The 236,655-nt window shown below is 36.2% G+C and overlaps 5 protein-coding genes, 2 long non-coding RNA genes and 1 pseudogene across 25 annotated transcripts; 3 read left to right on the top strand and 5 right to left on the bottom strand.

Annotated features, from left to right (window-relative positions):
• The first annotated feature begins 9,840 nt into the window (after window positions 1–9,840).
• Window positions 9,841–100,336, top strand: LOC132098016 (tight junction protein ZO-2-like). 7 transcript variants are annotated; one of them, XR_009422821.1, is made up of 23 exons: window positions 9,841–9,936; window positions 65,582–65,635; window positions 71,688–71,812; window positions 72,455–72,557; window positions 73,715–74,315; window positions 75,593–75,696; window positions 77,356–77,509; window positions 83,841–83,952; window positions 84,222–84,340; window positions 84,802–84,865; window positions 86,067–86,217; window positions 86,583–86,691; window positions 89,428–89,647; window positions 89,869–90,050; window positions 91,868–91,963; window positions 92,703–92,782; window positions 92,881–93,091; window positions 93,524–93,624; window positions 94,553–94,774; window positions 96,138–96,254; window positions 96,411–96,486; window positions 97,746–98,090; window positions 98,631–98,716. XR_009422821.1 is itself a non-coding variant. In XM_059504100.1 (23 exons), exons 1-23 carry the CDS (start codon window positions 9,856–9,858, stop codon window positions 99,374–99,376), a joined length of 3,609 nt encoding a protein of 1,202 aa, XP_059360083.1. In that variant the 5' UTR covers window positions 9,841–9,855; the 3' UTR covers window positions 99,377–100,336. The 7 variants fall into 7 exon arrangements, 6 of the variants coding, with proteins under 6 accessions (XP_059360083.1, XP_059360085.1, XP_059360086.1 ...); XM_059504100.1 differs by lacking the exon at window positions 96,411–96,486 and adding an exon at window positions 99,205–100,336; XM_059504102.1 differs by lacking the exons at window positions 9,841–9,936; window positions 96,411–96,486 and adding exons at window positions 30,553–30,624; window positions 99,205–100,336.
• A 4,781-nt stretch (window positions 100,337–105,117) lies between these two features.
• Window positions 105,118–105,989, bottom strand: LOC132097233 (uncharacterized). The gene is made up of 2 exons (XR_009422697.1): window positions 105,946–105,989; window positions 105,118–105,588 (listed from the first exon to the last, which is right to left on the bottom strand). It is a non-coding gene; the product is annotated as an uncharacterized LOC132097233 (long non-coding RNA).
• A 3,979-nt stretch (window positions 105,990–109,968) lies between these two features.
• LOC132097232 (uncharacterized) lies at window positions 109,969–110,911 on the bottom strand. Its single transcript, XR_009422696.1, has 3 exons — window positions 110,849–110,911; window positions 110,538–110,720; window positions 109,969–110,456 (listed from the first exon to the last, which is right to left on the bottom strand). It is a non-coding gene; the product is annotated as an uncharacterized LOC132097232 (long non-coding RNA).
• Window positions 110,912–114,551: 3,640 nt separating this feature from the next.
• On the bottom strand, window positions 114,552–140,408 carry LOC132098014 (formin-binding protein 1-like). Of its 7 annotated transcripts, XM_059504094.1 has the most exons (18): window positions 140,011–140,404; window positions 138,213–138,328; window positions 136,050–136,106; window positions 131,809–131,956; window positions 130,260–130,322; window positions 129,965–130,069; window positions 129,015–129,029; window positions 126,433–126,561; window positions 126,165–126,311; window positions 121,667–121,846; window positions 120,721–120,903; window positions 120,468–120,482; window positions 120,053–120,162; window positions 119,675–119,807; window positions 119,408–119,535; window positions 118,952–119,094; window positions 116,958–117,116; window positions 114,552–115,580 (listed from the first exon to the last, which is right to left on the bottom strand). In XM_059504094.1, exons 1-18 carry the CDS (start codon window positions 140,083–140,085, stop codon window positions 115,573–115,575), a joined length of 1,914 nt encoding a protein of 637 aa, XP_059360077.1. In that variant the 5' UTR covers window positions 140,086–140,404; the 3' UTR covers window positions 114,552–115,572. The 7 variants fall into 7 exon arrangements, with proteins under 7 accessions (XP_059360077.1, XP_059360076.1, XP_059360079.1 ...); XM_059504093.1 differs by having other exon boundaries at window positions 114,552–117,116; window positions 140,011–140,406; XM_059504096.1 differs by lacking the exon at window positions 120,468–120,482 and having other exon boundaries at window positions 114,552–117,116; window positions 140,011–140,408.
• Window positions 140,409–141,373: 965 nt separating this feature from the next.
• LOC132098013 (intraflagellar transport protein 81 homolog) lies at window positions 141,374–157,063 on the top strand. 2 transcript variants are annotated; one of them, XM_059504091.1, is made up of 18 exons: window positions 141,374–141,654; window positions 141,743–141,846; window positions 142,066–142,246; window positions 143,152–143,241; window positions 143,324–143,389; window positions 143,824–143,934; window positions 144,070–144,154; window positions 144,578–144,741; window positions 145,172–145,267; window positions 146,375–146,521; window positions 149,132–149,281; window positions 151,101–151,229; window positions 152,302–152,391; window positions 152,532–152,618; window positions 154,601–154,672; window positions 154,759–154,844; window positions 156,141–156,186; window positions 156,729–157,063. In XM_059504091.1, exons 1-18 carry the CDS (start codon window positions 141,511–141,513, stop codon window positions 156,909–156,911), a joined length of 2,031 nt encoding a protein of 676 aa, XP_059360074.1. In that variant the 5' UTR covers window positions 141,374–141,510; the 3' UTR covers window positions 156,912–157,063. The 2 variants fall into 2 exon arrangements, with proteins under 2 accessions (XP_059360074.1, XP_059360075.1); XM_059504092.1 differs by lacking the exons at window positions 151,101–151,229; window positions 152,302–152,391; window positions 152,532–152,618; ... (2 more) ...; window positions 156,141–156,186; window positions 156,729–157,063 and having other exon boundaries at window positions 146,375–146,582; window positions 149,132–149,254.
• A 2,432-nt stretch (window positions 157,064–159,495) lies between these two features.
• LOC132098012 (sarcoplasmic/endoplasmic reticulum calcium ATPase 2-like) lies at window positions 159,496–190,768 on the top strand. 3 transcript variants are annotated; one of them, XM_059504090.1, is made up of 21 exons: window positions 159,497–159,744; window positions 159,853–160,021; window positions 163,360–163,442; window positions 165,048–165,152; window positions 165,352–165,490; window positions 176,433–176,513; window positions 176,600–176,685; window positions 176,765–177,229; window positions 179,095–179,183; window positions 179,312–179,414; window positions 181,932–182,063; window positions 182,603–182,722; window positions 182,808–183,026; window positions 184,359–184,694; window positions 185,363–185,583; window positions 185,658–185,860; window positions 186,025–186,110; window positions 187,408–187,541; window positions 187,636–187,753; window positions 188,672–188,792; window positions 190,168–190,768. In XM_059504090.1, the coding sequence occupies exons 5-21, from the start codon at window positions 165,403–165,405 to the stop codon at window positions 190,179–190,181; spliced, it is 2,616 nt and encodes an 871-aa protein (XP_059360073.1). In that variant the 5' UTR covers window positions 159,497–159,744; window positions 159,853–160,021; window positions 163,360–163,442; window positions 165,048–165,152; window positions 165,352–165,402; the 3' UTR covers window positions 190,182–190,768. The 3 variants fall into 3 exon arrangements, with proteins under 3 accessions (XP_059360071.1, XP_059360072.1, XP_059360073.1); XM_059504088.1 differs by having other exon boundaries at window positions 159,496–159,744; window positions 188,672–190,768; XM_059504089.1 differs by having other exon boundaries at window positions 159,496–159,744; window positions 159,849–160,021; window positions 188,672–190,768.
• Window positions 190,769–191,379: 611 nt separating this feature from the next.
• LOC132097231 (anaphase-promoting complex subunit 7-like) lies at window positions 191,380–197,498 on the bottom strand (annotated as a pseudogene).
• Window positions 197,499–199,860: 2,362 nt separating this feature from the next.
• Window positions 199,861–224,998, bottom strand: LOC132098010 (rap guanine nucleotide exchange factor 1-like). 4 transcript variants are annotated; one of them, XM_059504084.1, is made up of 25 exons: window positions 224,774–224,998; window positions 221,216–221,361; window positions 220,901–221,079; window positions 220,631–220,787; window positions 220,395–220,483; window positions 220,058–220,210; window positions 216,818–216,938; window positions 215,105–215,285; window positions 214,594–214,977; window positions 212,794–212,990; window positions 210,598–210,762; window positions 207,632–207,724; window positions 205,911–205,987; window positions 205,700–205,805; window positions 205,080–205,155; window positions 204,295–204,379; window positions 204,100–204,192; window positions 203,758–203,943; window positions 203,594–203,678; window positions 203,423–203,517; window positions 202,505–202,583; window positions 202,314–202,415; window positions 201,343–201,440; window positions 201,115–201,243; window positions 199,861–200,883 (listed from the first exon to the last, which is right to left on the bottom strand). In XM_059504084.1, the coding sequence occupies exons 1-25, from the start codon at window positions 224,799–224,801 to the stop codon at window positions 200,733–200,735; spliced, it is 3,255 nt and encodes a 1,084-aa protein (XP_059360067.1). In that variant the 5' UTR covers window positions 224,802–224,998; the 3' UTR covers window positions 199,861–200,732. The 4 variants fall into 4 exon arrangements, with proteins under 4 accessions (XP_059360067.1, XP_059360068.1, XP_059360069.1 ...); XM_059504085.1 differs by lacking the exon at window positions 207,632–207,724 and having other exon boundaries at window positions 224,774–224,997; XM_059504086.1 differs by lacking the exon at window positions 210,598–210,762 and having other exon boundaries at window positions 224,774–224,996.
• Between the last annotated feature and the right edge of the window lie 11,657 nt (window positions 224,999–236,655).

Raw genomic sequence — 236,655 nt, 5'->3', positions numbered from 1 at the left:
ATTTCTGTTACGCTTTCATTGCTTTTTGATTCAGCTCTAATAATAGTTCACCCCAAAATGTTTCATTTATTCAACGCATGTCATTCCAAACCCATACATTATTTTTTTTTTCATCCATAGAAGATGTTTCAAAAATGTAATATATTTGTCATTTGCAAAACACTGCAATAAGAAAAACAATGTTTTAAAAAAAATTAATTTCTGTAAAATCATTCATAACTCAATAAGGTGAGCTCATGCAGTTTTTTATTTTTGAATCGTAAAATTGAAATAAATTTGAACAACAGTGCATTTATATATATATATATATATATATATATATATATATATATATATATATATATACACACACACTCACACACACACTCACACACATATACTGTATGTATATATATCAGGTAAAGTTTTTGCCAATTTTGAACGTTGTGAGTTACAGATTTATGTTATCTCCCTTTATACAATGCATGACACTGACTGTAATTCAGTCTCTCACAGCCTCATTTTCATCTGTGTAAAATCCTGACTAAGGTCTATGAATGCATCTTTTTGAACAGCTCTCTTGTGATGAAATGCTATGCATAAGTCAACGCTTATATGTTTAAAGGGCAGATTTTATTACCAAGATGAAACACTCCACTTGCCTACTGTCACTGCAAATTCTCAGTCTTAATGCAAGTTCATGCTGTATATCTCAGTTCATTTTAATCTAAGTTAGTGCATGTGGAGAAATGACTCTGATGCATGAAGGTCTCCAATGTTACACAGCAGGGCATCTGTAATGTCGCAGTGGGAGCTAGTTGGTCAATGCTTAAGCTTCATATTTGCATGTAAATGCAAGTTCTTAATATTTCCAAGTGTCTCAGCATTGATTGATTTAGCAGAAGCAGAGTCGCACATGTGGGAGCAGACCTGAGCCAAATGCACAGCCATGCTCTCATAATACTGCTGACTCCAGACCAGCTGACTCCCAGCAAGAGGATCATGACTTGTAATCAAATGAGGATGATCCCCACACCAACACACACACACTCTCTCTTTCTCTCTATCTATCCCTTCCTTACCTTTTTCCATATCATGCGGTTTAGTTATTGATCTGAATGAAGCTGGAAACACTTTTCAGGCAGTTTAATGCTACAGATAACCTTCTTTTCAGGAGAATCATTGTTTTTTTATTATATGTTTGGGCTATTAGAGGTATTTGCTATTACGCATATGTAAATCAAAGTTAAGGGGATGGTTCACCTAAAAACAAAAATTCTGTCATCATTTACCCATCCTAATGTAGTGTTGTTCAGTCTTTACTGTTCATACAATAAACGTCAATGGGGTCCAAAAAGAACTCTCACCACTGACTTTCATTGCATGTGATCTTCTTTTGTGTTCTCGTGAATATTTTTCAACAAAATGTTCATTTTTTGGTTTCACTCTCACTATTAAACTATTAGCACTGTTTCTAGTTTAAACCATATACTAGTGTTGAATACACAATTAACCTCTCAGATCATATAGTTTATTCAGCAGAAATCTGTAATTATATAATTACTTTTTAAAGTAATTGTTTTTTTTTCACTCATGCTCATTAAGCCTGCTTTTATTTGATGAAAAATACAATACTATTCTGAAATATTATTATGATTTAAAATAACGTTTCCTATATGTTTTAATATATTTAAAATACAATTTATTCCTGTGATGCCAGGCTGAGTTTCAGCATCATCATTCCAGTCTTCATTGTCACACAATCCTGCAGAAAATATTCTAATATCATGAATTAAAACCACTTTTTATTTGAAACAAAAATTTATTGTAGCATTATGTATTTTCTCTCACCTTTGGTCAATTCGTTCTTGTTGGATAAAAAATATAAAATAAAAAAAAAAGACAAAACATTTTTGCCGACCCAAAAATGTTCAATGCTTGTGAATTTTAAAGTACTGCTATACCATGTATATATTTACTTAAAGCAATACAAAATGTAAAATTCTGTTGTCATTTTCTCAGCCTGATGTTGTTTCAGATCAATGTGACTTTATTTTTTCTGTGGGACACAAAATATTTTTCAAAGAACAAATCAAACCACCTAACAATACTGAAGCCCATTGACCTCCATTGTACAGTATGCACAAAAAATCTTCAAAGAAATGGCTCAAAATATCTTTTTTTTTTTTCTTCTTCTTTTTTTTCTCAGAAGACAAAGTCATTGAAGGATATCAGGCTAAGTTAATCATGACAGAATTTCTATTTTTGGCTAGACTATCCCTTTAGATGTCGTTCATCCATTGCACCAAATGTCCAAATGTGTGGGTTTCTGAAAAACTACTAATCCAGTATGAGAAGAACATATATGTAGATATTACACTTGTATGAGAATATAATAGTATAACTGATAATATTGAGCAAATACACAGGTCAGAGCTGCACGCCATAGTCTCTAGCACCTTATACAGTCATTATACATGCATAGAGGACAACGTCTTATGGTTATTAAATCATATAGCCTATTACATCCGCAACATCATAAGCTTTTTATGGGACTTTATGTGCGTGAGAAAATGCTTTCAAATCCTTTCATTGCCAGTGGCTCATTGCGATGCATCTGTGCGACCAAAACAGACCTAGGCTATTCATAGATTGAAAGCAAAATCCCACTTTGTGCTTGTAACCAACGCGAACATAATCCGTCCGCACAGACCGCCATCGAGTAATTTCATTTCCAAAGCTCACGCTGGCTCAGTGCCTACAACCCTGACAAGTGATTACTCATCCTACGCTTTTTTCCACTTCATGTTACACGTGTTTGCGGCCGAGACTGTGCGTACATGCACTTTCACTCATTTGGGTTTAACTAGGCCTCATGTCCATCCCTATCCATCCTGTCCATGGCTGTTCATTTGAATGCCATAAGAGCCGCGACAAGAACAGAGGCTGTGTGTTTTCCTGTGGGGTCAGTGTTAAACGCACATAAGGACATTTTGAGCCACAGTTACGGATTAAAGAGAATGGAAAGTCTGTATTATCTCCACAGGCTTAGTAACACAATTATCCCTCTGCTCCGTTTTCATTTGTCTAATGTTATAAAGGTCTTCCCTGAATTATGTAAGGATAACAGCCACACAAATCTCTAAATTAATTTTTTAAGACAAAAGACATGTTTGGACAAGGTCCACTGAGCCACAGTTGTAGAGGAGCGTGTCGTGGTTGTTGTTTCTCATGAACGGCTGTCCAAGATGAAGTACAAGAAGTTTTTTACTGTGATGCAGGCGGCTATTGGCATTGTGCCGCTCAACAAACGAGAATTCCTTCCTCCCCCTCGAAGACTCTGGAAATCTCATGAGTAAGTGTGTGTGTTTGTGTCGGTTTGTGTGTGTGTTTAGTGTGCAGGTGAGCGCAAAGGAAAATAAAAGATGGCTTGATGCCGAGAGTCACACCTCGCAGAAGTGCTGATGTGGTTATGTTTGGTCTCTATTTATAGCATCGGTCCTGTTTTTTTTTTTTTTTATGATAATGATAATGAGCTCAAGCTAGTCTCCATCAAATGCCGTTTTCCCGCCAGATCGCTGTTGGTTTTATATGAGATGGAATCCTGTGTCCTAATGGACTGCTGTATTTCATTTGGAATGAACAATGAAGTCATGAAAATACAAAGCTGATTTTATTTTTGGTTAGCATTCATTGAATATCTTGCCCTTTTTTGATCTTATCCATAATGCAAAACATATTTATTGTGTTACTGATTGAAATCTGTGGAACCTTTTTTTACATTTCCAGGGTTCTCAGAAGCTGCAGTCGTCATAGTTGGATAAACTTCATTTGTGGTGAATGAAATATACGTATTTTTGTGTTTTCATTTGCAAAAAGAAAAAAAAAATATGACTTCACAAAAGAAAATATTTAGAGCTCAGTAATTGTGTGTCAAATTTGTGTCAAATTTGCCATCACTGCCTCAGCTACTGTGTTAGATACACTCACACAGCTGCATTAACTAGTTTTTGTTAGTTATAGCTAAGGTAATACAACACAAAAGTATAGTGTTTTAAATATACATTAAATTAAAAAAAGAAGAAAATATTAACAACTGGAGAATCATCACAATTGAGCTGTTCATTGAGACATTTTAATGTGCAATATATATATATATGTGTGTGTGTGTGTGTGTGTGTGTGTGTGTGTGAAATACAGATTGCACTTTTTAAATATATTTATTATTTTTAGTCAATTATATCAAAGGTTGACACCACTTTACATACAGACTCAAATTGTAAAAAAAATATTTGGTGGATTATTGGACATTCTTATGCATTTAAAAATAACATAGCACTATGAAACTGTACAAAGCACAAGCAAGCATTTAACATGCATTTTTAAAAAGCATTATTACCTGGCACTCAAAATTCTGGAGAAAACAGATTTTTTGGAGTGCCTATTACTTAAAAAAACATTTATGCTAAATTGCGACTGATCTTTTTATTTATTTATTTATTTATTTTTTTGCATACTGAATTGTGATCAGTATATTTTATCTATGTATAAAAGCTGACAGATAGAAAAGGACGCCCACTCAGTGTCGTGACAACTACTGTACAAAGCATCTCACGTAGTGAATGGTTTCGGCTTAGGATCCTGCTTTCAGGCTTCTGATATTTTTAACCAAGTCTGATTGTTTTTCTCCATGCTACATTCAGTAGATGTAAAAGTTAAGCAAATGTAACTCGAGGCTTGAGCGATGTGACATTTGACATGAATGTAGGGTTTGTTTCAGTTTTCTGAGTGGAAATGTCACATAGGGGTCAGTTTACCCACGCTGGGTCCCGCGAGACGAATGCAAACCCTATCCCAGAGCGGTTCAGTCATGTCACTCTGACACTGACTGGAAAACAAGCAGCAAGCAAACACTAGATATTTGCATTTATGGAGAAAATATGAGTGGTGCCTAACTCTGCAAAAAAGCTAGTATGTTGCAATGTGGCTGCTAAGGTGCATTTTCTTAACATATTTCTATGTGGTTGCTTATTGTACCAAATCACAATAGCCCACAATTCTGGTCTCCATAAGACTTGGATGATTCCTTAAGTCTAAGTCAGTGGGTTTCAACCAGGAAAAAATAATCTAAATTAACATGCTAAAAAAACATCAAGACAGTAAAAGGTTAACAACCACTAGTCTAGGGGATTTTTACCTGCTTTATCACATGCATCTGAACAATTTCTTTGAAAGTCCTGTCACAAAAAAAGTAGTTTTATCTATTTTGTTGTCACTTAAAGTGAAAATCCTACAGGGAAAATGTTTGATTTTACATTGCAGTAGTAACACATCACATCATTATTAATGATTAATGCATGAATCAAACCTTTCCAGAACGTTGACAGTTTCTGGCATAGTTTATCATGCATCATGAAGGCCAGATGCTATATCATATATCATCCTATATCATTAAAAGAAATGATATCACTCACAGGAACATGAACTTCTCCATCCAACAAGCGAACGTGTCAATTGAAAAAGTTGCTTTTTCACGGTTGATCACAGTGCATGACATCTGAAAAGTGTCACAGTGTCTGGGTTGTGTTCCCTGGGGTTCCACTAGGTGTCCTCAGTTCCCACGGTGTTTATCATATTATCACTTCCTGTCTCCTTATTTGGTCACCTTCCTCCTTGTTTAGTTAATTGATTGTTCCCCACCTGTCTCCTGTTTCCCCATTATCCTTTTGTGTATATAACCCGGTCTGTCTTAGTATGTGTCACGGAGTCGTTGTTTAATTCATGTCCGTCATCTTGTCGTGCTCTTGCCTTGTGTCCTTGTTTGTTTATGTTTGGTTTGGTTTGGTTTGGTTTGGTTTGGTTTGGTTTGGTTTGGTTTGGTTTGGTTTGGTTTGGTTTGGTTTGGTTTGGTTTGGTATCGACCTCTGCCTGGACTGTTTACCCTTTTGGATTGCCCTTAATAAAAGACTTACTCGCAATTGGTTCTATCTCCGTGCCTCATTGGATCCCTGCCGTGACAGAACGACTCCGTCATTCTAGGAACCAGCGGTATGTCGTCTTTCCGTTCCCCAGCCAAGATGGCGGAGCGGCCAGCCAAGTATCATCAGTTGATCGCCCTCCGCCAAGAGGGAAATTAAGTGGGTGCCCTGGCTCAGGTGTTCTGGTCCCTGGCCGAGGGCATGGGCTACAATGATGCGGCCCTCAAGGACTATTTCAATGGCGGGCTGGATGATCCAGTGTCTCAGGAGGAGATGGCGCAGTTAGAGACACTGGAATTCTGGGAATTCGTGCGCTACCTGCAGCATCGGCTTCGGTGGGATGCCCCAGCCACTTCTGTCTCTTCCGGCGGGGTGGTCGTCAGCCCAGCACCACTGCCCAGGATTGCAACCAGCCAAGCGCTACAACCCAAGATGACCGCCAGTCCAGCACCACTGCCCAGGATGGCTACCAGCCAAGCGCCACAGCACAAGATGGCCGCTAACCCAGCGCCAATGCCCAAATTGGCCACCGTTCCAGCGCCACAACCCAAGATGGCCGCCAGTCCAGCACCACTGCCCAGGATGGCTACCAGCCAAGCGCCACCATCCAAGATGGCCGCCAGTCCAGCATCACTGCCCAGGATGTCTACCAGCCAAGCGCCACAGCACAAGATGGCCGCTAACCCAGAGCCAATGCCCAAATTGGCCACCGTTCCAGCGCCACAGCCCAAGATGGCCGCCAACCCAGCGCCAATGCCCAAATTGGCCACCAGTCCAGCGCCACAGTACAAGATGGCCACCAGCCCAGCGCCAATGCCCACTTTGGCCAACGGTTCAGTGCCACAGCCCAAGATGGCCGTCAGCCTAGCGCCACAGCACAAGATGGCCGCTAACCCAGCGCCAATGCCCAAATTGGCCACCGTTCCAGCGCCACAACCCAAGATGGCCGCCAGTCCAGCACCACTGCCCAGGATGGCTACCAGCCAAGCGCCACAGTACAAGATGGCCGCCAGTCCAGCACCACAACCCCAGATGGCCACCAGACCAGCACCACAGTACAAGATGGCCGCCTGTCCAGAGTCATGGCCCAAGATGGCTGCTTGCCCAGCGCCGCTGCACAGGATGAGAGTCTCAGCTGACCCTCCGGAGTCGAGTCAGGTGCCCGTGGACCCTCCGGAGTCGAGTCAGGTGCCCGTGGACCCTCCGGAGTCGAGTCAGGTGCCCGTGGACCCTCCGGAGTCGAGTCAGGTGCCCGTGGACCCTCCGGAGTCGAGTCAGGTGCCAGTCACCGCTGATCCTCCAGAGTCAGGGCTAGTCACCGCTGATCCTCCAGAGTCTAGTCAGGTGCCAGGGAACTCTCCAGAGTTAGGGCTTATCACCGATGACCCTCCAGAGTCAGGGCTAGTCACCGATGACCCTCCAGAGTCAGGGCTAGTCACCGATGACCCTCCAGAGTCAGGGCTAGTCACCGATGACCCTCCAGAGTCAGGGCTAGTCACCGATGACCCTCCAGAGTCGAGTTGGGTTCCAGATGACCCTCCAGAGTCAAGGCTAGTCACCGCTGATGCTCCAGAGTCAGGGCTAGTCACCGTTGACCTTTCAGAGTCAAGTCAAGTCACCGGTGATCTTCAAGGACTGAGTCAAGTCACCGGTGATCTTCAAGGACTGAGTCAAGTCACCGGTGATCTTCAAGGACTGAGTCAAGTCACCATTGATCTTCATGAGCAAATGCAAGTCACCAATGATCTTCATGAGCAGTGTCAGGCCAGCACCGATCTTCTGGAGTCCAGTAGAGACACCATGGAATTACCAGAGTCTCGTCCTCCCGTTGATCCGGCCATACGGAAGTGGTGGGCTTCTGATCCGCCCTGGGGGCTTTGTGCATCGACCACAGGGATGTGGTGGTCTTCTGCTCCGCCCTGGAGGGCTTCCGCTTTGACCACAGGGGGGTGGTGGTCTTCTGCTCCGTCCTGGGGGCCTTCCGCCCTGACCACATGGTGGTGGTGGTCTTCTGCTCCGCCCTGGGGAACTCTGGCCTCGACCACAAGGTTGTGGTGGTCTTCTGTTCCGCCCTGGGGGGCTTCCGCTCTGACCACACGGACATGGTGGTCTTCTGCTCCGCCCTGGGGGGCTTCCGCTCTGACCACACGGACATGATGGTCTTCCGCTCCGCCCTGGGGGGCGCTTGCCCTGACTACACGGTTGTGGTGGTCTTCCTCTCCGCCCTGGAGGGCTCTGGCCTTGACCACAAGGGTGTGGTGGTCTTCTGCTCCGACCTGGGGGGCTTCATGTTGTTTTTTCCTTTGGTTTTTGTGTTAATGTCTGTCCCTGTTCCTTTCTGTCAGTCTGGCCCTCCGTCCCTCCCCCTGAACCTCCTCCTGTCCTCCTCCCTCCTGGTCTTTCTGTGTTGTGTTTACATTCTGGTGCCTGTTCCCCATGTTTTTCTTTTCTTGCCCTCCGTCCCTCCCCCTGAGCCTCCACCTGTCCACCTCCCTCCTGGTCTCTGTTTTGTGTCTGTCTTGGAGCGTCTGGGAGCCGCTCCGTAGAAGGGGGGTACTGTCACAGTGTCTGGGTTGTGTTCCCTGGGGTTCCACTAGGTGTCCTCAGTTCCCACGGTGTTTATCATATTATCACTTCCTGTCTCCTTATTTGGTCACCTTCCTCCTTGTTTAGTTAATTGATTGTTCCCCACCTGTCTCCTGTTTCCCCATTATCCTTTTGTGTATATAACCCGGTCTGTCTTAGTATGTGTCACGGAGTCGTTGTTTAATTCATGTCCGTCATCTTGTCGTGCTCTTGCCTTGTGTCCTTGTTTGTTTATGTTTGGTTTGGTTTTGTTTGGTATCGACCTCTGCCTGGACTGTTTACCCTTTTGGATTGCCCTTAATAAAAGACTTACTCGCAATTGGTTCTATCTCCGTGCCTCATTGGATCCCTGCCGTGACAAAAAGTTTGAAATTGGTATGATTTAAAAAAAAAATACTTTTATTCCATAAGGATGCATTAAATTGATCAAAAGTGGATGTTTTTGTTTTTTTTGTAAAGGCTAACTGATTTTCCTTTGAAGTTTGTATGAATACTGAAAAAAGAATGATAATGTATCATGGTTTCCACAAAAATATTAAAGAGTACATCAGTTTTCAACATGAGAAATATTTGAGCAGCAAATCAGCATATTAGAATGATTTCTGAAGGATCATGTAACACTGAAGCCTTGAGTAATGATGCTGAAAATTCAGCTTTGTCACAGGAATACATTTTACATTTTAAAATAAACTCAAATACAAAAATAAATGACAACTGTGAAACTATTCACAATTATTTTTCATTCAAATAAATGTAGGTTTTCTGAGCATATTCAGAATCATTTAAAATCCTCACTGTCCCAAATGTTTGAACGTTAATCTGTATGAACAAACATCCCATCGGTTTTTACAACTTTGTTTCTGAGAGCCTGTGTTTGTTAGAAAGAGCATTGCATTTGCTCTATATCCTGTATGTCACATCGACATGCTGAGGAAGATTTACACACAGACACCCTACAGCGTGCAGACGACTGACTGTGTTATTGGATGCATGTTTGTGTGTGTGTGTGTGTGTGTGTGTGTGTGTGTGTGTGAGGATGGGGGAGGACAGTTGCCATTGGCTGGTCGGTTCGGGGCTGCACCTGTTGTGTGTGAGTGTGTGTGTGTGTACGGAGTGCATGGGTCCTGCGCTAGGAGGAGGCAACAACCTTCTCTCTCTCTTGCTCTCATTCTGTCTCATTCTCCTCTTCTCTCCCACTCGCGCCTCACTCTCCACTCTGACAACATCCAGGGACCCAAACCTCTCCTCCCTTCTTCTCTCATCTTCATCTCTTTCATTCCGTCCATCCATCTGTCCCTCTTGAGCCGTCACCATGCGTCTGGGAATTACGGGCTTCATTACGGATATCCTCAGCACCTCCAGCAACATCTGCTTCTGCTGGGCAGAGGGAAAGGTAGAGCGACCCCTCTCCTCTCCTTTGGAGAGCAGGAGAGGAACTTAACTTCTTTACCACTTTGTCTTTCTCTTTGTAACGCGCTGCCTTGGTGTTTTATAGTCTGGTTTTATTGGAATCATCTTTGTGTGAGTGTTTCTTGGCAAGCAGGGGTGTTTTGATGTGTAGAGTGGCGGCAGCTCACTGTCACAACATGTGGCCACTGAGTGTGGGAAGACAAAGAGACAGAGAGAGAAACCTCTAGATTAATAACAAATAACTCTGAGGCAGATGTCTTGATGACACTTGTGCTTGTTTGAAACCAGACTGACAGCTCTAGATGGAGTTTATTCTGTAGGATGTTGTGTTGCACTCACCTTGTTTTTAAAGCACAGTTAACCCAAAAAATAACAGTTCTGTCATCATTTACTCACCCTCATCTTTTCTCAGACCTGTAAGAGAAGTTTAGCAAAATGTTGATGCCACTCTTGTTCATAAGATGAGATTGCTCTGAGACTGCCAAGCAAAAAAAAAAAAAAAAGTATGAAAAAGTAGACGATATGAGTGCTGTATTTCAAATCTTCTGAAGTCGTATCATAGCTTTGTCAAGTTTTGTCAAATTGTTTGGTGCTTTGAAATAAATGTCTTCATTTTTAATTTAATATTTGCATGATTTAATTATTATTACTTTTTTTATCTATTCATTCTATATTTTATGAAGTTTTTTAAATATGACATTCATTTGAATTTAAAATATGCTCTAATCCAATGTTAAAGTATAATTTATGTATTTTATTATGTATATTATAAAATGTATTTATAATATATACCACCATATTTTGATATTTTGAACTGCTTTTTTATTTTTAATTTTGTTTATTACAGACCTCAAAGTTAGAGTTTGGTGGTTCTGTCTGTTGGCTCTGAAGTGTTCTATATGCTAGAGTTGGCACAACTAATTTAGTTATGCACATTTATTAAAAGAAATCGGATCGGAAGTTTTAATGGCTTTTACCGGTAATAGCAAGTGGCAAATTGTGGCTCTTATCTTATTCACTTACATACAAATATCCATCAGTAAGTATAGCAACAGTTTTAATGTTAGATACATCAGTTGATTTTGCATGTTGCATCATTGATGCCAAAATCTATGTCCATTTTACTTTTGGAGTGAACTGTTCCTTTAAATGTTGTGTTTACAGCTTTGGACATTATGACAGTATTTCTTTTTAATTTTCTTATGTGGGTGTTGGCTCAGAATTGCTAAGGATCATTGGAAAGATATGTTTGGTGCCTCTTTCACAAGCCACTGTGTCTTGGTGACCTTAGAGGAGAAAACAGCAAGTGTTGACAAGCGATAAATCCACTCTGACCACCCAGCGACAGACATTCAGTTGCTTTTAGTTGCTTTGGAGTCCTACATATGATATCCTAGCGCTGCAAAACTGTCATTAAAAATGATATAGAGAGCAAAATTGATGTTTTCACATTATGCTTTAGCCTACTTTCCTGGCACTTTCACATTGTGGGCTGTAATTACAGAGTCAATCATTTAAAAGCACAGTAATTCTGTTTAAACAATGTTGTTTCCATTAAAGTGTAATACATGTTTGTGTGTGGGTTTAAGCAGAGGCATTCTCCCTCCCGTCCCAAACGCTGTGAATCTCCAGCTCAAGGCGAGTGGGAGGACGTATTTCATTTTCTAATCAGTCTGTTCTGGATGTGTTATGACATCACTTGGCCAGATTAATGCTTCCGTATTGATTGATCAATTTGGATGTGTAGATCTACGACTGTGATGTAGCATGCCAGCACTGTTTATTCCCAGAGGTCCAATAGATCGTTCTGTCTCCAGAGAGCTGTTCTTCTGCATAACAGAGCCACATAACCATTGCTATATCCATCTCTGCCTATCATATTCGTAGATATTTGATTGACAGTGGCATGTTTTGAAAGAAAGCACTATTTATTTTTTTGTAAATGACCTTTGTGAAATGTCACAAATGGTGTTCAGATGAAATAGTGGCACAACATTCTTGTCCCTCTTCTCATAATTGTCAAATCTGGGTAAAATCAGATGACAAAACCAGCCAATTTGGGGTTGTTGCTCTGTTTGTGATTTTGTGTTTTCCATGTATACCGTCAAAATCCCTTCTTTAGATGGAGTTTTTTGGGTGGTTGTCTGAGATGTTGTATTTTCTTTGTATACTGTCAAAATGCCTGAAAGGTTAATGAAAATGTGGTTCAAGAAGGTTTTAAATCCCAAAGGTTCAGTGGTACACCAAAACAGACCGTTCTTTTTTGGAAAATATTGTAACATTTGCAAAATGCAAATAAACCTAGAGCTGACTGAGACTTTGCATTGATCCTGAATAACCCGGGGGAATTGGCTACATGACATTTTTTAACATTAGTTCATCTACTTGTAAAGCACAAAAAAACAAACAAAAGTAATTTGCATTAGTTGCATGTCCGTGTTGAACAGAATGGCTGATCTTTGCTGACATTCCTCCCAAGGCTGAAACGTTTGAAGCCTGCAGGACAGCAATCATGTGTCCCATTTTTAGGATGCCGAGCTTGTCCGCAGGCGTCAATATGTGTTAGGACACTGTGGTTCTGTGAGCAGCCAGTATCCACTAAAGCCAACCCATTTGGAACAGACAAGCTTAAACATGTTTTCATTACTTCAATTTTGATGAGCTTGTAAATAATGGATGTCATTGTAATGAATGTTAAATAGGGTGAAGTGCACAGTGAGGTCATGGTTTGTTGGGAGCAAGATTTTGAAAATGATTTTGACCTTGAAATGAATTGCTGAAAAAAGACAACCACATGATTTCTTTCTTCCAGGTGGATGCCAGTGGACTTTGGAACTAAGTATGAGTATGCATTTATTTAGATGTATATGCTTATGCTTATTGTTGTACTTCTCCTCTCAAGAACATGTCCTGACCATATTTCATCCCAAAATCAAAACTATGAAGTAAAATATTTAGCTTAAAATGAAATTAAACCATTTTAGGGCCATTAAGGTTTATTTTTTATTTCTTATTTATTTATTTATTTTGCATTGTGACATTGTCTTAATGGTAATAGGATTGAATGTTTTTTTTCTTCTAGGAGAACAGTATTTTGGTGAAAACGTAGAGAGGAGAAAAATATTCATGACTAGGCTTGTGCTAGAAATTTTTTCAGAATCAAATGCTTGTTTGAAGTCCTTCGTCTTAATATATAAATTATAAAGTATATTCATATACTGTATATAATTTGTATTATAATAATGTAATATATGTATATAAATTATATATTAGTATATACATTATATGTATATATATATATATATATATATATATATATGTGTGTGTGTGTGTGTGTGTATAATAGATTATAATTTAATAATTTAAAATAATTTGTACATATTTTGTTGCCCATTTATTTATACATATCTCCTTGTAGAGCTGTTCAAGGGTGCAAAAATCATTTTTTGGAATTTGCTCATTAACAGCCTATAGTGTAACTCGTTACCATTTCATGCACGTGGTGCCCTTTAACCTTTGTTTATTTAAAGGGCACAAGTAAAGGTTGCACGTTTGGCCACACACACACACAGTGATGGTGAGGCACATTTATGTGTTCTCCTGTGCTCTGCTGATTAGTATTTAATAAGGTGATTTTCATATTTATATACTCAATCAATCATATTCTGCATGCTGGAATGTCATTTGTAGTTTCCAGAAAGATGTCACATTACTTGTGGAGGACGGGGATGTTTAATAGATTCATGTGGGGGATGTGACATTCTCCTGTGTTTTATGGGAAAGATGAAAGAGATTTGAGTGCGTCACCGTTTCAGCGTCTTCCCATCGAGCAGCAAACAGCAGCCGACAGGGCCGAATGTGTCTGACCTTTGAACCCTGTGGACTGCAGGCTCTTCCTTCCAGCTGTCAAGGTGTAATCAAGGTGTAATAACTAGAGAAATGTATCTATTAGCTTTCCAGTTCATTTTAAAGGCAGGCTTGCACATGTATTCCTGGAAATTTGCATCCTGCTAGTGATGTTCAATCAGCAAATGAAACTGTGACCACATATCGTGAACATCAATCAGCAAAATATGCTCAGAAAGTCATTTTTAATATTCAAGGAGAAATCCCAATGTTAAAAACATAGACACAAGAACAGCAACTAGTGAAACACAGATGAGGGTTAACACGAGAGGGTCATTATCTCTCTTCCCATGGCCTCCTCTGCCCCCTCTCCTCATCATCTTCTGTCCTCTAATCCTTCCTGAGCCTTCTGTCTTTCCTCCGTTCTTCCCTGTGCTCTGTCCTTCCCTCTTCTGGAGATCCCCTGTGATGCTGAAACTGTGATTCAGTCCGATGTCTGTCAGGAGAAGGCATCCGCCTCATTTCACTGAGGTCTTGTGTAATTTAATCTCAGTAATGTTCTACAGGTTTGTTGTGAATGTAGACATAATAATCAGTTAGTTTTAACTTCTTCTTTTTTTCCTTTCTGACCCTTAATAATAAAGCCTACTAGTCTTTTTCAAAGTTTTATTAAACCAGCATGTTTACTAATATATGATATTTTTATTTTAGTCTGCTGATCAGAAAGAGTTGGTTTAATGAGCCATTTTCTATTTGGATGCTGTTAACAAGATAAAGTTCAAAATAGATTCTTGATTCAATGAGTGAGTGAATTCAGGAATCACTTCAACAAGTGACTGAGTTGTTAACCCTGCTTGTTAACAAAACAGTTAAACAAGTTATGTGAACCGAATTAAACAAATAAAAAATTAAAATAAAATAAATTAAAAATAAAATAAAATAAAAACAGACACTTTATACTTTACTGTACGTCAATCTGAAATAGATTCTTTAGTCAATGAGTTAGCAAATTCGAGAATCACTTCTTAAGTGAGTACTTGAGAATTGCAAAGTATTCATTCAGACATCTGGTTTTGTGAACCGAATGAACTGAGGAATAAAAAAAATGACTTGAAATTTGATTCAGAATATCAATTTGTTCTTTTAACACTGAATGAATACTGTATACTGAATACTGTACTATGAGTCAGTCCGAGTTATTCTTGATTAAGTAAGCCATTAACCTGAGAGCTGCTTGTGAACCAATTATTCAAACAGGTTTTGTGAACCAAATTTAAAGATGTAATTTATACTGTACTGTACAGTGATGCTGCAAGCTGGATTCAAACTGACCTCCACAACTGATACTCAACTGTTCTTTTATCGCTTCCCAATATGACACCAGTTTTGTAGATGGGATCCTCCCTTGGTATCTTCCCTCATGTTTTCCAGCTCCCTCCACACCACCACCGCTCTCGTCTTGATCACAGAGAAAAGCAGAGGTAATGAACAGCAGACAGATGGTGGAGGGAAACGGGACACAATGCCCATAATTACTCTTTTCTGAACTGCTGTACTGAGAACACTGTGGGCCATCATTGCATAATCACCTTATGGGTCAGACCACGGTGGAAACACGCAGAGATGACACAACCCTTTCTCACAGCAGACGCCACAAACGATGTATGATATCCAATCTTGCAAAATGAAATGAGTGCAGACTATTTGCAGTACTTATGTCCTCCGTGCTGTCAATCAAACGGACCTCTCTGGCCAAACGATGCTGGAAATGTTGGCAAGATGCACTGAGCAATGACACCGGGGAGTCTGGCTGAAGTTGGCACCGATATTCATGACTGGCATTTGGCTGTGAACCACTGCCCAGGTGCACTGCAGTGCCGGCGGAAGATGACTGGCTTTCTCAGCAGGTTACTGTACTATGGATGTATATTTCAAGGACAAACACGTGCCTTTGTGGTATCACCTGAGAAATTCATTTTTCCTCGTTTTACTACATTCTTAATGTCTGAGTTCTGTAAATGCCTAGAAGAGAATTCGATATGGCTTCCTTTGTGCATAAAAGTTATGTGCAAGTCTGTGTGATGGCCAAATTCAGTTATCCCTTAAAAGCATGTGGAGGCTTTCTTGTCAATTATTGCGCTGGGCTTCAAGAGGGAAAAAGAGGAAAGCTTGTATTATTTTGACAGGGCTGGCATGTGAATCCCTTTAGTCTGTGGGTCTGCTCATGCGTTAACAATCAGGGTTTAAAATTCAGATAGGGAGCAGAGTTATGCTGACATCTGTCCTCTTACATTGATTTATGCACCCCAGTGTATATAATCTGAAGCATTTTTATGTGTGTAGAAACACTTGAGAAATCTGTGAGAGATTTTCATCATTTATCTTACTCTTGAATAACTTTGAAAGTCTACATACTGTAACTGTTTGGAATCAGTAAAATTTCTTTCTTTTTTCTTTTGAGGAATTAATACTTTTACTCCGCAAAGATGCATTAAATTGATCAGTGGCAGTGAAGACTGTCACTAATATTTAATTAAATATTGTTCCCTTGAAAATTTTATTAATAAAGAAAAATGGCATATCAAATCAGCATATTAGAATGATTTCCAAATGTGACACTGTAGATTGGAGTAATGATGCTAAAAATTACGTTTTGACATCACATGAGTTAATTTGAAAATATATTCATATAAAAAACAAATAGTAAATATATGATCTTATTCTGGACAAACAGAGTCTGTTTAATATGTAAAGTGTCCAACCATTTTTTAAGTGCTAAACCATGGCAGGTTTATCTGAAATAATTCATACCACAATAACAGATTGCCATGAACAAAAAAAACTAATAATTGCACCATGGGGCCTGTTTATAATGCTCTGCAAAGAAAATGTTGACTCCATTAGCTGAAATGTGTCCTTGCAAACTTTGAGAAATCTAGAGACTATTTTTGAGACGTGCAATTTTTGCATGCGATATGAAATTGGTTGTGAACAGTAATCTAAGAAAGCCTGTTTCTGCCTCATAATAAAAAAATAAAATAGGTAATTGTGAGAAAGGTTAATATAAGAAATAATGTCACATTGTGAGATTTAAAGTAGCAATTATGACAAATAAAATAGCTGTGCCAATGTCATAGATTCAATTACCAGTTGCATGAACAGATAAAATGTGTACCTGCACGTTGCTATGGATAAAAGCAACTGAAAATGCATAAATGTAAAGACAAGAATGAAAATATATTAAGATATAAAGTCCTAAACTCTGACACTTTGCAATAAGATCCCATTAGTTTTACAATACAATATATGTAATAATAATGAGCAATACATTTTTTACAGTATTTATTCACCATGTTAACTGGTGACATGGTGGGGACAGTGTTTTATCTACTTCCTGTTGGCCTTCTGTAGCAAATTGTAGCTCCGTGTAGCTGTTTTTATTATTATTTCTCTAGAATCTTTATCTTACTATCACTCTCTGTTTTTAAAGTGGTAAAATATAACTTAATTCACACCATATTTCTGATATTATCGATCAATCTTATCAGATTAACTTTGATCGTTCACTTTTATTTTATATCCGTGAGTGCAGTACACCTGCAAAGCGTTAGCACTCGTTAGCTTGTCATTAGCGTTTTCATTCGAACCTATCGCTGTTTTCTTTTCTCCTCTCCCTCGCTCCAGTTTTTCACAAGTTCATCAAACAACCGCAGTAAGAATATTTCATCAAGCACGGTGAGTAATGGCTTCTCCCGTCATTGTTACTTGCACCTCTTGCCACATGTACAGTTTATCTATCTCTGTCGCTGATGAGGGATTCACATGTGATAAATGCAGGGAAATAGTTAGGCTGACAGAGAAGATTTCAGAATTAGAGACACGCATCCAAACTTTAATTGAGGACAGTAAGAATGTTAGGGCTCTAGATATGGCTTTGGATGCGTCTAGCTCAGGGATTCCTGTACATTGTTCGGTTCCGGAAACAGAGCCCCTGCAGGAGGGCAACTGGGTGACGGTGAGGCAGCGTAGTCGTGGGTCAAAACACCGCTCTTCTGTTCCGATCAAAACATTAAACAAGTTCTCCCCACTCAGTGATGCACCCACTGAGAAACCTGATGAAAGTGCTCTAGTTATTGGTGATTCGATTGTACGGAATGTGAATATAGAGACACCAGCCACCATAGTCAAGTGTTTACCGGGAGCCAGAGTGCCTGACATCTTGACAAATTTAAAAGTGCTGGCTAATGCTAAACGTAAATACAGTAAGATTGTTATTCATGCCGGCGCTAATGATGTTCGACTTCGCCAGTCGGAGATCACTAAAAATAACATTAAAGAAGTGTGTGAACTTGCAAGCACGATGTCAGACACTGTAATATGCTCTGGTCCCCTCCCTGCTTACCGTGGTGACGAGATGCATAGCAGATTGTCATCACTCAATGGCTGGATGTCTAGGTGGTGCCCACAGAATAACATAGGTTTCATAGACAATTGGACGAGCTTTTGGGGCAGACCTGACCTGTTTAAAAGAGATGGTCTTCATCCCTCCTGGGGTGGCGCCACTCTTCTCTCTAGAAATATGGCAAATAGTCTTAGTGTTTATACTTGACTAACTGGGGCCCAGGTCAGGAAGCAGACAGACTGGCTAAACCGACTGTCTGCTAGCTGTTCTCAGCACATAGAGACTTTTTCACCTAGATATCACACTATAGAGACTGTGTCTGTTCCCCAAACTAGAAAAAACAAAAAACGTCCAAACCAAGTTAAGATTAACAATTTAATTGAGGTTCAACAAATAAAAAACAGAAGCAATATGGATAAACAAATGATAAAGCTTGGCTTATTGAATATCAGATCCCTTTCTACGAAAACACTTTTTGTAAATAATATGATCACTGATCATAATATAGATGTACTCTGTTTGACAGAAACCTGGCTAAAACCTGATGATTACATTATTTTAAATGAGTCCACCCCCCAAGATTACAGTTATAAACATGAGCCACGTCTAAAAGGCAAAGGTGGAGGTGTTGCTTCAATTTATAACAACGTTTTCAGGATTTCTCAGAGGGCAGGCTACAAGTATAACTCGTTTGAAGTAATGGTGCTTCATATAACATTATCCAGAGAAACAAATATTAATGATAAATATGATAAATTATGATAAATATGTTTGTACTGGCTACTGTATACAGGCCACCAGGGCACCATACAGACTTTATTAAAGAGTTTGGTGATTTTACATCCGAGTTAGTTCTGGTTGCAGTTAAAGTTTTAATAGTTGGTGATTTTAATATCCATGTTGATAATGAAAACAATGCATTGGGATCAGCATTTATAGACATTCTGAACTCTATTGGTGTTAGACAACACGTTTCAGGACCTACTCATTGTCGAAATCATACTCTAGATTTAATACTGTCACATGGAATTGATGTTGATGGTGTTGAAATTATTCAGTCAAGTGATGATATCTCAGATCATTATTTAGTTCTTTGCTAAATTCATATAGCCAAAATTGTAAATTCTACTTCTTGTTACAAGTATGGAAGAACCATCACTTCTAACACAAAAGACTGCTTTTTAAGTTATCTTCCTGATGTATCCAAATTCCTTAGCATATCCAAAACCTCAGAACAACTTGATGATTTAACAGAAACTATGGACTCTCTCTTTTCTAGCACTTTAAATAAAGTTGCTCCTTTACGCTTAAGGAAGGTTAAGGAAAACAGTTTGACACCATGGTATAATGAGCATACTCGCACCCTAAAGAGAGCAGCCCGAAAAATGGAGCGCAGCTGGAGGAAAACAAAACTAGAGGTATTTCGTATTGCTTGGCTGGAAAGTAACATATCCTACAGAAAAGCATTAAAAACTGCTAGATCCGATTACTTTTCTTCTCTTTTAGAAGAAAACAAACATAACCCCAGGTATTTATTCAATACAGTGGCTAAATTAACGAAAAATAAAGCCTCAACAAGTGTTGACATTTCCCAACACCACAGCAGTAATGACTTTATGAACTACTTTACTCCTAAAATCGATACTATTAGAGATAAAATTGCAACCATTCAGCCGTCAGCTACAGTATCACATCAGACAGTGCACTATAGACCCCCTGAGGAACAGTTCCACTCATTCTCTACCATAGGAGAGGAAGAATTGTATAAACTTCTTAAATCATCTAAACCAACAACATGTATGTTAGACCCCATACCATCTAAGCTCCTAAAAGAGGTGCTTCCAGAAGTCATAGATCCTCTTCTGACTATTATTAATTCCTCATTGTCATTAGGATATGTCCCCAAAACCTTCAAACTGGCTGTTATTAAGCCTCTCATCAAAAAAACACAACTTGACCCCAAAGAACTAGTTAATTATAGACCAATCTCGAATCTCCCTTTTCTGTCAAAGATACTAGAAAAGGTTGTATCCACACAATTATATTCCTTTTCTTAGAGAAAAATGGTATATGTGGGGATTTCCAGTCAGGATTTAGACCGTATCATATTACTGAGACTGCTCTCCTTAGAGTTACAAATGATCTGCTCTTATCATCTGATCGTGGGTGTATCTCTCTATTAGTTTTATTGGATCTTAGTGCTGTGTTTGATACAATTGACCACAACATTCTTTTGCATAGACTTGAACACTTTGTTGGCATCAGTGGAAGTGCATTAGCATGGTTTAAATCGTACTTATATGACCGCCATCAGTTCGTAGCAATGAATGAAGATGTATCCTATCGATCACAAGTGCAGTATGGAGTACCTCAAGGCTCAGTACTAGGGCCGCTACTCTTCACGCTTTATATGTTACCCTTCGGAGATATCATCAGGAAACATGGTGTTAGCTTTCACTGTTATGCTGATGATACTCAGCTCTATATTTCTTCGCAGCCTGGTGAAACACACCAATTTGAAAAACTAATGGATTGCATAGTCGATATAAAAAACTGGATGACGAGTAATTTCTTACTGCTAAATTCTGAAAAAACAGAGGTGTTAATTATAGGACCTAAAAACTCCACTTGTAATAACCTAGAACACTGTCTAAGACTTGATGGTTGATCTGTCAATTCTTCGTCATCAGTTAGGAACCTAGGTGTGCTATTTGATCGCAATCTTTCCTTAGAAAGCCACGTTTCTAGCATTTGTAAAACTGCATTTTTCCATCTCAAAAATATAAATATATCTCCAAAATGCAGCAGCAAGAGTTCTTACTAGAACCAGGAAGTATGACCATATTAGCCCGGTCCTGTCAACACTGCACTGGCTCCCTATCAAGCATCGCATAGATTTTAAAATATTGCTTATTACTTATAAAGCCCTGAATGGTTTAGCACCTCACTATTTGAATGAGCTCCTTTTACATTATAATCCTCTACGTCCGCTACGTTCTCAAAACTCAGGCAATTTGATAATACCTAGAATATCAAAATCAACTGCAGGCGGCAGATCCTTTTCCTATTTGGCGCCCAAACTCTGGAATAACCTACCTAACATTGTTCGGGAGGCAGACACACTCTTGCAGTTTAAATCTAGATTAAAGACCCATCTCTTTAACCTGGCATACACATAACATACTAATATGCTTTTATTATCCAAATCTGTTAAAGGATTTTTAGGCTGCATTAATTAGGTAAACCAGAACCGGAAACACTTCCCATAACACCCTATGTACTTGCTACATCATTAGAAGAATGGCATCTACGCTAATATTTGTCTGTTTCTCTCTTGTTCCGAGGTCACCGTGGCCACCAGATCCAGTCTGTGTCCAGATCAGAGGGTCACTGCAGTCACCCGGATCCAGTACGTATCCAGACCAGATGCTGGATCAGCATCTAGAAAAGACCTCTACATCCCTGAAAGACAGTGGAGACCAGGACAACTAGAGCCCCAGATACAGATCCCCTGTAAAGACCTTGTCTCAGAGGAGCACCAGGACAAGACCACAGGAAACAGATGATTCTTCTGCGCATTCTGACTTTGCTGCAGCCTGGAATTGAACTACTGGTTTCGTCTGGTCAGAGGAGAACTGGCCCCCCAACTGAGCCTGGTTTCTCCCAAGGTTTTTTTCTCCATTCTGTCACCGATGGAGTTTCGGTTCCTTGCCGCTGTCGCCTCTGGCTTGCTTAGTTGGGGACACTTCATCTACAGCGATATCGTTGACTTGATTGCAAATAAATGCACAGACACTATTTAACTGAACAGAGATGACATAACTGAATCCAATGATGAACTGCCTTTAACTATCATTTTTGCATTATTGACACTGTTTTCCTAATGAATGTTGTTCAGTTGCTTTGACGCAATGTATTTTGTTTAAAGCGCTATATAAATAAAGGTGACTTTGACTTTGACTTTAACTACCATGCAAAGGTAGTTGCTATGGTCAGCTTACAGATATCTTTTGCTAACCTTTTCCTACCTTACCAGTACTTCCTGTGGAATCCATGATCCTCACAGTAGCACTCATATGGTCTTTCTGACTGACAAAAGTCGTGGATGTTTTAGTTGTTTTGTGATCATATGCGCTTGTAACGGCCCTGTTTTGCTTCCCAGAACTGAAGCACTTAGTCAGGTTTATATTATATGAAGCATAAAACATCACTGACATTATGTTTTACATCATAGTGGCACAATGCCACAACACCATCATCAGCACTGCGCTTCAGTGGTAGGCTTATTGAATCGGGACCTTGGAGGTGTTTTTCTATCATATATGACTGTCTGCCCTGCCGTCTGTTTTGAGTGTGTGTGTGTGTGTGTGTTTGCGGCTGTTTTTCATGAGTCAGAGCAGATGAGGCTCGGGTGAGCCCTGTGGGTCAGTTGAAGAGGGAGGTGTCACATCAGAGTCTGATCTCCACTGTCAGTTTGAGATTGATGTCTGGCTGTGACATTGCCAACTCAAAATCCCCTCTCACAGGCAGCTCTGCTGGCATCCGCCAACACAAAAATACACATGTCACTCTCTGAGAAAGACAGCACTGTGTATTTATCACAGATTGCCACCAATGAGTTCTGGGATGGATTTTTGAGTTTGAGGGATATGTCACCTTTAGTGTTTCTATTTCCTGTCACACAATCTACCTTTGTCTTTTACTCTCTCTCTCTTACCTCAGACAAGAGGTCAAATAAGGGTTAAGTTTTGTCCTTAGGAAATTCTCTTTTGAAATGTATGGTCTGTATATTTGTATAAACATCAGTGCACAATTTTCCACACCACAATCTGTCAAGCACATCTTACTAGCAAACATACACTCATTCACACCTTGTCACTCTTTGAGGCAGAAGTCTCCAAACTCATCCTTTCTAATCATCCTACTTCTTGTCCGCTTAAACCTATGCCATCTCATCTACTTCAAGCCATTTCTCCTGCAGTTGTACCTGCACTCACTCACATCATTAAAATATCCCTGCACACTGGTCTTTTTCCCTCAACATTTAGACAGGCTCGTATAACCCCACTACTTAAGAATCCCACCCTCAACCCATCTATTTTAGAGAACTACAGACCAGTTTCCCTTCTTCCTTTTATTGCAAAAACAATTGAACTAGCTGTGTTGAACCAAGAACAACCTCCTTGACATCAACCCATCTGGCTTCAGAAGTGGACATTTACTGAGACTGCATTGCTGTCAGTTGTTGAAGCCCTACGACTGGCAAGAGTGGAACCCAAAACTTAAATATCTTGCTTGATCTTGCTTGATCTGTCTACTGCTTTTGACATGGTTAACCACCAGATCCTCCTGTCAACCCTTTTGGCAAAGGGCATCTCAGGAACCACACTCCAGTGGTTTGAGTCTTACCTATTCGATAGGTCCTTCAAAGTATCTTGGAGAGATGAGATGTCCAAATCACAACTTCTAACTACTGGGGTGCCTCAGGGCTCAGTTCTTGGACCACTTTTCTTCCATGTCTACATGGCATCATTAGGTTCTGTCATTCAGAAACATGGCTGTTCATATCACTGCTATGCTCAGCTCTATCTCTCATTCCATCCTGATGATCCGACGATAGCTACTCGCATCTCAGCTTGTCTAACAGACATTTCTTGCTGGATGAAAGACCATCACCTTCAACTCAACCTTGCCAAGACAGAACTGCTTGTGGTTCCAGCAAACCCATCATTTCATCACAATTTCATCATCCAGTTATGCACATCAACCATAACTCCTCAAAAACATCCAGAAACCTTGGAGTTATGACTGATGATCAGCAGACTTTCTCAGACCACATTGCTAAAACTGTCCGATCCTGCAGATTTGCTTTATTCAACAGAAGATCAGGCCCTTTCTTTTGGAACATGCTGCACAACTCCTTGTTCAAGCTCTTGTTCTGTGCAGGCTGGACTATTGCATTGCTCTCTTGGCAGGTCTTTCAGCCAGTTCTATCAAACCTTTATATTTAATCCAGAATGCGGCAGCAAGATTAATTTTTAAGGTGCCGAAAAGAATTCACGTCACACCTCTGTTTATAAATTTGCACTGGCTACCAATAGCTGCTCTCATAAAATTCAAGGCATTGATGTTTACCTATGTAAGGGAAACGGGTCAATTTAGCTCAAAGGGAATCATTTAAGATTTTAAAGGGAATTTGAACAGAATCACTGTTTCACGGCTGTTCACTGAGACGCTCTGCGATTCACTGAACGAGCCGTTTCAAACTATAGTGAAAACACTATCAATTAGCACAGTAACAAGATCGGCAGTTTAAGACATTAACTTGTAAGCACAAAACACAAGATACTTCTCTTTTCAATATGAATAAGGCTTTATTAGATAAATCTAAGACATATAAACTAATCTAACACATAAACGAACGCACTCACACATTCACACAAGTTGCAGGAAGATCGAAAGTTAGGGAAAGATGAGTTTAAGAGAATGGAAATATGGAATCCCAAGTTTACAGCAATACGTTAAATTGCATAGACATGAACAACCATCAATCACGTAATTAGCTCTCGCATTGAGTTCCTCAATGAGGTTAAAATTATATTAGATACACCAGCACAAATGTCTGAAGGTACATTGCCTGTGTAAAGTTGTCGCTGATTGGCCGGAAGTTCAGTAGTCATTGAAGTGACGTCTTGGCAAGCCCTAGTTGGGGGTTGGCTGAAGATGGAGTTGTGTGGCTGGTTGAAGTTGAATGGGCACCCGAGGTCAGGCGTCGGAGACTCGACATTACAAAACTTAACTCAGAACACGAAACTCTCAAACGGAAAAGAAAAGAAGTAAAGTTTGACGAGACTATAGGTGGTGTTTCTTTTCATCGTGGCTAAGTAGCAGCAGGCTGAAGCACGCTGGAACCGTGCTCAAAGAACAATGATGACAAACAGCATGGCTTAAAGCTAAAGTTAAGAAGCAAAGCTAAAAGCAAACTAAAAGCAGGCATGACTAATAGCAGAAGCATAGCAGAATTTTATGGTGTCCTGAGTATTTAAACTGGCCTGTTGGCCACACCTCAAATGTTGTCTTGACCAATGAGATATTGTCTTGGCTCGAGGGCATCATAAATCATATGTTTATCTTACCAAGCATGTGGTCCGAATTTTCCCGCTCTTGTAGGGTATAATTTTGGACATGATTCCTATAACACGAATATGATACATTTGACAAATATTTGATTGTCAGGCCTATTTCAAGCAAGCAGTTTCCATCACAAACATACCAAACATGATTATGAATCCTTAAGTTATCCCATAGTTATTAAAAGACATACACAATAAGTGATTATAACATGATAGTCAAATGTGTGGGTTACATATAAATGAATATGGATTGAAGCGATGGACTGATGATACATTTTGGTCCATATACATGTAGAAAAGACAGGTTATTTGCCATTCTCTTGGCAAAGATGTCTGTGGAGACCAGAGGTTCAAAGCCCCTTCCCCCTTAGGAATTTCAGTCTGGTTCTGCTAAGTGGGGGGAAGTCAATGGAAGTGTTTAACTCTCATGGGTTTACATGTGATGTCCAGTGTTGCATTTCCATTACGAACAACAAATTTGACACCAAATTTCTCTCCTTAGAATTGAAATTGTAAATAATTGTTCTAGTGGTGTTAATGTTGAAACCTGTTGTGTGAACAAGTTGGTTGCTCATCTTGCTTGGGACTTGTGGCACAGAATGTTTTATGACTTCCTGAGGAATTCGGCTCGTGTTTCAAACACACGACCCTGATTGACTCTTTAATTTGTCTGGTTCGAGTCATTTCTGTTACACCTACAAAACCACCACTGGCTCTGCACCCCTTTACCTAAATTCATTACTTCAGACTTATGTGCCCTCTAAAAGCTTGTGTTCTGCAAGTGAACGTCACTTGATTGTGCCATCCCAAAGGAGCACAGTCACTTTAACTTTTAAAAATTAAATGTTCCCTCCTGGTGGAATAACCTGCCCAACTCAATTCAAGCAGTCCTTAACCATCTTCAAGAATAGGTTTAAAACATCACTTTCATCTTTATTTGACCCTCTAAACTATAGCACTTTCTATTCTAATTCTATTCATTAAAAAAAGAAAATCTTGCACTCTGTACAGTATTCATTTCCTGTTTGTTTTCTTAAAAAAATAAATAATAAAATAACACTAGCTTTTCTAATCTTTTTGTATTCTATCTATTGGTTTTCTCTTTATTTATTATACAATTTACAAAAGCAAAAAAATACATCTAACACTAGCTTGTTCTAATCTTTTTCTATTCTATGTGTTTTCTTTCTTTTTATTTATTATATTATTTAAAAGTCCTTGCTACGTGTACTGCGTTAAGCTAACTGAGACCTGTTATAGCACTTGTGTATCATTGCTCTTTTGCTGATTTTGATTGCTTCCATTGTCCTCAAATGTAAGTTGCTTTGGATAAAAGCATCTGCTAAATGACTAAATGTAAATATAAATTTATCTGATGTATAGGTGATTGATAAAGATGTTCTCATGATCTCATTCTGCCTTCATCTTTATGGCGTATGGATGTGATTGTGAATGTCATATAATATATACATTATATAAATTATACTTTTTTCAATATTTTATTCAAAAGAAATATTAATTTCTATTGATTAATAAAAGTGTATTAGATATTTAGTTTAATATTAGATAATATTTCTGGTACATATAAAATATTTTATGTTATAGAAATATTACAATTTAAATAACTTTTTTCTATTTAAATATATTTAAAATCCATATGAATATATTATACTTCAGTCTTCAGTGTCACATGATCCTTCAGAACTCCATCCATCCATCCATCTTCTACCGCTTATCCGGGGCCGGGTCGCGGGGGCAGCAGTCTAAGCAGAAAACCCCAGACTTCCCTCTCCCTAGACACTTCCTCCAGCTCTTCTGGGGGGACACCGAGGCGTTCCCAGGCCAGCCGGGAGACATAGTCTCTCCAGCGTGTCCTAGGTCTTCCCCGGGGTCTCCTCCCAGTGGGATGTGCCCGGAACACCTTCCCAGGAAGGCGTCCAGGAGGCATCCGGAACAGATGTCCGAGCCACCTCAGCTGACCCCTCTCGATGTGGAGGAGCAGCGGCTCTACTCTGAGCTCCTCCCGGGTGACTGAGCTTCTCACCCTATCTCTAAGGGATCGCCCAGCCACCCTGCGGAGAAAGCACATTTCGGCCGCCTGTATCCGGGATCTTGTCCTTTCGGTCATGACCCAAAGCTCATGACCATAGGTGAGAGTAGGAACGTAGATTGACCGGTAAATCGAGAGCTTCGCCTTGCAGCTCAGCTCTTTCTTCACCACGACAGACCGGTACATCGACCGCATTACTGCAGAAGCTGCACCGATCCGTCTGTCAATCTCCCGTTCCATCCTTCCCTCACTCGTGAACAAGACCCCAAGATACTTAAACTCCTCCACTTGAGGCAGGAACTCTCCACCAACCTGAAGTGGGCAAGCCACCCTTTTCCGACTGAGGACCATGGCCTCGGATTTGGAGGTGCTGATTCTCATCCCAGCTGCTTCACACTCGGCTGCAAACCGTCCCAGTGCATGCTGAAGGTCCTGGCCTGATGAGGCCAACACGACAACATTATCCGCAAAGAGCAGAGACGAAATCGTGTTGTCACCAAACCTGACCCCCTCCGGCCCCTGGCTGCGCCTAGAAATTCTGTCCATAAAAATCATGAACAGAACCGGCGACAAAGGGCAGCCCTGCCGGAGTCCAACACGCACCGGGAACAAGTCTGACTTACAGCTGGCAATACGAACCAAGCTCCTGCTCCGTTCGTACAGGGACCGGATAGCCCTTAGCAAAGGGCCCCGGACCCCATACTCCCGGAGAACCCTCCACAGGCCGCCGCGAGGGACACAGTCGAATGCCTTCTCCAAATCCACAAAGCACATGTGGACTGGTTGGGCAAACTCCCATGAACCCTCCAGCACCCTGTAGAGGGTATAGAGCTGGTCCAGTGTTCCACGGCCTGGACGAAAACCACACTGTTCCTCCTGAATCCGAGGTTCTACTATCGGCCGGATTCTCCTCTCCAGTACCCTGGCATAGACTTTCCCAGGGAGGCTGAGAAGTGTGATCCCCCTGTAGTTGGAACACACCCTCCGGTCCCCCTTCTTAAAACTTCAGAACTCATTCTAATGTTATTTGTTGTTTAGTTATTATAAATTATTACTGTGAATGGTTAAATAGTTAATTTTGAGGAAATCATCTAACCCTAACCCATTTTTTCAGGATTCTTTTGATCTAATATTTAAGCACATTATAAAAGATAAAATGAAATATTTATTAATTTTTGTCTGTCTCATTCTAAAGTTTTTAATGGTATCATGAATCATTCAAAAATATTAAGCAGCAACTATTTTGAACCTTGATAATAACTAGAAATTTCTCTTTAGCACAAGAAACACACACAGACTTATATACACACACTGCTACCATTAAAAATAAAATAGATAAAAACTTATACATTGCAAAGCATTAAATTACAAAATATCAAACCAAGTGACTTTTTTCTTAAAGAAAGAGCACAAGCATATTTTTCTAGCAATAGTTTGAAATGATAAAACAATGCTGTTCAAAATAATGACAAAAAGTATTGTGACAATTTGTGTTGGTCAAGTGTTAAATCAATTCAATTCACATTTATTTATGTAGGAATTTTTTTACGATATTGTTTCAAAGCAGCTTTACAGAAGATGTAAGTTTATCCATTGTTTATGTTCTCAGTTAATATAAAATTCTATCACCAAGATAGTTAACCATTTTATCATATATCTTTGCTCCTTAAGTATCAGCATCAGTATTGCCAACCGAAAATAAAATGCCAGAAGCTTTCATGAATCTCCGCTTGAGTCATCTGTGGTGTGAAGAGGCCATTCTCCCTAGCCGTGTGTTTTTCTCTCCACTGCTTCAGTCTCTTCTGGGATGACAGTTTGTGTTGTGGGCTGTTTTGTTCTGTCTATTCTGTTTCTTCCATTATAAGAGACAGATTGTATGACTGCTAACACTGCTAACCAGCCCCCTACACCCCTCTCAGCGGGGCAGCTCCAGCCCGTATCTCCACTTTTGCTGTCACATCCTATTACAGCAGACCGGGCTTTCGGTGCGTCTGCACAGCTTGTGGCAACGGTCCTCTGTGTCTCAGACCTGCTGCCCGGGGCCAGGAGTCTGACTGCTGCTAGACGAGGCCTATGGCCCTCATCGAACACCCATACATGTGTGTCCCTCTCTTTACAAACTGTGTTTTCTATGACTTTTAACATCAGGTGTGTCAGTCAGAGGTCTTTTTTTGAGTTCACATCTGTGGCAGCATTCAGTACAAGAGTGTGTGAGTGTGTTTATGTTTGCCTGACCACCTGGGTTATCTGCGGTGGTCCAGTGTCAAATCTATCTATCTATCTATCTATCTATCTATCTATCTATCTATCTATCTATCTATCTATCTATCTATCTATCTATCTATCTATCTATCTATCTATCTATCTATCTATCTATCTATCTATCCATCTATCTATCTATCTATCTATCTATCTATCTATCTGTCTGTCTATCTATCTGTCTGTCTGTCTGTCTATCCATCTATCTATCTATCTATCTATCTATCTATCTATCTATCTATCTATCTATCTATCTATCTATCTATCTATCTATCTATCTATCTATCTATCTATCTATCTATCTATCTATCTATCTATCTATCTATCTATCTATCTATCTATCTATCTGTCTGTCTGTCTATCTATCTATCTATCTATCTATCTATCTATCTATCTATCTATCTATCTATCTGTCTGTCTGTCTGTCTATCCATCTATCTATCTATCTATCTATCTATCTATCTATCTATCTATCTATCTATCTATCTATCTATCTATCTATCTATCTATCTATCTATCTATCTATCTATCTATCTATCTGTCTGTCTATCTGTCTGTCTGTCTGTCTGTCTGTCTGTCTGTCTGTCATCTATCTATACGGAACAATTTACATCAGGATGATTTTGATGCGTTTGGATTGCAGCAGCTGTGATTGTTTCTCGACTATTTTATTGCTATAAACGCTATTGTTTTAACAACCCTTTTTCTTGTCATGGCGGCCATAATTGCTTTAACAATCTCCAATCACTCAATAAGCTAAATGAATGGAATTAAACTGAATTGATAGCTGCAGTCATCCAGGTTAGGTTTTAGCTAGCATGTGTGCTAATCTGCATGTTCTATTATAGGGACCAGTACGCCTCAGAGTTGTTCCTCTCCAGCTACTCCAGGGAGAACCATTACTGGACCAGCGAACCACAATATATGTACCTCGCAGAGTTACGGCGTGCATCTGTACGCAGTTTAACACCGTTGTGGCAGGTATTTCATGTTTCCATTCATTTATTTTCTTTTTAATAATGCTTCTTGGAATCAGTTTCATTAAAAACTTTATAGTGGACATAATCAACCCTTCCATAGCATTATGGTTCCCTAGGCTATACCTGTAATGTTAGTCAATGTTTCTTGCACCGAAAATAGCTATAATTTAGTTTTTATATAACCATCCGCCTTCACTCTGGGTCTGTAAACTCTGGATTGAAATAACTCTGACCCAGAAGCTTTTTTATTCTTTTGACATTCTTGCAGCTTAGACGTATTTATCATGCTATTATTTCAGCACAATTGTTTTTCACCCAAGAGCATTTCCAGTTGTTGTGTCACAGCTCTTACATGATGAACAACAGGGCCACAGGGTCCACATTGAGGGTCACAGCACCAGAGAACGTGCAGAAACATCAGTTTTTTAAAACGACATCATTTCAGTGAAAGTCTTCTCTGTGTATTTAGTCGATATCACTTTCAGATTAAAATTTTTCTATTATAGGACAACATATATAGGTCATTCTGACATTATCATAATCATACAAACAGCTGAAATCCTGCAGACTGCATGGAAATCTTGTCTTTGACTTAAAGTCTAATCCTTCAATAAGCATTTAACACAATCTACCTTTGTGTCCTTTGTGTGACATTTCACTCAATCTCTATTCAATGAGCAGAGCCAGGAAGGGTTTGATGGTTTAATACATCTGGAAAATTGATTTAAAACATGTAGCTTGAAATAACAGACCTTGTGGGTTCATTTATATGTCCAGACAGAGGTGTAATGTAGTTAATTGTGTTGTCTTCATTATTTAATATTAGCATAAATCCCATTAATTCCAATGAAAAGTTGGTTGTTGATTACATCTAAATTCATTTAAATATCAAAGTGTATTTTCTTAAATGTAATTTTTTCCAGTTGCATTGATATAATGTGATGATGAAACCATTTTCATAATGTCTCATAATGTCAATTTTAAGGCTCAACCAATGCTGCATGAAGGAAAAAATAAGAATTAATTAGGTCAACTACTATTCAGATAGCCTTGAATCGTTAGGGTCTTTGCAGATACAAATCTCACTGCTCTTCAGCAGTTATTGACAAGATAAGTGTTCAGATATTTGGCTTTTAAAACATTTGTTAAATAATTAATGATTTTTTCAGTCAGATGAGATATGGGTCATCATTCCTATTCAGTACATTTTAAATAATGTCATATCTGAATATGTTGGATAAAAAAAAAATAAGCTCACAGTTTTAAAGATGGAAACCTTATTAGTTTTCTTTTATTATATTATATATATTAATACGTAAATATTTATTTATTTATTGCAATATTTTGTAGAACTTCTATATACAGCACAAGCATTTTTTTTTTTTTTTTTTAGGTTTTGGAGTTCAAAAAGTACTGCATGGAACTAGAGTGACCCATACCTACAGTATAATGTGATTTTGACAGATTTCTTTGTGCATATCAAGTTCTGTAAGTCAATCTGGTTTTGTGAAGTTAAACATCACTTCTTAATCAAATGAATGAGATAGTCACTCATGTGAAAAGTGTCCCTCTTGTGTTTAAAAGTTGTATTACATGAACAATTCTTCCCAGCTGAGAGTAGAGATTCAGGCCCATTCAGCTTTACTTTTATTCATAATGATTGTAAACTAAACCATAAGTCAAGACAGCTTCACATGCTGTACATAAATCTAAAGTATGCTTAATATGATGATGTTTAGACCATGCCAGATCCTCTGTGTTCCAGCTCACATGTTCTCCTGCAGGAACTGGACATTGACTCAAATGGATGTACCTTATGTGGACTTATTTATTTATTCATTCATTCATTCATCTTGGTTATTTCTGTCCCAGTCAAGCTGGCCTCACACTTTGAGATGTATTATTCATTCAAGCGTAGCGTCAGGCACTGTAATCTAGAGGGCACACCCTTCATACTTCATGCCAATACATATTTCAGCAGCAATACCAGTCTTGAACTTCAATCCAGTGCTGTGCAGGGTAAAACATTATTACTGACCTTTGACCTATAATCATGTGTGATATCCAGAGGGTGGCCTTTTATTTATAATGCATTTCTTATGGAGCAGTGTTGCTGTATGTGCATTCTGATTGGTCGGTTTACAATCAAAGGAGCCTTTATGCAATCAGCCTGCTCTGTAAACCCTGACTTGTTACATAATAGTCAAAAATTTGTGCTTTTTTTTAAGAATGGTTTGTTGAACCATGGTTTGTTGTTTGCGTATGTGTTGTGTCATATTTTATATATAGTGTTCTTATTTTTGCTCATATGATGAGAATATGCAGCTTGAATAGAAAAAAAACCCCTCAGTTTTATTAAGTGGCCCAAACTGAGCAAAAAATAAAAAATAAAAAATACAATTTGGTGCAGTTGCTGATATTTATATGGCCAAAAAGTAGGATGAAACTCAATTAAATAAAATGCATATAAATGCCAGTTAACGCTAATTCTCAATAATATTTCAAATCATAATTCTTCAAAAGTCTTATTTTAATCACAATCACACAATTTTTTTTAAGGCAGTATGGATAATTAAGAAAATGTTGCTTCAGTTTTAGTGTGTTCATCTTGAAATATAACTAAAAATATGAACGTTATTCTTACACAGCAAAAAACACATGAACCTGACCTGAGGGGGGACATTTTTATAATTATTTTAATTTCAGTTACTAAATTGACATTTTACTTGCTGAAAAAGACTAAACTTTTGATCAGATGACAGAAGGTCATCTGATTGTCATATAAAATATGACACAGTAGGCTTTACAGGTTAAAACACCTGGGTTACTATAAAAAAATGTGTTTGCATAATATCCATCTACTAAGGCTACGTTTACACGACAACGATGTAATCAAAAATGGAAAAGTTTTTCCCTTGCGTTTTTAAAAAGTTTCACATATACTCGACAGTGTTTTCAAAACGATTCACGTTTACACATATCCTAAGCCAAAAACGCTTTATTACATGTAAACGGCCCCTAAGTAAACTGATTAAAATACTAAACAGATCATTTAGAATTTTTTTATTTATTTTTGCCTCCTCTGATAAACCATCATTACTTTTTAACATTTTTTCCTTGTTGATAGTGGGGAGAAGCATGCCCATTTTCTGATTAAAATGAAATAAGGGCTTTAGGAAACTAGAGATAACTGCAAAGCCACCACACTGCACTTCATCTCCACTGCGTGAACTCAACAGCCTGTTAATCTTTTCTAATTAGTATGTGCAAGACAGCTGAATCAAAATATGCCCGCTAGGCCACTGGATAACAATTTGCTTTAGTCTTCATTCTGAGCTGCATCTTCACTCCAGAGTGTTTTTACGTAATTTTATGCTGCTCTTCTGACATGCTTTTTCTGTAGGTGCTAATTAGGTCCATATGCCAGATTTGATTGAACTCTTGTTTTTTTCTCACCTTTCATCACACCTAACGTGGATGTGCCGAGGGATAGAGACGCTCTCGTAGCCTTTCATTTCAGTGACAGACCCAATCCAGGCCACAGAAACAGGCTTTTGTCCTCTGCTGAGTTCACACTTGATGCACCTGTGCTGCACAAAATGTCCCTGTACACGTTTGCATTCTTGCTTCTATTCCACACATCTAAGGGTTTTATTAATTATAAATTCATGGCAGTCTGGTTTAGAGATGTTGTGTTGCCAACAGAATAGCCATCAGCATTTTAGTTCTTTTTAATTAATAAGTTGAAACTGTATTTATTTATTTTATTTTATTTTGAATTTTTCTCTGATATGTAGAATGCATTTTTATTAGACATATTCCTCTAAGTTCAGTAGTGTCAGAGTTTTTGAAAATATGAACAAAACATGTTCAAATGTTACCATATTGCTTCGACGTAAGGCTTTTTTACTGTCATGGTTCCATGAAGAACCTTTAACATCCTAGGAAACTTTTCATTCCACTAAAAGGTTGTTTATAGTAGAAAAAGGTTCTTTAGATAAATAAAGTGTACGGTATTTACACTAAGAAAAAAATATTTGAGGATTTATGACATCTCTGCAAAAATCCCTTATTGGTAAAGTGCCACAAAAAAATAAATTAAAAAAATGTCCAGCACATTTTTAAATATATATAATCATATTATGACTTTGAGGTAAATTAAAGCATACTATTTTTTTTTACCACATTTTAGCATTTAATTACTACCATCTTTGTTTATTAATATCATCTAATGTTTCTGGAAGTATACCTCAAATGTTGTGTGTGTGTGATATCACGTTTATCAGTTATTCATAATGAAATATATTAATGAAAACATTGCCATTTAAAACATATATTACAACTTACAGGATATTCAGCTAAAAAATATAGGACTTTTTTTTTATCCATTAACATTAAAAGTGGGTGTTATATAGAGAGTTTTAATATCAGATCAATAGCAGTCAAGGAAATTCATTTCAGACAAACATAAAAGAACATTCAATTGAACAGCTCTTAAAAAAAAATATTAACTTTAAATTAAAATTAAAATTACAGTTCTGTATTCTATTTGTTTAAATTCAGCATTTGAAACTGAATCACAAAGGCCTTCTCGATTCAGTTCTGGATGGCAAACAACCCCAGCAGCCAATACTCATTGAAACATATTTTTTTTATCCACTTGTGATAAAGAGGCCAATCACTGAATCAGACTGGTTCAGCAGCTTGCTGTCATGATTACAGCAAGGCCAGTCACCAGAATATCACTTAACACAACAACACACTCCACATGTGCACACACAAAACAAATACTGCAGATAGTGCAGATAGAAAAGGCACATGTTTGATCACACATTATGACATTAAAGATTCATGCTAATGCATGTGAAACATGATATAATTCACTAAACATCATGAAATCACTCACAGAGATACTTAGACGCTGCTCTGATCCGTAATGTGTCCAGCCATGCTTGTGGTGACATCATCCGTAAGAGAGAATGCTGGGAGATGACAAAAGACTTCTGTGACAGAGTTCATGTATGAGTTAACAAGCTCACTGGGTGTTTCTGTTAATAGTACGCAGCTCTGAGTGGGACCATTGAGGTCATAATTGTGTCTCGGACAGGGAGTTGCTCATATACTGCACATAAAATGTATTATGTTTCTATTGTTTTATGTTCTGTTGCTTTAAGCACTTTTAATTATAGCAGTTTATTTACACTCAGATATTAGTTATGCCAGAAGCTTCTGAATGTTCCAGGGTGTCCTTTTGTAATTTAGATGTTTTAAATTTAGATCTGAGCAGATAAATTTAGATCCTCATGAAAATATGTAATGAAAAGGCTTAAGGGAATTGTTGTAGTGCTTTTGCTTTGAGAGGGTTGACATGTTTGCTCTGAAAATCAAGACTGGAGTTTTGACACTTTGTCATTTGGTCCCTCGCGTTTCAGCGAGGACTTTAGATAGACCATGCACATTTATAATGTTCCTTAATTTAGTTTTGGAAATATTGGCTGTTTTCTGTTTTGCTTTATAGAGCACAGGTTAATGTTAATTATAAGAAAGTCAAAAAAGAAGTGTGCTTACAACTTCTTATATGTAGTTGGCAGAGCATTGCATAAGCTCATTCCAAAATAACACATGTACTGACATAAAGTATGCATACTCGTGTACACTACTTGCAAGACTTCTGAAAGATTAACGGTGCTTATATTTAGAATTAAGTTATGGAACATTGATTTTGATTTATAATCTTTCAAAAAAAAAAAAAAAAAACATTTTCCCCCGGCAATTTGTCTTGCGGTTTGTGTGCACCTGACGATTTATTATTTTTATTAGGATTTTAATGACTATCATCAGTATCTGACTCGGTTTAAAATACATCTGAGATAAACACCTCATATCAGGACCTTAACTTTTAAATCCGCATTTAAACTATTTTTTGTAATAAACCATGTTTATATTAAACATGACATAAACATAAACATTAAACATAGCTTCTCTTTCGTGGTATATATCTAAAGTTGTTAGCTACACTTGACAGTAAACATGGTTCAGTGTGTTATCATGCAACTCTCTTAGGGAACAGTTAAATCAATGATTGCCCGCTAGGCGCAACCATTCGACAAGCGGGGGAGGATGATTAATTAACAAACGAGTGCAATAAAAATTATATTAAGCTAACAGACTAAACATTTATTGTTTTTTAATACGTTGTAAGCATATTGTTTATATTAAAAACGTATTTTTAAATTACAACGCAGGGTTTATAAATAATCTGCGTGCAAGCACATCACACACCCCTTTTCCGTTGTTGGTACAATCGTGAAGTAGGTTGGCTTGGGTTGAAAGTCGCTCGCAGCAAAAATGTTTCCCAGGGTCTGCCTTCGCGTCCTTATACGCTGATCGCTCCACCAGGAACGATTTCACAAGGATCTCTTGCTCAAAAGCCATGCTGAATCCAAGAGACTGACGACAACGACAGATTAGGGGAAAAAATCGTCTTTGTTCCAGCGCTGAAGTAGTTTTTAAACAGAGAAATCAGGATGCCCGTGAAAGGTGGAGGAAGAGTTGCTTATCCGAATAAAAGCGACAATGTTGTAAGTATCGCTGCTGAGGGAATGTCATGTACAGTTTTTCAGGAATAGTTGTATGTTTATTTCGGAAAATAAATCCTAAGCACTAGGCAATATAATCAATATAAGTCATTTTGATCCGACATAGAGTATATTAATTTTGTTTATGATAGTAATGTTGTTTCAGTCAGTGGAATGTTGCACTGTGTAACTTACTTCACCTGTTGAGTTATCCTCAGGGCGGACGCTACTGTATCAGCACTCTCCCAAATAATTTACTTTTAGAGCCGATTTATATATATATATATATATATATATATTTCTAATGGTCAGAAATTATCCTTGTCATTTAGAGACGCCCACCTCTAAATACAATTTTATATAAACATAACGGGGATTGTTGTAGTGCTTTCGCTTTGGGAGTTGCTGACATGTTTGGCTTAAAAAGTCAGGACTGAAGTTTGACATTTTGTCGTTTGGTTTCTTGTATTCCGGTGAAGACTTCAGATTTTTATATATAAACCAGAAACACTACAGGCACAGGGGTTGTGTCTAAATAATTTCACCTAATTCCAGCTTTTGAATAGGCTTATATTGGTTCATTTCTATTCTGTTTCAAACAGCACACGTTGGTACGGACCATATACTATAAAATCTAAATGAATTTATAGTAAAAGAAAGTTTTAAAGTACTAGTACATACATTTTTAATATTTGATTTTGGACAGTGTGAGTCAAAAGTTTGGACACACCAACAGTATTTGTATTATTATCTACATTTACATAACGGTGAAGTTAAATTATGGAATACCTCACAAGGAAGAAAAGGAATTATATAGTGACCACAAAATGTTAGACCAATCTAATGGAAATTATCTTCATCCTTGTCATCCTAGGATGCTTTTTAAACCATATTGAAGGATTTTGCAAGTATGCTAGACACTTGTTGAGTGCTTATTCCGTATATATTTCAATATATATATTTTTGCAATTTGCAAAATTAAGAAGATATATTTATAAGGTGTATATATATATTCAGTTAACGTTTATATAACCCAATCTTTATATAGTTTATATAATGCATCAGCTCTACTATTTATGATTTCATATCAGCTCAGCTACTGTTGCATCAGAAAATAACTTATTTAAACTGTCAGTGATGCAGAAGCTAGTCCTGGAGCTCTCTGTGAGTGCTGGGACCAAGTCACCTTGACTCTGTTTGAGTCAAACTATGGCTGTGTCTCATTACCTTTAGTGAGCTGCCTACATCAGATGTATGTTGGGGCATTCTAGGCAGGTACTGAACCAGCCGAGTTGATGTTTCTCCAAAAATGCAGTCTAGGTAGGCAGCTCACTACATTTTACAACTGAACCTATGTTGCCTCTTGTTGCCTCATCCGAATGGACAGCTGATGTTGTCGTTGTCAATGTGGAGGTATTGTGTTCACCCCAGTGGCCTCCTCATTTGGCTTGGTATTTTCTGTCTGGTTTGGCCCAGCGGGAGAGCAGCTTTGGCTGCAGATTATCAGACCTCATTATTCAGGAGGCCTGATTCTGATGTAAGGATGAGAAGAGTTGTTATAATCACATCGAGACTTATAGCTTCTCAAGAGCCAATCTTCTTATACTCACACTCACAAAACTGATTTAAAGTCTTTACTACTTTTGTGAGCAATATTCAGTGCATTCAAGTTAACTTAATGAAAGTTTGAGAACTCGTTTGTGTATAGGATATGCACAAATGCAATTATACATTCTAAAAATGAAAAATCTGTTAAAATTTATTCACCCTTATGTTGTTCCCAAATGTACAATGTATGCTGTTTTTTCCCCTGTGGAATACAAAAGGTTAATTTTTAATTAATATTCACAAATCTCTTTTCCATAATGTGACCATTATGGGGTCACATTCCATAATGTGACCCCCCCCCCCCCCCCCCCCCCCCAAAAAAAAAATAGTGTCTGTGACTATTGTGCTATATTCTAAAGCCACCTTTCCACAGTCTCCGACGAATGACAAGCGACAGACCGGAAGTCATTCATTTCCAATGGAAAGTAATGAGGGAGCTACGTGGAGTTCCGATCACATGCGTATGCGGAAATTTTGGATCCGATTTGAGCTTCGGTTACGTTCAAATATTTGAACTTCTGCGACTAGACCGTATGCCAAAGCCCGACCGGATGTGATGTATTCTAATCAAAACTATCGACGTCAGAATTACCAATATTTTGTTAACATTACCCTTTAAACACTATTTCTGTAAAATGGTTGTTTATAATAATTATGGCAGAAATAATTATTTAATAATTATTGAACCATTATTTATGTTGATTAGCCCCATAAAACCTACTGTTTTTATTTTGCGGGTCATTGGATTTGTGATGATGCATTCATACATTAATTATGTTCATTAAAATTATTAATTTTACCATGGTGAATATGCCAAGGTAACGGTTGCTGCACCACCAGTTTGAAAGTTCTGCGCGACTGCCGTTAGAGGGAGAAATTCGACAATCGTGTCCGAATGTCGTGTGCAGTGGAAAGGGGGCTTTAGTCATCCATTCCTTTATAGCTTTGTGTAAGGAGCAGACCATTCAATGAAAATCTCATTTGTCATTCTGCATATTTAAACCGAGGTGACTCATTCAGTTATGACAAACACATCCACCTCATTTGCATCCATGTTCAGATTAAAAAGAGACGTCACAACATATTGACACCTAGTTTGGTGTCATTGATTCTAAATGATTGATTATTTCATGTGTTGTAGCTAAACGTGACTTTTCAGATGAGATTTGAGAGTTGCTGCATAGGGAAATCATTTTTGCATGTTTATCAAATGACTTCTGAATACTGTCTCAATACAGTGCATGGTTGGTAACCAAACCATGAACACTGCTATTCCTGGAAAAGAAAAAGTGAGAAAAACTTATGACTGAATATTTACTGTTGGGTGAATGTTTAGATACGATCTTACTTAGGACTTGATGCTTACTTTTTCCCCAAGGAGCAAACAAAAATAGAAGCACATGAAAAAAATTGTAAACAGAAAAAAACAATCGAATGATATTTTTCCTTAATAAATCGATACAAAGAGATATTTAAAAGCAAACCGTCCACTACATTTTTAAATATTTCAGCTTCAAACTGTATTTAATAATTATGTAATTGTTTTTAGGCCTAGTTTAATCTATATACTCTTTGTATACTTTGTCTGTGTATATACAGATTATTGTTCCAATGCTATTAAAATCTTTATATTAAATAGCCGAAAGAGTTTACACTGATGCCAGATCCAGCGTATTGCATAACAAAAATACCAATAATAACAGGAATAAAATAACTTTTTGCATAATGCAGGCCTGAAATACACTAGGACTCTTATTTTAAAATGTCAATGCTTTACTTATCTATTAACATAGTACTATTACATTAACATAAACACTAAACATGGTCATAATTGATCAATAATTGGCATAATTTATTAACAGCAAATATATATCATTTATTGACTGATTACCACGTTGTTACTTTAAAACATGCAACACTCATATTTATTTTATTAAGTCATAGGGTTTTGAAGATTTGAACATTTTAGTTTCAAATGCAAGTGAAAATCTCACATTATCGAGTCCTGATTATTACTGTTACTGTTACCATGTTGTTTTTAGCATTGTACTGTTGTGCCTAATCGGGCTCATCTAGGGGCCGCTTGCTTCCCCTGACCAAACACGTGGAGCAACATCCTCGAATCCGGCCTAATCCACTAGCTTTTAATTCTGGCTAGTTGCCTTTAATCTCCCGCGAGGCTGCTTGGCTTTGGTTTTTCCGCTTCAATCACACCTTTTAATTAGGATTCTCTGTTTGCGGATTCATATTTGGACATAATTTCCTCTGATAATAGACGTGCACCTCCTGCATGAGGACAAAGACAACACTGAAGGTAGTCTTGTTGTTTTGGTGCTGTGTTTTGTAAGACATCCTGATGTTTTGAGGCTGTGTTACGTCTGAACATACACCAGTGCGAGCTGGTTTATTGCAAACGCTTTTTGCCAGGCACAAGGGCACTCAGTTTAAATTCCTCCTGCACAGGCTGCGCTAGTGGTTCAAATGAAACAATGGTTCCACCTGTCACTCACATTTTAGTAAAAAAAAATTTTTGGAAGGGAGGGGTGGTTGTAATGTAATGGTTTATTAAAATGAATTTAATAATTAAAGAGTTTTAAATGATTCAAGGCAATAAAGAACCAGAAAGGAGAATGGTGAAAGAATAAGTATTTAATCTGAGCTATTTTGTATCTTTTTTTAAGATATGCACACATTTATTCTTCGGTGTGACCAAAGCGTGAATCTTTATAAGGGAAAACAACTAACGATTCCTAACACCGTGTCTACACCAGATGCGAGTATTGCGGCGCAACAAAATACTATAGAACCACTGATCTATAATAGAGATTCACTATATATAGAGCTCAGTATAATCAATGATGCTGTCTACACTGGATGCAGCATGGCGTGACACAAAAAATCCCTGACAGTACTGCCACTGCGTTCTGTTTATGACGTCCTGACACAAAATTCGAATGATTTTCAACATTCCCTTTGTCGCGTCCAGTGAAAGGCCGGCGCAACATCGTGATGTCTATCGGCCATGGATTATGGCATCATCTATTGGCCCTAGTCCTACCAAAGGTTGTTCACACCAAGGATGAAATTTAAAAAAATCTTAATAAATTTATAAGAATAGCACCGATCATACCAAAACTATAACATTAACGAAACAGAGTGATTTGGAATCACTTTCAAAATGTTTTTTTTGATGATAACATGGGCAACCAATCAAAATTTATAATAAACATGTTATTAAGCATTGGTGTGGAGTCTGCAGACGTTAATATAGTTATCATACTTGGTGCATGTGAACGGGTCTGAGGCAAGAGCTGAGGCAATTTTGAAACATTAGCCTGAAATAGTCATGTTTATCTTTGTAGTTTGTGGCAGGATAATGCTTCTAAATTACATGGAACAGTTTGAGCCTCTGGGCTTGATATTTTAGGCCTTTGCTCCTCTCACCAGGGTGTACATCCTGTATACATGCACATGTATCAGTAGTTCAGTTCATGCAAGCTGTGTGATCGTTTGATCTCAGTTGGACACACAGAGTGATGTCAAGATCAGTTCTCATGTACTGCGTCTTCTCATCAAAGTTTAGTTTAAAAGAAAAAAAGGTCCACTTGTTTTCATTTATACTGACTTCTTATACAGAGTCTTATGATTTTCCAGAAGTTGTTATTTCCTCCCTGGCCGCAAGGAATTAGATTGGGCTTATCTAGGAATGGCCAGGATGAGGACAGTTTACAGCTTGCTTCCTCTGCTGCATTGCTTTCCTTTTTTAACTCTACCACACCCTAAAGTTTGCAGACCCTGTGCACAGAGCAAACTCATTAGATCCCTATACGGCTCTCCAGACGTTGTCCTAATCGCCCGGTGATGACAGAGAAGTGAATCTCTTTCCTCCTCTATCATGTTTGACATGAGTCATGTGTTGTGGATGCATTAAACGTTTTGTAATTCCAGGTTATGCTGCCTCTAATTTAAGTTTCATAACCTTGTGATGGAAAGTTTTTTCCCCTTCCCATTAAGGGTTTCATCAGTTTGGGGGGTTGGTTTAATTTATGGTTTAATTGAATTTACCTTGGTTGTCAATTTAAGGCAGATGTGCATCAGTTTGATTTGAGGTTTCCGCAATTACTTGGTCATAAAAAATGCTTCTTTTAGCTGGAGCGCAGATTTGTTGTTTAAAAGGCCCATTTTGATTTCCCTTGAGACTATGGTTCATTAGTAAAAGCTAGGTGAGATTACGTAACCGAGACAATGGCACATAATTGTTTTTGTAAAAACAATCATAAAGGACAATAATTGATCTATTATTTTTAGTCTTTCATTTGAGTTTGACAACTTATTATTTTAATTTGTAAGCAATAGTACTGGCTTAAAGTCACCATGACATTTTCTGAATAGATGTACTAGATCTTATTGTGAATGATTCATTCATTTGTTACGTTTTATAAAAAAAAAAAAAAAAAACGTTATAATTTTTAATCAAAATTGTATTCATAACTCAGTTTTTTCAATTAGAAATTTACTCTTTGATCTTAATTTTAGTTACATCTTTAGTAATTTGGTGTTTGTCATTATTTCATTTTTTTTTTCTTTTTCCTTTTTAACGTGTCTATGTAGTTTTTAATTTTTATTTAAGTTTTAGGTATTTTAGTACTAAGTTCATTTAAATTTAGTCAAATTTATTATTTTTTTGGGGGGGGGTTAATTATTATTTCAGCTAAAATTACAATGTTCAAGTAACTAAAATGTTTGTTTTTTATGGTTATGTATTGTTATTTTTGTTTATTAATAATATTTAGTCAACTATAATTACCTTGATGGCTAAAATGACTTTCTGGTTATGTATGCCGGACTTCTCCAGTCATTTAGTCTGCTACTTCTGTGTCATTGTGACTTAAAGTAGAATTACTAAAACCAAAATGTATAAAAACAAACTAGAGTTGTGTCTATTGAAGAACTACTGAAGAAATGAACTAAAGTTTAAAGAAAATGTAAAAATAATAATAATAATAATTGTGTAATTAATTGAATTAAATCATCATGTTTAATCCAAATATATACATTTATGCAGCAAATACAATTATATATTGAATCTGAACTTATTATAGAACATTAAAATATTTTAAAACCTCAATTAAACCTACAACATCCTTTGTATTTATCTGTGAAAAAACACTAATGCTTTGGGAATTACAAGCATTTGCACAAATCCAATTATTGAGGAATTTGGTTGTGTCAGAGATGTGACCTCAGAGAGACAGCAGAAGATTGGAGGACAGGAGTGGGCCGGTGGAGAACATGGGATGGTGGATGAATAAAAGAGTTGTTAACACTAGCGCAGCGAGACACTGGCAGTGAAAGCAGAGCATTGTTCCTCCATAAACACTCTCCAAACAATGAAGCTCTCATGCTGGAGAGACACTCAGAGGAAGAGGGGGAGTTTGAGGACCGGAGACCTGTTAAGTCGGTTTATACAATATGTGATGGAACTAATATCAAATGATCCAAGATCTAAATTTCCACTTGTGTGGGAAGAAACCTTGAGTTGATCCTGTTACTGGTGCTCTTACACTGTGTGTGCATAGGGTGTTACTTCAAACATTGGCTGCATTTTGTCATTTAATGCAACTGGACCAAGAGTGCTATGTTATTGTCAATGCTTTTTGGACTACTGGAAATAACTTGAAGTTCCATAAAAATACTATAGTACATTACGGTGTTATATATATTTATTTTGCTACAGTATTTATTAATAGAGCTCGATTCTGTTTGATTCACTACTGAAAATGTTGAAAGTTTACAACTCTCAATGCTAATTTTGATGTCACAGCTGAAAATAATATATGCTTTTGAACACTCTTATAAATCTTACTCACTATAACTATGAATTAATGTAATTAATTACTTTATCAATTATTAATATATATATTATTATATTGATTATCATATGTGACCCTGGAACAATTTATTTGTAGCAGTAATCAACAATACACTGTATGGGTCAAAATTATAATTCTTTTTTTCTGTGCCAAAAATCATTATGTTATTATTAAAGGCAATTTTTCTCATATTTTTTTTTTTGACTTTCAGAGTCCAAATTTTTAAATAGCTGTATAACAGCCAAATATTGTCATATCCTTACAATTTATTTATTCATTTTTCAAATGATGTATAAATCTCCATTTAAAATCTCCTCTTTAAAGTTTGCACCGAATTAAAATAAATCAGGCCCAAAGGCTTTTCATTCTTTTAACATTATTGCACTTTGGACATATTTACCATGATTTCTTAGTTAAAATACATTTTATTTCATAATTTTTTATTATTGTACTTTATTATTATTTTTATTTAATTTAAAATGTTAATATTTAATTTTTTACTAATGTATTTTTCATTTGATTTTAATCTATTACTTTATATTGTATTATTTTGAAACTGTATTTTTATTGTAGTATTGAAGTACTGGTTGTTTGCGACATCGCTGTTGTCCCTAAACTCACATTATCTGAACATGAAATTGCTTTAGTGCTCATACAGTACAGACCAAAAGTTTGGACACACCTTCTCATTCAAAGAGTTTTTTTTATTTTCATGACTATGAGGAAGGAGAGTGATGGGGTGCTGCGCCAGATGACCTGGCCTCCACAGTCACCGGACCTGAACCCAATCGAGATGGTTTAGGGGTGAGTTGGACCGCAGACTGAAGGCAAAAGGGCCAACAAGTGCTAAGCATCTCTCGGGGAACTCCTTCAAGACTGTTGGAAGTCCATTTCAGGTGACTACCTCTTGAAGCTCATCAAGAGAATGCCAAGAGTGTGCAAAGCAGTAATCAAAGCAAAAGGTGGCTACTTTGAAGAACCTAGAATATGACATATTTTCAGTTGTTTCGCACTTTTTTGTTATGTATATAATTCCATATATAATTCCACATGTGTTAATTCATAGTTTTGATGCCTTCAGTGTGAATCTACAATTTTCATAGTCATGAAAATAAAGAAAACTCTTTGAATGAGAAGGTGTGTCCAAACTTTTGGTCTGTACTGTATATTCCTACACTCTAAGCTCAAATACCGCTCAGAAATCATTGTGAGTCGTGAGCACATTAGCTGGGAGAAAACAACCTCTTGTTTTACCAGAATAAGACCACAAGGTTTGAAATATCAATAAGAATCCATTGTCCTTAAAAATGACATGAACGTTCCCTCCTCCACCCACTGTTGGCATTCGACATGCTTGGGTTTTGAGGTTTCTTTTTATTTAGTGACTACTCTCGAATTCCCAGCAGAGCTCTACTCAATCATTCGGAAACATCTTGGTATCCTTCATGGGAAAACGAGGGAGGGAGTGTTGGTTTCGTAAGCAGCAGGTTCGTGGCGTCTGACTGCTCCGAGTAAGAGAGTCTCATGTGTTCATCATATTACATTTCAGCTCGTCATCAGAAAGCATTGACCTGATTGGCTGAAACCAGCAGTGTGGGCAGAGTCCCGTGCCCTTATATATCCCTCAGGGCAGATCCTTTTTTTTTTCTTCTTTTTTTTTATGCAAAGCATTGTGGAAGGTATACAGGTGTAATCTGCTACCTTCTTATCTTTCATCAAGCGTTTGTTTTAGTTTAATGCATTGACTCGGCAGAGCAAAGGAATGTGGATAGTAGAGGATCTCGGCTCGACTTGAGAAGCGCTGCGCAGCATGGCTGTTAGGTTTCTGCATCAGGTAACTGGTAATAGCTGTAGGTGTGCACCTGATACCTGAAGGAAAAGCATACAGTACACCAGCTGATGGAGTGCAGGCTCGGTCTGAGCTGTCTGAATGCTGTTGTGAGATGGTGCTTTTTCATAGCTGGGCTTTTGACCTGTAGGAAGCTCGGCCTGAACTGCATAATGTGCAGGCATTCATGGCTGATGTGGGACATTAATTACTGAAATTACTGAATCACATGAAGCAAAATATGAACTTGAGTTAAAACCCAAATCTACTAAAATCTACTGCATCTGCTAAACCTTACCAGTCTTTGATTACGATTTTTTTTATCTATCTATCTATCTATCTATCTATCTATCTATCTATCTATCTATCTATCTATCTATCTATCTATCTGTCATTCTATCTGTCGTTCTATCTGTCATTCTATCTGTCGTTCTATCTGTCATTCTATCTGTCGTTCTATCTGTCGTTCTATCTGTCGTATCTGTCGTTCTATCTATCGTATCTGTCATTCTATCTATCGTTCTATCTATCGTATCTGTCGTTCTATCTATCGTATCTGTCATTCTATCTGTCGTTGTATCTATCGTTCTATCTATCGTATCTGTCGTTCTATCTGTCGTTCTATCTATCGTATCTGTCGTTCTATCTGTCGTTGTATCTATCGTATCTGTCGTTCTATCTGTCGTTGTATCTATCGTATCTGTCGTTCTATCTGTCGTTCTATCTATCGTATCTGTCGTTCTATCTGTCGTTCTATCTGTCGTTCTATCTGTCGTTCTATCTGTCTATCGTATCTGTCATTCTATCTATCGTATCTGTCGTTCTATCTATCGTATCTGTCGTTCTATCTTTCGTTCTATCTATCGTATCTGTTGTTCTATCTGTTGTTCTATCTGTCGTATCTGTCGTTCTATCTATCGTATCTGTCATTCTATCTGTCGTTGTATCTATCGTATCTGTCGTTCTATCTATCGTATCTGTCGTTCTATCTATCGTATCTGTCGTTCTATCTATCGTATCTGTCGTTCTATCTATTGTATCTGTCATTCTATCTATCGTATCTGTCGTTCTATCTGTCGTTCTATCGTATCTGTCGTTCTATCTGTCGTTCTATCTATCGTATCTGTCGTTCTATCTATCGTATCTGTCATTCTATCTGTCGTTCTATCTATCGTATCTGTCATTCTATCTGTCGTTGTATCTATCGTTCTATCTATCGTATCTGTCGTTCTATCTGTCGTTCTATCTATCGTATCTGTCGCTCTATCTGTCGTTGTATCTATCGTATCTGTCGTTCTATCTGTCGTTCTATCTATCGTATCTGTCGTTCTATCTATCGTATCTGTCGTTCTATCTGTCGTTCTATCTATCGTATCTGTCGTTCTATCTATCGTATCTGTTGTTCTATCTGTCGTTCTATCTATCGTATCTGTCGTTCTATCTTTCATTCTATCCATCGTATCTGTTGTTCTATCTGTTGTTCTATCTGTCGTATCTGTCGTTCTATCTATCGTATATGTCGTTCTATCTGTCGTTGTATCTATCGTATCTGTCGTTCCATCTGTCGTTCTATCTATCGTATCTGTCGTTCTATCTGTCGTTCTATCTATCGTATCTGTCGTTCTATCTATCGTATCTGTCATTCTATCTATCGTATCTGTCGTTCTATCTATCGTATCTGTCGTTCTATCTATCGTATCTGTCATTCTATCTATCGTATCTGTCATTCTATCTGTCGTATCTATCGTTCTATCTGTCGTATCTGTCGTTGTATCTATCGTTCTATCTATCGTATCTGTCGTTCTATCTATCGTTCTATCTATCGTATCTGTCGTTCTATCTGTCGTTCTATCTATCGTATCTGTCGTTCTATCTGTCATTGTATCTATCGTATCTGTAGTTCTGTCTGTCGTTCTATCTATCGTATCTGTCGTTCTATCTATCGTATCTGTCGTTCTATCTGTCGTTCTATCTATCGTATCTGTCGTTCTATCTATCGTATCTGTCGTTCTATCTGTCGTTCTATCTATCGTATCTGTCGTTCTATCTTTCGTTCTATCTATCGTATCTGTTGTTCTATCTGTCGTTCTATCTATCGTATCTGTCATTCTATCTGTCGTTGTATCTATCGTATCTGTCGTTCTATCTGTCGTTGTATCTATCGTATCTGTCGTTGTATCTATCGTATCTGTCGTTCTGTCTATCGTATCTGTCGTTCTATCTGTCATTCTATCTATCGTATCTGTCGTTCTATCTGTCATTCTATCTATCGTATCTGTCGTTCTATCTGTCGTTCTATCTATCGTATCTGTCGTTCTATCTGTCGTTCTATCTATCGTATCTGTCGTTCTATCTGTCATTCTATCTATTGTATCTGTAATTTTATCTGTCGTTCTATCTAGTGTATCTGTCGTTCTATCTATCGTATCTGTCATTCTATCGTATCTGTCGTTCTATCTATCGTATCTGTCGTTCTATCTGTCGTTCTATCTATCGTATCTGTAATTCTATCTGTCGTTCTATCTATCGTATCTGTCGTTCTATCTGTCGTTTTATCTATCGTATCTGTCGTTCTATGTGTCGTTCTATCTGTCGTTCTATCTATCGTATCTGTCGTTCTATCTGTCGTTCTATCTATCGTATCTGTCATTCTATCTGTCGTTCTATATATTGTATCCGTCATTCTATCTGTCGTTCTATCTATATATCTATCTGTCTGTCTGTCTTTTGTTCTATAGTTCTGTCGCTCTGTATCGTTCTCTCTGTCGTTCTGTCATTCTATCTGTCATTCTGTGTCTGTCTTTTATTCTATCCTTTAGAAAAAGGTGTATCTTTTGTTCTTTACCCCAATTATATTAGATATAAAAAAAATGAAAGTTTCAAATATTGGTAATAAATAACAGATGCCATTATTTAGAATGGCATTTTTCTTTGATAACAGATTAATGGGCTTATTTTATGGTTTTTGATGTTTTTTTTGTTTTTTACCTTCAGCTGATTGATTAACTTGCTCACTGAGAACCATTTTTTGACAAACCATTTCTTTTAAATGTGTTTTCTTTTTTAAATTTATTTCTTTTTTATTTTTTGCTGTTAATTTGAACTAGAGCTTTTTCTCTGGCATTAGATAATGTGTTGGCACATTGGAATGTTCAGAAAACTCATGAAGTATCATGAAAAAATTCCGGTGGATTGTTTTAGTAACACATTGCTATTAAAAATGTGTCACATGGTATTCTGACTCACTTATATGTAATTATAACAGGCCATGATACAGTCTGTTTACTTTGATGACTGTGCTTCAGAAATTAAAGAGTAACTAAACCCTAAACCAACTTTTTTTAGTTAATGATCTATAAGAATGGGGCTTTATTACTGCTGTTTATTGATTCGAGTAACTTTTTTGACATTTGAGTATAAAGTGTTTTAATTCTACAATATATGGTGTAAAAACGTCTGAGTGCTGCCCTCTTCAGGTTGAACGGTGGCTACTGCAGTTGATTTTTCCTATTGGATGTTGCGGTGGCAAGTGACGTAAGCGGTGGCAGGTGACGTAGGCAGTTTCCAGCCCACCACGCCCCTTGGTACGAGCTACCACGCCCTTGTCAGTATAAAACCATCTTGTTCCGTCAAAATCACTGTAGTGAGTCAGGAGTTAGAATTGCGAGTATTGAAAACGATCAGGATAGACTATTATAGCATCTATTTAGCATATAAATTATAGAGTTATTTATATCTTCAAGTTAGCGTAGATTTATCTGTATTTAGTACAGTGGTCAGGATGGTAACTGTTACGTAGGTGTGTTGCTGGTTGCGACAGCACTGCTGGACTGCATAGTTTACCAGCAGACTTTAAAATTAGGCGCCAGTGGTTGCATGCACTTGGCCTGGAAGACCGCGAGTTCCCGCCTAGAGCTGGAGTGTGCAGACTGCATTTTACACGGGGTTGCTTCGTCAAGGCAATGGAGGTGGAAATGGGCTTCTCCACACAGCTCGCGCTGAAAAGCGATGCGGTGAGGGAGTTAAGACTGCAGTTTGAGCCAGCGGCTCGAATTGATATGAACAGACAGGTGTCCCTCCACTTCAGGTAAAAGTGGGGGAGAAAAGTCCTCTACTTCCAATGATCGCTCTGTTGCAAAGCTACTTGCGTCATTACAGTCACTCTCCATTTTAGCGTCTCTGACAGCAGCTGTCAATCAATCCGTCACTGCGGGTCTCAGGTTCACGCCGCTCTCGCTCAGCCCCGCCCTCGGTTCGTCCCCTCTATCTCCGCTGTGATCTGCCCACTTTTCAGCATTTTTCAAATATTGTCAGTGGGTGGAGTCAGGCTCTGACCAGGGGTTTAGTTACACTTTAAGCTGTAGCCAAACAGGATTCACATGAAAACATCTGAAGATTTCTGTAGTTTAGGCTTTAGCTTATTGACTAAGAAGAGTCTTACACATACATGTTTGTGGAATGTAGGGTTGGGTCAAATGGGAAGTGGGTAAAATTAGTCCGTCTCGTTGTCTCGTTGAATAGATGTTTGGGTATGCGTCAAGCGTGGCTTTCTAATGACCTCTGTTTACGGGATGAGCAAGCTTTGCACATCCTCTTTGCTCTTATCTGCTCGTCATAGTTAGACAACTATTGTTTTTCTCTCATTGTTCACAGTGCAAGTGGGACCTCTTTCTCAGTGCTGTGAGTTATTTTACTAAAGGCTCCACAAATTATGCATCAGTGTAAAACCCATCATAATAAGATCATGTGAGCATCAGTTTACATGAACCCTCCCATCCCGCGGCGAGACCATGAGAAATATGCCGCTATTCTGCATTAGACACCGCCTCATTCCAGGGATGTAAAATCACTGTGACAGAATAACTGGCGCCGTGCTCCGCACTTGTCCAGACATTTTCTTTTGAAAATTTTAGTGAGTAGCGTCAGATTGCACAGCAGGAATGCTCTATATAAGGCAGCGAGGTTGGAAACCTTCAAGAAGACGACACTGTGACCTTCAGATCTCCTTACAGTATGTTCTTTAGTGTCAGAATGGTTGTGATGTTTGTGGGTTTTGGATTTTTGGAATGCAGGGTCGCTCTGATTGTGTCACCACCAGCCTTCGCTGTAACCCTGACCTGCCCTAAAAATACCAGAACTCCTTGAGCTTCATGCCTCCTGTCTGTCTCTGTTTCTATTAAATTCATCGCTCCCATGCTGAGTTTAAGAATGCTTTTATATACTTGAGCACAAGAAGTCAAAGTAAGGGTTGCATGCAAAGGGTGTTATTCTTGTAAGCTTAAATATATATATATATATATATAATGTGTGTGTGTGTGTGTGTATATACATATATAATTGTTATTTTAGCAATAATAATTATTCTATTTATTTAGCTTAATTTTTCATTTTAAACTTAATTTTGTACTTTTAAACTTAATTTCAAATTTCATTTAAATTTTACTTTTAGTAATTTTGTGGTTTTGTCTTTTTTATTCATTTTTGTATTTTTCATATTAATTATTTTATTTCATTTTTAGCAATTTTAATAATTAGAATATTTCAACTTACATTTTTTATTTCTGTTAGTTACCTTTTACCAATTTTAATTTAATTTAAAAATATATCTTCATGAAATGAAAATGAGATAAATTAATTTTGTATTTTTCAAAATGACAATTTTCAAAAATGTTTATATATATATATTTTTTTATTAATTTTATTTTTGCCAAGTCTGTGGTTGTTTTTCATGTCCGCGGGTCGAAGCGACCCCAATACAAATAACGTGATATTTAGCACCCAAAATGCGAATTTTACCAAGGCAACCCTGCTAAAAAACTTATATTGTAACCCGGGAAGCAATTTTTATCGGGGAACCTCCTGGAAGCGCGATTGGACTAGTTTTGGACTAGTTTGGAGAAGCAATTGAGCAGGATTTGTTGTGAAAACCTGGCAACCCTGATCCGAACGCACGTGCTGGAGATATACTTCTAATTACAGGAGCGTCTTTACTGATGAGATGTGCATGAAAATCGCATTCGATTTTTTGCACAGCCCTATGTTATTTTATTTTTTTTGAGTACCCTTACATCCTTCAACTGTGGCTCTCCAATAATGCAGGCTCTATCAGTTTTTGAAATATTGTGTAAATAAATTGGCAGCCGCATATTGTAGAACAAAGATCAATGTAATATTGACTCGAAACAAGCTCTATTCTAAACCGAGATTCACACACACTCTTATGATGTGCAGAAAACAGAACATGCTGACCTCAGAATGACCCTCAGACTAATTATTGGATACATAAGTACATCTGTACCCACAAATGTACTACATTAAACACATCAAACTTTCACTTTTGGCCCTTCACATTCATACCATCCCCCTGAAGGACACAGCACAAGAGAGGATATCAAGCACAGATAACAAACACTCGCGATAGGCGTTCGGCCCAGTTTCCAGTCTTCTCTGTAACACTACTGCTCAGAGGCTTTAGACAGGACTCTGATGAGCTGCATGAGGACACGACTGATAAACGACCAGGAAAAGTTTTTCTTTTTGTTTTTCAATGACCGCCATTTAACATTACTCTGGCTGCATAGTAGGCAATTATCGGATGTAGTGGAGTTGCTATTCTGAGATGCTAAGTCTCTCTCCTTCTCTATACTGTATGTGTGTGTGTGTGTGTATATAACGTTTCAACATCCAATGCCAGAAACCTGTTCATGGTATCGTTTACATCACATAGCAGAAGTGTGCGTAGCTAAGTGAGGTGTCATCCCTTCGGTAATGACACGGAAGCTGGAATGGCATCGGTAGCTGTTGTATTATTAGTGGAAGGAGTGGCACTTCAAGAATTCTCCTCATCTCGCGTAGCCGTTTGGACGTGTTTTTATGTCTGACACCCCTTTAACCAGCCACTTGAAGAAATTCAATGTGACATGGAGACGAGCCTGGGCCATCCACACATCCAAATAAAGATTTATCCCACACCACGGATTTAAAGTGCCTGGCTTCTCCTGCCCCACTACAGAACACCAGATCCTTGTCTGAGATGCACGCTGACCTTCTTTACGACTGTCTATTAGACGTAGACATCACCGTTAAAGCCTCATAACAGGATGGGAAACAGTTGGGCAGCTGCTCGGTGAAACGGCACCATTTGTTTCTCTTTGAAGATGAAGCGGCGTTTCCAATGAGTTGGAACAGAACAGGGTCATCTGATTTAGGACGCGGAAAGAGGATGTGGACTTGGGTAATGCGCTTGTGTTTCTGTGCTTTGATCTTAATAGAAGTGTCACTGGGAATCTGGACTTTCTAAAGTGTCTCTAAGAACACGCCAAAGCATTCGGACAGTTTTCCTATCAATTTTTTAACCTTTACTTTGATGACGTTGAAGTAAAAATGCTGACAGTTTTCCATACTTTCTGACTGCATGATTTTTTAATTTGTGGTTAACAGAACTATGTTTAATATTTGAGAGTGGTTAGAGACTACTTTTAATAAGATATGAACATGGCGTAGATTTAATGCGTTAGTTTTTTCAGAACAGTGCTGATTCACTTCATGTCAACTGACTCTAATTCAAGGTTTGGGTTCAGTGTTTTTTTTTTTTATGTATTCTTATCTTTTTTTGTAGCAGTATATAAATACTTGGCTTTTTTTATTTTTTATTTCAATGTCTTACGTTCACCAAGGCTGCATTTATTTGATCAAAAATACAGTGAAATTGAGAAATATTTCAACACTTCGTTTTAACTGTTTTCTATATAAATATATTTTAAAATGTAATTTATTCCTTTGATGCAAAGCTGAATTTACAACATCATTACTCCAGTCTTCAGTGTCACATGATCCTTCAGAAATCATTCTAATATGATGATTTACTGCTCAGGAAACATCATTATTATCATTATCGATCCTGAAATCAGTTATGCTGCTTAAAATTTTTGTTAAAGCTGTAATGTGTTTTTTCCCTTTTTTATTATTAATAGAAAGTTCAGATGAAAGCATTTATTTGATATAGATTTGCTATCTTTTGTAACATTATAAATGTATTTACTGTCATTTTTGATCAGTTAAATGCATTCTGTGCTGAATAAAAGTAATTTTAAATTATTCTTTAAAAAAAAAATCCTACTAATCTCAAACTTTTGAATGACTCTATGATTTTTAAGAGAGCTGGATTTTGCTATAGATGAATGCTGCTAGATTTATCACAATGTGCCATAACTGTTTTAAGCATTAATTGTAGAGTTCATTTGTTATGGTCTAAAATAGAAAGTGTCTTTTATTTAAGAAAACACATGCAGAAAGGGGGAAACGTTTTATTAAAGGAGGAACCATATGGAAAGTGACAATGAATTACAAGGAGACTCTTAATCATGTGCTAATAGTCCACTCACAGCTCGAGCAGAAACGCTCTGAATTCATAAAGCGATGCACAGCTTGTTAGACTTTGTCATGGTGTATGCAGAGAGGACTGTGTGTGTGTGGTGTTGAAAATGTATCTTTTAAATTGCATGGTAGAGATATGAAGGACCTTTACAATCAATTACATCCTGATTTATCTTCATTTAAAGCTTTCAACCACACATGAAATGTCCTTCTTTCTGACTATCACTGAAATAGGTGTCTTCACAAATCACACTTGTCTGTTTTACAGACTCTATATACAGCCTCTGCCTGTCATTTGGCATGCTAACATTAGATTGGCTGAAATATCTTTGGAGGCGGGGCTTTGGAGAGAAGCTGTCTTGTTTTAGGATGTGATGGGAAGTTTGCCAAACTGCTGAAATGATTGATTTAAATGGCTAACCACAGCAACTTTAATGTTATTTAAGAATCTGACACTTTATCACATATAGATCAATTGATTTTACTTTTATTTTTATTTTTATTATTATTACATTTTTGTATTTTACATTTTTAATACCACATTAAATTGATTTGAACGGCCTCTACATTGTGCTGTTTTGACATGAATTTGATTGTAATTGTGCAGGGTTTTTGCAAACATTTTTATATATATATATATATATATATATATATATATATATATATATATATATATATATATATATATATATATATATATATATATATATAAAAAATATAACCGCATTCTTACAGTATTAAAGTATTAAATTTAGATTCTTGTAGAACATTTTTCAGCCTCACTCCCCAGAGATGCTTGTTTAACAATCTAGATGAAAAAGATGTTCTTTTTCCATCCATTGTTGGAGTTGTTTTCAGAGACAGTTAGTGCTTTATTTTGGAGGACTGGCTGTCCAGTGGAGCAAACAAAGAGCATCAGTCTGAGGATGTGTAAGTGTTCACTCGCTCTATTTTTACACCCCAGTGTTCAGAGGAAAGAGTGACTGTGCTCCAGTAAGTTTTTTCTGTTGGGGATTCATTGTTTTCTCATAGGAATGATGTCAAGGCCTCTTTGCTTTTTGGTTACTTTAGTGCCTGTTTTAGTGTCAGTACTGAATACAAATCAACCACTTGTATCATGTTAGCCATGGAACAGCTTGTGAATACACATTGTTGATGTTATTGTAAGGCATTATGGCATTTATGTAGTGCTATCAGTGTCATGGGAAATTAACTTATAATGTTCAGTGTTTGTTGCATTGTGTCTGTCAAATTCACATATGTAAATGTTATTATATTGTGTAAAATTATATTATATTAGAAAACATTTAGTCTGATAATTGATTAATCTATTGATTATTCCATTAATTAATCAGATATTTGACATCTGGCCATACAAATTATGTCCAAGTTACAAATGTATAAAGGGTACAATATAGCGATTGGTTTTAACAAAGTTACTGTGAAAATAACTTTTATTTTTTATTAAATAATCATTAAATTGTATTTTACACTACCATTCAAAACTTTGGGATCAGTAATAAAAAATTAAAAAAAAGAAATTAATATCTTCATTCGGCAAGGATGCATTAAACTTATCAAAAGTGACAGTAAAGACATTAATAATGTCACAAAAGATTTTATTTTAAATATGTTCTTTTAAACAGCTAATCATCCGTAATTATATCTGTCTGATGTGAAAATGCCTAGGCCTGTATAATTAAATTGTACAGTATTGAAATGAAGATTACGAGTCGGGTCAAGCATATTAGAGTGTGTGTATCAGCTGCTGAGTGCATCAGTGGGTCGTCATCATCTTAAAAGTACTTGTTAAGGACTAGGGGTCTTGCTAATATGGACCGTGATGGCAGGAGATTGTTAGTGGGCGTAAAACCCTCTAATCTTCTTTTCACTGCTAATAGAGTCAATGTCGTGAGTGGCTGGTTATGACCCGTGATCTCTTGTTGTCTTGCGTGGAATTCTCAGTTGCTCATATTGTTTACAAATCCAGCTGTTTCTTTCAGGTTTGACTGACATCAAGCCTTCATCAATAATTTAATGCTGGAAAATAGATAGAAAAAAGGAATAGAGAAAAGTAATAATAATGAATAGTAGTAATGGCCTGAAAATATTCGGCTGAATTGTTTTAATTCTGCTGAAACGGTTTTGGACGGTGCATTTGGCATCAGTGTCTATTTTATGCACACATTGATAAACTAAAAAAGTTTATTATGTCACTTTTAAGCCCAAAGCTGAATGCTCCGCCTTTTAAAGTATACTCCATTTGAGGCGTACTCGGACAAAGGCGGTCGACATGTGCTCTAGAGAGATTCATTTTTGTCGAGCGTCTGCTCTATTTTTCTCCAGAATATAAAAATATCTTTGTACTCTTTTTAATTAAAGTTGCTGCTATTTTATAACCCCTTCACTTCACACAAGTGCTTGTCAATGAAGGCATCTGTTTATTGTTGCAGTCTCCACTATTTTGTAGTAGTTGCTGTTCTGTACGGTGGCCGAGAAGTGCAAAACAAATCACAATTACAAAAACAAAATAACAATTCAGAAAACACAACGACAATTCAGAAAACAAAATAACAATTCAGAAAACACAACGACAATTCAGAAAACAAAATAACAATTCAGAAAACAAAATAACAATTCAGAAAACACAACTACAATTCAGAAAACACAACGACAATTCAGAAAACACAACGACAATTCAGAAAACACAACGACAATTCAGAAAACACAACGACAATTCAGAAAACACAACGACAATTCAGAAAACACAACGACAATTCAGAAAACACAACGACAATTCAAAAAACACAACGACAATTCAGAAAACAAAATAACAATTCAGAAAACACAACGACAATTCAGAAAACACAACGACAATTCAGAAAACACAACGACAATTCATACAAAACGGAAAAGGTAGGTATATTTTGAGAACGACATACTTATCGCTGATTGGATGAGACACCTGTCAATCAAGCCACGCAGTGGTCCACGCAGCTCTGCTCTAATAGCATTCCTTACTTCGTCTATGGGCGAATAGTTCTTTCTTCTGAACATACCATTAATCTTCAAGTGTGTTTTTAAAGAGCGCAAGCTCATTTTAATGTCGTGGTATGTCGCCAGCATGTCCTCAATCACGGCATATGAATGTCCTTCTTCAAAGTAGCGTTTAATGTGTTCCATTTTTGCAAAATTCAACATTAGATTTCAACAAAGTTGATCACAATTTATTTTTGATTGACAGGTGTCTCATCCAATCAGCGATAAGTATGTCGTTCTCAAAATATACCTACCTTTTCCGTTTTGTATGAATTGTCGTTGTGTTTTCTGAATTGTCGTTGTGTTTTCTGAATTGTCGTTGTGTTTTCTGAATTGTCGTTGTGTTTTCTGAATTGTCGTTGTGTTTTTTGAATTGTTATTTTGTTTTCTGAATTGTCGTTGTGTTTTTGGATTTGTTATTTTGTTTTTGTAATTGTGATTTGTTTTGCACTTCTCGGCCACCGTAGTTCTGTCTTTTTAGTTTTGTTTTCTACTGTAAAACAGCAGCCTGGGCCAGTGCTGCCACCTTGTGGAACAACTGATTAGTGCAAACCAAGTCAAAGTGCATGTGTGTCCTGCACACACTATTGTGGTGGCATAATTTGTGTCACACACTGTGTGTGGACCCTTGCTTATGTGTAAAATACAAAGTATACATTGGGCTTTAGTCTTTGCTGTTTTCAGGTGATGCTTAAACATAACTTAACTAAACATAATTTGTGTCTTAACCTGACATCCAATAATTGCGAAAGGCTTTGTTGCTTTTGATATGAAACAAATTCTGACTTTCAGATATTTTCTGTTTTGAAAACATGTCTTGATTATTTTAAATAGTTTTGTAATGTGTATTAGTTGCTACAATAAGCTATTTTAACGTATTTGAAGAGGAAGATTATTTTGCTAAAATATATGCACTATATTTTATTACATTATATTTTTACTTAAATGTTGTCTTCATGATTTAATGCATGTTTGAATAAATCTGTCATAAAAACAAGTTTTTGTTACCACCACTCTGTATGAATTGAAACATGATTATATTATCAAAAAGGATTCTGTAAAAGCTGCCTTAAATATGTATTTACATCTCAGTTTTTGTTTGAGTGTTGATTATTAAAGAAATGTAATTAAATAATTGATTGTAAAATCAATTATTTTCAGTTTCAGTAAATTAAGACTTTGATTTCAGTAAGAAAAATGCATCACTGATAAATACATAACACTAAAAGACTTGCATATGCTACAAATACATATAAAAGTGGAAGCCTCCCTCCTAAAGCTTTTTTAAAAACGTTGTAAAGCTTCCTCAGCAGTGCGCTATGTTGAAATATTAACGTGAACACCGATGTCCTGCGGATCGCTGCAGTCTCTTGGGATTTCTTGGGAGTGTGTGTGTGTGTGTGTGTGCATAGGCTAATATTGTATGCACTCCGTCAGTACACATAAATATGTAGGTATTGATCTGTGCGTGTGTGTAAATGTAGGCCAGTTGTGTATTAGGATTACATCAGAAGAGGAGCCGGCAGAATAACAGCGAGAGAACGAAAGAGAGAGAGAGAGAATGCAGACATGAAAACGGTGCTGTGCCGAAAGTGGGCACGCGCTGTGCAGTCGTTCAGGACTCGCCGTGGCTCCGTGAGTCTTATTTATAGTCCCTCTCTCTCTCTCGCCCCTTGCCCTCTCCCTCTCTCGCCCTCTCTCTCTCTCTCTCTCTCTCTCTCTCTCTCTCTCTCTCTCTTTCTCTCTCTCTCTCTCTCGCCCTCTCTCTCTCTCTCTCGCCCTCTCCCTCTCTCTCTCTCCCTCGCCCTCTCTCTCTCTCTCTCTCTCCCTCTCTCCCTCGCCCTCTCTCTCCGGGGTGCCTAATCTTCTCCGCCTCAGAGCTTAATTAGATTGGAGGTCGGGTGGCCATGGGGAGAGATGAGTGTGAACTGGCTTCCCTTTGGTTGTTGCGTGCGCCTGCAGAGAGCCCAGAGATGGAGGCGGCGCGGAGGGGCGCGAATCGAGGTGCGGGGGGAGACCGAGGAGCTAAGGAACAGCTTCATCATCCTCTTCTCACCCAGGCATGCGTCATGCCTGCTCAGACTGCTGGTGGGGATGGAAAAAAAGGCGCTCGCGGTGGCTTGATCCTCCAGGGATAAACCCTTCCGTCAGCTGCCACCTTATAGAGAAGATTGTCGTGTTTCTACCCCTCTTTCCTAGATCCCGCAGTAGGCTTGATTTGTGCGGAGTTGGTTTGTATGGCGTTAGTGGGCGTGTTTTGTGATTGTGTGCAAAGTTTCATGATGTGTCGTGTTGCGAAGCGTTTTGGGTTTGTGAATCGTTTGTGCTTGGGGAAAGTTGTGGTTTTGTGTTGTGTCAGTCTGATGTTGCTTGTTGAAATGGAAACTTTGCAAACTAATGATAATGAGTGGAACGTAAACTGCAGATTGAAGGTTTGAATGAAGCATCCTAGTTGGCGTGCGAGAGCCGGTAATGCAGGTGCAGGTGTGTGTGTGTGGACTTCACTGGCTCCTGACGCATAGCGTAGCTTTTGCTGGCAGCGGCTGTGCTGTCTCTGTTGATCCATCTGCCGTGCTGTTTAAACTCTTTCTCTGTCTGGGTTTTCTGCTTCGGTCATTACCGTGAGAGGCAGAGGGGAGCAGGTGTTTGGGTCTCTGTGTATCCCTCAGGTGTGAGGAGTATTTTTAGAGTGTTTGTGGATTGATGTGTATGTGTGTGTGCATTTGGGCTGGGCGATGAGTATATTATCATATATATGAAATAATTTCACTAAATGTTTCACAACTTGCCTATAGGCGAGTGTTAGGACAGATGTTTCAGCTCTCTGTTCTTAAACTCTTACATTTAAGTTGCAAAATTGGCCATAGAGTTTGTGAGTTAAGGGGACTGTGAATCTGACAAGACTGTTTGAATCAAAACTTTTAGTGATTCATTTATGCATCACTTAAAGTGTTTTTTTCATATATTGAAATATTTGAATAAAATATACAGGTAAACATCACTGTTTATAACTCGGCATTGTTGTATTGGTTTGTATAAATGAAAATAAGTATATTTAATATTTCTTGTTCATTTAGTTTAGAAAACATGCCTTCGTTATTTTTAAATGGATTTTAATCTGTTTAAGATGCTACATTTTAAAGGGATGGTTCATCCAAAACTTATAATTCTGTCATTAATTACTAACCCTCATGTCATTCCAAACCTATAAAACCTTTGTTCATCTTCGGAACACAAATTAAGATATTTCTGACGAAATTTTCTGACGCTGCATAGACAGTTAGGGAACTACCACGTTCAAGAAACAGAAAGGTAGTAAGGACATCAAATAGTCCGTGTGACAGTTTTTGGGTGCAAAAAGTCTTGGATTTCATTAAAAATATCTTCATTTGTATTCCGGAGATGGACAAAGGCCTTAGGGGTTTAGAACGACATGAGGGCAATTAATTAATGATAGATTTTTCTTTTTTTTGGGTAAACTATCCCTAAATAAGTAATTTGAATTGGCTAGTTAACAGCAATTTATAGCATTGTCAAATAAAAAGTATTTTAAACATTTCATAACAGCGAGTTTTGTGTAAAATAACTACGTTTTATTTGAAAATTTTGTAAACGTTGCATTTGTCATCAAGTTTTGTCATCATAATTGACCACCCTGCTTTATAGATTAGATTTTTTTAAAAAACATAGTGGTTGACCGCTAATAAATATCAACCAGGACTTCTCTATCATATGTAGGGGGATTTTTTCTATACAGTTGTGCTTTTGTTTTTGCTCAGGTGTTCTGTTGACAAGTGTGGCGGGCGATTTACAGCTCTATGTATGTGGGTGTAGTATGTGTGTGTGTTTGTGCGTGTCACATGACTCCCTCCTTGTCACATGTCTAACCTGTTGTATCTGCTGTGTGGAAAGGCTGTTCAGACATGTTAACGTGACGTGCTGCGGTCTGCAGGTTGAGTTTACATGCTGTCCCGGTGGCCCTGCTCTCTCGGGTCTGTGTGGTGTGATGGGCCTGTCAACAGGAAACCTCAGTGTATTTGGGACCAGCAGGGTCCTCCTCTCAGGCTGCTCACAGGGTCCTGTCCTAGAGAGATGACAGTCTTGACCTTGTTGTGAGGAGTTTAATAAATAAGACTGGAGAAAGAAATAGAGGGATTTTTAGGTTACTTCTCACGAGGGATGAGTGATGTTTCAGAGACATTTTAAGTATATTTATAGTTTGTATATAGAGTTTTTGGGTCTAGATTTGCATTATTAGAAAGTTTTTTATTTTTATAAATTTGTTTACTTTATTTTACACAGCCCTAGTGTGTACTGCATGTGTAAAATGATCAGAATTGAACCTGTCTCACCAGCATGATAACCAAGGCGTAACACATCTGGATCATGTACACTAGGAGTTTCAGTATAATTAGGAAAAAAACTATCAATTCAGATGAGTTTGTATAAATCGAAATGTTTTGCAGAGTATTGTTGGTGCGTTTTTTTGATGCAGTAGGCCATTGCAGTGATATATTTTGTAGGCCAACCCAAGTTTGCATCACCCTGGTTTGCATGACAAAAACCTAATAGGATTTTTCTTTTGACTCTTGGATTATTGCAGAAAATAGCTCTGCAACCAACAAAGATGTATGGTTCTTATGTTTTGTTCATCAAGATAATTTTTCTAAATGAACTTATGAATTTTGAAGTCAACTGAATACAATTGCCATAAAAGCTAAAAGTTAAAAGCTAAAAATAGAATATAAACGAACTGCTCCCGCGGTTGCGTGACTTCAACATCACCATCAATAAGCTTCTGAAATCTCTTTAAGCATTTATTAAAGAAAACATTTTCCCTTAAAGTTTGAAGTATAATTTGCAAGAGTATGATTATAAAGACATTGGAGCTTTGGAAGCGGAAATGAGTTAAATGTCACACACACTGTATTCCCATTTAGCCACTGGATAGCAACCGCCTTTTTCAAGACATGTAAATGCTTTTAAAAATCTCAAGGGGGTATTACTGATTTTATTTTGTAGAATAAATCATGTAAATATCTTGAACTTGTTCACCACAGACATTATTTCAGGCATTTAAACAAAACCTTTTTTTTTTTTTTTGTATTTCAGGACGATAGACCTACAAGTGCTAAAAATGCTCTCATTTATGGTTTTGGCCTACTTCATCCCTGCAGCTGTCTATAGCGATGGCCTGCTTCAGCTTTAACAATGACTTTATAAATGTTATAAAAACTGATAATTGATAAAATTCCTCTAAATAACTCCTCTGAAGCCATGCAATAGTGAGATATAAAACTGAAATGCTAAGTTTTGTTTTCTGAAACCCTTTGCCACATTCATAGCTCTTTAATCCTGTCATGCGAGTTCAGATTAGTTTTGACGTCTGTAACGATTGTCCAATATTTCATGATTTTCATTGACATCAAACCTGATAGTCATACAGGTTTGGAACAACATGAGGGTATGCTGTATGCTCATAAATGCATGTTTGTTTAGTAAATTGGTCAGGCAAACTAGATTAAGAGAAATTTTTCATAATTGTTGTTCGTTTTAATATTCGAAAAGCCCTCAGGGACATTCCTGTGGCGTTCTTTGATTTATGAAGCGAGCAGCTTTGTAATTTTCCATTTAGCTATGAAACTTCCCATCATTTTTCCAGAGCAAGGAGGCGAGTGCTTTATAGAAGCAGCCTGAACTGCCTTCAAATGATGCAGCATCTTTAGCTCTCTCGCTATCCGTCTTTCTCATCACATTCTTATGAACAATATCTCCACTAGCCAGCCACAGGAGGAGAGGAGGAGAGCTGTCTTAGCTTATTAGCATCCGGCGCTTTATTCACTTTATCTCTGTGGATTAGTTTTATTTGCTGCATAGCGCACTATCTGAGCGCTTGTGGAGAGCCAAACAAATGCACATGTCCACACTAATTGTATGCTTCTGTAGTAGTCCGAGTCTGCAGGCAGAATCCTCCAATTAGAGTTGCACACCAACAGGGATGAGGGGAAGTGTGTGTCTGTGAAGAAAAGCTAAAGGGAAGTGCAGAAAATGAAAAAAAGTATATTTATGGAATGAAAATAAAATAGTTACTTCATTATTTGTCTGTGAAGCTGCTTTCAAACGATGTGTATTTTGTGAAAAGTGCTGTATAAACAAGTTTGACTTGACATGGTAGGGAGAAACATTTAATGAGAGTAGAATCAGATGTAGATTAGGATATTGTTTAATTAAAGACTTCTATTCTTAACTGGACATGTTGACAGTCACCATGGTTTAACCTTGTGTCGTCATGGTTTGGTTGAGGAGGTTGGGTTGTACTGTGACTGTTTCCAGTTAATCATCAATATTAATGGGTATGTCTGTCCGTTCTTTGGAACAAACACACCCTTGAGCTGTGTGTGTGTGAGTTTGTCGGGCTGGTTGTTTATATGTGTCCTAAAGAGGGATATACAGACCCTGTTGTCATGTTTAAGGACATTGGCTTGGACAGAGTGGACATGGATTCAGTCCTCATATGTCTTAATTATTCTTAAAAATAAAAAATGGAGCCTTCGCCCTTGTGAGCTGTGGAAATGACAGGCCCATCCTTTATACACACCCCTCTGCCATATGTGGTAGACCCTCAGTTTGATGCAGTGACATAATGAGTCGTACCAAATAATGAGGCGTTCACAGGTATTTCTGGATGATACCATATAGCTGGGGAGGGGGAGGGTCTTCATATATTGACTTATATTCATTTTCATTCTCATTTTAAGGACTATACCTGGTTATTTACAACTTTACGGTGAAGTGTGTAAAATGAAATGGCATGATCTAAATCTGATTTATACCGTTGTTTAAATTTGGGGTTGGATATATTTTTTAGGGCTGCAACAACCAATCGATAAAATCGATTATTATCGATAATGAAAATCATAGACAACAACTCTCATTATCGATTAGTCAGGTCTGCCCACAGTGCACGTCCAACTTCAGCCAGTCGCATTAAATTACAGCACTGAATAACACATTTCTATGGACAAAAATGCATCTAAAAATAGTGGAGGAAACAGAATGAGCTCATGCAGGAAAAGTATGTGATCCAGGCTGCCCAAAACATGATAAATCTTTATTTTAAGCTTCAAGCTGATGCATTAGCGTAATGGCTTGCCCTGTCAGTCACTTTGACAGTGTAGTTTCCCGAAAACATATTTCCCATTTCTTTATACCCAAACTGGTATATAAGACATATGGTATATAAGATATAAGTATTTTAACCTTTTAAAATGACACTCTTTACCTTTAAAGTGTATAGGTAGAATCTGTGGTATTCTGTAGAATAAGAGAAAATTATAGATTGAACTTTGAAAATATTGTTGAAAGAAAAAAAATGTTTTTGAGTTGGGTTTATTATTCTAGGAGGAGAACCTACTGATTATGTGTGTCCAATGTAATTGCCACAGATGCTGTCTCGTTCAAGTTGTACTCGACCAGAAATATTCCTGTTTATGTTATATGTGCATCCATGTAATTATGAAATAATTAGTTCAGGACACTTCATTTAGGACCAATTTGTGTGTGAGCCACTCAACTCCACATCATATCATACAGCATACTGACATTAGAGATGCCTGACTGGTGATTAATGATAGTTTGTTTCTCTTTTCCACACAGGGCTCAGGAATGGAGGAGACCGTTTGGGAGCAGTACACTGTGACTCTACAGCGGGTGTGATACTCTTTCATATTAAATAACTAACTTAATACAGGTTTAAGAGTTACATGTTTAGAAATGTGTTGTAGAAGAGCAGCAGGGCTGTGAACCAGAAGTTTCATGCTTGTTTGCCAAAGGGGCCACTGAACACACGCTGCACAGATGGATGGCCCTCTTAACAAACAGACTAGAACCTCCTGCGGTACCCAGGCTAAACAATCTACCAGCATCTCTAACACACAACAATATCTGAAACTCACCGTCACTGATGTGCTGGATCTAGGAGAATATAATCTTTAAGATTATGTGATGCAAGAGTTTTCAGCATCATTGATCCAGCAGAACCATTCTAATATGCTGATTTGCTGCATAACAGTTGTGCTGATTTATTGTACTGTATATTATATATAGGCTCTATATCTATAGGGGTGTAAATTGGATGCTTCATCATGATACGATACAATACGATACGATATCGGATACAAAAATAATTCCAAACAGAACCATTGCACTGTTTTGCATCTCTTGCTTATTAACAATGACTTGTTGCCACCTATTGGCGGTTCTTATCTCACATTTAAAGTATCTTTATCATTATTATTCATTTTTTTAATAATTTCAAACATCAGTTTTCAATGGTTTATGTTTAAAATATCAAAACATTATTTATGTATTAAAAGTTAAAGTATTCCATGTCCCTCAAAGCTGCATTAAACAGTGTGTAAATGCATCTAAATGACACTTCTAATGCTTCTTCTGTGTTTCCTCTGTATTGCAAAGATCAATTTTGTTGATACTGATTTTAGAAAAAATGGCTTAAAGGTAAAAATGGCTATAAAACTAGTTGGAAATTATTAATTTCTATTACTGCTGTGAACTTACCACACAGAAGAAGAAGAATATAAAATAAAAATCAGGAGTCAGCTGTTCGCACAATTAGAGATAAGATATCAGCACAATAACACACTCTATAGCAAAATATTATCTAATTACCTTTATCGATAAAATCCCAGAAAATGATCAAGAGAGATTTTTTTTTGTCAATAGTGCATACTCCCTAATTAATATTATTTAATTGATATAATATATATATATATAAAAAAAGGTTGGTCTCTGAGCAATTTATCTAAAAATAACATATTATAGCCAATGGCCATAAAGATTTAATAAATAAAACATCAATGTTATGTCATATGTCAGATAGATACCTCAACTCAGTTTAAAATAAATTAAAATATAAAAAAAAAAAAAAAAAAAACTCAGTTCGTATGATTGCAATAAGTTACAACTCCTCAAATCAACATCAAATGTAAAAATAGATGTAAATGATGCAAGATATAATAATAAATGCTCTAATAGCATCGCTGTTTGGACATTTATTGGAAGTTTTTTTTTTTTTTTAATCCAGTGTTTTTCACTTCTGATTTTCCAAACACCCGATTTTATGAACAAGTAGTATTAAATTGTAAAGAAATTACAGATCCATCTTTTAATTGTGATTGGTTGATCACTTTTTGACAACGTTTAATTCAGGTGTGAAAAGAATTAATATCTATAGCACATGAGCACAGAAAGATTTGAGAGTGCACAGGACACAGTTTGAGCGAGAGGAGAGACACGTTTTAAGTGTGCGCACTCTCTCCAGGCGAGAGCAGCGTATATCTGAGCTCATGCGTCTGGTTTTGTGCGAGAGCATAGGAAATCCACGCATGAGTGGAGAGATTCGTGCTCACACATTGTATTAATGTGCTTTCACGCTACAATAATGCGCTCTCGACATTTGTCAGTAAAATAATGCCATAGATACTGATTTAATTTGCCTGGTAAAAGCCCAAAAGTCTTATTCTAACCGACTGATTAAATGTAAGAATTTGACTCAAAAGATGATCCACACTTTTAAAAAAAAATGGCTTTATAAAGGTAAAAATGCCCATAAAAGTTAAAAATCTATTTATAAAATCTACTCATTGAAAAAGATTAGCTACTTTCTATCACTGTTTTGAACTGAACACCACACAGAATATAAAGAATATCAAAGACATTAGGAGTCATCTTTCCACAGTAGTCCTTAAGATGTCAGCCCGATAACACACTCAGCAAAATATCGTCAAATTATCATTATTAATAAAATTCCAGAAAATATCGAGATATCTTTTTTTTTGTCAATATCTCACACAGCTATGGTTGTCATTTTACCAAAAACTCATGCTTGTGTTTCCTTTTGAACAAGTGCTTCTGCCCATCAGAAGTTACCCCTCCTCCCTCTCTTCCCATCTTCCCCTTCTTTCCTCCTATTCTTTCTTCCTCCAACATCAAGCACAACAGGATGTGCATCTTTTATCTCGCACATGACAGATCGCACGGGTTCACACACACGCTATCCAAACACACTGATGCTATCACCACCATCTCCACATCACACTCACCCTGGAAAAACATCTCAGCACTTTGGAATGTCAGATTGCTGAGTTCAGATAAGAATAGACTCATTTATCACTGCAACATAAAAGCAAAGATATAAGCTTTGGAAAGTTTGGAGGAAAGAGGGTACTTAGACGTTTATGTGGCATATCATGATCTACATCACTATTGTGATATTCACTTCCTCAAACCATAATATGGTTACCGCCCACCTTTAGAGTCACTGGCAGACTGTTCAGCACCGTTCATGAATTTCCACAGCCGATTCTGATTGTCAGTTCAAAATTGCCATGCCAAACATCATAGTTCCTGCACAATTTGCAACAGTTTGTGAACTTAACCCCCTGTTTACAGACTTTGTAATTAGGGCTGGACGATTAATCGAAAAATAATAAAAACCGAAATTCATAACCTCTAACCGACGTAATTTTCCCATGTCGGTTATTTCGGTATTTTAATCCTGTTAACACTTCCCCCTTAAAAGCATACTAGCGCGTGTGTAGCCACTCTGATCTCCAGTCAGTGGCATAAAAGCAAAACACGGAGCTGAACGCCGGTTCAACACTGATGGCGCGTAAGTGGTGAGCCTTGCATCTTCACTAAACTTTGTCAGTTGTATTTGTTTTATGGTTTGGACATTCAAGCGATTAGATGAACGCATGTGTATTCTTATATCGAGCTCCCATGTTCACGCAGCTGCATTGTGGCACGAACACTCATATAAACAGTAGCTGTGAAGATCGCACGCACAGAGGAACACCGAAACTAGTTGTCAGCGCTGTCCTGTGATTTATCACTAGAATCTCAAAACTTATTATAGCATGTTTGTGTGCAACGCACATGAAGCACAAGCACGTGCATAGAGAGCCGCGGTCGGCGGTCGCGCTGCGGGTTCCCAGTTTGTGTCCGTTCTCGGACTGTTCTGTGTATTTTAACTGTAGAAAAGGTTGTTCCGAGTTGAAACTACGATACAGAAAACTACATCAGTATATCATCATAAACGCAGCCGTTTTTGTCTTACGTGAACATAGGCCGATGATAAAGAAAACACACATGTGCAGTATTTTTGCTTAAAGAGAAAACAGCCTAAACGCGCTGCCTGTCATTAATGTTAATCAAAGAACAAAAGAAAATCATTTACTGATCTTGACTGAATATATTTAATAACTTTATTTATCTATGCAGTGTTTTTAAACTTTTAATTACAATGTCTGTACCTGAAATTTTAGTTTAGTTGTATTTATTTATGATATTGCTAATTGATTTGTTTGTTCCTTATTACTGATCTTATTACTTATCTTTAACACTTTAATATTTGAAATTTATATTAATCTAGTTGTTTGTGCTATGGTTTTTTTTTTTAATCACAGGCAAAATTCCTCTTGCAGTGTTTTGTAGGCTGCTGATTGTTGCTCATGTTATAAAGCTGCAACAGAATGCTTTGTAAAAATGTTTGACATCTAAATGTTTGACTTAATTTTTTTTTAAATTAGATTTTTTATCTTTTATATAAAAAATATATATTTTTTTATATCTACGAAACTAGGAAACGATAAGAATCGGAATCAATAAAATGCAAACAATACCCAACCCTAGTAAGAAATGTTACATAGATAAAATAACTTCTGATAGTCAATCATATTTACAGTACAAACTTTGTCAGTGAACTATGAGGGCAAAAAAACCAAAACCGAAACAAAATAATCGTTCATTAATCGTAATCGAGGTAAAATGTTCAATTAATCGAGGTTTTGATTTTAGGCCATAATCGTCCAGCCCTATTTGTAATATTTCCATACAGATGACATTTTGGCAGAGGTGGGTAGAGTACCCAAAAACTGTACTCAAGTAAAAGTAAAAGTACTTCTAGAAATATTTACTCAAGTAAAAGTAAAAGTACTAGTCTTGAATAGTTACTTGAGTAAGAGTAAAAGAGTATCGGATAAAAAATCTACTCAAGTAGTTAGTTACTAGTTACTTTGGGTCATATATACTGAGCCTATTTTTATTTAGATATATAGATAAAATGTATGTAATGTATGTGTGCGTGTTATGTGTGCGTGCGTGACGGCATTTTAGCGATGACTCATCTGAACGCCTCTGATTGGCCAATGCTTTAATAAGCTCAAAAGAATCATGTGTGATTGGTTATAATGCGCAGCGCTGTAAAGCCAGAGATTCTGGCTTTACAGAATCTCTGAGTATGGGTCACCATACTTGGCTGAATGTCACTTCACTTTCACTTCACTCACTAAAAACACATCTATCTCTGGCTCAGCGCCAGCAAGCAATCACAGATCTGCTGATGATATGACTTGCTGAACGTACTCGCAACGGTGTGATTGTATTAAAATTAATAAAATCTTAATCGGCTATTTTTTGTCTTTTGGAAGCTGCATTCAACTTGACTCCCCTCTGTTATAAGCCACACACGTACAACAAACTAATGTCACAGTGGTATCGTGTACTGTAATCGAATGTAGCCCAAGTTATTACCTGTTGAACAGTAGACGGCACACGCGGTGTTCATCTAATAAGGATCTCCAGCGCTAGCAAATAATAGCCTTTGCAGATTTGCTTTCAATTCAGTGCAGTTCCAGCCATGTTTTCAACGCTGCTGATGTTAAGTTAAACGTTACAACTCTGAGTGAACCGCTTCAGTCGCTCAGCGCGTGCGGCAGGGAACTGAACGACTCATTCAAACTGATTCATGAACCAATTCACTCGTTTGCCAATTGGTTTGATCAAGCCTTTGAACAGAATTGACTCAAAAGAATGAATCATTCGCGAATGGGCATCGCTCATTGCCCAGAGAAAAGTAGACAGCGCGTTTGGAATAAACTGAAGCATTTATAACATTTATTGCATTAAGATAAAGTAACGAGAGGAGCGTCGCCCACAGTAACGAAGTAAAAGGACAGATTTTCCCCCAAAAATTTACTCAAGTAAGAGTATAAAGTACCCATCTTAAAATATACTCCGAAAAGTATTAGTTACCCCAAAAACTTACTCAAGTAAATGTAACGAAGTAAATGTAACTCGTTACTACCCACCTCTGCATTTTGGCCAGTGATTCCAAATTTATTTATTTTTTGCATTGGTGCACTCCTAGAGCACAGATCATCCTAGAAATACTCTCAAAAAATTGTTGTGATTTTAAGGAGCCGGTTGACTTGTGTATCTCTAGATGAATCCCTCCAACACTATAACACTCTGAAATCTCAGTTTTACTCCTTTCTGTCAGGTTTTATCTCTGGCTTTAATTGAGCCTGAATATATTTGCATCAATACAGATTGCATCAAGCCCACGGCACCCACTCATTAGACTCTATTTATTTAGCGTTCCTCTGAGGCAGGTACAGCAGGTTGTTATTTGGCCAAGCAATGAGGTGGAAATATGTCTCCATTAGCTTTGGCATGCAGTGGCTTTCTACAAAACCGCACTATGGCGGCATGCAGCCACAGTTTATGAAAGATTCATCATAAGCGCACAAACGTGATTGTGTAACACCGCTGGCTATTTGCACATTTCTATAAAGCGATATTAAACACTCCTGCTCTGGGCAGGCTGGCTGTGATATATGACTGAGGAAATGCGTTAGTGGGGTTTTCACACTGAAAGCGATTCTCTGTCTTTCTCTCACAGGACTCTAAGATGGGCTTTGGAATTGCTGTGTCTGGGGGCCGGGACAATCCAAACGTGGAGACCGGAGAGACGTCCATCATTGTGTCAGATGTGCTGCCAGGAGGACCGGCCGATGGACTGCTCTTGTACGCTTCACTCACCTTACTAATGCATGCGTGTTTAGCGTATTGGTAAACCATTATTTTACACCAGTTTAGGCAAGTTGATAATTATAGGGTTTTCAAGTAGAGCTCTTCAAAATTACATGAAATCAAATAATATCATGCTTACTGTCCTAATAAATGTCTTTGGTGTTATTGTGCATGTTTTATTAGTGCATGTTGTTGTAAAGTAATCAAGGCTGGGTGAAATTATATTATATAATAATAGAGCATTGCAATCATGGCATATTTTTGTAGGGCAACCCTGAAGTTTGCATTGTTAATGAATCTTTAACTTTTTATGAATTTTGAAGCCTAAATACAATCATCAGAATTAAAAAGCTACATGTAGGCTATAACCTAACATATAAAACAGCTGGTTTTAGTCTGCAAAAATATTTTATCCCTGCAGGACTACTTTTTACTTTCCAGTGTAATGCTGGCTGATTCAGTTAAGAACAGTCCTACATTATTTCCCACTGAATATACATTTTCAGAAATGCATCATATACTAGATTATGGAGGTGAAATGCATTTCAAATGCCAAGTGTTTCAGCATAATAATATAGCATGGATTGTTTCTTTTTTCTTGTAGACTTAACATTTGTTTTGTTTTGTTGTGGACAGTGAGAATGACCGCGTGATACAGGTCAACACCATCGCCATGGATAATGTGCCTCATTCGTTTGCTGTGCAGTCACTTCGGAAATGTGGGAAAGTGGCCAAAATAGTAAGCATCTTTCAAGTTGACTTTTACGAGAGGCCTTCTAGAATAAGTTTACTTTGGATATTAGTATAGGTTAGCAGTGTCAGATATCTTAATTAAGGGCCAGTATTTGTACCCTCCATTTATGTCAAATAGTTTAGTTTCAAGTAAATCAATATGAATATTTGTGGTAATTGAAATAAAGTTAAAAAACTATATACATATTAGATTAGAAACTTACTGAAAATTACTTGGAAAAACTGAAACAAAACAAAAACTAATAAATTGACAAACTCACTGAAATTCACTAAAACTTAAAATTTTCACTAAACTGAAAAATAAACAAAGCTATTACTAGTATATTATTATATAACTATTATATACAGGGGTGCACATAAGTGGTCCGCAAAAAATGTGTTGTATAAATATGTTCTGACAGCGCATTTGCGTACCGACATGGTTGACAGCTGTTAATACACAATTACCATTTTAGATCACAAACTGTACTATATAAGTTTTATTTTCAACCTGAAAGCATACATCTAGGCTATGCAATGGCGTTTTCAAAGCACAATGCAAAACTGTGACATTCATCCACTGACGCTCTTTAATCAACAGCAGCGCTAAACCCGGAAGTGCGTATACTTACTTTCCGGTAACATGCCAAAATAAAAGCCTGCTGATTTTAAGTTTAAATATGATGAAAACGCTTTTATTTATTTATTTTTAGACGCTTTTATCCAAAGCGACTTAACATTGGGGAATACATAAAGCGATTCTTCTTAAAGAGGCAAACAAAGAAAGTAGTGGTAAATATTAGCATTTTATTTTTAAATTTACTATAAAATAAATGTATTTGTATTTAATACTAGGACTGCCTTTTATTTTTAATAATATTATCACACACTGTTATTTAGTTTATTTACTTTTTTTTTTTAAACGAAATAAAGTGCATTAATATTATTAACTTTTATTAGTTCATTTTTTATAGTTTATTTAATGGGTCACGCTATATGCAGTGTGAGGACCAAACCAAATCTCCAGAATCACCAGGCTGAAAAAATTATGTGCACCCCTGATTATGTAGTGTATTTATGTTAAATGTCTACTTTTAGATATGGTCCTTTTGATAACAGTGGGCTGAATGTATAAAGACTAATTGTACTCATTGCTCCTCACAGACTGTAAAAAGGCCTCGCAAGGTGGCTGTCCTCAAGCACCCGCCGTCCCCAAGCGGGGATAGCCGCGATTACAACTTAACCAGCTATTATCCCGAGGACAACCGCAGCGTTCACACTGACCCAGACTCTGATTACCCTCGGGGAAACGGTGGCCTGGGCTACCCCCGTGACAGAGAGCGTGACCGCAGTCTCGAAAAGAGCCGGATAGACTACCTGGAGCCGGATTACCAGCGGGAATGGAGCAGAGGCAGAAGCGCGGAGAGGTCGCCCAGCTCTGACAGCGGCTACCGCAGGGACGGCAGCCGGGGCCGGACGCTGGAGCGCGGATCCAGCCCGGAGCCTCGCTATCACCGGCAGCACAGTGGAGGCCGCGGCGGAGGTGGAAGCCCTGCTGGAAGCTACGGGAGGGACCAGGGCTACGACACGCGGAGGTATGACACTCGTTCGGATGACAAGATGATCAGGATTCACAGCAGGGACCGGCTGCAGGATCGCTCCCCGTCACCCAGCAGAGAGAAAGACAGAGGAAGAGACCGGTTCAACTATGAACCCCTGGAGCCGCCCATCAATGTCATGCTGGTGAAAAACAGGCCCAATGAAGGTGAGAGTTGCAGGATTACCTTGTTACTAGTAGCATATATTAAATATGTATTAGTGACTGAAAAATTATTAAAACAGTTTAGAAGGGTCATATTGTTAATTTTTTTATTACTCTTTTCTTTCCACTGAGGTCCAAGTTATCTTGCACTCTTTCCAGAACCTTTGACTTAATTTAATTATTATTTTGATGGGAATCTTTTTGCCTTATCCATATAAATTAGATTTCTTGACAGCCAAATGTAAATATCTCACTCCCAATAATAAGTTTATAATTTATGGGCGTTATTACAGGAAAGACTTGAAGTTGGATCAATGTTTATGACAAACATTGGCATAAATTTGCTGCAAGTTCATATTTTCTCATGCAAATTAGCTTTTAGACAGTTGTTTGTGAAGAATTTCTCAGCAAGCAGTTGAATGTTTTTTTTTATTTATTTTTTTGTTTTTTTAGAAATAACATTTAGCGATGAGTGATTAATCTAATTAAAAGTGCAAAATGGCAGCATTTCACTATAAAAACATTAATGAATACACACAACCGTTCCAAAGTTTAGGGTTCGTAAATTTTAAATGAAATTAATACTTTGACCGTATTCAGCGAGGATGCATTAAATTGATCAAAAGTGACATTTATAATGTTACAAAAATGTTTATTTCAAATAAATGTTGAACTTTTGCACTTTGTATTCATCGCAGAATCCTAAAAAAAAAAACATTATCTTTGTTTCCACAAACATTTTAAGCAGCACTACTGTTTTCAACTTGGATAATAATAAAAAATGTTTCCTGATCAGCATATTGGAATGATTTCTACATATTCTTTTGTATATAGTCTTTAGTAAAGGTCTGCTGCTTTTTAAGGTCCTGTATAATTAGTGATAGCCCATCCTTCAATAACAGCCTCTTTCTGAAGCTTCATTATATCCTGACTGCTTTACTAAAGAGTCGGTTCTAAAATATTCTGCATAACAGTTAAGATCAAACTGAAAACAGCAGGGACCTAATATTTTTGGTAAACCATTTGTTTCAAACGTTGCCATCTCTTAGAAGAATATGCAAAGCATGGGTAGGAGCAAGTGTATGTTATGACTTGATATGACTGCTTTACATAAGTCAGATCAATACTCCACATTTTCAGTTTCCATTTGAATTGTTTGTGGTGTTTGACCCATTCAGCCTGCCACTAAACTAACAGCTGGAGGGATGGCTGTGTACTTAAAAGGGTCAAGGTTATCATGGTTGTTAGGTTCATGTAAGTTTCATTCTGATTTGCTGTAGAGTACGGCCTCCGGCTGGGCAGCCAGATCTTCATCAAAGAGATGACTAGCACTGGATTGGCTGCCAGAGATGGAAATCTCCAAGAGGGCGACATCATTCTTAAGGTACCTATCAGACCCTTCAAGTTCACACAATAACTGTTAATGTTCACGCATTAAATCATTGTCATAAAACCACTGTGGCTTTCTGTGTTCAATACATATTTACTAATGGTTGACTGATGTGGCTGATGACAATACCTAGTGCACTATTAAGACTCATTTTTGTTAAAGTAAATATAGCTGAAATAAAAAAAACTATAATATATAGATAGATAAAATAAAATATATATATATATATATATATACAGTACAGACCAAAAGTTTGGACACACCTTCTCAGTCAAAGAGTTTTCTTTATTTTCATGACTATGATAATTGTAGATTCACACTGAAGGCATCAAAACTATGAATTAACACATGTGGAATTATATATGGAATTATATACATAAAAAAGTGTGAAACAACTGAAAATATGTCATATTCTAGGTTCTTCAAAGTAGCCACCTTTTGCTTTGATTACTGCTTTGCACACTCTTGGCATTCTCTTGATGAGCTTCAAGAGGGAGTCACCTGAAATGGTCTTCCAACAGTCTTGAAGGAGTTCCCCGAGAGATGCTTAGCACTTGTTGGCTCTTTTGCCTTCTGTCTGCGGTCCAGCTCACCCCTAAACCATCTCGATTGGGTTCAGGTCCGGTGACAGTGGAGGCCAGATCATCTGGCGCAGCACCCCATCACTCTCCTTCTTGGTCAAATAGCCCTTGATGCCTTCAGTGTGAATCTACAATTTTCATAGTCATGAAAATAAAGAAAACTCTTTGAATGAGAAGGTGTGTCCAAACTTTTGGTCTGTACTGTGTGTGTGTGTTTGTGTGTGTGTGTGTGTGTGTATATATATATATATATATATATATATATATATATATAGAAAATCTAAGTCTAGAAAAAATAAAATTGTAAATGTTATTTATATATATAAATAACAGAAAATATATGTAAATGTTACATATTGATTTAATAATTATTAGAGTAAAAGGCTTAAAATTAAATAAATATAAGAAATCTTGCCTTGATGACTAAAGTTAAAGTTCTAAATTACTAAAACTAGAAAGTAGAAAAAAATTCAAAATATTTATAAATATAATGGCATATAATAAACCTAGATGTATACACAGTTTAAAGAGAGTTAATGAGATAAACATTATTTTGCAATACATGTTTTTCTATGCAAATAGGTGATATAAGATGAAATAAAAGTAATAAAATGTAAATGTGTAATTACCAAATATATTTTAATATAATTTTTTTAGAAATGTTGAGAACAGTGTTTTTTATATAGATCTTATTTCAGTTAACATTAATTGTATTTAATATTTAATATCTTTTTTTTTTACCATTTTATGGTTTTAGTTAACTAGAATAACCATGATTTTTTTTTCTTTTCCTCTAAATATATTTATTTATTTGATTCAAATATTTTTGAAAATTACATGGACGTATTTGGATCTAAATATTATATTTTAATATAGTAATCTACTAATCAAATTAAAAATATTAGCAAATACAGTACTGGGGAAGTAATCATTACAATTTATTGTTCTAATCACAGAAAAATAACGGTTTAACTGTATGTATATATCCATCAACCATTCACACAACTCCACTCAAACTCCAGACAATCATCAGACTTAAACCAATAATGATATATCTCTGTCTCTGTCTCAGATCAACGGGACGGTGACTGAGAACCTCTCTCTGAGTGACGCTGGCAAGCTGATTGAGAAATCGCGGGGCAGGCTGCAACTGGTGGTCCAGAGAGACCACCGACAGATCCTGGTGCGCATTCCTGCCCTGGCAGACAGCGACTCGGAGCCCGACGGTAAGCTCCTCCTATCACACTGCGTTTCTTTTGGACTAGTCTTCATGTCAGCGCTTCCTGAGCCGTGGTGCACACCCTCTGGCTGTTTACTCTCCAACACCACACTTTAATTAAAAGCATAAAAGCGTGAAATGGCTTGGATAAATCAGATTAGTAATATAATGTACACATTCGCTAGGCGCTGAGGCTGTAATAAATTACCGTTAACTATTTGAATCACTATTAATAGACTCGAAATGAGTATTGAAGCATAAAATCCAATTTGTCACCGTCTGAATCAGAGCAGGGTTATCATCCAGTGGCATAATTTCAACTATATGCCATGGATTTAATGAGTCTGGTCCTCTATAGAGGTGATGCAGTGTTAATGCAGTTGGACACGGGTAATAAAACTTCCTCTGGCTGTATAGTTACAGTATAGATTGATAGTATATTTAACAGGAACACATAGTCATTTAGAAATTACAAGACTGTAATGTCAGATACAGACTATGGCTTTTTAGCAATGAGCTGAGATTTACAGCCCCCATTTATATCTGCTATTAACATCCGTCTTGGGTGATCTGTTCACTAGTGGACCACATCAGAGACAGTATAGTGGGACAATCCATTTATAGAAAAACGAATGGGAGGAATCGCAACACTCAATATAGCAGCTGTGTTAAAAAAGGCTTACTTTTCAGTTAAAAGATCCAGTTGCATTTTTTATTGTGGCAGATAATGCATACACATTTTAAATCTCTTTTTTAAAGCTTCAATTGATAGATGCAACTTTTAAAGAAAATGTCAGTCAGATCAAAAAGCAGAAGCCATAATATATATCAATTCACATAATCTAAATCGATTTTAAATTGTATACATTCTAATACATTAAAAATTTATGTTTATTTTTTTATATTTGTATTCGTTTATTTGATATACTATTAAAATGTTTATTATTATTATTATTATATTATTATTGTTAAACAATGTAAATAAAAAAAGTTATGAAAATAAATGAAATGTAAATTGGTTAAAATAAAATAAAAATGATATGTATGTTTATATAGTTTTGTTGCTTTTTATTTCAGTTTTAGTTATTTTGGCACATACAATTCAAATGAGAAATGTAGCTGGAATTAAGTTTTTCATTTTTTCCCATTTTTTAAATAAATGCTTTTTATGGTTTCAGTTTTAGCTCACTGTAATATATTCGTTTTTTAATTTATTCTAATTGTTTTGAAAAATACATGGACATATGGGTGTTAATAGCAGGTATCTTAACCCTGCTATCAGATACATCGACACCCTTGTTCACACTTGGACACAAAGGATATTTTAAAACCAGAAAGATGCGCTTTTATGAGAAAAAGCAAACCGCATGCTTACGACAGAAATGCTATTTTTGTGTTCTCTTTTTACAGATAATACAGATATGTCATACTTTTAGCTGACGGACTGCAGAGACACAACATAAAGTCTGGTTGCCTTTAATCTTTAATCATGACTGTGCCTCAACAAACCTGTAAAGCTTTCACACTGTGCTATTATATTTTGATGCTAACCTTCTTTTTTTAATACCTTCTTTAATCAATAAATAAGTCTACTCAATGTTACGTCTGTGTGTTGGTGACTTATTTAATCATGGCAGAGAAACTCTGGAAGGGTGACACAGTCTCTCAGATGTTATTTCATACTCTTCAGCTGTTGTTAAAGGTGGGACAGCTGGATATCGTATTTTTCAGATCTACCATCCTCGATGTATTAAATGCAGGTGGAAGGAAGTACATTTCAGTACAGAAAAAGCATGCATTTCCCACTTCATGTATGTATTCAACAGCATTGGAAAATGAGTCACCGTATGCATTGTGTGTGGTTGGAGAATTACAGTAGAATCAAGATGTGATTTACACCCTGTCATAAAAATGCAGCACTTACTGTTCATTGCCTCGTACGTGCCATTGTGCACTACTTTTCATTTTGACTAGATGATGTGATAGCCAGCTTTCAGCTATTTCTTCATTTTTATTGTTCATTGTATTCAAGAAGCTGTGACTTTGCTAGCGTTACGTGCTTGGATAGGTTGAAGGCTTACTGTTGGAAATCAGCGCTGTCCCTTGTGTCTTTATCCTCATTTATTTAACATTCACTCCAGTTTGTTTGTCTTTCACAGTTCTGTGGAAATTCAGGTGATTGTGTCTAAAGACAGCATGCACTCACAACACATTTAACTTCCGTAATGCAACACATTTTTATGTAAAACTGTATATTCAATGACAAATGAATGTAGGATGGTTGTGTGTTGTTGGATTTGATTTGACTGCTATGAAGTAGGGCTGCACGATGTGTCGTTTAAGCATCGATATCGCGATGTACGAATCCACGATAGTCACATCGCAGGATGTGCGATGTAGGCTGTCGTAGTTGATCCGTTATTCATTAACTGTACGGGCCAGCTGCTCCCCTGCACTTGACGAATGTGATTCGCGGATTAATTGCACAGCTTAACCATCATAGAGTGAAAGTTTATAATTGACAGGACTGAAAACCACATGCAAGTTTAACAGGGCAGAGAGAGAGGGAGCGCGAGAGAGACGGAGAGAGCGAGAGAGAGAGAGAGAGCGCGCGAGAGAGACAGAGAGAGGGAGAGCGCGCGAGAGAGACAGAGAGAGACAGAGAGAGAGAGAGAGCGCGCGCGAGAGACAGAGAGAGAGAGAGAGCGCGCGCGAGAGAGACAGGGAGAGAGAGCGCGCGCGAGAGAGACAGACAGAGAGACAGACACATTAGAAGTACCATCAATGTTTATAGAAATGTATATGGATTTATTTTGCATGTAATTTTTTTTTCTTATAAATATATATGTATTTTTGTTTTGTTTGTTTCTATTCTGCTATGTACAATGCTTTGGCAATATGTACCTTTGTATGTCATGCCAATAAAGCAATATGAATTGAATTGAGAGAGAGAGAGAGAGAGAGAGAGAGAGAGAGAAAGAGAGAGAGCGAGCCGTTTTCAAACAACACAAGCGCTGTCTTGCTCTCTCTCCCTCGCGCATATGGTGGTGTCGATGTTTAAATCATTTAAAATGATAATGTAAGTGTGCTCACCCCATTTTTGTTTGTAAGAAAAAATATCGCAATATATATTGGAGAAAAATAAAATATCGCAATGTCATTTTTTCCCAATATCGTGCAGCCCTACTATGAAGTATGCTATGCTATATAAGTAATAAAAATGTGGTTTCTTTTAAGGAAATAAAATAAGACCAGGGAAATGTGTTATACTGTAGAAATTAATTCAACACACTGTATGTGGCAAAGTTATTCTTAGTCACTACGAAGTCGAAGCAAAATAAGAATTATTCACAATATATATCAATATTATTATACCAGTACATTTTTTTTAAATAATGCTTTTAATAACTAATAATATTTGAATAATATTTAACTAATAATATTTGAATATGGTGAATTTAATTTTATATTTATGTAATGATAAAATATTATGTAACTGTTTTATTGTGTGTGTGTACATTTTCTACAAAATTTTTTTTCATAAAACATTTTATGTATTTTTTTATGCTATTTCTCTGGGGGAAAGGTGAAAATTAAAGCAAATACACAAATATTTAGATATCAGATGATCTTATATATATATATATATATATATATATATATATATAAGATCATCTGATATCTAAATATTTGTGTATTTGCTTTAATTTTATATATATATAAAATTTCACTCAGCCCTGGTCTCTTGCCTTTTAAATCTGTGTTTGTGTGTGTGTCGCACTCTCTGTGATTCTCTTCGTGATTTTGCTTGTGTGTGTGTTGTCACAGTAGCTCTGTGAACTATATCAGTGATGGTGGTTGTATAGCTGAAGCGGAGGTGCTGGCCATGCTTTTTGGGGTTTTATTCAGGGAATATACACACAGCTGTCTCTTCTCTGTGGTTTGTCTCTCCCCCTCTTAAGAGACAGACTGTAATTTCATCCCCACCCAACAGATGGAAACATGCCTCTCTCCCCCACAGCCTGGAAAACACCAGCTTCCTGCTCCTCCCTGATACTCCTCAGACACTACATGAACATGCACCCTTATAATCCATAAATAATCTGAATGATAGCCTAATTCAAATGAAATGCCTTTAAGTAAACAGTTTGAGAAAAAGATCAAATTTCGTCATCTGAATAAATTATTAATATACTGTATATTGGGATGCTGCTTTTGATTTAGCAACATGAGAAAAAGCTTTCTTGGGATCATTTTAGAAAAGCAAACATACCAGTTACACACTGAAGTGATGCTGAATCTTCTTTACAGGACTTACAAGCTTCTTGGTATTAGGATATCAAGACTCTTAATGCCACTGTTGCATGACATGCTCAGAAATATATTTGTGACAAAACCAGCCTTAACTTGCTTGGATATATTTGTAGCAATAGCCAAAAACATGGTATGGGTTAAAATAAAATAAAAATATTTTATGCCAAAAATCATGGAGATATTTTGTAAATTTCCTACTGTACAATATATAATAACTTAATTTTTGTTTAGTAATATGCATTGCTAAGAACTAAATTTGGACATCTTTAAAGGGCGATTTTCTCAATAATTAGATTATTTTGCACCCTCAGATTCCGGAATTTCAAAATAGTTTTATCTGGGCCAAATAGTGTCCTTACAAACCATACATCGATGGAAATCTTATTTATTCAGATTTCAGATGCTATATAAATCTCAATTTGAGAAAATGTACCCTTATGACTGGTTTTGTGGCCCCGGGTCACATTTATCACATGTAAACAGATGTTTTCATCATATTACAGATTTCAGGGTGCATAAACATAACATATGGAATCTTCAGTTCGATGGAATTTAATTTGGATTTAATTTCTACATGTAAACACAAAGGATAAAAGTTTTCTGTATGTGTATATAGGTGTGTGTGTGTGTGTGTGTGTGTGTGTGTATGTATGTGTATATATGTATATATAGAATTACATTTTTAAGAATTCCTTCAAATCAAATGAGATCTAAGCAATTAAACTTGCATCACTTACAGATTTCTCCCATGAGTCAAAGATTTTAACAAATTTTGTGCACTAAATTTAGTTTATCTGCAGACAGTGCTGTCTGTGTACTCTGTTAGCTCTGAGCATTAAGCCCCCCAAGCTCTGAAGCAGGTGGGCATCAGTGTCCTTTTGCTCTGTTATGGTTGGAGTGTGTTGTAGATTTGGAGGACAGTCGTGGGGTTCCGCCCACCAGCGGCCATGCACTGGACATGCACTTAGATCACCAGCAGACCACAGAGTAACTCTTTTTTTTTTTCTTCCCGGCCGTCACTACTTCTGTCCTGCTTACTCTTTCAGGGAGATACTTCATTTTCCTTGCTCTGCTTCTTGTTGGTTTTACTTGTAATCAAATAATTCCCAACTATCCTGGATAAAGTAGAGCTCTAGAATGGGAAATTAAAGGAATAGTTTGCCCTCATGTCATTACAAAACCTGTGATACTCTCTTTTTGACATAGGACATGATACAAAAGCATAATAAAAGTAGTAAATGTATATGAGCTGCTAACTCAAGAAATGCTGAAATTGAGTCATTGATTCACTCAGTTGAACTTGAGAATGTCTGTTTCAAGAGTAAGTCATTCTTCTGAGCCGATTCGTTTAAAATGAACAGTTTACAAATCAGACTGCATGTCAAAAATATTAATCAGTAAAGGCTTCCGATCCTTCCAGTTTTATGTTTCACTGAAGAAAAAAGTCAGGTTTGGAATGACATGAGGCTAATGGTGACATTTTTTGTTTTTGGTGAACTATTCCTTTAAGTATCAGTATAGTGTCAATGTAATCAAGCATTAGCTGCTTTTGCACACATCTCTGCTTTCCCAGACAGTTTCTGTAGATGTTACTTCTATCTGTCCTTTTTCTCTGCCTCTCTCAGGGTGTTCTGTTCCTAAAGATTAATCACAGCTGTCCGACACACCTTCTGCCTCTGTATAACGCTGCTATTAGTCTCTCCACGACAGCTTTATGAAATTCCGGGCATTTGAGTCACATAGGCATTGCAAATCTCCATGATTTGGGTTGTGTGTTTGGTAAAAAAAAAAAGGCATGGATATGCTGTGGACAAATAAAACCATAGTATATACAGTATAAGAAGAAGTAAGTTATAACGGGGCAGATCTTGGCCAATTAACACCAAGTCGACAGTAACACAGTGGTTTGTTTTCTGTGGTTGTGGGTCCATTTAATTCTGTCTCTCCTGGGCCTCGTCTCATTCTTGTCCTAGGAGTAGAAGGAAAGTCCATTGCTTCTCATCGTAGACTTTTGTTTCTTTCAGACATTTCTGAGATGGAGTCTTACCATTCCTACTCGCCTCAAGATGACCAAAGGTCACGCCAGTCTGACCTCTCCTCACACTCTTCCAATGATGTAGCACGAGAGAACGCCAGGTGAGGACCGCATGAAGATCAGCTCCTGATATGTTTGACACATAATAATAATAATACAATGTATCCAAAAAGTCTTTGGACATTTAAATGGATAGTTCACCAAAATTTCAATTGTCTACCCAAAGTGTGTTTTGTCCATGTAATGAAAGTTAGTTTGGTCCAGTGTCTGGAAACCATTGATCTGTATAAATATCAAGCAATTTCTGGTTTTCAAATGTATATTCTCAGTCAGAAACTGTGTTAGAAATACACTGTTGTTGTATTTTCAGGGAGGATCCTCAAAGTAGATCGGCAAAGACCGCTGTTTCATCCTCTCCTTACAAAACTCCAGAGGAGCCACTTCCAGCCCAGGAGGACAGAGTAGAACCACAGGAAGAAGAACCACCACGTAAGAACAAAATTCTGTATACCATTTAGTTTGATATTAGATAAAGACCCAAACCTCTGGTTTATTGATAAAGCAGCAGAGGATTGGCAATGGCAATGCAATGTCAAGCACAAAATGAGTAAAAAGCTTTGCTGACTAATTCAAACAGAAAGAAGTTGATTTCATTTATTTGATGTCACATTCAGTGTCACATGATCCTTCAGAACTCATTTTCTGCCCAAAAAATGTTATTTTACCCAAGTTAAAAACAGTTGTGCTGCTAATCTTTTTATTTTATTTTATTTTAGTTGAAACTGAAACATTTTCTTTTGTCATATAAATGTTATTTACTGTTGCTTTTGACGTCTCAAATCGCGATTTCGATTAATCGCACAGCCCTAGTCAGCAAGCTGTCCACAAGGCAGAATTTCTTTAAAAAATGTAAATCTACTGACCCCAAATTTTTTTTATTCAATATGCAGCAACAGTAAAGACAACACCTAAAATCCTGCTCAGACCGAGCCCAGAGGACGAGGCCATTTATGGGTGAGTGGATGCTGTTAATATCCTGCAGGTTCAGCCCTCCTCACACACACGATCCTATTCACTGAACTAGGATCTTATTCACTAACTAAACCTGAGGACTCACTGAGGGCTGAGTTACAATCTGGAGACAGAGCTCATCACACACACAGTTTTTTAAACGAATAGTTTACCTAAAAAATAATTATTTGCTCACCCTCATGTTTCAGTGGTTGGTCTGTTCCGAACAAAACTTGGTGGTGAACTGTCTGTTTAAACTCTCTCACTAAAGGATGAGTGCACAGAAAATGAAATAGACTTAGAGGAAGAGAGGCGGAGGGTCATCTGCATCACAGCCTCACAGACGGGCTGGGTACCTCTACAATCCCACTCTCTCTCTCTCTCTTAATCATTCTCTCCGTCAGCTCCTCCATATTCATGAGGAAGAAACAGTCTGCTGCTGCTCGTATCCACTGGGAGAGGTTATTTTTGTGTCCTGCTCTTGCTTACAGAGCCGCTTTGCTTAAAGACCAGAGCTCCAGTGTGTTTTTACCTGAGCACAGGAGAGCAGGGAAACCCTGCTGAAAAATCACAAGCCATGACCATGCATTTGGCTTTTGGCGCATCTGGAAAGGATAAATAGAAATTGGATGGGAAAAAAATCTATTTTTTAAGTCTGTTTTTCTCCGAATATATTATATGGGAGTAATTTTTTTTTATTATAGTTAATTTTTTTTTAAATGTAGTTTAAGTATTAAAATAAATAAGTTACAACTAATAAATCAAAGATAGACTTAAAAAATAATAATTTAAAAAGCACAAAAACACATCGAAAAATTATTAAACTAACTAAAATTTAATTTTAAAACTTGAAACTGTGAAAATAAAATCTAATTCAAAATACCATTTTGAGCTAAGCTAATATAAAAAAATATTTTGAGTCTGATAAATTCACTGATCAAAAATCACAGATAAATTATCCTATTTTAATGAATTTATTTGAATTCAATATTTGATTTCGAATTTATTCTATATTTATATGCACACAATATGCAATGGTATATTTTAAAATTATATATATATATTATAAATTATAAATATATTATAAATATATTTATTTTAAGACCTATAATGTCATTTTCATGATTGGTGTATCCTGAAGTGATGTCACAGTTTTACAGATAAGATGTTAGCAAATACCTAACTCTCTGCCTCTCTCTTTAAGGCCCAACACCGTGATGGTGAGCTTTCAGAAAGGAGAGAGTGTTGGCTTGAGGTTGGCTGGAGGGAATGATGTGGGAATATTCATAGCAGGAGTTCAGGATGGCAGTCCGGCTGAAGAAGAAGGTCTCCGTGTCGGGGATCAGATTGTGAAGGTACAAAAATATCAGCTCTGTTGACTTTAGCTGAATGATTTCATAATGTTCTTGTTCTGATCATGTTGGGTCACTTGTTTTTGACTTTATAATAATAAACAAGCTGTTTTTTTTTACTGTATCTTTAAATCTTCTGTATGTAATTGACCACCTTATTATGCTTATTATGTAGTCTTCATAGTTTTCAGAAATAGCATGGGTGGACTGGAGAGGGAGGGAGCTTTAAGTCAACATTACGTCAACATATTAGTACAGTTTTCCATGTAATGGCCCCTTTATGAGGAGAGAAAATGCTTTGAATTTGATTTGCATTTGCCACATTTCCTTTTCAACTGTATTTGTTTGTTATCTCTCTCTCCCTAAAGGTGAATAATGTTGACTTTCGGGGAATTGTGCGAGAGGAGGCCGTACTGTTCCTGCTGGAGATCCCTCGGGGTGAGGTCGTGACCATTTTGGCACAGAATAAAACTGAGGGTGAGGGCAAGAGAACACGAACCACACTCACCCCCCACACATTAAACACACAAAAACACTGAATTATTTATTTATTTGTTTGTTTATTTATACTATTTGTTATTTACAACACCTTTGGTTTTCATTATAATTACGTTTTATTTATTTGTTTATTTATTTATTATCCTTGTATTACTCATCTATTTATTTATTGTTTACAATACCTTTTGTTTTTATTATATTGCATAATCATTTATCTATTTTTTAATCTGTGTATTTTTACAACACCTGTTGTTTTTATTATAATGACATTTTTTTTTTTTCTATCAATTGTTTTTTATCGATTTATTTGTTTACAACATATTTTTTTAATTATAAATACATATTAATTTATTATGTATCTGTTCATTTTTATCTATTTAATTTGTATTTGTTTCCAATATATTGTTTTGTATTTTGTTATTTATTTTATCTATTTATTTACAACACCTTTCGTTTTCATTATAATTGCATATTTTATTTATTGTATTATATATCCATTTATTACTTTTTATCTATATATTGTTTATTTGTTTACAACCCCATTTGTTTTTATTATATTACATAATAATGTTTTTATATAATTATTTATTTGTTTTTTTTAATTTGTGTATCTTTTTATTATAATTACATATTACTTTTATTTATTGATTTTTATCTATTTATTTACTGTTCATTTGTTTACAACACATTTTAATTATAATAACTAACTTATTTACTATGTATGTATTTGTTCATTTTTTTCTATTTAATTTTTATTTGTTTACAATATATTGCTTTGTATTATTTATTATTTATTTATTTGTATCTCTTTTTTTATCTGTGTGTTTTTACAACACCTTTTGTTTTTGTTTATAATTACATAATGTTTTCATCTATTTATTTCTTATTTTTTTTTATTTAGGCACCTTTTTTATTATTATTAATAATAATAATAATAATAATAATAATAATAATGATAATAATAAAATAATAACACTAATAATAATAATAATAATAATAATAATAATGAATTTAGTACAATCTACATTGATAATTTTAAACAAGTTATCATATCCCACTATGATTTCTCACACAGTATAAATGAGTCTCAAAATATATATCTGGGTCCTATTTGTACAGGCCTACGTTATAGCATCCGGTGGGAGAGCTAGCGACCAATACTACATCAGTGTATGTGTGAATGGGCCCGGAAGCACTGTGTCTTGGCTCTTCCCCTCCCCCTATACACACAGAGCCTGTCGAGAGGTCTCGGCTTCTTGCTCATCACTACAAAACCAGTCGTAGCCAGTTTTGGCTGTTCCAGGGACTGCCGTGTCAAGTGTGGTCATGTGGTCATGTGCTCACATGCGCAAACATGCTAAAATCCAGATTTTCATGTTTTTGAGCTTTGCTTTCTCTTGCCTGTTATGTGCGGAACTAAATGCCTCACATGAAAACCCCATGCTGATGTTAATTGGTTAAATCCTGATAAGTCGAAGTCTATTGGATTTGGAGTCCAGAAACCAAAAAAAGTTCCTAACCCCAGCACAAGACGGCGGGACGTCAGCACTGACATGACTCTCGCTGTTCTATCCCTCTTTTCTGCTGTCATGCCATCCCTCTATCACTCTCTCTCTCCCTGTCTTCATCTCTATTTCTCGGTGTGGGTATCTCGTGGGAAAGCGAGGTCTGGCGCTGTCAGGGGTTGAAGCTCATTTGGTCTGAGCCGAGACAGATGTGGTGTCAGAGCTTTAATCACGAGGGTGATGGCACCGCTGCAGGAAATCTGACCAATGAAACCTTTATCCTTGACACTGTGAATCTTAAGTCAAATAGGACGGAAGTTGTCTATTCATTGAAAGTTTTAGAACTTCGCAAATGATAAAATGACAGCAACCATGGAAAACGTGCATCATATTATTGAATTAGAGTTATGAATAAAATTTTTGTCTCCTATTTAAAATTGACATCTAAAATAAATAATAAATAAAATAATACAACTATTTAAAAGTGGAAATGGAAAATCACTTGCAGCAATTAATCAATATTATATATAAATATTTGTACAAATATATTTATTATGTTTGTTTTATTTGGTTTTTATAAATTTATTCATTTTTTTCTTTTTTTAAGAATCTTTTGAAGATTTGACAGAATTTTTTATTATAATGTATTTTTATTGTAATTATATGTAGTATTTTATTTATTGGTATATTTATATGTTATTTTATGACCATTTATTGATTGTTTATTTTTATCTATTTTTGCATTTACATAAACTTTTGAGTTTTATTATATTTAATATATTTATTTGTATATACGTTTTATTCTTGTCTACTTATTTTTTTATTTCATCTGTTTATTTGTATTATATTTGTTTTTTTAATTATTATTACTTTACAGTCCCTTTAGATTATTTAATTGTAATTATGCATTTTATTTATTTGTATTTTATATTTATTTTATGATTTTATTTACCTGTTATTTTATTATTGTATTTTTTTATTCTTATTTTTTAAAGCATTATTTAATTTTTTTTTTACTTTTATAATAGCATAATTAATTTTAGTCTAGTTTCACATCTCAGTCTCAGCCTTCTGAGATGCATATTGCACACAAATTTGAAATGTATTTTTAGTTGACCACATTGACAAAACACTGGCATTGCTTTCATCATGCTCTCCCATTTAAGCCTGAGACATGTTTGGGAGCTTATGTTTCTGTTTTGTGTCCTAGTTTATGAAGACATCTTGGTGTCCGGTCGAGGGGACTCATTTTTCATCCGAACTCATTTCGAGTATGAGAAGGAGCTGCCTCACTGTCTCGCCTTCTCCCGGGGAGAGATCTTCAAGGTGGTGGACACCTTATACGACGGCAAGCTGGGAAACTGGCTGGCCATCCGCATGGGCAAAGACAACAAGCTGCTGGAGAAGGGCATCATTCCCAGTAAGAGCAGGTGAGAACAGAGAGGGGGCGGACAATTTTTGCATGAGATCAAAGATAAATAGTATTTAAGCCTTTAATTCAGAAACAGCGCAAACATCAAATAGAATATGAATTTGTGTTTATATTGGAGAGCAAGCAGACTCTGCGTCTATGTACCACTGCTCTATAATGATCTATCGCTTTCTTTGCATAACCCTGCTGCTGCATGACCCCTGCTCCTGTGCTGATCAGAGCCGAGCAGATGGCAAACGTCCAGAACACACATAAGGGCTCAGGAAGTGACAGGGCCGACTTCTGGAGGCTACGTGGTCAGAGGGCGGCCAAGAAGAAAGATGTGCGGAAGAGCCGAGAGGAAAGTTCTGCGGCTGTCTCCACCCGCTTCCCTGCCTATGAGAGGGTGGTGCTAAGAGAAGGTGGGTGCTACAAAACTAAATCGAAAGTATGACAAAAACTACAGAGTTTACTTTAAAGGTTATTCAACAGTTACGTGTGGTTTTCTCATTATAGGCAGCATGAATCAAGATTATGAACAGTTACGAAGCCCAAAAAAGATACTGTGAATTAACCAAATGGTGTTAAACATTAGTCATTTATTATTACATTTTAGGGGGGTTGAGTTTAACATATCACACATTTGTTCATTTAAATACACACACATGATGTATTTTTCTATATTAAATCAGATCAGATGTTTGTAATAATTAAGTTTTTTTTTATGATTTTGAAAGTCTTTTATGCTAACAATAGCATTTGTTTGATTAAAAAATGAATACTGTGAAACAGTATTACTGTTTAAAGTAGCTATTTTATTTGAATATATTTTATAATGTATAGTTTATAATTATGGCAAAGCTGAATTTTCAGCATCATTACTCCACTCTTCAGTGTCACATGATGCTTCAGAAATCATTTTAATATGATGATTTAGAGCTTAATTATTATCGGCACACAGTTATTAGTCATGGTTCTAATTATTATCATTGTTGAAAACCGTTTTTGCTGCTTAATATTTTTAGTGGAAATCGTTACATGTTTTTCAGGATTCTCTGATGAACGAAAAATTCTGAAGAACAACATTTATTTGAAAAAAAAAAAAACTTTTGTAATATAATAAATGTCTCCTATGATCCATTTAAATTAAGTGTCCTTGCTAAAATAAAGTTTGTAAAGCTTACTGCAAACTTTTGAAAGGTTATGTACCACAATTTAAATATTATAGCTAAAACAGCTTTCAATGATGATAATAATAAGAAAATAATTTGATAATAAAATAACAAGATAATTATTTTGACATTAAAAAGTCTTTATTATTCCAAACATTTGACTGGTAGTGTATGTGTGTGTGTGTGTGTGTGTGTGTGTGTGTGTGTGTGTGTGTGTGTGTGTGTGTGTGTGTGTGTGTGTGTGTGTGTGTGTGTCTGTGTGCGCGCACTGGTTTGGGTGGTTCATGGAGACATACATTTGTATATTGACATGGGTATGACAGAGGTATTACAATATGAAGGTGTTTATAAGGACACTACATGTGTCCCCGTAATTCAAAAGCCTTAAAAAACCATGCAAAATTATGTTGGTTTTTTTTTTTAATCTCAAAGTGCACAAATTGTTCTGTAAAGGGTAGGTTTATGTCTAGGATTGGTGTAGCGCGGTATAAAATGCACCACCAATAAACCACCAATACCAACATGTGTTTGTGTGTAATCAGAAAGCACCCTGAAAAAGAATCTATAAGGTTTATACATCCCAAACAACTGATGCAATAGATGGCAAACAATTAAATTTACTTATCATGGTATCTGTATCATTTACACAATAAATGGTTTTAAAAACACGATGGCTGCTTGCACACAACGTTAGTCACATCTCTGAGCGGATCGGCCTAATACTGCTAATAAGAGTCTCTGCATACCCAAACAAAGAGCTGAGAAAGTTTTCATACGTTTGAAAAATGGGCTCATCATCACAGAGAGAGATTGCTCCCTACACACTGTTCAAGAATTTTTTTTTTTTTAAATCATGATGATTTATGTGACAAACACCACAGTCAAGAATTTGAAAAAGGCTGTTTTGAATCATCATTCAGGACTCCTCTGACTCTTCTTTAAACCCTTTTTACATAGCTAAAAGAGCATTTATTTCCGTTAATATAAACCATTTTGTAATTTAGTCAGGCTTAAACAGATTACCTCTGCTGTGAAATCCTGATTGTAAGCCTTGTCTTCTCTCACAGCGGGATTCCGAAGGCCGGTTGTGCTGTTTGGACCAATCGCTGATGCTGCCAGTGAAAAACTGGCCATGGAGCTTCCAGACGAGTTTGTAATTGCCAGTGAGTTGATGCTGCTGTCTCTGCCATATCACCAATAAAGGCCGAAGGGATGCTCACACTGGATTTAAAACGGTTTTAAACTCTGTAATTAATATAAGACATTATGATGTCATGCTATTCATTTTATAAAAATTAAAAAACAAATTTTACATGAATAAATAATTTAGAAGTATATAAATAATGTAACCATATATTAATTATAGTTTGCATATTTTAAACTCGTAGTCATGTGAATGAGAGTTTCAGACAGCCAAGTTAATGTTTTTGCAGTACAAAAAAGGTCTGCTAAATAAATACATTTAAATATAAAACATCAAGCAGAGATGGAGCACATTTTTTACATTTTAAAAATTATTTTATATAAAAGGTTTTTTATAAAATTATATTTATATGGAGGATTTTTTTTTTAGGGGGGTCAATCGTTATAAAGTGTTTCTATAATTTATAATATAAAAAATAGCTGATATTATATATAACAATATATATTCGAAATACAAAAAAAAATGATAATAATAATAATAATAAAAATTCAACCTGCTCAATACCTGCTTTTCCATGTTCAAAAATGAATGCATATAAATAGAGGCAAATGGATGATAAAGTCTATAGTGTAATAGCATCCAGAGCTTTAGCTAACATTGAAAAAAAATGTGTCTTTTGTATTGCATTGTACATGTTTAGTAAGTATTCTTATTATTGGTTTGATTATATTTACTGTTTTTGTTCAATGGCACATCAGAAACAGAACCCAAAGATGCGGGATCAGAGAAATCCTCCGGGTTGGTTCGTCTCAACACTATTAGACAGATCATCGAACAGGTAATTAATTATCAAAACGCATTGCATTCTTTTGTTTGACATAAATGTTTGTACATTTTGCCAGTATTAAACAGTGACCAATTCTGTTATTGATGCAGGACAAGCACGCTCTCTTGGACGTCACCCCTAAAGCAGTGGACACCCTAAACTACACGCAGTGGTACCCCATAGTCATCCTCTTCAGCCCGGACAGCAAACATGGGGTGAAGGCGATGAGACAGAGGATCATCCCCAGCTCTAACCGCAGTGCTCGCAAACTCTACGACCAAGCTCTGAAGCTCAGGAAAACCTGCTCACACCTGTTTACCGGTCAGTCCTGGGGGTCCAGACACCTCCTGAACAAATCAGTCATTATCTTCTCAACCCTATATTGTTCTGGATCATTAAAGTCTAAATTCACATTATTTGATTGTTTGCTCACTCTAATTAAAGATCCTAGCATTACAGAAGCATGTTTTGCTTGGGTGGATTAAAAAATAGATTATAAAATGATTCTGTTCATTGAAATGCTTATAAACTGAATTGTGGGGAAGTGCAGTAAAGGGAAGCTATCGTAAATGACACATATCAATATAAACTGACTTTGACACAGATTCCAATTCGAAAATCTCCGAGTGATTACAGCAGCTGATGGAAACCCTGTGAGATAAATAGGTCAAGTTGAACCTAGAGAACAGTTGACCCAAATCGAAATGTTTTGATTTCCTCTCTCTCTCTGTCCCTCCCCCATCGGTCTGATAGCTGTTATTGATCTGAACTCGGCTAATGATGCCTGGTACGGCAGTTTGAAGGAGACCATACGAGACCAGCAGACCCAAGCTGTGTGGGTCTCAGAGGGGAAGGTAAAAACAACGGACGATATAGTTCTCCACCACCTTCTATTCACTCTGTTAAAGTCAACATGAAACACCTGTTTACAAACCATTTTACTTCTGGCATCTAATGTTTTTCTGAACCAAACTAAAACTACGAATCTAAAATGAGAAGAAATGAAAGCTGGTCGCTGTATACCCCAATTGTATGTCACACTGGATAAAAGATAGAGATGCAGCATTGTTTTACATTTTCAAGATTTTTCTAGTACTAATTAAAGTATAATAATATTGCTATTATTTAAAAGGCCGTTTGTATAAAAAGTATAATACGGATATATTAAAATATATATTAAAATACAGCTTATAGTCATAATAATAAATACATGAATAATACACAAATATTATAATATTATGTATTTACATATTAACATTACATAATAATGTCAATATATGATAAAATAGAGCAGGTTTTTTGGAAATGGAAAAATCTAGAAATTATAGCTTAGAGTAGTAGTAGTAGTAGTGGTAAAAAAAAAACCTTTGTTTTCATCTTATATGAATAAGAAATCTTAAATGACAGTATAAAAAATTTCATCTAAAACATCAACGTGATGAATCATGTACAGTACGTTATCGGGAATGTGCATTAAAAATATATTTTGAGTTCATGTTGACTTTAATGCAACATTTTACAACATCTCTTTACTTTAAGACTCCTTCATTCACATTTTCCCACTTTATCTTTCCCAGTATTCCTGAATGTTTTCTTTACAGTTAAACCTACTAATGCATGCTTTCCTTTTCTACAAGTCATGATAGTCATTCCTCCTGGTTTTCTGTGCTTTTACTGTTCATCATTCTTCGGTGGTGCTCTACAGCTTTCGTTCTGTTTTGTTTTTGTTTTGTTTGTTTTCACTCCTCTCTGTACACAAGATCCATCATGTGTCTCTTTTAGCTGGAGGGGACGGAGGGGGATCTTGACGTTCATGACGATCGCATGTCATATCTCTCGGCCATGAGCGCTGACTATCTCAGCATGGACAGCCGGCTGACCAGCGACTACGACGACACGGCGGACGAGGCCGGGACTTACACAGATAACGAAGCGGACGAGCCGCTCGATCGCCAGCCGGTGTCGGCCATTAGCCGCTCCTCTGAGCCAGTCATGCCAGAGGAGGTTAGAGCATTTCTACAGGGTTATCAGATTCTACTTGATATATCAGATTCACACACATGCATGCATGCTAATTCCAAAACATTGGTTATGCCTGAAGACAGGCATGGATAATACATCTTTGACAGTGATGGGTGAACTGCTTGCACATGCATTGACATCTACACACTTAAACATGCTTGCAGCGATGGCATCGCTCACAGTTGCCTAGATCAGCACAACGTCAGCTCAAGGAAAGACAGCAGAGGTCGAGCCAGCAGGGAAATACATTTTCACACTGAGAACAAGACATTAGCACACGCTTGTCCTGCACGCATTACATGCTGTAAATGCAGGAAGTGCATGGTAATGAGTTTACATGGCAATGCTTTCCAAAAACAGATGAAAGTGCATCTGTAAATGCAAAAAGCAGCCACTTCTGCCCCCTTCTGTTAGATGTTGGATCTACAATATTCTTGATCACTAAAAATGTATCGAATAGAGTAACATAAATGATGGTTATTCTAGCAAATAACAGGGTTTCGATGGTTATGGAAAACCTGGAAATAACAGGGAATCAGTGTTGTGATCGATAAAATAAAATGTTTTTGTTAAATGAAATGTTATAAATGTAATAAAAAGCTATGTATATCAATATATAACATATATAAGATAAAGACTTGAAAAACCTAATAAAAAAATTTAATTGTTGCCTTGGCAACTATCTGAAAAAAAAAAGTTTTTTAAATTACTAAAAATAAAGCTAAATAGAAATATTTTTTCATTGTAATAAACATTTAATAAAAATGACAAAAGCACATAAAATTACTAAAATTACTATGAACTATGAAGAAATAAATAATTCAAATTAAACTAAATAGAAATAATAAAAATAATAATAATGACAAAAGCACATAATGACTAACTAACTAAAATTAAAATGAAAATTTTAAAATATAAAAAATGAAGGTTAATTCAAAATGAGCTTTAATAGTAATAAATATTATAATCAATACTAGAACAAAACATAGATACTAAAACAGTATATAAATAATCCTAAAAGTTTGTATACTATTAGGAAAATTGTGATTTTAAAAGGCCTGATAGATATAATTAATTGTTAAAAAAATTAATAAATAATTAATAATAAAAAACTGTTTAAAAAATCTAGTAATCATAAAGAGCTGAAAAGGTAAAGAAAATGAATTTGTCAAAACAAAAGTAGATGGATGGATGTTAAAGTTAAATCAGAAGCATACTATACTGTTGGCCCAAGACAAACACATTCCTGACTGCATGTTTTCTGTAGTGTGTGTATGCATAAAGGCATTCCCCTGCCTAGACATCTTTCCGTGTTTATCTCTTTCTTGCTTTCTTTCTCCCCCAGATCCTCAGGAAGTCCAGCCCAGAGATTCGAGGTCGCCTCCGGCGGATGGGCAGCAGAGAGATGCTGACAGAGGCTAGTCCCCCCTTAATGTCCACCTTCCTGCCTGACCCCGCAAAGGTGAGCTTGTGTCACACTCCCCAAAAGCATTGGTATTGGAATTGTATTATGTGACATGAATCCATTTTTAAGTTTACATATACTCTTTGTAGTAAAGACTGTAAACTGACTCTGACTAACACGACTCTTCTCCTGACTGCTTCCGCATTCATGCAGAAGAACGGCCTGATTTGGCGCAACCATTTTTCCAGCAGCTCAGAATCCTCTCGCAGCAGCTCAGTGACACATTTTGGTACGCTGTAGAGCCGTGTTCACTGTTGTGCCAAACTGGCTAAAGAACTAGTATAGTGTACTTCAAAGCCACTGCCAGTATCTAGATGATTTTGAACTAATTGTACCAGTCACATACAATGTGACCATGTAAAAAATTTATTTTTCTTTTTTTTTTATTTAAATGTCGTTAATTGGAGGTAGTTAAGCTTTTACTATAAGTTAAAATAGTTAATTGAACATTTATTTTGAGTTTTTTTTTTTCAAATCTAGTGTAAATTTATTCTATAGGCCTATTGTATATTTATTATATTATTATCAATTCATATATTTTCAAAATACATTAAAGCCCTGTTCACACCAAGAAGGATACCTATAAACATAACTATAAAAGGTAACGATATTAGTATTCACATCCGTTGTTTGATTATTCTAAGCGCATGCTTGTCTGCTGCTTTAAATTCTCGAGCTCGTTATAGCAGGATGGAATCTTGATTGGGTGTCAAAAATCATTCTGAAAACGATTCCAACGATATAGTTTCTTTGTGCCTTTATCGTTATAGTTGTGGTGTTGAGTGGACTCTGCTATACTTAAATATTGAGAACGATTTTTATAACTATAACTAAAAAATCTATTAATATATGTAGAAATTAATAGCATAGATAACCTAGATAAATACTATTAATAGTTTATTGTTAAATAAGGATATTCAGTATTATTTACATATGTGGTATTTATGAAAATTAATTAGCTTTTATTTTTAATTTAACTTGATTTTACTTTAAATTCTACTTGTGTGCTTTTGTTATCTTAGTTCTTTTGTTTGTTTGTTTTTAAACATTTTTAATGTTTAGTCATTTTAGTTAATTCAGTTTATTTATTCTTTTATTTTACTTGGTTGCCGTGGCAACATTTTAAAATTATTATTTTTAATTTTTTACATTTTGTTTTTTCAAGTAATATTTACCTTTTATTTCCAATTATTGGTTTTAGTTAACTATAAGTGTTTCCTTATTCCTATTGCATTAATGTCAAAATATTTGCACCTTAATTATTAAGTGTTTCTAGTAGTTTTTAGTATTTTGGCAGTTCATAGTGTTTGAGATTTAACTAGTAGGTAGTGTTGTGTTTGGAATCATGGAGCTCAGTGTGAAAAATGCAGTGGTGACGATATTATCCAGTTCTGGCCTTTACCTGTGGTTTAGGAAGATAATTGTAGTAGGAAAGCCTGTGATTCAATTTGTTAATGCTGTACTCCTTCATATTAATTCGTCTTTCAGGTAAAAATGCTGTCTCAAGTGGAGGCGTCGCGGGGGCAGTACGACGCCTCTCGAAACTACGACTCTCGTTCAAGCAGTCCCGCGAACAGCAAGCACCCACGCAGCCAGGACTCTCCTGCAAAAACCAAACCCCTGCCTCCCCCCAAAGCTCTCAAACCTACCTGCGTGTCCCTCAGCTCCAGAGGCCTCGTAAACAGCCCCCCGGTACGGGACAGCAAACCTCTGGACAGCCCTGACGATCCCTCTCAGAGGACTTTCCTGGGCAAAGTGAAGGCCTTTGAGCAGATGGATCACTTGGCCCGGACACAGAGAGTCCTGGAGATCCAAGAGGCCCAGAACGCCAGGGTGAGTGTTCACCAACTTTAGGCTTTGCATGAACAAGGACACAACAAAATGACAACCAGTATCTTGGTACCTATCTGAAATGCTAGTTCCAGAAACTTGACCTACATGTTTTCTAATTGGTCAGAAATACATTTTACCTACATTTACTGCAAAAGTTTCATTGAGCATTTGTTTTGTTTTTTTACCTTTTATCTTAAATATTTTTCTGTTGTCTGTAGATGCTTTGGAACAATATATTTATGTACTGCACAGTATACATACTGAAAATAAATGGAATGGAATTTAAATTTTAAATGTGAAAATTAATTCATTTTATTTGCAATTGGAATTTTGATCTACATGCTTCAATATGTAGGTGGACAACACAACACATTTAGTCAATATTTATACTATTTCTCTTCTTGAAAACAGACCAAAAATTCAAAGATAAATATTTTCTAATAAAAATGCCTCCTTCCAAATCTCATTTTCTAGTCCTAATCCTAACCCTTAATAGTTATGTTAGTAATTCTAATATATTTTTGATTTGTCTGTTTACAGTTTGAGATTGCACAGAAACATCCAGACATTTATGCCGTCCCCATTAAATCTCAGAAACTGGACCAGAGCAGGCCACAACCTATCGGGTAAGAGTCTGGAATTTGGCAAGTTGTTTGGCAAGACACAAAGCCCCTTAGCCCCTAAAACCCCCTTAGCTGTTATAAATTCACTGCAGATCATGGCTTCACGTTGCTTTTATAAAGCGGATATTCCATATACGTACTAAGTTTTCACAGAATAAAACAGAGCAAATAAAGAGTAATGGTCTAAATATAAACCGTATTCTTCCACCAAATAATGTAGTTCCTTCAGAAACATTTGTTGTTCCAACAACACTCGGAGGTAAACAAAGGTGTATGTTTGTAGAGAAATTTAAAGTGGTTTAGAACACGGCTCAACCAATCAAAATCAAAAACCAAAACTGTCTTTTTTATAATTAAACTCGTTTAACTTTGAGTAAAGCACATAATCACCTGAGGTTATCCACTGTCATATAGTTGTATGTTGCAAAAATTAGCAGGATAAATGCTCACACAATCTTTCCCTGATCTTGCTACGTTTTCTTTGAGTCCAGCTCCAGTGCGCGACCAGAGCCCCAGACGCCTCCTTGCAAGCTGCCATACTCAGAGAGCCGCCCGCTTGGCCTCGGCGAGGAGCACGGAGAGGAGTTTCGACATCAGCTGGCAGAGCAGACCAAGCGCGGCTATTACAACACCACACAAAAGTATCAGGACACTGAGCTGTAAAGTTCCTCTGCTTCGGCTCACCGCACAGCTTCACCATTCCACCGGGGCGCCGCCCTGCACCAAAACTGCTGCTGACTTGGAAGTCCCATTTGCTTTTAAGTTTCCCATGCATATATTTGTCTTTTTCACTTCAGAGAAGTTGAACTTTTTGTCCATGAGGATAGAATCTTATTGTTATATTTGCATTAGTTGTTTCCCTTCTTGTGATCCGAGAATCATGTTTTCTTGCCTATGCAATTTTTTTACGTTTCTGCAACACAACAGAAACGTCTCGTCACGAGTCTTTATCTTCGCTCCATGAAAACCTTAAACCTGTCATGTGCTACAGACCAGCTTTTTGTTACTTTCTTTTTATAAGCCTGATGAAGCAAAACTGTTTTGAAATGTCACTCTCTTCAAGGTTTATACTATCTTTGCATTCCTTCATTTCTGATCATGTGTGTATATGATGTGAGAATACACTGGATTTTGTTACAATGTTTTGAAGTGCCTTTTACTTTCCGAATAACGTTGGAGGTTTGTGGACTTGACAATCCAGCCCCCTGGACAATATTTTTGCTGCTTACAGCTCCAAGGAAAAACAGGGAAAAGTCAACACCAAAACCCTTAATACTGTCCGGCTGTATCCTCAGTGTAGAGACAGCAACGACTGACGAGTTTCCAAAGGGACGCTTCACCAGTCAGGTTGATGCTGATTGGTTCGAGTGACTGAAATTGCTGTGGTCACGGTTTGTCTTATTTCAACCCCACCGCATTACGTTTTTAACACGATTGTACGTTGGTCCACTTTACCTCCACATATTGGTTCAAAGTGCTTCTAAAACTCGTGGATTATATTTTGATGGCTTCCACTGTGTGTGAGGGTCACAAACCCAGAGAATATTCCCTGGACATTTACGTCCAGGTCTACTGTGGAATTTCACTCTACTACACCAAATAAAATAAACTTTATTGACTTTACTGATTTAGTCGTGTGCTTTTATTAATCCAACAGGTTTGAATCCATCATCCAGTTGGCTATAAACTGAAGGGTTATAATTTGGTTACCATTTTCTTAACCTAATGTCATTAAAAAGACAGCTGGGAACCAAACAACATTGGAGCACATTGGCTTTGTATGGACAATGGTCAAAATATATCATTTCACAGAAGGCATAAACATTTGAAACAACATGAGGGTTAAGTAACTATCCTTGTAAACAACCCAATAACAAAGCCCTGACAATCACAACTTTACTAGCATTAGCTTGACTGGTACATGCCACTTTTCATAAGTTTCTCAGAAAACTAATGACGACTTCGGTTAAAGGTTGTCTGAAAAATGAACACTATATGTAAAAATACGATTGTCTGAATACTCACCAACATTTCATGTAGCTTACTGTTGGTTTTTTGTTTCCATATTTGATTTTTCGTTTGGTATAAAGAGTTGATCATTTTTTGGCTGGAAAGCATAATGAGGCTTCTTATGTCTAATATAGGAAGATGGATTAACAACGTATTATTTATATAAATTGTATAGTTTCAGCCATAAAACCTGAAACTGCTAATCAAGGTCTTCAGGATAACGTTAAATTACTAGAAACTTCTAGGCAGGTTTGTTGGAGATCCATGTTCCTCCAGGAGCAGGGTTATGCAACTAAATAGCTAAAAACTAACGTTTGAATACATTTATACGCTCACATTAATGAATGAATAAACGAACGAATAAATGAATTGAGATCACACATGATGCACTGCGGCCAGTAGCGGTTTTAGGAACGGGCGAACCGGGCAGCCGCCCGGGGCGTCATTTTTTCGTGACACAATGGGGGCGGCAGCACGAGCAGATTAAAAAAAAAATCCTCTGCGTTGCGAAACGGTTTTTCATCATTTATATCATTTCACTGTGTGTGGAATTGGCAAATTGGCGCTCCCTGCAGCTGCCGGCGCCCCTGCTTGCTGAAAATGTACCATGCACAGAAGCTGTGTGTTGTGAGAGAAGTGTAAAAGGGGGCGGGGCGAGAGGCGCTGGCGACATTTCACCTCTGGGTCTCTCAAATTGAACGGACAGGGCGGGGGGGAATCCACACTATTAATATAATTAACAATAGGCTAAAATCAGTCACACACCTCGACTTTCTTCCAAATAACGCACATTTCATTCATAATGTTATAATACAGGCATATAGTTCCTGCAAATGAAACTAGGTAATACAAAACGATTATGCGGTCATCAAGGTGAATTGGTTTAGTCTTGACTTCTGGTCGTGAGTGACAGTTGGGGGGATGGGAAATCTGTTGATTGTCGAGTGCCAAATTAACAGAGATGGAGAAGAAAAGGTCAAAGCCATCAGGTGCCCAATTTCGAAAAGAAAAGAAGAAGAGGAGAAACGAGCAAAAGATAAAGGTATGCAACTATGTTCTCTCTCTCTGTATGATTACAGTATCCATTTCATGAATGAAGGGCTAATGTTAATTGGTGGTGGGTATAACTCTTTGTTAGCCTTTTTGCTATGATGCTTGCTATGCTTATACAACAATAATTTGGTTTCAACTCAATCACGAGATCTAATTTATAATATTGTGCTTTGCAATAAAACTGTTACAAGTTCAGTTATCATTTCCATCATTTGGTTTAACGTTAGGCCCTGTAAATAACCAACAGCATTTTCAAATCTGTAGGTTAAAGACGAACATTTGCTATTTATTTGCTACACAGTATGCTAAGTATAGTTTCCTAAGAATACAAGTCATAACTAAAAGTGTGTCATGCATAGAAATTGAGGCAGTAACCAAAGAGCTAATGGTTCCTCCATGAAAGTTAGATTAATATACAAATTTTGGTTGAAAAATATCCTGAAACCCAAAAAGTTTTTGGTGATTAAAAAATAAAATCCCATTGTTTTTGCCTATACATATAATTTAAAGTCATTTTATTTTTTAAACAATTGAGTCCCAGTGACCATAGCATAACATGAATAAAATATCATTTTTCAATAATTTTTTTACCATTTGTTTCTATGCTCTAAACAATGTGATGACATGGGGGGGGGGTCGAATCGTTTATTTATTACATTTTTATTTATGTAATAAATAAAAAACATTTATTTATTACAATAAATAAATGTTTTTTTCCAGGTCTAGGAGGATATAGCGTGTAATGACAGACATTTAGTGTGTAAGAGCATGTTTATGTAACCCTTCTATTATGTTTTGAGTCAATTTGACCCCAGGCTGTTTTAGCTTTATAAAACATTATCCTATGGTCTTTTGATTTCAAATGCAATTCAATTGCAATTTCAGGGGCACTTCTAAAATATTTTGGAGCATCCTCTGCCACTGGTCAGGATGAGCCAACAACCTCCCCCGCTACACATATGTCTCCACAAATATCTGATATTGAGGATGAAGACCTCTTTGCATCTACTTCTCCCCAGCATGAGCTTTCAGGTGTGCATATCGTGTGTGTGTGTGTGTGTGTAGGCTACAAGACAACTGGACAACTGCAATTTAATGTAATTTTAATATTTCTGCTCATTTATGAGTAGGACTATGTTTTTTCATTGCTATGTGTTTTGAGTAATATGCCAATATGCTGTCTGATAGAAATGCCTGGAGCTGAACCCCCACTGAGCCCCACTGGTGAGGATGAGCCTCTGTCAATCGACCCTGCTAACTGGCCCTCACATCTGACTGACAGGATTCGGACTGAGCTGGTTCGCAGAGGACCAAGTAAGGTGCCACCTGGCTTTGTTTTCCGTAGGAGTGAGAGTGATGGGAGAAGTTGCCACCAACAATATTTTAAGAAGACATTAGTAAGTGGTGAAAAGATGGCAAGAAGTTGGCTGATTTATTCAATTAAGAACAACAGCCTCTTTTGCTTCTGCTGCAAATTGTTTTCCAAGAGGAACATCAATTTAACAAGTGCAGGAATGGCAAATTGGAAACATGCAAGCAATTATCTCACATCACATGAAAACAGTACAGAACACCTCAATTGCATGAAAGCATGGAAGGAACTGTCAATGATGTTAAAAAGTGGGACAACTATTGATAAGCAGGAGAAGGCACTTCTGGAGGCTGAAAGGGTGAGATGGAGAGCAGTGCTGACACGTCTCACTGCTATCGTGCAGTCACTGGTTATTCGAAATTACTCGTTCACACAGAAACACTGTTCACACCATCAAATGGGAACTTCCTCAAAGAGGTCGAACTTATGGCCAGGTTTGATCCCATCATGAAAGATCACCTTAACCGTGTCGAAAGAGGAACAGCAAGTCATAACAGCTACCTAGGCCATCATGAGCAGAATGAGCTGATTGATTTGTTGAGCAGCAAAACCATATCTGCTATAGTGGATGACATCAAGCAGGCAAAGTTTTTTTCAATAATTTTGGATTGCACCCCAGATATAAGCCACACAGAACAGTTGTCAGTGGTCATTAGATGGTGTCACTGATGGAGAAGCCCAAATATTCTTAATATTTTTTGTTGATAATATTGTTGCTCTCTGCTTTTGTTACTTTTTATATATCTGATTGTATATATTTTTGGCATATTAATATAGTGTATATTTATTTAAGTTCTGATAACTTATACTCATATTTTGTGCAGAATGGTGTTCATTGTCCTTTGGCAATGTTGGAGGTGGAAATTGTGCACCTTAAAAAGTGTGTTTGCTGTTTAAATTGCAATAGTTAATAAATTACCACTTATGTTGTTATAATAAAATATAACTGTTTGTGCAGAACTTTGTTTATTTTTGTGTGTGTGTGGGGGGGGGGGGCTCGAAAGGGGTCTCGCCCAGGGTGTATTTCAATGTAGAACCGCCACTGACTGCGGCTGAGTGACTCATCTCTCCGGCATCCTCTGAAACACTACGGATTATTAAAGCAAGCTGGTAAGTTTTTATCCACTTTGTACGCATCTATACATATCTATGCATACATGTACATACATATAGCCTATCTATGATTGTAGAGGCACACAGTCAAGTCAACAGCTTGGACCGTTCCAAAAATGGCGGATGGCTTACCCATAAAAGTGGCCGCCCATAAAAACAGTCGCGAATCCACTTAGCCTTATACCAGTACTGTCATTAGAGTTTAATCAAAACATATGGCATCTTACCGTTTCATAAGAAAATATAACAAGTCCAATACCTGAACTACATTATTTTCTAGTAAACCGCAACAACAACACACATGATTTACGCATTACCATTTTCTTAATCTATCTGCAAAAGGTAATAATTTAAAATATTGTGTAACTCAATAAAAAGTAAGTAGTCTAACTGTTACTTATTTAGTCTACTTAATATGGAAAGTAATGTGTAAAGTTATTTTTCTCATCTGGGCTGGGCTTGTTTATTAATACACAAATTCAATTTTTATGGCTGTACAGTAATGTAGATAAAAAAAATAAATGCATTAAAAAAAAAATTAAACGCATTGTTCATCTATAGTCATGTCTGCTTAGCATGGTTGAATCAAAGGTCCATTGCAAAAACACCAGTTAATAAAATGAGCCTCTACATATTTGTGTTATTTAACACTATTGCAAGTTTGTGTCATAGTCTGAGTTTGCATTTCACTGTTTTTATTAATTTTGAGGAATAGTGAATCTGTTTTTGTGCAAGTGAGATAAGTTAATGTTCAAATTCAGTCTAGAATACGGTAACATCATGTTTACATGTGTAACCGTGCACTTACTCCTCCTGAATTCTCTCAACCTGGCAACACGAGAGCTGAAAACTGGCATACTTATTCGAAAAAGTAACTCTGATATTTTGTTGTAAATTAAAATGTATTGCACTGATGAAATTTGTTTTATTACAAAAGCAAATAGATTTCAATGCACACTGAAGTTTGAGCATGTTTGTCAGACGTCCACCATAGACAACAAAAGAACAACTGATTCAACCATTTTTGCTTCTTCACAAAATAAATGATTCTTAGATTTATTTATTTATTTGTAGGCCTATACACCATGCAACCACTTCTATAAGAACTTTTACACATTTTGTACATTTACATTACATCAAGCAGTTGTCTTATACATAGAAAATAATAGTAAACCACAGATTTACAGCTAGACAAACTCTTAAATTCAGCTGGAATTGATTTTCCAACCACTTGACTGTTTTAAATTCTGCATACAGAAATGTAATGAACAGTAGTCATCCAGAATTTCCACTCCTTGGACTGTATGCAGTTTACTTCATTTCAAACCTAAAGTGAAAGCAATACAGATGTCAGATCAAAGGATCAAAGTTTTTATGCAAGTGTAAAGTGTGCATTAATGTAAGTGAATCATAATGAAATGTTTCCTATTCATTCATTTGCTTCCAAACCAGTTTTGAGTTTCTCCACGCTGATAAACACACTGCCACAGTGCATTATTACTCACGGTACGAGTTTGAGTCTGGCCTAGCGCGTACCAAAAGTAATAATGGACTGTGAAGCAGTTAAAAAGGGCTCCTTTCTTCTCATCGAGGCACAGTTTGTGAAAATTATGGTGAGTATATGGTTTTAAAAACCTGCAGAATGTAAACATATTTATGATTTGCTAAAATTTTGATTACCTACTGCAGACTTAAGAAGTCTTCACTTTTCTTCATTAGTGGCCCTCACTATTAAATCCGTCCATTGCTGCAGTGATGGAGTAGAAAAACATGATGTAATATTTTAAACAATGCAGTATTGTTAGACTGTCAGAAATGACATCGAAAAGTTCCAGTCTAACAAGTTCACAAAACGATTATAAACATGCAGTACACAAACCATTCGATACGAAGATAAATACATGCAGAAAACAAATAATTTAACAGTTCAACGCCCTGCTTAATATTACAATTTGCCAACAGAGGGCGCAGTTTTATATCGCGTGCTCAACTGAGGTAGTGTGATTAAAACAACTTACAAAAACTAAAATGTTTCTAAAATGTAAAAAAAATCAGGTGATCTAATGAAAAAGAGAAAAGTCTCTAACATAATGATAGCATTATAATGCCGACAAGACGTCTAGATTATGCATTAGGACAATTTTTGGAGTAAAGCCAATGGCGCACTGAAAAAATACCACAATATTTATCATTGCAGTGTCTGTAGGCCTATATTGCATATTAAATATTACTATAATGAACTAAAATATTACCAATAACTTGGTGTAATTAAAGCAGCTCCAAAACGCAGTAACATATTGTTCATTAGATTCCCAAAGTAGCATGCAATGTAAAGTGTGACCCAAAATCCTTGAAAAAAAAGTTCTGTAGTTCTATAAACTCTACCTGAATATTATGGATCTGTTTCTGAATATGTGCTGGTCCAGCTGGTGAGCCTGAGACATGAGGTCCATAGACGAAGGTTTGAGCTCCAAGAACTGGACTTCAGTGATGTGGTCATTGTAACCTATACAGCTCTGTGCGAACGAGTGAGGAATGAAATGCTTTTGTCGTGTTAGAGGTTCTTTTTATTGAACCTTCCTGTGGAAGTGAGGAATCAGGATGGTCATTCCCCAAACCGGAATTCCCGTGTGTGTTTGGAGCTGATAAAACTGCTGTAAAGAATAAACTCCATCCTTCTAGAACCGCTGGAGTCTGTCAGTGAACTCTGAGAAGAATTTAGCATGCTTTTGAAGTGGACAATTAGGCACATTTAAAGGGATAGTTCACCCAAAAATTTAAATTTGATGTTTATTTGCTTATCCCTAGGGCATCCAAGATGTAGGTGACTTTGTTTCTTCAGTAGAACACAAACTGAGATTTTTAACTCAAACTGTTTGTGCAGTCTATCAATTTTATAATGTAAGTGGATGGGAATCACAGCTAAAACATACAAAGAAAAAATTAAACCCTGCGGCTCGTGACGATACATTGATGTGTAAAGACTGGTCTGTGCAAGAAACTGAACAGTAGTTATATCTTTTTGTTTTTTTACCTCTGAGTCACGTAATGTTCAAACTGTTAGAACACTTCTGAGCTGGCCAGTTGTGTGTGTTCTCAGCAGCAGGTGAGTGAGGCATTGCCTTCTTTTTCTTGCTTTATGATGGATTGCAGACTTATAAAAGCATTACTGCAACCGATCTCTCAAGAGGACCATTGACACTCTATCTACAATCTCAATAAGGAGTGTCAATGGTCTGCTTGAGAGATAGATGGCAGTAATGCACTTATAAGTCTGCGATCCGCCATAAAGCAAGAAGAAGAAGAAGCCTCTTCACTCACCTGCTGCTGAAAACTTGCTCAGGAGAGTTCTAACAGTTCAGACATTGCGTTTCTTGCACAGAATGATCGTTTTGTGTCTTCATAACACATCAATGTATCGCCACAGGGTTTAATTTGGTTTTGTTTGTGTATTATTCTATATTTTTTTCATTTTATGTTTTAGCCGTGATTCCCATCCACTTACATTACAAGACTGATAGACTGCAACAGTTTGAGTTAAAAATCTCAGTTTGGGGGTAAGAAGATAAACATCAAATTTTCATTTTTGGGTGAACTATCCCTTTAAGAAAAAAAAATCTATGAATTTTACAAAGTACATTTTATGTATTTCTGCTTGGGTCTGTTAAAATATGGAAAGCAAAAAGCTGACCTCCAAAAAAAAAAAGCACATTATAGTATTTATACAAAATTTTAATTGCCTTTTATTTTTATATTTTCAATGTTCATTTTAAATTTGGTTGAATTATTTCTATTTAGCTTTATTTTTATATTCAGTTTTAAATCAGAAGTCAGGATGGTATATATCCATTTAATAAAATATCATAAAATATGAACACAAAGAAACCCATTGTAAATAAAGTAAAAACAAGAGGCCAAAGGGATCTAATTTATGCCTGAAGGTTAGCATGAGGAGGGGGAGAGAGATGCAGCATTTCCAGTGTCGGAGGAAACAGGAAGCTGCTGGTGGATGAAGATAGCAGGGTCGGCTTCATCTGAACAATAAAAATCTCACCCGCTCAGGAAAAGGATCTGCGTCAGCAGTGAGTGACAGATTTTAGAAAGACCAAATGGTGCCAAATCCAAAGTGGCGGGAGAAAAATCAGTGTTTCACTTAAAGACCTCAAAAGCACAATGGCGTGTTCCTCACATTTCATCGAAAGTAGATTTCCACGTTGCTCTGGAATAGCTGTTCTGAAACACTTCCGTGGGCAGGGTCCTACATTATTTCACAAATACAAACCATTTCCTTACAACTTTTAACACACTAAATAGGCGCCCAAAGTATGTGGACTCTTAAATTAGGCTTAAAATAGACATCGCTGCAATAGATAACAGAATATCAAACTATTTTTATAGTGATTTGTTTGTTTTTATCAACAATACTGTTCATAATGAAGACAAGTATTTGAACACTTTATAGTTGTCGGTCAGCACATGTGGACCTGCTGATTAAACATTAGAAAATGATACGGAAAAAAAAGTTAAGTTAGTTCTAAGAAAAGATTGTTTAATCTAATGCATTTATTTATAAAGCACTTAAAACTAGACCCAAAGTACTAAAATAAAAATGACACAAACAGCAGCTAAAACAACAAGCAGCAACACTAAAGAGCACAGACACTGAAAAGGAAGAAAACAAATAATAATAAAATAATTCTGACTTGTCATTTCGGTTGGAACATCTGTCAGTTATTATTTTATCTTTATGGAATAGCATACTACCATACTTATCACAGAAGCCTATAGAATAGGTATAATGTGTATACTCTGCAAATGTTCTGTGTGCAGATGACCTATAACTAAAAAAAGAGCACACTGAGATGGGGACCATATCCCACAATGCATTGATCTCAGTATTTCATTTCTATTGTGATAAATTAATCATAAGTAGTATAATTCATGATTTTCAACATCTTTTACCAATTTTTGAATTATTCAGTCAGACTTCAGTCAGTCAAGAGTTAAGATGAAATTGGATTCAAAATGTAAAATAACCTTTTTTATTTCAAATATGACATTCGTGAAATTAAACATGCATGTAATGACAAGAATAAAGCACATTACTGTTTGGAATGTTCATTGTTCCGTCCACATCACGCTTTTTATTAATTTAAATAGTTCTTGCCACAAAACACACTGTTTTAAAGTAGCTTTACAGAAAATCATATTAATGTTTATAATATCTTCATGCCTTATAGTCATTTAGCTGGTTTGATCTGGACTATAGTACTGTACGCCTGTAATTCACATTCACATTTAATGATTATACATCAAGCAGCTGAAATATGCTACTATATACTGTACTATATAAAGCTGGATACACTTACATTAGTTAATTTATTGTTAGTTAATAATTCCTTAATTTATGAGTTATTTGTTACCTGGTGACACTGAGAATAATGAAATCATTGTTATTTTTAGTATTATTTATTTACTATTGTATTAATATTTTGAATGCGCTTTTATTTTTATGTTTTCATTTTAGTTTAAATATTTCTATTTAGGTTATTTATTTCAGTTTCAATGTTAGTAATTAAATTTAAACGTATTCAGTTTTAGAATAAAATAGAATATAATTATTATATTCAGTTATTCAGTAATCGTTTTTCATCTAGTTTTCATCACTTTTTAGAAGTTTTAATTGATAATCTTTAATTAACAACATTATTTCACATAGTATTTTTTTTTTTCAATTAAAAAAAAATAATTAAAAATGATAGTATTTCATTACAAAATAGTATTCTTTGCTCCCTAGCAGCAGGGGGCGCTAAGTATCTAAATATTTATCCTCAATATGGCTATTATAAATTTGGATTTGGCCGCAGTGCCATTTCCTGTTACCCACCCCACCTCTGTACAGTAGATGTGAAACAATCCCACAACAGGCACTTTAGCAAAAACAAATATTTAGTTCGTACCATCGGTATGGTTCCAACACGTCATTGACAAACATTCTGCTACAGATTTGTTCAAATGAAGAGGGCTTTCAGGGCAGGAAGTCCGATCTTGGACACTGAAGGATATGTTTTGTAGAAAGGCCTTTGTGATATTTGGGTGGGGTGGTCAAAGTCGGCTTTAAAAAGAAGACGCTATTCAAACTTAATGAACTTGTTTTGAATTCCTCGCCTCCTGAATGGCAAAGCATTCCATCGCCTAGAAATAGAGAGAATTAAGAACAAACAGCGGAAGTGATGTAAGAAATTCTGTTCTTTATCTGGCATTCCCAGCCCTCACCTGCTGAACCAATCACACCCCCTCTTTCCCCTGAAGCCCCTCAACTTTGACCTTTGACCACCAGCCGAGTACGTTTTTAGGAGCGAGAGGAAGCCATCTGAAGCTCTGTGTTTCTGTCAGAGCGCGCAGGCAAAACGCTGCTTAGCAAGCTCCGTTCCCGCGCCGGGGGACTGAGGATATGACCTGTTTGTTACACAATGTACAAGAGGCTGACATCTCCTGAGATTTTATGTTATGTGTATGCAGCCAATAAACTGTATGTTTGTTATATCACACAACCGAGTCAATGAGCTGAGACTTCTTGCACTCACTTTAAGTTGTTCTTCCAGCACAGTCGCAATACTGGATAAAATGCATACTTTTTTTTACAGACCGTCAGAACAGACCCTTAAAAAACCCTAAAAAAATGGACAAACCCAGTGTGATGGCGCGAGCAGTCACAGGGAGGATCAATAGCGAAGCTGGGGTCCAAAGGGTTGTTTATTTAAGCAGGTGTGCAAAATATGCAAATAAATAGGTAAAAGAGCTTAAAACAAAGACATTTTTTCCCGCTCTTCCCAAATTGGAACATACCATTTTTTATAAAAACTCTTTGACTTTGACTCTTATGATATACACAAGATCTAGAAACGAGTTTAAGTAAATAAATACAATTAATAAGACATTTATAAAGAAAACAAATAAACCAAAACATTTGCACCAAGATTAACAGTGAAACCTGTGATAATAGACATTTTCAAAGTCTCTCCATCACACCCAGCGATTGGTTTTTTTTCAACCAACAGTTGGGTTAAATGTTTAACCCACCCTTCTGGGCAGTAACCCAACCGCTGGGTCAACACAACCCAATCGCTGGTTTGTCTGTATTTTTTTATTTATATTGTGTCATCTACTCTACATATCATCTAATCATCTATTATCTCTGTTCTTGCTTATATGGAACGTATTGTGACATTTGTCATGTTGTAGCATTCATTATTTGTACGTTTAGGTAATGATCAAACTTGATTTGGAATCTGACGCCCCCTTGTGGTCACATTTGTCTTCAGCAGTTCTAAACTGGTGGGTCACTATACCTCAAATGAGTGGCAGAAAATATTGTTAGTTTTTATTATATATATATATATATATATATATATATATATATATATATATTTGTTTTTAAAAACATTTTTATTTAGCTTTATTTCATTTTTAGTTTTAGTCATTTTAGTACTCAAACTTATTCCACTTCATTAACATTTCTAATTTCCATTCAAATTTTCTATTTCAGATTTATTTAGATTACAATGTTTAATGGTTCGATATATAGTTTTAATATTCAAATATTTTGTAATAGTTTTAGTTAACAATAACACCACTGGCTAATACAAATAATAAAATAAATATAACAGCTAAGATGGCAAAATAAATAAAAGGAGAAAACTGTTCGCAGAGTGAATCAAACTGTGATTTACAGAAGCAGAAGTACATAAACAGGTTAAGGAACATAAACAGGACAAATAGAACCATTTTAAAATGACCTTTAATTTGTTAAACTTCTACATAAAAATTGCCCAGTTTGACAGACATACAATTTTGACTTTTACAATATGAATGATTGGAATTGAACTGAAATAAAACTCATCTCAATGTCTATTATACTGGTTAGCATTTGCAAAAAAAGTCACAAGCCTTTCACACTTGATTTGGCAGTTTTATGTTAATGAGGTCTTCGAAAGAAGGGATCCAGCAAGTTCAAAAGCACAATATACAGAAAAACACAGACATTTCATCTCTGACCTAGTGTTTCTTCATGAACCGGTATGACGAGATTCGTCACATTCAGAACCTATTGAAGAGCAGCCCAAATTTATCCTGAATGAGGTAAATACTTGTGTTTAAAATCAAAAATGAAATCAGAATGATATTGACAGGGTCCAAAATTAACAACTTAGAGATTTTTCCTGTCTTATGTCCTAACAAACTCTATTTTGCGATATTTTTATTCACAATACATTTTCGTTCTTATGACAATGCAGTTATTAAGCGGTTTTTTCCCCCATTTTATATTGACAGAAAGGGCAGATCATTGTAAAAACTACAACAATGAACACTTGTGATTTGGTTTCTTATATTTTGGTGCAAGATATATAAAACAGTACTAGAAGAAAAGAGAACTCTTAATAATATGGGTTACAAAATCAAGCATTTATTTGTCTTTGAATCACAAATAAATAACTTAAATCCAGCATGTTTTATAAACTTAACCCATTAAAAACCAGCCAATAAGCAAGTAACCTTTTATTTACTCCCCAAAGGCAGTTTTTTTTACTTGGATGTGGGCTTTGTGATTGTTAATCTTGGACCCTGGATAGCAATCATTCAGAGACTCAACAAAAGAATCTAAAACTGTGTGAACGATTTAAAAGAATAGCTTAGGGGGGATGTGTAGACACAAGACCATGCATATATTTTCCAAAAGAAATAAAACACTTAAGAAGATAAAAGTGGAGAAAGAGAAAAAAAAAAAACAGGCACAAACACAATTTAAAAAGCTTAAGTTCAACCGTCAGAAACCGAAGGCTTGAACTTTATGGAGAGTTGGACCCCCTAAGACTGGCACACACACAGAGACAGGGCAAGCATGCATGCGTCGAAACACAGCACCAGCTGAGGACCACCATCAACATCTACTGGACCACTACAGCTACACCACACACAGCCACAGAGAGAGAGAGAGAGAGACCGAACAAAAGGAAAAGAGAGAGTTTGTTGTTAGGATGAAAAAAAAAACTCAGCAGCCTAATATCAAATCAAAGCAGGCAGGCTTTACTTTCACAGATGCTGAATGAGAATTACAGTGTGAGGCTTCAGTTTTATGGGTGAAAGAGTGCGACCAAGCAGCTAAAGATGCAAGTAGCTAAATATTTCATATCTTGACAGTTTAATGTTTTATGATAGAAATGTAAAACAAACAGCAGTAATATCCTGTGATGCAAATTACTGGACTTTCAAATTTGACTTTTTTGGATGGTTTTGCATGGTTGTCTTTGCTCTTAGACCAGAGTACACTGTAAAAAATCTATTATTTCAGTCGTTCTTCTTTAAAAAAAAATCCCATACAATTCAATTGCCATTTCTTAGTATTTCCTAAGTGCAAATAAATCCTACATAATTTTAAGTTTGCAGTGAAAGTGTGTGGCCTTTTTTCTTTTATGGTTTTTCATGCATGCATCAACTATTAAACATTTGAATCAGCTTACACACTGTTTAGCTACAAAGCTGGCTAAAAGTTTACATTTACAACAAATGGGGTGCTATGGAGTATATGGGACAGTTAGGGTATTTGTGAAATAATATATTGTATGCGGATTATATTAGATTTATCAAATTATCTGAAAAACTTTTTTTATTTTTTTATTCAGATGTGATTAAATTAATCTGTGAAACAGTCATTTCAGCCCTCAAAACAGGGCAGATCCAGAAAAACAGGAGAAAGAGAAAATATGCCTGAGAGAGAAGAGGCAAAAAGAGAGAGTTTGAGACAGCGATGGTAAGAGAAATAGAAGAGGAGGTGAGAAAGAGAGCAGCTGTGGCATGTGTGCACATCGCAAGAAGAAAGTGTGAATGAGTGAGTGAGGTAAGAGAACCAGAAAAGATGCTTACCGCTTCACCTGCCATAGAGAACTATTCATCTACAACAGCACCTCACACAAAATGTAGGGGATGATTATGCATTCATCATCATTTTAATAATAATGATGGAAATACCAGCGCTTGCAAGGCAGCAAAAGTGTTAAGATAAAATTATAGCTTGAAAAGAAATAATTCAGTATGCAAATATTATAATCACATTCGCTGTCTATAATTTTTTAAACATTCTATTGTCAGTTAGGGTTTGTATGATTTTTTTTTTTTAGTGTTTTTGAAAAAAGTCTATATGCTTTCAAAGCCTGGATTATTTGATAAAAAAAACAGTAATATTGTGAAATATTATTACAATTTTTAAGACTTTTTGTGTGTGTGTGTGTGTGTGTGTGTGTGTGTGTGTGTATTTTTAAATGTAATTTATTCCTATGATGCAAAACTGAATTTTCAGCATCATTACAGTTTTCAGTGTCCCATGTTCTTTCAGGAATCATTCTAATATGCTGATTTGCTGCTTGAGAAACATTTATTATTATATTAAATTATTATTAATAAATATTTGTGAAAACCATGGTATATTTTTACACTCAGGATTCTTTGAATTACAAAAGCACAACATTTATTTAAAATTGAGATTTTTAAAACATTTCTATTTCATCTTTACTGTCGCCTATCATCAATTCAAAGCATTGCTTTTAATGCTTGCTGAATAAATTATTACTTTTTATTTGTTTTTCAATCTTACCGACCCCAATCTTTTGAACAATAGCATACCTAATTGCAAAAAGACAAGCCTTTTGGTACGTCCATCCCTGACTTAAACATAATCATAATCATAGCAAAAAAAAGCTTAATTTTACATTTCAATAAACTAATCTATGTGAAAGGAAGAAGAATAAAAGCAGGATAAATACACTGCTGCCTTGCAAACACTGTGATAATAACTGAAAAAAATAAAATAAACTGCTAGCCTATGATGTATAAAATGAGTCCCATTTTTCACATAACTGAACAGTCTGCACTGACAAATATTCATTAAGTCTAATGTCTTCATGAGAACCTCCTCTTGGCTCTGAAGCAAGCCAGGCAATAACAAGACATGAACACGGCACTTACTCTGTGTCTCAGCAAACAAACCTAAAGGCTCGGCTCTGATGGCAAGCAGCTACGGCACAAGGCTAAATACTCTAGGTCCATACGAGAAGCAAGCTTTTGCAAATAATCAGCACGCTAGTCATGAAAAAAAAGATCAGTTTGCATTCTTATGGCAGACGAGAGGGTTCAGTGTAAGTGGTTGCATTAAAAATGGAATATCCTTTCAGTTAGTCCTCCATTTAGAGTTACAAGAGGAGGACTTTTCACACAAGGACGCTTGCCCTGCCACTCCTGTGCCAGCCAAACACTTTTAGGGATCTGCAAAGAAAGGAACAGAAACAAAAAGCAAAAAAGAATAAAAAAAAAAAAAAAAATCACACAAGACATGTTAGAGATGTTGCACAAGAACTCCTGTACAATCGTTGATTCACAGACAGTAATGGGTTAAAAACATTCAGTAAACCACGGAAGCTCAATGTCAGAGCGCAGCCCCACTATGAAGTGAGAATTAAAGACAGGGACAGTATAAAACCATACAAAATTCTTCATTTATTTAGCTCGCGACACTATCAAGCATATTTAACAGCTGCTGATAAAGCTATTGACAAATTATGAATCTGATAAGCAGCAATAAATAGCCTGTCTGGTTTTATAGCATGCATATAGAGCGGTATTCCTGCTGTAAGCTTTTCTAATACACACTGCGATGACCACCTGGACATTTTTTTATTTAACTTCACGTTAACTGTTAGTTTTCCATGCTGGTCAGTGTGTGAATAACATGCATCTTTTGAATTATTGCTTCAGTGCTCACTACACTGAAAGGCATCGCGTTAACTATGGGTTCATCAGTATATTTTTTTACTTCTAAAGTTGATCTTTTTTTTTTTACAGCAGTAAATGCAAAGCTAGCAGAAGTCTCAAAGATGCATGCATTAATTACTTAATCTCTTCACATTTAATGATATGCATTGAAATTAAATGTGGGGAAAGAAAACAAATCCTGTTTATTCAGGATTTTTTGAGGTTCAAGGATGTAGACCAAAGTAAACATACCTGAGAAATATTCTATTCCATCTCTCAAAGGCAAAAGATTTTTAAAGTCTTAAAAAATTATTATAATTAAAAACACATTTGACTATATTTAAAATGCAGGATTGCTACTTATTCTGTAGCTTTAAGGTCAAAAATGTTAGTAAGAGATTACTTTTTATTGCCAGAAGGTTTTAGAATATTTGCTTTTGACATTTTCTAATCATTTCATTCTTAATCTAAAAGTATCTGATTGCTTGTAGATCATTAAAAACATGAACATGAGTATCTACATATCTTGGTTATTGCAGAAAACCTCCATAAAGCTAACCAAGCTATAATGATAAATATGAACATGATATGTTGGTAAAACATCCATTTCCATCATATATATCAAAATGACACAGCACCTTGTCTTTATTCCCTAATTCACTGTACCCTTAAGGATGCAGAACTTGTTTAACACTGATAAGGTCTAAGGGAGCAATAATTAAAAAACGTAAACAAGGACCAAAAGAGAGAAATGACACTTGGCATCTTGATCTTGTAAACAGGAAGAGCGCTACTGTCTGCTTCCTCTGTTAACGTTTTCATGATGCCTTACTGTAGTTAAACAGCGTTCTGGGTCTTTAGTGATGTGGGATTATATGTATGTCTTAGCACCTTTGGCATTCATGTCCAAAAAGAGTTTGATGTAGGATGTGGGCACGTATCCTTCCTCGTCCTCGTTTCTGCGGACTCGGGTCCAACCGTCACCCTTATCCTCCTCGATTACATATAACATCTCACTCTCGGCCATAGATATGGTACCTTCGTTCTGACCTACAGACACAAAAACTGGCAATGTGGGTTTTAAAAAATTATGATTATTTTTATTATAACTTTTATTATTATATCAGGGCTGTCAAAATGGCTGAAAATCTAAATGGGGGGGGGGGGGGGCTTTTAGCTTCTCTCTTGAGGCCACAAGAGGGCGCATCGAGCAAAATATTACTAATTTTTACTTCCTTTCGTGCATGTTTAAAATAATGTTTATAAATCATATATAATTAAGTTGCTTCAACAATTAGAAACATAACAGCATCATGTATGTATGTATAGTATAACACAATGGACCGAAAACCAATCACAAATTGTACGTTTTCATTTCAAAACACGAGATGCAGTGGGATAGAGAAAAACTGCCATAAAGTCTCGAGACATGTTTTTTCTAAACATGCGTCTCTCTTGTGCGAGATGCGAGTGCAACGGTGATAGATGTCCCTCTAGAAAATGCGATAAATATGCATTCTGTGTGAATGGCTTGGTTTCAGTTTTGATGCTAACATCATTTTCTATGTATTGAAGTTCTCTTTATCCGCAATATTTTGAATGAACAACGTAGCAGCTTCACATCTAGTGGGTTCAACTGGATAGGTTCAAAAAAAACATTAAATTGCAATGACAACTTCATCATCATTAGCTGTCTGACGCACACTTAAAATTTAAATGCAACATTTTTGCATTCAAAGGTGGATTTATATTTGAAATTCAATGAATATTCTAAATTAAAAAAAAATTGACAGCCCTACAGCCTTGTCTTATACCAAATCTGACTTTGTTTTTTAGTTAATGTTGAGTACATTTATTAATTTAGTACTGTATTTTTTAGACTATAAGTTGCACCTGAGTATAAGTCGTTAGCTGGAGGGGATTTGCAGCAATCTTATTTCTATAGTGGCTGTGCATTTTATTGTCTGTAGTTCATGATTGCTGCGATTATGATGTCAGTTTGTTGGTTGGGTCTGAATTTCCACACTAAATTAAGTGCTTTTTAACTAGTCGAATAAAATTGTTATTTTTTATAAATATTTAGAATATAGTAATATTATTAATTAAATAATTTTTGAACTGTTCGGTACGAGGCTTTCGGTTCTTTGTGCATTACAAATTACGAACGATTCGTTGGACTTATCCTATTACATTTGGAAAATAAAACAGCTTAAAGTGTGTGAAATATGATGTTCTCAGTGCCACTGCGCTCAACAAGGCAGCCCAAATGACATAACAGGCAACATGATGTCTGTTCCGCCATAACCTCCCCTTGCTGGGGTGCGTCGAAAAATATTGACGATAGCCAGAGATATTGTCAAAAACATCAACTGTTTCAACTAAGTCAAAAAGTGTGACTTATAGTCCGGAAAATACGGTACTTACTTTCATCCTAAACGACTGTAAAAATAATAATACTGTAAAAATGTGATTTTTACTCATTTTTTGTTATTTTTGTTTTAAAAAACTAATTATTTCATTTTTAGTTCAATTGTTTACAATTTTAATTTGTTTATATTTTTTTTATTCATTTATTTATTTTCAGCTTTCAATTTTGTCTATTTTTGCCATTTATCCATAATACATTTTCTTCATAAATTTAGCACCAGTAAAAAACTTAGAGACACTTAATACGTCAAATTAGTTTTGTAAATTAAAAAGAAAAAAAAAACAAGCAAAAAAGAAAAAAGCATTTCAGTTTAGTAGACCGAAAACGTATAATTTGAATTTATTATCCCAAGAATTGCAAATATGCTACAGAGCCATTTAACTTTCATAAATTCCGGACATAATTTTTTTAACGAATTTTTTTTCTGGAACAAGATCCAGTTCATGTTTTCTGTTACCTTCAAATGGATAAAGTGCTTTGCATGTTCCAATGGTGGGTAAAGGCTCCTCGTCGTCAAATTCGTCATCGAACTCAGTACTGCGAGATTTGAACTGCATGGTGGTCTCTGTGCTGGGGTCTTCCGTGTAGCTGCCATCCGGACTATGTGCAGAAGACATGCAATACGTAAAACAGACTAAATTAACTTTGACGTTATAGTCAGATTATACAGTTAATGTTAGACCCTCTCATATGAGGTTATCAAAATAAGATTATGTATTAATAGGATTAAACACGAGTTTGTTTTTTGACTAAGTCCACTGGTAATGTTAGTAATGTAAGTTTTGCTAATGTCAAAAAGTTCAGAGATGCATCCGCAGTCATTTTGAACATGAGCCCTTTAAAGACATGTAACAGTGTCAGTCATATTCAGCACATCATGTTTGGTAGCCCTGCTATCTAGGGACTGAAGTACCTCTCTCGGTTTTGACCATAGTTGTTTGTAAGAGGCGTGTTGCCCTGCGAGTCAAAATGACCGCTCTGTCTTCTCTGAGACTCGGATCCCTTTTCGAGTAGCTTCCTCTCCACCTCCGTCAACCAGCCCTGAAAAGAGACATCCAACAGATCCTTCTGTTAGCTTGTAATCATTAATGATCAACTATCATACTTCACTTTCATTATTAATCCATATTTTAAACCAACTTTTGAAGATATCTGAAGACTGAATTTGTGGGGGCCTCACCTCAAATTTTTGTGCCTCAAGCTGCATTTTTTCCAAGCTTTGTGTGATTTCTTCTAACCGTGGATCTATACTGTCTGGATCCCCCAAGTGAGGATTCTTAATGTAAACATCTTTCATTTTAGTCAGGGCGTCCCTGCAAACAATTACAAGAAGTAGAGTTAGTGAAAACAAGAGGCATGTGCATATGAACTGCATTTACTGTCACTTTGGATCAATTTAAGTTATCCTTGCTAAATAAAGGTATTAATTTCTTTTAAAAAATGATTACTGACTCCAAACCTTTGAGCTGTAGTATGTGGTATTAACAGTTTGGTGCAAGTATTTGGCAGAAATAAAGGTTGATACTATTACCAGCATGGCAGCTGCTGGATGATTTACCTCTGATCCATCTCTTTCTGGATGTCCTTGTTTATGTCATTGAGCTTGGCTTGTAGTTTCTTCCTCCTCTGCTCAGGGGGCAGATGACTGTAGTCCTCCTGGCCTGTTCCCTGCAGACAGACAGAAAGTTGAGAGTGAAAAAGAACAAATCAAACACAGACAGAGTCAAATATTGCATTTAAAACATTCAATTAATAATATATAACCTATTAGATAGACATATTAGATTCAAAAAATGGTAAATTGGCTTCATTGCCAATTAATTCCCTTATTTACTTATATTTAAAATGTATTTTTCTACAAGCATTGAAACTGGAAAAATTGTCAAATTAAAATAAAATAAAATGTCTTAAATATTTATTATGGAAATAGTTAAAGCCAAAGTCTTGTGGATTTTATAGCAAGTCAGACTTACCAGCTTTAGAGAAAGCTGTGAATGTTAAGAGAAGAAAGACGTGTTAGGGGAAATGGTTAATACACATAGTAATGTAGCTGTTAAAACAGATCTGTTTAGGATGGTGTGGATAAAAAGCATGAAAACAAGAAATGTTACACATCCACACATCACTTTAGAACCAAACTGAGCTGATAAGAGCTTTATCCTTTCGAGTTGTCCAATCAGATCCACATGAAAGACAGCAAGGTGACGTGGTGGCTCGTGAACTCACCCCACGTTTCAGGCTTCGCAGGCAGTGCATTTTGTGTTTGGTGCCCATGAAGTCGTTGAGGCGCTGGCTGAGCGGCTCCTTGTGTTGTTGTGGGGACTGGGGGCCGTTGAGGAGGCCGTCCGGGGACGGGGATGTGGGGGGAGGGGGAGGGGGCTGGCGGGGCGATGCTAACAAAGACATAAGCTACAGATGAAGGTGTGATGGAGCACATTGAGAAATGGAATGGAGGAAGACAGAAAGAGAGAAGATGAGGAGAGACAAAACTTCAAGGGCAATGAAAATGTTGAGAAATCCTTGCATTACAACAAACTCATTGCAAACTTTATTAAAGGGAATGAATGTCAGTTTTATTTTTGAAAAACTACTTCCAATCTTAGTATTTCCAGGTTTAAGACTGGTGCCATCAAAACAATCACTAACATATAAAACAGATTATTAATCTTCATAATCATCAGAATAACAAGACCCCATTACAAGCTGCATGAAACTGCCATTGTAAACACTCCTTAATAGCAATAAAAGTACTTGAATATAAATAACATGATTTATATTTGGACATTAAATCTGAGCTATGAATGAGCAACATCGTTTTCTCTTCTTTTATGTGGTTATTTATTATTTAATCAGGTGTACATACATTCCACAGACCCGTCCTATACGTGCAATTTGCTATCCTGTCTTAATATTTACAAGCGTAAATACAGTTGGACTATTAAAACAACTGCTTTCCTAATGCATAAACAGATAGTCAATTATATCATCAAAACTACAAGATTCCATAACAAGCTGCATGAAACTAGCTGCATAAAATAACCACAGCAAACACTCTGTAATAGTAATAAAACTACTTGAATATAAATAGTATGGATATTAATAAATAGTGTCGATTTTTGTCCTTTTATTTGCTTATTTGTGACCTAACCAGGTGATCCGTCTGATCCTATACCTTATTTCTCTTGAGTAAAGGCCACAGTTTGCTCCTGCTCCGGCGTCTGCTCTCTCCGCGTGCGTTCAGGAAGCTGGATTCTGACACCGCCCTCTTCATCGACACGCTGTAGTCCTCAAACTCCACATCACCCGGCGGCTCAAAGCCCGACTTGTATGATTCTACAACTTGCTTACTGTCCTGAGATTAAAAACAGCAATAAAAAAAGTCAGGCTTTTTAGGATGAAACCTCAACCCAAATTAGTTAACTCTATTTACTGACACAAACCGTTGTATGTAAGATAGATGTCACTTAGCACATTGTGTTAATTGTAATTTACACCTTTTACAAGATACATTTGAATAAGCTATAATTATTTTTTATTTTACAATTTTTTTTATAATTATAATTAAGTGCAGCGCAAAATGCCTCCTCCCCATGTTTCCATCAAATAAAACAGTAGACATAACAACGTGCTAATGTAAACAAAAGCTTGCCCTGCCTCCGGGGTCTTCTGATTGGTCCACTGTTTCTGAACTGACATTGATAAGTGGTGCTGCGTGTAAAAGTTGACATTTTTTTTACTTGACATGGCGAACCCCTATAATATATATAATATTCCCCTATATATTTTGTGTTGAACAGGTTGTTTTTGAAAGTCGGTGTTTGAAATAGCCTAATCGTTTATTATCCTCGCAGCACGTCAGTTATTTGGTAATTACTGCTGGGCAAATTAATTGTAATTTTAATTTAACAGGCCTAATAAAAGTAACTTCACTGTAATAATAATAATAGGCCTAATAAAAATAAGAATGTAACAGGCCTACATTAATTGGAAATGCCAAATATCGTAATATCGCCAACAGTTGATGTTTTTGACAATATCTCTGGCTATCGTCAATATTTTTCGACGCACCCCAGCATGGGGAGGTTATGGCGGAACAGACATCATGTTGCCTGTTATGTCATTTGGGCTGCCTTGTTGAGCGCAGTGGCACTGAGAACATCATATTTCACACACTTTAAGCTGTTTTATTTTCCAAATGTAATAGGATAAGTCCAACGAATCGTTCGTAATTTGTAATGCACAAAGAACCGAAAGCCTCGTACCGAACAGTTCAAAAATTATTTAATTAATAATATTACTATATTCTAAATATTTATAAAAAATAACAATTTTATTCGACTAGTTAAAAAGCACTTAATTTAGTGTGGAAATTCAGACCCAACCAACAAACTGACATCATAATCGCAGCAATCATGAACTACAGACAATAAAATGCACAGCCACTATAGAAATAAGATTGCTGCAAATCCCCTCCAGCTAATCCCACTGCTGCTGTTCAGGTCAGAACAAGAAACTATTTTTAGAATATATATATATATATATATATATATATATATATATATATATATATATATGTATATGTATATATGGCATCCATAACCCTACTATGAAAACAAATGCTTTTCTACAGTTTAATGTTTTTATGGCGGTTCACCTCATATGGCCAGCACACTATCTCTGAAAGCACACACACACACAGTCCAGAAGCCACAGAGAGGCTTAAGTCTTTGTTGCTAAGCCACTTGAAATCTGCTGCAAAACCCAGCTCGTATGAGTCAATTAGTGCTGCGGTGGAAATTAGACTCCCCATCTGCCATATTTGGACAGGATGGCGATGGCCACATGAGCGCTGGATCAGGATTTAGCAGATGAGATAAACAACATGCACATCCGCCCCCCGTTGGCTACCAGAGATCCCCTGCAGCTGTAAATCATTGATGGTAACCTGAACGACATCGCTCCATGACGATCACCACTAGTCAGCATTTTGAACTGGTATATTATTCATCTGCTGGTTTCATTTGGAAAAGTTAATTCACCCTGCAGCTGGAAAACCATAACATAAAAATCATAGCCCTATCTGTGATGCAGTGCATCAGTAAAACATTGCATTGAATTTGTATTATTTTCCCACTTATTTCCTCTTCCTTTTTTAATTTTTCACTTTTTCAAAAAATTAAATATACCACCGTTCAAAAGATTTGGAGTTTTTTTATTTTTATTATCACATTTATTCAGAAAGGATGCATTAAAATTATCATAAATGATCGTAAAGAGATTTATAACGTTACAAAAGATTTGTTTAAAATAAACTTCCTATGCATCAAAGAATCCTGAATAAAATATATCATGGTTTCTAGAAAAATATTAAGCAGCACAACTGATGATAATAAGAATTCTTCTTGAGCACTGAATCATCATATTAGAATGATTTCTGAAGGATCATGTGACACTAAAGGCTGGAGTAATGATGCTGAAAATTCAACTTTGCATCACAGGAATAAATTACATTTTAATATATACAACCCGAATTCCGGAAAAGTTGGGACGTTTTTTAAATTTTAATAAAATGAAAACTAAAAGACTTTCAAATCACATGAGCCAATATTTTATTCACAATAGAACATAGATAACATAGCAAATGTTTAAACTGAGAAAGTTTACAATTTTATGCACAAAATGAGCTCATTTCAATTTTGATTTCTGCTACAGGTCTCAAAATAGTTGGGACGGGGCATGTTTACCGTGGTGTAGCATCTCCCTTTCTTTTCAAAACAGTTTGAAGACGTCTGGGCATTGAGGCTATGAGTTGCTGGAGTTTTGCTGTTGGAATTTGGTCCCATTCTTGCCTTATATAGATTTCCAGCTGCTGAAGAGTTCGTGGTCGTCTTTGACGTATTTTTCGTTTAATGATGCGCCAAATGTTCTCTATAGGTGAAAGATCTGGACTGCAGGCAGGCCAGGTTAGCACCCGGACTCTTCTACGATGAAGCCATGCTGTTGTTATAGCTGCAGTATGTGGTTTAGCATTGTCCTGCTGAAATAAACAAGGCCTTCCCTGAAATCGACGTTGTTTGGAGGGAAGCATATGTTGCTCTAAAACCTTTATATACCTTTCAGCATTCACAGAGCCTTCCAAAACATGCAAGCTGCCCATACCGTATGCACTTATGCACCCCCATACCATCAGAGATGCTGGCTTTTGAACTGAACGCTGATAACATGCTGGAAGGTCTCCCTCCTCTTTAGCCCGGAGGACACGGCGTCCGTGATTTCCAACAAGAATGTCAAATTTGGACTCGTCTGACCATAAAACACTATTCCACTTTGAAATAGTCAATTTTAAATGAGCCTTGGCCCACAGGACACGACGGCGCTTCTGGACCATGTTCACATATGGCTTCCTTTTTGCATGATAGAGCTTTAGTTGGCATCTGCTGATGGCACGGCGGATTGTGTTTACCGACAGTGGTTTCTGAAAGTATTCCTGGGCCCATTTAGTAATGTCATTGACACAATCATGCCGATGAGTGATGCAGTGTCGTCTGAGAGCCCGAAGACCACGTGCATCCAATAAAGGTCTCCGGCCTTGTCCCTTACGCACAGAGATTTCTCCAGTTTCTCTGAATCTTTTGATGATGTTATGCACTGTAGATGATGATATTTGCAAAGCCTTTGCAATTTGATGTTGAGGAACATTGTTTTTAAAGTTTTCCACAATTTTTTTACGCAGTCTTTCACAGATTGGAGAGCCTCTGCCCATCTTTACTTCTGAGAGACTCTGCTTCTCTAAGACAAAGCTTTTATAGCTAATCATGTTACAGACCTGATATCAATTAACTTAATTAATCACTAGATGTTCTCCCAGCTGAATCTTTTCAAAACTGTTTGCTTTTTTAGCCATTTGTTGCCCCCGTGCCAACTTTTTTGAGACCTGTAGCAGGCATTAAATTTTAAATGAGCTAATTAAGTGGATAAAAGTGTAAAATTTCTCAGTTTAAACATTTGCTACGTTATCTATGTTCTATTGTGAATAAAATATTGGCTCAGGTGATTTGAAATTCCTTTAGTTTTCATTTTATTAAAATTTAAAAAACGTCCCAACTTTTCCGGAATTCGGGTTGTATTAAAAACGGAAATGTTATTTTAAATTGTAGTAATATTTTGCAGTATTACTGTACTTTTGATCAAGCAAATGCAGAGTATAAAATTATTTAAAAAAAACATAAAATTTTACTAACCCCACATTTTGAACGGAAATGTATAAAAAGGACTTGGACAAACCAAATAAATTATTACAGCTTTTTAGGAACTGCTGATTTTTATGGAGAGGAAGAATTAATAGCACAGATATTACAATTCAGATTTAAGTAATAATCTGTGTTTAAGACTGATCTGCATGCCTTTTTGATGGATTGATGGAACTCAAAAGTGTCATTAGTTAATGAGCTCAGATGATCACTGACTGTGGACTGTTAAACAAAAAACATTTTTTTTAACAAGAACCTTTATTCTCATCCACTCTGATAAAAAAAAGAGAAGTATTTTATGGCTTTATAAAAGATTTTGGCAGAATAGGATTTTCCAGCAGTAGGCTGATCAACAGATGGCTATGTAATCCAGAACCATAGTGCATTTTCAGCACAAAGGAGTCCTAGCACTTAACGTACCATTTTAGGCTCGATGGATTCAGCTGCCTTGGTCATGCCGTCCAGGCACTTGCTGACGATGGGCAATACTTTGCGCTCGACCTCGGTGTACACCCGCATGCTCTCCCTCACCCTGCCCACCCGCCTCTCCTCCATCTCCTGTATCCTCTGCAAGACACATTTTGACCACATTATGAACACTCAGTATGGTCAATCTGGTATAAAAAAGGAACATATTTGTAATTTATCAAGATTAGAATATTTTACTATGATCGAGAGAGACTCTCACCTGAAAGATATGTGGTATAAGCGTGTAGTAGTGCTCATGTTGGTCCTTGTTGAACTTCTGCAGGTAGGTCAGGTACTCGTTTTTACTGTCCTCTGCTATCTGATGCCTCATGTGAGCTTGCTGTTTCGCCTAGATAGACAGAAATCACAGACACAGACAAGGCAAAAGACATCAAGATCATTTCAGAACATAAAGGGCAAGGACTGACAAATAAAACGATCACCTTTATGACACGACACAAGTGAACAAACACTGAGAGTCAATTAGCAGATTACAGAAAGATATAAGCGTAGCCTGGTGTCAACTTCAGATCGATACAGTCAGTGATCTACACACTCTGTGCAAGAGTCAGAGAGGACAAACAACGCAAACATCACAAACCAAACACAGAAATATAATCAAATGATGTACTCAGGGAAAATAACACAACTGAACCAATGTTTTTCAATAATTTATTAAGCAGATTTGTGAGTCATAGTATCTTATATAATTTATCTGATATGTGAATGGTTTTCAGCAGAGAATTTCATTCAGATATGAGTATGAGATGTAAATAATAGACTTTATACAATGTTTAGTAAGTGTCCACTCAACAATACATGGAAACAAAATGTGCCTTATCCAGCAACAAGGTCGTCAGTTATTTTACTGCTGAACTGATATATGGTGGTGTTAGTACATTTGTTTATATACTGTAAGCAGAATAAATTGTCAAATGATGCTTTAATCACAAAATGGTGATGTACTGTATTGTCTATGACTAACCTGACTAGCTACGACTATGACTGTCTAGCTATGAGGCAGTTACATAAATATTTACACTTATAAATATGCATTTATTCGATAAATACTGTTTCGAATTTCTAATCGCGATTACAATTATGGATGCCAACATTATGTTATCGTTCAAAGAGGCAATTAACTTGTGTTAACTTGTGAGTCTACTTATGTTATACTGCGTGCTTAAGATGCATTTTGTTATCTTAAGGGTGTTACAAACAAAGGGTTTTCCCCATTATTTTAGTTTTATTATAACATTATAATACCATTCATATTTTTACTTTTTTATAATTTAATAATTTAATTTAAAGAATGCAGTTGCATCGAACAATAGTATAAACATCATTCAATGTAAATTGTGATGATCGTTATTAATAATCGCGATTACAATTTCAAGGGAATAATCGACAATTATGATTTTGTTCACAATCGTGCAGCCCTAGTTCTCAGTAAAAAATCGAACCGTACCATGCATGCACTTGCACCGCGGTTCAACTAAACTCTGACAAGGCATCTGTAATATGGTTTGTTAAAAAAAAGTGACAATTTTAAATTCGTTCCCATGTTTTAGTAAACAGTAGACATGTTGTGCTATTTACGTTTAATTAAATCAAAGCGAGAAAACAGATTAGAACAACGATTTACTAAAATGACATCACAATAAATATTTTTTTGTCCATTCATGTGCCGGCTCTGTAGAAATGGAAGGTCAAGTTGAATGCAATGCATTGTGGGATATCTCAGTTATTGTGCTCTGATTGTATATGGCACACTATATATGGTAATGTAGGTTGGGTACTCTATTACATAAAAACAAATAGTATGAGAAGTATGGTAGTGTGTATCGATGAAGAAGACTTTGACAAGAGGAACATGGTAGTGTACCAACAGTGTGTGAGAAAACAAACACCCATACACACACAAAAATGACAATGAATGTTCAACATTGTTCCAAAACAAAAGACAAAATGGTCCAAATTAATTGCACCAGACATCCATTCATCATGCATACTAACTAAACACAAACAACAGACCAAAAAAGCATTTGGACACTTAAGTAAACCGCATAAATTTGTGAACATCATTGCATTAAACACAAAATATAAATTCAATTTGCATATCCAAAATAGTTAAGACCTTTTCTCAGAACTAACTTTACTTAATAAACCATTTTTGGTGCTTTTTTAAACAAATTTAAAGTTCTCCTCAAGTAGCCATAGACATGGTTCAACACATTAATTAGGAACATGCTCCAGTAAAATTATACAACCACATATTTTTTTAATAATTGTGAACAACCTATCTATAATTAATTATTTAAAACTCAATTAACTGAAATCTTTATTTGAAAAGTGTGCTTCTGCCACTTAATTTAATCCAATGAAATTCATAGATTTTTAAGTGTCAAAATGCTTTTTGGGGCCACCTTACAGAAACAACTGCATGTACATGAACCAGACAGTGTGCACAGACTCTCAGACTCAGGACTTTTTGTGGTTGACAGTAAATTGTGCGGTAATAGCTATTGATTTTGTGAAATCAGTCTCCGCTGTAACCCTTACAACGTAGGCCATTTTCGCAAACGTAATGCATTTTAACGTTTTCCATGACAAGTCTTATTCTGTACATTTGTACATGGTGAATACAGGAAAGATTCGCTGCAAGCATAGACGTGAACGTGACAAAAGCTAACAACGAAAAACAACCAAAATTACGACAAACACTCTTTGCTGATATGGGTAATACACCGAACAAGTTAACAAACTCCCCACCGACAAAGACGACTCTTGGATCAAACCTACCTTGAGAGAACACCGCTTTAAGACATGTTAAAAAACAAAGACAGAGTCGATTAGTGTCACAGACACACTAATAACAGAAGGTACTTAAGAAGACATCTACACATGGGCAAAACCAAATCCAAATCTGTTCATTTGGCCTTAGATTCAAAACAAATGGCTGCTGCCATATTAGTTGTCTTTGTTTCCTATTGTCAAAGCTACCTTTGTTTTTGCCGTGTATGAGCTTATTACTTTCATTAATGAACATTTAAATATTAATCTCCTAATTTATATGATTCAGAAATTGTATTTTTAGATTTTTTAAGTATTTATAATTATTGCATTTTTAGATGGCTTAATAAATTGTAAGTAATAATAATAATTAATTACATTTATATAGCGCTTTTCTAGGCACTCAAAGTGCTTTACATTAATCTCAATATTCTCAAATGTTGCGTATTTTATTAATTAAATTCAGCCCTGATGTTCGTACTAAAGCTCCAGTTTATAATTTTGTTTACATATTTCAATAGAAACGATAGTATACTTTTTGCATTTTAAAAAACCTGGAATTGAACTGGAAATTATTTGGTTTGTTTGAATAAAAAAATCTATGATATATGATCTGTTTTAAACATCTGTCTAATCACCCCAATGGAAAAAAAAAAATCAACATTAGCAGGTACCAATATAATCACAGATTTTTGAGGGGCTTACTGTCCCACTTCCATTTGAATAATAAAAAAAGCGAATTTTCTGCAATACTGGGAAGGTACTGCACAGTAGGAGCAGGTGAGGTATAAGTTGTGAGGAAAGTTGAACTCGACATTGGTTATCAGCAGCAGTCACCACCGCCCCTTTCCAAAGAGGTATCATCCACACAGACTCACAGAAAAGGATGAAAGCAGTCATGGAGAGTGAAGGGTTTGTGATAGGATCTGTCTCTTCTCATGCACACGCGTGATCCATACCTTTTCCACATCTGCTTTAGTCACGTTAATATCAGCGTCCATCTTATCAAAGTAATGCTGAGCACGATCTGCTTCCTTACAGTCTCGCTCAAATCTTCTCTTACTCTGAAAGAGACAAAAAACTTGTAACAGTCACTTGTCTTTTACAGGCACCTGTGGCTCATTTCACGCAAGTGTTTATTGTACAAGGCTGCCTAGTTCTAGCTCATATCTTTGACAGGTGACGAAAGAGAGGCCAGTATCAGGAAAATGTGATTATTCACACTATATGTTCTGTTCAGTTAAACTGACTCACCGATTCCAGCTGCTTCCAGGAATTCTCAATGTATTGTTGCGCTCTGCGGCCATCATGGAAATGCTTGAGGAAAGTAAAGACAAGAAATAGATCTAAAATTTAGAACACTACTGTTCAAAAGTTCGGTATTTCTCTTAAATCTCTTTTGCTCACCAAGCACGCATTTATATGATGCAAATATAGTGATACTGTAAAATTTGTATATATTTTACCATTTAATTTATTCCTGTGTTGCAAATCGGAATTTTTAACATCATTCCTCGAGTCTTGTCATATGATCCTTTAGAAATCATTCTGATATACTGATTTGCTGCTCAAGACACATTTCTTACTATTATTGATGTTCAAAATAGCTGTACTGCTTAATATTTTTGTGGAACTAGTTTATATATTTTAGAAAGTAAAAAATAAAAAAGGTTTTGCATATTTAAACCATTAATTAACTGCATTTCTTGGTGGTAAAAGAGATTTGTGTGTTTATTATTAATATTTAAAAATACTTTTTCAACATTGCTGTTAAATATTTGGCTGTTTATACTGGAAACAAACCATGAGAGACTATTTTTAACCATTAAGGCACTCCATTTCGGATGAAGAAATTCTATTTCGGTTCTTGCAGAGTCATGACAATTATCACAGTTTGACTTCTTATTGTGTTACTGACATGTCCTTTTAAAATATCCCTCTGAAAAGACATTTAATTGCAATCTTAGCTGATTAAATGAAATGTGAGACAATCAAGACAGACAGCAGCTGCTAGAAAAATTATATTCCAGAGCTATTGCTGAATCCAAATCCCTCGTTATTCCATAAAGAATTCAATTACGGAAGCAAAGACGTACTCATGTACAATAAATGTTAATTAGCTGCAGAGTTCCTCACTGGAACACAAATCATTTATTTAGGGGCTCTCATTAGCGTACACGTCACTGACATCCCAGCACAGGAGGCGTTCGCTTGTGTCTACCCACTCTCGGCATACCACAACTCTCTTTATGAAAAATACATAAAGAGCACTTTCTCTCGGCGTGACATTTGAACACAAAAGACAGACAAAATGCATCAACGGAGGTCGGAGGAGAAAGAAGCCTCCCTCAGCTCGAGCGTGGTGGTGTTTTACTCCACTGTCATATTACTTCCAGCCAGCAGCTTCAGACAGAGGCCTCCTGAACCCGCCGGGCGAGAACCTTTAGACAATAGAGGCCGAGAGCGGGGGAGGGCGACCTTCTCAAACTCCTCTGACCTGAATATACATGACCCACATTGGTTCTGGCTTCATTCCACGGAGCTGGGAGAACTCAGAAACAAAATAATACCATATTCCTATAAGATTATACCTGGATTTGTAACAGGTGAGCGCTGTGCTTGAGAGCAGAGTAGGTATTCTTTTTGTGGTTTCACACGCGTTCTTAACGTGCGATTTACGTTATCGAGGGATTTGATCCTTTTTTGAGAAGATAATGTCTTTTAAATGATCTCTAGAAAGCTGAGAGCAGAAGTTTTTGGTTATCGTCATGATAGTGAAAGTGTGGAAAAGACATGTTCGTACCGATTTCCGTTCAGCCTTCAGTTCTTGAGTGTAGCGGCTCAACTCTGCGATTATCTGAGTGGACAGGTTTTCGGCGATGACCTCGTGTTGACCCGCGTAGTCGTTCAGCTCATTTAAAGTCATAAGAAATGCTCTACATGTGGAGTACCTGATGGCAAATGTGAAAACGTTAATACATGACAAAAAAAGCAAGATGAGACATTATAGATGTGGGAAAAAGTAGTTTTTCTTGCTTGCTTAGAAAAATGAAATAAATTCAAAAGCAAAATCAACACAATAGTGGTCAGGATTTTCAATGGCTGATACTGGTGTTGATATCAGTACTGGCCGATATAATGACAAAATATATAAATATGAAAATTTTGGTACTTTAAAGGGATAGTTCACCCAAAAATATTTTTTATGAAATCCGAGAGCTCTTTGACCCTCCCATAATAAGTTCAACCGTAATTTTTCGAAGCAACAAGAATACTTTTTGTGTGCAAAGAAAAAATAAATAACTTTATTCAACAATTCTTCTCCTCCTCATCCAGTCTGAGGTGTCACGCCTCCATTGTGGAGAGTATCATGACGTATGCGCACTTCTGCTTCGTGTAAACAATGCATACGCATTGTGCTGACGCATGTCCTTGTAGATGTAAACAGCAGCGCAATGCGCATTTGTTGTTTACATGAAGTGGAAGTTTGCGCGCAATACAAAAAGTATTCTTCTAGCTTCGTAAAATTAAAGTTGAACTACTGATGTCACGTGGACTATTTTACTGATGTCCTTACTACATTTATGGACCTTGATCGTGGTAGTACCCTTGCTGTCTATTGAAGGGTCAAAGAGCTCTCTGATTTCATTAAAATATCTTAATTTGTGTTCCAAAGATGAAGGTAGGTCTTATGGGTTTGGAACAACTTGAGGGTGAGTAATTAATGACAGTATTTTAATTTTTGGGCGAACTATCTCTTTGAGTTACATTCAAAATGTCTGAATGACACTTTTACCCAACTGGTGCCAACTCATAACATCAACAGTTTCATTTTGGGAAAGATTTATCTGAAAAGTGTTATTTTTAAGTTTGATATTTTGCATTCAAGCAAGTCTGGCTTAAGTGTCTAAATACTTTTTGGGAAACTGAATAACTGAAATTTTTTTTTTCACACAATAGATCCTTAAAATTAACTTAATTAAATCAAACAACTTTGATTTGATTTTTATCTAAACAAAAACAAATTTGTGTATATACTAGTGCTGTCAAATGTTTAATCGAGAGTACAAAATAAAAGTTTTCGTTTGTGTATATTTATTATGTATATATAAATACACACATGAATATATATTTAAGGAAAATATGTTATAATTTTATATATATATGAGTGTTGGAAACAGTTCTGCTGTCGAATATATTTAATGAATAAAAGGTTAAAAAGAACTGCATTTATTCAAAATAAAAAAAAATTCTAATAATATATATTCTAATAATATATTTTCTTTACTATCACTTTTTATCAATTTAACACATCCTTGCTGAATAAAAGTATTGATTTTATTTAAAAAGAAGAAAGAAAAAAAAATTACTGACCCCAAATTACTGACCAGTAGTGTATATTGTTACAACCCGAATTCCGGAAAAGTTGGGACGTTTTTTAAATTTTAATAAAATGAAAACTAAAGGAATTTCAAATCACATGAGCCAATATTTTATTCACAATAGAACATAGATAACGTAGCAAATGTTTAAACTGAGAAATTTTACACTTTTATCCACTTAATTAGCTCATTTAAAATTTAATGCCTGCTACAGGTCTCAAAAAAGTTGGCACGGGGGCAACAAATGGCTAAAAAAGCAAGCAGTTTTGAAAAGATTCAGCTGGGAGAACATCTAGTGATTAATTAAGTTAATTGATATCAGGTCTGTAACATGATTAGCTATAAAAGCTTTGTCTTAGAGAAGCAGAGTCTCTCAGAAGTAAAGATGGGCAGAGGCTCTCCAATCTGTGAAAGACTGCGTAAAAAAATTGTGGAAAACTTTAAAAACAATGTTCCTCAACGTCAAATTGCAAAGGCTTTGCAAATCTCATCATCTACAGTGCATAACATCATCAAAAGATTCAGAGAAACTGGAGAAATCTCTGTGCGTAAGGGACAAGGCCGGAGACCTTTATTGGATGCCCGTGGTCTTCGGGCTCTCAGACGACACTGCATCACTCATCGGCATGATTGTTTCAATGACATTACTAAATGGGCCCAGGAATACTTTCAGAAACCACTGTCGGTAAACACAATCCGCCGTGCCATCAGCAGATGCCAACTAAAGCTCTATCATGCAAAAAGGAAGCCATATGTGAACATGGTCCAGAAGCGCCGTCGTGTCCTGTGGGCCAAGGCTCATTTAAAATGGACTATTTCAAAGTGGAATAGTGTTTTATGGTCAGACGAGTCCAAATTTGACATTCTTGTTGGAAATCACGGACGCCGTGTCCTCCGGGCTAAAGAGGAGGGAGACCTTCCAGCATGTTATCAGCGTTCAGTTCAAAAGCCAGCATCTCTGATGGTATGGGGGTGCATAAGTGCATACGGTATGGGCAGCTTGCATGTTTTGGAAGGCTCTGTGAATGCTGAAAGGTATATAAAGGTTTTAGAGCAACATATGCTTCCCTCCAAACATCGTCTATTTCAGGGAAGGCCTTGTTTATTTCAGCAGGACAATGCAAAACCACATACTGCAGCTATAACAACAGCATGGCTTCGTCGTAGAAGAGTCCGGGTGCTAACCTGGCCTGCCTGCAGTCCAGATCTTTCACCTATAGAGAACATTTGGCGCATCATTAAACGAAAAATACGTCAAAGACGACCACGAACTCTTCAGCAGCTGGAAATCTATATAAGGCAAGAATGGGACCAAATTCCAACAGCAAAACTCCAGCAACTCATAGCCTCAATGCCCAGACGTCTTCAAACTGTTTTGAAAAGAAAAGGAGATGCTACACCATGGTAAACATGCCCCGTCCCAACTATTTTGAGACCTGTAGCAGAAATCAAAATTGAAATGAGCTCATTTTGTGCATAAAATTGTAAACTTTCTCAGTTTAAACATTTGCTATGTTATCTATGTTCTATTGTGAATAAAATATTGGCTCATGTGATTTGAAAGTCTTTTAGTTTTCATTTTATTAAAATTTAAAAAACGTCCCAACTTTTCCGGAATTCGGGTTGTATTACAAAATATTTATATTTTTAAAACATCACTTTTTTTTTTCTTTTTTTTTTTTTACTTTTTATTCATCAAAGTATCCTAAAAAAGTATCACATGTTCTGAAAAAATATTAAGCAGCAGAACTGTTTCCAACTTTGATAATGAATCATCATATTAGAATGATTTCTAAAGGATCATGTGATAATGATCCTAAAAATTCAGCATTGCATCACAGAAATAAATGATATAAAGTATAAAAGTATAAAGTATAATAAATTTAAAAACAATTATTTTAAATTGTAATAATATATCACAATATTACATTTTTTCCTGTATTTTTTTATCAAATAAATGCAGGCTTGATGAGCAGAAGAAACTTCTTTCAAAAACATTAAAAATAGTAATGTTTCCAAACTTTTGGTCTGTACTATATATATATATATATATATATATATATATATATATATAATATAAATTACATGCATATAAATATATACATGTAAATATAAATATATATATATATATATATAAACATACATAAACATATATTATACATAAACAGTACACACAAAACTTTTGGATGTGATTAATCATTTTCTAGCACTAGTATATACATTACCAGTCAAAAGATTGGGTAAGATTGGGTTAGAAATTAATATTTTATCTTCAGCAAGTGTGCATAAAATTAATATCAACAACACGGATGATGATAATAATGAGAAATGTTTCTCGTGCAGTACATCAGCATATTTGAATAATTTCTGAAGAATTGCGTGACACTAGAGACTGAAGTAATGCTGATGAAAATTTGGTTTTGCATCACAAAAATAAATTGTTTCATATGTTAATATATTTTAAAATGTACTTTAAATTGTAGTAATACTTCACTATATTCATGTTTTACTGCATTTTTGATCAAATAAATGTAACCTTGTTGAACAGTAGTAAGACGAACTGTTTTGTGTAGGTAAATTTGAAACATCATTAGTTAACGGCTACATTAAGATATCAAAATACACGTGTATGATTTATATATGCCAAACTGTTCTCACTCACTTGAATTCCTCCTCCTCTTTAGAGTTCTTCTTGAGCTGGTACTTCTTAGACAGATTCCTAAAGGAAGAAAGATAAGACACTTTGTTAAAATGTTAAAACACTTTATTCTATAAAGCAACTATAAACAAGTAATATGTAAATTATGTTTGATTGACCAGCACAACATTGGCTGAACCAATGGTGTGAATTTTATCGGTTTGTTCAAACAATGGCAGATAGAGAGAGTATTTTTGCAATTACGTTTGCTAAGTAGTGGTGCATAAATTGCATATTTAAATAGGAATTAATAAATAGTTACTCTAACATAAAAAAAAAACATCAATTAAGCAAGCATTTCTCCCAACAAAAAAAAACAAAGCAAACCAAGACATTTCACTCATTTCAAAGGTGTCTATGTTTCCCAATAATTTGAATGAGACAAATAAGATCTAATGGTGCAGTGCAAACAAAAGCTAATATTGTCACCATCAGAATAATCGTATCGTCCCACTGAACAAGGCGTCCGATTCATGAGCCTGATCTTTGTCAATCAGAATAGAAAACTGAGTACAGGAAGACGAAAACTGACACAGTGAAACTGAGAAAACCATTGCTTTATACATGAATATCATGTGATTAATTTCAAGAGGACCTATAAATGGCTTAAAATCAATTACGATGGTCAGAGCGCATGCTGATGGTGCCGCCCCCTCGATGCCTTTTCCTGCAGCTTTCCTTCACTCTATCTCTCCCTCTCTCCGCACACACCCAACGGTACCTCCCAGGAGTCTGACGTGTTGCTAGGCAGATCACCATCTTGCAGTTTCTTGACAAGACCACACCAATGCAGTTGCTTTATTGTTTGCTAGTTTCCCCGCGATCAGCCTAAATGGGCCGCCCTATGCGTCAATACGCAACGGCAAATAGGAAAAAGGTTGATAAAGCCATAAATAAATCCTCATTAGAATAACCCAACCCAGTGATTTTTAAAGGACTATTATTCTCTGGTCAGACAGATCCATGTCAATGCCGTTTATCTGCTAACATGTGCTTAGCACTTAATAAATCTTTCACCCATGGCTGCGATCGGAACAACAACACCAACAAAAAGCCTCTGGGAGATGTTGTGAATTAAAGACTCTTTCTTGAGAGCAAAATACAGTCTGACACAGTTCTTAGAAATAACAACAATGCACGGATTGAGCGAACAGCTCCGAAAAGAGGATTTTCTCTTATGTGATCAGAAAATACAAACAGAAAGGGCCTGTTTGTTGAGCTCCAGCTGTGGGGTTTATTATTATTATTATAAACGCTGAGGTTTCTTTGAGCGGGAGCGCAGATGATGCTGGTAAATCATCCGGTGTCCTCAGGGTCAACATCTCCAGAGGAAACTGCTGCTTAATAAACTTCCAAAATGCAGCAAGCAAGAAATATGACGGAATCAGTGGTAGATAACAGAATGTGGGTCAGAGCCATGGAAACCCAGTATCCATGGTAATACACGCCGGACATGTGACCCGTTTTATGTTTGTTCTCAATGACATAATACCTTGCCCTCATAAAACACCGTCTTTTTGAATATTTGGATGCTTCTTATACATTAAACTGATACATTACTGACAGTTAAGTACTCGGCGATACAGTGATACACAAATCTGTGAGGATGAAAAATAGTATTTAATTCACTGGATTATTCAAAAATAGCAATTACAACATGGTTCATTCCTTTTTTTTTTTCACCCAAAAATTATTATAATATATACAATTACTGTGGTTACACCTCTACGAAATTCTATTATTTATGTAGATTTTATTACATTCAGAAAATTATTGTTTAAAATATTATAATATTATTTAAATAATATGAACTGAATCGAGCTGGATAATAACACTATTGTTATCTGAAGCTGTTTCATAATTGATGCAACATTCACAGTCAATGAACTGAAGTGAATCAACACTGAATCTGAATTGAGGTAAATAATGACACTTTTGTCAAATTGAAGCTGTTTCAGAACTGATGCATTTTGAAACATTAACATTACTTTTCTGTTTATTACTGTGAAGCTGCTTTTAAAACAGTCTGGGCTGCATAAAGCACTAGTATAGACAACTTCAACTGACATCAAAAACTGGCATCTAATTCATGATAACATTACCTTATCAAATCTGTCTTTATCTTACCTTATCTGTTTAGCATAGCTCAGTTCTATTTCTGACCGTTCCTTCACAAACTTGGTGTAGCGTTCCAAAAACTCAATGCCCCACTGAGTGTGTTTCTCTAAATTATCAAACTGATCCTGCAAAAGACAGAAAAACATCCATTTAGAGCTTATCACGTTCATATAACATTGACAAAATATGAAATTGCAATGAAGGTAGAGTGCCAACAGAACACTTTAGGAGATAAAAATTATAGATTTTTCCTTGATGGATTTGATATAACTGTGAAAGAGGGCCCAAAGGAGATATATCAAAAAACCCTCAGAATCAAAGCCATCCAATATAATTTCATGAGTCTGCAGTATTTTTGGAGATTGGCAACGTGTCAGATCCATTATTCAGCACCGATGGCCCTCCAGCCGAAACATGCCTAATGCTTATCGCTATATACACAGTACAAACTTCATCCATCACAGAGCATTTAACTTGTTTTGAAACCTATTAACCACTAGGTTACTGTTACAAAACATATTGATCTGAATCTCCTGTGGCATCCATAATATAGCTTTTAGAGCATTTGACCATTTAAATAGTCTTTTTCAATAATGATCAGTCTATTACTTATTATTAGTCAATTAACAATGTATCCGCAGTCAGCAACATTTGCATTGTCTGTAACTTTGTCTTAAACTTTAATACAGTTAAGATGTCAAATTAAAGTATTTAAAAAAAAAAAACTTTTCATTAAACTTAAATTATTGTCAACTACAGTACAAGAATCATTGTTATCATAACTGCTAATGAATGAATGCTGTAATTTAGTGTGGTTGTTCAAGTAGCGTTTATACCATCCCATACCAATCATGATATATATATATATTAAATATGATGACGGAAGGCTTTTAATTTAATTAAATGAAGACTTGCTGATTCAGATTATACAAGTTCTGTCACTAAACATCCATTAACATGACCACAAATCATATTATAAACTTGGTTTTATTCCTATAAATCCTTGTAAAATATTACCCTCATAATATTTTACAAAGGCTTACAAGCTTCTACTGTCACCTGACGAGGGAGGTGGCCATGTAAGATGATATTTTATTTCTAATTGGTTAAACTGCTGATCTTACATTTTCCCACTTCCCTGGTCACTTCTACACATATTACAACAAATTAAGATTAAATAGAAGCTTGCAAAGTCTAAACTTTTTGTATACCAGCCCAGATGTTTAACCACAGGCTACACAACCTTAAAAATTTTATCCTACATTATGGTGCTGTTACTAGGTTAAGGTTGCATGATGTTACAGCCAACAATGGACAGTCTTGAAACTATTACATATTTAAAATCTTATTAGAAGTGCAGTGCAACAGTATTACACTATTACATGACTACATACACATTGCAACATCAAAGCTGAAAAAAGGACATGCATGGGAAAACCTGTGCACCTGCTCCAGCCCCATTCACTCGCATGTGGTTAAGGACAGCATTAGCCTGAGATTATTGCCATCCAGGGTATTTAGTCAATGCTGACGGCTAATAATTGCTTAAACGAGCTTTAGAGACCATGTATTTGCTTGCATTCACATATTTGGACGTGCATGCAAAACATTTGGTGCTAAATGAAAGATTTCCGTAACAGTAGTTGGAATTTGCCGTCTCCATCACTGTAAAATGGGTGGTGATGTGGGCTATGTATCTGTCATAATGGGCATATGCATGTTACTAATGGAGATCCTAAACATTTCGTGCACTATATTGCTTGATATCTTGCAGATGCATTCGCCTCAGTCTCGCGGCTGTACTCACCCACAGCTCCGTCCCCCAACTGCAGCTCATGGTTTCGAGGCAGTTCCTCCGCGATAATCCTCTGTTTGAATGCATGCGTGATTCTCGCCCAGGAACAGCTTTCAGATGAGAAAAATAATACTAACTGGTGTAATACCAGCATATAAGCGTCAAGGATTTGCGCCTCGATCGGCGAGACCGTCCGTTTTCACCTCCGCATTCTGTAAATTGCCGATGAAACTGAAATGAAGATAATGCCTATGTACTAGTGCATTCACGCGCCTCAGACTGAGGAGCTCGGCCACGCGCAGAGCAGCACGCAGCGCCAAATCCACCTCACAACACAAGTTACCACAGATAAACTGATAAAACGTTTGTTAGTGGATTCATGCGACACATTCAAACACATTAACGGGAAAAAATATATTTTTAACTGTTTTTTAATTTATTTAATTTCTTCCTTTGTCCCATTCCAGCTGTGAAAATACTTAAATTATATTTTGCTATCTGTTTTCTAGTTCTATTTTATCTAGTGCGTCTAAAGTGCACAAATTTGTTCTTGTAATATAAAGAAAATCAAAGGTTCAAGAAAAAAATCCAGAAAAAATACTTATAAAGATTAGCAGTATAGGTTCTGGACAATTTTAACATAGTTTTATAATAGTGTGTAACTTATAACAAGTTAATAATAATATTAATAGTTCTTAGTATTATTATCATTATTACATATATTAATAACGATGATGCTTATGATTATGATGACAATAAAAATTGGGACAACGTATAAAAATAGCTTTCCACTATAATATAATAGGACCACCTTTTTATTAAAAACACTAAACATTTTAACATTATATTATGCTTATCAAATCAGTATGTAGTGTTCACTTGAATTATACATATATATCTTCTCCATGGACCGCCTGTAGTTGAACCCCCTGGTTCTAAAAAATGTTAAATACTACTTATAAGTTAAGTCTTATTAAGTCCAAGTTAAGTTAAGTATATATAAGTTCAGTCTGTTTATTTAGCAATCAGTGAATAAAAATAACACCCTAAATAAAAAAATATGAAATAAAATGTATAACTACCCAATGAAAAATTCCTGTCATTCACAGAGATTGATATTACATATCACCTTGTCCTATAATTGTTTTGCTTATATATTATGATCTTTCATGATACTTTCTTTCAAACAAGTACTAAACCTTTTTTGTATTTAGTTCAGAAAAGGGTTTTAAAAGACTTTTATTTTAAAAAACAAGAAAGCTCAGATGACCAACTTCCTGTTAGCAACCAGGCCTTGTGTGACAACGGTTCCTAGGCAGGATTTGTTGACGTGTTAGCGGTACACAGCGTATACAAGTATTGAACATTTTCATATTAAAAACGACGTTCTGTCACAGCGCTCGGAGAAAAATTCTATAATTAGCTCGACAATTAGCTATCGTTAGTTCAAAAGAAGTCTAAACATCGCATTCAAGTGTTGTTTTTAAGTTTGAAAGCCACAAACTCTCCAAGATGAGCGAACAGCTTAAACTGATCGTCGAACAGCTGAACAGGGAACCTTTTAAGAAAAACTTCAATCTCATTACATTCGACTCTCTGGAGCCGATGCAGTTACTGCAGACTTTAAATGATGTTCTGGCTGAAATTGATCCAAAGGTGAGTAAAGAAATTATCTTTTAATACAAATTACATCTCTATTAAACATCTCTTTATCTTGTCTCGATCCATTTATCTTTTCTTTCAGCAAGCCATTGATATACGTGAGGAAATGCCTGAGCAGACAGCTAAGAGGATGTTTACTCTTCTTGGGATGCTAAAATACAAACCTCCCGGAGGAATGTCTGAAGTGTAAGTTATGAATAGTGAAAAACTGTACAGAATGGGTCAAATAGTGGTCCTAGGACACGTGGGTATCATACAGTAGCTTAGATGGGTGCCAGCCAGCTTTGTTTTCTGGAGAAAGAAACAGAAACATTAGGATGAAATGGATTTCAAATTTTTATTTTTGCTCTGATACTTTTTAAGTTATAAATAATAATCATCTTTGAAATCTGTATACCTTGACAGAAGCAGTTTTCGTCAGGGTTTGGTGATAGGCAGTAAGCCTGTGGTGCACCCCATCTTGCACTGGCTGTTACAGAGGATTCCAGAGCTGAAGAAGAGAGCGTACCTGGCCAGGTTCCTCGTCAAACTAGAGATCCCTGCTGAGTTTCTCCAAGATGATATCATTGCTGAGACCTTCCACCAGGTATTACTATACTGAACATATGGCTTAAAGGAATAGCTCACCCAAAAATGAAAAGTTTCTGAAATATGTATGTGTTCACCCTCAGGCATTCCAAGATTCAAATGCATTTGTTTCTTCATCAGAACAGATTTGGAGAAATTTAGAATTGCATCACTTGCTCACCAATGGATCCTCTGCATTGAATGGGTACTGTCATAATCCAAACAGTAGATAAAAATATCACAATAATCTACAACACAACTACAGACTATCAGTAAATTGCTAGTGAAGTGAAAAGCTGTTCAAACTATCATTCTGACGGCACCCATTTAAAGTGATGTACCTTAAATGCTTAATTTCTCCAACTTTGCTCTGACGAAGAAACAAACTCATCCTACATCTTATATGGCCTGAGGATAAGTAAAATATTTAGCAAATTAAATTTTTTGAGTGAACTATTCTTTTAAGCCTTAAAAAAACATTGTTTTTTAGATTCTGTTCTATTTTCTTTTGTTTTGTTTTCTATAACATGCATTCTGGTATTTTAAACAAGGACAGTGCCAACTGGTGTCTTTTATAAGTTTACATATATATCCTTATATTTTCTTTAATTTATCAGAAATTAAATAACATTTAATTTGAATGTTTATTGCTGTTAAATAATACAATTATTAGTTAAAAGAGCTCATATAATATTTAGAGGGAAATGAATAGTTGTATTTTTAAATGATACATTGTGTGCACATAATCAGGGTTGCTTACTTTTTTCTTTAAAAAACCTTTCATCACTTGTTGTGAACTTTAACCTTTTTTTTTTAGCCCCGATTGTGTACCTACTATAGATTCTGTTTGTGCATCATTTTAGATTAATTGATGTTTATTTTTTTGTGCTTTATTCTAATGTTTTGTTTCTATTGTTTTCATAGTATGAGGAGCTGGTGGGGGGATTCAAGAACATCCACAAAGAGTGTGAGCAGCTGAAGAGCTCAGGTTTCTCCACCGCTGAGATTCGACGGGTAAGAAAGCCAGTGTTGCTGAAGTCCCATCTGGTCATGTAAAGTTTTGCATTATATACACAATAACAATGTGTTGCTGCAGGACATTGTTGCAATGGAGGAGGAGAAGGATCAACTCATAAAAAGGGTGGAGCGGCTTAAAAAGAGGGTAAGAAAGACAGATTCCTATAGAATCTGCTTGTGAAATTAAATAAAATGATGGAATCGCACCTGAAAATACACACATTTGAACGCAGAGAACTATCAAAGTGAACTGCTGAGGTCACAGTTTAAAAGGCATAAATGGAATAATGAATGTATTTAAATCCACACAAAATAAAGGACCACCAAGGCATGTGAAATAAAATAAAATAGGATTAGGTTAATGAATTATTTAACGATTTTAAAATAATTACAAATGTTCTGAAGCTTAAATTGGATCTGAATATTCCATATACGCACATGATTGTAACTCCTTGCAATTCACAGTTTTTACCATATTCAAATCCACTCCACAAAATTCACTTATTTAGCATATTAAATGTGAAACAACTATACTTATTTTGGTTCCGTGGTTTTTGTGATACTATTTTTCTCCACTAGGTGGAGGCAGTGTCAAACCATCAACGCATGCTGGAACTGGCCAGACAGCTAAGAGTGGAAAAAGAAAGAGAAGAATCTCTCGCTCATCAGAAACAAGAGCAGAAGAACCAGGTAGAGACCTTCTGTATACCTGCACAATTACATCATGTCTGAAGAACCTCACTGGAGCTCCATGACCAGTTATTGAATCAGTTATTGTCTCCTGGACATTCTGATGGCTTAGGCTGTGTTTCATCTCTGGTGTAGCTCTTCCAGGCAGAGCAGAGACTGCAGAGATGTCAGATCCAGCTTAGAGACTTGCAGCAGGCAGCCGCAGATGAAAAGCCAGAGAGTAAGTTGCTATACTTAAAGACAGCTGTCCCAGAATCACTCAGAATTTAAGCATGGTTCATGAGTTCGAATCCCAGTGCACACCCATACTAAAAAAAATGTATGTGAGTGATTCATTAAATAAGATTATTTTTAACAACAAAATGTATATTTCAAGTATATATTATGTATACATAATGGCTTTTTTTATTCACTCAAACCTTGTTTTGTAACCTATTTGCACCTTTTACTCATCTTTCAAGGGATTATTCAAATTGCATTTATTTCTTGTGTTCTCACATTGCAAGTTTCAGACCTCCACAACAGTTTCTTTATGATGTCCACTGAATGTTTTTATGCTCTCACTGCAGTAGACAGATGTTGTGGCACAGAACAAGATCACTGTTGTATAGATAACATGCATAACATGTGATCCTAATCACAGGCCTTATGAAGAGACTCGAGGAGGACATTAAGTTCAACTCCTACATGGTGTCTGAGAAGCTGCCCAGAGAGCTTGAGAACACAAGAAAGGTGGTGCAGTACTTGCAGAAGGTGGCGTCTGAGCCTGCTTTGGGCCAAGCAGAACTGAGGGAGCTGGAGGACAAGGTCAGTCAGTGTACATGGATGGGACTCTTAATGTAAAAATTTGAACTAAGAACAGTATAAAAACATGTAGACATGACCCTTCAGAAATGATTTTAATATGCTGATCCTTTGCTTAAGAAACATTTCTTATTATTATCAGTGTTGAAAACGGTTGTGCTGTTTAAAGAAAATGTAAATACAACTATACAGCTTTTTTTCCTGATTCTTTGATGAAATTAACAGCATTTATTTAGAATAGAACATTTTTGGATCTGGATTATTACACTTAACTGCAAAATGAAGGTTTGGATATGTAAACTTATATTTCTTACTGACGCACTACAGCAAAAGATAGAAATAACTGACGTCAAACCATTTAGCTGGTGAAAATACTAGTGTTCTAATCATTTTAGCCACCCCTGTAGTGATGATCCTTTCTTTTGTTCATTAGATTAGAGAAATCAACACCGAAATCAACCATCTGATTGAGAAGAGGATGATGCGTAACGACCCAATGGATGATAAACTCTCTTTGTTCAGACAGCAGGTAAGGTGTCATGACTTCATCACTTACTGTACTTGACTTAGCTTTAACAGGTGTTGTTCTTTTTACCTGAGAGGTCAGGTTTATTTTGGGCAGGGAGATTTCTTTATTCATGCAGGGTTGAGTACTGTGTGATTTAGCCCTTTGAAGCCCAGTTTAAAGTATAGGTGTCCGTCTGGCCTTGGTACCCATGTGGAGATGTTGTACTTGTCCTGTGTATCTTTTGAACTTGAAAGAATGTTTGATGTTCTCTGATTTGCTAATATAATAGTGTGTATTTTTTTTATATGTAGTTGCCAGATGTACATTATCATAGCTTATTAAACGTCTCTCTTGATTCTGATTGGTCAGCGGCAGCATTCTGATGTCAAATATTTTTGTATAACAAGAAGACTGTATAATTGAACTTTGTCCCAGACAACTGGTCTTCCTAATGCAGACAGTGGTTTCCAAAAGTCTATGGGCCCATTGACAGTTTTTGCATTTAAAAATGTGAAATGTTGGGGAGTGGAATGAAAAAAAAAGGTCTAGATATGCATTTTTAACATGGGGTCCTCTGTTTTCAAATGCCTAGTCAAACAAGCTGTCTAGCACGTTTACATAGAAAAACATTGATAAAGCAGGTCAGTAGAACACAAAAATGCATTCAGTTCTTCTGTTTTGCATCATTTTATTATTCAACAAATTTTTTTCATGGCAAATTGCATTTGGTTATCAGCATGGCAATTTGGGTGAAAAGTTTTATTTAAATAAAATATATATGTGAATTTCACAATGTCTTGATGAGTTTGTGCCACTTTTGCTTGAATGTGCTGCAGCATGATATTTTATTTTCCAGATAGCATCTTCAATAAAAGAAAGTGAAGAATCTTTCTTTAAAAAAAAGAAAAGAATAGTTCCATATTTTTAAATATATACATACATAGATACATACATACATACATATATACATACATACATGCATACATATATACATACCTACATACATATATAAACTTTCTATTTATATCCTAGTTAAAATTTGAATTAAGAAAATTTGGTTGTCGATAAAGCAGAAAAAAGTTATAAAAAAATAAATACATTGGTTAAAATGTACATTTGTGTGTTTAGGCTGCTATTATAGTCCGTAAGAAGGAAACCAAGGTGGAGGAGTTACAGGAGGCCCGTGAGGAGTTGGCGGCTGTGGAGAGAGAACTGAACATGAAGAGCAGTCGGGCACGAGAGCGGGGTGGAGCAGAGTTGATCCATGGAGATGAGGTCCTGAAAACACTCTGTCACTATCCACAACACATAGAAACACAGCTGCAAGTGCTTCAGGGTTCTCTCACGAATTCATCCTGTTCTATTCAGAAATATTACAACATTTGTTGTGTTAAAGCTACTATAATAACAAGTTAAAATAATCACTTTACTTTATGTAATGTATTCCTAAATTATCAGAATTTACTTGGTGTTTTTTCGTGTATCATAGAAAACCAAATATGAAGGCATAAAAACATACAGTATGTACACTTAAATGATAAGTTTGCAGATTTTTAACCAGCTTTGTATTGTTTCAATGTATATGTAAATGAACAGTGTGTACTTTTTTGTGTTATTTGTAGCATTTATTCGTCAGGAAAAGTCTGCCAGATGCATGTTTTGCACCATCAGGTGGACAACTCCAGGTCTTTTATTTTAAAACTATTGCTCAAACTTCTGCATTTTGTTTATTCCTATATGGATGGGCAGAAAAATGGCACCAAAATCAAAAGTTTTTGTCAAGAGAACACCAATGTCCTTTTTTCTTCTTTTGTTTGATATTGTATTCTTTTTTTAAACCATCTTTCAGGTTTCTATTGCTTAGACAGTTAAGATTTGATTAAAAGCCCATCTTGCCAGCGGTGAATTAGCCCTTTAAGCAGCACTGCTCCAGAAGGGCAGGTGACAGTTATGTCATCTGGCACAAACTTTCTCACACTGGCCCAGAGCTGTAATGTTTTTTTTCCCAGGAGATTTCCGGAAGTAACTGTCAGTGATTAACGGGCCTGTGTCTGCTTCTGAGACCTGTGAACTTTCCTGTCCTCACTTTTTGCTGTCTGTCTGCATTTTTTTTTTAACAAGCAGACATTGCATTCCCTGGCTCGCCTTGGGCAGAGATATTGGCAGGCCGAGCAGATAGAGTGGCACCCTGGCTAAAATAGCCACCATTCCTCTCCCAATTCTGGACTTCCTACGATTTTATCAGCCTCTCCATGATAACATTCACTTCTGTCCATGGCTCATCCAACTGTGAACAGCAGCAGCCAAGTGATGGATAGCTGAAACTATAGAGAGAGTGTATGTCTATAGATGTGATAGGGATGTGCAAATCTGAAATAGACAATAACCAAGTATGGTCAACTTGTGGCACAATGTAAAAGGAAACAGAAGGGCTTTTGGTGCAGTCAGAGACACCGATATGACATAAAATTAACTTAAACACAGATAATGGGAAGCAGGGAACCGTATTCCTAGGGTTAGGATTTCTAAATGTGTTTTCTAACTTTTTCTGCTGATTTCTAAAATTAATAAAAAATAAAATAATAAAATGAATTATGAGTTAACAAACATTTTAAAAGTAATTCAGAATATGCTTTTTTTATTACAATATTTGAAAGCAACAGAGTTCGATAAGTTGTATTTATTATGTATATACTGTATAAACACACACACATACATCATAAGATGTTGCAATGTCAAAATAGTCTAATGTGACCGCTGCTTAAAAACTCTAAAATGACTCAGTCTAAACTGATTAACATAAGAGAAAAAGTGACATTATTAGAAGGTAAATCAGCATTATGCAACAAATGCTGTCTGTTGAGCTTCACATAAATTGAACCCGTAAGAATGCATTTAAATGCTCATGTGTTACTGTTTCAATCGTTTGCAAGAACTCGAGAACACAGCGAGGCATTATTGCTGCTCCCCTCCCAAACCGCACCAACCTTGTCTGCCCTTGCTGTCCCAAAATACACAAAGCATAAACTCTCACACAATCTCTGCGTGCCCCATTGTGTGATTTCTAGGTTTGCTCTCCGGTGCCCCTCAACGTTTATAGCCTTTGGCAGTACTGACAGAAGAATAGCCTGAGCAAATGAGCTGCCAGATGAAGATGTTTTGTCCATGGCTACATGCCTGCGGTCTCAGGTTTCTTTTGTTGAGATCCACTGAGATGTCCCAGCGGCACACTGGTTTGCCCCTTCATCACACCCATTCATTCCTTAGAGCTGTTCTCTTAGAGACTCTCACCTTACCGGAGATGGAGCCAAGGCCACAATGTTCCCCTGACTTTGTTTCATTGCATCCCTTAACCCTTCTCATTGCACAGCAGATTTGTGTAGAATTGGAGTTCCTTTTTCACTGATTGAGTGTCTATGTTATTGTCTACATAGAAGTATTCACTATCCATAATTTCTAAGTACTGATTGTTAATTAAGTGTTTATGTTTATATATATATATATATATATATATATATATATATATATATATATACATTTAATGAGTAGTTGACATGAAATAGTTATACTTTTTTTGGTAATGTCCTGCTGTGTGACATGCTGTACTTACAACATACTTCAAGATGAGTCCTCTGCACAATCTGACTTTGTCCTAACCTAGAATTAAACAGCTGGTCTCGTCTGGCCAGAGGAGAACGACACACTATTTCACTACACTATAATGTAGAAACTTCAATTTTATGTATTTTTTTCTTTTTTTTCTTTCTTTTTTTTCTTTTTACTTTATTGTACTTTTCATTGTATTATTGTTGGGTTTTCTTTTCAGTGATTATTGTACTTTTTTCATGTCTTTGAGATTTTTTGTGTTTTTATCCTGCTTTTTAGTTTAAGCGTTATGTGGCCAAGATGCGTGGCAAGAGCAGCACTTATAAGAAGAAACGGCAGGAGATCGCTGAGCTGACGGTGGAGTATGGTGTCCTACAGAGGACTCAAGAGATCCTGAAAGAGAGACACACAGCTGGACAACAGCAGCTGGTAAACACACATTTATCCATCATTCTGTCGTTCTCTCTGTCCGCAAGGTCTATTAACATTAATATTTTGTTCAAATGTTTTTTGAAACATTCAAATGTGTTTTTCAAAGCCAAACTTTACAACTTGCTTCATTCTCAAATGTTTTTTGTTTATTTCAGTTTATTTGAATTCCTCCACCTTGCATTCAAATCCAATTCTGTTTATCACACCAATTCAAATTTCATTCAAATTCAAGAATTGAAATTGAAATACTGCCCTGCTTAATGCCCACCTTTGTTCTTCAAACATCACTGGTGTTTTAGCTTGTGTCTATCAGCGTATAATTTCACCATGTTATACACAATGGGACATAATCTACCTTCCCTGCATTAACACTGAAGTAGCAGCACCTTCCTGGAAATGACTTCACACCTCTGAACCCTCCCTGTCTCTGACTTGCTGATAGCCCATTTGACGCAGAAAGGCTGAGCTTGGGCTATTTACGATCCTGGCATTTGCTCCCTGTCGGGGTCCTATGCTGTTATTTTTTGAGTAGGGGAATTTTCCTCCTCCATTTTGTGGTTGGTTGCACGAGCCTGGGCCACCCCTCATTTTGGCACCTGATCTTCTCAAACGGCCTGGGCATCAGTCAAACGCCTGCCAACGCACTCGTTCCACATGTTGTGTCATGTGCAAAGTGCATCAGTATCAAGAGCATTACAAATGCATCAGCTTATAAAATATGTCCTCACGTCTTGTACCCAATAGAAATGCAGGATTAACATGATATAGGTAGAATTACATTCTTCAATTACAGTGATACATTTTTTTTATCAGTATTAGTAATTTACTCATCTGTGCACCTTCAATAGTGACATACCTAGTATTTACCAAACTAAACTGAAACTGACCACAGAGTCCAAGCAAATTAAATTGTGAAAGGGTTGTACCACTGCAACCTTACCCATAATATTTGCAAAGTTCTTCATTTTCCCTGACTAATCCAAAATGTCTAGATGAAGCTAAGTTGAGTTGAGCCGTACTCAAAGTGTGATTAGTCATGTAATATCCCCAGAAATAATGCTCAGCACATTTTTGTCCTATTATATAACCCATAGCCGTTAGTTTCAGCTTGACCTGTGAAGTTCCTTCTGTACAAAGAAAATAAAGTGCTTTGCACTGCGATTTACGGCTTTGACTTCTGTTTGAACATTACACTGTCACTGCAGACACATCCCATGGAAGTTTGTTTCCACTATGGGATAAAGAATTCTAGGTTTATATCTCATAATTTGGACGATTTTTTTTTTTGAAACACAGAATTGCAGAAAAAACTATTACCGGTATTTCATATTTTATAAAATCAAAATACAATCATTACTTTCCAATGCAATAATCAGAATATTTATTGACATATAATGTAAGACAATACTTGTTTTTATCGTATTGATCGTATTGCTGTTGGCCTGTTATATCATTGGTTAATGTAATCTGAGTCACAAAAGCAGACAAGAAAAGTCATTCAAGAGGAAGACACCATTATGACATTTTGATTAAATATAATGAAAAGATTTTATTTTGGAACAACACGTTCTGATAAATCATGCATATTGACCAGGGACATTTATTATGGAAGTAAATGGGGTCCATTTTGATTTCATTATAAGATTGTCGCTACAAACATTGGCTAATATGGTTCAGATCTTGTTTGATTTGTGAGCTAAAATCATGCATCTTACAGTTTTTCAGTAACATTGTTTACTGTATGCAAATAATCAAACATTTCAGTAAGTAATCTATTGTTGTTCTATTTAAGCTTTGCTTGTGTTCTGGCATTCAGGAGTCTCTGGAGGCTCAGCGGGGGATCTCGGGCTACAGCGATACTCAGGAAGAGCTGGAGAGAGTCTCCGCTATCAAGAGCGAGCTGGACGAGATGAAGGGACGAACGCTGGACGATATGTCTGAAATGGTGAGCTGGGCCAGGCAGAATGATGCACTTTCTCTGATCTCGAAATGTGTTGCTTTCTCCAAATGTTCTGTTCTGTGTTTTTGGGAGACTGTCAATATGCAAAAGACTAGGGAACGTTAATGAGGTCATAAACTTTCTAGAGGAGTTTGTTTTGCCACAGGAGTGCACAGTTTGTCTGATACAACTCTGTATTGACACCCAAGATAATCAGAGATAAACGGAATGTCAGTAGAAGTTATTTGGGGAAAAGCTAATTAGAGGTACAGCAGTTGTAATCATTATCTTTACTATGAGATACACTGTCATTCACAACAGTTTTTAACATTCATAATAACAATAATAAGAAATGTTTCTTGATCACCAGATCAATGTATTAGAATGATTTCTGAAGGATCATGTGACACTGAAGACTGGAGAAAAACAGCTTTGCTTCACAGGAATAAATCTAAATAAATCTACAAAAACATTTATTTTAATGTGTAATAATATTTCACTATATTACTGTTTTTACTGTTCTTTTTGATCAAATTATTATAACCTTGGTTAGCACAAGAAACTTTTTTGACTCCAAACTTTTGAATGACAGTGTTTGAGGTTAAAATGTGTTTATGTATTGTTCAGTAGTCTATGAAGCGCCATTCTTGTAAAGAAAAAAAGTGCTAATAAAGTGTTCAGCTATTTTTGATAGATAATAATTGTCATTTTACCAGTAAGACTTATAGGGAGTAGGGACCTATTCCAGCACATATTATGCATGTCCATATTGTACATCCCTAATCCTACCCAGTAGCTAAACTTAACATCTACAATACTAACTATTAATAAGCAGCAAATTAGGTGTTTATAGATCCAAAAGTCATAGTTAATGGTTTGTTAATGGAAATTTTTTTTACCTTAAAATAAAGTGTGACCTTTTCTCCTAAACATGCCTTTTTATTAAAATACGGTACCATATATATTAACAGAATACTAAAACTCTGTTGTGGACAAGTTTCTTTAACTCAATCATTTGTATGCATTTGGTTGATTCTCTCTCGTCATCATCTGTCATGAAGATTTGTGTTTATTTCAGGTAAAGAAGCTGAATTCGGTGATAGCAGAGAAGAAGTCTGCTTTGTCTCCTCTGATAAAGGACCTGAGAGCTCTGAGACAGGAACACGCGGTGAGTCAAGCGACATATTGAAGATACAAAGCCATTTGTTTCTCTCCACCACACTGAGAATCGCTATCAACCACAAAGAGCCAATCAGCATATCAGATCTGTCAGAATTGCGTTCTCTTTTGTTTTGCTTGTTAAAACAGGAACTCGCTCCAGAGTTTGAGCAAAAGAAGGCTCAGTATGACACCTGTGCTGCAGGACTGGAGAGCAATAGGTCCAAGCTGGAACAGGTATTATGGGGCTCTACCAGGGTCTTATAACATTGATACTGAATTGAGAGTTTCTTTAAATTAAAGGGATAGTTTACCCAAAAATCAAAATTATGTCATTAATAACTTACCCTCATGTCGTTCCAAACCAGTAAGACCTCCATTTATCTTCGGAACACAGTTTAAGATATTTTAGATTTAGTCCGAGAGCTCTCAGTCCCTCCATTGAAGCTGTGTGTACGGTATACTGTCCATGTCCAGAAAGGTAAGAAAAACATCATCAAAGTAGACCATGTGACATCAGAGGGTCAGTTAGAATTTTTGGAAGCATCGAAAATACATTTTGGTCCAAAAATAGCAAAAACTACGACTTTATTCAGCATTGTCTTCTCTTACGTGTCTGTTGTGAGAGAGTTCAAAACAAATAATTTTTTCATATCTGGTTCGCGAACGAATCACTCGATGTAACCGGATCTTTTTGAACCAGTTCACCAAATCGAACTGAATCATTTTAAACAGTTTGCATCTCCAATACGATATTAATCCACAAATGACTTAAGCTGTTAACTTTTTTAATGTGGCTGACACTCCCTCTGAGCTAAAACAAACCAATATCCCGGAGTAATTCATGTACTCATACAGTACACTGACTGAACTGCTGTGAAGAGAGAACTGAAGATGAACACCGAGCCGAGCCAGATAACGAACAAAAGACTGACTCGTTCTCGAGTCAAGAACCGTTTCTGTCAGACGCGTCCGATTCGAGAACCGAGGAGCTGATGATACTGCACATGTGTGATTCAGTGTGAAGCAGACCGACACACAGAGCGTCTGAACTGGTTCTTTTGGTGATTGATTCTAAACTGATTCTGTGTCAATGTTATGAGCCGAAGGCTTGAATCAAGAGTAATCATCGCCAATGATGCCATTACGTTGAGCACAAAAGAACTGGTGAACCGTTTTCTTCAACCGGTTTATTGAATCAAACTGTCCGAAAGAACTACTGGTGATCCGAAAACCTATGCAACCGGTTCTTGACTCGTGAACGAGTCATTATCTGGCTCGGCTCGGTGTTCATCTTCAGTTCTTCAGTTCAGTGATTCGTTCGCGAACCGGATATGACAAACTGCTTTGTTTTGAATTCTCTCACAACAGACACAGAAGAGAAGACAATGCTGAATAAAGTCGTAGTTTTTGCTATTTTTGGACTAAAATGTATTTTCGATGCTTCAAAGAATTCTAACTGACCCTCTGATGTCACATGGTCTACTTTGATGATGTTTTTCTTACCTTTCTGGACATAGACAGTATACCGTACACACAGCTTCAATGGAGGGTCTGAGAGCTCTCGGACTAAATCTAAAATATCTTAAACTGTGTTCCAAAGATAAATGGAGGTCTTACTGGTTTGGAACGATTGTGAGGGTGAGTTATTAATGACATAATTTATATTTTTGGGTGAACTATCCCTTTAAAATAGTCATATATTATATTATAAATAAATGTAAACTATAAACTTGTAATGTAATGTAATTTAGTGTAAGAAATGTAATAAAATAACTATTTCATTATATTTAAAAAATAACTCTAATTTTATACACCATGGGGGAACAGCACTTCTTTTCCCAGAATCTGTTTAATAAAAAAAAAATGGAGCCAACAACATTAAAGCATGAAATTATATTTAATTAATAAATAATATTACATTATGAATAAATAAATAACAAAACCAGATATAAATATATTGGAAAAATTAAATGTATAGTCCTTTGTGATTTTTGTGTATGGATATCTAAACAACATAGCAGAAATATGACTCAGAAGTCTAATTTGTGAACCTCAGTTATTGTTCAAATTTAATTCGAGCTTTCTGTGGATGTTCAAATTCTAGCTAAAATTCAAAGACAACCAACCTTGGTCTCAACTTGACTGTTTTAGCATCTTATGAAATAATATTTAATATACAAGAGCGGGCAATGATTTAATGTCCTGATGTTATACAGGAAGTGAGGGTACTTAGGGAAGAGACGGCACAGGAAGAAAGCCGATATCATCACATTAACTGCATGAGAGAGGTAAAAACCTTCCTCCTCTTAGACATCAGAGATTTCTAGTACAGTGGTTTTTTTTCACTCTTTCTTCCCCGGCCTCTCTTTCACAGATTACTGAGAGTCAAATGGAGAGGGCGGCAGATCAGAGTAAGATTTATCAGTCAATGGATTTACAGGTGCGGAGGACGGCTCTCAGGTAAGAAACTGAAGATATATCTGCTATAGATAAACCTAAAAGCTCCAGTGAAAAGACAGACGTGTACACAGCACATGAATTCATGCTTCATAACTGACAAACAAATGATTCCCGAGAGACTCTTTTGAGCTGGCAGCTTTCAGCACGCCTGCCTGCCTACTGCTCAGAATGGTTGTTTTGTCATGTCTTTTGTTTCAGTTATTCTTCAAGTATCTATTCACCCATTCCTGATCCATGCAGCCTACACATTCGAAAAGTTTAGCAGAATTTCTGCTAAATGTGGAGGTGGGCGATAGCCTAGTGGTTAAGGATTTAAGCACAAAGGTTGCAGGTTCAATTCTAAGTAGGAGTGACTCAAGAATCGCAGAACTGCTATGATCATAAATGATAAGTTCTTTTACCATTGTGAGATCAGATTTGTTTTTCCAAGCAATGCAATAAAAGTTTATCTGGGTAACTGTTCAATAGAATGTAACTAAATGTGACATTTAAAGGGATAGTTCACCCAAGAATTAATGGATGAATGAATGCTGTCATTTATTAACCCTAAATTCATCCAAACCAGTGTAGTAAACTAAAGCAAAAAAATTTAAAATATTTTTTTATATTAATTAACATTAAATGAAATGAATTCAATGTTAACAGAGATTTTAAAAATAGCTCTTTTTTTTAGTTGCAAAGACACCATTTCTATTCTTCTATAAGTTGAAGTACTGATATATGTTAAAACTAAAAGTGAAATTAAAATGCAAAAAATAAAAAAACTGATATTTATAATTACTAAGGACATAATTATATTTATGCTGCTGTTCAGAAGTGATATTCAGAATGTGTATGCTGCTATTTTGCATGCAATGAAAGCATAGAATGAACAGGGCCCCTACTCTTCAAAAGGTACTACAAAACATTGTCAGTATGACTCATGCACTATATTAACTCTTTAGAAATCAAACAATAGTTTTGTGTGAGGAACAGACTAATAATAAGTTGTTATTCACTGATTGATTTAATTTCCTGCTATAAATATTTATTTCATATGCACATTCAGTAAGGCTTTGAAAGACTTGAGAAATAATGCACAAGGCATGTGGACTTTTTATGGTATGGTATTTTTGTTTTATTATAACTTTTGTTTAGAGCTTGACTATATGGCTTTACTGTATGACAAGTAGCCACTGTATGGTTTTAGTGAATGGAAAAGAGCAGCTTGGACATAAAAACTCAAACAGGTTTGAAAAAACACGAGAAAGAAAACATATTTTCCTTTTAAGGAATCACTGTATCCTTCTCTTACAGAGAGAAGTACATCACGAACACGGCAGAGCAAGAGTCCTTGGGCAAGGTGAGGAGACTGTATCTGACCATCTGTCAAACCTCTCTGACTCATGACTTCATTTCATCAGGTCGTTTACTTGTCTTTATCTCATCTGTCGGGGTCAACTTAGTGTTAGTTAAGAGAGGGGGGTCTTGCCTCCGATATTTCTGCCAAACCGTGCAGAGCATGCGACCAGTGTCACGCCACATCGTGCCAGTGTTAGAACAAAGGTTATGTAATCATTGGCCTGGTGTACATCCAGTGAAAGACCCTCTCAGCACAGTGGAAGGAGAGATGACGGCATGCCAAACTCTCCCACAACTGCATTTACAAGCTTTCTGAATCCAAGAATTACGGCAAAATGGGCTGCCGGCATATGGGTACAATACATTTAATGGCTCAGCAAGAATTTGAAAAATCAGATCAGATATCATGGGTCAGTTTTTTTCCACCAGCCATGCTTTGAATATATGTAAATAATTGCTTTTATCTCCAATTAGCATTGGAACATTGGAGCACTAGGCGTGTTTTTCAAAGCCAATGAATATTGTGTCTCTGTGGACTTGCAGGTTCTACGTCAGCAGGTGAAGCAAGTGCGAGAGAACCAGGAGCCCAATATGAGACAGATGAAGATGTGGAAGGACCTAGAGACTCTGTTGGAGTGCAAGAAGCAGTGCCACCTCAAGGCTCAGAGTCAGGCCCCTATTGGGCACGTCATCCAGGATGTTGGCAAGGATATGCTGGTTCTGTGATGCCATTTCCCTTGTAAAAGTTGTTTTTCTGGTCATTACTATATGAATTATATAAATAACTGTATACATTGTTTAATATGTAAAGTAGTGTGTACGTTAATTTGTATGTTAAGAAATAGTTCACCCAAAAATAAAAATTTTATGAAAAATAACTCTCAGGCCATCCAAGATGTAGATGAGTTCTTCACCTGAACAGATTTGGAGAAAATTAGCATTACATCTCTTGTTCACCAATGGATACTCTGCAGTGAATGGGTACCATCAGAATGAGAATCCAATCAGCTGATAAAAAGATCACGATGATCCACTACTGGGCAAAATACAAGTCCATAATAACATTTCCTGTGCGAAAATAAAAAGCCTGTTGTCCTCTCACATCAAAATCCATCAACATATTTGTTTAAGGCATGTAAACAGTTCTTTACCTGTGTATATTTCTCTCCTGATTCAGACAAGATGACTCTTTCACTTTAAAAAGCAATATTATTGATAAAGGACTAGTATTTTAATCAGAAACAACGGTTTGAAGTAAAAAATGTCTTAATGTTGATTTTGTTTCTAACAAGCATCTTTTGCTTCACAAGAAGTTAATTAATGGAATAGAGTCGTGTCAATAATCCAGTTGTTTTTATCAGCTTTTTGGACTCTCATTCTGTCGGCACCTATTCACTGCAGATCCAAATTTTTCAATTGTGGGTGAACCGGCCTTTTAAAACCGTATAGTAGTGCATGTAAATGCACTCTGAAGTGAAAAAACTTCAGTGACAGAATCCGAAGGGTTGTCTACTAACGTCCAACAAGCCCCTAGTCTCGGGATTGACACATCTTTAAGAACAGGGCTCCAGTCTATGTGTCCAAAGCTAATGCCCTACAAAGTGCTACACTTTAGATGCGTCTGCACTCCAGGTTATTTTGGGAAACAACAGCCATGGCCTTGGGCAAAATAGTTGTCCAATTTAGGAATTCAGTTGGATCTCCTTTTGTTGCTCTGTTAGGGTAGTGCCACAGTAGTGAACAGACTGACTTGTCCAATTATCATGCGTGAGTAGCTTATTTACCAACTTTTTGCACTGTATGGACAAGTGAAGACTGCTAGGAAACTTTTCAAAATGTATCATAGTCATATACCTTGTAAATTAAAGATTTAAAAAGTTACGTAGTTATTGTATTGCTTTTAAACATTGTGGAATATTTAGCATTTCAGATCCTGTATTGATCCTGCAGCTACATGTGCTATTTTATATATCCAGTAGAACTTTTTTTCTCTTTCTTTCTCTGCCTGGTGCATCCATTCATCCAGAATGTTTGGATGAGAATCATTATCACCACAGCATACACATAAGGACATATAAATGGATCCTTTCTATAAAAATGGATATACTAGAGCTCCAGGGTGATAATTCATTCTTTTATTCATATATTAATAATATGAGAATATGGATAGGTCAGCCTGAGTAGGTGTAAGCACTGCATCCTGGCGTACTGTTGAGTAGCAGTGTGTCTGCAGTATAATGGACATCTGGCAGCCTAAATGATTTAATACTGAGTCAGTCTCATTCAAAATGGTCTCGTCATATTCACAATTAGATTTTCAGAACAGAATTGCTAAAGTTTTATTAGTTTTACATTCCAATAGTATTTATTATGTGATTAAAAAATAATATATCTTTAAAATCTAGTTGTTCTTAAAAGGCAAGGGAAGCTTATTTGTATAGCACATTTCATACACAATGGTTATTCAAAGTGCTTTCCATAAAAAGAATTAAAATAATCATAAATATATATATAGATATATATTCCTAACTCACTCGATCCTAATTATGTGAGTGGTCTGTTGGGTTTATATTCAGTGAACATACAGTATCTGCAATGATTTTAGACATTAAATGATATATAAACGTAATAGTGCTTTAAAATCAATCCTAAATGTACTTGGAAGCCAGTGTAATGACCTGAGGACTGGTGTGATATGTTCAAATTTTCTGGTTCTAGTCAGAATCCTGTGATTGTGTTTTTCCTTGTTTAACTGAAGAAAGTTTAGACACATCCTGTTAATTTCATCAATGCACTGGCAGAGTGAATCAACAGGGCTATAGTAATTTTATTAAAGTACTTATGATTAAAAAGTACTAAAATGCTTTAGTTGAATACGTGAGTGAACATTAATCATTATTTTCAAGGTTTATAAAAATGTATTGATATTTAAATGCAAAAATACATTTATATTTCTGAATGATGCATTAAAAAATATTTGATATTTTTAATGACAGTGCTGAAAGACTAAGGGAATATATTTTAATCTTAAACTTATCCTAAAACGTATATATATATGTATATGTACAGTCATTTCTCTTAAATACACGTGCTTACCAAGGACACCGTTTACCTGTGGGTTCAAGCTTCTACCTGCGTTGAGGATTGAAGAGGCGGGGCAAAAGTTATAGCAGCTGCATTGAGTGACAGTGTATTATACCAATTAGCAAACCGCTTCTCAATCTTCGTCAGCGCTATTCGAGGCCAAGACGATTGATTGGATGTCGATGTCCTCCCTGGACACGCTCTGCCCAATCAGCGTCATCCACATGAGGCAGAGTGGCAGTAGTGAGTCTCCAGCGATAAAACGGGAGTAAACGCCGCTTCCATCACCATTAAACGGGAGAGAAGGACGGCGAAAAGGGTCGACCGTCACATTTCCAGGCAGGCAGAGGCTTGGACGGGGGGTGAATGTGATGTACTAAGCAAGGATCTTTTATTTTGGCTTCCACTGACTCCCAGTTCTTTGGGGAACAAGAAGAAGATACAATAACTTCTGTTTGGATTAGACTCCTGGAAGGTGCATCTGTCCGTTTCAACTTTCTACTTATGTTCCTAATTGGATGTCAATGCATGTGTCACTCATAGGCATATTCGTATCTATTTTTTTTTTTTTTGACCAAGGCAGATTTCTTGAGCGGGATTCTTTTCCCATCTAACCATGGAGAACGCTCACACCAAGAGTGTGGAAGAAGTTTATAGTTATTTGAGCGTCAACGAGAGAACGGGACTGACTTTAGACCAGGTGAAACGGCAGAGAGAGAAATGGGGTCTCAACGGTACGTCTGATACTTTGTGTTCTTCACGGCCAGCGACGCGCGACAGACGCTTTGAAGTTGATATGAAATTGTTACATTTGTTGCAGTCAGCCGGCTGGAACGTTCGAAACAGATGACGTCATCAAACATGTTTTTATGGCAAGCCGCTGTAACATTCATTTTTGTAAATCAAACTAGTGTCGGTTTTACGCTACTAGTATTTATTTAAATAACTTGTAAACAACCCGTTAGTGACTAGTATATTTTTTCACTTCTGTACAGGTACTAGTACTTATTTTTGGTTACTTTGACTATTTTGCTTTCAGTTTTCCTAAATTAATAGACACTAGTTATGAATTCTAGCAGTTACTTTCAGTGTTTGTAAGTGTATTGGTAAAGATAGTTAATAGTTGTCATTCTGACTAGTCATTGACAAGTAGCAATTGCAGTTTGTGAGATAAACTATAGAAATGATGCCAGTGACAACTGGGATTTATTATATATTACAATCTAATAAATATGTACTAGTAAAATCTTGAATATGCCTAGAAGCAACTACTGGGATAGAAAAAAGTATTAGTACTACCTAATAGAATAGTAGTGGTTCAATGGATCACAAATCCGACAATTTTTTGGATCAGCAAGAAAAGAGAAATATTTCAATTTAACTTGCTTTCCATTTATTACTTAAAAAGAAGTACTTCTTTGATACCACAGCAAATACTACTAGATTAAATAAGAAAGTTTAAACATGATTAAAGAGACAAGAGAACAGGTTATGTTACAAATAAAATAAGGTTGGTAGTATTCAAAAACAGAAATGTAATAATTAGGGAAAATAACACTGCTATATGTTCGCTGTATAATTTAAATATAGATTTTTATCCCAGCTGTTTTTTTGTTGTTGTTTGATGATCATTAATGACAGCAACAGTATTTATTGGCCGCTGTCCCTTTAAAGGTTGATTTATACTTCTGCGTCAGACCTACACGCATAGACGTACTCCCTTACGCCATAGGCTGAAGTGCACCTCTCCAAAAATCTAAATCGCGTCAATTCTACGCGGACTGCAAGCGATGTGATTGGTCTGCTAGAACCCCTTCCTCCGTGTGTACTTGAGTTTTTATGTGCACTTTATGAATGAATGAATGATGCATTTATATAGCGCTTCACAGTCATGTGAGGGGGTCTCTCCTCAACCAACAGTATTTTAATATATTTTAACGTTACACCTTATATAAAACAAAACAAAGCAAAGAAAAAGTGTTTTATCATTTGTTATACTACATTGCATTATACATTAGTACTTGTCTGCGACAAACTATGTTGATTTGCCGTGGTACAAGTCCTTGTGGAGATTGAAGGGATGCCATCTTCTCCTGTTCTGTTGTTTTCATCTTTTGTAGTTTTAAATAATGATTTATTGATTTGATATTTATTTGCCACTGTCATGGCTATAATGCTTCTCCGACGAGCCGCTTCTTCTTCGGCTTTTGCTGTGGTACTGTGTGTTTCACAAGCAACATGCCCATGGACACTGCAGACTAGCGGTTTGTGTTCTCCACGTCGATGTGGACAACGATGCAGAAATATAAATGGAAACTGACGCATAGCTTATAGCATAAAGGCTACAGTGTAGGTCCGACGCAGAAGTATAAATCAGCCTTAAGACAAGATGCACGGATCCCATATAATAATACTCATCACATTCACATCAGATTTCTTTCTCAGCTGTTTTCATTCACTTGAGATATAACTGACTGCGTTTACCTGAATGATTGTCAAGATGGGTATTTTGTTATTATTTTATGTGTATGTGTCTGTTCAGAGGATTCAGAAAAGAATTTAGTTCATTGTTTGCGCGCTTCATGTGTGTGTGGCTGTGTGCTTGGAGAACAGCGCATGAGTAACGAATTGAGTTCCCTTACACCTTTTCTCTCTGGAATTGTTTAAGATTTGCTTGCTTGTGTAAATGCAAACAAATGATAAACTTTACTCTATTATGATTCAATTTTGCAATTAATCTGCGGATCACATGCGTGCTGAATCGTGGTGCTTGAGTGACTAACTGAATACAGATAAGTGACTATTTCACTAGTAACCACTCTAATGAATTAGTTTCTAGTGAAACTGAAAAATGCTTGTCATAGGCAGAGGGTGAACCATCTCCAGTGTAAGGCTTAAAGCAGCCTAATCTATTATTAACTACGAACATCATAAAACCAATTTTTTATGCAAGATCCTGAAGTGGATGTCATGTAGAACAAATTATTTTTTAATAAAACTGAGTTTCAGCGATGACTCAATCTGAGCCCCTCTGATTGGTCATTGAATTCCTTAGCTCAACAGAATTGTGTGTGACTGCTTACAATGTGCAACACTGTAAAAACACTTAAAAAAATGGTGCAACAGAAGCAGATCTTAATTTAATGTCGCAATTGACACTTTCCATTCATTTATATTTTGTTAGCAAACAACATAATCTATTTTATTTTTGCAAGGGCATTTTTGTTCAATTTAGTGGCCTTTTTTCTCCAAGTCCCCATGGCCAGGGGGAGGCTAAGCCTTCACAAGATTTACACATGCTCCGCCTATGATGCTACTCACAGATGGAGTAGTAAGTTCCAAAACCATAAAAATGGATGCTTAGTTTTAAGCTAAAAATGTTAAAACGGCTTGCCATACTCATTTTCATAAGACTTTGACAAGGTGGAAGACAGGCACACACAGGCCAGAAATAAGCTGAAAGGGATGCTTCCATACCTTCCGCTTTATTATGTTGTTGGAGAATCAAAGCGAGCATAGCTAAGTGTTGTCTCCAGTTTTCCTCTTTCTTCAGCTATCCAGAATCATGTTTTCATGAAGACAAGAGGAAAACATTCCTGTCAGCACTTGGCTCAGAAACAGCTTGTAAATGTTTCACAGCGTGTACTCAAAGCAGGGGCCAAATATTCAGTAATTTGAATTAAAACCAAATATTCATTCACATTTTTAGTTTTCCGCTCAGTGGGTGGTGCTTGGACATGAAAATAGTTTCTGTTTAAAATCTCTGCTGAAATGTTATATGGCATCTGAAGAGTAACATTATGCATTATTTTTTTTTTTTTAAGACTAATGTAGTCTTTGTGTTTCTTACGAAGTCACAGGTCTTAATGTTATGGATTGTGTTTTAGTCAATGTCAATTTATCAAATGCATTTCTGCTTGGGAATGTATTCACAATGTATTTTTATAACTTTATACTTTGTCTTTTTCATATACTTCAATAAACCACACAGAGCTGCCTGCGGAGGAAGGTAATATAACATTTTAAACTATAACATGATGTTATCATTGTACTCGTGTGATTCTGATAATTACATTTTGATGATTGACAGGAAAATCTATATGGGAACTTGTCTTCGAGCAGTTTGAAGATTTACTTGTGCGAATTCTTCTTCTGGCAGCTTGTATATCTTTTGTAAGTACATTTTGGTAACATGTTCTAGCAGGTTTATACTTTTATTGTTATTGTGCAATTATTCCTTGAGTGCCTAGACATGATTCAGCACAGATTTATGTCAGGTGTTAATTGCTTTACGCTAGAAACAAATCATCGCGATATATGCACTGAAATAAACACTGACTGCTATCTGGAAGGGCTGTGAAAGTGAAGATGTCTTGTTAGCGCCTAGTCTTGCATGCTTCATCTTGGGTTACTCGTGGATCAGAAGGGCTAAACAGCTGAGGAAGCGTGACTCTTTAGGAATGGTGACAACAGCATTGAGTGAGATTGAGTGTCTGTCACTAGCTGCCAAACAAGATGTCTTAGTAGTGCACTGCTGTTTTACAGCTGTGGTTTAAGGACCTCTTATTTAATTAGCCTATTTTTTTATCACTGAATAAAAAGACACATGACTGTGTGCTTGGAGACTTGTAAGGGTTGTGTAGTTAGGCTGTCAATCACATTTATGTATAGGATCAGTGCTTATTATAGTGGTGGTTTAGCTTAGCAAGTACATGTTGTTGGTACAGATGGCACATGGGTTAATTTATGAAATATACTGTATAGTAATTAATATCCTATATGAAAGATAGATATTAAATATTGATTCAATTCTGTATTAATTTATTATATAATTAAATTAACATTAATTTGTCTAACATATTTAAATGAAATACAATTTTTTCATGATTTAGATTTTTTTTTTTTTTAAAGTAAGGATCTTTATGCTTTGGCTGTCCAAAATCATTAGTTACAATACATCTACATGTCTGATGAGATTGAACTGGGGGGTCGGGTGGAAGGAGAGAGGCATGCCAGCATTGCCCAGCGGAGTGATACTGAGGTGTTGGAGTCTGTGGTTTGACAGCTGTCTAGTAGTTGGCGGTGTTCGAGAGCATCTCTGCAGGCCAAATTGGGCCTCTGACCTTCATTTGCAGGCTTCTCATTACCACAGACAGACCAGTAACTCCACTGTCTCATGAGAACTCCACCAAGATGTTGATTGGAGGGCTTCAGTGACAGTCTCTCCATTTGACCTTCAAGCAGTGCATCTAAGGACTTTGTGTCTGAGAATGATCATGCAACTCAATTTTTAAAGGTGCAAAGCAAAACTTTTCACTAAGTTGATAAGAAAATGTATGCTTGGTGATGTGATGGAAAGTAAATAATGTTGCTGGTGCTTATAATAGGAGGAGTTCATATGTAATAATGCATCTAAATGAGGGAAATAACAGATGTCGTGCTGCGGCTGCAGTGAGCTGTAGGAGTTTTATTTCCTGTCATTAAAACGTACTGCTGCGTTTGGCTTTTGTCATGCAGCTTGTTCATGTTTTTTTCCTGTGTTTAAACTTTTTTTAGTTTAAAATCACGCAGATTATGCAATCATAACAGAATCTCATTTATAAACAGGCTGTGTTGAATCCGTTATGAGAATACAAATGTCACTGGCGTGTCTAATCTAGAATCTTGATCTACTGGTCTTGAAATATCCACAGGGTGTTTTGAATGTGAAATGCTTGATTAGATCTTATGGGATGTGTCGTGACTTGACTTGTTTTTTATTGTTTTTTTTTATTGCAGGTATTAGCATGGTTTGAGGAGGGAGAAGAAACAATCACTGCCTTCGTGGAGCCTTTTGTAATCTTACTGATTCTTATAGCTAACGCCATCGTAGGTGTTTGGCAGGTCAGTAGAGCATTAAGAGTTATAAATTTTGAATAATTACAGGGGAAGTGTGTAATTTCTGCACAATTTGAGAAAATGATGACTGTTATCAAACAGGTTTCTCACATCTGTCTAACAGAAAGTCCCTTCCCAATCTCAAATGCTGAATTTCCAAGTGAATACAATCTACTTTTTTCACATTTGATTCTTTCCATCTCAGGAACGTAATGCAGAAAATGCCATTGAAGCCCTTAAGGAGTACGAGCCAGAGATGGGCAAGGTGTACCGTCAGGACAGGAAGTCCGTACAGAGGATCAAAGCCAAAGACATTGTGCCTGGAGACATTGTGGAGGTCGCTGGTAAGTGCTGCCTTTATATAATTTAGGACTATGAGATCACAACGTCACTCACTTTTTTTTTTCCTCTGAATGCAGTTATTAGTGTGGTGTGGTCACTGTACTTATAGGTTGTTATGAGGTAATTACAGCCTCTGATCTCTCCAGTCCCTGTATGGACCCCGTACAGCTCTGCTATAGGAGCGTAGGTATTTTTGGTTGCACCTGTTGATTCTCAAAGGACTGTGTGTGTCAGTTCTTATCACATTGGTCAGTTCTCATGCTCTACCTAGAAGCATAGCTATATCCATTGTTGGCTCTTTTGGTTTGTTTCTCATAGTTTTGCTTTATATTCATTTGGAGATGGCTTTCAAATTTCTCTGAGCTCTTGCAATTAATTAATGTGGTATGTGAAGAATTGCAGTTTTATTATTTTTTTTAAATGCCTAGAACTTCATTAATAAAGACTTGTAGAGAACGTGAATAAATGTGATGTTAAATGTGATCTTGCAAAATGATAATTTCCCAAATGGTCCTACAGACAATGCAAATACCGAAAATCATCTCATTTTATGGTTCTCAAATTATTTTCAAATCATGATTTAATTAAAGATTCCTTTGCTTATGTTTAAATTCACATTATCCGATCAAAGTTCTTATTCCTCCTTGATCCAAAAGTGTGACATATTACAAAATAATCAGAATAATTTTTTACTTGCATGTAAAAATAAAAAATAAAAATAAAAACCCTGCAGGTTCATTGTGCTTGTAAGGGCTGCATAATTTGTGATAATATATCACAATATAAATGTTGTAATTACATATAAATATATAACTATAAAATAATAACAACAGCAACAATATTAATAATAATAATATTACTAGTGGTAGTAGTTGTGGTGGTGAAAAAAAAATTAAACATAAGAAATATTACTATAATAATGTTTCACTGTAAAATAAAAAGGAGCATTTAAGAAAGCGAATCAATTTAACAGTACTGTAAAATGACAGTACTGATGAATATGGCGGTCTTAATTTCTGAACACTGAACCATCAAGCTTTACGTCACAATGAAATCAGACAATTGACAATTCTTGTTTTTATGGGATATTGCAATGTTTATTGTAAATGATTTATCTGTGCACATCTTTTTTTATTTAATGAAAATACAGCCTTCACGATTTATCATAGCACAAAGTCATATTGCACTTTTAGTTTTGTAAAAAAAAAAAGTCATGCAGTCCTGCCTTTGACAAAAAATGTTTACGCTCAGATTTAGGATCAAATCTAATCATATGCTTGTTTTATAGATGAGGCCCCTGGTTTCTAGTATTAATAAGTGTTTTTGAAGACTGAGCCTGTGATAAAGCGTGAAAGCTTCTCCATGGGATCATCTTTTTGGGATGGATGTGGTCATTTGATGCATGAAAGAACTGACAGAATGTTTTAACCTTTAACTCTTTGCAGTAGAACCACTGCTGTATGTTTTGTGCACAGTGGTAGATGTTATTTAGCACTGAAAGGCTGTTGAAATTATGGAATGGTTTAATTATAGCTCACATTTACAATGGTGCAGATGACAGGTGTCGACACCAGGCCCACCGCCCACCCCTTCTGCAGCGACCCACAGAATTGCAGCCTGTGACGTCAGATATGATCCAGACAGACTGCAATGTCACCTTGACGAGTTCATTTGTGGAATAGTGCTGTTTTGGGGTTGGTGCTTGGGACTGAACGTGGGTAAATTGTCCATTAATGCATTTGTTTTGTAGTCCTGTCATTTTGCACAATTTCTCAGTGCATTCTTGCACATAGGGATGTGATAACATTTGCCCGACCGACACTGTATGCAATAAATTTAGGAAGAGCGGGTCACTTGGAGCTTTTTGGCTGAATCTGGAAAGCATTTCATTGTGTGACATCTGCGCCGATCGTTTAAAGTGCTTTCCTGTGGTCTTTCTCTCTCTGTCTCTGAATCTCTGTCTCTGCTCCTGCTGTGGGTTGTGAGCATGACGCAGTCCGAGCCTCGGCTCAGCACACTCGCTGCAGTGGACTCTGGGACTGTAAACGGTTTAGTCAAGAACAGAATTACAAATGCTGCTAGCGGCACCCTGACAGCCTATCAGTTCTGTGCAGGGCCGAGCTCAGCATGTGGGCCACCTCACAGTCCTCTGTGCACATCTGATGCTTTAATTAGCATTTATTTACAATGATCTTTGATCTTCCAAACCAAGGTGCTTTGGTGTATAAGACAACCTCAGGTGTAATCTTTGAGGAATGCCTGTTTTAAGGATGTGGTATTCTGGCATTTGAAATGCAATGGTTTTTCAATGATAAATGCATCAATTTCATCAGCCTTGCAAGAATCTCCTGTAAGACTCTAAGAAATCTTGCCCCCAGTTTCACAGACGAGGCTTAAGCCTAGTCCCAGACTAAAGTGTAAATCTGAGCTGTTTTACTGAAAGAATCCTGCACTGACTGATCTTGAAATATATCAGTGCCTTTGTTTTGTCTTAAGATGCACACAAGTACTGTTTTTTTTCTAAGGCATATTAATGAAAATTACTTTAATGTCCTTATTGAAATATGGCTTAATCCTGGCTTAGTCTAAGCCCTGTTTGTGAAACCGGGCCTTAGAGTTTTTAATTAAACCATGTCTTTATAGCTCTAAGGCCATTCACATGCTATTGTGTACTTCTAAAGTTGGATTTTTGTTCTTGAGATAATAGATACATAAAAATTTATATAATATTTTTTATTAGGGATGTAACGATTCCCTCAACTCACGATTTGATTCGATTCACAATTTATTTTTAATTTATTTTTTACAAAATTAGATTGAAGACTAATTATAAATTAAATGTGTCCTTTTAATTGCTTGGACAAAATGCTGCACATTTCTTTGCGAAATTGAAATATAACACTATAATAATATACTAATATAGCACTTTTTTGATTTTGATTTGCTTTTTAAATTTACGTTATTTTTTTTTTTAAATTGCAAAACTAAATTAAAAGTTTAAAACAAGCCTCAAATAAATAACACAAATCAAATAAATATCTTCATATAAACAAAAGGTTTTGTCTGTGCTCTGGCCATTTAAAATTAGAGGCAACCACTGCATTTTAATCATTATCCAAACAAAGATGAGGCATACATGCAACACGAGAAGATTTTAATCTAAATTATATTGTTTTTGCTTCAAATTTCGAAATTATACAATGTTTTGACTTCAGTTTTGTGAAACTATACATAAAAATATCTGCATGAAACAGTGGATGAGCTATGAGACGCAGATTAACTCTCTGCCAGCAAGTGGCGTGTAAAGCGTTTCCTTGGTTTCCGCTGTAAATGAAGCAGAGCTACGCTTATGAACTTTAATATGCATTATACAGAGGCAAGATGAAAAGAAAAAATACCATCTAAACTTTTCTAAAGACAGTAAGTTCCCCTCAGACATGGATTCATATAAACTCCTACCCCTAAATGAATCGCTATTTAAGCATCTCAACTGATTTGAATCGTCACATTTGAATCGATTTTCAACTGGCTTGCAGTTAATCGTTACATCCCTATTTTTTGGAGGTTTTATTGATTTATTTTATCCTCCCCAATCACCCATCAAGCCACTTGATTATGTTGTCTTTAACAACATCAAACAGATGTTTTTTTTAAACATTGTTCCACTCATCAAAAATCAGTCATTTTTATGTATTGCTGATTGTCTGAGGAAACCAGTGCAATTAGTTTTAAGTGTGGATGGTGCAGCCGTATTGTCAAGTGGAAGGGGTCCAGCTCTAACAGCTGTTCCTTTTGTTCACTCAGAGATGACCTTATAGGGAAGTGCCCATGGTGTCCCACCCCTCTTCCTCCTCATGCAGCCACTTTCACATTGGCCTTACCCATCAGCACAATGCATGCTTTGGGAATTCAAGTACCCAGGGTGGCACGAAACATTCTGCTGGACCTGGTAACCATCACCGAGGAGCCTTTCAGCAAGTGGCAGGGCCCTGGAAGGTGTTTGATGCCCCTAACCTGTCAGCAAGGATACACGAATACTGGGTTTTTAAAACTAAGACAGTCCTAAACCATCAACCATTTTTAAAATGCAATCGAGAATAAATGTTTAACTTCGATTTAAAAATAGACCTTCTAGTTGGTGCCGTTCTAATGACTAGTGGCAACTTATTCCACAGATTTGGACTGACCACCGCAAACGCATCTAAGAGTCTGATCTGGAGGGGAACATTTTCGATGAGGTCTGCAAGATCTGATGGAGCAAGGTTATGGATGGACTTGAAAACCATGACCAGGATTTTGAACTAAATTTTGTATTTTATAAGTAGCCAGTTCAACAAAACAAGAATAGGAATAATATGTTCATATTTTTGTTCCGGTCAAGAGTCTAGCAGCAGCATTCTGGACTAGTTACAGCTGATCCTGAGTTGACTTATTAATACCGTAGTTGAGCGAGTAGCTTTAGTCTAGGCAGGAAAATATCAACATATGAGTGTTTTCTGAGTATCTGAAAAATGTAAAAACTGCTTAACTGGTGATTTGACGTTGACGAAAGAAGCAAGACCAAACCACAGAATTAATTTGTTTATCCATTTTAAGCTCATTGTCAATTCGGATGCCCAAATTTTTGACACACAATCTCCTATTCTTGGGTTCATTAAGAAGTAGTAAGTTTACGGACATCCACTTCATAAGATCTTGAAGACAGGATGTCAAGGTTTCTAGAACCTTTGCATTTCCTTTTTTGATCACCATGTGCATTTGCGTGATGTCTGCATAGCAATAGAAGGATATACCATGTTTCTCAAGGATAACTCATAATGGGAGCATTTATAAAGAGTATAAGATTGGAGCTTAAATGGATCCCTGCGAAACTCCACAAGCGAGGTGCACTGTAGAAGAAATTAAATTAGCAATATTAATGGAGAAAGATTGGTTAGTCAAATAATATATAAACCATTTTAGAACATTTCCCTGCAGACCGAAATGTTCCAAGCAGGAAATAAGAATAGTGTGATTAATAATATAAAACACTTCTGTTAAATCAAGAAGTACTAGAGCCATGGAAAAGATAATGTCATTTAGTACTTTAAGAAGAACTGTTTCGGTACTGTGCTGGACTTTCTCATTACATTTCAGTAAGGCTTTAAAGTTCATACTCAGAAAATCATGTACCGTATTTTTCGGACTATAAGTCGCACCTGAGTATAAGCCGCATCAGTCCAAAAATACGTCATGATGAGGAAAAAACATATATAAGTCGCACTGGACTATGTCGCATTTATTTCGAACCAAGAACCAAGAGAAAACATTACCGTCTACAGCCGCGAGTGGGCGCTCTATGCTGCTCAGTGGTAGGCTACAGGAGCACAGTACCACAGTAGACGGTAATGTTTTAATGTTTGTCTTAGTTCATTTCTCTTGGTTCATGTCAAATTAATTTTGATAAATAAGTCGCACCTGACTATAAGTTGCAGGACCAGACAAACTATGAAAAAAAAGTGCGACTTATAGTACAAAAAATATGGTAATTGTATAGCAACCACTTAAAAAAAACAATTGTAATGAAAGTCAGATTTGATGTGGGTCTAAAGTTAGACAATATAGATGGATCTAGATTCACTTTTTTTCAGTTGAGGTCTGACTATTGCATGTTTTAACTGATCTGGTACAGTTCCAGTGCCGAGACATTTATTTATAAGAGACCGCAAACTAGGTCCCAGCATGTTTAAAATCTGTTTAAAAAAAGAGGATGTGAGGGATTGTGTCATGCGGGGAAGCGAAAGACTTTTAGTGATGTTCACTGCAGTCATCCAGATCCAGTACGTATCCAGCCCAGATGGTGGATCAGCACCTAGAAAGGACCTCTACAGCCCTGAATGTCAGCGAAGACCAGGACACCTAGATGAGCTCCAGAGACAGATACCCAGTGAAGACCTTGTCTCCTTGACGGCCACCGGGACAAGACCACAGGAAACAGATGAGCCCTCTGCACAATATGTCTTTGCTGCAGCCTGGAATTGAACTGCTGGTTTCGTCTGGCCAGAGGAGAACCGGCCCCCCATCTGAGCCTGGTTTCTCCCAAGGTTTTTTCTCCATTCTGTCACCGATTGAGTTTCAGTTCTTTGCAACAGTTGCTTCTGGCTTGCTTAGGGGACACTTAATATCCAGTGATATCATTGACAGATATATAGCACAGATACTATTCAAACTGAAGTGAGCTGGATGATGACATCACTTAATTCAATGAGGAACTGCCTTTAACTGAAAATTTAGTGTTTACTATTGTCATTTTGCATTATTAATACAATATTTTCCTATTTAATACTGTAAAGTGCTTTGACACAATCTGTATTGTTAAAAGGGCTGTATAAATAAAGATGATTTGACTTGATCTATAATTTTGTTGAGTGAAACAAGGGCAATAGCTCAAACTCACTCCGGGTAGTTCAACAAACATGTGGTTTAATAAAAGTGTAAGCCGGAGGTGAAATGTCTTTGATAAGTCTGCTATTTTTGTAACAAAATTACCCAGGAATTTTTCACATAGGTCAGGATATCTCTGTAGAGATTTGATTTGAAGGGTTGATAGTAGAAAAAACAACAGCACGTTTATGCAGCGACATTAGAAAAATATTTATGCCTAGCTACTCTTACAGTTTTCTGATAGTTTGAGAGCTTGTAAGAGATCTAAAGCTCGTCCTTTTTCTATTTTCTTTCTGCCCTCCTACAGTTCTGATGAAGAGCTTGAATGTTGCTATTATTAATCCATGGATGAGGGTTTGATTTTGTGGAGTTAGATATCAATGGAGCAACTGAGTCCATAACATCTGAACAAATATTACTAAATATTATATATATTGATGGATGGATGGATTATATATATTAAATGTTCTTCAGAAATGGAATGGTGAATCAAGTGATGCTGACATTCTCGCATTCTCAAAAGCTGTAATTAAATTGGCAATGGCTATAAAATAATTCTACAAAATATACATAATTTTGGCAGAGAAAAAGTTTCAAAAGGGACAGAAAGATTAAAAAAAACATATTATATATATAATAAGAATATATAATTTTTATTTGTTCTAATTCATATTTAATAAATGAGAAATAATCCTATTGCAATACTTTTCCCAAAAAAAAAAAAAATAATAAAAAATATAGAAATAAAAAATGAATAAACACTGTAGCCAATAGGGCTCTCTGTAATCTGGGAAGTTTGTGTGCATTGGGAATACTTTTTTTTACATGCATACATTTTACATACAGCACACAGTGAAAATGACATGAACATGATGGTAGGCAAATGGATAAAGCACAGCATAGTTTGAAATCATGAGTTTAAAGTTTGTCGATCGTGCATCTCCAGTGAAGCTGAAATCTCCTCCTGTCAGCATTCAATTTGCATGGACCGACCATCACACAGAGAACACATGATCATGCAGGATACAAATACACACTATATAAGGCTGCAAGGTTTATGAAATGAAATGTTAATTAGGCCTTCAAAGATCTGTTTGAATTATATAAATGTGTATTTGCTGAATGCTGATAGTAAACGAGAAATATTATTTGCCTTTCTATAACTATTAATATTACTATTAAAGCAATCATTTTAATACTTTTTTGTATACCTTTGTAATACTTTGTTAAACATTCAATCTGATTATTAAACCAGTTTCTGTCCCTGTTAGAAAGAACTCTTCAACTGTGACAACAAACAATGAAGAGGGGAGAATGTGAACACTGTGTGTTCAGGAGCTGCTATTCTCAGTGATGTCAAAATATAAATAAATAAAAGCCCCGCCTCGAACACTTCGGCCAAACAGAAAAACTTATAGCTCGGCCGATATATCGGCCTTTTCAATATATCGTTCGACCACTAGTCATTTTTTTAGTTTGATCCAATAACTTTGAGACCCTCAAAATTTTCATGCCAATCTGATGGCTATACTGTGATGACATGGCAAGTAAAGAGCAGGCATGTCTGTTTGACCCCTGCCTCCTGCGTCACTGTAAAGAGCAGAGGAATGAAAGCTGGGACTGATGGAAGCATAAACTTTTAAACGAAACCATTCTACTTTCGATCCTCCAGCCTCCTCCCGTGGAGAGTTAGGTGTGAGCTATCTTACCCTGCTGATTGATGCATGCTGAAGGTATTTTAAGATACTAGTGCTTTTTGATATGACAGCTGAAATACGTATATGTATATGCTGCATCTTCCTTTCCAATGTGTTTTTTCTTGGACTTGAACATTCTGTTAGTAGTTCAGTACTGAGCTGAATGTGTGGTGAGATCTTGTGTGGGTGTTGTGTAGGGCTTATTTGCTGGGTTTGTTCTGGGCTCTCCATGCTCTTCGATGGCCGATGAGGAGGTGGTGTGCATACAGTGGGTGGAAAGATAACTCCAACAACTCAGAGGTTTGGAGGTCACTCTTCTACCTGGAGGCCAGATATGCCTGAAATAGCTCATCGCTGGGGCTTTTTGTAAATGCCCACTGATAAATGCTGCTATGTTCTGGAAAGCGTTGACGCACTTTTGAATTGTGCCATCGGGCCTCTCTTAGGTCATGAATCAGCTCTCAGCTAGAGCGAAACTGAATAGACCTGTCATTCTCACCTTTTGGTGCAGGTCTGCGTTAGTCAGCAGCACAATTAAGCATCTCATTGAAACGTGTTCATGTAATTTGAAGTATGGACCTTTTAATAATAATAATAAAAAAAAGAAGCTTAAGCTCCTCCCCATCTAATCCACAGTTTCATTCAGGGGTGTCCATTGTGAAGTGTTCAAAACTGCATCGAAAAGCCTTTTATATTCTGTTTTAATTCCTGAATTTGAATTGAATTTGAGTTGAGGTAATAAACAAGATCAAGATGATTTCCAATTTGAAAAGCAAGTAAAATTAAAATCAACTGAGAATCATTTAACTGTCTTTTTTTTATTTATTAGAAAGGCCAAGTTTGTCAAGGAAAACATGCTTTTATAAGTGCTTATTTGAAAGTGTTGAAAAAGATTTAAAAAGGTTTAAAAAAAAAAAAAAAAAAAAACCTTAAAAATGGTTTATAAGTCGTGGATGGAGGCTTGTAATGCAAATTTGTTTATTTATTTAAATATATATTAAAATAATTACATATGCACAGATTACATAAATGCATATATTTATGTCCATTGTATATTTATTTCATTATAAAAATAAAAACAAATACAAATAAATTACAAAAAAAAACAGTGCTGGTGACCTTCTGGGAGCTGGACTTGATTGTTTTCAATTCGTTCCTGATTTAGGTGGCTAAAAGTTGCAATTGAGCCCCATTAAGTCTTTCTGAGAAAAGCGGTCACTGTCTTGTGTGCGTGTGTGTGACCTTGTCGCTGTAGCTCCTCACAGATCGTGGTGAAAGCATAGCTTGTTAATCCACAGTGCAGAGATTCTGTTGCACACATATGTGATGATCTGTGCCAAAGCCAACAGCATCCATTGTTATCATGCTGCCACACTCCAAATGCTGGCCATGCAGATTCCCGGGACTTTCACTGATGGATATGTTAATGTTTAACATGGACAGATGAGCTAATAGACACTTTATGCTGCTAAGTGCTGCCTAAGAAAGATTCTCAAACGTGCTCCTTAGAGCTGCTCTTGAATGCCATCGTTATGAGTGTAACACCTCCCAGTTGATTGTCATCGTCACTCTTCCTGTTGAGCACAGGGCAGCTGCTGTCATGCTTCTGATCAGCACATCGCCAAACATATCAAAATAGTTTCTCCATTTTTGGCGTGGTGCATTGTTGCTTCCCATGGTGTTTTCTTCTCTCGTCCTCAAGGGTGAAGATGAGCTTACATGACTACTTTGTTCTCGATGGGTGATCACACTCTCTCTTTTTCTTGCTGGTTCTCTTTTTAAGTCCTTTAATTCATTTTTATGACTGTGCAAAAGGGACTAGTGGATTTGATTAATTAAAGATCCTAATTTGATTTGGGTTTGCCATGGTTCATCTTGCATAGCATATTCATCAGTCAGGAAAAGATTTCAGAAGACATTTAGGAATATGCTTTTTGAATGTTGTGTTCTCTGCAATATGTGTGGATATATAACACATTAAAATATTCAAGCCAAAAAAAGCAACAAAATAAACTACTATACACAGATTTGAGGCATAGTATGATCATAGAAGATAAACTTGATTTGTAAACAAAATATTATTTCTGTACTGAAATTGCAAGTTTAATGATGCATCGTGGAACTCTAGTATCTTCATAAATCATAAGCAAGAGGGTTGTTTTTAACCTATGTAAAGGGATAGATCACCCAAAATTGAAAATGTATAATTTACTCACCCTCGTGTCAGTCAAAACTTTTTTTTTTTGCAAAAATGTACATGATAATAATTTGAAGAATATTTCAATTGTTTAAATATTGTTTAAATGGTGATTGTGGTTCAAAACAACATTGGACCTCACTGATTTGCATAGTTTTGTGTAGAGTTAGTATTATTTTATTTTGTTATGAAGCTGAGGCTTTGAGGATTTATTGGCAACAGGTTTAAAATGCTGATTTTTTCAAATTGTTAATTATGAAAACACCGGATCATGTGTAAATAAACAGCTTTGCTCTGAAACGTGCTGCAAATATAGCAAAAGCTGATTTAATCTGGTGAAAGCGATATCACAATATCAATTTTATTTCTTTTATTAAAGCTCAGTGTGGATGGAAAAATTGCATGTCACTGGAAACTTTTAATTGTTTTTGGTAGTCATTATTGGCAGTCATTATTGTTTGAAACAACATTGGACCCTACTGATTTGCATTTTAATTTTTTTTTTGCGTAAGGAGTATTTTGAGTTGCAGTACATTTTTTGTTTATGCATTAGTTTTAACTGTGCTATGTAACAAATAAGGATTTGACTTATTTGTACCTACTTTTTTTTTGTTCTCCTTCTCCTAGTGGGTGACAAGGTACCTGCCGATATCCGTATCTGTGCCATTAGGTCCACCACGCTCAGAGTAGACCAGTCTATTCTGACAGGTAACAAAGCATTTGGTTCAGTTGTATGTGTTTTTAAGTGTCAAGTATCTTAGCTGTGTTTTACTATTAATTCGGTCGTGTTGCAGGCGAGTCTGTCTCTGTCATTAAGCACACCGACCCTGTGCCAGATCCCCGTGCTGTCAATCAGGACAAGAAGAACATGTTATTCTCAGTAAGAAAATTTGACTTCAGCTTTAATTCACAAATCTTATTGGTGCAAAAGACTGTACATTTAAATGTGTGCATTTCAGGGAACCAACATTGCTGCGGGAAAAGCTATAGGTGTGGTGGTGGCCACAGGTGTGAACACAGAGATCGGTAAAATCCGTGACGAGATGGCCTCCACCGAGCAGGAGAGGACACCCCTGCAGCAGAAGCTGGATGAGTTCGGTGAGCAGCTCTCCAAAGTCATCTCTCTCATCTGCATCGCCGTGTGGATCATCAACATCGGCCACTTCAACGACCCCGTCCACGGAGGCTCCTGGATCCGTGGAGCCATTTACTACTTCAAGATTGCCGTCGCTCTGGCCGTGGCCGCCATCCCTGAAGGTCTTCCTGCTGTCATCACCACCTGCTTGGCTCTCGGCACCCGCCGTATGGCCAAGAAAAACGCCATCGTCCGCTCTCTGCCCTCTGTGGAGACACTGGGTTGCACTTCCGTCATCTGCTCTGACAAAACCGGCACCCTCACCACCAACCAGATGTCCGTCTGCAGGGTGAGCCCTTTCTTTAGCAGTTTAGTCTTCCTATTCCTACCTTTGTACAGAAGGTTAAGTGCACTTAATAACTCCATGAAACATGCAAAGATTTGCACACAACCCTGTTGTGCGTAAACCCTACAAAGTGTGTTAGCCTGAAAGAAAAAATATTGAATAATTTTATATATTTAGCATATATGAGGCATGTAAGTGACTTTTATCTACTTTTAGGAGTACCTAGCACAACGATGACCTCAAAATGAATAAACATGAACTAAAAGCCAAATAAAATCAAATTTACATTTCATTGGGGAATTTAAGTAGGTGAGGCTATTTGTATATAGTACTGTATGTGACCCTGGACCACAAAACCATATGGGTCATTTTTTTGAAATTGAGATTTATACATCTGCTGAAAATCTGGAATCTGAGTTTGCAAAAAAATCAAAATATTGAGAAAATCACATTTAAAGTTGTCCAAATGAAGTTCTTATCAATGCATATTATTAATCAACAATTAAGTTTGAAAATATTTACAGTAGGAAATTTAATAAATATCTTCATGGAACATGATATTTACTTAATATCCTAATGATTTTTGGCATAAAAGAAAAATCGATTATTTTGACCCATACAATGTATTTTTGGCTATTGCTACAAATATACCCATGCTACGTAAGGTTTTGTGTTACAGGGTCACATATAATCTATTGTGTAAATGTAATCATGTAATCCATAAAGTTACTGTAGTCTGATTACAATTATTTTAGAATGCAATTTAATCTAATTACAAGTACTTAATTTTCGGAATCTGATTACCTAAACCAGATTACATGTAATCAACTATTACCCAGTACTAACTAGTACCCAGTATTACTTTGTATTTTATTACAATAAATATAATAATACTGTTATATTGTTATAGTAAGGCTAAGGAAACCTGTAGGAAGCCCTTAAGCTTCTCATTTGTTGGCAACAGGTTTAAAAACGCTTAATTTTTCAAATTGTTGGCCCCTATAAACACCGGAGAACTTTGCTCTGAAATGTGCTGCACATATACTTATTTAATTAAATTGCAGCCTGATATGATTTAATAAAAGCAATATCACAATATCAATTTCAACTAAACATTGAACCCTTTATTAAAGCTAAGTGTGGATGGAAAAACTGCTTGTCACTGGAAACTTCGAATACATTGGTAAACACATGCTGATTGCACTCAGTCTTTGTCCTCCTGCATATTTCCCACAGTACTCAGTCAGGAGATCTGTTTATTCTGAGGGTTTTTTTTTGGTCAGTTAAAAATCCTCTGTCATTCTGTGGAAATGAAGTGTTTTGGTGCAGCTTCCTGAACTTCACTGATAAAGATCTCTGTCATCGGACTGGGCTGCTCGCTCTGCAGAAATGCAGGAATGAGTTCAGTGATGGATAGCTGTATTGTCCGAATTATGATTTTTTTCCCTCTCCATTGGATGTTAGAGTACTTTGAACTTTAAAAGTCTGCGACACAAAGGCAGAACAAGCAGTGTTTCATCTCTCCATCTCTGTGTGCTTTCAGTCCCCTCCCACTTGCTGTTCTGCCAGTTTCTGTATTTACTTAAACACAATAACACACAGGATAGAATTACAGCACCCTGAGTCATTGCACACATATAATCTTCTTAGGCTAATACATGCTTATGCTGCCATCTTCTGTAAGTTAACTTTCCAACAAATTCCTTCAAGACTGACAACATGCTGATGCATCTAGTTAATGACTGGTTTCTTAAAGGAACAGTTCACCCAAAATTGTTACTTACAGGTTTTGTAAATATACCAGTTTGTAAATGCATGGCAGCAAATAAATGCCAAACTATTTCTTTAACATTGTGTCTGTGTTTCAGATGTTCATCATAGACAAGGCTGAGGGAGATAACTGCTCACTGACTGAATTCACCATCTCTGGATCCACATATGCTCCTGAAGGAGATGTGTGAGTGTTCTGTCTCTGCTCTCATATTTACTTGTAGTACAGCAGTCACACTGATGTCTATGATTTCACATTTTTGTCAGCTTCTGTTTTAGTAGGTGGTTTATTGATCATTCTGTTTGTTTGCTCAGTTTTCTTGATAACAGAGTAGTGAAAAGCTCACAGTATGACGGGTTGGTGGAGCTGGCGACCATCTGTGCCTTGTGTAATGATTCCTCCCTGGATTTTAATGAGGTATGTTTACTAATTGTCCTTTCTTAATCTGGATGATTTAAGAAATAATGTCAATTACTTTAAATTTAGAAAATTGTAAATATTTAAGAAGCAAAGCAATACTGTGGAATATTGCAACAATTTAAAGAACTGTTTTCTATTGTAATACAACCCGAATTCCGGAAAAGTTGGGACGTTTTTTAAATTTTAATAAAATGAAAACTAAAGGAATTTCAAATCACATGAGCCAATATTTTATTCACAATAGAACATAGATAACGTAGCAAATGTTTAAACTGAGAAATTTTACACTTTTATCTACTTAATTAGCTCATTTAAAATTTAATGCCTGCTACAGGTCTCAAAAAAGTTGGCACGGGGGCAACAAATGGCTAAAAAAGCAAGCAGTTTTGAAAAGATTCAGCTGGGAGAACATCTAGTGATTAATTAAGTTAATTGATATCAGGTCTGTAACATGATTAGCTATAAAAGCTTTGTCTTAGAGAAGCAGAGTCTCTCAGAAGTAAAGATGGGCAGAGGCTCTCCAATCTGTGAAAGACTGCGTAAAAAAATTGTGGAAAACTTTAAAAACAATGTTCCTCAACGTCAAATTGCAAAGGCTTTGCAAATCTCATCATCTACAGTGCATAACATCATCAAAAGATTCAGAGAAACTGGAGAAATCTCTGTGCGTAAGGGACAAGGCCGGAGACCTTTATTGGATGCCCGTGGTCTTCGGGCTCTCAGATGACACTGCATCACTCATCGGCATGATTGTGTCAATGACATTACTAAATGGGCCCAGGAATACTTTCAGAAACCACTGTCGGTAAACACAATCCGCCGTGCCATCAGCAGATGCCAACTAAAGCTCTATCATGCAAAAAGGAAGCCATATGTGAACATGGTCCAGAAGCGCCGTCCTGTCCTGTGGGCCAAGGCTCATTTAAAATGGACTATTTCAAAGTGGAATAGTGTTTTATGGTCAGACGAGTCCAAATTTGACATTCTTGTTGGAAATCACGGACGCCGTGTCCTCCGGGCTAAAGAGGAGGGAGACCTTTCAGCATGTTATCAGCGTTCAGTTCAAAAGCCAGCATCTCTGATGGTATGGGGGTGCATAAGTGCATACGGTATGGGCAGCTTGCATGTTTTGGAAGGCTCTGTGAATGCTGAAAGGTATATAAAGGTTTTAGAGCAACATATGCTTCCCTCCAAACAACGTCTATTTCAGGGAAGGCCTTGTTTATTTCAGCAGGACAATGCAAAACCACATACTGCAGCTATAACAACAGCATGGCTTCGTCGTAGAAGAGTCCGGGTGCTAACCTGGCCTGCCTGCAGTCCAGATCTTTCACCTATAGAGAACATTTGGCGCATCATTAAACGAAAAATACGTCAAAGATGACCACGAACTCTTCAGCAGCTGGAAATCTATATAAGGCAAGAATGGGACCAAATTCCAACAGCAAAACTCCAGCAACTCATAGCCTCAATGCCCAGACGTCTTCAAACTGTTTTGAAAAGAAAAGGAGATGCTACACCATGGTAAACATGCCCCGTCCCAACTATTTTGAGACCTGTAGCAGAAATCAAAATTGAAATGAGCTCATTTTGTGCATAAAATTGTAAACTTTCTCAGTTTAAACATTTGCTATGTTATCTATGTTCTATTGTGAATAAAATATTGGCTCATGTGATTTGAAAGTCTTTTAGCTTTCATTTTATTAAAATTTAAAAAACGTCCCAACTTTTCCGGAATTCGGGTTGTATATTTAAAAATATAATTTATTCCTGTGATGCAAAGCTGAATTTTCAGCATCATTACTCCATTATTCAGTGTCACATGATCCTTCAGAAATCATTCTAATATGCTGATTTGCTGCTCAGAAACATTTCGAATTATTATCAATATTAATAACCGTTGTGCTGCTATATATATATATATATATATATATATATATATATATATATATATATATATATAAACATATAAATATTTAATATGTTTTAATGTAGTTTAATATGAAGATATTACTTAATCATTCATGGACTAATAATCTTAATTTGATTGCATCTCTAACTAGTGTTGTCAAAAGACCCAGTACTTCGGGTACCAAGTCGGTACAAAAAAAAAAATGAAAATGTCACGGTACCAGGTTTAAGTACCGGTTGTACCCGGGTCAACCCGGTTCTTGATGCATACAGTGCTATGATTTCCGTGAAGCAGAAAACGCGGACGGAATCTCAAAATCCTGTCATGAAACTGAAACTTACATTTTAATATGGACAGTCAAAGAATTGGTCAAAGTTAGCATAAATTAATCCAATCAAATCTCCATATGGACCAGTATCTTTAAATGTTAAGTGAATTTTTTCCCTGGTATCGGTACCAAATACTGACATTTTGGTACCGTGACAAGACTATCTCTAACCATGTTAGCTGGCAGTAGAACCGTCATGATGAAAAGCTTTAGCAGAAGTTCAGTTCCACACATGGAGCATGCACCTAAATGATAACTGCCAACTCTCTTTCAGTCTAAAGGCGTTTATGAGAAGGTTGGAGAGGCCACGGAGACAGCTCTGACCTGCCTGGTGGAGAAGATGAACGTTTTTGACACTAACGTCAGGAGCTTGTCAAAGATCGAGAGAGCCAACGCCTGCAACTCAGTAGATAATTATACAATTAACCTGTTAACTGTCACTCACATTTTTGAACATAGACTTAAAAGTGCATGATCCAAACCTAAATTTTTTATAACGCATGACTGAAAACATTTTGTAACATTATTTTGATGTATCATTTTCTTGGTTATGCAATGTTTGAATTTAAAATGGGTTTCGAAGGATGAATTTAGAGATTTTATGTTTTGAACTGATATATAATTTCTGATGATTTCTAAAATGTGATAGAGAAAAAGGCAACAAAGAAGACTTTTCTCTACTTCTACTTTTCTCTACTTCTACTTTTCTTCTCTACTTTTCCTATATAATTTTCAACAAAAAATATTGGTAAAATATCTATTTAGGAGTCTTAGACCTTTCTAACGATATATAGTTTGTCATGTTTAGATTAGGATTTAAATGTAATATAGTGAAGTAAATGTAGGCGGCCCACCGAGGGGCCGGGTGACAGTTAACAGGTTTTAATAAAGAATTATGCAAGCACTCGTTTAAACATGATTTAATAACTCAATATGTATGTGTAGGTGATCAAGCAGCTGATGAAGAAGGAGTTCACCCTGGAGTTTTCCAGAGACAGGAAGTCCATGTCTGTGTACTGTTCCCCCAACAAGGCCAGATCTTCTTCTGCTAAGATGTTTGTCAAGGTGCTAACCGGATACTGGTTTGTTTTTTACTGAGTTGTTATATTGGCAAATGTTTCAGATTGATAATTTGGACTGTCTTCTACAGGGAGCGCCAGAGGGAGTGATTGAGAGGTGCACATATGTGCGAGTGGGTGGATCCAGGGTTCCCCTGACTCAAGGCATCAAGGATAAGATCATGTGTGTGATCAAAGAGTACGGCACTGGCCGTGATACCCTGCGCTGCCTGGCACTGGCCACCCGTGATAGACCGCTGAAGAAAGAGGAGATGATCCTGTCAGACACGGCCAGCTTCGCACAGTATGAGGTGACGGAGTTACTGAACTTATACCATACTGTGCTATGCCAGTCATCTGTCATGCTCACAGCTATAGAACAAAGTGTTTATCCAAATAGTTAGATAGCTTTCTAGTTTCTAATAAAGTGTCTTTGTGTCCCACTAACTTGTTTGCTGTTTCGTAACTATTTATTCATATAGCTAGTTAGCTATCTAATAAATATTTTTTCCATTTTAAACTTAGATGGAAGATACTTTTCTAAAAAGTTAGATACTTTTTAGATGGCTAACACCTAGCTCTCTAATAAGGGTGTATTTGCACTTTGGTAGCTACCTATCTAGCTACTTACCAAATACATAAATTTTTAATCTAATTTATTAGCTATTTATAATAAAGTTTCTACCTAGGTAGCTATCTAATATTTAACAATCTAAAAGGTTTATTTCCATCTTGGTGGATTACTGTCCATTAAACTGTTCATTTAGCTGTTTAACATCTAGCTGTCTAGTAATGTATCTAGCTATCTCCAAAAACATATACAAATAGTTTTGTCTCACTAGCTGCCCATCTAAAAGACTATCAAACTAGATAATTGTCTAATGAAGTGTTTATTCATCTAGCTAGTTGGCAGTCTAATAACTAGCTAGCTTGTAAGCTATCTAATAACACATCAAGATATCTAATATATTTGTCCCACTTGCTTTTTGCTGTCTTGTAACCGATTTATTCATCTAGCTAGTTAGCGCTCTAATAAAGTATTTTTTATTTTTTATTTTTATGTAGCTTGCCATCTAATAAACTATTAGATTATTAAAGTTGTAGCTAGATTGATGGTTTTAATCCATTTAGTTAGCTAATTATTTATTAAACAATTCACCCTTACAAAAATGAACCATGGTTTTACTACAAATAAAACCATATTGATTGACCAATTTTCAGACTGATGGTAACCACAAACTAACCGTAGTTTAACCATGGTATTTGTAGTAAAACTGTGGTTATACAAATGGTAATCAGTACGCCAAATAAGTACATCTGTCTAATAAAATAGTTTTTTATCCTGCTAACGTTAGTTAGCGGTCTGATAAAGTATTTAATTAGGTAATTTCATCCAGCATCTAATATCATTTTTGTGTCTGACTAGCTTTCTAACTAGTTAGCTATCTAGTGAAGTATTTAACTATCTAGCTATCTAGAAATGTATTTATCCACTTTATCTAATAAACCATCTTTGTGTCTAGCTAGCTGTCTCCATCTAGCCAGTTAGCATCTAGCTAACGGTTTTCCATTGTGGAATTGAACGCACTAAAGTTTTTATTTTATATTTTTCCTTTAACTTCCCTCTCCTCCCCATCTGTCAGTCGGATCTGACCTTTGTGGGTTGCGTGGGCATGCTGGATCCTCCTCGTACGGAAGTAGCAGCTTCCATCAAGCTCTGCCGCCACGCCGGCATCCGGGTCATCATGATCACCGGCGACAACAAAGGCACGGCTGTAGCCATCTGCAGACGCATCGGCATCTTCTCAGAGGACGATGACGTCAACCAAATGGCCTTCACTGGCCGTGAATTCGACGAACTTTCACCTCACGACCAGCGCAAAGCCGTCATGGCTGCCCGCTGCTTTGCACGTGTCGAGCCTTCACACAAGTCCAAGATTGTGGAGTTCCTGCAGGGCTTTGATGAGATCACTGCCATGGTATGCAGCCATATGGTGTTAAAGGGATAGTTGCCCCAAAAATAAAAATAGTCAGTAAAGTCTCCATGTCTTTTCAAACCCGGAACACCTTGGTTCATCTTCTATTTTTGATGAAATCCAAGAGTTTTCTGACCCTGCATAGACAGCAACAAAACTAGAACGTTCAAGGCCCAGAAAGGTAGTAAAGACATCGTTAAAATAGCCCATGTGACATCAGTGGTTCAACCTTCATTTTTATGAAGCTATGAGAAAGAATAAAAAATAATGACTTTATTCAACAATGTGTCTAAGACTGACATGGAAGAGAAGAAATTGTTTAATGAAGTCGTTATTTTTGTTTTCTTGCCCACAAAAATTCCTGTAGCTTCATTAACTTAACTGTTGAACCACTGATTTCACATGGACCTTTTTACAGATGTCCTTACTACCTTTCTGGGCCTGGAACGTGGCAGTTCTGTTGCTGTCTATGCAGGGTCAGAAAACTCTTGGATTTTATCGAAAATATCATAATTTGTGTTCTGAAGATGAACCAAGGTCTTATGGGTTTGGATCTATATGTGAGTGAGTAATTAATGACAGAATTTTCATTTTTGGATGAACTATCCCTAATGGACGCAGCACAACTGTGTTTGATTGTCCTGATTGGCTGAGCGGTTGTGTCTCTGTAGACAGGAGATGGCGTGAATGATGCCCCTGCCCTGAAGAAGGCAGAGATTGGCATCGCCATGGGCTCTGGCACTGCCGTGGCCAAGACAGCCTCAGAAATGGTCCTCGCTGATGACAACTTTTCCACCATTGTGGCCGCCGTTGAGGAAGGCAGAGCCATCTACAACAACATGAAGCAGTTCATCCGGTACCTCATCTCCTCCAACGTGGGCGAGGTCGTCTGGTCAGTGCGGTTGTGGTTTTCAGTTCCGTTTCATTTGGTTTTGTCTGTTAATGATATATTGATCTCCTCTGCAGTATCTTCCTCACCGCTGCGTTGGGTTTCCCTGAGGCCCTGATCCCCGTCCAGCTGCTGTGGGTGAACCTGGTGACTGATGGTCTTCCTGCCACCGCTCTGGGCTTCAACCCTCCTGACCTGGACATCATGAACAAGCCCCCTCGCAATGCCAAAGAGCCCCTCATCTCTGGATGGCTCTTTTTCAGATACTTGGCCATCGGCTGTGAGTCACGAACATGATTAATGTAGCCTAGTGGCTGTGATTTATAAAAAAAAAAAAAAAAAAAAGTTGCTTATGTACATTTCTCTGGCTTGTCATCTATTAATGTATCCAGTCTTGCTGGTCTGATAAGTGTTGTGTTCTCACATGTGTGTTGTGTTTCTCAGGTTATGTGGGTGCTGCGACTGTAGGAGCTGCAGCCTGGTGGTTTATTTCTGCTGATGACGGTCCAATGATCACATTTTACCAGCTGGTATACATCTCTGTTTTTAAATAAATGTCATGTGTGTGACTAAATCTATAGACCTAGGTCAGATGCAATAGCATATAAATGCTCAATTCTTCTCATCAAAACTAGACTTATGTTTAGTTGTCATTTAAACAATTTAACAACTGACCTATCTTTGAAAGATTGCAGCTTCTGCTTTTCTGGAATAGAAAAAAAAGAGTTCTAAAAGAACAACTTTTATTTATAATAGATTTCTTTGATTGTAACAATGTAAAAGTCTTAACTGTCCTTTGATGTATATATATCCAAAGAGACATTTAAGACTTTTACGCGTGTGTATTTATTTATTTTTAGATTTATTGCATTTTTTAATTTTGTATGTATGCCTAAATTTTAGTGCTGTCAAAATTAGCGTTAATGCAGGCGATGCATTTTTTTCAGTTTATTAAATAAATAATAAATGATAGACAATAAATAGAATAGACTAAATAGACTAGTTTAACACACAAATTTTTTTTATTGTTTATTGTATGTTTTTGTTTTCTTGTCGCTTTCTCGCAATCCATTAAAACCATTTCTTGTCGTTTTCTTGCAAAACATAAAAAGAGGTGCGAGTCAAATGAGTGTGGAAAGGGTACAGTGCACACAAAGGCACCGGCCCACACTGTACCCTGTTTCTTTTCATATCAAAGCACGAATGAAACTACATGCTTGCAATGACGTGGTCGCGTTAAGTCATTAAGTTACCAAAAAGGCAATTAAAGGTGCCTTAAAACTGTGCATGCATTTATTATATATGAGTTACATTAAGAACATGTCTCTGAAATGGTTTTCAGAACTGTTCTGGAGCATCCTAGCACTGTCTTCCTCATCTAACACACCCGATTAGACTCGGCAGTTCATTAGTAGAGACTTTAAGACTTGAAGTGGGTCAGAAAAGGCAACCTTTTGTGATACTTGTTGTTAATCAAAGAAAAAGAAAAAAAGAGGAAATAAATAACTTTTATAGCTTTAAGGATTCATCTATATTTAATTTAGAATTTATTGTTTGATGACTTAAATTTCAATTTCTGTATTTCTGATGAAGGGCACAGGTAAATATGGCATTCATTATAATGGGTTTATGTGAAGATTGTTTTAAGTTCACTTAAATTAGAAGTTTTTTTTTAAGTCTAATAATTGTTAAAATTGATAGCTCTCAGTACTGTAATGTTGAATGGCTATAGGTAATGGTTAAATATTGGGGGGGGGGGGGGGGGGGTTATTGTTATCAGTGATACATGTAAATATACTAAGCATGTATTCTCTCTTGTCCTCTCAGAGTCATTTCCTGCAGTGTTCTCCTGATAATCCTGACTTCCAGGATCTGGAGTGCCATGTGTTCGAGTCACCGTACCCCATGACCATGGCCCTGTCTGTGCTGGTCACCATCGAGATGTGTAACGCCCTCAACAGGTCAACCAGCATCCACCTCACATCCAGACTCACGCATGGCACTGATTAAAAACTGAACCCAAGTAAACCTGTTTTGATTTTTTTCATCCTGCAGTCTGTCAGAGAACCAGTCTCTGCTGCGCATGCCTCCCTGGGAGAACGTCTGGCTGCTGGGAGCCATCTGCCTCTCCATGTCTCTGCATTTCCTCATCCTCTATGTAGACCCACTGCCGGTACAGCACCCTAAACACTACAGATCATTAAGTGCTCAATGTAGATGAGGATCTCAAAAATTAATTTTGGGGCCCAGAAAAGAATTCTAGCTGTAATGGAACATTTATTTCTCCACTACTGCTCCACACAAACTCTGCACTCCAGGTTCACTTTCCACATGAATCCAAACATCTACGAGTTCTAATACAATTCTAAATGGTTCAATTACCAGTTTTCTGGACAGAGTTGACAAACTTTCTATTGATTTGAAAACTATTGTCAGGTACACATTACTTATTTTAATGTGTGTGTGTGTGTGTGTGTGTGTGTATACTGTATAACAATGATACAATTATAAAAATAAATATTAAATAAGTGACAGACATTAATTTCTGATACTACTACTTTAACTACTTTGAGTATTTTTGAGTATTATATATTTTTAATTATAGTTTTGTTTTTTGTTTTTCTAAGTGGAAAAAGTATTGTAGGCATACATTTTTATATATATATATATATGTAAAATACCTAAAATACTTTTTAACTTTGAGGATTTTTTTTATTTTTATTATAGTTCTTTCAATAATATTATTAAAAATAATTATAATACTCATAGTAGTACTATCATAGAAAGTAATGTGATTTTAAAATGAGTTATTAATCATGTCTGTTACTCATTTAATATATATTTTTATAAATGAATAAAAAACGATTTCTTAATGTAAATATTTAGGATTTTCACTTAAAAATATCTATATAATAATAATAATAATAAGTTTTTATTACTTATTATTATTATTTTTATAAATATTTTAAAAAAAAATCAATACATCTATATGAATACAGTATTTTCTAGCCAGAGAAATCAATTTAAAATCTTTTTTGGATTTAATTTTTTTTTATTTTTCTTCTTTGCATCGCCCTCTGTTGTTCCTCAGGTCATCTTCCAGATCACCGCTCTGAATGTGACCCAGTGGCTGGTGGTGCTGAAGATCTCATTGCCTGTCATCCTCCTGGACGAGCTGCTCAAATTCATCGCAAGGAACTACCTGGAGCCCGGTAAAGACCTGGACCAGGAGCCCGACAGGAGAGGCTGGTCCCTCTCTGCATGCTCTGAGGGTGTCTCCTGGCCCTTCGTAGCTCTGACACTCCCTCTAGTGGTGTGGCTGTACAGCACAGACACTAACAACACCCAGCAGCTCTGGTCCTCCTGACTGATCCCAGAGCTGGCGGCAAGCTAACACAACATTAACAAGGAACAACAGTCACTCATTCACATTTGCACATGCATTTAATTTTTTGAATGTGTGTATATATAATGTTTATCTTCATATATGGTATATTGTTGTCAGAAAATAGTATGTTCCTTGTTTTTAATCATTCCATTTAAAGTACTTTTTTTATTATTATTAAAGTTGTATATTTTCTCAGGTCCCCTTATGGCCTTTTTTAGAAGCTTAATGTAGGAGATGCAATATTTATCTGATTGCTTTTGGATATTTTTGGCTCAAAGCTCTGAGATGTCTTTATAGCCTTTTGAATCCACTGGGCCAAAAAGAGCGAACGTGCTTTTGGGTCATATTTAGATGTTTTCCACTCTAACTTCAGTCGTTTCTGTTTCCTTCCTCCCTTGAAGCAAAATGATTTCCTCTCTGCGTTAAGTAGATTGCAGCTACCTCAGTTCCGTCGGTTGCTTTCTTAGTATCTGTTTCCTGACTTAAATTTTCTTTTTGCTCCATAGATGACTAGCCAAATGCACTAGTTCCCTCTTACAAAAACCTTAGTGGTTCACAGTTTTATTTTATTAATGCTTAGGTAAAAAACATGAAACTGACAGTGTGTTTAGGATTTGCTTTGTACAAATTCTCTGAAGATGTTTACTTTTTCATGTCATAGATGTATTTATAGGGGCAGCGTAGTGATTCTAATATTATAGATGAATTATTTTTTACTGTAATGTGTATATGTACATACTAGGTTCTGAGTAAATAAACTGAGCACAAATGATCCCTTTTTTTGTATTATAAGATCTTTTGGGATTAAAACTCTGAGATTAATACACATGACTGCTTTGAATCTATAAATGGCACAATTTATTCTTTTGGGGGTCTTTTTTTTTTAAGTGTCTTATTTCAGGTGACCAACAGATATGCATGATTCAATTTGCTGTATTGAAACTAATTTTGTCCTGTGCATCAGCGACTGAGTACCACTCACATAATACAGCATCACAACCTCGTGTTTGTTTGACTGATGTAATGCACACAATTATGTGCATTTGCTTTTACAGGAACTATATTTAACTCTCTAAAGATGCTTTTAATCATGTCTAACCACAGTTGCATGACATCACATCTATGTATGTATACAGTATCTTTTCTGTTTCCTTGTTTGTTTGATCAAACGTGTCCTTATTTTTTCTTTCTCTCTCCAGCTCTGGATGATTAAGCTGATCCGCTCTCTGTATTCCTTGCAGAAGCTGTGAGGTTTTTGTGACTTAAGTGCATGTTGTTTTCAGCAGCTCCACATCTTTCTAGGCCTGCATGTCAACTGTGCTAAAACCGAAGCATTTGCGTCATTAGTTTAGAAGTAGAAAAAAAAAAAAAAGATTTAAACCTGATAGCTCAGGTCAAACCCAGTGAAATTTGAAAATAATCTTAAAATGTAACATTGCAGCAGTTTTCATGGTGCATGTCCCCTTAAGTTAGAAACTTTTGTATAGCACTGCAATAGTAAAAAAAAAAAAAAAAAAAATGTCATTAGTGGAAAAAAAAGGCAACTCAGATCTTCTCAGATCTTTTTTGAGATATGTAAATGAACCAAAACTGATTGTTCTTGTTGCTTTGCACAGGGATGTGCAATATGTTTTAAAGCAGAGGCTCATTTCAGGTGTTCGGTGTGTACTGTACTGTATGTGTGACATTGAGAGACAGGCGGTCTTCTAAAGCAGTTCCCATGACAATGGAGGGCAGTGCTACTGAATCAGTGTTGTAATTATCACAATGACTTGTGGTTAATAAAATGATATTACATGGTTGCACAGCTCTTTCTTTACTGTCAACACTATTTTGTATTAGTAAAAGCGATACTGATTTTAGTAAATGTGAATACACCATTTTATCATGCCATGATTTTAATTCCAAAACATTTAAAAATAGTCTTATGTACAACAATATAGAAACATTAAAAGACACACCGAAAAAAAAATTACTGCATCATTTACATGCTCTGTTAAACTTAACAAAACTTATTCAAGAACATGTCTGGGTTATATTTACACCAAAAAAAAAAAAAAAGCATAAAATGTATCACTTTTGCACAATAATACAAAAATATTATTTATGTATATATTATGTATTTAAATTATTTTTTTATTAAAAAAAAAAAAAAGTAGCACTGCATAATCTTAATGGAAATCACTGCTTTGAATAAGTATTAAACAAATATAAAAATATTGCAGTGAAGAACATGGCTGAAATGTGCTGTTAAAAATTCCTAACAGCAACACAACACTTTCTTTTCGATTTTGGTGTGAAATATGACTTTGACATGTTTATTACACACAAGATCAGATATTGTGGGATTTTGTGGGATTGTGGTTCATTAAAAGATGCCTCATTACCAAGCATCATTTTACTGGAAATAAATGTCATTTTTGACACCTTTATGAAAAAAAATAAGTAGCACAGTTGTCTAGTCCTGTACTTGGCCCAAAACAGAAAATAACTTGACACCCATGATGTTTAACTATTGTTGGAGAACACATGAAGAGTGAATGATCTGTGTAATCAGTGCTGAAGCTGAAGTGTTGAGGGTCACTGCATGCCGAACCACTGTTCCTGATCGGCCCACTGCGCCCGCCTCACTGTCGCTGCCCTCCAGATCTCCCTTCTCCCCGCTGCCCTCCATATCGTCTCCGTCCAGCTCCACCGTGGCGTCCGTGGGACTCTCCTCCTTCTCCATCTTCTGCATGCCCTCCAGAGACTTCTGGTCATTCGGATCGAGGCTACAGAAGAGGAACAGAACAGTCAAGTCTGCTCGACTCTAATGTTTAAGATTTTACCGTACAGTGTGGATGACGATACCTTAGCGCTATACTGTACTGGTCCATGACCTCCTGATAGTCATTAACAGCTACGAGAAAATCCCCCAGCATCCTGTGCAGCACGCAGTCGCTCTGATTGGCTAATGTGTTCCGTAGAAGAGCTATTTCTTCATCATACTTCTGTTCTCGATCTGTAATTAAAATGATTTAGGCATTACATAGATTACACCAAAATATATGCTTTTGAAGCTTAAGTCAAGAAAATAATTTGTTTCATTTCATAACTACTTTTCATAACAGTTAATGAACAATAACAAAAATAATAAACGATATAATGAAAAATAAATAAGTAAAAATAAATTACTACTAATAATAAATAAATTGTATCAATAATATATCAATTGTATAATAATATATATCTTTTTTAGTTAATTTATAACAATAATGATTAATGGAAAAACAAATACAAATTTGCTATTACTACCACTAGTAGTTCATAAATAGGAAAAATAATTATAATAATTATATAATTTAAAAATAAAATAATTAATAATAATACAATATAGGAATAAATAATAATAACTAGAAAAGTATAAAAAAAGAATATAATTAATAATTGGGGAATAATATAAATAATACAAAAAAATATACAAATTTAATAATAATAAATTATAATTATAATAAATATTAATTAAAATAATTAAAATGTAATTAATGATATGATATATGATAACCAATTGATAAAGAAAATATAATAATAGTTTAATAAAAAAATAATGATAATGATAATTTTATAATAAATTAAATTTCAAACAATCTATAATAAAATCATTATTAATAAATATTACTATTTATAATACATTTATTATAATAAATTACTAAATCATAATAAATTAACAACAACAATAATAATAATAATATAGAAAAATATTATAAAATGTATCATTATAAAATAATATATTATGGGCACAGTTTACGATTAACATAGAAAGGCGTGTGTTAATTGTTGACATACTGAGGAGCTCTGCTTTGTTCACGACAGCTTTGATAAAGTCGGGCCTCTGAGCGAGGGCTTTGTCCAGCAGAGTCTTGGCCTTCTACTGGGTCATGGGATCTTCCAGACACGCGGTGGCCAGGATGGTGAGAGTTTGGGCGTTCGCTCCCAGGGTCTTGTAAATATTGTTGGCCATTCCCATAGCCTCCCGGACACCATTAGAGGCAAGATAGCAGTCAATCAGACCTGAAAACAAGGGACGAATCACTCTGAGATGACAGAAAACTATTATGGGCTTTGTCTAACCTTTAGAAAACAGGACAGACTGAATACAAGAACTCAAGAGAGTAACTAACAGCTGTTCAGCAAATTAACAGGCTAAATATCTATAATCTTTTATTGCACAAAAAATATAACATTTCCTAAAAACCTACAAAACATGCGAAATAGCGGGAAATTATTATTTCTATTATCATGAAAGTCTTTCTTACCTTCATAGCAGTCCAGACGACAGGGCGCCAGTCTCATGGCTTCTCTGAAGTGTATGATGGCCTCCTGCACTCGGCCCATGCACACGCCTGCACACTGTTACTGTTTAGCTGGATGGCTTTAGCTCCCAGATACAGGGCACGAGAGTAACGCTTACTGTAGAAACTGTGACATCTGTGGACAACACAAGAGCTTTCAGTCGATTTTGATTCTGAAAATGTTTCAGACACATTAACAGAAGGTCAAACTCACCCAGATATGACCCAGGGCTCAGCGTGCTGGTCAGATATGTTGAACAGCCGTCCTCCGAGAACCTCCACATCTTCCAGATGACCCTCCTTGGCCATCAGATAGCCGTATACATCCATACCTGCAAAACAGCATGATCATTTCATTCAAAGCAACACAAATCACAAAGCAATGTATCTAGATGGCTGAGGGATTGGTTGATGCCATGCACCTTTGATCAGGTAGGGGTCAAGCATCTGTGCCTGCTCAAACTTCAGGATGGAGTTCTGTGTGTCTCCAGCCCTGAAGTACACATCCGCCAGAGTGACTAAAAGATCAACGTTATCCCTCAAGAGTGACTTCTTCTCCAAAGAGCTGAGACGACATAAACAAGGACTATAGACATCAGTGATTTTATCAATACAATACAATACAATACAATAGTTAATGTAAATAAAGCTAAGATAAAATAATAATAATATATTAAAATTTTTACTTAAAAAATAAAAACTGATATGAAAATTAAATGTTGCCTGGGCAAGTAACTGAAATATAAGAAGTTTAAATTTGAGTACTAAAATGACTAAAACGGAAAAAAAATAAAATAAAAACAATAATAGAAAATAAAAAAAAATCAGAAATGTATAAAATTACTATAAACTAAAATTTCCAAGAAAACAACAACAACAACAAAAAACAAAACAAAACAAAAAAATATATATATATATTAATATTAAATAATGTAAATAATACAAGAACACTGAATCTAATCTATTCTTATTAATCGAAATTTCTAATCATTTGGTACTATTAAATATATTAAAAATATATATATATATATACTGAGAATACACTTAGGTACTGAAAAGACTGAAAATGAAATGAAATAAGCTAGACAGAGACAGAAATAGAAATATGAAGAATAATAATAATAAAATGACAGAAGTAATACAATTTACAAAAACCTAAAATTAGAAAGAAAAAAATATATAAATAAAAGCTCATTAAAAATACTAATAAATATTACAAATGCACATAAATGATGACAGTGGTGGCTAATAATGACATTACAGAAAAACTGTTTATTACAAAATAAAAACAAATATTTAAAACCTGTATTAATATAAAGATGTCTAAAAAAATGGTTAAAAACATATTTTTCTTGATAGTGTCATCCTAGTGTCCTATCCTCACCAGATAGTGTTGATGGCTCTCTGATTGTCTCCTCCATGTATGAAAGCATGTGCTTTAATCCAGACAGACAGCCAATCAAGATTGGTGATGCTCTGAATCACGTCCATCGTCATGGAAGCGACCTCTGCCCCCTTCACCGACAGAGACAGAAGCCCTGCAGTGAACCAGACAGGACTGAGCTTTAATGTTGGGTTCACAAGATGCAGCATCACAGGAACACGGCTGTATTCTTACTGACCAATAATAGCATCCAGAGCAAGAGGACACTGTATCAACACTTCCTTATAGCTGGTTACAGCTGACCGCTCCTGACCAGACTTCCTGTATAGATTCTCCAGCATCATGCTGATCTGGAATTCAAGACGATTAAACAAAGTGCTCTTTTACATCAGTTTTAGATGTTAAGGATGCATTAAATTGCCATTATGGTGACATTTTATGTTACCAAAGATTTTTATTTTAAATAGTGTTCTTTGCATATTTTCTCCGGGAAGAATCAAGAAAACATGTACCATGATGTTTACAAAAAATATAACGCAGCACAACTGTTTTCAACATTGATAATAATTTGAAATGTTTATTGAGCAGTAAATCATCAAATTAGAATGATTTCTGAACATCATGTGACACTGAAGACCGGAGTAATGATGCTGAAATTGCACTACATTATACATGAATTACATTTTAAAGGTCACGTTTTAAGTGTTTTTTTTTAAGCTTTGATTGTGTTTACAGTGTGCAATATAACGTGTTCATGTTTCGCGTGTAAAAAAAAAACAGCATTTTTCACACAATTCACCTATCTGTATACCGCTGTTTTCACTGTCATAAAAACGGGCTGATGCCTTCCTTGTTCTATAAAGTCCCTCCTTCAGAAATACGTAACGAGTTCTGATTGGGCCAGCGGTTCCTGTGTTGTGATTCGACAGCAGCTTAGAGCAGGCTGCCCTCCTGGAAACGCGATTGGGCTAGTTTTGGAGTAGTTTTGAGAAGCAAGTGGGCAGGAGCATGTGCTGGAGATGTACTTATAATCACAGGAGCGTTTTTACTGAAGAGATGCGCATGAAAATCGCATTCGATTTTTTTGCACAGCCCTAACATCTAGTTAAAGCTAAACAGCATTGCCCTGTGTGTAATAAGTTACAGAAACTGTTAAACGCACCAACTTAAATAATAAAATACACTTACCGGTTGTGGTCCATAAACAACGCCTTCTCCAGACAAAGAGGGAACTGCTCCATCTTTCAAGAATAATCTTTGTGCGAATCCGGCATTAAACTGATTGAGATTGAGGAAGCTGTCCTCAGCAAAATGTGCTGCACATATTTTTACATGTGGATTATAATTTTCAGGAACCGAGTTAAACATAAATTGTAACCATTAATCTCCAAGTACAGAGTCCCTGGGAAGCCCAAACAAAGGTGATTGGACTCTGAGATGAAAATAACAGCGTTTCGACGACATGGCGACAAACACAAATGCAACTCTTCCTTCTTCTCCGTCGGAGCGCAACAAGACCACGCCCCCTGTTTGTGTATTCCTGTGGGAGGAGGTTAGTCAAAAAACTGTTTTAGTGACATCATTACTGCAATAACTAGAGGGATGTAGTCCAAAGGGTCGTTTGATGTAGGCGAATTCTGTTAAATAAAATAACTCGCTTGGCATTGAACTTTGAGCTTTAGAATTTTACAGATATTATTTATACTCTAACAACAACATTACACACTAACTGAAGTTTGAAACATGGGATCACAAAGAACAGGACCTTTAAATTAAATTAAATAGTTATTCTATATTGTAATATTACTTCATAAGACTACAGAGCCTTGAAAAGCATGAGACATCTTCAAAAAAAATAAAATAGAAATATTACGACCAAAATTCTGTATTGTAATATAGTATACTTTTTAATGACTGGTGGCTCATACAAAGTCATCACAATTAAAAAAATATATATTTAGCATGCCTTACCTAAGAAAACAAACTGGAGTAACTAAACCAAGGCAAAAACTATTCAAGCAGTGTTAATGTAGCTAACAGTGGTATTTCAGTGGCTGTGTAGCCCTCACTGTGGCTCACCTGAGCCTGAAGCGCAGATGTTGTGCTGCCTGTGCTGGATGGACGCACTTTAGATGTTTTGCTGATCACTTTCTTCTGCTGTAAAGCCATGTTGTACTTACAGGCTGCGTTCCTGTACTCTTTATCATGGAAAATAGCATCAGCATGATACACCAGCAGCTGGTACTTCTGAGACGGTGAGAAAAGCTCCCTGAAAAAAGAACAGTGGTCAGTGTTGCCAACTGCTTCCGATTGAAAGTAGTTAAAACTGATAGCTAAATGTCACTAGATGACATCACAATGGCAAATTCACTGATCTATATAAAAATGAATGTAGATCAATGGGCAAGATGAGAACTTAGATGAGGTTTGTCCAAGAAGTTGCTATATTTGTCCCTAAACTTTTGAAAAAAATTCTCAAAATAGGCTGGGAAGTCGCTACATTGGCAACACTGGTTCCTTTATGAAAGCTTACAGAACAACACATTTCTGTATATCTTCATGATTTGTTGTGTGCCTATAATAAATAAACCGTTGAATGTGAATATCATCACTGCACTGACACACGCTTGAGTTCCCATGTCTGTTTAGCTTGTATGGTGGAGCACTGGAGACACTCACGGGTTGTTGGTGCTCATGGTCAGGAGTAAACTACTGATGATCCGGACATTAGAGTGCAGTCCGGCCGCAGCCATATCCCGCACATGATCGATCACATTAATCTTCAGTCGATTAGCTTTCGACTTCAAAAGACACTTCTAGTAAATAAACGCGCTGCGACACAGTGGAAGATGCAGCAGTGCTTACAGAGAACAGTTTTTTAAACGGCAGGAAATGGTGCGAATTCAAAATAAAAGTCGGTTTGGGGACAGTCATCAAACGAAAAGCCTCCGCCCTTGACAAGTGATGTTTATAAAGATCCCACCCTGTTGATTTTGTTTTAAACATTATTATTATTTTTATTTCTTATGATCCTCCGTATGTTATGCTAAGTATTAGACATTAGTATTGTTGAAGTCTTCTTTAAACGTAGACTGTAAAAAATAGTTTTAGTTGTACAATAGTTTTAACGGTGAAAAGATAATGTATATAGATTAGTGGTCGACCGATAATAGTTTATTGACAGCCGATGCCGATATCTTGGAAAGCAGGGGGGCCGATAGCCGATATAATAATAATAATTATTATTATTTTTAATTCATATTTGTGAAATTTTAAACTATTTTAATATTTTAATAATTATAATATTTTGAGAAATTGTAAAAAAAAAAAAAATGTGTAAAATAAACATACTTAAACTTTAGATGACAAAATATATATTTTTAAATAAATAAATATGAGCATTGAGAATATGAGCATTATGAGCATTGAGAATAGCTGGATGGCTGAAACATCTGCTCTTGCTCTAATAAAATGATTGATTCTTTTTGTTAAAGACTTTGTCTAGTTTTTCAGAGTGCGAACCATCAACAGTCTCTTCTAAATAAATAAATATTGAATAAAAAATATCATTAAAAAAGAAGTAAACACTGTAACCAACAGGGCACTCAGTATTCTGGAAAGTTTGTGAGCATTGGGAATCATATATATTTTTAAAGCCACGGTAACACTCATTTTACAAACTGCACACATAGAAAATGACATGACAGTGGGCAAATGCATAAAGCGCAGCATAATTTGAAATAACAAGATTAAAATTATTAAAGCGTTCAATTCACATGGACCGACTGTCACACAGAGAACACGTGATCATACTGGATAAAAATGCACACTCACAAGATCTCACAGCTGGATTCGACTAAGTTTGCAAGGTTTGTGAAATTAAATGTTCATTAGTCATTCAAAGATTTGTTTAAATGATATACATGTGTATTTGCTTAATATTGACGTCAAATGAGAAAGTATTATAATGTTTGCCTTTCTATTACTAATAATATAAAACAGTCTCTTTGCATACATTAATTCCTTTCTGTGTGTGTTCTGCCGCTCTCAGTGCTGTCAAAATAAAAGTCCCGCCTCGAACACACCGGCCAAGCAGAAAAACTTATCAGCTGATGCCGATATTTGAAAAATGCCAAATATCGGCAGATATATCAACTTTAGCGATATATCTGCCGACAACTAGATAACATTCTGAGCTTGTTTTTGAATTACAGCTTTCGGAACTATAGTAAAATCACTGAAATAAGAGAGATAATGTAGACTTTCGCTTTGGACATTTACTCTCCTACCTCATCATGTTTTAAATTCTATGTGTCCCCTAACCAAAATGAAAGGATCCCACACACACACAAAACAAAGACATTGATGATATGTATATTATTTTACCAGCTTTCACAGGGTTATGTTTACAGAGGTACATGTCAGTTGTATCTTATATGCAACTGAATCATCATCATGTTCAAACAGTGATGATATATGGTCTGGGGTCTTTGGAATTTTGATACCAACCTCAGTCCAATTCACAGGTAAGAAAAGGTTCCCGTGTAAGTGTTGTTGCAGGGGTTCAGGCTCATACGCATGTCCACTTCAAACTGTTACCTAACAGTTTTTAATCTTTGCTTCCCACAATCAACTTCAAAGTGCACATTTGATCACATCTCACAACAACAGAGTAATCTCTCTGCAAACATCCAAGTAAAATCCTTTTAAAAAACAAAAGGAAAACTGGATTGTATAAAATAAATCACACTGACACCACTTTATGAACAGCTTCAAGCACTAGATAGTAGGTCTGTGATCACTGCGATGGCTCTAGGAGATCTACAGATATGTGGTGCAATGTGAAAAGTATTGAAGTGTACCTTACAAACAGTTGTAATAACTCCTAAAATCTTCCTTGCAAAGACCACACACCTTCCATTATCTACGCACATAAATACACAAATAAATTACATGCACAATTAACAAAATAATGAGTTCCCTGATTACTAACAATTATTTGTAATCGGAAGACAACTGATTTTAAATAGGTCTCAAATTGCTAAAATGATAAGGATGAGTTTAAAATAAACAGAAACATTAAAATGTAGTTATTTATGGGGGATTATATCTCACAATTCTGACTATTTTTATTTAATCAGAACTGTGAGATAAAAGTCACAATTGCCTTTTAAAAAAAAATTTATTGCATGGGAAAAACAGAAAAAACTAACTCAGAATTCTGAGAGAAAAGTAGATCTAAACTTGGAATTGCAAGAAATTCAGAATTCTGAATATTTCTTTTTTTTTTTTTAAATCTTTTTAATTCTGACTTCTTTTCCCCTTTCAGAACTCGGAGAAAATCGTGGAATAAAGAGTCTGGATTATCCAATGTGGGAAACAGGAACTTGATACACATTAAAATTGACACTCAGAATTTTAGTAACAAAATTTAGAATCTCAAATCCAGAAAAACTCCTTTTTGAGTTCAGCTGGATACGGTTAATCTTGCAGAAAATAAGCAACAAAATCCTGATAGTGCTATTAATAACTGAGACTGTGTCTCCTCATAATGACCTAATACCATACATGCTTCAAGCTGTTCAATCAAGCAGCTGAATTTACAGCAATCCACCTAAACCTAAAGAATCTTTATGTGCATTTGTAACATAGAAAATAAATAAATAAAAATATCAGTCTTCAAGGAGCTTCCACATCCAAAGTGCCCACTGAGGCATCATGGTATTAATTTGCAGTTGGAGTTGCAATAGTTTTTCCAGATTCATCCAGATGGCGAGACGGTCCTGGAATATTACCGTGAATCCCAGGTTACGATCTCAAACCACTTAATCAGAGTCATGTTTTCTGTCTTCTCACCTGCCACTGTTCCACTACAAATTTACACACACTGGTTCAGACGCAGTGCAATTACAAAATAAAATCGAATCAGTTTCAGTAAACTGTAACAGAAATACAGTATTGTTTCCAGTCTCGTAGCTGCCATTACAGTAACTTGTGATTGCTGTGTCTTGCAACTTCAGAGGAGAGTTTGTTGTTCTAGCTGAGCGAGCTACGTTCTTTCCTCTCGTTCTGTTTTCCGGCGAGTGATGTTTCGAGGCTTGATCTTCAAAGAGAGCTCCCACAATGCCTCTTCAGCTAGATGGTCACTGAAGTCGTTGAAGAAGGACACAATGTCGTCGTTGTGTTTGAGGTCATAGTGCCTGGAAGAAAGAGAAGTAGGAGTCATGCAAAAAGCTTCATTTGATGCTGACAAAATATAAAATATAAAGAGATATCTATAAAAAAGACATCTGTAGGTAACCACCAACAATGTCCCAGCCACATTTTCACAATCTTATACAATTTGAATAGATCAAATCAAGTCCTGCATATTTAGTTTTCTCTTGATTATGAATGTCAAAGGGGCTGTCCAATGTCGTCCAGGCACTCACACTTGCTGGAAGCGCCTCATAGTGTCCAGGATATTGAACTGCTGCCAGCGTTTGGAAAAGTTGATCTTTCCATTAATGAGGTCAGGATTCCCAAGATGAACAAAGGTTAAATCCTGGAGGATGAGACCTCTGTATTTTGCGGCAAAAAAGGGGAAAGAGTTGTTAAAGATGAATATGACAAGCAAGCAATACAAAATGTGCTTTTTAATGCTTAACATCTGTTCTTACAGATACGGTATACAAGGAGGCTCCACATCTGCCAAGGCTGCTCTGTACGCCCGGAAGGAGGAGGAACTGTCAATTAAAGTGCAATATTCCTCCAAACCCTGTGAAGATAACAGATATCAGTTCCTGTGATGATCGACTGAAAAAAAGTGAAAGTGACGTGACATTCAGCCAAGTATGGTGACCCATCCGAAATGCACACACACAGAGCAGTGAACACACACACACACACTGTGAGCACACACCCGGAGCAGTGGGCAGCCATTTATGCTGCGGCGCCCGGGGAGCAGTTGGGGGTTCGATGCCTTGCTCAAGGGCACCTAAGTCGTGGTATTGAAGGTGGAGAGAGAACTGTACATGCACTCCCCCCACCCACAATTCCTGCCGGCCCGAGACTCGAACTCACAACCTTTCGATTGGGAGTCTGACTCTCTAACCATTAGGCCACGACTTCCCCTAAAGACTGAGACAGGAAGTATTGGGTAGTAACTAATTACATGTAATCTGGATTACATAATCAGAGTCCAAAAATTAAGTACTTGTAATTGGAGTACATTACATTTTAAAATGCTCATAATCCGATTAATTTTTTTTTATGGATTACATGATTACATATCATTCCCACGATGGCAGTAATTTATTCAGAAATTATTGATTCTCCCTAATTCTTATTTTTTCCTTTCTAAAAATCCCATTCAGCTTTGACTATATTCACAAAGACAGACAGAAAGAAAGAAATATTTCAAGGAATATATTTTCTCTCGCTTTGCTTTTTTTTAATATCAATATGGTACATTTAATGTTCAATTAAAACAAGTTTAATAAAAAAAAAGTCATCTAAAAAGTAGTCTGAAAACATTATCTAAAGTGATTAACCTAGACAGATGTTATTACAGTTTTCATCATGTAATCTGTAATCAGTAAAGGACCACAATTAGTAAGTAATCTAGCCAGCTCTGGAGTGCGTGATTTACCTCCGATGTCTGCTTCTGCCATTCCAGTCTTCTGATGGGCGCTGAATCCAGCGCTGATAATATTGCCAAGTAGGAGTTGAAGTTATTGAGTTTTCTTAAGTGCTAAATTACAAAGAGACACATCTTAATTTAGATTCGATTCAGATTTGGATTCATTGGATTAAGTCTGGAAGAATGAAATTAGTTTGTACCTTCATTATTTTGATAAACTTGAGAAGTAGTTTTTCCCGATCCTGGGCTTTCTCTTGCAGGATTATTAAGGACCGAACCCTTAAAAAGAGAGATATATATAATGTACTATACACTTAATAATGTACACTACCAGTCAACAGTTTGGAATCAGAAATGTTTTTTTTTACAGGAGTTTCTTCTGCTCATCAAGGCTGCATTTATTTGATCAAAAATATAGTAATATCGTCAAATATTATGTAAAATAAAAATTTTCTATTTTAATATACATTCAAATTTAATTTGTTCCTGTGATCCAACATTGATAATTCTAATAATACATTTTACATAGCATATTACAATGATTTCTTAAGTATCATGTGACACTTTACACTGGAGTAATGGCTGATGGAAATTCAGCTTTGCATCACAGAAATAAATAATATTTTAAAAGATATTAAATAGAAACCAATATTTTATATTGTAATAACATTTAGCAAGTTTTTTTTTTCTTCTGTATTTTTGATCAAATAAATGCAGCCATGATAAGCATAAGAGACGTCTTTAAAAAAACATTACTCTTAAGTCTTACTGATATGGCAGTGTATGTCCATGAACATATATTTCTCAATCAACTTTATATTTTAGTAAAAAAAAAAAAAGTTGAGTTTTTAGTAAAAAAAAAAAAAAAAAAAAAAAAAAAAGTGTATCATAGGGAAGCTGATTTATATAGGGATTTTTTTTCACCACTTTTAACTGACTGGAGCAATTCATTTTTAGAAACACAAATGTATAAAATAGACCGTGTCTAAGTGAGGTTCTTGCAGAATAAGCTGTAATATGGACCATAAGACTAGTTTTCTAGCTATGCTGTGGCACCTGATGTGGATTTTCTCAAACGCTGAATGTTTTACAGCAGCTTGAGAATCAGAGCATCATACCAGTATGACATGTTGTTGAAGTGCTCTGTGAATTGGGTCAGATTGGGGCTCTTTTCCTCATTCTGTTCCTTTGCCCAAAGTAACACCTCTGGGATCTGCAGAAGGATGGGAAAAACGTGTTGGAAAATCTTGAATCTTTCAAGATAGAAAGCATGATGAATGAAGTCATACCTCAATCTTATAAAACAGCTCTGCATCGAGGAGAGTCAGCTGGTCTGCGATCTCATGGCTACGGAAGTCGTGCAGAGTGCCGGGCCTGTTAACAAAGTCTAAATCAGTTAACCGCACTCTAAATGATCCATTTTTAAAAGTACGATGATTTAGGCGAGCATTACCTGGCGGCCACACCTCGTGCAGCCAGCGTTTTGAGGGAATTAGTGTACTGCAGCAACTTCTTCTGCTGGACTTTATCTAGGATGTTCTTGCGCAGAACCCGGGCCAGGGTGAGCTCACCATTGCACAACAGATTGAACACAAGCTCCATGAGCTGCTTCAGGATGTCTTCTGTCAGCTCCACCAAACTGAAAAGTTCATATTCAAATATGCTTCACAAGCAACAACAACTGCACATATGAGACGGTAAACAACTACTAGCTTAAAAAATAGTGAGGCACAATTATTTGTAGAACAATATTTGAAATATCTACTACATTTTTGTGGCAAATGTTCCAGCTCACCAAAGCTCATCCACGACGCGCACCAGCACGAAGAAGGTGTTTTTACTAGCTCGTTGTTTGATAATGTCAGAGCTGAGAGAAAATCTGGTAAATGTGTTCAGAGTTAAGGGCAAAAGGAAGATTGGAGTGTAAAAAGGTTAGAAATGCATAGATTTAGATAGATAAAGTGCCCTCCTGCACCCTCAGAAAGGATATCTATAGCGGAGCTTTTTAATGAGGTCCTCTGGGGCTAGAAACGTTCGGTATGTGGTCAAAAAAGCTTCACAGTATAAAACCCGATCTACAAAAGAGAACAAAAAAGAAGATACATTTATTGAATGATAATTATTGCTTAAGATTTAAAAATGAGAAAAAACATAAATAAATGACACCACTGTTCAAAATTTTACATCCAAAACAGTAATACTTTAAAATACTACTACACATTTGAATATATTTTCTCTGAATTTTCAGCATCATTACTCCAGACTTCAGTGTCACATGATCCTTTAGAACTCATTCTGATATGATGATTTGCTGCTCAAGAAATAATTCTTAATTCAATCAAGTGTTGAAAACATTAAATTGTGTTGCTTATTATTTTTGTGGAAACTGTGTTACCTTAAATGAAACCAATTTTAACTATGTAAAAGTCTTTATGGTCACATTTGATCATTTAAATACATCCTAAATAAAAGTATTAATTTCTTGAAACATTTTTGACTGACCTCAAACTTTTGAACGGTAGTTGAAATGCTACATTTTTTGTTTCATGCATGTGTTATTAAATAAATAAACATTTAACACAAAATAATGGACTCCTTTAGATTAGAAGAGATTATTCTTGAATGAATGAGTGATTTATATAGCACTTTATTGTGTATTGCTGTACACCAGAAGCGCTTCACAATCATATGATGGCGGTCTCTCCTCAACCAGCACCAGTGTGCAGCATCCACCTGGATGATGGGTATTATTATTATTCTACATTTTATTCTCACCTTTTCGATCCGTTTCGGTGGCATGAACTACTAAAATATCGCCTGCTCCAGCTCTGACATCAGGGCCGTCATCGTTCTGAGAAACACAGATTAGGATTATGCAGTTTTTTCACAAAATGGTCAAAATTAAAGCTTTTCATGTGATCAGCTACTAAATATAACTTCATAGAGGCATGTGATTTTTAAAATATATTAGCTGAACAACCAGTTGGTCCCCAGGAAGCCCTATATACTTAGGGTCAGCTGAACCCCAACACATGTTGAGATGTCAGGATGTTTCATTTCAAGACACGTTCTTGTTTTCAAAAGCAGAATGAAACAGGAAGCAGCATGTCTGCACACTAGAATCATATTTCCTGTCTTACTGCACAGTACAAGTGATCCACTTACTAACTCTCTCATATAATAATTCAGCGGAGATGCTCTCTGCAGTGGGTCTGACCTTGCAGTGTGAACAGCAGTACCGTATTTCACATGCACTTCAACACTGGGGTTCACTGCAGTGGCTTTAATTCACAGGCAGAGGGCAGCAGAGAGCACACAAACACTGATCATCATCCAAATCAAGATACAAGCTTCTAAAATTAAAGATGGTCATTTCTGTTTCTCATAAGTTTTACCTCTTGCTTTAGTGTTAAACGAGACATTATCTCATCGTGGTCTATCAGGCAGAGCTCATCCACTTCTTCTGAGGTCAACTCTGAGTCCACACACTTCTGCTTCCAGCTGTGAATGAGGGGATAGTTTATCAAAAGTAAAAAACATGGAAGAAAATAAATGCCATATAATAAAAAGGTATCTGAGGTATTTCTTTAAAGCACTGAATGTTACCCCTCTCTGTCAGCTGGATCTTTGCTGTGCTCTGAAGCCAAGTCCTGGAGCGAGTCCTCAGTACCACAAGAAGGGTCCTGGTAATGACAGAAAAAATGTGTAAGGAATATTAGGACTATCATTCCATCCAGAGGAGAATGGGGCGAAACAGAGACGTCTCTGTCAAAATGCTTCACAGTAACAGCACGTCAGGATTTTACATTTTAATAAAATGCAAAATACAGGGAAGAGCCCAAGGTGATAGTTCTGCATTTCACAAAACATTCAACACAGGACTGGGGCATATTGATAACACATTACAATTTAGTGAAGTCACTGAATGACTATATACACTACTGTGAAAAGGTTTGAGGTCAGAAGATTTTTTATTTTTATTTTATAATGAAATCTCTTGTGCTCACCAAGGCTACATTTATTTTGATAAAAATTGTGAATTTTTGAATAATAACAATAATATTTTAAAATAAAAAGTTTCTATTTAAATACATTTTAAAATGTAATTTAATCCTGGGATGGTAAAGCTGCCAGCAGCCATTACTCCAGTCTTCAGTGGCACATGATCCTTCAGAAATTATTCTAATATTATTTGGTGTTCAATAAACATTCCTTCTTCTTATTATATGTTGCTTTATATTTGATTGGAAATCGTGATGAATTTTTCAGCATTGTTTGATGAATAGAAACGTCAAAAGACATTTCTGAAATGTAAGTTTTTAATGTCACTTTTGATCATCCTTGCTAAATAAAAGTATACATGTATTGTTTAAAAAATTACTGACCCCATACATTTCAATTGTAGTATAAATAGTATATCAGCTTCACAGAAAGTGCCTTAATAGCCATGACATGCATCAATAAGTGATTATCAAACATGAGATTAGATAAATCATTTGTGCAAAGCTGTTCATTTATAATCAAAAATATGTTTGTTACTTCACATCACAGTTTTTGTCTATACATAGTAAATATGTATATACACTCACTGTAGTAGATAATTACAAATACATACATGCATACACCTGAATATTAGACTGCACATTTACTGTTTCACCAAATAATGTGTTTTAGTCATGCCATATTTAAAGCTAATGTCAAATTAAATTTTGCAGAAATGTGATGTTGATATGAGTGTGTAACTTTATACCACATCGAGACAAATCTGATGATCTGTTCAAGGGTTTTAATAATTACTGCTGTAGCTGCAGGTTTTATTGTTTGGAAAGCACACAATCATCAAATCAACAATTCCTCTTTTCAGTTCTTGAATTCTATTAGAGCAACTCGATTTCACAACAATGTCTGCACACAAAGTCATTGAAAAACTACAGGCCTCGTTTTTTGCCGCCCAGGTAGTTCTTCTGCCCACACTGCATGCAAAATCTTGCACAAAAATCCATACTAAACATATGTCCAACAATACATAGAAGGATTCTAAACCAATTGAATTTTACTGTGGGCATGGCAACCCAGCATGGCATGGCAAAATTTCTTATGTAACAATACGGAGGCACGGCTGGTTACGACCAAAGCTCAGATTAGCATTGCAAGAGATTTCTTGTTTGTTACTTTGGGACACTTCATGAATATGGCGGGTGTTAAGCAAAATTTGCAATTAACCAGTGGCATGATGCAAAGCCAAGCATTACAGTGACAAAAAGCACAAGCGCAGCATGTGAGGGCACCGACATGTCAGCTGCATACGCTGACATGCTGTTACTTACTCCACTGGAGAGAGTCACATCTCCATTGGCTTGGTTGGATGAATACAGATTGACGTATTCACCCTCCCCACCTTCATCAATAGCACTTTCGCTCTACAGGAAAACAAGAGGGAGGACAGCACAAGCATTGAAAGGTGTCGGAGTAAAGGAGTGATTTGGAGCTGATGCCCACAAAGATGAAGAATAAAACTTGGCAGAAGGAATCTATTGCTCTGGTGGCCCTGAAATCCAAGGACATTTGGTTGCAAAGCAAGATATGGCAAGACCAGCCTCTGGAAACTTGGCACGACGTTGTGCATTAGAGTGACTTTACTACATGAAGCTGAATTGTGTAAAATTTTACTGCCTAAAACACTCTTAACTGTGGTAGAATCAATGTAATGCAAGGCATCAGGTGTCTGCCTGCTCCACTGCAGCTGAAGAATTACAATTAAGGCAATCAAATGTTCAATACATGATTGTATTTATTCATAACTATCACAATAAACAATTCCTTCACCAAATAAGATCATTAACAGTCTCTAAACTGTAAGCAAGCATAATTTATCATCTAATAAAACTGTATTGCTCTCATTCTAATCCACATAGCTGTCTACATTACAAGTGTATTGACGTCAGACTCTTGCAGACAGCTTCATTGATTACAATGTGAGCAGTCGCAATAAGCCGTTTATATCCAGTGCAGACTAATGTAATAGGAAGTAACTATTTTCTCTGCCTATTTATTTAATTATTTAATTAATTGATTGATTAATGCATTTAGCAGACCGTTTATCCAAAGCGACTTACAGTGCAATCAGGCTAACATTTTTTTTTTACCTAACAAGTTTCCCTGGGAATCGAACCCACAACCTTGCGCTGCTAACGCAATGCTCTACCACTTGAGCCACAGGAACACTATTTAAAGTAGATTGCAATAGGTTTTTATCACATTTAATTAAGTCTGAGTCCGTTTAATTCTATTTGATTATTGTGGTATGACTGGATGATTCAAAAAAAAAAACTTTTGATATGGTGAATTTTTATGAAGGAAAAAAAAAAAAGCTAAAACATATCTTTTTACTTCAGCTTTTAACTAGCATAGTTGCATAATGCTTTCTTTTAGTATTACTTATTTTCAATTTACATATCTTGTTATGCATTTTATGCAGGCTAATTTCATCTTTTATTATTATGGGTTTAATCTCTGCTTGTAATGTGGGTTTCATCTTCAATCTTACTGTATGTCATGATGAGATTTTATCTGTTTTTAACAATCTAGATCACATTTTTTGTAAGGAACTTTGAGCTGCACTACTCGTATGAAATGAACTTTTTTTAGTTTATTATTTTATTATGAATAATTGCATTTTGTGTACTGACTGAAAATCTATAGGGTATGACTATTCCAACTGTGACATTATTTATTATATTATCAGATTATAATTAAAAAATAATAAAAATAGGTTAAAAAGTTAATAATACATTAATAATAATAATCCATGATTATGATTAAAAGAATAATAATCCAACAACAACAACAACAAAAAAGTCTAATCTATTATCACCATAATTAAATAAATATAGACATTAAATTCCAAAGCTGATCCATTGAATTATTGTCACTCCTTTTATATATCTATATATATATATATATGTATATGTGTGTAAAGAGATGGGACACAAAGTGCCAGCTACTAACCCTAAGACAGATCACCTATATGTAGTAGTCACTTTCCCAATAAGAGGTATCGAAAAGAGTTCCCTGTGATTCAGAATACTTAGTCAGAAGATACAGCTCAGCAAATATAACATCATAACAAGCAGCTCAGTCACCTAACAGCAGGGAGCCTGACGAGTCTCTGCGGGATGATGAATGTTTAACCTGAGCTTTTCAGCAGGTCACAGTTGCAGGACTCCTGTGTGGTACATGCTTTTGCCTTTTTAAATCTTTAGATCTCTGAGGCGTGTGTGGGAGAAAAAACCCCCCACTGAACCATAACGAGGCAGTGCTGCCATTAATTGAGGTTGTGAACTATTTGTTGCCCACAGGCTACAGCACCTGTGATTGATGTGAGCTATTATGAACATGTTTCCTCTTGTAGCCGCTGGCACACACACCTACACAGAGTCAATAATTAGACAATCAGCAGTGTTTGCATGTTTGTGCTACTTCTCAACATGTGAAGATGAAGTGAAAAACTACAGAATCATAACTGCAATGTTTGAAATGCTGCACCATAGTTTTAAAGGAATGAAAATTTGCTTAAAGATGTCGATGGAGTTGGAGAAATATAGCATTCCATCACTTGCTCTGCAGTAAATGGGAGCTGTCAGAATGAGAGCCCAAACATCACAACAATAAACACAACTCCAGTCCACGATAAAGCACCTTTTTAAATCTGAAACAGCCCAAACAAATATGTTGGTGGATTTTGATGTGGGAGGGCAAGAGGGTATGTTGACTTTTTACTAGAGAAAGCTTGACACTTCACAACATGTAAATTGATGGACTGTAGTAGTGTGGATTACTTATGGATTATTGTGGTGTTTTTAGGAGCTGTTTGGACTCTCATTCTGATGGCACCCATTCACACCAACATATTTGTTTGAGCAGTTTCAGCTTTTAAACAGTGCTTTATCAGTGGACTGGAGTTGTGTGTATTGTTGTGATTTTTATAAGCTGTTTGGGCTTTCATTCTGACAGCACCCATTCACTGCAGAAGAGCAAGTGATGTAATGCTAAATTCCTTTAAATCTGTTCAGATGAAGAAACAAACCCATCTAAATCATGGATGCCTCGAAGGTAAAAAAACTAAAAACCTTTCAGAATATTTTCATTTTTGGGTGAACTATTCTTCTAAACCTCTAGAAACAGGCAAGCACTGCTGTTAAATTAGGCGTTAAAGAGGATATTAAGATATTCATTTATTAGTACAAAACAAGAAAAATGCGTTCGAGGCCAGCGAAAGCCAAGTGGGACTCACCATAGGGACAGGCAGGGAGCCCTGGCGGTTCAGAGAGGAGTAAGATGCAGACATGCTGAGAGCGGTTTCTGTCTCACCAGGGCCAGGCCCAGACGAACACTGCTGCAGCTGACATGACAGAGAGGAGGAAGAGGAAGAGGAAGGAGACGCAGAGTGTGAGGAAGCCTAGGAGGGAGGAGAGGAACAGAGGAAGGAAGAGAAAAAAGGCCAGAGATTCATGCACAGTGTAGATTATCGAGCAGATGTGAGCTGAATGGAGAAAAAGACCTTAGTCAGAGTAGACGGCATATTAAATGTGACGCAAATGAAACATTTTTAATCACGGTTTCTGAAAATTAGACGTGACCTAAGACCTTAAAAGCCCTATTTGGATGCTATTTTTAATCAGATCCAGTTAAATATGACGTCTATTCAGACTGAAGTTTACTGTGCAGCAGGAAAGAACAAAGTTAAGTGAATGAATTGCGTAAAATACTGTGAGACAAAGGGTTCTATTTTTTTGCCTGTTCACTGCTTGTGCTTGCTAATCAGAGCGTGGGAACAAAAACAGGAAATCACTAAAACTAAAAGCACAAACAAATGGTTAAACTTGTAGGTATTATAGCTACTAGCACATAAGCTTACTTTATACCTGAGCTTAAAACTAAGCAACACACCTCAGTGAATCCTTCTGTTCAGTCACGTGGAATGGGAGAGAAAACAGTGGAAACCAAGACAAATGAAATGAGGTAGATGGGTTAACAAGACAAGAATGAGGACAAAAGCAAGAACAGTGCAAAGCATTGAAACCATAGATATGTATAGACGCCTTATTTGATCGGTCCAGATACGCTTATGTGTCAGCCATCTTGGAACGATCACCTTGACGTCATTCACCATAATTATCAATGAATATTCAAAGATATGCAAGCATATAACTTGCTGTTGTAGACGCACACAGTCAACATGCTCAAAGGTTCACAGACTGTTACAAAACTGTTCCAAGACTGTTCTAAAATGGTCACAAAAATAGCCAAGAACCTTGTTAAAATAAACATCAGTCGCTAGTTTCTAACATTTGGATGCCACAAAAAATGTGCAGAGCAGCAGGTACTACACACATCCACGAATAGCTTCTTCTTCGAAGATTTAAAGGGATAGTTCACCCAAAAATGAAAATTATGTCATTAATAACTCATTATCATTATCTGGTCATTATCTGGCTCGGCTCGGTGTTCATCTTCAGTTCTCTCTTCACAGCAGTTCAGTCAGTGTACTGTTTGAGTAAATGAATTACTCCGGGATATTGGTTTGTTTTAGCTCAGAGGGAGTGTCAGCCACAGTAAAAAAGTTAACAGCTAAAGTCATTTGTGGATTAATGCATATTGGAGACGCGAACCGTTTAAAACGATTCAGTTCGATTTGGTGAACTGGTTAAAAAAGATCCGGTTACATCAAATGATTCGTTTGCGAACCGGATATGACAAACTGCTTTGTTTTGAACTGTCTTACAACAGACACGGAAGAGAAGACAATGCTGAATAAAGTCGTAGTTTTCGCTATTTTTGGACCAAAATGTATTTTCGATGCTTCAATAAATTCTAACTGACCCTCTGATGTCACATGGACTACTTTGATGATGTTTTTCTTACCTTTCTGGACATGGACAGTAGACCGTACACACAGTTTCAATGGAGGGACTAAGAGCTCTCGGACTAAATCTAAAATATCTTAAACTGTGTTCCAAAAAAAAAACTTGGAACAACATGAGGGTAAGTTATTAATGACATAATTTTGCAAATTGGGCGAACTAACCCTTTAAAGGATGTTACCACATTTTATTTTTATTTGAGCTGTTTCTCATAGGCAACCATTAGCTGAATAAACATCAGACATGTTCACACAACATGTAATGAGAAAATGGATGATGTAAGATGAAGACGTACTTTTACTGGTATAATATGACACTGAATGCCCAAGGCAACACTTGAACTTTAGTAAGACCAACAGAGAATGAATGTTTTGCTTCAAGCAACTTAATATAAGCAATAATCTGACACTACGGGAAATATAATACCGCTACCACTATGATTTATGGTGACTCACAGTAGGATGAAAAACATTGCATCAACATTTAAGGAGGGTGAGATTGAGACAGACAGAAAGTGTGTACAGTGTGTGTGGGCGTAGCACTGACGGCAGTGATCTAGCTCTCACCAGTTGTCTCTGTTTGGGTGGCAGCGCTGGTGGAGGGACGGTCTCATCGCTGCTGCTGAAGGAGTCGTTGAGACCGTACACTTCCTGAAATCGCTTCCTATTGCGCTGCTCGTAAATGCTTTCGCTCTGAGGCGATTGGTAGAAAACGGAAGGCAGTGGCTCAGAATAGTCCTCCATAAACTGCATGTACTGCAGAACTGTGGTTTAAACAGGGCAAAATGTAGATGGGTTAAATCAAGACAAAGGCAGACAGGTGGTGAACACTAGCACATGCAATAGAGAGGGTAAAGGTTATAATGCCAAGAGGCTCTGAGACTGTGAGAAGTTGTAAATTTAGCATTTTAATTGGTTTATGAAATTAAGCTTATTTTGGTCATATTCCCATTTTGTGTGCAAATGAATTCTTATTTTCAATATTCTGCTAGCTAGAATTAATCTGTATTAAACAGTGGTCATACAAATGTATTAGTATAAAATTTCCAGAAATTGTTATTTGTAAAATCTGTTTATTGAATATATATATATATATATATATTATATATATATTTTTTTATTTATTTATTTTTTTTTATCTGCATGCAGAGAAACAAAAGTATCTTGCCTATATTTTTTTAATTCATCCCATCCCACAAATTGAACATGTCAATTTGCTCTGTAATTCTGAGTAAATCAAATTTAAAAGAGAAAAACAGCATCCTCTGTGTGGCCTCTCATAAACTCTTATATCAAGCCACACCGCTCGTGCAAATTACAACATGATTCAATCATCCCTCCCACCAAACAAGAGTCTTTCAGCAAGAGCTCATTTCCTGCTGGCTTGGGTGAGGCCTTGAACTGTATTCAGTCAGAGATTTCTCCAACAAAGGCATTATTCCATCTGACCTCGCACTGAAACTGACATCACTGTTTCCCAACCCCTAACCCAACAGTGAGGGGCTTTGCAGAGAAAAACTGGTGAAAAACTGGCTTTGCCATACTGCGTCACACATTACACAAGGAATTAACAGCTTAGTCTGAAGACAAATGCCAGGGCTTGAACTACTTGTTTGGTCATAGCACTCAAAGATTAAAGTCTGCCTATAAAGTTGGCATGAAATAAAAATTCAACCTATTTTCTAAACACGTTATTGATGTTATTGTGAACAATTAATCGGTGCATAGTCAATTATTTACCTAATAATTTTTCAATCTAAACGTCATAACTTGATCTTAACACTAAATTAATTCTCTCTGGTGGTGAGTGCCAGACTTCAACAATAAATCTGTTAAACTCCTTTAACTGCAAGTTTGCATTAAGAGGTGGAACCTCCATTCAATCAACAACCGATGGATAGAACCAAGTCCACGGTCTACATTTCTTCATGAATTCAAATACCGGCACCGGCAACTTCTAAGCTTTTACTTTTACTGTTTATAGTTTTTTCACTGAGGGTAATTCATAATTTAATTTTTTTGATGAACAATTCCTTAACAACAATAACAACTAAAAACACTTTTAGAATGAATTTTTCCAGATGATGAACAATAAACCATGATTTATCCTATTTTAAAGAGTTTGAAGATTTAAAACGACAGACGACAAAACTGCAGCACAGCTGCTTTTAATAAACTGCTTATAATTAATAGCAACACTATCATTCAATGATGTGGACACTAATATAGTTATAGTTCTTGTTGTGCATGGATCTTAACTCTATTTTCCCAAAGTGCAACAGCACTACACTGACAGATCAAACTAGACAAGTGTTTCTTACTCTGACTTGCTATCCTACAGACAACATTTGAATTCCTCATACTCACTATGGCGACTCTTCTTCTCCGGCAGGGGTGGTGGGCTCTGAGGGATCTGTGCGTTCTCAGCAGAGCCAAAGTGTCCCATTAGTTCTCCAGGGTTCGAGGGTGGCATTGAAGGAAATAGGGGGAATGGCTGGGTCTGCATGTCCTCATCAGAAACATTGTCATATTGAGAGTACAGTCGTTCCACCTGAGGTGGAGGGGGTCGCCGTTCCTTCTTTGGGAGAGCGGGCGGGATTGATTGAAGCTGAACAGGGGGGGAGGATGATTCATTGTGAGACTCGGGGAGCGGGCTCAGACAACCCCCTGTGTGCGCGGGAGGGTTCTGGTCAATGCTAGACAGGTCCTGATGCAGGAAGTCATAGTCGGGGTCATAGCTCTCCGCTGTGTCTGAGAAAAGCAGTGGACAGAATAGAAAAGATAAGACTCATCAATATATTTAAACCACTCTTGGGCCGTGTAGTCTGACAAGCTATCGTTTCAAAGTAGCTTTCTCAACAATGATTTAAACACTCACCTAGAGTCTCGCAGCTGGTGTTACGAGAGCACTGTCCGCTGTCCTGCTCCAAAGATGATAGTTGTTCATCTGACTTGCTCAATATGCTGATGCTGCCACATGGGGACAGTCGTGGGGATTCCCCTCCATAGGAGTTACTGCCTCCTGAAAAACGCCTCTGTAAGGCATCTGCCTCATATTCCTTTAGATGAAATTAAGAACAGTTAACCTCAAGAAACAATCAAACATTAAATATTTATTCAACTTAATGTTTCATTCTTCATACGAATGGCTTTTTCTCTTCTGTATCAAATTTTTTTTTCAATAATGTCTGTGGACACCATGACTTTCATTTCTTGGACAAAAACAGTTGAACTGTCCTTCCAAATTAAATTTTGTGATTCACAACTTATATAAGGATCAGTAAATAATGGAAGAATTAAAAATAAAAAAATTGTGAACTATCTTTTCAAAAGCCACCCTAGCTACTGTATATACACCTTATATGTAAGGGATAATCAACGGCTAGCCGTGCACTGGGGCGGCAGTGGCTCAGTGGTTCATGTAGGTTGTCTACAAACCAGAAGGTTGGTGTTTTAATCCCCGGCTCCACCTTACCAAGTGTCGAGGTGTCCTTGAGCAAGACACCTAACCCCAGGTGCTCCCGACGAGCTGGATGGCGCCTTGAATGGCTGACACCGCAGTCGGTGTATGAATGAGTGTGTGAATGGGTGAATGTGAGGTGAGGCAACTTGTAAAGCGCTTTGGATGGCCATGTGGTCTGTTGAAAGCGCTATATAAATGCAGTCCATTTATTAAAGGATTTTAAATGCACGATGTGGAGGCAAATGACTGCCTGACGCAAACTGCATTTTAAATTCTTTAATGCATGGCTAGCAGTTGATTATCCTGCTTATTCCATGGTCATTTGCCAAGTTATAGACCAGTTAAAACTAGTATAGCACTTTGCAGCGCTATATTTGACAGAATGGGTAAAAATGAAAAACAAATTATTTTCGTCAGTTAGCTCTAGCATTCTGCCCACTTCAGATCAGACAGAGATGAAATAGTCCCATAGAATTACTTTTATTTGAATGAATTATAGCATGTTTTTCCATTAATTACCGATCGAGAGAGAGAGATGACAGTTGTGTGTACCTGCGTGTTGTGTTTGTGCGTCTCTCTCTACAAACAAATACATAAAAAACAGCCATTTTACCATAGTTGCTAAGGAATATAATGTAGCGATCTAGTATCTAGGCAACTTTATTAATAAAAATCGTGGGGAAGCCTTAACAACAAGTTTATGTGTGTGTGCAGTGCAATCTGCAATCTCTCTCGCTCTCTCTGTGTGTGTGTGCATCAATTGAAGCAGCACATTAATATGGATTTACTGCATACCTGCCAGCCAATCAGAATCCAGTATTCAGACAGACCATGGTGTATGAATATATATAAAGTAAAGCGCAAGGTTGTTTTGGACCAAAATTAATTTCATTTTATTGACAACAACAGACATTAGGATGAGTAAATTGTTTATTTTTGGACTATCTGTGTCTATCTTTACACGTCAACTCAGCAACCTTTCATTGCACTAAACCAGACTAATTCTGAGAGGTCACTAACGATCAGTTTTTGGGGAAGAAGTCTTGTGAGCCACAACACTGTCATTTAAGGCACACATCAGGCTCTTATGTCACAGATTGGAGCATCAAGGGAACACCAAAATCTTACCTGTCGACAGATACCAATTGGAAGACTTGATCCACTTGTGGTACGACTCATTGGTGCAACCACAGCAATTCTTGTGGGAGACGGTGCTGACTGACGCTTCTTTGGGGGAAGAGCTGGTGGACTGCAAAGGGAGAGTTTGTTTAGCCAATACTAGCATCCAAGCAGCTGTCATATTGACAGGTAAATTAGTCTCAAACAAGATGTCACTCAAGAAACCTACAGACAAATTCTGTGTTAAGAAAATCTGCAACCAATCCTAAGCCACCAGGAACATTTTTGCAAAGCAAAAGTGGGATCCAGCTCTGGAACCACAAACCACAACTTCATAAATCAGTCATTCAGTCAGTCTGGTTAGTTGCTCTGTTGCCCCAAAACAGCTGCTAACAGTGAAGTCATACAGCAGAGCGACTAGCAGAAGAACTGACTCATAGTGAATGTAGAGTATGTCTGGCTGACATTTACAAATACCGATTCATTTTTGAATAACCAGTCTCAGCATACCAAGTCAGACAGATTTTAAATGGTTTCAACAGTCGAGAGGCTCGAATGGAGATTAAATAAGGTTCTTGCTATGAAGGGAAAATATAAAACACCTGGAGGATCTGTCGTAATTCTAACACAGTCATTTATTTTAACAGTCTGACTGATGTAAACTCATTTTCGGCAGTGAGCCGAGAGACTGTTGGCCATGAAAGCATCTACATGCCATTTTAGTGAGCTAATTGTGCTTCACAGCGCATTTGGGATATTAAGTCTGCAACAACGACTGAAAACAGACAGTGACAAATTTCATTATTAATCAGGGCATTGCACTGCGCATGCAGAACTTTCATCAGAGGTGTAATGTGCCATTTTAAAAAACTTGTTTTAATTAAAAACAGTGAGCTGCATTGAAAATAAAAAGGTATTTGATGCAAGTTATCTGAAGCACGTGAGCATGCTGAATGCATATAGTTTCATATTGTCAGGTTGCCACATTGAGCCCTTTCACAGAGTGAGCAATGTGAACAATGTGGTTGAGAAGTTTTTCACAACAACACAACTTAGACTTTACGGTTATATTCTTATAATGTGAATATTTTAAAGCAGCTCATCCTAATGACAATGTGCAGTTAAATGTTGCAGCCTTTTTCAATGTCAAATACTTGATAAACTGTGCAAATACTTGTTTGTTATCGAAAGCAATTGCAATCATTTTGATAATGCTGGACATCAAAATGTATGTTTTAAATAATTGAAATGTGCAATGCTGCATCTAAATCTAAATAGCATAAATCTAAATAATAATTAGCATTTCTGCACATTTGCATTTTGTGTGAATTAACCCTATTAAAGGCACAATATGTACATTTTTCACTGTTAGAGGGTGCATATTCAAAACACAGGCGTAGTTTGATGATGCCGTCACAGAGTGTGGAATCATGGGATTTTCAGTTCTGGAAATCCATTTATCCTTTGCTGAAACTTCCCCGTCATCATAGAAAGTGCCGGTCATGGCTGCTTAGCAACAGCAGATGCAACTGGAGCACAAGCTACCGAGCACTTTGGAAAGAAGAAAAAAGCGGCGCGGCTAGTGTTTTCCACGTGTCATGTGAACGGCCCCTTATAATGCTACTCTGTGTTGTCGTTACCTGTCTAATGAAACAAATAGCATATTTAAGCATCTTTGGTGTTTCCATGTTTCCAACAAAACAAAACCAGAAATCAAGGGTGTAAGACATCATGACCAGGGATGAGGCACTTTTTAAAATTTCTCTGGATTAAAATATGCTTCGAAACATTTGGGATAATGCAAGTCAGCAAAGTAAAATAATACAAGTCAGCAAAATATATAACACTGCTCTAGTGATTTTTAGATATTTTAATTTAACAAAATATGTGCCTTTAAGAATCAAGCTTGCTTTAAATTATAGACCAAAAAAAACTTGCTGCTGAGTGAACAAACCAGGTGGTAGGCTAAACCTGGCATCAAAAATAATCTCTAACAATAATCTTATATTTCGGAGACAATCTTGTCGGAAGGCTGGAAACATGCCAAAAACATGGAAATGCCAGCAAATAATTCAGAGTACAAAGAAAACTCTCTTTAATGCCAGCGGCACAACCTAATCCTCTCCTTTCTAGACTTGGTATCAGAATATCCCTTCTTGCTGTTTCTGTCTCTCTTTCTTGTCTCTTTCAGTTTTAGTGGAGAGCTGACACTGTTAAGTTCATTTCTCAGAAAACAGCCCATATGTCAATGACTGTCTGCTAGAGGAAGCCGAGCCTTCACTTGCTGAGCCCTACAAAGACCTGAATTCTCAAGAATAGCACTATTTATATCTCTCTTTCACACCTTTTCTTTTAGGCATCCCACAACACGAGATGGGTTCGTGCAATCATCTGTAGCCAAGACCAGCATTTAAAACATACACGACATGCTGCTGCCAACCACAACACAACTGTGATCTCTAAATGTTTACTGCATGTAATCCAGATAAGATAGCATGATAAGATAACACAGCATACTTCATATTTTCTCTTGTAAACTGCTCACCTTGTGAGGTACCACCCTACACTCACTTGTTTCACTGCATAAAGCTTGTAAGACTAAATAAACAGTAATTTCTGATCAAAACTATGCCAACATTTGTAACAGTATGAATCAGCTAGTTTGAGACTTTTTTCATATATATATATATATTTATTAGTGCTGAGCGATGATTAATTTTATTTTTTATCGTGATAAATCATGATAAAAAAATTTGCGGTTAATCGCATTGTTATACACAAAATTCAATAATGAATTCAAAAGTAATGTATTGTGCACTACTTCATTTGAAAGTATTGCTATATGAACAAAAGCGCAATATTTGGTTTGCAAACCCTTTACACATGCACATATATATGTGTGTGTGTGTGTGTGTGAAAATATTTAATAACATTTTACATAAAAAAAACATTTTACAGTATTTTACATTTATTTATTTTATATATAATATAAAATTTGAAAATATAATATATTGAATTTTGAAAATATATTGAACTTTTAATAATATTAAAACACTTTGTATGTATAGTGTATATATATATATATATATATATATATATACACACACACACACACACACACATACGTATAGAGAGAGAGAGAGAGAGAATATTTAATAACATTAAAACACTGTGAATCTATATATTTTTATTTAACAATATTTATTTTATATATAAACACCATGAAGAATTAATTAGACCTTTTCATACCAATGTTCAGGCACTTTGAGTCCAGGTAGGGGAGGTTTAGGAGGGGCCACTTCCTCTTCAGGGACATTATTTGGGGTCTCTGTGACCTCAGCTGGGGTAGGAGTATCATTCAAAACGGTTTGTTTTAACTCAACGACAGGGGGCTCTGGAACACTGCCATAATAAAGTGGTAGAAATTAATGAAATAGCATTTAAGTGCTGACACACAACATTGTATTATAGGTCGACAGCCCAGCTGGTGACTTGTACTGAATTTAAAGGTGGTTTACAACATGACCCACCCCAATTTTAAAGAATTTCTCAAGGCATCAAGTTTTTCATAAAGGTTTCCATTTACCGGTGTGGACTGGCGACAGGAGGCACGGTTTTGACAGGTGTGGTAGGGGAGGGGTGCTCCTGTTTCTCAATGGCGACTTTAACCAGCTCCTACAGGAAACCACAGGCAAAGTCGGCTTTACACACAAAACTATCCACTAAGAACAAAACCCATGGCTAAATACAGCTGGAGTATTGGCAGAAAATAGCTGTCAGACAGAAAACAAGTCATGACAGAGTTCTATAGACTATTAATACCTTAACACCATCCAGCACTGCTTTGATCACAGTGGTGACAGTTGTAACTGTTTCTTTATCTTCCAAATTCACCCCCTCCAGCATCACTTGGTCCGACCAGCGAATGAGGTTTGCAAGACTTTGATAGAGTCGACTGAGACAGGAGGACACTTTTGAACTGGTGACAGATGGATGGGGGAATAAAATATTTATACAGTTCAGGGAGAATTCATATTGTTTGAAAGCAGAACAATAAACGTATTCTCTCAAGAAGCTCAAAAACATTTTTACCTGCTCAGTATCTTGCCATCAAGTTGTACCAAGCCCATGATGGCCTCCAGAACTTTGCTAGCAGAACCAGGAAGCATTTCCAAGACCTTCTTGTCCACCGCCATCTTGTCGATAATCGTCTTGAAGTACCGCAAAGCGCTGACCACGTCTTTCTCATGCTCCTCTAATCGACTCGGATTCTAAATGTGGCAAAAAGAGAGTCAGCAAAACCAATGTCTTCAATACGTCCAAAGATAATAACATGCTTATTTGCCTTCAGATCGTCCATGTTTTCAGAACAAAAGATTTGTTTCTAAAGCTAACATCATCTACTACCTTGGTCACGGTCTTCTCTGGGGACTTCACGGGCTGTTCTGGTGGTGGTTTGGACTTTTTGTTTGATGGTGTCCGCTTGATTTTGGGAGAGTGGAATTTGTCCTTTAGTTTCATTGTAAATGATGTCAAGTGAGAACGCTGGGATTCTGAAAGAAGACAAAAACAATCATTATTATGAGGTGAATTAGATCAAAAAAGTTAATTTGCTTAATTTGCTCAAAAAAGTTAATTTGCTCAATATAATATTTATTTATTTATACACTGTTACCAGAATATAAAGGGACTCATTTTGTGATACAGAGCTCTGTGATGGACATTTAATAATGATGTTGTATTGACAGTTTGAGTTAGCTTTTATTTATTTATTATTAAGTAATTTTTTATGTCGTTTGTCATTTTGATACATTTTTTTGTTTTATTTTAAATTTTTTGGTTTTATTCATTGGAATACTTCAACTTAAAGTTTTTTTATTTCAGCTAAGCAACATTTGTAAATTTTGTTATCTAATGATAACTCTTTATTTCTGTTTTATTTCAATTAACCAAAACTTTTAATGATTTCATTTTTTAAACCATTTTATTGTTAGCTGAACATAACTACATTAACTCAAAGTATTCATGTCATCTTTCGCAGTAATTTAGGCAGCAGCTTTCCAGTTCACCGCTCTATGAAAACATCAACCTTATTCTGTATCTTGGGAATACATGCGAGATGAGATGCAGGCCTTTGCGTACAGTGAAATCCTCTTTGACTACAAACTGAATTGGTTACAGTGAGACTTACTGCTCTCTTGGAGCGTGCCGCTCTGGAACAAATTCTGGTGATTACACTATTTTGCAGGCCACAAAACCATTTAGGGGCAATATATTCTCACACGTTAAAGGAATGAAGTGCTCGGGGTTTGCGAGGGTGCTCTGTGAACTTTCAAAAAATATGATACAGAAAAAGCAAGAAAGAATCCGACAAGTGAGTTTAATGGAGTTTTGTCAGGATTAACTCTTGTGATATTAGCTGTGAAAGTTGGGTGTGCATTATTTAAGGCTGACGAAACAACTTTCTGAAAAAAACTAAGCCTACAGTTTTGAAAGTTGTGAAAATCATGTGACCTATTTTAGAAGTCAGTGGGGTTTAGTTTACATCTGCGCAACATGATTTACTCATTACTAGCTAGTAAGAACCAGCTGGTTTAAGCAGGAAAGATATTCTGATTTAAACTATAAAAATCTGGAATTGAGTGAGTCATTGTTAATATTTTAGAACCAATTTCCTGGAACAAAAAGATTGTAAATGTACATTTAAATTTGTTATTTGTAATCTGACCTCTAATAAAAAAATAAAATAAAAAAAAAGAGAACAGCAGATTCATTTAAAATTGCGCAGGACTGGAATTACCCAGGACGATGGAAGTCTAATTTGTTTTATCTCACAGTAACTGCTAATCTAAACAGGTTAAATTGCCCATAGGAGCCAACTTCCTGAAACACTGTCTAAGAAAACGCACCACTCTGCTAATAAAAACACGGCAAACTAATAAGGTGTGCATGTGCTTTCAGAGGATATGATCTTTCCATCCGCTTCTTGAACCTCACGCAGTGGGAAGTGCAGTCTACTAATTCATATCCTCTTTTTTTACATATCCTCCTCTGAAACAAAGTAGTCGACCACAACCTCTGAACTGAATTTTTTTTCCCCCTCTTTCACGCTTTCAAGAACCTTCCTCAACCTCTGGCCACATCTTAACCTAAAGTTTCCACCAACTAGATGAGCAGCTACTAAACACAGAGTCTGGGTTTAAAACATCAATCCATGAAAGCTTCATTAAAGTAAAGTTTTCTGTTAAAACGATTTTGCGTTGATTTTGACTGATCCTTTGTGTTTTATCACTCTCAATCATATTTGTGCAACACTGCATCTCCCAACAGCTCTAGGCTATATTTAAATCATAAAAATGGCACAAAGTAACAAAGACAACTGAAGAAAAAAATATTGTCGGCATGATCTGATAAACTTGAAAAGTGCAAAGAAACTTCTCTTTTCCGTTTCTGACGCTTTTCTTGCTAAAGTAATGCAAACACCTCTATCAGCTAAAACCGTTTTTATACAGTCTATGGCTAAAACAAGAACAGTTCAAGAGAGATGTCTGAAAGCAGAAGACACTAGCCAAAATCCACCTACACAAACCAGCATCTACATCACAGGGCCACATAGATGAACAACTGAACTTCTGACAAGAAAAATACCCACAAGTGATTCAAATTTCTCTGAACCCCCAGAGAAAGGAAGTGACAATGGTAGCAACCTCACAGAGTAGTTAACAGACATTTACCTTTATTCATAAATAAAGTCGCACGTACACTGTTTCTGCACCACTCTCTCTCTCTCTAATCTAGCCTGACGTCAAATCAAATGATTCAAAACTTATTAAAGGAGCAGTGTAAATTCGCTGAAAATGACTCATCCAAAGGCTATCCAAGATACAGATGAGTTTGTTTTATCATTGGAACAGATCTGGAGAAATTTTGCATTACATCACTTGCTCACCAATGGATCCACTGCAGTGAATGGGTGCCGTCAGAATGAGAGGCCAAACAGCTTTTCGTATTTAAATTACAGCTTTAAAAATTTGTTACAAGTATCTTATATATCTATTTTTTTTATGATAAAATGATGCAGTAGCATAATGCATATCAAGAGTACACTGTGCATGACATATAACGTACAGTAACATACCAATTCGTTAGTTTATCTACAGTATCTGAAGCTCTGAGTGAACTGTCAGCCTATAGTAAATGACTCAAACTTCTCTAAAAACCTCCGTGAAAGGAAGTGACAGTAGTAGTCGTTACTTGTCAGTGTAACTTCTTTCATTAAAGTAACATGAGAAGAAATCTTCAAGTTAACAGTTAAAGAGTATATCTCTATATAGCTGTACATATTTACATTTGTATATAGATTCACCTGTACGTAACTCTATCTATCTATCTATCTGTCACAAGCTCGTTTAAACTATAAGAGCATTTATACAACACATCTGATTATTCAGATTATTAATTTTAACGTATGAGTAAGTTACGTTTAAATGCACAGAATAGTACATTTTGTGGACAACAGACCATTACAACACACCAAAACACGGTCAGAAAGGGCCAGACAGCAGCTAAAAACCGTTACACAAACTCTGTATAGATAACTGTAGCCACACTACATATTAAAATAAACAGCATATAGGAGAAAATTTATGAAAACGATAAGTCTGACAGCTAACGTTAGCTAAAGTCAACAACAGCACTATGAGAAGCGCCGTCCACACCCAAATACAGCTGTCTGAGACAGACTCGTGTAGACATTAATACCAAATTTCTTATAAATGTATTTAAAGACCCGAATATATAATCTAAGGTATTTATATGTCGCGTTTCGTTATTAAAAATAAGATAAAGATGCTTGTATACTGTCAGTGGCCTTGAACCCTCGTCTGACGCTAATGCTAACACGGCTAACTGAAGTTCATCTTCACATTATTAATACGTTAGATGTAAACAAATGCAAACACTTACCTTGCTTACTGTCTATTTTTCCAGACATTTTGGTGACTGTTAGTGTGCTGGTCACGATTAGCAATCAAAAGATGTTCGTTTCTCGCCGTTATTCCAGCATCTTAAGGAGACAGACCGGTCGATGTGGTCCTGGTCTGTGTGTCTGTGTGTGTGGATGGAGGAGGCAGAGCCAAACACACACACACACACACAGAGAGAGGCAGGCCAGCAGTAGATGATGATGGTGAGTGGAAGTGTGTGATTTCTGCAGTACTGTCGCCTCCATACGGTGAAAACAACACATTGAAAATGTAAGCAAAAGTGGAAAGAAAACTATTATATTATATTATATTATATTATATTATATTATATTATATTATATTATATTATATTATATTATATTATATTATATTATATTATATTATATTATATTATATTATATTATATTATATTATATTATATTATATTCTAAATCCCCACAAATATAATATGTATTAATATAACACTATTTTGTGAAATAAGTGACTGAAACAAAGGTTTAGATTTTGTCTTCAGACATTTATATTTTGACATTATCTTATCTTAATCCCCACAAATATAATATAATACAATATAATATAATATAATTATGTATTAATATAACACAATTTTGTGAAAAATGACTGAAACAAATGTCTCGATTTTTTTGTCAGACATTTATATTTTTGTCATATATTTTGGACATTATCTTATCTCATTTTATTTTATCTAATCTTATCTACCATTTCATACAGTCGATTGATGACTAATATGAGGAGGGGCAACAACTTACTACGTGATGGAGCCTAGAGAATATCCCTAAAATGTAAGATATGTGGCAAAATGCCCCTGTTTGAAATTTTGTCTCATATTTACATCACATAATTAAGAAATATCACACGAGCTGCAGGCTAAGTTTAATATAACACATGTGCAAATGTGATACTCATACAACAGTTAATTAAGAAGTTAATATTGTGTTATTTTAGACGCAATGTTGTCTGTTAGCTATGCTCAATTTTGCCGACCAGAAGATAAAGACAAAGCAGAACTGTTCATCTCCGAGCAAACCACACCAGCATTTAATTTCTTAATCCACGTTTTGAACGAATTTGGTGAACCATTTGGCGAGATGAACAATTGGCCATGCGTTGGCTTTGAAGTGGTGCTGCACAGACCGATCGGTGTTTGACATCAAAGTACCGCGAGAGCGATTCAAAAGCACAAGGAGTCGTCTGCTCTCTGAGCTCTTGCGGTTCTTTGATGTCACACACCGATCGGTCAGATGGTGACTACTGTCTATGGATGGTGATGACCCGCTCCAAGTCGAACAAGCCTAATGATTCAATGAACCATTCATAAAGAACCATTTACTTCACTACTGAATGAATCAGCCATTTGAACGAATCAAACGAATTCATAAATGACTCGATGACTTAATCATTAAGACATTTACCACCACTTACTGGCAGTTTTAGTTTATTATTTAGAGTATAATTTAATTAAATAAATAATTTAATATTTTCATAGTAATAATAATAGAATTAAGAAAATTAATTATTAAAGTTATAGTTCACCCAACCAAAAATGACAATTCTGTCATCATTTAATCACATGGTCAAAAAGAGTATATGTAATAAATTTTACAATGACTTTAAATTATCTTTTAGAGTAATTTCTCCAAATTTGATGTGCGATTAATTAGATTAATTAATCACCACATCATGTAATTAATTAGATTAAAAATTGTAATCACTTACCTGACCTAAATATAATATAGTATAATATAATATATTATATACTTATGTATTAATATAACAAAATGTTTTTTTAAATAAGTGACTGAAACAAAGGTTTAGATTTTTTTATACTTTGACATTATCTTAGCTTATCTTATATTACATTATATTATATAAATCCCCACAAAAATAAGATGATAAAAAAACAGTGATATTTAAAAATAAACTCTTTAAATATATGCATTATCATTGTGAGCATAGTAAGGCCTATTAATGCTTTTCACAGTAAACAATTTAATACGAAATGCCAGAAGACAATCTTATTATTAGAGGTTGCTTTTTTTTTCTTTTGATGTTATTTTGTTTCTCATAAAACTCCTCAACATATACAGTAGACTCAATTGTTGCTATTAAACTGAATTTGGCATCTTGACAAATCTGAACTGTTTTTAACTTCTTTTCTAAAACTCTTGAGAACTCCTGTGGAATAATGTATTTGACTGTTTCTCCCATTATTATATATTTATTTATTTATTAAAGAAAAAAGTTTGAGAAGCACTGAGGCTTAAGCAAATGTCTCCATTTGATCTCCCTGCTAATCTAATTGCGGTCTAAGAAACCATCTGAGATATTAGAATATATAATTCCTGATAGTTGTTTGATAACTGTTGTAAGAATCTTTTGATGTGAATCAATTAAAAAAATAATAATAGTAAATAATAATAATAAAAAATGAACAGAAACAGAATTAAGTTGTAGCTTCAGTCTGTGGCCAGCAGAGGACGGGACTTCCCCACATCTGAGCTCTGTTAAATAATGACATCTTCAGCATCATATTCGTCCTCTTGTGAGCACACAGAACATGAAGTATTATTGAATGCAAAATTATGGAAGAGTTTGAGATGTCAGTTTCTGCATTCTGGTGTCCTTTAATCTGATATATATACACAAAACAAAAGAAGAAAATAATGTATTGATGTCACACCTGTAATCAAATGAGGCACTAAACCAGTTGTCAGCATACTGATTTCTGAAGGATCATGTGACACTGAAGACTGGAGTAATGATGTCGATTATTCAGCTTTGCCATCACAAGAAAAAAAAATTATAAAATATATTGCAATATAAATTAGTCATTTTAAATTGTAATAACACTTCACAATAATATTGTTTTACTGTGTTTTTAAACAAATAAATGCTGCCTTGGTGAGCATAAGAGACCTCTTTAAAAAATGTTAACAAAATTCATACCAACCCCAAACATTTTGAATGTTTTATTATTCTATCTTTGAATCTGACACTCCTCAGTTCTTGGCCTCGTGGGACAGAAAAGTGTTCATAGGTTCCACACTGAAAAATCTCAGTGAGACTTTTTTTTTTTTGCATACTATATAGAAAGTATGCATACTATTTTCAGTTAAAAATACATCAAGAAAATGATATTCATTAGTCTAAACCATAATGCTCACTCAGTCATTTCTTCTCATGATATCATCTCATTTGTGGGCAGATGGGTACAGAATACAGCTGTCTGTACAGATAAATTAATACGTATATTCTCCTTTTAGCTTAGAGTTCAATAACTTTGCATCTGCCATGGGAAAGAGCTTTAAATTGCTATTATAACTTGTAAGTTGTTTTTGAAAAGCACTGCTTGTGGTATAATGAGCCACTGTCCTCTGCTCCACTTTGAAAGACAGATAAGATGTTGATCCTCAAAGGTTGCCTGTGCTTCCATTGCAGTGGGAATATGTCTGTCAAAGCAAATAGACAGCTGGCCTGTACCTCTCATCCATCAAGCGCTGCCACGTCTAGTTTGCACATCTTGATAACGGGGGAATTAACAGCAAGCCCAGAGATCAATGCATTATTTAAGAGGAGGTGTGCTGATTGGTGATGAAAATGAATGAAGAGCCTGTTCTCTTTGACCTCGTTTTCTATACGGCATCCCTCGGGTACCTTCTCGCAAATCCTGTAGAGAATGTACTGTAAAAACACCCTTTCAGATGGAGAAATCCCAGCGTTTTTAATGAATTCAGGTTTTGATGCATGATCAGTGAGCTACCCATGAGATGGGGATCTTAAATGTCTTAAAACACCGTTTATGCAAGTATTATGAAGGTAAATTCAAGACTTTTAGGACCTTTTTTAAACAAAAATAAAAAAAGAAATAAATTAAAGGGAACACAATGAAACAGAACATAATGAGTTAAGAGCTAATTTTTAAAATACAACTTCCAATAAATTTCCATTTCCATAAAAAAATGCTTAATTTAAATATGGAAATAACTTTTACTGTACCTTCTGATCACACAGCACAACAGTAATGTTCTTCCTCTGTATTTTTTCTTGTTTTCCAGTGCAAATGGATTCAGAAATTCTTAAATTAAGATAAATGCCAAATTACATGATTTATAAAAAGTGTATTTGTGAATGATTTTATTATTTATTAAGTGAATTTATAATAAAAAAAAATCTCCCAATAGGCTCAGAAAAATCAACTTAATTTAAAGGGAAAACCAGTTTTCATATCCCATTGACGGATATTTGTTATTGTTTTAAGCATGAATTCACTTGAATTCACAAAAAAAAAACAAGACTTCAGATGTTCAAAATAAGATATTTTGATTTTTTTTTCTGATCCCCATTGACTTCCATAATAATTTTTTTTTCATACTATGGACATCAATGGGAACTGTTTGGTTGCCCACATTCTTCAAAATCTCTTATTTCATGTGCAACAGAAGAAAATTTATTAATTCAGCCTTGAAACAACTTGAAGTTGAATAAATGATGGCAAAATGTTGATTTTTGGGTGAACTATCCCTTCAAGGCCTTAATCTGTGGAAGTGCAAATGAAGACTTTTTAAGACCAGCGGAAACCCTTTAAAATCAGTTTGCTTGTCAGATTGTGTTTGTCAACCACATCTAAATATAAACATCTACAACAGCTTTCAGATGCACATTGCTGAAATGCACCGAAAAGACCTTTACCTTGCATCAGAACACAGACCGATGACACTTCAGGTGTCCTTTGTCTTGGGTTAAAACCCGGACACACGCCGTCCTTACTGTCACTTTGTTGAGAGCGATGTGCATTGAACAGCATCTCTTCTTTGACCTTAAGAAACGACCTTACGGTGATGGTCCTAAATGGGCTTTTCCCATGAGGGGCTGGAGAGATGAAAGACTGTGTTCTTAAAAAGAGATTAAACAGGATTTGATAGACAGAGCAGAACTGTTCTCCTTTAGAAACTCTGGGAAAGACAGAGAGCAGGGAAACAGATCCACGGGGCAGCTCATTTACAGAGAAGCACGCAGGGCAAGAATGCAGGTCTAGGCTGGTCCTACTTTAGATTTTTGGGTACTGATAATAATGACGAGCCCCCCAAAAAGTACATCTAGATATAGTCCTATGTCTTTCGTGTCTCACCACTGCAAACATGTTTACCTGGTTGAGTTATATAAAACTTACCTGTGTTTATTGTTATATAAAATTATGGAAGCACTCTCTAAAACTGATTTCTATGTGCTGTATTTCTTTTTCTGCATTACTGCATGTCTAAAAGTGAATATTTGTTGTCATTTCAAGTACGTAGTTAGAAACCATAAGAATCAGAACCAGAATGAGTTTTATTGCTATGTATGCTTTCTTTATTATTGTTGCTTTATTATTGTTGCTTTATTATTTGTAACCTAAAAATGGTGCACATATTTATATTTTAGTCTCAGATTTGATATAATTATTTATATATATTTTTATATTTCTTAATTTCACATCATAAATATTTGTATTATTTCAATATTTGTTTTATATTTATGTCAAGAAGTGACAGTGACAAAAAATAGTGCAGATCTTTTATTTTAGTTTCATATTTTATTTTTTCTGTTTATTTCAAGTAGAATTAGTGACATAAAAATATATTTTTATTTTAGTTTCATATATATATATATATATGTGGGCAACCAAACAGTTCCCATTGACGTCCATACTATGAAAAAAAAATTATTATGGAAGTCAATGGGGATCAGAAAACAAAAATTCAAAATATATTGATATATAATATAATATAATATAATATATATTATTTTGTGTTCAGCAGACGAAAGTTACAAAAATAAGGAAAATCTTAATCAGTATTTTGTCTTACCAAACAAACACCCTTGAATCAAGATGCAAAATGAACATCTGAAGTCTTGTTTTTTTTGTGAATTCAAGTGAATTCATGCTTAAAACAATAACAAATATCTGTCAATGGGATATGAAAACTGGTTTTCCCTTTAAATTAAGTTGATTTTTCTGAGCCTATTGGGAGATTAAACTAGAATAATGCAAAAACTTCAGCTTGGCTGATGTCATGTGATGTAAATATCACACAAACTTATGCACCAGCCTTGCTAATACTGTATTACTTTCAGGTATTTACTCTTAGTGTTAAATGCTACCTAATGTTTCTTCAATGGCATCATTTAGTTGATTGTGTTTCACAAAAAACAAAACAGAGCTAAAAATGACAATAGACTCATGGACAGGGATTCAATCCAAACACCCACAATCCCACATTTCATCTCCTGAAGTTTAAAATCACAGTCGGAGACAGTGTGGGCGGCTGCTTTCAGATCATAACCACATTCCAATGTATATGAGGCCAAGAGGTAATTTGTCTTTTTGGAAAATGCTTGTTTAGCGTGAATTCTTTGTACACTGCAAAATCGAACACCGCAACGACAAACTTATGATTAAATAATATAAGAAAAAATAAAAGGTGTGGGGTGTGAGTGGGACAGCTTGAAAGATATTCAAATATATTTCCTATCAAAAAGAATTTGAAATGACTCGATCTTATCAGAATGCCGTCTCTGCAGGGCTGGTTTCACTCCCTGCTCACTGTTCAGTACGGATATAATGGAGAACATGTTGTAATCATAGTGCAGAGGAACATTGAAACATTTTCACCTTTAAAAAGTACGATTATGAGGCAGCGCTTTTGGTCGATTCTGTCACCCTCATGTCCTTCAAACCTGTATACAACAGAAGTCTATGGGTTTAGGTACCAACATTCTTCAAAATATCTTCTTTTGTGTCCCACAAAAGAAAGAAAGCTTTTGAAATGACATGAGGGTGAGTAAGTGAGGACAGAATTTAAATTTTTGGGTGAACCCTTTAAATACAATGCAGCAAGTTATTAGGGACTGCATAAGGGAGACCTGTCAGTAGATATGGATGGAAACAAATATATATATTTCTTTCTTTTTTTTATGACTACATTAAAAATGACTACATTCAATGACTATGAGTACATTAATAGTCATCACTAACTATTCCGAATGAATACATTATTTCTTATAAAACAACTTTAGCAAACGTTCTGTAATACTTGATTTAAAACATTTTTTTTTGGTATTAATTTGATGGCTTTGTGTGAAGAAAATAACTTTTTAAATTTACAAATGGTAAACGAGCTAAGGAAAAGGAAAGGAAAAGGTCCAAGATGATACTTTATCTGCTGGTGAACAACAAGAGATCCACGGTTGATTTTTTTTTCACATGAGTGCTTTCAATCAGTGCATGAATCATTTCCAAACAGCTGCAAACTAAGAAAAATTCTGTTGTCATAACAGGTGACAGGTGGAGGTCATCGCTGTCAGCTCGTCAGTGTGGCTCTTTTATGGAGGAAATCACTTGACTCAGCACAACTTCCTAAACGGCCCCATTTCCTCTTTTTCTTGACAGCCGGCCAGCGTTTAAGGGATATAGATGAGTCTGTTATGGGATGTGACTGCCTCTCTCACACTCTTTAACAAATGTATGATTACATTCAATAGCACTCTGCAATTTCATTCCGTTTCTTCAAAGGAAGAGAGACATATGGGAAACAGTTGCCTGCCAGTGAACGGTCACCACTAGGCTGATTTTATTTGCGATCTTTCTCTTAGATTAATTCATAGCTTTTCCTCTCCCGCCTGTCAGGTCAGGGATTAGTTCTTGTTTTGTGTGCGTGTGGGTTCTTGCATTTGTCTTCTTTTCCTTTTCAAGGAAATGTGCTTCCAGCCACAAGAGCTTGGTGGAAAATGTAGTGGGTTACATCATTTTTTGGGTTTTTAAAGCAAGGATTAATGTTTCAACTCGATCAACATGTGGTTGAATGGAAGTACAGATTGATGTTTTATAAAAAACTAAAATGGGAAAAAAAAAAATGATGAGGAATTCAAAGGACGGGAAACTGGGAAATTGAAAATAAACTACACCCTGGAGGTCGAAAGAAAATGACAAATTACAAACAGAGGTTAAATGCTTGTCAATGACTTGGTAAAAGTGGATGGACACCAGAATAGCAATGAGATTATATTTATGACTAGTTTTCTGAATTAGGGGTGTGTAAATAAAGAATTGTTGTGAAAGAAAAGTGATATTGATATTTAAAAGACTTTAAATGTGAATATACATTTTGATGAAGAATAGCAACAAAGACTGTCCAAGAACAGAACTCAACACTGCGACAACACTACATATCCCACAATTCATTGCCGGCACATAAGAATGAAAAATATTTAGATAAAGCCTCAGTTACACACAATGTGCATTCTTTGCCCTTTATTTTATTGCACTAGGGATTTGAAACATAAAACCCTTTTATCTAGACAAAATCACTTGATTCATCTGGTCAATAATAGCTAATGGTAGATAGTTTACATCTAGTTCAAAAGAGCATCACAGCATCCAACAACAAAAATATGTTTTAAGTTATGAAATGTAATTTCTAAATGTTTTTTTTATGTTTTTTGAATGTTTGAAAATGTTTTTGTTGGTTTTACAAATATTAAGGGAACATTCCATTTTATATTTTAAACCTTAAAATGTTAGACATCTGAAAATGTTGGAATAACGTCCAACTGAAACATTTCCAAACAATGTTCCATGAACAATATATTAAAAACATGTTTGTGCTAGAGATTTGAGATCATTATTAGCTCAACGTTAAATGAACTAAAAAGTTAATTAATGTCAAATGTTTTTGTGCTAACCTTTTGAAGAACTTTAGATAACTTTATAATTTTTTTATATTAATTTTACTGAAAGACTGTTTTTTTCTGTGAGGGAAACTTGTCTGAACATTAGCCAGAATGTTCCCTGTTTGCCGGGATATACAGGTAGCTATGAATTATATTTAAGCAAACAACAATATATTGACAATATTTAGCAACTAAATCACAAAATGTGATTGCTATATGTGCTTTAAAGAGATAGTCCACCTGAAAATGAAAATTCTGTCACCATTTACTCTCATGTTGTTCCAAACATTAAATAAAATATTTTGAAGAATCTATATATCCAAACAGTTTTGGTTCCCATTGACTTCCATTGTATTTTTGTCCATACACTTGAAGTCAATGGGAACCAAAACTTTTTGGATATAGAAATCCTTCAAAATATCTTATTTTGTGTTCCACAGAAGAAAGAATGTCACTTGAAATGATGACAGAATTGTCATTTTTGGATGGGTCATCCCTTTAAAAGGAATCTATTGAATTATTCAAAACTGCATAAAGGAGACCTCTATTACTAATATTGTTTCCATTTATGTTTCTTTGTCTTTGTAAAATTAGATAGACACCACTTGAAATCCGTCCTTCAGGCCATGGATCAGTGAGAAGGAAAGTAACAAACTGAGTTAAAACCTGGGGCAAGAAGTCTTGCAGTTTCTCACGGCACTACTGCGTCCGCTGCTCTGTGTGCTTGCCAGCTACAGCAAAGATTGATTGGCTGATTAAGCACAAATTGATTAGCAGGTTCTCATTAGCATGCCATTAGCAATGACCTATACCTAGCAAGACACACCGCACTCTGACTCAAATGGATTAACAAGCACAACAATCCCGCCACGGACAGAAAATCTGTGAACATTTCTCTAAAAGCCAGAAATCGATGGAATTCACATTATTAACCCCCGACGGACATAAAACAGCACTCTAATGGCGTATCATAGGCGCAAAGCCCCATTTCAATATTTGCATTTATTTACATTAACAATAAGCTGGCCAACCTCTATGTCCTTGGGTCAGTCCAAACATACCGCATGACTGCTATTTCAATATTGCAATCCTTCCCATCAACAAACAACGAGACATTTATTCTCAGCAGAAGGACAAGAGCAGTGTACCGAGAGCATGTATTGCTTTTGAATAGTTAGGCCTCAGGACTTTAATTTGAATATATCTAATAAAACAAATATTCAGAAGAACAACAAGACAAGGCTGATATTTTCATTCGCTGGGAAATGATATGCTCTAATATGCAGACGGATGACGGGTCACGCAGTCGCCAGTTGCTAATGTTATTATCTGTGAACATCTTAAAGAGCTCCATCTCCCAACAGAAACGTATACTCTTCAAAAACCTATCGAATAACTTGTTTTCTGTTCTGTCTTGATGTATTTCCTGTGTTCTACGTTCTTAAATAGGGACGCAAAGTTCTTATTTTTATTTTTTTTATTAGTTTGTGCTTATGGAAAAATTAGTAGCTGAGACTCTCTCCATAAATAAAGTCTTGTCATATAATATGACATTTAGCTTTATTGATCCAATAAGCCACGCATTTCAGTTAACCTTGTTGTGGTTAGTTGATTTTTAAAACTTAATTTGCATCATGTAACTGTAAACACATTTTCCTTGAAAATGTTTATAATTATATATAAAAAAAGATATACATACTGAATAGGCTTTAGTTTACATCCCAGTTGTGACTGCACTACATGCAATTGCTAGTCAGTTGCTAGTCAATTGCTAGTGGGAGGGACATTCCCATTCTAGAAATCATTTGATTGGCCAAATATTTGCAATGCCTCTGAGCGCAGGATGAGTCATCGATAATTTTGCTTTGTTTTCTGGGAATTTACAACTTTTATCAGTCTTTTTTTTTTTTGGAGAGCGCTAGGCATATCGATGGCCTCAGAGCTAAAAGCCACAAAATAAAAATTCACATATCATCTTTAAAGGTACACTATGCACTTTTTCTCATTTCATTTTCTATTTATTACTAGCCACTAGCCAGTACTTTAAAAATTGTGACTTGGCATAGCTGGTCAGATTTGTTTTAAACCATACGATTCATTAACGCACAAGAAACCAGTCTTTTGCAATTTGTCTGAAAAGATTTATGGGCCATCATTTTAACATCATGTGAGTTGTATTTTACATTGCACAATATAATGCATACAAAACCTAAAACCTTCTTAAAAAAATCAGTTAGTCCAATATTCTGACATGAGTAGTATCCTGTCCCAATTTGTCATGACTGTTTTTCTCACACAAAATCTGTAAAAATGTACAAAACAAATTACTTAGTTTCTCATCAGAGTAAATGGAAAAAAGCTAATCCTGTCTAAATTTGATTGTCTATGATTTCTGATCCCAATGGTTTTCCAAGTTTTTCACATTGCACTTTTCAATATGTACACCATTTGACAAAAAACGTCATATAAAATAAATGTAACAATAGAGAAAACCAAATCCAGCTATACACTTTCAAGATTTAAGATTTTTAATCCAAGATAACAAATCCAGTTTTCTAAATTGTTTTCTTGGTTTTACAAAGGTTAAAAGAACATTCCAATTTGTAATTTTGCAAACATTATGGGAACATTACTTTTGAACGTCTTTGAATGTTCTGAAACAAGCAGTATGATTTATAAAATGTGAGATGACCACAGTAAAACATTTCATAAAACAGCTCCATGAATGATGTATAAATGCAGTTGTTGTGCAAATGTTTCGAGAATATTAATATTAACTTTGAGAGAAACTTAGAATGGTAGCAAACGTTAGCTGGAATACCAGCATCCGACACAATCTAGATTTTGCTCAGTCATGTCAAGTCAAAAATGATGCATGCCCTTCATGACCTTCTGTAACACCCACTTGCATAAAACACACACTTCCACCTCTGTAATTACCATGCAGATGTTAGTCCTTTTTGATATATAAAATCAGAATTTTAAGAATTATAAAGGTTGTTCAGAAAACTAGTTCCATCCATCCAGGCCTTTTAAGGGGTCAATTCTATCCTCATTAGTCTACGTGACAGTTGCTGCATGTTTTTACGCAAAGCAGTGTCAAGTCAAACATCCATTCCTTTTTTCCCCCAC

The sequence above is a fragment of the Carassius carassius genome, chromosome 21, assembly GCF_963082965.1.
Source record: "Carassius carassius chromosome 21, fCarCar2.1, whole genome shotgun sequence".
In the NCBI taxonomy this organism is placed as follows: Eukaryota; Metazoa; Chordata; class Actinopteri; order Cypriniformes; family Cyprinidae; genus Carassius; species Carassius carassius.
This window is presented reverse-complemented; position numbering and strand designations above follow the sequence as displayed.

What these genes read in the sequence shown, in the direction of transcription:
- LOC132098016 (XM_059504100.1), top strand. Translation starts at nt 9,856, where the DNA reads ATGCGTCTGGGAATTACGGGCTTCATTACGGATATCCTCAGCACCTCC. An exon ending in GAAAAACAGGCCCAATGAAG is followed by an intron (nt 74,316 to 75,592) that starts GTGAGAGTTGCA and finishes GATTTGCTGTAG; the next exon opens with AGTACGGCCTCCGGCTGGGC. An exon ending in TCGGGGATCAGATTGTGAAG is followed by an intron (nt 86,218 to 86,582) that starts GTACAAAAATAT and finishes CTCTCCCTAAAG; the next exon opens with GTGAATAATGTTGACTTTCG.
- LOC132098014 (XM_059504093.1), bottom strand. Translation starts at nt 140,085, where the DNA reads ATGCATTCAAACAGAGGATTATCGCGGAGGAACTGCCTCGAAACCATG. An exon ending in CTTTACTCAAGAGAAATAAG is followed by an intron (nt 120,904 to 121,666) that starts GTATAGGATCAG and finishes CTTCATCTGTAG; the next exon opens with CTTATGTCTTTGTTAGCATC. An exon ending in TATGGTCAAAACCGAGAGAG is followed by an intron (nt 119,095 to 119,407) that starts GTACTTCAGTCC and finishes TTCTGCACATAG; the next exon opens with TCCGGATGGCAGCTACACGG.
- LOC132098013 (XM_059504091.1), top strand. Translation starts at nt 141,511, where the DNA reads ATGAGCGAACAGCTTAAACTGATCGTCGAACAGCTGAACAGGGAACCT. An exon ending in TGGACGATATGTCTGAAATG is followed by an intron (nt 151,230 to 152,301) that starts GTGAGCTGGGCC and finishes TGTTTATTTCAG; the next exon opens with GTAAAGAAGCTGAATTCGGT. An exon ending in GTGCGGAGGACGGCTCTCAG is followed by an intron (nt 154,845 to 156,140) that starts GTAAGAAACTGA and finishes CTTCTCTTACAG; the next exon opens with AGAGAAGTACATCACGAACA.
- LOC132098012 (XM_059504088.1), top strand. Translation starts at nt 165,403, where the DNA reads ATGGGCAAGGTGTACCGTCAGGACAGGAAGTCCGTACAGAGGATCAAA. An exon ending in CCAGCTTCGCACAGTATGAG is followed by an intron (nt 183,027 to 184,358) that starts GTGACGGAGTTA and finishes CCCATCTGTCAG; the next exon opens with TCGGATCTGACCTTTGTGGG. An exon ending in ATGTGTAACGCCCTCAACAG is followed by an intron (nt 187,542 to 187,635) that starts GTCAACCAGCAT and finishes TTCATCCTGCAG; the next exon opens with TCTGTCAGAGAACCAGTCTC.
- LOC132098010 (XM_059504084.1), bottom strand. Translation starts at nt 224,801, where the DNA reads ATGTCTGGAAAAATAGACAGTAAGCAAG. An exon ending in CCTGTCGCCAGTCCACACCG is followed by an intron (nt 220,211 to 220,394) that starts GTAAATGGAAAC and finishes TTATTATGGCAG; the next exon opens with TGTTCCAGAGCCCCCTGTCG. An exon ending in GGCAGAAGCAGACATCGGAG is followed by an intron (nt 201,441 to 202,313) that starts GTAAATCACGCA and finishes TTATCTTCACAG; the next exon opens with GGTTTGGAGGAATATTGCAC.